This window comes from Thermobia domestica, chromosome 3, assembly GCF_964235325.1.
Source record: "Thermobia domestica chromosome 3, izTheDome1.hap1.1, whole genome shotgun sequence".
Classification (NCBI taxonomy): Eukaryota; Metazoa; Arthropoda; class Insecta; order Zygentoma; family Lepismatidae; genus Thermobia; species Thermobia domestica.
Genome location: NC_137456.1, coordinates 132,489,091 through 132,773,519, shown reverse-complemented (window position 1 = coordinate 132,773,519; position 284,429 = coordinate 132,489,091). Strand labels below are relative to the sequence as shown.

Sequence of the window (284,429 nt, the reverse complement as noted above, 5' to 3'; positions counted from 1 at the left end):
GACATAACTTTGTTCTGTCTATGTTTTCACTTCTTCCATGTAGATCTAAATACTTTCAGCATTGATTCATTTATCTCGTACTCAAAATATTTAGGAGGGACGTGTTCCCCCTGCCCCCCGCCAGAGACGCCTGTGCCTCCAAGGACTTCGTCTCCATGGGGGTACTTTTCCCAAGGAAAATATCTGTAAAAACCAAAAAACTCATCGTTGAGGGAGGTACAAGGTAAGTACTTTAAAAAAAGACTACACCTAGGCCTATTTCAAGGAAGAACCCTTGATCTGCTTCAACTGCATGTTTTGCCATCGAGACAAAGAGATTCGAAGGAGCTCAAAAATAGCAAACTGAATTCTAAGTGCTAAGTTCTCACTTAGGTTTGTATTTTTTGTACCCACTCAGAAGCTTTTAATCTGGTACGGCTTAGGTCATTATTCAATTTTTATTACTGTTGTTATTATTATAATGGTTTATACAACTTTTTGAAATATGATGCGAACATTGGTGCTAATCTATTCTTAGTATATGGGTAGTTTATTTTCTCAATAGTTAAAAATAATGGAACCAGTTCAATGATTTCGGCTTCCAAAGAGTTTCGTTCAAAGAATCAGTCACCGTTGGGACGCAAACTGGAATAACTTATCTAATACAGTGAAACCTCTACTAACGGACACCTCTGTAAAGCAGACACCTCCCGTAACGGACATAATTTTGTAAACCCCAAACACTGTAATAGGAAAAAACATATTGGCAAACCTCTCTAAAGCGGGCACTCTCTAGTACGGACGCGGACAGTCTTTTCTGTCTCTTATAGGTATTATTTACCTCCGTATTACGGACACTTTCTCTAGAAACAAGTTGAAAAGTACTGTAAAAATACATTTTTAGTAATTCATACATATGTCACTAAGAGAGCATTATGACAGCTCTTTGCCTTCTCAACTGTCTGCTTGCAATCCAGACTAAGCGCCTCTATTTAACAACACTCTCATGTCTTTTGCTTGCATCCCACTCCCACCCAAGCTGTTTTAGACACGAAAGTGATTGATAATTGTCCGCCGTTTGGAATGACATGTTATTTTACTGCCCCGCTGGAATCTCTAACCAAGCAAAAGACAAGTTTGGTATTTCTTGCTCGCGGGCATGCATATTGTTCCAAAAAAGACACTACTGGACTGTAATTAACCGCAAATAAAAGCGACGTACTGAAAACGTAGTAAAGTGATAAGTGTAAAGTGTAGAGAACTATATCATCTTATTTCCATGTTATCCCTCGAACATAGAGTATTGGATGGCGGAGGATAATTCAGGTACAGTAACATTTTGGCAACATTCGTAAATATATGATTCATGCAAAAAATATTTGTTTCAAACTGCATATTATCTTGTTTACTCATTTACGTAAGAAAATATTGAAACCTCCCTAAGGCGGACACCTCTCTATAGCGGACAATTTTTGATTCCCCACGGCTGTCCGCTTTAGAGAGGTTTCACTGTAAAGAATAGTGTCTGAGAAAGGATATGTTAGATATCCGAAACCGTTACACATTATAGTTTATAATACAATGTGTGCTGAAGCTTTGGTCAGTGTTTCTTTTGTTACAACTTAATCATTGCTGAGAAATCTGACCTATTTATCAATCAAAGCTAGATGCAAAACGCACAATAATTTAAATGGTCGCAAACAGGAATATAGTTATGTTTATTAAAAAAATTTCATTCATTTTATATTAAGACCACCTGGATATATTATGAGCCATGCAAGAATCAGAACTTAATGGCTTATTATATTATCACGTACACATATATGATGAGTTTGGTGTATGGCTTTTAAGGCATATACACACACGCACATATATATTAGCAGACATAATTAAAGATACTCTTTTCCTGGAATCTGGAAAGTCCTCAAAACTTTCCCTGTTGTTCTTGACGACATTTGTTATAGATTTATGACTCCTAATACCTTCAAATCAACGTTGCCGCATCCCTCTGTTGTCCCTTTCTTTTATTTTCCATTCATTAATTTTTTTTTAATGCTGAATTTCGGTAGGGTCTATCAGGGGCGGATCCAGGGATCGCCACCCTCAGAAGAGGAAACTCTTACTTTATATATATATATATATACCACAGTTTGGAGCCCTTAAAAGTAGCATTATGACAACCCACCGCCCCCCCCCCCCCCAGAAGTCGGTCCTGGATCCGCGCCTGGGGTCTATACAAGTGTTACGGAAGTATGACAACATTGAAGAGAATGACAGCGCACTTACTGCCTAAGATCAGCCGAAAATTGAATGGAATTTCAAGAACTCGGTGCCGGTGGATTCAATGACTAGTTTTTTTTAGCTTGTTCATTGTAATTAGAGTAGGGATTAGTATGTAATTACATATTTTTTCTTTCTTTTTTAGATTCGTAGAAAGTAGAGTTATTCTTATTCATGTCCTTTCTGGATATATCCTGCTAAGTCAATGTACACTGACGTTAACAATAACACTGACCAACACACATTTTGGTTTCTCGAAGGTTGCTGTAACCTCAACCAAGAGCCTGTACAAAAAAAAAAAGGTAGGAACAATTGCCAGCACGAACTACAAAAATGAATTGACAAACGCAAATTAAATAACTGATACTAAGTTAAATATTTACTGTTTTAATTTATCAAAGTAAAATGCTGAAAAACAAAACCAAAAACTATCTGCTATAAAATATTTCAACGTCACAAGATGATCATTTACATTGAGAAATTATAGAGTATACTTATAAATACATCAGTGAATACAAAAGAGGAATTTACACAAAAGACTACGGATAACGCGTAAAGAAGAAAATATTGTTATTTTTTAAAGTCAATTTAGCTGTTTGCACTTAGATACGAACCCAGGATCTTGAAAGTCGAAAGGTTAGTGCACGCAAGGAATTCACTCAGTGTTTACAATATCTTTCTATATAAAGCACTCAAAGGTAAACTTATTCATCTTCACGGGAAATAACTTAAAATTTATGTGCTGCAAACAGAACACTTCTTAAATAAATTATTAGAATTTCGTTGTGTTTGCTTAAATAATAGGCCCTACTTGTTCATTTTTAAAGATTGTATTTATTGCACCGAACTTCAAAAGGAAAAAAATATGACATTGAAAAAGTTGATGTTAACATTAATAACTGAAATTGAGCTCTGAACTGTTGGCTATCCTATATCTATTAGTTATCTATAGGAATTGCATACAACATTACATATTGTATTCAAGCAATTTATAAAACAAATATACTGTTTTTATACAAATTTCGTCTTTCGATTTTCGCATGCAAAATCAATGTTTCCAGTCATCATAAGCTGATACCGCAAACGTTATGATATAGTTTTGTTTAAAATAAAAATTTGCTATTTACAGTACATGATTTGGTTTGAGTAAAACCAGGCTACTTGTACACTCAACATAATCTAGAACTCTGAGAGTGTTTGAGTGCATGTTTCCATATTCCCTTTAATCACATTTACACAAAACATGACATTTCAAATTATCAATGAAACAGTTAAAATAAAAAGAGGATTATTTATGTTCTTATGAATGGACAAAACACATGGAGCTCCAATGGAGACAAGGTAGCTCCATCATGCACTAAAAGTACAAAAGTCAGATGCATCACATAAGAAAAGAGAGAGAGAGAGACATAGAATCGTAAGTATAAGGTCTTTAGAATAATGACAAACTGCTTCGCTTGCGCGATAATAATTTGCAGTTATTTGATCGATCGAGTTTTCTAAAGTGAAACACATTTTGCTTGAATTTTACATGAATGCAAGTAAAATGTTTGTACGTAAGATGCTTTACCAAAGTGACAAAATAAATAAATAAATAAAAAGACTCATTACAGCTTCGAGAATTTCTAAAGCCGAAGCCGCAGCTTTGGAGCATTTACTTGTTATTCAGTTCCATCAACGTCACTGAGATCTACAAACGTCGTCTTGCTGTTATCTGTCTACGATATGTAGGCTGGTATCATAGAGTTCGTCTATGATTTATCTCCATGGCAACAGGACTCTTGGTTACAGCGAAGTTTCTTCTCTTCCTACATTACCGAAAAATTGCTATTGATATCTCTTCATCTTCTTCTTTTTCACCTCAACCATAGGTTGGTGGACAACATGGAAATTTTAAAACTTTTCTCTCCTTTGGGAAAGCTGTTTTCTACTTTGATAAAGCCTCTTCTTCGTAATTACGTCTAGATAGTGAATTCTTGGTCTTCCTCTTCCTGTTTTTCCTTCTATCAGCACGGTGATCCAATCGGAGTACCGAATAAGATGGCCAAGCATGCTGTTTCTTCTTTTTTCTATTATCTTCATGATCTGTCGTTCTTCTTTAGTTTCCTTTAGTACGTTTTTATTCCTTTTCCTTTCGGTCCATGATATGCGCAGCTTTCTGCGCCAACACCACATTTCAAATTTTTCTAGCTTGGATATTTCAGGTTTTCTCCATGTTCACGTCTCTGATCCTTAAAGCGCCACTCTCCATACGAGAGTCTTAATAAATCGTTTACAAACTTCCAACGCCACATTTCTTGATGTTAGCACTCCATCTGTTCATAGTGACTGCAATTTTATGTATGTTGTAGCATAAATGAAAATTCGACTGACTCAAAGATGGCGAGTATCTTTCTGGAAGATTTCACATATCCCAGAACTAAAGATGGCGAATGGTACCAAAAAAACCAAGGAGCAGAAAGAGCCAGAATAAGCCAAGACATGGTTACACTCACTTTTATCACTTCCGTTTACCTGTTTTGGTGGAGTCTATTCTCATAGGAACACTGTGACAGCCAGAAATACCCAGAAATAGCAGTCTGTAGTACTTCTTAAGAATCTTACTCATTCGTATTTTCCTATGTGTGTGTCACTTTAGATAATATGCAGTGATACATCAACAGTGCATATTGTAACTAAGGCTATATGTTGAAATCTCGTTGTGTTGCTATGAAAGTAGTGAAGCCTAATTTTTTAAACAACTTGCGAGGTTTAATTGAACCATCATAGAAACTTCTGTAAACCACAAATACATGCTATCTCTAGTTCCACATTCAAACACTGTTGAAAATAATAGTACGGTCAATGAGTTGAGTTGATTTTGAGTTTAATGCGAGGCTATATGAGATGGAACCTACTGATTAACATTGAATCCGAACCATATAAGCTTCTGCTTGGAATCGAACAGATCTCACACACCAAAGGCGCATATGCTAACCGCTTAGCCACTAGAGAGCTCAATAGTACCGTCAAGTATTACTTTTCGCTGATGAGGATGACAGATCACTGGGGATATGATGAATACTCACTAGGATGCATGGCTTCGAATCAGTTCCAGGAAACTTGGCATAACCAGGAATGACTGATAATAATTATCTTATATCATTTGGCATTTACCGCACAGATGTTTGCTTTAACTTCATAAGATCAGTTAGATGTCTACCATGTTGCTGACCGCACAAGCTGATCTAACTTCATTAGAGATTGTTACGAGAATACTACTTTTCTCTGATTTTTTCTGCTACAAATTACGTAACACTAAGTATGATTACCTGATTTTATTAGGATAAGTAACTAATTCTACCTACAGTTATGAATACCGACATCTCTTACATAGTATTTGATTATATTCTGTATACCATTGCTCGCTAGTACTTTTCATATATTGTACTTAAAGCTACAGGATTTTTGGTCTCTAAAGCTGATACTGTAGTTTAACTAGTCTACATCTACAATTAACGATTAGAGATGATCAGACTGCTAAAATAATTTTCCCATTAAATCTAGTTTTTTTCTTTTTCTCTTTCTTTTTCTTTTTTCTTTTTCTTTTTTTTAGATTCTAGATTTTTATTTTGTGGCCAGTGCTGTTGACCACAAGATCCAAGGATTGAAATTGAATCGGAGGATAACAAGTGTTATTTTTTTGGTTTTAATTACAGTAGACTCTCTCTTAACAGCCCATCTTCGAGAAAAATCATTTTCATTATCAGTTACTCGACAAAGCAATAATCCTACCAGGGCGTGTTTAAGACGCCCTGGTTCTACACACATCATTCAGTATTAGAGGTTCAATCCTATGTTTTCAGTTTGGTTATTTTACTCAATTAATGCACGCACACACTTCGTAAATAAGAAGGCTATGTGATTTTGTGACAGTTTAGTGTGCTTTATTCAATATATAGCAGTTATTTTCTTCTATGATGTGTCATTGGAGCACAGTGGTGGCGGTTGGACGTTAAAAGTGGGGGGGGGGGCAAGACATGATCTGATTATTTATATATCAATGTTAGTTTTCCTGGTTGCTTGTAACACTTTGTTTGACGAAAGGTTGTATAACTATTAGGATACTGTCTTTTTCAGTTAAAATACCGTATATCGTGCTTCATATTTTATTAAGTAAATTGATAAGGGCAACGCAAGTAGGTACTAGCCTTTTGTACTCTTAAACATCGTAGGTGTAGGAAGAGATTTTATTCCTTGCTCATGAACATCTTAAAATTCTGTCTGGAAAATAGTGTGATCAGATTAGTGGCCTATTTAATAACAAATTTGCAAAACAAATAAATAGAAAGATAATATTAATCAAACAATCATAGTAATGAATAATGAGGCTTGTTTCGCAAAAGTTATATTGAAATTGGGAGTTAATGAACAACTTATATATTAATTCCACGCATGCAATTATATGTGTTATTATACTCTTAGAAAAACACTGAATACTACAAGCATATGCTACGACATTTAAAGAAATACTTTTGCAGCTTCTCGAAACATCTTTGTTGCCATCAGGTACAATTTTCACTTTCTTGGATTACATCAAAACTCAACAATACTTAGAGTCACTCTACATTCCAGTTATACAAAATAATCCTAAAACCTAGAATTATGTTCAATTCACTAAATTTAATAATATATACAAAATTGTATATGTGCAACCCTAAACTCGTATATTACACTGTAGAACAATGGTAAAATTAGAAGTTGTTTCTTATTACTCTCTTTTTAATTAATATTCCTTACTGAGTTCCTTCATGGCTAAGCGGTTAGCGTACACGCCTTTGACGTGGGATACTCAGTTCCGATTCCCCGCGGAAGCTCATGTGGGTCGGATTCCACGTTAATCATTAGGTCCACGTCTCATATAGCCTCGCTGCTGAACGGGATGTTAAACTCAAAAAAATCAAATCAAAATATCACTTACTATTAGAAAGAAGAAAGGACATTTTAGGAACCGTCGATTTTTGTGTAATTAAAAAATAACTTGTGAAGGTTTTTTTTTTTTTTTCAAAATGTTACCTTAATTAGTTCCAAAGTGGCTGACTAACATATCGAGCCCTTGTAAGAAGAAATGAAAGTACGCTCGAATTGTGGCGCTTTAATAGGTTAATTTTTGAGCCATTTTTTCGTAGTAATTAAAACGCAATTCCTGTAGCTTTCTTAACTCCATGGAAAGACAACGATTACGCAGTCACGGAAAGGAAACTATATAATTAGTGGGTCATTTAAAAAGTGGGGGAGCAACTGCCCCCTTTTCCCCCTAATCGCCGCCCATGCTGGAACAATTTGTGTTCAAATATTCTGATTTTGATACGTTAAATTTATTGCATTACTAGCTGAAATACGGGCAGAATAATGTTCATGCAACATATTATATTTGAAGGTAAAGAAACGAGTGAAATAAATAAATAAGGAAGAGCAACGCCCTTGGCGTAACCACTGTCATTACTAGTAAAATATACAGAGTGGCCCAAAAGTAGGTGTACAGTACCGTACTGATCAGCTCATTGCATTTTATATTATTTCTTATTGTTATCTATCAAGTAGACTTAGTTTCTTTATTATTTATTCTTAATGTCCTTTTACTTACATCTTAAACTTGGAAGAACTGAAGCAAATAAATCCATAAACTAGAATCTTATACTTGATCAATATAGGGGTGTATACCCACTTTTGGGTCACCCTGTATATAAATATCAAATAACAATAACAGTAAAATATATATAAATACCAAACAACAATACCAGTAAAATGTATATAAATATCTAACAGTAATACCAATTTATATATATATATATATATATATATATATATATATATATATATATATATATATATATATATATATATATATATATATATATATATATATATATATATATAGGGTGTATCAAAACAACACCGACAACGTTTGATAGGTGGTTCTGGTTCCTGACACCAAGATAAGACAAAAACACAGACCAACCTGGGTGCACAAATGCTTCCTTTCTGAGTTATAGGCTTCCGAGAACATGAAAAATTAACATTAGAGGTCCATAGCTCCGAAACTATGGGACCTACTGTAGTCGGGTCGAGACTTCACTTAGGAACTAGTATCTGCCCTATCCAAATATCCAAGTTTCAGAATTCTGCCGTATTTCCACAACAATTTTTAGGAGGTAGTTGTGTGTACTTTACATTAAGTGCCGGTAGCCAAACTCCGTCTAGTAACAAGGTGGGGTGCTGACTGCCACAGTCAATTATTGGTGCTGATTGCCACGACTGGCGCTGATTGCCAATATCAAGGTGCTGACTGCTACGATGGCGTGCTGACTGCCACGAGCCTGAGAGAAAGTTACTAGACGTAACATTACCGGATGCCAAGAAGCATGAAAGAAACTAGATGATCCTTAGGATCGTGTTGTTTAGACCAACACTTAACAAAGGTAAACAGGTCTCTGTATGTACACTCATGTCCAAAATTATTGTCACATGATTATAAATATGTTGTTCTAGTAATATAATTTGATAACGATAAATCTGTTCAAGATGAAAATACTGTAGCGAGTGATGATCAAAGACCAGACCTCTTCAATAACTACTTCTGCAAAACATTTACTTCCCTTCCCTCTACAACCCATCTTCCCCCTCTCCACCCCATCTGTTCGGACACCTTATCCATTCTCTCTACCACCCCGGGCGAAGTTCTGGCTCTCTTGCTATCGTTATCTCCACATAGATCACTTGGACCCGATAAAATTAGTCCTCTCTTTCTCAACAAAACTGCTTCAGTTATTGCAGTTCCTCTATCTATCTTATTCAATAGATGCTTCAAGGAAGGGTATTCTCCCACCAGTTGGAAACTAGCTCACGTGACCCCAATATATAAATCAGGACTTAAAGATCATGTATCCTCCTATAGGCCAATATCTCTTCTTTCTGTAATATCAATTATCTGCGAAAAAATAATTAAAGACAGGCTACTTAAATTCACCTCACCTTACATCCATAGTTCTCAGCACGGCTTTCTACCGAAAAGCTCAAGTCTCTCAAACTTAAGTACTCTTCTTTCCTGTGCAGTCAAATGTATGAATAACAATACTCAATTAGATGTTATCTACTTTGATCTCTCGAAGGCCTTTGATTCTGTCAGTCACATTCATCTTCTTCATAAACTCTCCAATAGATTTAATGTACATGGCAAATTTCTCTCTCTAATCACAAGCTACTTGAAGGACCGTAAACAGAGAGTTGTTCTTTCAGGGGCGACTTCTAACCCCCAACCCGTGATCTCAGGGGTGCCTCAGGGGAGTGTACTTGGGCCTCTGCTGTTTGTCCTGTATATGGATGATCTCTACACGCACTTATCAGCTCAACCTAGTGGCCTTCTGCTTTTTGCTGACGATTGTAAGTTATACAGAGAAATATCGTGTCTCCATGACACAATTGCTCTACAGGAAGACATAAATTACCTTACAGGCTGGTGTGAAATGTGGCACTTGAAACTCAACAGTAAGAAATGTGACAGTATTACTATTACTTTGAAAAAGTCTCCTGTCCCCTTCACATACCATATCAACGATTCCCCTATCACACATTCTGCTAGTCATAACGTTCTTGGTATCATCTTTGATTCAAAACTCACCTTCTTTGACCACATCTCCTCAATACTAAAGAATTCAATGCGCATGTTGGGACTTCTTTATCGATTCACCGAACTACGCACTGTTTCTTCATTAGCAACTTTTTATAAGACTTTAATAACGCCCAAGATCGAATACTGCTCTCCCATATGGGCCATGGCAGCACCTACACATCTCTCCAGACTTGATTCTGTTCTCAATTTCTTCATCGCTATAGTCCGTTTTCATGTTCCTGCACTTCGAATATCATCTAAGAAGGAGCTCTTGCGACATCTTAATATTCAGACTCCTGAAGTACGCAGAATTATCTCTGACCTGAAATATCTACATAAAATAGTTAATGGAAGCTTAAGATCGGAAATATTACTTCAGGAACTATCCTTACGTGTCCCTTCCCGCATCACCCGGAATACCCACCTATTTCATCTTGCCCGTCAAAGGTTGGCTGTTATACAGAGGTCTCTTTTTTATAGAATACCAAACTGTTATAATCAAGTAACAACTGATGTGGACATTTTTTCGAGCTACCCAGTGTTTGAAAGAGCAATTAAACGAGCTTTGACGGAATAGTTTTACTTTTACACTCTTTTTTCTATGTTGTTGTTATTGTTGTCTTGTTTTTTTTTCTTTCTTTTGTTAGCATGTCCCTGTGTAAAATGGCAAAGTTATGCTGTATCTGGGAATTTGTTCAATAAATAAAATAAATAAATAAATAAATAAATAACGAATTCGCCCGGTATTTCTTATAGTGTTAGTATGTGCATAATCGGCAAAGACAAGTATGTAATAAATTTCATGTCAAAAGAGCAGTAAATAAGAACAATAAAACGAAAATAAAATTTTCTTGTCCATTTAGTTACATTTTATTTTACTCATTATGATTTTCGTATTTATAATTCTTTTCCTATGAAATTTATCACAAATATAAATTTCCTGATTATACACATAATATAAATATTCAAAGTACTCTGCAAAATTATCAAATTATATTCTTACATGAAGACAGTTATAGATATGCGACAATAATTTTGAACATGAGTGTACTTTCAGTTTTGTCAGGGAGCGGTGCGTACAAAATTGGTACGATTTATGTATTCTCACTTGAACTCCCTATGTCTGCATGAACTGTGTACAGCTGTGCAAATTGTTTCGAGCAGCTCTTGAAAGTTCCATCAAAAAAGTACTGCTGGCTGTACCTCACAAGGGAAGTTCAGGAGAAAGCACTCGCCTGCAGAGAAACTAAGCATGCCATTTGAAGTCCCAATTCATACTGATTATAACAAGCTAATAAAATTCCTGTACGGTTGAGAACGGTTCGAGATATTCAACTTGGAAGTTTATATGAGAAAATGAGGATATACGCATTTATACGCGTTAAATACAACATAATTAGTAACGAATATTGACATACGAATTAAAAGCTATCGAAAGTAACAGAAAAAAAAGTGTTTCGCAATAACTAACGGGTTTGTTAGATACAATTAGTCATTACATTGTTCACAAAAATCATAGGTTAGAGATGAAAATTGATCACTGCTGTTCTTCTGTTTTATGAATAAATGACGCAGGCAAAAGACTCCCTTGCACCATGAACATTTTATATGTGCAATTGTGTTGCATCTGTCAAGAGAACAGTTCGCAGAACCAAAGCAAAAAGCAAATTCGAGAAGTGATCCAAAAGTTATAGGCCTATAATTTGTTTGTAACCTGTCTTGCAGAACGCAAGCTGAAACAATCCAATGTATCTCGGTGATCGGAAGTGATTCGTATGGACACGAACTTTATTTGATTGTTTCGTTGGTACATTATAACGTCCAGATGAAGAAGATTCATACTATGTACAAATCTTCTGTCATAATCTTTGATTGATCGGAATCAAAACACATCAAATGGTTGCACAAATCGTGTGCAATTCTTTAGTATCTTCTCAACCATTAGGTATTTGCCATCCGTCATGCAACTTGTAATGGACAATTTGTCTGTGAATGGACCCCAGTGATCAAGCAATAGCAAGTGCAAACCATCAGGCTTCGCCATGGGTGAGAATACTTAACGCATTGAATTGGTCCTTCAAATGACATGCTTATTTCTCTGCGGGCGAGTGCTTCTCCCAAACTTCCCTTGTCAGCTGGCTTCAGATCATCATATCCATTAAATAATACAATAAAACAATTAATATAAACAATGAAATGTGCAAATTGTACATATAACAGAAAAGACAATCCCTTTATAAACATCCAAGTGTATGTCGTTCCACTTAGTGAGCAACTTTGTAACTTACAGGATGCCACATAGATTTGCTGTGATGATTACTAAATTAATCCCTACTAAATTAATTAATAATCATAAATTTAGTATGTGGGGTTAATTCCTCTCTTTCCAAATACAGTTTCTCCCAGGATCGTGGCAGTCAGCACGGCGTCATGGCAGTCAGCACCTTCATATTTGCAATCAGCGACAGTCGTGGCAGCACCCGTGGCAATCAGCACCTATCCAGTAACAAGGTGGCAAACCACACAAGTAACTATAGATATGATATTCGAAATAAAACTCTTCGAAAAAATTCCAATTTTCAAACCCTTGTAACTTCATTGCTATTTATTTAAGCGAAGTCCTAACATGATCATAGTATACAACGCTAAGGTACTTCCGATGTGCATTGTCTTGTCCATCTCCGTTCTGGTGTATGTGTGATAGAGGTTTCCCAACTTTGGATGTTTGTGATATTATAATATCCTTAGTTTGCAACACTGAATAATATAGGTTGTATTTTAAGTTTTCGTTAATATGTTGATTTGAAATATGTAATAATCTGACGTACTGCCATTTGAAAAAATTGTAACTTTATACTGGGATGGCAACACTGTTCACTGGGTGGGGGTGTTTAATACGTAAAACGATGTCCCTCTCCTCATAGTTGCTTCGTGCAAAGTTTCGCTTTTCTTTATCTTCTGGTTTCTCCGTTATCACGGATGTTTCAGATAAATAACAAAGAGCATCACATTTGACTTTGACCCCATCAAAACGAGTGTAATAAATAAAAATATGAATAAATAACGAATAACACCTTTGGCGTTGTCCATCTCAATATGAGTAAAATAAAAAATACCGAAGAGCAGCACCTTTGGCGTTCCTCCTGTTAGTTCAGTACTAGTTGCAATGCCCCTTCCTGTCAAAACTTGGACTCAAAAGTCCGGTCTATCACAAATCAGTTTAGCGACCACGAAAACTATGGATTCGATATCAATCATTTTGGACATCTATTTTTCACGCTCTTCCCCCCCCCTTCCCCCCGATGACGTTGGAGCTTAAAGTTGGACGGCATCGTAAGTGCTACTATTCATCTCAGCGACCGCGAAAACCATGAATTTGATTGTAATATCGGTAATTTTGAGCATATTACTTTTCATGCACTACAAATACCCTCATGATGATGAGAGCTATACGGTTGTCTTGAACGGCGTCGTGAATGTTACTATTCATCTCAGCGACTACGAGACCTAATTAATTCAACACTAATATTTTGAGTTCAGGTTATTTATCATCACTTTCTAAGCATACACTTTGATCTCCCTGTAAATTCCGCCCATGCCGAAATTAAAAAAAATGGTTTCGTAGGCGATTAGATCTAATGTTTACAAAATTTAGTGGATCTATGTCACTTCTTTCTATATGAGAAGCTGATGACTGACAGCAAGGGCACCGATCCTGGGGAGCCGGGGGGCCCTGGGTCCCCTGTATTTTTATGAATATGTATTTTTATATGTATTTTTTCTTGCTATATGTATTGTTATATTTATTTTTTTTATGAATGCTCCCCCCCACAAGTTACAGAGAAATCGGCGCCCTTGACTGACAGACTGAAACAGATACACAATATTTTATTATTCTTAAAGATAACACTGTAAGCCTTTTGTTTAACCATTATAGAAATCCATACAATCTAGAAGCTATGGAATAGAAAAATTTTGATTTAATAGATTTTTTTTTTCATCTGACTAGAGCCACGACCTTCTCAATCACAAGGCCATTCGGCTACATTTAGGTTCAGCCGTGACGTCACAACGAGTAGGTACAAACAAAGACGACAGATTCCTGCGAGGGTGAACGACACTTGCGTGGTTAGTTAAACAGTGAGCGCGTCTTTTGAAAGTGTATGCCGTGGCGTTAAGTGAATTCTTATTTTAAGTGTTTATTTGTGTTTAATTTAAGTGTTTTAAGTGTTCATAATTTGAAGGCAAAAGTGCATTTTACTTGTTGTGTCCCGAATTGTAAAGGAATTACGGAAACGGTCCAAAAGTTTCTGTTTCCAGTTGAAGACAATCTACGAGAAAAATGGCTCCGTAAAATGTACAAAAAGTCACCCAATCCAGCAGGGTAAGGCTGTATTTTTTTTTTCAGGATAATTCATAAGAATGATTCTAAAGATATAATCTAAAAGAATTGTATTTTTATTTATTTGTTTAGTTAGTTTTTAAGTACGATATTAACTTACTTCTTTGCAGCATTATTTACAAAAAAAAAAAAAAAAAAAAGTGTGCGCTTAAAATAGATAGAATTTGAGCAAATTCAATAATTCAGGAACTAGCCTATATATAGTAATATCATATAGTCTTCTCTGGAAGTAGGCAACAGTACGATATATTGACATATTCCTCGGATTCAATTATGATAATTATATTTAAGTACCAGATCAATAAATCAGTACCCTGAATCAGTACCATACTTAATTATAGTTTAATTATAGAATTTGTTTACTGTATCAATGGCAGAAACGCCAAACATGTATCTGCGAGTATCAACAATGCCTATGGTTGTAAAAAAAGTATTTAAAAAAATGGTAATTCATTTTATATTCATGTTTGGGCATTCACAATTGACAGACAGCAGCAATATTTGTTTATCATACATTAATTATAAAAAGAAGTAAAAGAATCAAATATGAATAAGGAGCCTGTATCTTCTTCGAAACAAGCTTCAGTAATTTAGCCTATATGGTTAAGAGGGTCAGTGAGTTGAAATGTGATTATTTCGATAGGCCTACTTCATTTGTAGAACGAATTCAGGATGCGAAATCCTGATGGGAGAACGAAAGATATTTACCTTCACTTAATAGTTTTGGTTTAAATTCCACACCCATTAGCAAGTTATTGGTGCTGGGTAGGGGAATGAATAAAATTACACAATTGTCAGTAGTATGAAAATTAATTACAGTAATATATTCATATGTAATTAACGGGTGAACTAGTGATATGGGAAGTCAGTGGTGTACGCAAAATTCACGAAGAAAATGGCTCAAACATTAAAGAAAGACAAAAAGCAACTAGGGTTATTATGATCTGACATCGTTGTATACATAATTCCACATTATGTAATAATTACGAATGTTCATATATGTGATCTTTGTCAAAGCATTCCAATGGAAAGTTTTTTCTTTCAGTCCTACACACAAATTCGATTGTGATGATTTCGCACTGTCCGTGCTAATTGTTAAGTGTTGGTTACAGAATGTAATTTTATTGACTCCTCCGATTTCAGTTATCTTCTTCCTGGCTGTTGGTTCAGTGGCTAATGCGTGAACCTTTTGTGCATCAGGTCTCGGGTTCAAATTCCACCCTCAACTGTAGATCTACTGTCCTCGTCTCATACAGACTAGGTGCTGAAAAAGTATGGTTTTGTTGGATTTGGTTTGTCTCTCTCCCAGTTACATAATCAATTACAGAAGGCTTTCTCAAAACATATTTGAAGATCTCTCAACTATTACAATTGAGCAACAACATTTAGCAGATTATTTCTTCTGTATCAAGACCGGGAATTACTTTAGGAGACGAGAGGAGAAAATCTTTTTAAAGAATTTAGACAAGATGACAAATAGTTCTTCGTAAATCGAGACGAGACGAGAATCCTACAAAAAATTGAGAGATTTTCTACTCTCATGGTCCACGAAGAGTGTAATATAACAATATTTAAATCATATTGATTATTGGAGTACGGTATATTATGTAATCGCTTACGTATCTTCAAATGTTGATGAATGCTCTTCATTGTGTTCGTACAATCACTTGAATAATTTATGAATTTTTACTATGAATCGTGTAATACTAAAACACTGAGATCTAAGACTTGAGTGAACCAGTGTTGCCCACGAGACTTGACAAATATTTTGTCTTGAAGATGAGACGAGATTTGTCATTTTTGTAGGCTCGTCTCTAATTTGAACACATACTTCTCGACTCGTTTCCCAGAAATTTCTGTATTGCGGACAACATTACTCTTGAGCTTCTCCAAGTACTGAATTTCTCAGTCACCTTTCGTGTCACTTGTTAAATTCAGCTTATCTTTAAAATACAGTATAATTTCTTCCTAATCAACTTTTTCTTTTTCTTTTTATTTTTAAGTTTCGTCTCGCAAACGTGAGGACTGTATCTTGCAATACGCCAAAAACATTTTCTTAAATGCAAATAATAATAATAATAATAATAATAATAATAATAATAATAATAATAATAATAATAATAATAGCTAATAATAACAAGCTGAAGTAGTAAACGCGTTTGATTACCGTATCTTCTGGGTAACGTGGAAGCGGAGAATAATAATAATAATAATAATAATAATAATAATAATAAAGAGGAAGAAGAATTAGTCACAGTAGTAGTGCGAATTTTATTTCATTGGTATAACAACATTAATTTGCAACAGGTTCGTGGCGCCCCAGTGGTAGAGCACTCACCTCTGGGGCATGGGGTCTCTGGTTCGATCCCAGCTCTCTCGAAGTGAGCTTTATAGTGAACAAATATCGCATGGGTGAGTGTCTTGGAGTTCTCCCATTTTCTTTACTCCACCATTTCGTTCATTATCATCATCACCTCCTCCATTAGACTAGGATCATAATTGTTAGTTAAAAACAAATGCAACTAATCCCGTGCAAGCACAAACCACACCTAAAAAATAAAACAAAACAACATATGCGTGCACGCCAGTAATACATTTAAATGTGTTTCTAATTGCAAAATATGCTCTCGAAAGATTTCCATGAATATTTTCTCTATGCGCTCTAACATGATACAAAGATTTTGGAAAATATTGTAGTTTTAAATGTTTCTAACCTATTATTCTGTTAAAATTTCGATATCAGAAGTATAATATTTAATAATAATTTTCTTGATAATAAGTTCATTATTTCCATTATCCTCTCAATAATAACAGTCTTAATTTGAATATGATCAAAGTTCTATGTCTCTCTGTCTCTTCGTATTTCTTCTTAGCACTCAATGCATATCGCTTGAATTACTTTATCTCTCTCTCTCTCTCTCTCTCTCTCTCTCTCTCTCTCTCTCTCTATCTATCTATCTATCTATCTATCTATCTATCTATCTATATATATATATATATATATATATATATATATATATATATATATATATATATATATATATATATACTTTAAAAACCATTTTTGTAATACAACTTGTTTTTAGCTCACGTGTAGAGTTGCCAAACTCTGCCCGACACACTGCGCCTGCCTGTCCCTACTTTGTGTGACGTCACTCGCTACGACGAAGGCCTTCTCTCTTCCGAGGGTAGTGCTAGAGCCCGGGGCTATGATGGTTATTAGGTTGGCTAACAGGAAATTAACTAGCTCAAATACCCGTTCTTCGCACGGAAAAAATAGTTTTATGGAAAATATTCTCAGTCGATAGAGTTGATCACAAGATATGGGCAATCAAAATTTGGTCTCCAATGTATTCCGATGGGAATAATTAAGAATACCATCTTTGTTTTATAGACTGCCCGCAGTGCTGTTCAGAGTAGTGGATTAACATAACCCTCAGGAAACAAAATAATAATTTGTCTTGCTAAAATGAAACTAAATGACTTTCTACTCTAGAAAAAAAAAATATTCATTCAGTTTGCTAAATTTCTGAATGAGAAACGGAGAGTAAGAAAAGTTGCAAACATTCAAACTTCAATTTCCACGTTGTGTACACTGTGAGAAATCAAACTCTTTTACGTGGTGTACACTGTTTAGGAAAAAAAATGAATTGAAGGATGAAGAATGAAGACCCATTGAGTTAGAATAAAATCAATTAATCAAATGTTTAAGGACATTCATTTGATAGTATTATTTCTCGTTGATATATTATTAGATACTTTTTTTTTTTTTTTAAAGGAGTAGAGAGGGGTACAAGTATACATTTAGGAAAACAAAACTTAATTTCCTTGAGTATATAAAATTGCTAATTTGGTTCCAATATTGTCGGATATCGATGAAACAAACATTTCTTCCAAAAATCTGGCAGCGGTGGGATTCGAACCCACGCCTCCGAAGAGACTGGTGCCTAAAACCAGCGCCTTAGACCGCTCGGCCACGCTACCACATGATGTTCTAACCTGTCTGTATTTTACTGCATGAATGTAGCTTCCGCATATTTTTTTTTCCTTTCCTTATAATCTTCGCACGTAATCTTGTGTTTTCGTCATTCAGCCTGACGTCACGGTTGACGTACAAGCTAAACTGCCACGGAACAAGTATGATCTGTCAGGAAAGTAAATGTACACCTGTTTTTCGAGTCTGGCATTCCTGCGCTCCATCCGTGGAGATATGAGAATTAAATCAATCAAATGTTTACTGAGGGGCAAAAAGAAAAGTTTAATCTGAATAAGACATTGCAGAAGGACACAAGCTGTGAATACGAATAGTGCATAGTGTAAATAAAGGACGACACCGAAAGAGAAAGCCAGAAACAGCTATTAAACTTAGAAAAAAAGAGTAAAAATTGTTGAAGTGGGAACATAAAACACAAATACAACAAATACGCCGAAAACTAAACGTTCACCATGCTATGATATTGGTGTAGTGGCTAGGGTGCTGGCTTACAAATGCAGAGGTTGCCAGTTCGAATCTTCGATGAGGACATTTTTAAAATTTTTTGTTTATAATACATGCAGCTCATGAGAGATGGTAAAAGAGATCGTATTTAGTCTTTCGTAGCAATTATTATTGGTAAGGTTTAGTACTGATAATACTTTTTGTCTTTGCGTATTGCTTTTATTCTTTTCTTCATTTCAAAAGAGAAAAATATCCGAACAAATGCCACCGAAATTCCTCATATATTTTGAATGTAAACGCTATTTGCAATTAGTAAAGAATAAAAATTGAACGTTCCGATGTAGCTACAAAAAGTAAAAAGAAAAACATGGAAGTAAACCATACTCATGGTTATTAAAAATACAATTTCTACATGCCTTACACCTCCCGACCACGTTTCTACGTTAGCAAGTAAGAGGTTTGTGTTTAGGTCAGGCTGGTCAATACGTTTTGCAAAGAGGCCCGGTTTAGCTCTGACGCACCACAGGTGCGAGAAGGAAGCAAAACACTTTTTCTCTCTCCCTCTGTGTGTCTGTTTATCTATCTGTATATATATATATAACGCTATTTGTGAATGCCGTAACCACCCTAATTTTCAGCGGATTGAGATGAAACTTGGCACAAACATTAATTGTTGAAATATTTTCAGTTCGTTAACCAGAATAATCAGACGAAAATGTTCAAAATGGCGGACCTTTATACTCTTAAAAACTTCGAAGGGAACCAAATTTCCCCCATAAATGGGGTATTCAGAAAGTTTGAATAACTTTTCCTCTTTTACTGAAATATTTGTGTGCAGAGACTTATTGAAATATTGGACCCGATTAATCGCATAAAGAATGTTCACGCCCTTTCGCTACGGTCAGGCTTTTTTTTTTTTTTTTTTTTTTTGCAGGAGGGGGTTATTTTCGTATCGGAACAAGATGATTGCTAGTGATGATGTGAAATTACAAATTGAAAGTGAAGTAACTTATGAAACGTGTTATTTGAAAGAATAATATAATAAATGTGCTTTCCTCTAACACAGAGAGAGCGTGAATGGCGAGGAGTGTTATTTGGTTTGCTTTTTAGTAACACATTGCATTGCAAATAAAGGTAGGCAACATTAGTAGTAAGTATAATAATAATAATAATAATAATAATAATAATAATAATAATAATAATAATAATAGTTGGTGTTGTTTTTGGCAAGGCAATATCTTCCTCAATTCTTCTTCAAACGTAATGATTGTAACGCCATATCTCCCTTACAAACAAAATATTAGCAATTTATATCGAGAGAACGGGAAACTGTTGAGTGATGGGAGCAACGTTGGACAGTATGCACTCATAGTACTCAGAAAAATAAGCGATTTCAATGAAAAATGAACGAAGAGTCATTGCCGTGGGTAGTCATGGAGCCAAGCAGATCCCTCATTAGGCAAAATGTCGATAACTTATATCGAAGGACAGGAGGTGATAGTGAGATGGAACCAACGTTGGACACCGTGGACCCATAAGGCGCATCGAAAAAATTAGGGGGGCGGGCGCCAGCCAGCCTTACTTATTTCCACATAATAATATAAAATTATATTGTCGAAATACACACACGAGTTAGCTAGTAATATTTCATATTATTATTATTATTATTATTATTATTATTATTATTATTATTATTATTATTATTATTATTATTATTATTATTATTATTATTATTATTATTATTATTATTATTATTATTATCGACAGCGTCTTTTCATTACGTGTGCATGTTTGACATGAAGCCAAAAAGAAGATCCATCATTCGTAGAAAGAATAAGAATAGCCAGTTACTTTAATTGTGAACGGCGGCGAAAAATACGAAAAGAGACAACCTTAGCGAAAAGAAACAAAACTTTCTCTCAAATGGATAAACAAATCAAGCCGAGATAGATTCGAACTTGCATGGACGGCGCGAACAGCCAGTTCATTGTCCACTTTTTTTTTTTTTTAACTGACTCACCGAATGTGTTTTAGTAACTTACTTATTGCTAATTTTACTTGCTTCACTCGTTTAACTTGCTTTTTCTAAGAACTTATAACAACAGAGACACGAACACAGAAACATCGAGGACAGTTAAAAATCATAAATGCTCTCCCGCCGGGAATCGAACCCGGGACACCATGCACCAAAGGCGAACGTGCTAGCCACTAGACCGGCGGGCAGGGCAATGCTCACTCTCTGTGTCGTTAGGGATTACGACCACTGTATTGCCAGCTATCACTTCTGTGGGTTGTATACTATGATCACATGTTTCTTCTTTGCTGGAAGAGTTAAACCTACATTCTATGTAATACATGAGGTATTTAGACCTACATGCTCTTCATATAATGTAATAAAAGGGTCATGCTGGGAATAAGAAAAAGAACATTCCTTGGACAAAACGGAAACTATTGGCATCAGAAATATTTATCTACGAGGCATGCGCAGTAGTATATTTCAGAATAGTTACTGTTTAGTTCAGTAAACGAAGAAAGGGGTATAAGAAAGCAAATATGTCGAGTCAACGAGATCGACGAGAGTTGACAGAGGCGAAGTAGTAATACTACAACTTCGTTAAATTGATAATTGGTTCTTTATTCTGTAGTAGATCGTATCACAACTTTACGGGAGAGCAGAGAAAGACTTACTAACGCTGTCCTATAGTATGCATTAGTAACACGATCATACAGACACAAATGGATGTAACTGTGAGTACTACAACTTGGATTTAACGAAAGCCGTTTAGATATTCAGTGGTTTGCAGGGTTGTATAAGACACAAAAAGTTAAGACACAATACAATTCTTCATACCTCAGCTTCCAGTAACTAGATACATGCAATTTCAGGATAGATACTGAAACTGCTGTCGGATTTTAATACATGACGTATTGCAGGATACAAAATGCTTTGCATTACTTTTTTGTTTGTAGACAGCTACTAGCTTAGTGTTCCGAAAGGTTGGGTATAAACTAGGGATAGTCAATTCCGGAATTATTACTTTCCGGACTCCCGAAAGTAAAACCGGACAAATTCCGGAATTCGGAAAATTCCGATTTTGGAATAATTCCGGAATTCGGAAAAATCCGGAATTTAGAAATTTCTGATTTCTTTAATATTCCGGAATTCGGAAACATCCGAGTTTTTTCGAAATCCGGAGTCTTTCTCAATTCCGGAATTATCTAAATTCCGGATTGTTTCCGAGTTCCGAAATTATTCTGAATTCCGATGTTTAACTGAATTTCATAATTTTCCGAAATCCGGAAAGTGAAAGTTCCGCTTCCGAAAAATGAAATTTTTTGGTTAATATGAATCGTGGCGGAAATAAGTCTTTGACCAGGTAATAGCGACTTCTTTGAAAGAAATGGGGTGTATGAGAATTCAATCTGTCATATTTATAGTTTCGTGTAGAGAAAAAACAAACTTGTGAACCAGCGGTTTAAGAACAACTCAAGTTATTAATGTAAACTTTTCCGACTTCATAAAAGAAATACGAAAGAAATTTTGAACCGAAGAAATATAACATACAAGTTTGCAAGTGGAGACAAAGAAACCTAAACTAAAAACTAAAAACGAATGTTTTACCGCATAGCGATCGCGGTTGAGTGGTCAAGGTGCTTGTGCGAATTCACATTGTAATGTTTTTTTTTTTTTACTTTAGGATTTTGATGGCGATTGATCAGCGATAACATATGTTTTATTATATTCAGATATTTGAATACTCGTATGCAATATTTGAACTATCAAATCTTCAGGAATATTAATAATAATAATAATAATAATAATAATAATAATAATAATAATAATAATAATAATAATAATAATAATAATAATAATTATTATTATTATTATTATTATTATTATTATTATTATTATTATTATTATTATCTCGTAGAAGATTAAAAGCTAGTAGCTAATTATCGCACAGGTCATACCATTACAAGCAGAAGCGTGACATCTGGAAAGAATATTTCGGTTTGGTTTAATGTTGCTCACGAGAAGAGGACTTTCTCATCTCGTTTCTAAAACAAATAAAATAACATGAGAATTAACATTTTACATTCGAGACGGGTCAAGACCAACTCAAAATTTTCGTCTCTCTTTGGAGATGAGAATCGAGACGAGACGAAAAGTATCGTAAACATTTCCCTTCTTGTCTCGAAATAGTGTATGTCCATTCTTTAAGTAACAATTGCTCTGTAGACTGAATCTCATAGGCTATTTCGTTACATTATATTTCAGAGCTCATTGAATTATTCGCTGTGTAGGTATTTTGTAGCAAAGCTTTTATTATTTACCTCTGCATATCCTAAAAATTAGTTTATTATATGCCTTAGTGTTGCGTGATATTCAGTTATATTTATTACAGTTATTTTCCTTAAAACATACAGTAGAATACTTCTACATGAAACTTCAATGGAACGTTGTATTTTAAAATGTTGTTAGTTGCAGAGGTGTGTCTTGAAGCAGTAGCATAGCCAGGATGTGTGTTTGGGGGGGCAAGTGCTGTTACAGGCACATATAGAAAAATTACAAACAAAAAATGTATAAACATAAAAATATATAAAAAATTACAATCATCAAAGTACCAAAGTACATTATCGGACCTCTTTGGGGGGGCCGGCCCCTCCGGGCCCCCTTCCCTACGCCACTGTCTTGAAGGTACTGAACCCTTTCCCCGAAATCTCTACTTTTAAGTAAGTTTTGCCAAATTTCAACGGCAAGTTTAAAGCTTTTATTATTATTATTATTATTATTATTATTATTATTATTATTATTATTATTATTATTATTATTATTATTATTATTATTATTATTATTATTATTATTATTATTATTATTATTATATCAACACCGTGTATAATCTTTAAAAGATATACGGTTTGTATCTGAATAGTAAAAGCTAATTGACTGTCGATCTCGGTCGTCGAGAAATCTTCAGGAGGGAAGGACATCGGTCACGTTCTGGGTTTGAGTTCCGAAGGGGCAAGTTTTCGGGCTCGAGCCAAAAATTGTTAAGAGTTATAGGCTTCAGCCAAACATGTTCAAAACAGCTGGGACCGGGTTTAGGCTTTTTAACAAGTCGAGCGGCTCGGCTTACAGCTCATTCACTATCGAACCGAACCAAGAAGTGAGCCGAGCCAACAGCTCACCCAACCGAGCCGATTTGAGCCATCGGCTTAGTTGAGCTGAATCGAAACGTGCCGATGGACTAATTTCAACTTAGCTGGCTTGAACCGGTTTACATGAGCCGAGTAGGGTACCCATCAAAACCGAGAAAGCTCGAGCCATCGGCTCAATTGAGCTGAGTCGATGGCTCGTTCCAACTGAGCCGGATCGGGTCATCGCCTCATCCCAACCGAGCTGACTCGAGATGTTCGCTCAGTTGATACGAGCAGAGCCGGTTGATATCGCTACCCGAGTTGGTCTTCTGCTTGGGCTCAAAAATTCGACAGTGCAGGTCTCAGCCTTGATTTTAAGAACAACAGTATATACTTATATTGGTGATTACGACACTTGAGGCTGTCTCGTAATAATAAAAAAAACCCTTGTCTTCTCGTTATCTAGACGAGACGAGAGACACAAAAATTGCCCCACGAAATGCACTAAAATTACGAGACGAGACGCACCCCTGTCGTGAGCAGCACTAAAAAGTATTCCATATTAGTGCTTACATTTCTCATGGCTTTCGCTTTCCAGTCTAATCAGGCCATTATTTAAAAAAGTTAAAACGAGCTGAACGAGCGAGCGAGCCATTATCAAACTCGACTCAACTCGAAACTCGCCCTGGAAAACAGCTCGACCTTGATCGCTACGCGGTAAACGATTCGTCTTTAGTCTGGTTACGTTAGGTTTCTTTGTCTCCGCTTGCAAACTTGTATGTTATATTTCTTCGATTCAAAATGTCTTTCGTATTTCTTTTATGATGTCCGAAAAGTTTACATTAATAACTTGAGTTTTCCTTAAACCGTTGGTTCACAAGTTTGTATTTTCTCCACACGAAACTACAAATATGACAGATTGAATTCTCATACTCTCTATTTCTTTCAAAGAAGTCGCCATTACCTGGTCAAAGACTTATTTCCACCATGATTCATATTAACCAAAATAAATTCATTTTTTGGAAGCGGAACTTTCACTTTCCGGATTTCGGAAAATTATGAAATTCAGTTAAACTCCATAATTCAGAAGCATTCCGGAACTTGGGAAGAATCCGGAATTTAGATAATTCCGGAATTGAGAAAAATTCCGGATTTTGAAAAAACCTGGATTGTTCCGAATTCCGGAATGTAAACGAAATCAGAAATTTCTAAATTCGGGATTTTTCCGAATTCCGGAATTATTCCAAAATCGGAATTTTCCGAATTCCGGAATTATTCCAAAATCGGAATTTTCCGAATTCCGGAATTTGTCCGGTTTTACTTTCGGGAGTCCGGAAAGTAATATTCCGGAATTGGTTATCTCTAGTTTATACACAACCTTTCAGAACACTAAGCTAGTAGCTGTCTACAAACAAAAAAGTAATGCAAAGCATTTTGTATCCTGCAATACGTCATGTATTAAAATCCGACAGCAGTTTCAGTATCTATCCTGAAATTGCATGTATCTAGTTACTGGAAGCTGAGGTATGAAGAATTGTATTGTGTCTTAACTTTTTGTGTCTTATACAACCCTGCAAACCACTGAATATCTAAACGGCTTTCGTTAAATCCAAGTTGTAGTACTCACAGTTACATCCATTTGTGTCTGTATGATCGTGTTACTAATGCATACTATAGGACAGCGTTAGTAAGTCTTTCTCTGCTCTCCCTGGTAAGATAAAGTTGAATACGATCTACTACAGAATAAAGAACCAATTATCAATTTAACGAAGTTGTAGTATTACTACTTCGCCTCTGTCAACCCTGGTCGATCTCGTTGACTCGACATATTTGCTTTTTTATACCCCTTTCTTCGTTTACTGAACTAAACAGTAACTATTCTGAAATATACTACTGCGCATGCCTCGTAGATAAATATTTCTGATGCCAATAGTTTCCGTTTTGTCCAAGGAATGTTCTTTTTCTTATTCCCAGCATGATCCTTTTATTACATTATATGAAGAGCATGTAGGTCTAAATACCTCATGTATTACATAGAATGTAGGTTTAACTCTTCCAGCAAAGAAGAAACATGTGATCATAGTATACAACCCACAGAAGTGATAGCTGGCAATACAGTGGTCGTAATCCCTAACGACACAGAGAGTGAGCATTGCCCTGCCCGCCGGTCTAGTGGCTAGCACGTTCGCCTTTGGTGCATGGTGTCCCGGGTTCGGTTCCCGGCGGGAGAGCATTTATTATTTTTAACTGTCCTCGATGTTTCTGTGTTCGTGTCTCTGTCGTTATAAGTTCTTAGAAAAAGCAAGTTAAACGAGTGATGCAAGTAAAATTAGCAATAAGTAAGTTACTAAAACACATTCGGTGAGTCAGTTAAAAAAAAAAAAAAAAAAGTGGACAATGAACTGGCTGTTCGCGCCGTCCATGCAAGTTCGAATCTATCTCGGCTTGATTTGTTTATCCATTTGAGAGAAAGTATTGTTTCTTTTCGCTAAGGTTGTCTCTTTTCGTATTTTTTGCCGTCGTTCACAATTAAAGTAACTGGCTATTCTTATTCTTTCTACGAATGATGGATCTTCTTTTTGGCTTCATGTCAAACATGCACACGTAATGAAAAGACGCTGTCGATAATAATAATAATAATAGTAATAATAATAATAATAATAATAATAATAATAATAATAATAATAATAATAATAATAATAATAATAATAATAATAATAATAATAATAATAATATGAAATATTACTAGCTAACTCGTGTGTGTATTTCGACAATATAATTTCATATTATTATGTGGAAATAAGTAAGGCTGGCTGGCGCCCGCCCCCCTAATTTTTTCGATGCGCCTTATGGGTCCACGGTGTCCAACGTTGGTCCCATCTCACTCTCACCTCCTGTTCTCTCGATATAAGTTATCAACATTTTGCCTAATGAGGGATCTGCTTGGCTCCATGACTACCCACGGCAATGACTCTTCGTTCATTTTTCATTGAAATCGCTTATTTTTCTGAGTACTATGAGTGCATACTGTCCAACGTTGCTCCCATCACTCAACAGTTTCCCGTTCTCTCGATATAAATTGCTAATATTTTGTTTGTAAGGGAGATATGGCGTTACAATCATTACGTTTGAAGAATAATTGAGGAAGATATTGCCTTGCCACAAACAACACCTATTATTATTATTATTATTATTATTATTATTATTATTATTATTATTATTATTATTATTATTATTATTATTATTATTATTATTATTATTTTACTTACCACTAATGTTGCCTACCTTTATTTGCAATGCAATGTGTTACTAAAAAGCAAACCAAATAACACTCCTCGCCATTCACGCTCTCTCTGAGTTAGAGGAAAGCACATTTATTATATTATTCTTTCAAATAACACGTTTCACAAGTTACTTCACTTTCAATGTGTAATTTCATATCATCACTAGCAATCATCTTGTTCCGATACGAAAATAACCCCCTCCTGCAAAAAAAAAAAAAGAAAAAAAGCCAGACCGTAAGGAAATGGCGTGAACATTTTTTATGCGATTAATCGGGTCCAATATTTCAATAAGTCTCTGCACACAAATATTTCAGTAAAAGAGGAAAAGTTATTCAAACTTTCTGAATACCCGTTTATGGGGGAAATTTGGTTCCCTTCGAAGTTTTTAAGAGTTTAAAGGTCCGCCATTTTGAACATTTTCGTCTGATTATTCTGATTAACGAACTGAAGATATTTCAACAATTAATGTTTGTGCCAAGTTTCATCTCAATCCGCTGAAAATTAGGGTGGTTACGGCATTCACAAATAGCGTTATATATATATATATATATATATACAGATAAATAGATAAACAGACACACAGAGGGAGAGAGAAAAACTGTTTTGCTCCCTTCTCGCACCTGTGGTGCGTCAGAGCTAAACAGGGCCCCTTTGTAAAACGTATTGACCAGCCTGACCTAAACACAAACCTCTTACTTGCTAACGTAGAAACGTGGTCGGGAGGTGTAAGGCATGTAGAAATTATATTTTTAATAACCATGAGTATGGTTTACTTCCATGTTTTTCTTTTTACTTTTTGTAGCTACATCGGAACGTTCAATTTTTATTCTTTACTAATTGCAAATGGCGTTTACATTCAAAATATGAAGAATTTTGGTGGCATTTGTTCGGATATTCTTCTCTTTTGAAATGAAGAAAAGAATAAAAGCAATACGCAAAGACAAAAAGTATTATCAGTACTAAACCTTACCAATAATAATTGCTACGAAAGACTAAATACGATCTCTTTTACCATCTCTCATGAGCTGCATGTATTATAAACAAAAATTTTTTAAAATGTCCTCACCGAAGATTCGAACTGGCGACCTTTGCATTTGTAAGCCAGCACTTTAGCCACTACACCAACATCATAGCATGGTGAAAGTTAAGTTTTCGGCGTATTTGTTGTATTTGTGTTTTATGTTCCCACTTCAACAATTTTTACTCTTTTTTTCTAAGTTTAACAGCTGTTTCTGGCTTTCTCTTTCGGTGTCGTCCTTTATTTACATTATGCACTATTCGTATTCACAGCTTGTGTCCCTTTGCAATGTCTTATTCAGATTAAACTTTTCTTTTTGCCCCTCAGTAAATATTTGATTGATTTAATTCTCATACTCTCCACGGATGGAGCGCAGGAATGCCAGACTCGAAAAATAGGTGTACATTTACTTTCCTGACAGATCATACATACAGTAAATATGAAACTTTGAGCTCCTAAATGAAACTAATGCCCATCGCGATAATATTTAAAGCACAATTTCTCAGAAAATATTACACAATTTTTAAAAAATTAATAGTTTAGAAAGAGGAAGAATCATTTCATGTCACCTTCTAAACATTATGTCACATGACCTACAGTATCTTTTAAAATTTTGAAATAAAACGTGTTTTCCTTCCTTAGAGTTTGAATTTAAAAGAAATGCTTCTCCCTTAGCTTAGAGGGTTTCCGTTTTTTAATATCAACTACTTGTGTTCATATATATAGCCCCCCTTGACGCTCAGGTATACACTGGGTAAAACGGGCTTCAATCCTGGTTTACACTGTATAAAGCTGAAAACTATGGTTTTGCCCCTCACTTGATCATATCCTGGATCCGCCACTGTATATATATATATGGGGGGTGTAATTTTAAAGAAACTTAGCCCCGCTAATGCTTTGTAGATCTATGGGATAGTATTTATTTCGATGATGTAAAGTTCATACTTAAATTTATATTATTATTACTTGCTTTCTGTGCACGGAATATTTGAGGCGTTCCTTGTAGTAAGAACAAACCTAACAGAAGTTACATGAACGCTCTGAAATTACATTCGATGTATTGGAGTAGTAAGAGTTTGTGGCAGCCTTTCTTCTTTTCCTTAGAAAATACAGATAGACAATTATTTTGACCGTTCAGGATGCATTTTCAGAAAATAAGTGTTTGTTAAGTTCACCTTTAGTACTCGGAACAGTTCATTATAATCCGTTTAGAGCCTCGTAAACTAATATTCCAGAATATTTTTTTTACTGGTGTTTTTATAATAAACCTTAGTCAAGATAGAAATTGAAGTTTAGATCTCCAGATTAGACATTTATTTCCTGGCTTCATGTTCATTTTCAGTACCAAAACTTAGTAACATGTGCACAGCTACAGTTTATCCAGACATCTGAATTACATAAGCTTCCACTTGGAATCCAAGCCAGATATCCTGTATGATAAGCAGAAATGTAACCGCTGCAGTCTCGAGATTATTGCGAATGCAACTGTCTACCATATCATAAATGATATATATCATCTGATGAGAGTGGTTAACAAAATGAAAGTAAGATACAACTAGAATACTAAAAGATTCTAACTAATTAACTGGAAGTGATTTCAATGACCATATATGAACTTAACCTTTTCGGCTAATGATAAGGTCTAATTGATTACTTGTTTGATTTTTCTTTGCGTTTTCAGACAATATTGTAGTTACGAACGGCGAGATCTAGTATTCACGTAGACTTCAAACCACTCCGAAACTTTAACATCGTGTGGAGGGGTCACAGTGGCTCAATGGTAAACAGTGGTGTCATTCAAAATCATTAAACATTTGATTCTTTGATTAGTGTAGTAAGTTGACTTAGTATTAATATTATTATATTTTGGATTATTATTATTATTATTATTATTATTATTATTATTATTATTATTATTATTATTATTATTATTATTATTATTATTATTATTATTATTATTATTATACCAAAATGCGAAATCATTAGGAACTTTATTTCCCATTGGTTTGCGTCAGCGCAATGCAAAACTTGTTTCTGACATAAAACTAAACAAGAGCTGCCTCGTGGCTTTATTATCATCTCACGCGTCTTCGACGCGAAAGACCTAGATTCTATTTCCAGCAAAAACTCATGTGTTTCGACTCCCACGTTAAGCTCTAGCTCCATGTCTCATATAGCCTCGCTGCTGAAAAAGACGTCAAACTCCAAAAACACACAAACAAACTAAATGCAGGTTACAGAAACTGTATGTATATAGACATAATTACATTATAGATTTTCCTTGATGAGATGGTGTAGAAAGTTTAAGTATGTCTCAACTATAACATTCTTAATTGTCTCCTGGAAAGCTGGGAAGAAAAACGTATATTTTCAATTCTCTGAAACAGCACCAAATGTGATTAAATTTATTTTTTTAGTATTTTATTTAGAGATAGAAAGACAACTCTAACAACTGGTTAAGGCAAACAGACTGAATGATACCGCTGATGACATGGAGCACGCTTTTTGTACAAGGGGTCCCTAGTTCGATCAATGACAATGTACTGAGTATAACCATGTTGGGAAGAACAATTCTTCGGAGAAATGCCATTGTTTTGTTCATTATCAAAGTGTTTTCTGTATTAAAATGTATATTCTGTGTGTTTTCCATAGATTGTTAAATTGTTGTTACAATTTCAATATTAACCTATAATCATATTAGGAATGGTATCGAGACGAGATGAGACGAGACTTAATACAGCCTCAGTCTTGTCTTGATTGACAAATAGCGGTCTCAGACTCAGTCTCGTCTCAAGATGAAAAAATCGTATTGGTCTCCGCCTTATCTTAACATATATTTCTCTCGATTTCGACCTAAGTTTCGAGGACCAAGACTCGACCTTGTGTCGATATTCTCGAAATAAATTGTATGAAATTAAAACTTTATAGTAATATAATATTACAACGTAACATTTCCTTCATTTTTTTATTGACTATAGAACTTATGTTGGTTGAATACTTATACGTACCTAAGTTGTTTACAGTCGTGCTTTCTGTGTATGCATTCGTGGCTTCAACCTCGAGTTGGTGTATCAAGCCTTGTATGAATAATGATTCAGATACCACTTTAAGCAATACATTTTGTATACTTTAACCTCAATATCGAAAAGGGCATTAAACTCTAATTAATCAACCCCAGCATTTTACATTACTTCATAATCCACTGGCTAGTGCCCGTTGTTTGGGTACACGGGGTACTGTGTTTGATTTCCGACGAGAAAGTATTGAAAATTTGAATGCATGACTGTGATTCAAATTCCATTTTAAACTGTAGATCAATGTCTCTTATAGCCTTGGTGCTTAAAAGGATGATAAATTCCAATCTAACCAACAAATTTACATTACATCTTGTTATTTCTAACGAATTCTGTAGTTTAATACCTTTCCTCTTTCCATGATCTTGGCCTATCCTATTCTGTAATTTCTGCTCCTTTTTTCTTCCAATCTTAATATTTTATTCTCAATTTCAGAACAAATTTGTATGTGTTATTATTTATACGAACAATTGAAGTAAAACAATAACAAATTTTTAAACATGTCTTTCCTAGGAGAGTTTCTATGTTGTGTGGAAAAAATATTTTGGGAAGAAAAAAACTTATATGTTTGCTCGTAAAATTTTACAACATATTCTTTGAGTCACTTATATGATCGAAAGGAGAGTAAAATAAAATGAATCTCAACAAAAAAATTATGAAACCGTTTAAAACATTTTCGATATATCTAGGTAGGAAGTGATCATTGATGGCATTTACTCCTTTCTCCTGTGTATACAACTAAGACTGCAATCCAAGAGCTATCGTTCCAATACCTTACGTACAATATAACATGCAACGAATTTTGAGTAAATGAGAGTTTCGAGACTGAATTCGGTTCTGTCTTGTATCGTCAAGAAATACACGAGTGTCTCTCGGTCTTGTCTCGGCTAAATCTCGATATATTTAGTCTCGGTCTTATATCAATTTATAAGCATTCTTCTCGATCTGGGTCTCGTTTATAATTTCGAGACAAGATGAAACGAAATAAAGACTAGTCTCGATATCGAAACCATTCCTAAATAAAATATCTCATGGAATTGACCCATGAATAATCTATTGATGGTTGATATGTGCAGTCATGTATTCTTCGATGTAAAAATGCTACGACAAATATATTCTTGTGTAAATGGTGTTATGATAATATATATTCTTTTTACTGGTTATAATTTGTTCGGTACACGTTTGCGCTAACAAACCGTGAAACGTAACACTACAAATTTCATTTCATTTTCTTCCAAATCTCTACACCTTCCGGCCACACTATCTCGCCTTCAAAAGAAATAAATGATAGTACCACATCACAGTCCTTCCAGAAATTAGGCCTAATGATTTCATTCGGCAAGAAAGTGCAAGTTCACACTTTCTACTACAGTAATCATGCACAGAGGGGACAATTAATTAGCTATCTATAACCATATATATATATATGAATACCACGTCCACTCCATGAACACAAGAAATAGCTATAAAAGAGAAGTTACATCATATGCAGTGACCCGATCCAGAATTGGAATGTTGAAACGTAAGCAGGTCAGGTTCACGGCCAACTGGCCATTGAACTTATAATACTCTCTCCCTTTCTCCATTTAAAATAAGTATTCATAAAATATGACCAAGTATAAGTATATACACATATAAACACACGCACACATATCTGTGTATGACTCAGAAAACATATTTGTATACAGTGTTTATGCATATATAGAGAGAGAGACTTTAAAAGAAATTAGGGAACGAACTTCAATATCTTATTCTGTCCTTATAAAACATAAATCAAAAAGAAAAATCTTAAAACATTAGTATAAAAAGTGCTCATATAGGTCTACATACATAAGCTATATACATACTTATAGTTCCTATAAAAAGTTTGTTCCAGTGTGGTTAAAATTTGAAAATTTGATTAAAGGATTCTTCGAAAACTCGGATAAAATTCGTTATTCGAATAGGTATTCAGGTAACGATGAGTTATTCCAACATATACTCGAATAACAAATAATTAATCGAATCTTAAAAAGGAAAATTCTGATATTCTAAAACGAATATTCGGATAATTTTAATAGTAATAGTCTGTACATATTGTTAAAAACTAAGATGCGACAGGAAGTATGAAAAATCTCTGAATTAAGTAAAATGTAGTTAGTATCAGAGGTTAGTTTGATGAATCAAAAAATCACTTCTGACCATTCTTAAAAGTGAATGCGTGGGCATTTTCTTATTTCTTAAAAAAGAGGTCGAACAGTTGAAAGAGGTCGTATATCATCTGAAAATCATGGTTTTGAAAAAAATATACACGTACTTGGGTTGTTCAATATTTAAGTTTCACTAAGCTGGAAAATATTATTTTTTTAAATATACATTTGTAAACAATATATATATATATATATATATATATATATATATATATATATATATATATATATATATATATATATATATAGGTGGGTTCTTCCTCACCTCTCCACCTAATCCTCATTGAGATTCAGGTATTTGTCTCACCGTTGCACCACCCAAAAGTTTTGCAAAAAAAAGAAAAGAAAAGAAAAAAGAAAAAGAAAAAGAAAAAAGAAAAAGAAAAAGAAAATCAGGACTATTTAGCACTCTTCTTAAATTCCGCTTCACTCTTTATCTGTTTCGAAACGGTCACCTTGCAATGCAGACTTTAATACCGGAAAATAGATGGAGGTAAGTCGGCGCTAAATTGAGGGTGTATGAAGAATGTGGCGGCCTTCCTACCCTAATTCTTGAACTTTGTGTCTTGTTGGAGTGCTAACTGGAGGTGGGCGTTATCATCAAGAAGAAGTTGAGTTGCGTTTCCCTAAAGAAGTGTTCAGGTTGGACATAAGCGACCTGACCTCCTGTCAACTGGTGGTGAAGAAGTAAAGCGAAGTGTGAGAAAAGTACTAAATAGGCCTGTCCTAATTTTTTATTTATTTATTTATTTTTTTTGGTAAAGGGGTTGGATAAATTGATGCAACTGTAAAACAAATGCCTGAATGGCAATGACACTTAAGTGCAGAGGAGAGGAAGGACGCACCTACACATTTATGTACAGTTTACAAATATGTCTCAAAAAATAAATATTTTACAGTTTAGGGAAACTTCCATATTGAACGACCCACGTATATGTATAACTCTAGAATTGGAATATTGAGTCTATCAAAAATAGCAGATAAAAATTTTGGAAGTAAGCCGAATTTGCTGCTCAGCTAACGGATGGCTAGATGATTGTTTTGGCCCATTTTTGACAACAACAATTTTAAAACAACAATTTTCCTCTTTGGTCGATACTCCACATTTGTAGTAGTCTTTTTGTCTCTTTCTTTGTATATTGTTATATAGTTCGTCGATTATGCCTAGCATGCTGAGAAAGTTGTTACCGAAGAAAGAGAAGAAGCATGGGTGGAAACCAAACGAAAGAAAGAGAAATATATTCTATGTGCACGCTACTACCAGCAAAACGCAACGGATCACGCTTCAAAGATTTTAAGATTCACTCATGCTTTTATAGCTGTGTGATGTGCCACATAATTCCCACAAGACCTAACACTAAGACAGAATGTAATAGCAGCAGGAAAAGGAAGAAAGAGAGAGAGAGAAATGAGATTAATAAAAAGAAGGAAGATTGTCACTCTCGTTGTTATATAACTTATACTTTCTTTTCTCCTTTTTCTTTTGATCAAAGATTATACCGTTAAAAAAAAGTTAAAAAGTAAAAAAGAAAAATTTAAAAGGGAGAACATGATATTATGTGATTGAGAAAATATTTCTGTCACGATTGGTACTTTTTATTGTAATTTTTCTCTCACACTAGTATTAATGACAAATAGTAATCTACTTGTGTGACCAAACAAAAAATGTGCTTTTCTTGATGTAAACGGTACAACTTCAATTGTCTACATGGCAATATTTACAGGCATTGTTTCTTAGATTTTTGTTTTGTTTTTACGTCCCACGATTATGCTCCGAAGGTAACGTTGACAGTGGTGATAGTAATGAACGAAACGGCTGAGTGAAGAAAAGAGAAGAAAATGGAAGAATCGTGAAAAATCCACATACATGGTGTTTTGTCCTCCACAAAGTCTACCTGGAGCGAGCTGGAAACAAACGAAGGATCCCATACATCAGAAATGATCACTCTATCACTGAGCCAATACTGCCTATCTAATATTTTCATAGCCCTCTTTATTGATCTAGTGCGAGGAGGTGACCAACATTTTTAGACTTAAGGATTACTTTTCATACCGGAAATCACTGATAGTAATTGCGGACCCAGAAGGGGATGCGGAGAGTGCGCAACCCCGCTGTAGAAAAATATAACTCTTTTAGAGTAATTTCAACCAAATTTGCTCTCAGTCCATTGATAGTATACACAAACTACCCAATATTCCCAAGCATTACAACAGGTATAATTTGGGCCACCCCTCGAAATACCCCATCCTTTTGCGCAAGAACGAACAAGCATAAACACTTCGTGGCCCAGTGGCAGATCCTGAAGAGCCGCGTCCTCTAAAGGGAAAATGATTCACTTTGTGTTTTTTCAACATGACGAAATGACAAGAGTATTTTTTCTGTCATTATATGTACAATCTGCAGCAAAAAACCTGCAACATGAGCATGTAAGTTTATTGTGAAAGACGAAGTCTTTTGCTCCAAAATAAGTGTGCAAGGGAGGACGCGGAGGTCCCTCCTGGCGTGATTCGTGCTACTTAGATGTTATGTTGATTGCCTACGCTCTTAGGGGTAGTTTCACAATAAACTTACATGCTCATGTTGCAGGTTTTTTGCTGCTGACTGTACAATAGTCTTTCGCAGGTGAAAATATATTAGTTCCGGAGGTAATATATTCCCGCATTTGGATCTCCAGGAAAAGATATGTTGGGAAGCAATATTGGACGAGAGAGTAAGAATGTGGGGAATTTAGATAGAGGGAGGAAGACAAGCAAGGACACGAGGTTTGGAATAGATACATGGAACATACGTACCATTACGTAAGTGGGTTCAGCAAAGAGGGAGAGAAATGAGATATTTATTCGCGGAACGAATAATGCATTTGATTAAATGAACTCGAATTATCACTTCAGGACCGTCAAAGGAGAACTAAATAACGTAAGTTATTATTTTGAAGAGCTTGTGACGACTATCCTTTATCAATCGACTTCTTATAAAATTACGTTTCATAAAGTACCTCTCCTTGGCTTTTTTTTTAACAATGTAACCAAATATGTTGACTCCGTAATAGACAAAAGTTATATGCCAATTATGCATTGTGGGAGAATTGCATCAAGATAATACATGAGCTTTCAGTGCTTCGAAATTTGAGTTGCTTTGAGAAATACTTGTTAAGACTGATTTCATCATCATACCAAATGTTACCTAATTTTTCAAGCAAAGCTAATTACCGTGGAAATGAAGTCAATATTGTCTACAAAGTCAGGAAAAAATGCACTATATTCATAAAATGTTCAAGCATTACGAATAAAAAGTGCCATAATTCGAGCGCGCACACAGCAGTGGGTTTCCTTAAGAAAATTTCTACCAAATTACTCAAAATTTCCCCTTTTCTTTTCAAATTTTCCCTAGTTTGTTGAGTGTCCAATTCCTATATACAGAAATTATTTGATGAGATTCGTTTACTATATTAAAGTCTTAACTCTGCCGTTAAATAAATAAATAAATAAAGTGCCAACCACACTTGTTTTATTCATTTGCTTTTTGTTTCTAATTTTTATTTTTTCCTTATTTTTTTTTTACACAAATACACCCAGCCAACAATGGGTGCAAGTTATGCTACTTTGAACACACACACACACATTGCTATTGTCAGTGGCGTATTTACGATTTAGTTTCGGGGGTCTCTACTAACTTTCTGGGGGCTTTGCCTGAAAACGTTCAAATTCTGCAAGATATTTCATATACTTTACTATAGGAAGTAAGATTTCGGGAGGGGCTTACGCCCGGAAGCCCCCCTAAATACGCCACTGGCTATTGTGTTGGTTTACTTCTTAAACACAAAGAAAAATATAAGCATTTATAAGAGTCAATCAGTCAGCGCGTGAACTTCCCTGGATTTTCAACGTTTTAGCGAAAAAATCCCTTTTTCTTTTTGATTTGATCTAGATTAGGGAAATTTCCCTTAAACTACGAACTCTGGTACAGTCTTCCTCGCCATTTCGTTCGGACTTAACTACGCTAGCACCATCATGCTGTGGAATAAGGAACTTCAAGGTTTGAAATGTTAAAGTAAATTTAAGTGCTCTCAACACGACCCGCTCGGGAGAGTAATATTCCCGGAAGTACGTTTTTTCGCGCGATACTCTAGCCAGCTGTTCTACGCGCTATCCTAGTCAGTTGTTTTGAGTTGGTCACAAAATCTATATCATTTAGTACAAGGGGAACAAAACGAGCCTTATATCATGGAGTACAAGGGCAACAAAACGAGCCCTGCGGGGCTTCTAACCCGTTCCTACTACTACTACTACTTATTTGCACAAAAGGGGATACGGGCAAAATCTCGCGGCCGAAACATTGCCGCCTAAAATCTCGCCGGCCAAAACCTCGCCGCCCAAAACCTCGCGGGACAAAATCTCGCCGGGCCAAAACCTCTCCACCCAAAACATCGCGTGGCAAAAATCTCGTTGGCCAAAATCTCGCCTGCAGCTTAATAAAAATTCAGTGTAGTATAACAATATCTGCTGCTTTTCTTATAAGTAAAAAGAAAAAAGGAAGAAAGAGCTTGGTGTGGTGAGAGTAGGGGTGCCGAAATCTCTAGCTACGGCTCTCTCTCTCTCTCTCTCTCTCTCTCTCTATATATATATATATATATATATATATATATATATATATATATATATCCCACTCCCTTTTGTTGTGCCGACAAAGTGAAATTATAAAAGACATCCTAGACTCAAACTTCATCTATGTTGAAAATTTAATTGAGATCGGTAGGATTGCTCAAGAGGTATAATGTAACAAACATAGTCATTTAATTTTTATAGTTTTCCAAAGCATGCATTAGAATTTTTCTTGTCATTATTTTAATGTAATTATGTGTTATCGCTAAATATATACATATAGTAATATATAGAACATTCTATATTGAAGAAATCGTCGTATAGAGGTTTTATCCTGACGACATTTCTTCCCAGGCGACACTACGTTTCGTTTAATTTAGACCAGGCGAGATTCTGTGTCGCGAGATCATTACAACGAGGTTTTGGTCAGGCGAGATTTTGGGTATGGCGATATTTTGGGGCGCGAGGTTTCGGGTGACGAGGTTTTGGGCGGCAAGGTTTCGGCCCGGCGAGATTTTGGGTCGCGAGGTTTTGGGAGGCGAGGTTGTGGCGGGAGGTTCTGGCCGCGAGGTTTTGTACCCAAACCGCACAAAAGTAAGTAAATCACATTTTTGAGTATTATTTTCGTATTATTTTAATTTAAAAAGTGTTATAAAAATGTTAAAAAACTTTCCTCGGGCCGGGTTTGGACTCACGCCAAAAGAGATGTTAAAAAAAACTTTCCTCGGGCCGGGTTTGAACTCATGCCAAAAGAGATTTCCGTTATTAGCATATAGCGCTAGCCCACTCGGCCACGAGGACCGACAACAACAATCCTCTGAATTCTTCTATTTGAATGCAAAGTGTCAAGACATAGATAACGCCAACCAATCAGAACTGTGTTTTCCTTTCCTACTTCCGGGAGCATTACTCTCCTGAGCTAGTCCTCTCTCAACAATGAAAGGAACAAAATATCAAAAAAATTGTTGGAAATATTCTGTGATTATTTATTCAATTTGTCTTTGGATCAAGTTTGAATATCCATATCTTGAATTTGATTGAAACATTTTAAATATCGTCCATATTAGTAACGATATTTTTGACCAATTTTTACCCCCTCCCTCCCCCTTGTAACACTTCGTAACGCAAGAACGAACCCCTCCCCCTTTGTTACGTAACACTTTTTGAACGTTTTACACCTATTTTGCTTCTTTTTTTTTGGGGGGGGGGATTATTACAACAACAACAAAATTAATGGTAAAACTGTTTATTACAAAATGCTTGTATTCTTAATTTTTATAGTGTTTTTTCGCCAACAAATCAAAGTATTAGAAAATGGTAAAACCGTCATATTTTAGCCCATAAAGTTGTTTAAATAACCAGTCCTAATTCTTCGAAATTGCATACTGACGTTTTCCCAAGGAAACCGGACCCATCGAAGATGGCAAGGAGGAAATACTGCCGGAAAACGCAGATGAAACAGAATCTAAAGAATTAACATCGATCTCTTTTACAGGGATCCAGGATGCTTGGTGCATTTGAAGTTTGCCAGTCTGGACGATGCAAAGTTCTCCTGTTCGTCGACCACAGATTCGAATGACTGCACACGTGAAGGAACAGAAACATCTCGTTTGTGAACAAGCTTTCGAGCATCTTCCTTGGACTTTGAACTTTAGTTTACCCCTTTTTAAGTTCTTCTTGTCCTAAATCAGTGCAAGAATGCGAAAAAACTCGATTTCTTCAGAAATATTTATCCAAAAATCTAAAAATTAAAAAAAAATGTACGATATGAATATCCGACGAATTGCGTTCTTAATATCTTATTTTGGTCTGTAAATCGTGGATCGTTCCCTCGCGGAAATAATTTGACGAAAGAATTTCATCTGTTTCACATGCAAAAACCTTTAGAAGAAAAGAGTGGTTAACTATTCAAATCATAAGTTTTAAATAATACTCTCAGAAATACCGATACGAGTGGAAGGCGAGGGCATTTCTAAGCGGTTGTTACGATCACTGGCAACTAACTCCAGAAAAAAACTTGTGTTTTACATGCAATACGACTGCGATAGCCACAAAACGGAGTTTTATTGTATTGTAATACACGCAGCGTTTTTCACCAGTCATGTTGGTGTCTAGCGCGTCTTCGAATCCCTTCTGTATGATCAATTTATATAGGTATAGATTAAAATTTTCAAAACAACAGAAATATGTAGACCCCTATATATATATATATATATATATATATATATATATATATATATATATATATATATATATATATATACGAGGGCTATCCAGAAAGTAGATTACGTTTTGGAATAAAAAATCAACAAAGTATAGGAAACAAATTTTATTATATACAGATGAAAGCCACACTTCGACATAGTCACCATTCAAATTAAGGCATTTATCGTAGCGATGTACGAGCTTGGAAATTCCTTCGTCGAAAAATTCGGCCGCCTGCGACTTCAACCACTTCGTTACCTCTTCTTGCAGCTGTTCGTCGTCATCAAAACGCTGCATAGCCAGCCACTTCTTCATTGCTGGGAATAGGTGGAAGTCGCTCGGTGCCAGGTCGGGACTGTACGGCGGATGAGGAAACAACTCCCACTGAAAAGATTCAAGAACTTCACGCGTGACATTTGCCGTGTGGGGCCGGGCGTTGTCGTGAATCAACAAGATCTTAGAGCTCAACATTCCTCTGCGCTTGTTTTGAATTGCTCTTCTGAGGTTTTGCAGAGTTTGGCAATACCTTTGAGCGTTTATTGTAGTGCCTCTTTCCAGGAAGTCCACCAAAATCACACCTTTTCTGTCCCAAAAAACAGTCGCCATCATCTTCCTTGCCGACATTGTTTGCATGCATTTCTTGGGTTTTTGGGGAGAACCTGTGTGCCCCCACTGCATTGATTGCAATTTCGTTTCACAGTTCACGTGTTTCACCCATGTTTCGTCACCAGTAACGATGGGATCGAGTAAAGAGTCACCATCCTTATTGTAGGCGTCCAAAAAGTGCAACGCTGCAGCCATTCGCTGATTTTTGTGGTCCTCTGTCAAGATTTTTGGAATCCATCTTGCACAAAACTTGTGGTAACCAAGCTTTTCGCTGATGATTTCGTGCAACAAACTTCGCGAAATTTGTGGAAAACTCAAAGAAAGTTCCGTTATTGTGAACTTTCGATTTTCACGGACTTTAACATCGACTTTTTCGACAAGTTCGGCAGTCACTTTGCTGGGTCTCCCACTTCGATCTTCGTCGTGAACATTGGTTCGGCCATTTTTAAATCTTATGACCCACTGTCGCACTCCACCTTCAGTGATAATGTTGTCCCCATACACTTCACACAGCTGCCGATAGATTTCTATCGGTTTACAGTTTTTAGCTGTCAGAAACCTTATTACTGCACGCACCTCGCAGCTCGCGGGATTTTCAATTAACGCAGACATTTCAAACCGTCACAGTATCTTAACGGAGCACAGCACGAACCACTCACTAGCACGGCTAGATGCCGACTGAGCTGCGCAACGCTCTGACCCCAAGATGGCCGCGCTAGCCCCGCCCCTAGCGGACACAGACGAAAACGTAATCTACTTTCTGGATAGCCCTCGTATATATATATATATAAATGAAAGTGACTATGTTTGAAGCTTAATAACTCTTGACCACCAGACCGATCTCAAATTTTCAACATAGATGAGGTTCGTGCCTAGAATGGTTTTTACCATTTTACTTTGAAAGTGCAACTTGGGGGAGGGGTAGATATATAAAAATGATCAAAAATGACAGATATGAGTGTCGAATCCATAGTTTTTGGAGTTGCAAAGGAACAGTGACACTTTGCATGTCATTTAATTTCAAATTCAGCCCGTATTAGTACTCCTAAAGGAGGATGGTAACATGTAAAAAGAATTAAAAATGACCGATATTAATATCGAATGGATAGTTTTTGGGGTAATACTTGGACAACCCTATAGGAAAGATAAGATGCATATGCTGCCATCTATTGGTCATAGTAGAGCGTTTACCTTTACCTTAACTTTATGAGCAAATGGGTCCAAAGGGTGCCAAATGAGAAAAGGCAAAAGGGAAAAGATGGAGGAAAAAAGGACTTCTTTGTTTTGTAATTGCTCTAAAAAAAACTGTTATAAGTATAATTGGTTATAAAATTATATGTTTGTTTTCTTCCAACTGTAACAAACTGACAATTTAAAACAAGAAGTAAGCTATTGGATGGTATGCTTGAGCGATCTTAGTCAATATGCTGCTGATCAGAGGGGCATGGGGCACGTTTGTAATATGCCATTACAGTCTAATGAGATTATGTTTTTAATAGGAGGGTGCCCGAAATTTTTTGCACCGACTGTACCTGACGTTTAACAAAAAATTTCTGGCTGTTCATATAATTCGTAATATTGTTCATTATTCTATTTCAAATTAACATGGAAAAACTGTAAAAAAAAAAAAAAAAAGTATTGGGAATTATAGTTTTGGGAATCAATACCTTTATTTATATTTTAAATTAGTTATAAGTTTTGTATATGGATATGTAAATGGATTATTACAGTTCTTACGGTGTCAGTGCTATCTGAAAACATAGATCCACTATTGGACGGAACTTTCCAGATCAAATAACCAATCTAAAATTCGACAGAATTTTCAGGACCACCCTTCACCTCTCTTTTAGATACCTAGGTCCTTCTAAAATCTAGTTTAATCCAGATTTTACCAAATTTTATTCGTTTCAAAGCCCCACCGCCAAAATGCTTAGTTTTGATTGGATGATAAACCCACGCTATGATATTAGGGCGCAATTATTCCATTCCAAGCCGGAAAATCTTGCTGACAACAGCCAGATTTCGATCGTCGAGCTTAAAAGGTCGCAACGGAGTGAGAAAGCTGCAAACAAGGTAACATTTGGATTTCATTTTAACCTAAAATCGTTGGAAGTCTCTAGGAGCCAAAAAACTATTAAATTTCATAGTCAAAACTGGACTAAAAAAAAAAGCTGAAATAGTAAGTGCAACAGTGACGCCATGTTTTCATCTGCGGATCGCTATGGACAGGATTCAACAGTAGTGTGATTTCCGTCTTTCTTTTCCCAAAACCGGTTCAGAAGATCAGTGTTTCCCATCATATTTCTACCTCCCAATTTTCCTACTAATTGAGGGTTACAAGACCTGTCCATTATAGATTTGTTTATGTAGTTAGTGAGTGATTTTTTTTTAATTACATACATGGCGGTATTTAATTTTGTGGTAGTCAGTCCAGTAATCACAATGCACGTGTAAATTTCAGTAAGGGCTCCTATCTGACTCCCAAATTGGGAGTACGGCTTCCAGCGGGATGAGTTGAACATTCAGTTTGTTCCGGGTTCCTGCCCCTTCAGGGCAGGGGTCCTATTGCTAGCTAATACTCCGATATGTCCCCTCAGGGCATTAATTAAACAGGTTGAGTAAAGAATGTGATTCAGTGAATATAAGAGCCAGTTGGCCCTGTTCATTTCTTTCCTTTCGTTACCTTTCATAGAGCCGATTTAACATGGTAAAATCTGAATGATTTCTGTGTATATTTATTAGTATAACATGTATTAATGTAGTGTGTAGTATGAATGTGGCATGATGTGTCTTGTAGTTCGAGTAGTATGTGTATATTTGTAATGTAGTATCAGTGATAGTGATAATTAAGTGATGAAAGAGTGTGTTGGACAGTGTAGTATTTACTATGCGATAAATTCTTTATTATTCCGTCATTAAGTGAACTCATACACGATATTTAATAGTGAACGTAATATAGTATAATGATTCCGTGTACAAGGTCACATTCAGTTGTTCAAGGGTTGATTACATCGTCGCTAGCCCTAGTGTCAAAAGTCAGTACTAACTGCCATTCGCATGTCAATGTTCTTAGTGATTTAGTTTCCGTGAAATTGACCTTTCTTTTCGAAATAAAACCTAGAAGGTATAATTCACAGCCCATATGAATGTACAGTTAGGTCAAGTGACCCAAAATTAATATATTCTGAAAGTTTCAGCATTCTGCATAGTCTAGAAATCGAAATATTTAAATAAATAAACAATACGTAAATTTTTAACAGAAGTCGGGCGATATGATGCTAGTTCTTCGCTTTGAAAATATATTAAATGTCCATTTTTCTTCGTGGCTGTAGAATTTCATTGTTGATGCAGAATTTTATAAACATTAGACATTATCGCAGATAATTCTATTTTCAGTGAACATACATAGGATTTTTTTTCTTTCGTTCTTAATAAAGCTACCAAGTATTACATAGTATTGTGTGTGTGGTAAAAGAGTCTTGGGTTCGAGTGAGGTTGTCGTGCGGTGATCGGAATGGGAAAATGTTTGTAGTGATTATAGATTTTAAAGTGTTATGATGAAATGTGTATATAGGCTGGGCGTAAATAGAGGAAACAGGGTGTTCGTAAGATATAGCGTCGTAGTGAATGAAAAGAATGATGATACGAATATTATATGAATATTATTATGAATATGAATATGAAGTATATGAATATTATAGTAAATGAATATAGAATATAGGACACCCATATAGTTAAATATATAGTAGCCCAGTGAATACTTCGCCGCGTGTTGATATATAGATATTGAATAGAGACGTATAGCTACAAACATCTCAAGTTCTGACCCCTGCACCATAATATCACGCGGACCGGAGGGCGATATATAGTCGGACTACGGTAATACTTTGTAGTTTTATGTGTTATAATAATCATCAACCATAGTAATACCATCTGATAGAATGGGTAGCATCATATAATCGCTGACTAGACATATTGAATATTAAATTGTGAAAGGACAATAGTAGTTATACAACAGGGCTGTAGTGAATTATATTTTCTGGTCGGTTTTAAAAATAGAATGCACCACTCCGTGAGATTTTTTTTTCTTCACGTTACCTACTCAGGCTAGCTTATAATGTTCATGGAGGTGACATTTCTGATAGGGTTACAGAATCAAAACAATTAGTTATTGAAATTTATTTCGCGTACCCGGATGTCGACCCCTAGTCCCTTTAAGTATTTTCATTTCTTTTCTTAGTTTAATTAGACGAGGGAAATTAACGACATCCCAGACTGTGGCGTGTCTGCGCGGGGTAGCTATCGGTGAGGTTTGGCATAGAAATCACCGATCCAAAATTCAGTTTATTTAATTTTTTTTTATTTCGGCAAATCATTAGTTAGGGATATCTTAGATAATACTTCTATTCTAGTTTCATTACTGTCCTCGAACCTTCTTTGTTTTTCTAAGGGGTCGAATATTTTTTTTTCTTAGAGATTTCAAAATTGGGGACGCAGTTACCTGGTCCCTTTCCCCCTCTCCTTTTATCCTGCTGGTCTGGGCCGGATACGGGGATCGGATTTCAATCTTACAAGCAAACTCTTGTGGGATTGGGATCTGATGGACACAGAACTTGCATCCTTGGCAGCAGGGCGCCCCCTTGAGTCTACGTATTTGAGTAGACCACCCTTTTTGGCATGTTAAGAATATTTTGGCTATGGATTTTGTTGAGAGCGAAATTCGACTTCTAACTTTGTAGCGTTAGTTATTTCTCACTTAAGTCTTTGGCGCCCCTATTCTTCGTCTTCCTTCTTCTCTATCTCTCTCTCTGTCTTCATTTCTTCAAGTTTTTTTTAATTTTCAACCTTCCCCCCCCCCCCCGATTTTGAACTTGTTGCTTACAATTTATTTAACGTACAACTCTGATCTGAAATTACCAGCTGAGACGTTGCAAGACACGACTCATAGATAAAGTAGATAATAATTGGGTCCTCCGTCACATTTTGACCTATCGCTGAAATGAACAAAGACTTAGTATTTGACGACACTTCAATTACGTTCTTTCACCGTCGTCCTCTTAAGTTTTTTTTTTAATCCTTTGGTCACTTTCCTTTCTGTTTTGGTTTTTCGATTACCTTGTAGTTGATCTGGGCCCAGAAATTGTATTTTGGTTTATCTAGTTATATTTTTTAGAAATGCTCTGTGTTACGTGCCTGCCTCACAAAGTTTTTTTTTTTCATTATTTAAGCACGAATTTAGTATATAAAAGTTAAAAATTTATAGACGCGCGGTATCAGATAAAACTCAATTCTTTTCCAAATGTAATGTTGGAAGTCATTTGTTTTTCTTGGACAATGTTGCAACCTTTTAAAAAAAATTATTGTTGGGGTGATTAATTTAAATGTGTGCGCATTTATTATAAAAATATATATATAGAGAAATGAATACGTCGAGATGTATATGTACTTAGTATACGAATATGATTTTATAGTAAAAGTATAATATTAAATGTATTATGAATATATGTAAGAGCGCTCGTGTCTGTTCCCCCTAAACGTGTATTGGTTGCTATAGTTTGCCAGTGAGTTTTCCGACGAATTTGAGAATGTAGATTTTGTCATGAATACCGCCGTGCATTCAAGTAATTTTCCTTTTCTTTTGAATAAATGTAAATGATACCTCATGTAATTCTGTAATGGCATGTATTGGAAAGTAACGGCAGGTCTAAACGTAACCCATACCATAACGAATATTATTCTTGAACGACTAACCTAAAACCATTGTGGAAAGTGCACCTTGAATCCTTCTCACCTGCATATGTATCCTATGACTTGAGCAGTTTTTTTTTATCCTCAATTTAAAAACCTTCATACTCCGTACACCTGTGGAAGATCGTTTTTTTTTTTTTTTTTTTAATTAAATCCGAACCATGCATATAAACATATACGAAAGTGATCCTAATGAAAGGTCTCATGAAGTGTCCCAGTGTTGGATAAATAACTCGAAATTATTCGATTAATAAGTTTGGAAATAGATCGTCTAAGAGGAGAAACATCCTCTAGTGAAAGTTATTTTCTCAAAATTCCCTAGATGGGTAAAGCGTCGTAATGTGCGATTGCAGACATAAACTGTTACGAGTTACAAACCAAATATAGACGATAAATGGTTTTGTAAACCGATAGTTAGATATATATATAGATATATAAATGACCACAAACTAAGTCAAATGGAGCGAAATGTTTTGGACACTATGAGTAGTGCGTGATCTGTGATTTGAACGCTCAAAATCATTAATATTTTATTACCCGATGTGAGGTAGAGACTCATATAAGTTCTGATACACCTAAAAGTTTTTTTCTTTCCTCTTTGTCCAATTTTTTTTAAGTGAAATAAGTGTCTTCTTTGCATATGTTGCAAATCATAATTTTGCTTTAGCATGCCTAAGATATGATATATGTAATAATTCCTTTTTTCTTTTCTTTTGTCAATATGATTGAATATATAAAATTTACTAAAATATAACACTATGTACTCTATTAATATATAACTAAGAATTTGTGCTTTTAATATTTTTTTTCATAATTATTTGTTTGTCTTCTCTTTTCACTATGAATGTAATAAACTATTGTACCCTTGTAGCTAGTTGATTTTCCTTTAAACATATATACACTGTCCTGAGTGAGTGAGCGTGTGAATGCATGATAGATTTAATTTAAGTAATTTTAGTGATATCCTTTGTCATATTAACATCTGTAATATATGTGTCATGTTTTAACATATGTGTTAAGGTAAATAACCTAGGTTATGAAGGACCGTCACTAACGGTTTAAATCGGCTCGAGGAGTGAAGCAAAAATAGCAAGAATAAGCCTAAATACGACATCTTTCTTCCAGGAAGTTGAAATTCTTATTGATACGACACATAAATTTATATTGAGTTTATAAGTTTGATTTTTTTTTTTCTTGGCTAATTCATATGTGTGGTCGATCCTAGAGGACAGAGTTCAGATGCTGGATAGTTATCAATCACCGGTTGGAATAACTTTACAAAGAATTAAATTTCACTTTTCTCATTTCCAGGTCTAGATCTGGGCAACCCCACGATCGTGGTGCCTGGAGCTAGGTCTGGGTGGTATGAGGGAACATGTGTCTATTCCGAAGCATTCCGAAATTGATTAGTCGTTAATAACATTTAGAATGATTCATCTTTCAACGACTTTCCCGACCTTTTACTATATTTCCGAAATTATCCAGTAATCTGTTTTCTTATTAAAATACCCAATTTCTTTTCTTTCTTCTTTTCCTACCTCCTTCTCTTACCCTTCTATTTTCTTCTCTTTCTTTCCTATTTCTAATTGAAAGAAAACGGAGTCATGATTGAGAGTAGTCGCTATTGGCACGGTCAATAAGTTGTTTAGATGAGTTTTCTTCGGGAGTCCGATATAAAGTAATTAACAATAACAAGAAAGTTTGTTGGAATTTAATTTATCAGAAAATAATCTGGATTTCAATCAGTAGATGATGTTTCGTAAATCGTCCTCATTAAAGAGAATTAATTTTAGTGACTCCTCTAAAGTACATTGCACGTTTATTTATGTTTTTCTTCGTTTATTTTTTTTTCGTTTTCTTTCACGTTGGCTCAGTGTTACAACCGCTCTCCTCTGGTGCTAAGAGTTCCTGATTCGATCTTAGGGAATGTGAGTTTATAGTGGAGGATTTAACTTTAGAATGCATTTGTCAGTAGGTGTCTGGCTCTCAAAAGTAAAGCAAAGCTGCGCCGGTCTCATAGTCAGTATATTTCCTGAGTTCATCTCTCTGTAGAGGTATTAATTCTTTACTTCTATTCCCTCATTCGAATTCGAACCCTAGGCCCTTCAGGCTTTTTACAATGAATACCTTCATAAATCTGGGCTGTAAAACCTGCCGAAGTTCGGTGTGTACTGTACTCTCTTCTTTAAGTGTCAAAATCTAGTAAATATGAAACTTTACCTCCATGTAGTTCTTGGACCTCACATAGCCTATTCTGAATGACAACACCTTTAACTTGTTATAATCTCAGCCGACTCTGGTGGTCTAGTGGCTAGCGCACGGACATTTGATACACAGGATCCCGGATTCGATTCATGGTGAAAAAGCCTTGAAAAAATTGAACGCATTATGGTAGTTTGGATTCTACCTTAGACTGTAGGTCCACGTCTTATACAGCCACGATGTTAAAAAGATATGCTAAACTTCAACAAATAAAATCGTCTATAATCTCAAAACTAAGGATGATTAAACCTCTTGAAGACGGTGAATATCTCTGTTACAAAATAAATCAAATGACTAGATATTCTTCTTCCACGTCTTCTATGAGAAAAATTAATAGAAGTTAGCATTATTTTCTATAGAGAACAGCGTATCGAAGTTCAGTCCGATAACCACCAAATGAAAGAAAACAAAAGAAAAGAAAAGAAAAGAAAAGAATGATAATAATATATCAGAAGCTCAAAAGGATAAAAGGTGAGTCAAGAACTCGATATGCTCCTTCAATTTCTTGATGCTCCTCTAGTTCGTTGTGAATAGCAAGAACAATAGTACAATACCAATAAATGATTTTATTTTAAGGAATCGAATAGTTTCTCTTGCTGTATTTGCATAGATTGCTATATAAGAAATTATTAGCATATTTTTTACTGAGAAGTCACTATTTTCAATCCCTCAATATTGGAATCTTCATTTTGAAATAAAATCTTTTCAAAACCACGTGTGCTCGTTCCATTCTTTTTTCTTTCCATTTTTTTATGTTTCCTGTTTTCTTAAAAAAGAGATTTCACAAAACACTTTCTCGATCTGTTTCCTGTCCCTTCTAGAACTAAAAAAGTTCTTGATAGGGGGTTGCACAACCTGTCCCTTCTTCAAGGGCTCTCTCTTTCATTACAAGGTCACTGAACTTCTTAAAAGACGAAATTAAGATGAATCTAACAAGGGGGTGAAAGGAAAAAAACAAGAAAAAAACACGTGTTCTTACTCTTGGGTTCTTTTTTTCAGTTCTCAAAAAAGGAAAGGGAAAATGTCGATGTTCATATTTGATAATATTTCCGGGAACTTATCTTTCTTTATAAAAATCTTATGTTCATCTCTTTCTAAAGTATAAAGTGTGTACCTCAAGGACATGGCGGAGGACAAGGTTTCTATAGTGATATTGTTTGAAAAATATCCACCACACGAAGGTGAAAAAGAAGTCTATATATATATATATATTGTTAACCCGATAAGTCCAAAGATACTTATCAATGGGAGCGCGAACATTTGGTAAGGTCGTTGAACTTGACTATATTTTAGTTCTTTTTATTTTATTTTTTTCAGTGCATTTGTGGTAGTACAAGTGATTGGGAAATTGCGATGGAAGAATCCCCCTAAGCGGATGTGCATTCAAATTCTTATATTGAGCAGATATACGATTAACGTGACACTATTATATTTCCTGAAAAGCTCTTCCAGAGTGCGTAAGTACTGTATTTTGTAATATTTTATGCCCAAAGAGAAACTATTCTGCCTTATTTGAAATACAGGAAGCCATATTTTTAAGTTGCACCCAAGGGACATTTCTACCCTCAAGTAAGCACCTCTTTGAAGCACACGTGCAGGTATGATACCGAGTTCGATTCCTAGTGGAGTCCCTTTTTCGAATGCAAATAGGAGTTGACACTCGAATCTCACTTAAATAGCAGATTTTATCTCTTCGGTTTACAAAAGGGGAGTTTGCAGATATTGTAGTTCCAGACTCGCATTAAGTAGTATTACTCATTAGTCAGTAGTATACAGTAGAGCGTCGATTATCCGAAGTAATTGGGGGACATGGGTGTTCGGAAAACTGGTTTGTTCGGATAATCGAACTGTACTGTACTGTACTGTACTATACTTCTACAGCCAGTGCCAAACCGACAGAAGTGTGCTGATTGTTGAAACACAACGACTGGCGGCTTGGCCGGTCAGCAGCGCCTTATGAAGGTTCCATTAGAAGCAATGTTCCGCCAGCGGTGGCTCAGTGCGGCGACTACTGTGGGAAACTTGGTTTGGGAGTGAGGGGGATGATGGACGGTAGGGTGGGAGAGTAACAGGTGTGAGCGAGTACACAGTTCGGTTAAGCGGTCGTTCGGTTGACCGACGTTCGGATAATCGACGCTCTACTGTTCCTTATTGCGCCTTGGTTGGATCGGAGCTTATGTCCTTTTCAGCACCAAGGCTATACGAGACGCGAACCTTCAGTTTAATATGCAATCCTAACCACCATAATGTATCAATTTTTTTTTTTTTTTTTTTTTTTTTGTAAAGTTACGTTGAAAAAAACCGACAATTTTGACTTCTTGAAATATAGTGCTGGTTATACAATTCAGTCATATTTTTTCTTTGTGTACGTACGTCTCTTTCTCTTTAAATATTTAATCTAAGCTTTGAAATTATATTGTTTTACCAACTGGTAAATCTCCTTCCAATATTGTAAAGAACTTTAAAAGGTGACCATACCTTCTAAACACAAATATAACATGAAATGAAATGAAATGCAATTTTGAATTTTACTTCCCGGCTAGGGTTGGGCTCGATACCAGACAACACAATTTTCGTGATGAGATTCAAGACAGAGACAGTTTTCGAGACGAGAGATTCTCAAGTCTCATGCGCATCCCTAAACATGGCGCAATTTGGGAAATTACTTTATTATTATTATTATTATTATTATTATTATTATTATTATTATTATTATTATTATTATTATTATTATTATTATTATTATTATTATTCGAGTCTCTTCTTTGGGTATATTTTATCTTTCTGCTGGTTACTGTTAGTGATGATGTCAAGTACGAACGTAGAATAAAAGCAAGGATAGGAATGACGAAAGAAGCCTTTAGAAGAGAGAAAAATCTGTTTTGTGGGACCTTGAATAAAGAGTTGAGAAAAAGATTCATAAAATGATCGGTGTGGAGTATTATGCTGTATGGAGCAGAAACATTAACATTACGCAAAAATGATTTAAAACGACTGAAAGTTTTCAAAATGTGGATGTGGAGAAGGACGGAGAGAATTAGTTGCGTCGAGCGGAAAACGAATGAGAGGGTGCTTGAAATGGTAGGGAAAAATTAGTTTGAGAGGAGGAAGAAAAACTGGTTGCATATTAGCTAAGAAGGAACTGTATCATCTGGGACGTGCAAGAAAGTGAGGTGGAAGGAAAGAGAGGGGAGGACGAATGAAACTACAATTAATGGACGATATCAAAACAGAAAAATCGTACGTGAAGACGAAGAGGTTAGCGGAAGATCGTTGCTTTATTGATATTATCTTATTAAATCCTGTTATTTATAGTCAATAGGGGCCACGCAACTTCGTTAGCCCCTGGCCTCTGAACATAATATTTTCCAGTCAATATAGATTTACGATTTAGATTTCTGGGCTTTCGGCATCTAAGGTCATGTTAGCCTGCCACGTTTTTGAGGGATGACGTACCACCGCGTGCACATTATCGGGGAAAGGGAAGGAAGGAAGTGGCCTGGGATCTATATGTTAGGTACTATCCTGGCATTTGCCTGGTGTGAATTAGGAAAACCTCGTTCAGGATGGCTGACTTGAAAAAGCTTTTTACACCTTTTCGACGGAGTGACCCCACCGGGAATCAAACCCGAGACTCTTCCGGACAACATAGAATAAAACAGTGGAAAAATCTTTGGAAAAGAGAGCTCTGGGTTGGCCAAGAAGACAATGAAAGAAAACAAGAATTCTGCCAAGGGGATTCTATTGACAAAGACTACATTGCTTATGTGGCGTTAAATTTTCAGGTCTCTTAGGTCATGGAGTTAAATAAACTGTGATAAATGACACAAAAGAACGTACAAATGCAAATATACCCAAATACGTGTAGTGTATAATTATAGTGGAAACTTCAGTCTTTAGCAGAGGTTTTCAACCGTAAAACCCTAACAGGCAATCGAACTCGAGACCACACCTTACTTACAAAGTGCATTGTTCTACTAATCTCATGGTTTACAGACAACAGCTGGTTTTATATTCTTTGATTTGCATGACAAGTGAACATAAAAGCTAAAAAAAAATGAATAACAATTTTTAACACGTACGCCTATCTTGTCTTTTTCATTATTTCGTTCGTTGCTTAAATGAGTAGTATTCTTCATAACTTCAATTGTTCATATGTGAAATTTCACGTACTTGATATATATATATATATAATAAAGGAGTTGAATTGCAAGAAAAAAAATATTATTGCCGCAGGTGTGATATGCTCTTCCATGTTTCAATGTTGTCCTTTTCTACGTTTCAATATAGCGTTGATAACTTTAATCTGATAAACTCTGTGACTTTGTGCATTAAAAAGGGGGAAAAAATATCAGAAGTGACGCCATTTGCATACTTAATAGACAGGTTCAGGCTTTTCCCTCTACCCTCTCCTTGAGATTTCTGCACACCGCTTCTTTTCCCCTTATCGCTCTGTAGATTTCAATGTATCCTTACTAATGCACTAAGTGGCTTAATTATTATGCAAAATCAAGCGCTAGAACCGCATTACTTTAAGATATTATTGTACGTATGTATTACTACTACATACTGAAAAAAAAGTTACTTTTTAAGCATAAATTCCTATAATTATAGCTCTCTCAATTTTCTTTCGGAAATTTGCACATACATCCTACATACGTATATATACAGGGTGTTGGGGAATAAACCGACAAATTTCGCATACATATTCAGGAGCTAAATACAAGAAAAAATGTTTAATCTGCGGCTTTGGTCGGAAACGTCTAATTACGGAGATAGAAACGGTTTAAGGTAATTAGTGGAAATGGTTGAAGGGTGGAATTGGCCTAATCTATATAATTAGGCGTTTTTTACTTGTATTGAAACCCTGAACACATATGCGAAGTTCTACTAGCAGAATACCCATGAAGCAGCACAGAGAGAGAATACATTTTATCTTGGACATAAATTGCTGGATTTTAATTTAAACGGCATCAGAAATGTTACTGTTTGTTTCAGCGACTCCGAAAACTATGGATTCGACACAATATCGATCATTTTCGATCATTTTTATATATCTACCCCTCCCCTTTCCCTACTTGCGAGGCGGAATTTGGACTTAAACGACGTCTGAAGAGTCACTGTTCATCTCAGTGATCCCGGAAACTACGGATCCGGCACTAACATCGGTCATTTTCGATCATTTTCATATATGTCTCCCTCCTCCTTCCCCAAGTTGCGGAATTGAATTTGGATTTAAACGGCATCGGAAGTGTCCCAGTTCATCTCAGCGACCCCGAAAACTATGGATTTGACTCTAAAATATCGGTCATTTTAAAATATCTCCCCTCCCACTCCCTTAAATTTCACTATCAGTTAAATGATAAAACCATCCCAGTCCCGAACCTCATCTATGTTGAAAATTTGATCGAGATCGGTCGGGTGGTTCAAGAGATATGAAGCCACAAACATAGTCACTTTCATTTTTACGAATATAGATAGATACCTAAACACATAGTCTTTAAGAACCTAAAAAGAAGAAACGAGTTGTTCCGCCTCCTTTGCAATCAAAGTAAAAATCAAGTTCCAATACAAGGTTAGCAAATTAGTTTAAATGAATTTCAAGTGGCATTTGTCTTTTTTAATAAAACATTTTAGCTTTCTTTACATATCAGGAACAAAATATTCATTTTTAACACTGTACAACCAGTAACAGTATTAGTGACAGGAATATACACTGATCACCAGTTGAATTAGAGACAGCAGGACAGTTGATAAAACAGCCCTGCAGAGGATCCACCAGTGCATGTGAATGAAACGCATCGCGCTTATACTGCTGCCGTGTGCTTTCTCTCTCGGTATCCGTGTGAATGTAGTGTGTAATGGGCAAGACGAAGGACCTGAGTGCATTTGACCATGGCCAAATCGTAGGGACCAGACGAATGGGTGTTTGCGGCACTCAGATTTTCAAAGGCGACTGATGGGTGTATTGTGTCCGGTAAAACCGCACTCGCACGGTCAAACTGCCGCGGTCAGGGGCGTGTCAACGGCAAGGGTAGGCCCGCATCGTAACAGCCGATAGACGGGCGACAGTGCGTCAAATCGCGGAGAGGTTCAATACAGAACAATAACGCCGTGTTAGCAGCCACACAATTCACAACCAGGTACTCGCCATGGGGTACAGAAGCCATTGGTCCAAGCGAGTACCCATTCTAACCGCACAAAACAGGAAGCAACGTCTAGCATGGGCATAAGAACACCGCCACTGGACCGTGGGAATGTGGGAAAAGGTTACCTCACAGATGAGTCACGTTTCAGATTGGTACTTGCCGATGGACGAGTGAGGTTGCGTCGCCAAACGCACGAGCAATGGTTATATCGTGCCAGCAGAGAACTGCACATGGCAGTGGTGGTAGTATTCTCATCTGGGGCATGCTTATGTGGACTGAAATGGGTCTCCTAATATATGTGACACGGTTCCTCATAGGTAAACGCTACCGCGACCTTTCGGATGACCATGTCCTGTCATTTGTATGGCTGCAACATCCGGATGGTGACCTGATCTTTCAGTAAGACAATGCGGCGGCCCACCACTCTTGGATGGCAGCAGACTGATTTGATAAACACTCCTCTGATGTGGCAACACTTCCCTGGCTATCATGGTCACCGGACCTCAATCCCATAGAACGACACCTTCAGGCTATGGATCCTATTCCAATCAATCTGTGGCCTCTGTGGGAGACTTATTGGGGGCAGATATGGATTGAGATGCCACAACAACACTTCAGGAGCCTCGTGGAATCTATACCACAGCGGATAGCCTCTGTTATCAGAGCGAATGGTGGTACTACACGGTATTAGGTAGGTGTCTCTAATTCAACTGGTGATCAGTGTATATTAGTATGTTACTAATGACAGGAGTCAAGTTAATAATTTATTGGGTTAGACCCTTTTAGAATATGTAATTTTTAAAACATATTTATGAATACAATTGAATTAGTGAATTAACAAACAATTCAAGACAAAAATAAGTCGTTTTTAGTTAAGACATCCAAAACAGAGGCTAATGCTTACAACACTTTCCTATAGATTGTTATATCACTTTTCAAAAAGTTAGGATCATAATGTTATTCATACCTTTTTGGAGTTTCCTACATTCTTAAATATCAAAAACCCAGTCAAAATTCTAGTAAGAAGTTGTCAGGAACAGTAGTTGCTCTTTCGAAACGCTCGGTTCGTTAAACACTATAATAAAAATCTCATTTTGCCTTTTTTGACATAATTAAATTAGAACAAAGTAACTTTTTAAAATTGCAATTAAATCTGCAAATTTTCTTCACGTTAGTGCCATGTATTGGCGTAAGACAAATGGGCACCGCAGGTAGAGACATCTATTTTCATTAACTATAAAACTATGAAATAATATTTTGATGGAATTGGCGGTGACGTAAATAACAAAGAAAGGGGTAAATGTAAGTTACACACATCGTTTAATATATTTACAAGGTATGTACATATATTGAAACAAATATGCGGGATATTTCACAATTCCCTTACCTGTCCCTCACGGAACTTCCTTGCTTTTCAGTGCAATGTGCCGGTCGCAGGACGATATTGGATACCCAAAAACCATCCTGTTATTACTCTGCAAAGACCTCAGCAATGTGACACAGAAAAATCCCGGTCCGGAACATAAGCGGACGTATGGATTATTTCCACAAGGTATTGATAGGACACAAACTACCAAAACCGGGACCTATCATGGATATCCCGAGTCTTCACGGAACATAACTGTGCCTTTCCTACTTGAATGGTTCTTGCAGTTGATTTTGTTAAATCGCTATCCATGGGCAAGACATTTTTTAGTTTCATGGTAAAGAACCTTTTTCATCATATTTTTTTTCCAATTAGTTGGGTTCGGTTTTTCGAATTCGTGTCCCCTACCTGTCTCTATCTTGTGTCATATTCACTGTAACACCACACTACCTCATATCGCTCTTGACTCATTCTCCCCACTTCTTCTTTGGTCGGCCTCGGGCTTGGTTTTCATTCAGTTGTTTAACATCCACTCAGTGAGCTACTTATTCGAAGGTTTTCTTGTTACATGTCCAAACCATCGAAATCTACTTGCGGCTTCTGTTTCTCTCTATTCTTCTACGTCCAACATTCAGTTCCATATAATATGACAGTTCTCACTACTGTTTTACAAACTTTTCCTTTAAAGAGCATTGGTACCCTACGGTCACATAATACTCCTGCCACTTCTCCCATTTTGTCCTACTGTTCCTAATTCTATCGTTCATATTTCTTTCTATTCCTAGATTTTCCTGTGCTTGAATTTCTTCGTCATTATAACCCCTTCTTTGTCCAGTCGAACTCTTGTTATTTTCGGTACCTGGTTTGATTCCGGCCAAGTAAGTTTGTGGTGGACAAAATCGTGTCCATAGGTTTTCTCGGGGCACTCCCGTTACCTGCTACTTTATCATTCCACCAATTTTTTCCCTCATCATTTACTTGCTAAATTATCGTCTCCCTTAGCCTAACAAGCATAATCGTGGGACGTTAAACTGGAAGATTTCATTTCATTTTGTTTTGTTATTTTCGATTACATTCCTACTCAATGAACAATGTAGATATTCTGTCTTGGTTTTACTAATTCTAAGATTTTTGCTCTCCAACGCTCCTCTTCAGGTACATCATTTATCTTGCAGCTATCTTAGTCTCACTCACCGGCACGATGCTGTCCGCAAATAGCATATTTCAAGGTGCTAACTCTTGGATATCCCTTGTAAGCTCGTGCATCGTAACTGCTAAAAGGTATGGGCTAAGACTAGATTCCTGATGAAGTCCCACTTTTGTTCTACTTCAATCATATATATATACTCTTTCTTCAGTGCCCGCCAAATACGACTCTGTGGCATTCTACCGTACGGTTTCCCTAGGTCGATGGAGATCATATGGAGGTCATTCTGGTGTGTGCAATAGAATAAAACTGCGATATATATAGCGACAAACTTTTTTTTTTAAATCGATTCAACAACTGAAGAAAACGAACTTTGTCCATTGTATTTATCTACTAAAACCGCACGTGGTATAAATATTACTACTTACGGTTTCAATTAGATCTCCGTAGAGCAAAAAAACGGTTAAGAGATACCGAGAATTGCCTTTCTGATCTGGATTTAGCGTTCCAGTAATAGCTTTTATCTCAACCTTTTCCCCCTATAAAAGCGGAACTGGTGGGAAAACTACCACTTCCAGATTCAACACTGGTCGCCATAGTGAAAAACGTTATTAGACAGCGAGAAGCAGTTTTCTTTACAAAATGAATTCAATACCACTAGAATACATCCTATTTCCGACTTCATTCTTCTTTGCAATAAAGTTGTAGAAATAAATTACCACTTCTGGTTCTCATTTTGATTTCCATAGAGCGAGAACGATAATAGAAGGCATCTAATGGGTCTTTGGTATGAATACCGAATCCCAAAACAAATTTCATCTCCACTGCAACCGGAAGTAGTTAAAAAGCTAGTACAACTTCCGGTTTTAGTAATGATGCCTTTATACCAGTGGTTCTCAGGTTCTCAGCTTAATTCCTATCACGACCCCCATTTTTTACATCCTCTTGCCAGTGACCCGTTTATAATTTCTGGTTGTAATAAGCGTTTGTGGAATTTTTAGTATACCTATTGGGAAGATCTCACGATATCCATCTTTTTCTATAACATTAGAATCCATTTCTTGTATATAATGAATAAAGTAACAGTAATATATTCCCTACGATGAAAGTGCTAGTTCAAGATGGATATTAAACACCTTCATTGAAGAGGCCATCAAAGTAGCTGATCCAAGCCCACAACTCTTTGACAAACTAATAGAATTATCGTGCGGCAAGTCCTTGCAGCTGGTTTTCTGTAACGAAGACTCGGACAAGTTCTGGCTGAAGAGGAGAGAAGAATATCCCGGTCTGGTATCTGGTGCTTTAAAAGTAATAATTCTATTTGCTGCATCGTACTTGTGCGAAAGTGGTTTTTCCTCCACGGTAAACATTAAAACAAAGACAAGAAATCGCTTATCGGTTAAAAATGACTTGATAATGTGTGTCACGAAGGTTAAACCTGATATTGCTGCACTAGTGATATCACATTATGCTAAGTACCTCACTAGCTTTCAATTTTAATTGTACTTCAATATGCACGTTTTGTTGCATTTATATTTTTCTGGTATGCAGTTCTGAATAGTTTCATATCATCCCTCTTTCTATTAAATTTATTTTTAAACAAATCTGCACCTGTTGAAAATGTTTATTAGGAATATTTTTTGTTGTTCTTAACAGTACGTATAAAAATAAAAATATGCCTTCAAAATAATATTTAAAAATATTTTATGGTATTAGATTCCAATCATAATTATCTCTTCCGTTTATCTTCGCGACCCCCAGGTTGAGCAACCCTGCCCTATACTAATGTATGAAGATTCAGCATACAATGAACAGGTTCTATCTCCCATATTACATTACCCTTCAAGTGCAGCCAAAATTTATACATCTACTCCTTCCGGTTTCCATATAGAGTTTGTCTAGTTTGGAAATTGTTTCGCAATGTGAAACAAAACTCGCTTTTTTTTTTTTTTTTTTTTTTTTTTTTAAGGTTCTCATGTAATATCCTGCACCTGTAACTATGCACTTGTGTCAATAGAAAATTGCTATTTAACAGGTATAACGCAATCCTAACCTACCATAACATAATTCAGATGTTACATAACTGACAATATGGTTAAGATGCACGCAAGCCAAATAACTTCTCATTTTATACTTTGAATATGTCTATGTGTATAGACTGTGTATGATTGTTGTTATTAGGCACGTCAAGGATACTTTATCCATTAACTCTAGATGAGCTATGATTATCTTCTTTTTTTTTACTGTTTTTACTATTCTTGTGTCTTCTTTAACGAAAAGGAAAAAGAGTATCTGTAATTTATTTTATCATAGAAGTTTAAAATATAAATATAAAAAAGAAAATTTAGGTGAGGGTACGGTAGCTCAGTGGTAGAGCACTTATCTTTGGAGCGTGGGGTCTCTGGTTCGATCCCCAGCCACATACGTTTGTGGTGGACAACATCATGCTCGTGGGTTTCCTCCGGGTACTTCCGTTTCCTCTCACTTTCTCATTCCACCAATTCTTCCATTATCATTCACTTGCTTTAATCATAATCTCCCTTAGCCTAACGGACGTAATCGTGGGACGTTAAACTCAAAGTTTTCATTTCACTTCACTTCAAAAAGAAAACGTAGGTGTTCACACTCTCGTCTTTGATGCGAGATGTCTAAGGTTGGATTCTCAGTGTGGACCCTGGGTCTTCAAAGAGTAAAAGCTTCTCCAGCCATCCTGAGTGAGTTTTTCCTGGTTTTCCTGTCACACAGGCAAATGGTAACTAAGAAAATGGTCGCTGCCAACTTCCTTCTTTCCCCATTATTTTCTTTCGCACTACTTCAGGATGGCACAGTGATAGAGAGTTCACCTCTGGTGCGTGGGGGTACCTGGTTCGATCCCAGCTCGCGCCAAATGGGCTTTGTTGTGAACAAACACTGTGTTCCTGGGTTTTCTCGGAGCTCTCCTTTTCCTTCCATTTCATTCATTCCACAATTTCATTCATTTCTCATTATCACCGTCTCCTTTAGCCTACCTGGTATAATCGTGGCAGGCCTGTAGCCAGCCCAAAAATTTAGAGGGGGCCCGGTAGAAGTTAGGGAGGGCACGACCCAATCATATTATACTTTATCACCATATTATTGTTCATTTGCAAGCCTACCGTGAAATTTTATGGGGGCCAGCCAAAATTTAGGGGGGGCCGGCCCCCTCTTCCCCCCGTGGATACGGGCCTGAATCGTGGGACGTAAAACTGAAATATTTCTTTTCATTTTCTTTCTCACTACTTCTTTAAGGAGTATGCTCGCTGAGGTACGTCATCCTTTCTACGTAACGGATTAACATGGCCCTTGCTGCCGAAAGCCCAGAAATCTAATTCCTAATCGTAATCCTAATAAGAAAAACAATTAGAAATAGTATTCAAAATTTTCATGAGAATACTCAGTCTACTGTATCTATGAATTTTAGATCACATCACAGTCAAAGTTTACTATGATTATGAAATGCAAAAATACGAATGTTAAATGGTGGAAGCTAGAGAAGAAGAAAAAGAAGAAGAGTAGTATTTTCTAATAATTTAACAAAGAAGTAGAAAACTTAAATGATGAATAATTTTTTAGAAAAAAATGCTATAGGATTTGCTTAATAAGATATCACGTGCATACTGCACGTGAGTATGAAAAGTTTTGTGCAGAGGGAGAAAAAATGATCAGCTCGAATGGTTGTATAACTGTGTATCCTGTATATAAAACCCTATGTAACCCCTTGTTCACCTCTGCCCATTATAAGAGTTGTTGCTAACCTCTCCAAACACAACAATTCAACAAAGTTACAGTCATTTTTCCGTGAAGGGCAAGGTTATTTCCGACTATGTAACGTAATCGAGGTGGTGGCGGTATAATGGTAACGTTCCAAGGCCAAAAACGTTTGAACACGCTACCGTATATATATATATTTTTAAAAAGAATACAAGCGGAATGGAGATTTAGTTGGATGGAAGATTGATTGATGATCCTTGTCTTTTTTTTTTTAATTTTAGTTTCTCTCTCTCTCTCTCTCTAACATATCGAGCGGAAATTAATGTCATTCTTCACGTTCCCTCTTTTTAAAAGATCTATCTGTTCCCGTGACCGACCGTCAACTAACCAAATTGTATGGAAAAACGGAAGTTGCTCTAACCTTGACTTTCCTACTTTGCGATTTTTCCTTTTTTTTTCTGTTTCTGTTACAAATTTCAGTTAACAGCTAACTTTCTCTTGCGCAACAGTAAAGAAAGAAAAAAAACTATAGTATTGTTAAATTCGATTAACGCATATTCGGTTACCATAGCACCGTAGTGTAGACTGTCTCTGTTTGTTAACCATCAATCAATTTACCCAATTTTTATCCAACAATTTCGGCTTCAAATTCCAGTCCCTTGAATTGCATTTTTTTTTCTTGAATGACATTGGCAGTTGATTTGTTTTCTAGCAAATACTCGGTATCACGAACCAATTACATCGTAGGGCAACGTTATCAGTTGGAAAGCGTACCATTTTCTACTGTTGGATCCGTCTATTGTCTGTGCTGTTATGGTAATACGGTTAAGAATTCCAATGTCTTTCATCTGATTTCGAATAATTTCGAATCTATTCGGGTAATGCCCACATTCATGGGTGCTCACATATAAGTTGTGACACAAAATGAGTCATTAAAATTTTAGGGAAGTATACCAGAACAACACGTGATAGTCAAGGAGACGGTGTCCACAATTGTTGAAATACTTGGAAGTTAGAACCAAAGAGAAACTTTAAAAGTAGATTCTTCTTAATTCCAGTTTCAATACCGAGATTACAGCTATGGTTGAACCTATTCATGTATCACTAACTCCATACTTTGCAGTGGCGTACGCAGACGTTCGTCATCAGGGAGCAGAAGCTCCCAAGTTGATCTAATTTCAGGTATTTGTATATATATATATATATATATATATATATATATATATATATATATATATATATATATATATATATATATATATATATATATATATATATATATATATATATCTTTAATATCGTAAATGTTTATTTTATTCCATAACATCTAGCTAGTTACGATTCCAAAAATAGATAGCGGTTCAAGAAAAAAAGTGCTTCTCGCAATCTCTTTTCGTTTTTGTTCTTGTACAGGTAGATCAATACTGAAACCAGAAATTGTAGTGGACTTCTATCAATTCTGAATTTAGTCGAGACTTCAAGACAGTGCTTAAAGTGACATCAGATGAGGTGACGTTATGAAACAAAGATGACCACTTAGAGCAATAACTTTGACAGATCCGTAAAGAGCATCTCCAATCCTCACATTTTTGCACCATTTTTGATGTAAAAAAATCTAGAGAGAGAGAGAGGACTAACATGTAAATGTTTTACTCCCCAACATCAACAGCTTAATCGAAATAAATATTTATAAAATGATTTTGCTTTCGTAAGATTTTACTTGAGCATATCAGCGATCTAAATGAGGAAGAACACGAATGGTATGTTTACTTAAACATCACATTTACAATAACATAGTGATCCAACGCGGTCTTTAAATGGATTAAAATAAGACAACACATATATGCGTATATGCCTTTTCGTCTCGGCTTTGTACGCACTCTCATCTCGTCTCTAGTATCTAGTATCTAGTATTTAATGATTCTTTCAAATCTTATTTCCATTTTCAAAACCTTCTTCTGGTCTCGTCTCTTCTCATGGTCGACACAAATTTTCTTATAATTGTAAACACAGAAGTCCAGACAATGTGAAAATAATAATTTTGAAATTAAAGGGGCGTATCCAGGTTAAACATTTTAGGCGGGCTGTATAGTAGTTAGATTTTTTTTTTTTTTTGACGGGGTGAAATTGCTCACAGAAATGTTGAAAAAATTCAAGAACACAAATTCTGCCATTGAATAGGGTGATAGGGAACTGTTATTTACTTTCGAAGCAGCAGCAAGGAAATTTTTAATAGTACAAACATATTTCTTGACTCAATGCTAACGTCGTACTTGTTTTTATGAGTAAAACCTGTTTTTTCTACATTCAAATTACAATTTAAATCAGTTACTTTACCGGTATGCCATACCGGCCCATTTTCTAAGTTTCAGATGCATAATCGGCTCATACCGGCTCACTTTAAGCGCTGCTTCCAGATGACGATAAAATGTATTCTTGGACGCTTAATGGATTGCAACAAGCCATTTGCAACTATCTATTACCACCTTTGCTCAAATAGTGATCAACGTTAAAAATGGAAATGGCTGATTTTCATCACTTCTGGTTAATATCATTTCCATTAACGAAGTATATTCCTTAATTTCGGGCCTCTATATCCTAGCCAAAATTGATGGTGATTCATCAAGTAATTCATGAAATTTTCTACTTTCCAGACGGACACACTGACAAACGTAGCTTTATCTTCCAGGCCTGGTGGACACAGAGACATACAGATTAAATGTATAACACAGTTTTAATTGGTAAACTAAACTCCTTGCAAACCGTTTCTTGCTATCTATCACAGTTCTTCTTTTTTTTCCTTTTATGAGTAGCAAACATATCAGGAGAACTTACCTTAATACGTAATAGACATCGCTGTGTGTAATGAACAAATGTTGGGACAACTATTCCATTCAGATATTGGAAATAATTGCATTCAAACAAATGAATAATTTGATTTAGAGTTATTGAAAATTGAAATTGTAGTGTCACGCGGGAAAAGAATAGGATTAATATAAATAATAATTTTATCACCATCACACCAATGTTCCAATCATAATAATATTCCTTTCATCCAAATTAGAATAATTTGGCAAATGTATATTTTGATTTATATTTTGAAGATATATGTTTAATTTTATTTTGAAAGTTAACATATTTAAAATTAGATAACTAAATCAAAAAATACATGAAAAAAGGAAACAAAAATATATGTTCTCGAATTCGATGAGAACATTAACGCATATCCGGATTTATTTTAAGAAATGGGTACGGAACAATCCTTTAAAGAACTGTAAACTCTCAATAGACAGCAGAAAAGAAAGAAATTGATCTATTTTTCAAATCCAAAAACAAGAAAGATAATTTGAAAGTTGATAAAAAGAATTACAGTTTTTTTAAAATTAATTTGATTTACTTTTATTCTCATAGAAATCACATTTAGGGGAAAGAGAAAATATAACAATTGCTAACATCTGTATATTTTATTGTTTTTTTTTTTTAAATTGCTTTTGGTATTGGGTTACTTCTCTGTAAGTTAATATCAAGTTTTGCAACTTAAATTTAATGTACTTTCCATATTAACTGTAACTAGAGTTATGAAATTTTGTGCAGATACATAAATGCAATGGCAATACAACATTTTCGTATAGTATTCGCTGTAGTCTACCGTTTTACTGTAAAATTAATCAAATTAATAATTTTGAAAAACAGTAATTATCGAGTGCCTGTTGCTTATACAACCTACAGTTCAGTGAAGTTTTGTTGGTTGCAGACAACTAGGCATTCTATTGACTTTATATCAACACGTTCGGAAGATTCAAGTAAGAATTAGTCGAAACTGAAAACATCTTATAATGAGTAAAATAATAATAATAACCGTAAAAGATCATTAAAAATTAACTTAGAACAAAGTGCACTAAAAAGGAGGTTTTTTTTTTTTTTTTTTTTTTTTTTACGGGGAGAGAATAAATGAAACAATGACCATGAGACTCAAAGCATTGAACGTGATTGATTATCATGGACTACAGCAAACAACTTCCGCGACACCTGTGAAATGTAAAAACTTTAACCCTCAACCTTAGGGAGAACGTGCAATGCTTTCCGTCTTAGTTCCAGTTCTCCATTTTGACTCCTTCTTTCCTCCCTCCGAAAAACCGTTTTTACTGCATTTTATTTTTCGAATTTAGGAAGCATGAAAATGTAATTTTGATGAGCTTAATACTTTTCAAAGTTTAACATCTTTCGTTATTATATTTGCCCAAATCAAAGAGAAATGCAAATGTTTCCGGTATGCCATGATAGAATTAGAAGTAAACATAGTGTATATGTTGTTGAGCATCTTGCTGGGAACCATTCAACAAAGATATCATAAGAATGAACTCTTAAGGTGCGAGCTCCCATGTGGCTGTATGGCTACCTACCCGTCTTCGGCGCTGGAAGACTGGATTCGTACCCGATGGAAGATCATGTGATTCGGAACCCACTTTAAATTGTAGGTCCATGTATTGTATAATCACAATGCTTCAATCCAGCCAACAAAATTTTAGGCAGAACATCCTAAATCATTAACGGACAATTGGCGTGGAAGATCCGGGTTCGATTCTAATTGACGAGCAAGTGGAGGTAACCGGCTAGTGTTCCTGACAGGCAATCGGAATTCTGCGTACAAATTCGATAATTTGCCATTTCGGTTGAGTTTTAGCAGATTTCTTCCTTAGTTCCACTAGGCTAATGCTGGGCCTGCACTTAAATATAGATCTTGATCGACTTTTCCCCCATTGTCCTTGTTATTGTTAATTGACAATTTAATTGGTCTCTCTCAATTTTTTTCTAGAAGTTTCTTTAATAGGCCTATGTACTGTAATAATAATAATAATAATAATAATAATAATAATAATAATAATAATAATTATTATTATTATTATTATTATTATTATTATTATTATTATTATTATTATTATTATTATTATTATTATTATTATTATTATTATTATTATTATTATTATTATTATTATTATTATTATTATTATTGTTATTATTGTTATTAATTCGTGTCTCTTCTTAGCTGAGCAACTCAGATAAATCAGGAGTTTTGTGTGTTGTAACACACAACCAAGTAAGTTTGTGGTGGAGAACGTCATGTCGATTTGTTTTCTCGGGATATTTCTGTTTCTTCTCACATTCTTATTCCAAAAAATTATTCCATCATCATTCACTTGCTTTAATCATCCGCTTTCCTTAGTCTAAAGAGCTTAATCGTGGGACGTTAAACTTAAAGATTTCTTTTCATTTCACTTATAACACAAAGTCACTCTTTGCAGACGTATTACAAACTCGGAATAAAACTAAAATATAATTATTTTCCCCATGAGAACTGTTTTAACATAGGTTAAAGAAGTAGACCCAAGTACATTAAAGTTCAACAAGTTATGTAAATGTTTAAACACAATATAATTATATATTATATTGTTAGTATTGAACTTAGGTATTGCCTACTTTTGTAGTTTACTCTATTTTGTGTAGTCTTACTCAAGGAAATTTGTCCACCTACCTCTTTTTCCAACAGAATTGGATGTGGTTAAAATTAATACTTATGTTTGCCAGAAATCTTAATTGACTAAAGCAGATTTACTTTTGTTTCTATTTGTAGATGTAAAAATACGGAAGGGGGCACGATAACTTACTTGTTAGTGGTAGAGTGCTCATCTCAGTTGAGAACAAGGGCCCGCGGTAGCTCAGTGGTAGAGAGTTCTAGTAGTTGGGGTGCTGGGTTCGATCCCAGCCCCCGCCAAGTGAACTTTGTGGTGGACAAACACCGTGTGCGTGGGTTTCCTCGTGGTTCTCCCGTTTCCTCCCACTTTCTTCATTCCACCATTTCATTCATTACTCATCATCACCGTCTCCTTTAGCCTCACCGGCATAACCGTGGGACGTAAAACTCAAAGTTTTCATTTCATTTTCAGTTGAGAGCGGTATCCGCTTCGATTCCAGTGATATCAGTTCGCGATGAATAAAATCGTGTCTGTGATTGTTCGAGAGGTTCTCCTGTTTTCTCCTACATTATCATGCCATCAATTCTTTCCCAATCATTCACATTCATCAATCATCCATCTCCTTTAGTCTCCACTGCAGGGTAGAACCCTCGGACGGTAAACAACCGACTTTATTTCAACAATACAGAACTTTTCCAAAAGAGGTAGGTAACCAGGTTTTTTGGCTGAACAAAAATATACGATGTATTGTAATGATTCAGATTGCTCTCCACAAGTTTATCATTTTCCTCCAAATTTATAATTCCCGCTATAGACTATTTACTTTCTCCCCACAAATTTACCATTCTCTTCCAGAATTATCTTTCTCCCCACAAACTTCCCATTTCCCTCTAAATTGACCGTTCTCCTCCAGATTTATCTTTCTCCCCACAAATTCACCATTCTCCTCCAAATTTATTATTCTCCCCATTATTTAGTTTTTGTCTGCAAAACCATTCTTCCCCGGATTTACCCTTTTACCCACAGAATTCCCTTCCCCCACAATTTTTTGCCATTTTCCTTCAGATTTATCTTTTCCCTACAAATTAACCATTCTTTCCCAAGTTTATCTTTTCCCCATAGGTTTACCATTCTCCCCCATATTTATCATTTCCCCTTATTTACTTTCTCTCTACAAATTTATCATTCTTATCCAAGTTCACCTTTCCCCATAGATTTACCATTCTCCTTCAAATTTATCATTATCCCCCTTATTTAGTTTCTCTCTGCAAATTTACCATTCTCCACCGGGATCATCCTTTTCCCACAAATTTGCAATTCTCCTCCAAATTTATTATTCTCCTTCAGATTTACCTTTCTCCCCACAAATTTACCATTTTCCTCCAGATTTATCTTTTCCTGTGCAAATTACCATTATCCTCCAAATTTATCATTCTTCCCCTTATTTACTTTCTCTCTACAAATTTACCATTCTTCCCCAAGTTTACCTTTTCCCACAAATTAGCCATTCTCCTCCAAATTTATCATTCTCCCCTTATTTACTTTCTCCCCACAAAACTATAATTCTCCTTTAGATTTACCTTTCTCCCCACAAATTTCCCATTCTCCTCCAAATTTACCTTTCTCCTAAGAGTTATCTTTCTCTCCGGACTCTCTGTTATTTTTATGGGCACAACCTGCGTCTTAAAACCCTCATGTGGACACCCCTGCTTCAGTATCTTGGTTAATTGGTTGCATTAGAGTTCAGCGCTTATTCAGCACCAAGGTTATATGAGATGTTGACTTACAGCTTAATTTGGGATCCGAATTACATAATCTTCCATCAGGGATCTTAACCTGGATCTCTCTCACCGAAGGCGCATACACTAACCAAATAACCTACGAAGGAGCTTGACTTCTATTTCTCTTGACATAACCTGCCTCACGACATTCCTCAATACTCAGTAAAATTACAACTGACCTATCTCTTAGAAAGGAATGTAGGTCATATGTACTGACACTGACCAGAATAGTGCAAGTCATAATTTTATACTAATGCTGTCAGCTGTAAAACAGTACAAGGTAGTATTCGACAGCCAGATAGAGCCCTGCAGGCGAAGAGAGACATTGCGACGAGAACGTCTTCCTCCTTGAAGGACAAAGGTGAAATCACAGACACATAGAAACATATACATTAATAAACAGTCTGCGTAATGACATTGAATACCAAGCTTTTGTTATTCTTCCAAATTACCGTATCGTAATTTTCAGTGGCCGTAATAGAGAACTGGACTACAGAAGACCTTGCTTTGTGTTGTGTCAAAATGAGCAGAGGAAGATACAGAACATTATCAAATAAGGATTGACTGCTAATGTTTCCGAGTTATGGAGGGCACTTCTGTCGTCTTCCCTCCCCCTCCTTCTCTTTAGCCTCCGCTTCTAAAACAAATGTACGTGCAGTGACTGAACGAAATTGGAGCCTCTTTGCTATAATGCAGAACTGACAATTATTTATCTCAATGCCAGAGGTCAGCAATGTCTATCTATTTTTTCCTTAAGGCAAGGATAAAGTTACAGTGTTAGCAACGTCCGAAAGAACTCCCTAAAATAATTTTCCTAAATTTTTTTGTCACTTTATTTGAGATAGCTAGTTAGAAGAACGAATGAATGTAATGATATTTTAGACATGGTTATGCTGTGGTCTCACAGAGACGGATGGTGATGATTATCCTCATAGGTATTCTGTCTTTATTGGCAGGTCACTTAACGCAACTAAGAAGCTTTCATGCTCCACGGTCTTCCGTCAACATATTCGTCTTTATGTACATTTTTTGAAATTTTGACATCGTCCATCAAGTGTGGCCTCTTTCGCCCCCTTTCTCTTCTTTCTGCCACCTTATCTTTTAGCACATTCCTCGTGATATAGTTCCTTCTCAGCCAATGTTCCAAACCAGTTTTCCTTCCTGTTCCCAATAACATCTAAAACTGTTATTTTCTCCCCCATCATTTCTAACGCCCTCTCATTCGTTTCCCTCTCGACCCAACTAATTCTCTCCATTCTTCTCAACACCCACATTTCGAAAGCTTCCAGTCATTTTTCATTATTTTTGGGTAATGTCCATGTTTCTGACTCATACAGTAAAATACTCCACACAAAGCACTTTATGAGTTATTTTCTCAACTCTTTGTTTAAGGTTCCACAAAATAGTATTTTTTTTCTCCTAAAGGCTTCTTTCGCCATTCCTATCTTTGCTTTTATTTCACGTTTGCACTTCATATCATCAATAATATCACCAAAATATCGAAAACTTATTTCGATACCTACTATAGTTTCCTATTATAGTTTCTCCCCATTTCAATATTTGACACCGAATGCTTCGTTCTAATCATCATGACTTTGTCTTTCATCCCACATTCTTCACAGGCCTTCCTCAAATTTTCTAACATCTTATTGATTTCTTTTCTCAGATTCCGCCACAAATCATATGCAAACTGTATACATCTAATAATGGTTGCAAGTAAATAATACGTGAAAGAGCTGGTGGCATCGAGACACAGAACTCCGAAAAAATCCACGGACACAATAGTGTCTATCATTGCCTCACATGGTATGAATTTGAACCTAGGATCCTTGTTGCCGGAGATATCTCTGAGTGTTAACAATCTTCCCTAGAGGAAAGAGGAAAGATAAGAAGAAGATGGTGCATAGGTAGAAGACAAAAGTTTTGTACGTAATCAGGCTGCTATTATGGAAATCTAAGCCAAAAATTAGCAGGGAATTTGATGAGAAGTGTTGAAACATTTGCAATAAGACCTATGCCACCCAGGATGTGAAATCCTGAGTGGATTTCATTCTCTATCTAAATATTTTAGAATGAAATACTCCCTCAAATAAGTTACTGGAAGTAAATAAAATAACACTGTTGTCAGAAGTTTGCAAATTAATTGCAGTGTTTAATTTAAGAGGCCTCATCCCGGCGAAATTAAAATACCGCTAATTTTACAGTAATTATGTGATATCATCAAATAGATAAAATATAATTGAAATGTGGGACAAGAGCGCCCTAGACAATATTATTTTGCGTGAGGTACCGTTATCACAAGTCACCTAGTGGCTTTCCGATTTCATAAGTGAATAATGATAATGGTATCTCATGTAATATAATTTTGTCTAGGGTGCTCTTGTTCCACATTTCAATTATCTTTTATCTATTTGAAGATATCACATAATTACTGTAAAATTAGCGGTATTTTAATTTCGCCGTGATGAGGCCTCTTAATCTAATTTCATAATTAACGGGAGTGCTAAGTGCTATGGAAAAACACAGAAAAAAAACTAAGATAATTATGACCTGTCAACTTTGTAAACAAAATAAAAGCGAAAGGCCTAGAAATATAAAAATCATACATTAATACGTTAAGACATGGGTATATTTACTACATAAAAGTTTCATATAGGCCTATATGGCACAACACGTACGAGGACGAAATCTTATTGATCACTCCTCGTATAATTATAATGCAAAATTTCTTTGGTCACAAGTGAGCTTTCTTTTATGGCTACACTACCTATCTTGTCCACATTGTTTCTCTCCAACAAGAACAGCATCATCATTATCATCATCATTCTTCTAGCTACAGGGGCCGTAGCACAAGCACTTGATTTGGCGATGGACAACAAAGCGACTGATGATGTATCGAAGGCCACTCATAACAAATAGCAATAACATTTCTCTCAGATGTATGTGTATATACATATTCCATAGGCGAGGACCTCATTAAACAACACACATTCAACCATTATATCTTAAAGATGATAGGAAGTGTATACTTCTACTACTAGCTGGAAGAAAATGTTTCTTTTCTTTTCCCCTTGGACCGAACACTTCTAAGAGTCCAAGGAATTCAAGATCATTATGATGTACGTATCTTTTCCCGCCTTCTTTCGGGTTATTTTATTTCCAATTTGTTACGTCAGAGGTCTTTCGAGATACGATGAAAAATAATGGCCTTCAACAGTCCATCTGGTAGATTGCTTTTGACAATAGCGGGACCATGAATAAAAAAAATTCCTTTGTTTGAACATATAAGCGTCTGATGAATAATATCGTTGGTCTTTCTGAATGCCGAAGTAGCATTGCAGCGCGCAATCCTATAACATGATAAGTTGTGTTAATAGCTCAATCGTTTCTAAGCCTGTAGGGTGAAGTAATAAACTGTTACACTGTCATTGAAATATATTTTGTCTATTCTTCAATTACTTGATTGTAAGGATCTTTCCTTTACATTGCTTGCTTACGTCAACTGATATGCATATCTCACCAAGGTGGTCTTTTTAAGGTCTTCAAGAGCTTTTAGGGACCAAGAAGAAACAAACCAAACAAAACAAAACAAAAACCTGATTATTATTCCTTTATATAAATAGATAGTGAAGAATTTCTTGGTGTTGCATGAATGCAATTGTTTTAACCTTGATGAAACCTTACGGAAATGCATTACTAAAACTATTCAAACGTTCATAGTCAACTGTGAAACGGAAGAAAGAAATTTTAAAAAAAGCAGTCTATCAAAAGCTAACTTTTTTATAATAAGACGAATGGTGCCTCAACATTTGCACAATAGATCATAAATTACAGTAAAAGCCCAATAGCAAATTAAGCTTTCAACAAAATTGAAAGCTTTTAAAAAAAAACTGCAAGAATTTTTTTTAAAAGATAATGTTCGCAGATGTTTCCGAGAGTGTGATCGTAGAATTTGTTAAGAAAATTTCCCTTAACTGACACAAAATTTTCCTTTTTCTCATCAAATTTTCCCTAGTTAGCACTGAATGCATCGTTATGGTGTTACTCACAACAGCATGGCCCAGAGACAACATTTGGATTACTTCCAAGAATCATCCCGAAACTGGAAGAAAGGCGAAGTGTGACTAGGGTGCCCAAAAGTTTGGTATTAATCACAGCAATGTTTCAAGTGCATGCGAAGCATCGTGAATCACATTCAATACTGTGTGTAGGAGAGGTTATGGTCGACCACAACAAACTGCAGCAGACCACAATCTGCGCTGCGAAAAAGGCAACAAGGAACTGGTGTCAAACGGTAGGTGCAATTTCAAACACATTTTAAGAAGACTGTAAGTCGCCAGTCTCACGCTTCACAATTGCACGTCGACTTCTTGGGGGTGGTCTCTTTGCCCAACGGCCATTGTGTTGTATTCTGCTGACGTCCAAATATTGGCGGCACCGTTTACAGTGGTGTAGAGCATATTAGGAGTGGACTGAGGAAGAGCGTTGTCGCGTTCTCTTCTCTGATAAGAGCAGATTCAATCTGAGTAACTATTATGGCGAGAGATGGGAACACGCAATGAACCCAGGAACATTGTTGAAGAACAGCATTTTGGTGATCCTGTGTTCTTGTGTGGGGAGGCATAATGTTGTATCAGCATACCAACTTCCGAATTTTTGAACATGGCATACTCATTGGCCAACGTTATTGTGACACTGTACTCCTTCTCTACGTGCGTCTTTTCAGAGTTTCTGTTATTCTCAACATCTTCATTGATGATATTGTGCAATCCAAACGAACAGAGTGGGTGGCAGAACGTTTGGACAGGCCTGTCTGTTCCTCAGACTTGAATCACATCTAGCATATTTGAGATTCTATGAGCAAACATCTTGCAGCACATTAGAATGCACAAAGGGTCATCCAGCACTTGCAATAGGGCTGGTGAAGAAATTGAACTCATATCACAACTCATTACCAACTTTGTGAGCAGCATGGGAGCACGCATCGCTGTCTGTGGTGATCAAACACTCCTTTAAGGACCATTTTACTTCCTTTGTAATGTTAGAGTGTATCATAAGTTGCAGAGCTTTCAGTGTAAGTTATTGCCCGTGTATAAAAATTATATTTATTTTAAATAGCGTTTTTTCTTTCTGCCATTTTCTGTATTATGCTGTAGCAGTGGTTTCTATATTTAGTTCAATTTTCACCGTTCCATGCTTCTTGAGAATGACATAGCACGCGAAACTTAATTTTGTCATTAAGTTTTATCCACCAATTAGTAGGAATTTCGGAGCTTGAACCCTCGTGATTAACTTCTGCTAAATCACCGCTTGTTCTCAGTTATGATAGAGTTCATTACGTTCTAGAATTTACTTTCTTACAGTGTACTATCGACTAAAAATTGGTAATAGTCTAGTTATTTCTTATGAATACTAGTATTCTCTTCTTTGTTTAAAACACACTTAACATTTATAGGCATATTGCTTCGTAGTAGAGATGTAAAAGCTCAAAAAAGTAATAATAATAATAATAATAAAGAGGACATCAGTTTTTTCCATGCCTTTTTGCAAGGAAAATGTTGAGGTTTTTAAATTATTTTAATTTCAGTGAAGAGATAAGAGTACGTCCCCCCTTTCTTTTACGCTTAACATGAGAAAATATTTAATGACTGCATTCAGAAAAAGATATAGCTTCCGATGAAAATTCAAGAATCAAAGAAAATCGGTCATTTGACACAAGGCCGCAACTAAGAGGGAGCAAGCAGGGTATGTGTCCTGTGCTGGAGGGCACCTAAAATGGGTAGTTGGAGAGGTACCTAAAAGGGTAATATATGACTTTATCGGGAGACGCACACACTTTGTATGATCAACTTGCATGAAAGATTTGATTCATCATACATGTTCGAATAATTTTTTGCCCACACACGTACCAACTGGTTGTCCAACTTACTACCTTGGCATTACGAAGGAAAGAGTGTCGTGATTTCTTCCACTGCCGTGATCGGTAGACCTAAATATAAAGCAATCAACTTGTATGAACGAGAACATACACGGTAAACATACATGAAGAACGGTAAAACCATCATTCAAGCTTATAGAAGATTTTGAAAACTTTCAACATGCATGAACAAGGCCATACACGATCAACTTGCCTGTTGTTTTATCATTTTCCATACATGTTGGATGGTTTCTTTATCCATTTGTTTGCGTGTATGGGCCCTTATGACATTTATGACTTTAATTTTGTAAACTAAACTCATATTAGGCTCTGATAGAACATCTGAAGCTCAGGATAAAGTGTTTCTCGAACGAAGAACGAGATGTAAGTGAAATTTACACTAAAACATATTTTTTAATGTAAGTCTCATGTTTTATAGCACTTTTTCTTACTCGTTAGTAACAATTTAGGCAATCAGTGTAACTCATATATTAAGGTGTATAACTTCCAGCACTTGTTAATATGGTTAGGCAACCAAAATGACATGTGTGATATGTGAATTGTATAAGTAACACTAGCTTGTAATACTAGTTTGAAAATATGCAATACTAGTTTGAAAACAATCAAGGGAGCCAGTCCCGCACTGGACATAAGATGCACAAGTACTGAATGTTGTAAACTTACTTTGTTAATTGTAGAATCCATTACAGAATAACAAAAGCGGTAACTGAATATGAAAGTCATTAAAACCTCAGAAAAGCAAAAATTTCGTTTTTTTCTTTCGAAATATCCAGCTTCTTTTATGAGGAAGAAACCTCGATCGAAAAATAGCCATCCTTTTTGCATCTCTACTTCATGGCAAATCTACTTCTGTCATTGAATGGACCTTTTACTATTCATTTCTCTACGAAGAATTATTATGGAAGACTCTGAAGCTCTTCTCATGCTGATTCAATGTGTATAATTAAATTCAATGTACGGAAGCTTATAAATAAAAGCGAATTGCCTCGGCGGATATATTTACATATGCATTAGCCATAGTATTTGTATACCTTCACAAATAAACTTGGTGATCTTTCAGCATATAAAATAAGTGGCATTATAAGTGTGTATACGCTGTCCCTGAAGACGAACATTCCTAATGCCTTCATAATAATAATGTATTGCACATTTATTGAGGAAGGTTAATAATAGTAATAAACCTGTCGTTAAAATATCTTTCAACTGAAATATTATGTTAAGCTCCGTTATTAGTCTTCTATAATTCTCTTGTGCCCTTCCTTCTGTACTATGGCAGTTATTCCTCAAGTACTCAGTAATCTTCACTACTCGTATTAAAATCGTAATTTTATGAGAGGTTAAGTAATATAAATTACCTTTTATTTTACTTTGTTTATAGGTCTGATGTCATCACTTCAACCTTATTCTATTTTGAAAGTTTTAAACTCTTATAATGAAGATTGTTTCTTATTCTTACACTGCAGTCAAACAGAGTTCTTATATTGTATTGTATTTGCTTTATGTCCTTATGCAAAGCTGAGGCTATGTAAGACAGTACCTACGATTAACATGATAGGTTCTGTCCAAATCACCCCTTCGACTTACACTAAAATTACAAATTGTTGAGCAAAGCAACGTTTATTTATAAAATAATTAATGTGTGATAGTTTCGCCAACTAACAGAGCATATTGGCTTCATCAGATACTTAGGCTTGAATTTGGAGCAGTTGACGGGCCTACCAATCTTCATAGCATAAGCCGTTCCCACCTCAATATCTCACCTTCTAGAGAGCTGGATTAAGGACTACCTAACGTTCCGGATTGTATGGTATTGTATAAGGAAAAATAAAGGAAGAAAGGAAAAGAATATGTTAAATATAAAGTAAACGTTAGCATGGCTGATTAATAACATATTACTTGTATGCTGATTTCCAAGCTTTCCATATTAGGGGTGAGCAGGGATGGCCAGATTGTTCTAGAATATCGCTGTGCTACATGCTGAAATTGCAGTCGTTCCCTGCAATTCTCAGAAGTAAGGGACCGAGTCGAAATTTAAGGTACAGAACATCAGATCGGAAGAATTTGAAATAAACAGTGGACTAAGGCAGAGTGCTCTACGATACTCTTTAACATTGTTAGAATAAGTGGTAAGGGCAATCAAAACAAACTCAGGAGGAAGCATAAATAATAGGTTAACACAACACTTGGCGTATGCAGACGACGTGATAATATCAGCACGGATTCAAACAGCTCTAACAGGAGCGTTTGAAGAGTTTGAAAGAGAAGCGAAAAACCTCGGTCTACTCGTAAACGAGGGGAAGACAAAGTATAGCTAACAACAAGAAGAAGAGCAAGAGAACTAAAGAACGAAAATGTGCTGAACTATACATTCTAGCAAACGGATCAGTTTAAGTGTCTTGGTACAATTGTGACGAAAGAAAATGACATAACAACTGATATTAAAGCAAGAGTAGCAGCACGAAATAGGTGTTTTTAAGCATTACAGAAAATCATCAATTTCAAAAGGATATCAAGAAAGGCAAAGGAAACCATACATAAAACAATCTAGACTAGTGATATAAGCTAGTGAGGCATGGATCCTAACTAAAGGAAACGAAACATTATTACTGCGATGGAAGATAAAAATTTTTGAAAAAAATATACAAACCACAAAGGATAGAGGAATCTTGGAGTATAAGAACAAATGAAAAACTGGATCAAATATATAAGGGTTTAAATATAGTAGCACATATTAAACAACAAAGAATAAAGTGGATATTCCACGTTCAACGCATGGACGAGGACCGACTACTGAAAAGGATGCTAAATGGAAGGGCAGAGGGAAGAAGATTGACTGGAAGACCTAGGCTGAGATGGTGACGTGCAACAAGGCTTAAGAGAAATGGGAATATGACGGAGAACCAAACCCTTGGAAAGACAAGAATGGAGACGCCTAGTTGTGGAGACTCGAGTTCTACTTGGACTATAGCTCTGAGGATTTGGATTTGGATTTGAAGGGACTGAGCCCCTCTCTAACAAAGTAAAGTATCCTAGTGACATCAATGGATATGAAGTTGGTAATGCATCAAATGAATCTTGCGGAAGGGATAGTTAGATCTCCTAATTTTCTTTCAATTTTATAAGCGTCTGAAGAATAGTGATCTTCCTAAAGCATACATTGCCCCCTGACTATTTTATACTGCCTGCTGGCTTGGATTTAAATTTTTAAAAACAACTCACTGTTGTATTACGATTTTTCTGAGTGGAGGAGCGTTTGGAAATTCAGGGGATGTCCAAAAATCAAGATGTGTTAGCATCAAATCAGTGGATCGTACCTTTCGTCCAAACAATCTAATCATGAGCAGGGTTTAAATTCAGAGGCAGCCCGATCAATCTGAGCCCTCACATTAATTTTATAGTAGAGGCCAATGATCCCTTTACCAAATCGTTCAGTTTAAACTACACGTCATCGTTCTCAAACATTTATATAGAAATGATGAATTTTATGACAATCTTTCAGAAAAATTATTTCAATGAAGAATTTTTCCACAGATGGAAGAGAAGCGATCACAGAGATACGGTGATCTCTACAGATGGAAAATATACGACTGGATTTTTCATCTGTTTGTAGGGACTCTCATTGCGCATCAATCGCTTCGCTCCCATAGGTCATTGCATTTATCGGATGTGACTTTTTGTGTAACCTTTTGACCCGATAGCAAAATCTTTCAGTGTTCATGAGATATTCGGCATTATATCTGCAACTTCTCCGCTTTCTCAATCCCTTTCAGGTGCAATTTTCGACTCATACTCCTAAGACATTAAATTCATCTCCTAATCTACTATCATTACCTTCAGTTTGTCCTTGTATTGCCTTATCATTCGGTATACTCGCCCATCCACTCTCCCAAACACATACTTCCATTCAATATAAAGAATATATATCTACAAAAGAGTGATTTCCGACTCATTCATTCTCTAATACGCACATTGTTCACAGATAAACATGTTAGAACATGTCAGAACATAGTACCCAGGCTGGTCGATATAGCCCACTCTGACTCTTAACCATTCCTCTAGGAAAAACATCAATTGGAGAGTTCACCCATTGAAGAGGTTGCAAATTGGGGAGTTTACCTAAAACAAAAGTTTGGACATTTGTCCATTTTTGCAATTTGAGTGTTTGTCTTTGTTTTTAATCGTTTGTCCATTGGAGGTTGTTCAAAATGATAATTGGCGCGTTTGTCTTCTTTCGCATTTGGTGCTTTGTTCATTGGGGAGATTGTCCAGTGGGATGTTTATTCAAAAAGATAGTTAGGGTCAATTTTTACGTTTAGAGAGTTTCTCCATTAAAGAGTTTGACCATTGGGGATACTGTCCATTATGGAGTTTGTCCATTCGAGAGAATTGTCCTAAACCGATTTGTGTGATCTCATTGATAGTATTACGGCTTTCGGCCTATTTACATGCTAATTTTTGGATCATCACAGAGTGACTGCCAAACACTTTACGAGATTTGTTTCCGATGCTTGTTTGTCCACACTTAAAGCGTCTCACTTACTTAACGATGGTCTTGTGGTACAAATTCTTTATAACCCTCAATCATTCTAACATAAGTATACTTAAGTAAAGGTTAAGATGCAGGAAACTAATCATCACACGAAGCTCTCCTTTCTGCGTGTATATAGAGCCCTATAGGGGCATCTTTATCTAGTCGATTTTAGAGTCGATTCAACTGAACTGACACTGCTTCAAGCTCAGTTGACCACGTAAATAGAATTTCAACTGAATCATCCACTGAATTGAAAGATGTTATATTTTCTACGATAGATTTGATGTGGACGAGAAACTAGATCGCCTAATGAAAATACCTGTTGCCTATAAAAGATCAATGAAAAACAGCAAAGCAGTATGTGAGTTCTGACCACAATGTTTTGGAAGTAATGGTCCATTTAGAAAGTAATGATATGATATTATTTTTAGAATTGTATGAGAAAAATTAGTGCGTATAGAATGGAAGCAACGCTGTTCACCAGAACATTGAAACTAGAAAAGCCGTACTAGGAGCGACCATACAGTAATATATATATATATTGAAATAGCTTTGCACCTGGACGTCTTTGAAATCACCAGTCGATTTCAAATTAACCAAAGGAAAGCAAGTCGACAAGCAGTTTTCAGTTTTACTTGAAATAATTAAACAGAAGCCAAAGATTAGATTTGGTATATTCTATTCGATCTAGCAGCAACCGCAGAATGTCGGGTAATTGTGCGACCATGTGTAATGAGGTGTTATTACACCATGTGATTTCACCACATATTAAACATTAAAGATAATATTTCAGAGAGACAGAATCAGAATCGCAGAATCAGTAGGACTTCTCATTGCAACAGCGAGTCATGAAGAATAAGCACAAGAATATTAGCCTATGTCATTTTCAGTACCGAGACTGTTAATGAGGGTGGAATCTAAAGGGTGATCCAAATTACATAAATTCAAACCGGTAAATGATTCCGGCTTTTCCTGCACAAAAGGTGTCATTCCTAACTGTTTAGTTACGAGAGAGCTCTTTTATTTATGAGTATACTCAAATTATGAAAGATTTTGAGATAACTTTTTCTCGATGTTTTCCGAAAGAATTAGGCAATTTTCGTCTATATAACCTTGTAAAGTGAAGATAATATTAACTCATTTGGAAAGTGTTGTTTTGTGCTTGAAAGGGCCCAAATGAAAAGACGTGCCTCAAGTATTCTTTAAGTATTTTCTTCTTCTTTCATTTCAATAAAGCAAAATAAAAAAAAAATGACTAAACGAAAGGTCGATTCATTCTATTCTTTTTCCTTTTCTTTTAATATTAAAAAGAAAATAAGGTAATGACAATGATTCTGATGTTAAGATCGTGAAGAAGTCAAGGAAAACTTTCATTCTTCCATTGTGATGATGCACCCAAGTTCCTTCGTAGTATATAATCAATGATTTTGTCTCTCTCTCTCTTGCTTGCCTCCTTATCCTGTTTTTATTGCCCATTCTTGCACAGGCACTTCATGAGCATTGCAGCTAATTTGATGAAAAATTATTAATTACTTCTGGCCACCACAACCACCATCTTCAAGGTCCCACGATCCAAAAGAGAATTTTCAACACTTAAGAAGAAATAAAACTGCTTAGCCTGACCCGTTTATCCTTGGGTCCTTAAACAGAGGATCCTCTGTTTCTGTTTTTTAAAGGATGCACATCATCATCTTCATCTCCAGAAGAGTGAGAGGAATCTTCAAGACCAAAAAATAAAAATAAAAAAAAAGAATGAAAAAGTATCCGCTTCTGGTTTGATGACTAATACTGCTGCATGGTCGGTCATCGCTAACAGTCCCTGATGTCATCCGTTAACTGAAAATCGCTTTGACCTCTGACCCTGGTTTGACCTTTCTTTCTTTCGTTTTCTCTTCTCTTCTTTTCGCTTCATTGTCTTTATAGTTAACTGTTCACAGGGAATTGCTTTCGATTTACGAACTTCGATGATAATGTAAGTGTGTCCAAATTTGGCACTAAAATATAACAGGAATGAGCCGACGTGAGTTTACATAATAACAATATAAAGTTATTGCAATGGAATGAATACTACAAGATCATTTAGTCAACCCAAGGGTCAGTCCGAGGAAAAATTCTGGTTGATACAAATCTATGACTTGTCTCCCCTCCTCGTAAAGAATAGAACCAAAATTTCTCTACGCGTGGACGTGCTGCTACTTGTACTAGCCCCGTAAAACATAATCTTCTGTTGTCCAAAGCAGCAGGTTGTTTTACGTTTGTACTTTGCTGTAGTACTTCAAGTGTGTGTTAATTTATCGGTGGAGCGCAGTGGTTCAGTGGTAGAATGCTTATCTCTGATGCATGGGACCCCACGTTCAATCCCCGGCCAAGTAAGTTTGTGGAAGATAACATCGTGCCTGTGGGTTTCCTCGAGGTACTTCCATTTCTCCCCCATTTTCATTCCACCAATGTTCAGATTATCATTCACTTGCGTGAATCATCGTCTCTCTTAGCCTAACGGGCATACTCGTGCGACTTTAAAATGAAAGGTTTGTTAATTTATGAGATGATACTTGTAAAAAAAAAAAAAAAAAAAAAAAAAAAAAAAGCCATTGTGCTAATTCAAATCCGACTAATTAGATTTAAATAAATGAAAAATGCGTAAACTTATTGTGCACTATCCAGTTCAATGCTAAGAATCTTATTGAGAGCAGGCAGAAGGTACGAATTTTCTGAGAAATTTATGCTAAAACACGTAATATAAAAATTGTATTTTTCTGCTCTTGTATTTGGCAAAATCACTCAATATTTATTTCTACATCTATGATGTTGAGCACTTCACTTTCTATTGCCAATGTTGGTACTTCGTTCAATCGTTCTTGTAAAATGAAAGATCTTAGGTGTTTCCTTTATTATTAATTTTAGTTTGGAAAAACTTTCCCCGCTACCACTCGACAATGAAATGGTAAATAAGGTTCTTAAGGTCACAAAATTATTTGGATAGATGGTAATTAGTGAATTCGAAGTTACGTATAAAAACGTCTTTTCTGGGCAGCTCTTATGGAGCAGCATTCGTAAGAAAGCTAGAACTTTTGCAGAAATTAATTTCTGTCGATATCACACCCGTTTTCATGGGTCATGATGAAACATTTTCTACTTGTAAATTCACATCTTTTCCACTTTTAAAAAGTAGCGTGTCATACGGAAATTTAACGCTAGTGATTTTTGCATTTGTACAAACATTTGTAATGTTGAACTAATGGTTATCTAAAACCACATAATAAAAGAAGTTAACTTCGAAAGATCTTCTTCTTGATCCTGTCACAACAGGTTAATGATCATATGAAAAACTTTCCTGACGTTTCGTGATCTGAAATAAGACATCTGAAAATTGTGAACTGATCTCCAATTTCTGTCAGTTCCCTTGTATTCGTTATGACATTGCTTACGCCTTTCCCATTTTTCACGTTGCCAATCAGATTTAAGGCAATTTGTAAATTCAAAGCAGCTTTGAAGAAATTTAGTTACAAGATTTATTCTGAACAGTATCTCGTACCATGTCACTAAACAAATATAGAAATCTGAAATTCTTCAATTTCTTTCCAATACCATTAGCTGTGCATTTCTATTTTCTTTTCAAAAGTATCAATTTTAGGATCACTTAAGGTCTCGTATATTGCATCATATACCCCTTCTATTTTGCATCTTAGAGGCTTGAGAACATATATTCTTTCCTACCGATGAGTATAACTTAGTGGTTTAACAGTTATGTTTGTTAGATTATTGGTCAAAAAGCTATACATATGTGTGGAACTTGAATGCAAATTTAAAATCTCCTGTGCAATGCTAAAAATAAATAAATAAATAAATAAACAGTTTTCGTAGGTCATTGGACATGACATAGCAATATCGTTCACCGTGAGATTTAAAGAGTGGCTCCCACATGCTTCACAAAATGACTGAGGTCAATAATCCTCTTTAAATACCAACTTTATTGTCTATCATGTTCGGGCCATTATCGAAACCCTGACTGTGCATGTGTTTAAAGGTATTTTCCTTCTCGCAAGTTTGTATCCTTAATCATAACGGAGTTAGTCTATGGTCCAGAATTTTTGATACACCTGGTAGAAGTCGATGTCAACATGAACCCAACCTGAATGGTCGTATGAAGAACACAATAGAAGAAGGATTTCATAAGTCTGACACTATCAGGTTCTAATCCCTTTGTAGCTTCAATTAGAAGTTTCAAAATATTTAGTATGTTGGTTGCTTTCTTTCTAGTATTCTGAAAATTTGGTTCCCAGGTAAAAATTGAAATCAAATATTATTTCCAAATATTAATGAATTAATGATATTTTGCACTAGAATTTGAAGATATCAGCATTTAATCTTAATATTGAAAACTGTTAGATTATGATCTATGAGACTTGGTATCTTCGATGGTTAGATATGGATTACTACTAATGCTTGTATTTAGTACTGTAGATCCTAAGCTTCCAGCGATTACACCAGGAAGGGAATAAATGTATTGTACGTTGAAGGTTACTGTTGATTGCTCTAATTGGCGTTCCGCATGCTAGTAGAGCTGTCTCATCAACAAATGTGAACATGTAAGAGACAGATGGCGTCGTTAATATATCACTTGTTAGAGACCTGCACGGGCCGAATTTTTCGGCCCGAGCCCAATCCAGCCCGAAGGTACCTAGGCCCGGCCCAGCCCGGGCCCAAAAAGTTTTGGAGATTTTCGGCCCGAGCCCGGCCCGGCCCGATAAGTTTTTCAAAATTCTCGGCCCAAGCCCGGCCCGGGCCCGATAAATTTTTAAATTTTTGGCCCGACTCCGGCCCGATAATTTTAAAAAAATAGCTCGAGCCCGAATCTTTCTCAAAATTTAGTACTAAATTTGACCTAACCCTCAGAAACTTTCTAAACTCTGATTCACAATCTGACGCTTGCCTCCCGAATGGTACCATTGCCTCCTAGAACTTTGCCTGTCATCGAGAGAACAAAAAGTCCATTCCCTGTAACAAAAATGTAACTTAATTGATTTTTAGCATAAAGTGAAGATGGCAATATTGTTTAGCGACAGGCAAAACATTCCCACCCCTTCTTTTTATATTTTGAGTTCAGTGAAGGTCAAGATAGAGCTCAATTTACCGCATAATGCCTGCAATCCTCTATAGTGAAAATGGAGCCGCTAAGCAACACAAACTGTAAATAGCTAATGTATTCTTTGTAACATTTTTCACGGACACACTTCTTCAACGTTTGGCTTTATTCCAATTATCGTTTAACGAAAGTCAATAATTATTAAAGAATTGCATTTGATCGGCCCCAGCCCGGCCCGACCTGAAGAGAAATCAGTGTCGGCCAGCCCAAGCCCGGCCCGGCCCAAAGAAATAACAGTGTCGTCCCGCCCAAGCCCGGCCCGGCCCAAAGAAATAACAGAGTCGGCCCGCCCAAGCCCGGCCCGCGGGCCGGGCCGGGCTTCGGGCCTCGGGCCAGGCCAGGCCCGTGCAGGTCTCTATCACTTGTGAAGGCGTTCTGGTAGGAAGGACAGGGGGACGCATTCCGCCAAACTTTTGTGCAGGAGAAGAAATGTATTAAGGTTGAAAGTACTGACATGGAAGAATAAAAAGAAACAGAAAGAACAAATTAATGTCATACGAATTTGTAACTACATAAGTATAGTATCACATTGTTTGTCTACTTATATGAAATTTATCTTCTGAGGAGTAATTTCCTTCTGATAAGTGTAAAATAAGAGAAGTAGAGAAATACCACAATTAATGATAGCATTAACGTATATAAATATTATTTCAAGAGAAAGATATTACTTACTGAACTTTGGTACTTTTAAATTTGTAGCAAGTGGTCTATTATAGTGATCGCAACGAGTAGTGAATCTTAACCTATGTTCCAGTCGTCAACCCCACCCAGAAAATATTGACAGTGTCGTCTCTAGAGCTATACGGAGAACATTTCCTAAGAGCCCAAAGTTGTCGGATTGCGTTAATTTTCGTTTCGTTGTTATTGTTGTTATGTTGTATTATATTTTGCTATTAATATTATTGTTACCGTTTAATTGGAATAACTACTATTGTTTGTGTAATTCTTTAAGTGCTGTTTTTTCTTTCTCGTTCGTTTGCCATGTCCTCTAAGTTTCACAACCTTATTGGTGCACTTCTGTTTGACTTTTTCTCAAGTGTGCGTTTGGAAGGCAACTTTACGAATCATACCGAATTCTTCTGATGCATCACACGTGAGGGAAAGCAATTCTATGGTTCGTGTAGAGCCCAGAATTCACAAGTCATCTCTATAGTACAGTAGAAAATTACGATAAACATGAATGCTAAAAAAGAAAAAAAATCGCAAAAGCTGTCAGAACACAATCTTGTGCTGTTGACTGAAGTGGAATCCCGCTGAAAAATATAGTCAGGAAGAAAAGTAGGATACTAGAAAGTTTAAAGATAGGGAAGTAAAAACAGATTTGTTTGAAATTTCAAAGAAAAGTATATGAGTTGAGGGACAGTAGACCCAAACCAACTAGTTGTAAGAGTTTTTCGAACTTTGCAAGTAGAGGTATGATACTATGAAGGTAGCACAGAAAATGAATGAAAATTTTTAGTTTATTAGCTCGTGATTATGCTCTTTAGGCTAAAGGAGACTGATGATTAATGGAAATGAATGATTGTGAAACTTTATTTTTGATCTTTCCCACCGTGAATCGAACCTAGAACCACCTGCATCAAAGACAAGCACTAGCTACTAGACCAGAGGGTAAGGTGAAGGGAGCACAGTTAAGAAGCATGTTATATAAGAGACTTTGGAAAAGTAGGGAAAGAAAAGAATGGAAACAAAGTTAAGAAGGGAAGGATAAGGACAGGGAAACGTGCAATAGATTTAATGGTAACAAGGGTAACTAAACAGAAAAGGAAAGTTCAAGTAATGTTTATGGAGGTAAATTCAATAGAAATAGAAAAGTAACAAGGGAAGACTACCACAACAATACAGAAACTAAAAGTGCATATGCATCTCTCACAAGCGGAATACAGTTTGATACAGATGAAAAGGAAACATACCTAGAATGTGAAATTACCCGAAGCGGCCACACAACTGTTCGAGCACGTATCCGGTGAGATTCTGTAGTCTGTCTGTCTGAAAGACGGTCGCCGTATGAGCCAACTAGTAGACAGGTACTGTCTCATCTTGCTTCACATGTATTCCATAAGACTTAGATCCCGATACCAAACAGACTACAGTAGAAGGCGTATAACGGGTAGAGCACGCTGACTTTCCCTGGTGAGTATGGGAAACCGCCATATGTTACTTGAAGATAGGGTCCCAGAAAGAAAGTGTCCAGATAAGGTCGTAGACCAGGATTGATGACATCGCAAGTATACAACGTACTAGTCATACCTCTCTCAATGAAGACCAGAGGTGAATGAAATATATACGGTTCCTCTCTTATCGAATACCAAAAAGTCATGTATGGATCCTATATTACAAAGAGAACTCGTTGATTTTTTCCTCTCACCCGCAAGTTTACATACTCGCACAGGAGAATCACTTTGTCTAAATTGAAACTATTCTAATTGTTGAATACCTTTGTCCTCTATTCACCTTGCTACATCAGTCTCTCCTGATACCACCCAAAAGGTTTTCAGGGTTGAGCAGGTGTCAGGAGTAATCGTGCGAAAGGAGCACAGGATGGTAGAGCAATCTTTAAAATCGATTGTTTATTGTTGTAGGTGTGATTGTGTTCAGTGTTGGGGGAATCGTAGTGGGCTCTGATGGTACTGACGGCCTCTGCTGCCAGTTAAGATGGTCCGAACAAACTTTCTTTCTGGAAGCACTTCGGAACGTCGCGAAGTCACTGAACAAGGCACATAGGCTGTGAGAACTTTCTGCTCCCATAGTGTATATCACTAGTGGACAACTGACATGACATAACGCGCGAGTGGCAATTCAACGAAATGACCATCCGACCTCTAGCTGTCTTAGTATACGGCCACGCTTAAAATCAAGACATTCGCTGGTATCATCTTGGAATTGTAGACAAACTTGTAATTCACACTCAGCGTTTATCTAGTCCAACATCCTTCAAACTACCAGCAGCATGTTCTCTACAGATACTAGAATCAGTCTGCCGTTTACGATGACCCATGTGCTGGGACCTACAAACTATGATCAGCATGCTTTCTACAGATATAGATTTTATGGAGCGAATTTCATTTAAATTGGATGATGTACTTTACAGTACAGTAAAATGGTTTCCCACCAGTGATTTAGTTTCACATTGCACGCAGCAACAATTCAGCTGGAAATACAGGGTGTGTTGTATCTGAAAATATTGTGTGTGTTGATGATTGAAGAAATATTAAGGTGGTGGTTAAGGAGTCAATAAACACACCGAGAGTTGTATTGCTATTTGTTCGAGTTGATATGTCGATAGCAACATTAATAAAATTTTGAACGATCAGTAACGCTACTGCTATGTACGTATTTAAGTTTGGCCAGTGCTATGTAGTTGCGGAAGTAATTATCCAAGTATTTGAAAACAATATGGAAGTAGGAACTGTCGCATGGACATTAAATATGTGCTTACTAATATAACAGATCTACAAAAGGGAAAAAAAGTATCTGTAGTGCATTCGAGGTGAGTTTGAATGGAGCTCGAGTTATTGTTCCATCATTACAGTGTCCAACAGAAGAGTCATAATTGCAGAGACTATAACTAGGAACGTATAAGTGTTATTTAGGCGTTAGAAAGATTTCGTTCAGAACAAAGGTTTTTCAACTTTTATTTCTCGAAACAGTTGTAAAAATAGATTTTGTCAGTAATTGCGTATTAAAATAGTGAAACGATCAATATGTTTTCCTAACTATCTTGAATCAGATCTGAAAATAGATTTAGTCATCTTATCAATGGTTGCATATTTAAATAGAAAAACGTTCAATTTGTTCTTCTAAAGTGGAACTCGTCATCGTACCACTGATTACATATTTAAATGGGTAAATGTTCAATATATTTTCCTAACTATCTTATATCAATTGTAAAAGTAGATTTAGCCATCGTATCAACAATTTCATATTTGAATAAAGACACACCAATTATTTTTTTCCTAACTATCTTAAATCAATTGTGAAAATTGCCATTCTATCAGTGATTGCATAATCAAACAGAAACGTCGAGTATTTATACAGTCAGCGACAAAAGTTCTTTCCGTTTGGAAATAACGGTGGAATGTCCACAGTTTCACTGAGTTTCAAGATTTGAACATACTTAAAAATTACAGTCTTTTTAATTTACTGAAAGTGAACTCAAATTGTCCTACCATTCTGAAGTTATTTTCAAAACTAATTCTATCAAACGGAAATAACTTTTGTCACTGAATGTACTAACTATCTTGTATTAGCCGAGAAAATGGATTTAGTCAATCTAATCAGTGATTGTGTATTGAAATAGATTAGTGTTCAGTATGTTCTTGACTTTCATGAATATCGACTTCACATGAAATAACTAGGAAATCAACGTTTGGTTTAGCCATGTTATATTAATAAGGTTGAAACAATATTCCTTCTTGAGGACTGTTATTTCGTATTCCATTTCGCATAGATACTTGTATTTTCTTGTGAAGATACACTTAAGCACTGTACTACTCTTTCCAGCATCACCTTTTGAACGTATCCCTCAAGAACTCTCGAAAATTCTAACACGTGTCCTTATCTCTACCTGAAATAAGATGAAAGTCCTGTTAAAGCTATTTTGTACTGACCTTCAACATAAACATTTTATATGTGTATATAGTCATCAAATGGGTGTGATCTCAATCATCAAATATTACTCTTTAGTGTATGTACCGGGTACGTATAATTAAAAAGGCAAAGTACGTGGAAGAAAATTCTTCAAAAAAAAAAAAAGTTTGACGTTCTTGAATTAAATGACTAATACTAACTGATCTCATTATTCGTGCTTATATAGAGGTACTCATGTCGTGTATATTAAGACATGAGTCATCATCGGTAATTAGTCAGGAAATAATTAGATGACCAGTACTATTAATAAGATACCCATGAAAATCCTTGATATATCTTATTAGTACACACTTGAGATACATACTTAAAGCACCAGATACAAATCCCATACTTTTATCCCAGTCACCTAACGGTTATTATTAGTTGCTATCTATGAAGGTAACTATACACGCCTTCAAAACAAACTCTTAATGGAGATGCATAGGATGTGTGTAAGTGTGTGTCTGCTTATGTGTGTGTATATATATGTGTGTGTATCTGAGTGTGTATACTCACGAGAAGACCACTCCTTCTTAACGGTCAGAAATTTTGCTTTACGACGTTTACAGTAAGGGACTAAATACTTAAGGATAAAAGTAGCTATTAATTATAAGTGAAAGTGGTATGATATATATGTATGCATAGTAAGAGAACAATGCAGTGTCCAGATAAATATGTAATCCTTTTGTCTCCGTAACCTTTGTTTTATTTGTTTGTGTTTTCCCTTGTTTCTTTAATTTCATATTCCTCATTCCATAATAATTTCAAACATTTGTTTTTTTGGTGATTGTCTTTGTATATAGTTCTTCCTCTCAAAAGACCTTGGAAAGATGGATTGGGAAGACCAGAGCTGGAGAAGATTCAAGATTAATTTTATATATATATACAAACATGCGTACATATAGATTTTTCCTCCTTCTCTTTACATCTTCTCTTCTAAGTTCAGCTTTTTCGAGGCCAGCGAGTCTTCTTCAAGGTTGATTCCTTTGCTAGAAGATGATGCTACGTACATACACCACCCCGTTAGGAATCTTCAACACCTGCCTCTTCTTGACTCTCTATTACTTTTACATCATTGTAATAGTTGTGCCAAAAATAAAAAAGAAAACCAATCTCTGTGAAGATTACAAGTATATTACTGCGGCTAGATACAAAGTGGTACACCACAACAACATGAAAAGAAGTTCGAGTTCAAGATCGGTCCGTTGCGGCTTTGATTATGGTATATTGCCTATGGAATGCTGCTTTTGGTAGATTTTAATAGTGTTTAAAAATAGCTTAATAAGAATTGAAGAAAAATGGCAATAATCGAACATGGGACGGAACTATTGTTTCCCCATTATTCAAAACAGTCAAAGAAAGAACATTTCCTTCAAATCGTACAATAGAAACATATAAAGGGGGAGCCGTAAGTCAGTTCATAAAAAATGCATTTGAAATGAATGTGTTATCAAACACGAAACTATGAAATGATTACAAGCTGTATCATAGCATTAAGTTAAGTTAAAAGTTTAGATATCCTAAATAAAGTGCTCAAATTATTCTCCATCTCTTTCAATGTGCAAATTACTACTTTTATGCACAGAACAACACACTACATCATTAATATTGTTGAATGATAATTTGTTAAGTTGAGAAGCAATATGCTCATCTAAATGTTCTCAACCTGTATTCGCTTCAGAGAAAAAAGCTTTATATTTTCATTATCCCCTGACAGGGAAGTCCAGTCGTTAACTGTAATCATGTAACTAACACTTTTGAACTACAAACATAAGTTCATTGTTTGCTAACTATTTATTTATTCATTATAATAAAACTTCGTTACAAATGTAATAAAATTTAAATTCTTTTTAAAACCAATTCTCACAAAATAATAATCAAGAATCATATAATAACGTATATATACACGTCAATCTGATACTACTGTTCTAGTAAGCTGAGAACTGAATAAATCCTAATGTCAAGAGCTTTAGGGTTTATCCAGTATATTCAAGATGTCTATGAGATTATGACATAATTTCTCTATAGATGCATATGGTTCACTACAAATTTTGTAAATGCTTTGAATAAATTTTTATGTAATTTTAAACAAAATTTATGGCATTAAAAAACAAATTTTGTGTATTTTTTTTAAATAGTGTTGTGTCATTTGTCATTACTTGACAGGTATGTTGAATATGTATGTCTCTATTGTAACGTTTTGTAGAAAGTGTTCTTTGTTTTGTTTTTATCAGTGAACAATGTGTCTCTATTGATCAATTATGTAATCATTGATAGACATGTTGAATATACACCTCTGTTGATTCCGTGTATTTTTACACGGTACCACGGTAATTTCGCACGATCCTGTTTATCGGATTAATCATTCTGCAGGTGTTGTGCATTTTCACATGGTACACCTGTCAGTCATGTGATCCACCACGTCAAGCACGTTCCCACTCCAGTGTTTTCGGAAATTGATATCGTTTCTACAGATCGACTTTCAAGACATTCTATGGCTAAGTTGGTCATAAACTGTATTTTCGGAAATTAACGTATGTCAACAATAAAGTCATTCTTAGGGATGCGCACGAGACAAGATTTATGGCTGTCTCGACTCGAAAATGTGCTGTAGAAGTGATGTATCGACTCGAAAAATATGTATTTTTTCTATTGGAAGAGCCGTGTCTCGACTCGAATTTTGTCAGGAAAATCCTGTCTCGACTCGTCTCGTGCGCATCCCTAATCATTCTCAACAGTACAGAATAATATAAGCACTCCGTTAATCGAATTTGAACCAGGAGCGTCATTTCTAATTTTGCTTGGGGACAAGACCTCTTGATATAAGTAAAATTTCACGTTTTTCACTGATTTATTACTATTCTTTTGATAAAATCTATATAAATCTCAAATTCAGGGGGGCAATTGTCCATCTGCCCTCTAAATGCCGCCCCTGATTTGAGTCCATTGTTTAAAAAATAGGAAGATGAATTAAATAAACTTTTAATTTGTTATTGTTCTTTTCCTGTTCTTGCTTAGTTTACTCTGCAGATGCGTAGTAAGAATTCTGTGTTTTGGTTACAAGGGTTTGAAACCAATACTGAGGAACAATGAGCATTTTTTTTTTTTTTTCGTGACGGAAAGTTTAAGAGTTGCTGCAAGTATTTTTTTCAATTATAATCTACACCATGTATGGGGTGACATCCAGAAGTTCTAAAGTGCAGAAGTCCTAAAAGGCAGAAGTCCTAAAAATATGGGCACTAGACCTAAATTTTAGGACTTCTGCACTTTAGGACTTCTGCACTTTAGGACTTCTGCCTCGGTATGATTTTTAGGACTTCTGCCGTTTAGGACTTCTGCCTTTTAGGACTTCTGCCGTTTAGGACTTCTGCCGCGTCCCCCATGTATGCAGGTATAGAAACAAAGTACACATGATAAGACGTTTATACCAGTCTTGTACGCATTGCTGCCAGATAAAACCGAGCGAACATACAAGTAACTGTTTAAATTCATTAAACGGTGATCTAGTCAGAACGAACCTGGAGTGCTAACGTGGATTTTGAACTTACTGCAATTAATGCATTGCGTGCGGTACTTCCTAATTCATAGACTTCCGGCTGCCATTGTCATTTCAACCAGATCATCTGGTGGAAGGTTCAGAGTATAGGTCTTGTCGAAGAATACCTGCAAAATGAAAATGTACCTCATCATGTTCGTATGCGTAGTGTATTAATATTAATACTATCAAGCAAGATCGATGAAGGTTGGCTCATCGTTATGGAGGACTGTCCATTTGGTCAGAAAATCGAAGAGTTCAAAGATTATTTCATTGAACAATGGATGTACAATCCAAATATTTCAAGAGAAATATGGAACTATAATAGGCACAGAACAAACAACCCAGTAGAGGGTTGACTAAGTTAAACCGCAGCATACGTAAGAGTAGATGCAACACATATCTCGAAGTTTGTGAGTGTATTAAAAGTAGATGCGACGTCTATTTTCATGTTTTTGCAAGCACAGCTTAAGTTGCAATCCGGAGAAATGTAGAAAATCAACTTACATCTGTCTTGACGAACGATTGCAATTTGTCCTGGAGAAGCTAGGAAATAGTGGAGGCCGTAGAAATGCTTGAGAAGCTTGAGCTATCTCCAAAAGCTATTAATATAATAATGAACTATGAATTGTACAATGTGGATTCACGATGTGGAGAAGTAAGAAGGTTCCACCTTAGCGACGTGCTGTTCGCTCGGAAAATAACACGACAAAGTCCTTCTTACACGTAGAACCGCCTTGGGGGTATGGAACTAATGTCGTGTGTTTCACAAACTACAACGTTTTTCTATGCTCTGGGGTGGGCACATTTTTCTTCAATTTTTGAATTTCTTGACTGAATTCTCTGATGTTGCTTATTTTATTCGGTATTTATTTTAATTTGTGATTGTTCTATCTTCTACTCCTAATTATTTTAATTTTTGATTATTCTTTTCCTGATCTTATTTATTTTCATTTGCTATTTCGGTTTGCTTCCATCTATTTCAATTTGCGATAGTTTTTGTTATTATATTTCTCTTATTATCTCAATTTCCAATTGATTATGTTACTTTTCTCTTTTTTACTTAAACTTCTGTTTGTTCGTGTTTTGTTCTATGTCTTGCTGTTAGTTATTTTAAATTCTGATTATTTTCTTTATTGTTCTTTTTGTGAAAGTGAAGCCTACCTTCTCTAGTATTAATTGCAATTATTTCTATTGATTTTAATTTGTGTTTGCTCTTTTTCTGTACTTACTTGTTAGTTCGCATTTCTTCTTGTCATCCTTCTCCATAGTGTAAGCGATTTGAGGATGAATAAGATGTTTGACAGGACAAAATGCACTTCACTTGCAGAATGATTACTCGTATAAACAAGATTGTACGAAATTGCTCGCTAATAGGCACCGTGTGAAATTGCACCATGCGAAAATGCACGACACCCCTCTGCTATATCATTTGTAGAAAACACCCTTTGATTTATTGTTTTAAGTAAACAACGTTTCTTTATTGATTAATTATATTATCATCTGATAGATATATATGTCTATTGATTACTTATGGTATCATCTGGTATACGATGTTGAATATGTATGTCTCTGTTATAGCCTACCTGGTACACTCTTAAAAATTTCCTTGCTCAGAAATGAGAAAAATGCATGTTCAAAACAAAATAAGTAATGTTTACTCATATTTGAGGAAAAATGTCTCATTATTTCCAAATGTGTTTTCATTTATGAGCTCAAGGCAAATTTTCAGGTTCCCATTTATGAGATTTTTTCACTTCTTAAAAATGAGAATGGAATAGTGCGTGATTTTCAATATCATAGATGATTTAAAAATAACGATAACAATCTTACCGAAATAATATTACACGTTTTACTATGCAGTAATATTGCTAAGGCTTAATTACTATTCAGGAAACGAGATAAAGGATTTCAGCTGTAGCAGAGTGCGAATGGATATGAGTACGCAGTAGGTGAAGCAGCTGAGATGGCGTATGAATACACGTCATATGACAGCAGCGAGGAGCAGCATACATATCAACTTTCGAACGTAAGTTTGGGTGAATTGTAAACATACTACCATAGACTAAAAGTTACTGTAGTACATTCGTTAGGGTGTAGAACGCTGACCCCCCTCATACAGGTTATATAGGCTATAGGAGTCAGATTGGCTCCTTTATGTATCAAAGCTCAGTACTCAATTCACATAATGGCGAGTGCAGCAATAACAAGTGAAGGCGGGTTACAACCCCGTAGGGCACGTTGTTTTCTATATTACAATAGAGCGGGGAGGCATGTCAATGTTTTACACCCTTCGCCATTCGTTATAATGTGCAAAATAACTTATGTACGGGAACAAAGAATACATAAGTCTTCTGTGTAGTTTGAAACAGCGTTACAAAAGTGTGATTTATTATTATGGAATTGTAATACAAAGGTACTTTGTACTGATCACCTAGCATAGATTGGCGCCTCCGTTTTTTCACTAAAAGTAATCGTTTTAATGACACGCGTTTGCAGGTTATTTGTGGCATAGTACTATACGCATTTGCTCTTGATTTAACGTAGAGGCTGCGGTAGCTCAGTGGTAGAGCGCTCACCTCTGGTGCGATGAGGCCCTTGGTTTGATCCCAGGATTCCCAGCTCGCGGCAAGTGGGCTTGCTGGTGGATAAACACAGTGTGCATGGGTTTTCTCGGGGTTCTCCCATTTCTTCCCACTTTCTTCATTCCACTATTTTTTTCATTCTCATCATCATCGTCTCCTTTAGCCTATCCAACACAACTGTGGGAAGTAAAACTCAAAGATTTCATTTATTTTTTAACCCAACGTCCCAGAATTGTGCTCCAAGGTTAAAAGAGACAGTGATAGAGATGGATAATAATGGTGTAATGAAAATGTGGACGTACGTTTCTTGGCAGTTTTTGCATGGGTTTGTGACCTTGTTTCCAATCTGAATTAAATCTTTAGCGGTGGAGTTTCAGCACATTTATGAGTGGCTGAAACTGTCGCATGCCCCTGCCGCAATGAAGAAGATGAAAGGTAGGCGGTGAGTCCTGGAGCTCCGGACCTTCCCCGAAATTTCTACTTTTATGTAAATTTTATCTAATTTTAGGGGCAATTTTACACATTTTAATACAGTTTGTCCTCGTATTGAACTTGGAGCCCCTCCGAAATAAATTCCTGCGTGCGTTTCTTGTAGGAGGAAACTGAAGAATCCTGGAAAAGCCCACGAACACGGTTTCTCATGTAGGCAACTTTTTTTTATGGTAGAGAAGTAGGCATATTGGACTGCGATGACTCAGTGGTAAAACTAGCCTCCGATGCATGGGGTCCCTAGTTTGGTTCCACCTCCGTCAAGTGGGCAGTGTGAGTAAACATTTTATGTATGTTTTCTCGGGATTCCCTCACTTTCTTCATTACAGCATTTTCGCTCATTATCATCATAACGTCTCCCTGAGCTTCATAGCATAACTGTGAGACGTTACACTTCAGCAGAAGTTGTTGCCGTTATTCTGAAGTAGACGGATAATTCTTGAACCTAAATTATCAAGAAGTAGGTATAATGTTGGATCAAACGGGACAATCTTGAGTAAACCACGTCGATGAAAAAGAAAAGTCTTGAGAAAGTGGACAGTGATGAAAAGGAAAATGTTCAACTGTCTGATGCAGTAGGAATAAGTAACGCACCTAAAATACAAGTCATCGTGGTATTCGTGGAATTTTCTTGATTTGAAATGAAGATTTAAATGTGTTATGTTTTAAACAATACCTATAATTGTAGGTGTTTATATAATATAAATTCTGGGTGTACTAATAGTTTGAATTTTTTTGCAGGTTTATATTTTGTGTATATCCTTTTCCGTCTTCTCGTATTTGAGAACCCTGTTTCTGTGCACCATTTCTCGCTTTTGAGGAAGATATTTCTCAAATATTTTTGAGAAATGTGTTTCTCAAAATTGGGGTTATACGTCTCATTTCCTCAAATGTTACTTTCTCAATTTTAAGAAAAAATACATTTTTTCTCAAATTTGAGAAAGCATTTGCAACCTCAGAAATGAGACATAATTCCTCGCGTTTGAGTCATTATTTCTCAAAATGATTTGAGAAAATCAAAAACTCACTTTTAAGAATGTATTACTCGGTGCACAGATAAGAAACGGATGTTCTCAAATACGAGGAATATTTTCTCGAATTTAAGAAACCATTTTTAACAGTGTACTATTTAGTAGAAAATATTCTTTGCTTTATTGTTGCCGATAAAAAAATAGTAATGATTCATGTTAAAATTTCACTATGTTATGTTGCAATTATTTCCGAAGAAATATTCAGTGTGTTACTGTACAAAAATATTGATTATATCACTATCTGAAATATATAATTTGTCGATGTTTGAAAATACTGAGTGTTTCGATATATCTGAGAATATTGAATACACCATTGTCTGAATATCTAGGGTGTGTTGTATCTGAAAGTATTGAGTGCGTTGGTGTCTAAAAATTTTGAACGTATCACTATGTGAAAATATAGAATGTGTCGATATCTGAGTATATTGATATTTAATGCCAGTGTCTGAGAATATTGAACATATCACTATCTGGAAATATTGAACATACGGTGTCTGCAGGGAAGTAATTTCAGATTTCGCTTCAGGGGAGCAAGAGTACTACCGACATAAGACTTTCACGTTTTGTACTAGTATATTAGTAGACAATTGATTAAAGTATATGTATTCCTCAAACTCTTGGGGGGTGGGGCAATTGTTCCCTCCTGCACCCTAAATGTAGCCCCTGGGTGTCTAAAAATACATAATGTGTTGGTTTCTGAAAATATTGAATATGCTGATGTCCAAAAATATATAGTGTGTCGATGTCTGAAAATATTCAACGTATCGCTATATGAAAACATAGAATGTGCCGGTGTCTGGAAATATATAATGTGTTGCACTTTTGAAAATGTTGAATGTGTCTCTGTGTAAGACTGTTGAATGTATACCTTCGAATAAAAACCGAACTAGTAGTTACGATCGTATTTAAGTTGTAGGGCTCATCGCATATAGTATCGGTCAGAAAAAGGATGTTAAATTTCAATTAAAGGAATCACAATGTAATACTTATGATGCTGATTAAGAGAATCTTATCAGATCTATATTCTGTTTCTTTATTAGATCTATATTCTGTTCTATTTTTGTCCCTTTAGATTAAACAAAACGAAAGTGAAAGGATAATATATATTCTAAATAAATAATAAAAATGAAAGTCACTATGTTTGTGACTTAATAACTCTTAAACCACCCGATCGATATCAATCAAATTTTCAACATAGATGAGGTACGGACCTGGGATGGCTATTATCATTTGATCTTGACGATGCAACTTAGGGGAGGGGAAGATATATATAAAAATGATCGATATTAGTGTCGAATCCATAGTTTACGTGGTCGCTGAGATGAATAGTGACACATCTAATCCCGTTTATATCCAAATTCAGCCCCGCAACTTAGGGAGAGGGAGGAGGAGATATATATATATATATAAATGATCAGAGATTCAAACCAAACCAGCAAAATTCAAACCAGCCCAAAAATGTAGGGGGAGCCCGGCTGAAGCTAGGGGGGGCCGATGCAACCATATTATAGTTCATCACCATATTATAGTTCATCACCATATTATAGTTCATTTGCCAGTCTATCGTGGAAATTTTAGGGGGCCCGCCCCCCTAGGTCCCTGGATACGGGGCTGATTCGAACTCACGATATAATTAACGATTGCTAGTCTATTGCCTTAGGTCACTCAACTATTAATATCAATTTTAATTTTACTCCCTTTTAATTTGACATTTATGAGTACAGTCCTATCGAAAGCTACTTCTCTTTGCAATTGTATCCCTAATTCTATAAAGTTCTTAGTTTACATAATAATGTCATATGATTAGGAATTGGTTTCCTTCAGTTTTAGATATATTTGTAATTTAGCCATTTGTCCACAGTAAAAGAAAATATACGAGAATTCACCGTATTACTATATACTTTTACCGGTAAACTGCCTAATCTCATAAAGGAATGTTTCTCAAGCTGTAGTCAGCGGACAACTGTACCTTTTAGGTTGAACATTAGTTCAAAAAGGACAACAAAATAAAATAAAATAAAATTCAAGTGAATTTCGTATCACATTATAGTTTAGCATCTCAGATAGATATTGAGTATATACATAATAGATTAAAGAGTTTGACATAAAAAATTACATGGATTCTAAACCTTACATAGATTGTTACTATAAAATATTCTTCATAGGGTTCAATCATTAAAATAAAGGTAATACGTACTTTTGCCGTTAATGCCATTGCAATTTTAAAGAAGTAAAAGTGTCAGAGCGTATGCCATATGAAAGAGTTTGATTGAAAGTCGTTTGCTTCCACTTTAGCACTATATTTTAAGCAAAGATTAGTATTTTGTATCCTGAACTTTATATTAACCCGCTAATCTCAAACACACTGCGGGTAGTCTATCAAGCAAGGATAATATCCTTAATACTCCTATAGGAATACACAGATAACCGATTTTTGTTGTCCGTATCTAGGGATCATCTGGATGGATCGCCTCCATCAATGAAACCATCGATTGCAAACTTTTGACCCCGTGCGTCGTGGCCAAAATTGATGGTCATCCAACAACTAGTTTTTTTTTTTTTTTTCTCCTGGGCTAACACATGGACAGTAAATATGTAAAGGGTTTTGGAAAAACCAAACTCCTTAAAAAGGAGAGTTTATTGCTATTTTTTTAAAAAATATATAAATACAGAAGTGCATGCTCGAACATTAAAAAGAAAACAATATGCATTTGCTTTAGTAGGTGACAAGAGAAGGGTGGTCCGCAGAACATTATGTCTAAGAAAAGTGGCTTCCACTTTGAAAAGTCTGAGAAATGATGCTCTCAAATCCCATAGCTCAAATATGCACTGAAAAATAACTTAAATACAATCTGTGGAAGATCTAGAAGGTAAAAACCTGGGAGGGGGGGGGGAGCCAGAACCTAGACGATGATAGGTATGTCATGACTTTACTATAAACTTTCAAAAATGTAAAAATAGTAATTTAAATTATTTTTGTCACTCAGAAACTGGGGGGCCTTGACCCCCAGCACTGGGCTTCGCCACTGAATACAATACAAAAGTTTTAAGCGGGGAATTTTTCAATTACTACACTACGTAAATAACCAGCCCTTGTTATTAGGATATATAACAGCACTGCTATTGGTATAAAAGGGAAATTGTAACTATAACCCTTTTACATTTACGACTAACAATAGGTACACCGTGAGGAGCAACTCTGGACCATTTATGTTTCCAACTTTCAGCAGGAGCGACATCAAGTGGCAGAACTGTAAAGCTTTTGTTTCCTCAACATTCTCACTGCTTCGTCGATTAGTATATAGATTAAATACCACTCGAGATCTCTCCTGTTAAACAGAAGAAAAAAACAAGTTTCCAGTATTTAAAGCCAAAAAAAAAAAAAAGAAAAAAAAAAAGAAATAAGAAGAATAAATAGCGGAAGTGCATAATATGTTGGGAGAAATTGTTACAATGATAGTGAAAACGAAATACTTTAACAGTAAGAGTCCTTCTCCATACTTGACGTGTCATAAAGAACACATTATTACATGCAAGTGGAGTCACTTATATGTATGTGTGTAGTTTGTTATTCATTTTCATTTGCCGTGTCTTCTTCTTGTAGCTATCGTGTAGTGAATAACAGTATTGTTCTAAAACGAACCGTTCCCTCGCACCAATTATCTCTTTCCCATAGCCATGGGAAAAGAAAATAAGCTGTTTTTCAAACGTAAGTGTAGACAACTCCCTGTATGAAGGAGAATTAGTTATTCGCTTCAGAGGTGACAGTATTTTTCGAATATACTCTAAGATTCAGATATGATATTCAAAAGTGTTTGTACTTATTACTTTACATTGGTTTTCATAAAGCAGTGTTTATCAAACTGTTTTCAAGTAGGGACCACTTTTATAAATCAGAATGTTCTATGGACAGCAATATTCTTGTCCCTCCCCTTCCAAAGTAATTCTATCACTTTATATAAACGCTTTTGAATCTTTCATATCTTTGAATGTATAAAATACATCATATACTTTAAAAACAGTATTAATTTCAATTCCGTTAATTGTATATTGGTAATTAACAGAAGAATATACGTATTGTTTTCTTTTAATAATTTAGTTATCAAGTAGGCAAAGTAATAAAAAAGAATCATAAAACATCGGTCCTGAAAGAGAAATTGAAACACACTTGCTTATGAAATTTCCAAATTCTGTGTCAGATTTTTAACCATAGTATGGGATCCACGTTTCACTTTTATTTTATTTTATTTTTCTGTCACTTTTGGACTAATATTTAATCTAAGAGGATTAAAAGGGCCGAACTTCAGAACTACTTGTAGTTTGCGAACTACAGTTTGGGAAAAGCTGCTATACACTTTCCCCTGCAACTCATGTCAGTTATAGTCTGATGCTCTGTGGGGTTCGCGGTGGCTCTGTAGTAAAGCGTTCACCTCTGGTGCATGGGGTCCTTGGTTCGAACCCAGCTCCCACTAAGTGAACTTTGTGGTGGACAAAGACCGTGTCCGTGGCTTTTCTCGGAGTTCTCTGTTTCCTCCCACTTTCTACATTCCACAATTTCATTCATTTCTCATCATCACCGTCTCCTTTAACCTAACCGGCATATCCGTGGGACGCAAAATTTAAAGATTTCATTTTTTCTGATGCTCTGTTACAAATAAGTTGTTTGGCAGAATTGCAGTTTAACATCCCTTTCAACATCGAGGATATATGAGACACGGAACTAGTTTAACCTGGGACCCGATTCCAATGAGTCCCAATGGTAATCGAACCAACGGCGCCGACTTCCCAAAATGTATGTGGGTGCATATCAATGGCGGAACGTGTTAGCTTATATGTTTTCAGGGAAGTCTCGATGTTTGATTTATTTTTAGTTAAAATATATTATGAACATTGTCATATAAAGGCTTGTGCTGTGATAAAGTAAAATATACCGGTACTATAAGGATAAGTTGGGGCTGCCCTAGCTCAGTCGGTAACACGGCTGACTTAAACGCAAGAGAAACGGGTTTAAAGCCGGGCTCAAACTAAAAATCTTGTGGGTGCAGCGCACACACAAGATTATTTGTGTGGGTGCTGGAGCCCCGGAGCACCCACGTAGTATCTTATTTTTGTTTCAGGGTGACTATCTACGGAGATAAATTAACTGGACATTGGCCTAAGATGCAACTACAAGCAGGGACAAACTGTAAATCCACATGTTATATAGCCTTGATGCTGAAAGGGACATTATACCTCAAATCTACCAATCAATCTAAAATTCATAAGTTTTATGAATTTATTTTTAAGGTTTTCGACTTAGAAATGTTCTTTGTACAAGGATAGCAACGGTAAATTTCACGTTTTTCCTTCTGTGCATTGACTGCAACTTTCCATGGGAGAAGATTTTCGGTGTTGAATTGGCATCATGGAACTTCTTCATTTTCAAGAATCTTATTGTTAAGAGAATCATCATCTAAACATGGTATGACCGCAATCATTTATTTTATTACTTATTATTTTAAACTTTATTAATAACATTCAGTTCAAATATCGGTGATAAAACACTATTGCATAAGTTTTATTAATTGTTCTTCATTTGTCCATATTTTATCTCAAGACCATGAAATCACGTAATACTTTCTGAGGTTTTCTTTAAAAACAATATATATACACCAGGAGTAACATATATTTTAAAGAATAAGACATATTTTAAATTATAAATTATAATTATCTGAATATAGTGTTATCTTTTTAAACTATTTTTAATTAGGTTTCTGAAATATGTTTCAATCTCTTTAATCTGTCTCTTTTCTTCCATCATGCCAACTAGTCACTGTTTCTAGAAAGAAGCTGATGCATAGTTATCAAAATTTTGGAGAAATAATTTGAATCACATATAAATGTTAAAGCTGTTGTTAAAACGTTTCTTTCAAGTAAAGATAGTTAATCTACACCAAGCTATATTTAGAAACACAGGTATCAAGTATAATATTAAGTTATAATGAAGTTGTTTTGTGAATACATACTGATTAATATAACACTTTTCGTTATTCTAATTCATTATTCAACAACAGCGTAATAAATTTGGATTTTGTGAAGGATTGCGACTATCTCGTACCGAAATGTGTAGCGAAAGTGATGTCTCGTCTCGGAGAGTACACCTATCTCTATCTATTTCTATTGGAAGAGTCTTTCTTCGTCTCGTCTAATATTTTGTTACGAAAATTCTGTTTCATCTTGTTTCATGGACATTTCTAATACATTTTTCAGAACACTCCCAAGCCCCGAAATTCTTAAGTTTATACTGAATAACATGGTATTTTAAGTAGTTTGCAGTAGTGTTGGCTTTTCGACTCGAAAATGAGACGAGAAGAGTATTTTCAAATCCGAGATGAGACAAGAAACATTACAACTTTAATTTTATTTCCGAGACGAGACAAGAAACATTACAACTTTTATTTCATTTCCGAGACGAGACAAGAAACATAACAACTTTCATTTCGTTTTCAAGATGAGACGAGAAATTTCTAGATTCTTGTGGGTAACACTAATTCACTAAAGTTCTAGACTTCAAACACACTTTAATGTTACACGATTTATAGTATAAATACTATAAATTGATACAGTGTTTATATGAACACAGTAAAGAACGTTTAAAGATTTATAGGCATTGCAAAATATACTCCAGCAATAAATCATGGTTTATATGTTGTTATATCACACCCTTGATAGACCTGTCATACATAATAATAATAATAATAATAATAATAATAATAATAATAATAATAATAATAATAATAATAATAATAATAATAATAATAATAATAATAATAATAATAATAATAATAATAATAATAATAATAATAATAATAGGATTATTATTATTATTATTATTATTATTATTATTATTATTATTATTATTATTATTATTATTATTATTATTATTAAAAAGCATCTTTGAGGTTATTTCTGCGTATAGTGCTTGTTTATCTAATCGTCATTTTCGGCACTCCAACGAAAACCAACACCTTCATTACTTTATTTGTTTGTTGATCGGTCCCTCTTTCAGCAATGTGACTATAAATGAGACGTGGACTTACAGCTTAACCTGAGATTCGAACCACATGACCTTCTACCTGGAATCGAACCCGAGCTTGCTGACCAAAACCTTTAGTACAGTAACCCTGTGTTTATTGCACTTTGAATAAAGACATTTTAGAACAGCGGAGATAGTGTCACTTTTTCACTTTTACTTAGATGTAGTGAATTTATATAGTGATTAGAAACACTGACATAAAAGTCCCTCAGTGCTGCTTTGAGCCATCCGAGTTTCCAGAGGTCAAAGTTGAGCGTCTTTATCGTCATTGTTACGGCAGGAAAACAAGAGGCTATGAATGTTAGCTGCGTGCTGCGATGATTCAAGATTGTGAGAATGTAGCAGAATTTCCTTCTTATACACTCCTATGTGCTCCTTTCTGATTGGATGCCTGCATAATATGGAGGTAGAACTTTACATAAGCAAATTTTCTTGAGACTTTATAAAATTCTTCCATATTACATGTATTGCTGTCTAGCAAAGAAATATTCACAATATCATTTCAGCTTACCTGCGCTCTATATTGTTGTAATATATGTTGTTTTCTTAATTGCATCTCAGTTAGGTATACAAAATCATAGAAATGCGATGCTTCTGTGACTATATATTTACTCGTATTATGGAAGTGGCCTTTTTAGAGAGAAAAATTATATCATTGATTTTCCTTCGTGAGAAACAATCATTTTCTATCTCAGTTATATGACGTGTTCTGCCCATAAAGGAATCAAGTCACTTTTTGATCATTTTGAACATACCTCATCTTGAAAGATCTCTATCTGAAGCTCCTTTTAGAGCTTCAATTTTAGTGATATAAGTTTCCTCAGAAACTAGGTGGTTCCTTTTTTACCTCAGTAACAAATCTGAAGTCTGGAGATACGAGTGAGATCTTTAGGGGCACTTCGGCTTTTTTATTTCATTTGGAAAGAAAGTACCTCAATGAGCTTTCAAAATGAAAAATCTCATCATGATTTTCGGACAAAAAGATTATTTTCAAACACTCAGGAACTTAACAATATCCTTTATTTCTGGCCGCGGTGGCTCAGTGGTAGAGCGTTCACCTCTGGTACGTGGGTCCCTAGTTTGATCCCCGCTCAACCCATGTGAACTTTTAGTGGACCAACACCGTGTGCGTGGGTTTTCTCTGGGTTCTCCCGTTTCCTCCCATTTTCTTCCTTTCACCATTTCACTCATTTCTCATCACCACCATCTCATTTAGCTTAGTTGCTATAAGCGTCGAACGTAAAACTTAAATATTTCATTTCAGTATCCTTTTTCTGCCCTTTTTGCTTTAATCTCTGGTAAAGGGTTCACAAATTACATACTTAGTTGCTTCTCCACCAGAATCTAAAACAAGAAAGTTATCTTTTGGGGAACCGAATGTCATGTAATTTCACCAGGAGTTAAACTCTGAGTCTTCCTATCAAAAGTAAGAACACAACTTATTTAACCATGAGGTGCTTCAACTCATAACTGTACAGCAAACTGCTATAAAATCAAGTGTTGACAGTTGAGGAATGCTCTTTTCTTGAGTGTACGTTATCACGGAGAAAATTTTGAACCTCATGTACTAAATATTTGTTAGATGTTTATGAGTTTAACGTCCAACGATTAAGATCTGAGCCTAAGATATAGTTACTCTATTCTGAAATAACAAAATGCGAATACACTTCTATCTGGCTAACTCGTCCAATAAATATTAACTATTTGACACAAGAAAAATAAGTTTTATCTTTAACTTTCAAGTTTTCTTTTAAGACATTATGAAAAATATATTGAAATGTATATTAAAAAAAAAAAAAAAGAATTGAGCAAGAATACTTAAAAAAGCATTATGTTGACTTTACCTTTTCATATTTGTTAGTAGATACTGTCTTTGAATTGACATTATACTTGAGTTAGAAAATCAAGACAAATCAGAGAACTTCGGAAAATGTATGCAGACGGAAATTTTCACTTTCAAAATGAGGATATGTGGTAACCTTAGAATAAAGGAGACAGTGAACGAAACAACTCTGAGAAAAACCAGCCACACAGATTTCTCGTAACTCTACCCTTTCTGACGTTTCCTTGCACTGTCTTCATTCCACCATTTCGTTCATTAGAACGGAGAGATATATGCTTGGAATCACCCTCAAAGAAAAGAAAAGAATCATATGAATCAGAAAAATGACAGATGAGTGCGTGAGTTTCTTGCTATTCTTCTGTTTCTTCCCACTTTCTCCACTCCATCATTTCATTGATTATCATCGTTACCTTCTCCTTTAGCTTCGTAGCATGATCATAGGCAATTAAATTTATAAGATGACAAGAATGACGCATATTGTTTTGAAAATAATTGAGATAGCAGTATTCCTGACATATTGCAAGAAAAGGTAATGATCGATTGACAAAATTAATTCTTGAATTTATACCAAGAGACAAAAAGGGACCTAGGAAGTATTCTTATTCAAGGTGGTGTAACAAAATAAATAAATAAATAAATAAAAATAAAATAAAATAAAAATAAACTGCACAGTAATGGGAAGAAAATTGTCCAAAATAGATACTCATCATCATTATCATCAAAAGTATTCTGCTATTATTGGCAGATCACTTGCTACAACTGCGAAGCTTCCATGATCCACGGTTTTATGTCAACATCTTCGTCTTTATGTATGATTTCTCTGCTTTGAAAATCGTCCATTAATTGTAGACTCCTTCGCCCCCTCCTTCTCTTTCCTGCCAACATACCCTCTGAAACGTCCCTCATGATACAGTTCCTTCTTAGCCAATGTTCCAAGCAGTTTCTCGTCCTCTTAATAATATTTAAAACTGTTCCTACAAGTAAAACATTAGTTTTCCTCTCGACCCAGGTAATTCTCTCCATTCCTTTCCTTTCTGATTCATATGATAAAAATGATAAAAAGAAAACTACCATCAGAAATAGATAATAGTGGAGAAGAATTGTAGAGCCTTTTGATAATGGTTGACTATGATTAAAACTCATATTTAATCTGGTGAATTAATGTTTCTTAAAGTTTCTTTCCGACACTCCGGAGACTCACTATTGATAGTTCGAAATTAGAGGTAAAAACTATTTACGGGATGTAAATCAAATATTAGGTATAAACTGAAAACAATGCAATTTTTTTTCACCTTTACACAAAGAAATGAAAATGAACCTTCAAGCTAAAAATAAAATTTGAAAAAAAAAAATTAGTTGTCAGTTGATTCACGACTATCCTTCAGCTAACAAAAAAGAAAATAGGAAGAAAGGTAAAATAATTGCCAATGAAATTCTTTAGTCATAGAATCAGCATTGATAATGATTGAGAAGAGGAAGTGCATAGTACATCTATGACACTCTCCAATAGTTACAACAGGAACAAGTATCTAAGACTAATGAAAGTGCATAAATTTACTCGGTCTTTAAAGTCGTTTTTTAATGTGATGGCTCAGTTCTTTATGGACAGGCAATGACCATGAGTGAATTGTTGCAGCGATTCATTCTAGGAAGAATGAAGAAAAAGAAGAAAAAAACAAAGAGGAAAGCTTGGATTACGAAAAAGAACGAGGAGGCGGGTAATGATCCGGATGTGTTTGTATTGAAAGACGAAGGTCAGGGAACAAAGAAAGATGAACAAACAGATGGACGTTTTAAACAAATATATCTAATGAATACTTCCATATCAATTAGAAGGCATTATTGAAAGGAAACATTGACAGATTCGTACGCTTTCAATTTAAGTTATGTCATTTTAAAGCACATCTTTAGCAGTTCAGTATTATTTTTAAAGGAGTTTGCTTTACCCAAAAAAGAAAAATTATTAAGGAGTTTGCTTTAACAAAAAGAAAAAAAATTAAGAATTTGCTTTACGAAAAAAAGTAAAATTATTAAGAAGTTAACTTTACCAAAAAAAAAAAATATTAAGAAGTTGACTTTACCAAAAAGAGAAAAATTATTAAGGAGTTGGCTTTACCAAAAAAAGAAAAATTATTATGGAGTTTGCTTTACCAGCTAAAAAATTATTAAGGATTTTCCTAACAAAAAAAAATATTAAGAAGTTGACTTAACCAAAAAAAGAAAAATTATTAAGAAGTTTGCTTTACCAAAGAAGAAAAATTATTAAGAAGTTGACTTTACCAAAAAAAAAAAAAGAAAAAATATTAAGGAGTTTGCTTTACAAAAAAAAAATGATTAAGATGTTGGCTTTACCAAAAAGAGAAAAATTATTAAGGAGTTGGCTTTACTAAAAAGAGAAAAATTATTAAGGAGTTTGCTTTACCAAAAAAAAGAAAAAATATTAAGAAGTTGACTTTACCAAAAAAAAAGAAAAATTATTAAGGAGTTTGCTTTACCAAAAAAAGAAAAGATAAATCATTAAGAAGTTGACTTTTTCAAAAAAAAAAAGAAAAAAATATTAGTTATTTTGCTTTACCAAAAAAAATATTAAGAAGTTGACTTTACCAAAAAAAATATTAAGGAGTTGACTTTACCAAAAAAAATATTAAGAAGTTGACTTTACCAAAAAAATATTAAGGAGTTGACTTTACCAAAAAAAATATTAAGAAGTTGACTTTACCAAAAAAATATTAAGAAGTTGACTTTACCAAAAAAAAATATTAAGAAGTTGACTTTACCAAAAAAAAAATATTAAGAAGTTGACTTTACCAAAAAAAATATTAAGAAGTTGACTTTACCAAAAAAATATTAAGTTGACTTTACCAAAAAAAATTAAGAAGTTGACTTTACCAAAAAAAAAAATAAGAAGTTGACTTTACCAAAAAAAATATTAAGAAGTTGACTTTACCAAAAAAAAAATATTAAGCAGTTAGCTTTACCAAAAAGAAAAAAAATATTAAGGATTTGCTTTACCAAAAAGAGAAAGAATATTAAGGATTTGTTTTACCAAAAAAGAAAAATATCAATGAGCTTTGTTTACTCCAAAAAATTAAAACTATTAAGCAGTTTGTTTTACCAGAAAAAAGGGGAAAATATTGAGGAGTTTGCTTTACCGAAAAAATGAAAAATTGTTAAGGGATTTGCTTTACCAGAAAAAGAAAAATTATAAAGGAATTTACAAAAAAAAAAAAAAGAAAGAAAAATTATTAAGGAATTGGTTAACCAAAAAATTCCCTTGTCAAGGAGTTTGGTTTATTAAAAGCTTCTTTATATATTTACCCTGTCTGTCTGTGTGTCCATTTGTCTGGCAAGATAAAATCTCAAAAACTACTTAATGGATCGCCATCAATTTTGGCCAGGGTGTAAAGGTCAGTGGAATCAAGCTCCTTGATGGAGATGATCCATCCAGTTGATCCCAAGATATGGACAATCAGAAATCGTTTCCCCATATATTTCTGTGAGAATAATTATAGATATCAACCTGTCTGATGTGGCTATACCAAGTCTACACGATGGCAAAGTTCTACTTGTGGCAATACATTTCGAAACTACAGTATTCTTATTGCGCTTATAAATAAGGAACTTAGAAGAGCTCAATCTACTTTTGACTGGTCGTGTCAACAATATCGATTCTAAGTCGAAAGGTATTTTTGAACCTATTAATTGGTATATATATATCACTAAAACCATTAGATGAATAAATAATACACATGTAGTATCCAAATTGAATGCATTACAGTTTTGTAGTAATCATCCACACAAGAAATGCATTAATATAATCAAAATTTCTTAGATACTTGGCTATAAATATACAGAATTCTGTCCAAAATTTGAAAATTTTAAGAATTTAGTATAAAATTATTCTATCTCAAGATGTTTCAGAAAAGAAATTAGTAGTAACTAAAAATTATTGTGTCTGAATTAATTTTGAAAATCTTAATAGAAACCGAGTGCCTAGTAGGATACGGATTATGTCATTTCTCCAAAAGAGAGTAAATGTTTTCAATATGTCACCCGAAAGATATCCTAATGAGGATGACGAATTTAATATGTTTGGTAGAATGCCCTTTTGAAGAAGAATGACAAATATTTTTACATTATGACAACACATACATTTTCCGATTTAAGAGCACCAAGTTTGTTTTACGCAAAATGCCTTGTGATTCAGTTGATTACACTGTTCTTAACCCTTATACGGGCAAGCGGAGCCTCCCAGGCCCAGTAGCTTCATATTGTTTTTCGAATTTCTCAATAATCATAAATATTTCGATGACATGAAATTCTGAATTCTTCTATCTTTAGTCGAAGTTAAAGTCATGAACATATCGAGTTGGTTAGGCCCCAGTTGCCGTCTACGTTACAAAAATAACTTGTCCAGACAAGGGTTAAAAGTAGCTGTGTGGTGTGGGTTTTGGGCTGCTGGAGTGAGAGGATCATACTTCTTTTCAAGTCGAGGATGGGAATCGTAGCTACAGTTAATAGATAACGATACCGAAATACGATTGTCAGTTTGTTTCGACTGCATTTGAGCAGAACTGATATTGAAGGCAAATGGTTTCAACAAGATGACACTACTTTACATGAGATGATTGTCCTGCTGCGTGAGAAATTTGAAGTGATGACCAAACTGCCCAGCTAGGCCATGTAACCCTATCTCTTACTCCCTTTCTTCTTGCTACTAAACCTGTTGGGGTTTCTGAAATCTCAAATATCTACGCAAACAAATATCGAACAGTGCGTTAGCTCAAGGAAGAAATAGAATGTGTTATCAGCTACCTCAATGAAATTAAGTTTGCAAAAGTAATTATAAATTCAATGTGTTATCAGCTACTCAATAAAAGAGAATGTACAAATGTAATTATAAATTGAATGTGTTATCAGTTATGTCATTAAAAGAGAATGTGCAAAAGTAATTATAAATTGAATGTGTTATCATTAGCTACGTCAATGAAAGAGAATGTGCAAAAGTAATTATAAATTGAATGTGTTGTCACCAGCTACGTCAATGAAAGAGAATATGTAAAAGTTGTTATAAATTGAATGTACTATCAACTACGTCAATGAAAGAGAATATGCAAAAGTAGTTATAAACTTAATCGAGAGAGTGAAGCCCTGAACAGAGCAAATGTGTAATTGAATATCGTAAATGCATATTTAGAAGAAAAAGTTCTTCAAATAAATTGTTTTATAGTTAACGATAATGTTTCTTCAAATATATTATTCTGTGCCAAATTTTCTGTAGAAAAAAATGGACACGTAGTAGAATAAACAGTTTATCATCACACTGAACTAAAAGTTTCTAGCAGGGATGAAAAATGAACCGGTTCTTGTGAAAACACTCCGGACTGGTTCCTATCTTTAGCATGGGTTCTGGGTGCCTCAACCGGTTCAAAAGCGGATCAGAACCGGTTCTTTTTCCATCCCTGGTTTCTAGAAATATTGCAAGTTACGTGAAATATGGTAAAAAATTATCTTACTCCTTGATTTGAATTGTTTGTTATCAAATCCTTCAAATGGCTACGCCATCTTTTTGATTGAAACGTATGTTATGTATTGAGTGTAACTATTATATTGCGGTGAAAACTAACCAAATTAAAGGATTAATGTTTAAGGAAATTCAAACACACACTTTTCTACTTTACAGGCAAACAAACTATATAATTAATCACAGCAAAAAGAAATTTGTTATCGAGTAAATTAAACGAATATTTCTGAAGATATCAGTACTTCTTCAAACAGTCCAAGATGGCAGTTCTACCTTTTCCCCCCTTTCCTGCACATGAGTCAATTTCTTTCTGGATACTCTTCTCTGCTGTAATCATACTTAGTAAATAAACTTACAGTTTATTTTTTTAACTGTAGATTTGATTATTTTTAAGAGTTCAATACACAAAAACTTCTTTATTTATTTATTCTGCCTGTCCGTGTGTCCGTCCAGGAGACACAAAATCTGAGGAGTACTTGATGGATCACCAGCAATTTTGACCAGGGTGTAGAGGGTGAAAAGTTAAGAGTTGAGTTCGTTGGTGGGCTTGATTCATCCAGTTGATCCCAAGATATGGAATATCAAAATCAGTTCCTCATGCATTCCTCTGGAAGAAATTATGGATATCATCCTTGCTTGACAGATTACTCGTAGTGCCGTTGAGATTAGCGGATTAGTATAATGCTCAGGATGCAAAATACTAATCTGTCTCTAGAATACAACTCTAAAATAAGACTAAACGACTTTCAACCAAACTCTTTCACGTGATATACACACTAGCACTGATTCACCTTTCGATTTCTGAATATGACGGCACTTTCAGGGATGTGAAGCCCTATGTTGCGAACAGTGCTCTTTCTAGAATGTTTTAAACCTTTGAAAAGAGACTTGAAACTGTTCTCTCAATCGGCAACAGAATTTTTCATTTAACATAAGAATGAAGCCTATTTCTGAGTGTATATGATAAGTGTTAATCTGTTGAAAGAACAAACCTTATAGGGCTAGCTAAACATTTCAAATTGAGAGTTGTATACTGAATTTATATAATATACGAAACAAATCTTACATTTCGTCTTGAGATAATCAGAATTTATTATTATTATTTTATTTAACTAACTTTCAGTTCAAGTAAAGAGGTCAACTTACAGATGGTGATCAGAAAAATGGAAACACCTATAGTTGGCAACACGTCACATGTATGGGTTGGCAGTGGTGTCGTGGCGCCCGCAGCGCCGGACCGCTGGTGGTGATGTGTTAGGTCGGTCTCCATACTACGTCAGGCGCAGTGGAATAGCAGTGTCCAGTGGCTGCAGCAGACGGAGGTAGTGTAAAATGGGAGACCTCTCAGAGTTTCACAGAGGGCAAATTGTTGGTGCGCGGTTATGTGGAGTGAGTGTGACGGCAGTGGCTACTGTGTTAGGTGTGTCGCGTGGGACAGTGTCGAAGGTGATGACGACCTACACAACACACCGGAAAATCACATCGGGGAAGCGGAACAGTGGGCGGAAGAAAATCATGAGTGACAGGTCACGCCGGGTATTAAAGCGCATTGTCACGCAGAACCGTCGTGCCACTGCGGAGCAAGTGACGGAGGAACTCAATCAGCACCTCCCCCACCCTGTTTCGACAATCACAGTCCGCCGCGAATTACATGACATGAACTTACGGGTCGTGTTGCACGGGTCAAACCGCTCATCAGGGACCATAACGTTTTCGCACGCCGCAAATGGTGCCGCGACCATGCAACTTGGACCGTTGAGGACTGGAAACGTGTGATATGGTCGGATGAGTCATCTTTCACCCTATTCCCAACCACGGGCCGTGTTTATGTATGGAGAACGCCCAAAGAAACTTATGATCTGCAGTGTCTCCGCCCAACTGTGAAACATGGCGGCGGCTCGGTGATGCTGTGGGCCGCCATATCATGATTTTCATTGGGTCCCGTGGTCACACTTAGCGGACGAATCACTGCCAACGATTATGTCGCAATTTTAGGAGACCACTTGCATCCTATGGTCCGGATGTTGTTCCCGGACAATGACGCCATCTTCCAGGATGATAATGCTCCCATTCACATAGCTGGCGTTGTTGCAGCGTGGTTTGAGGAACATCGGGATGAAGTTCAACACCTCCCCTGGCCCGCCCAATCCCCAGATCTTAACATAATTGAACATCTGTGGTCCGTCTTGGAAACACGACTCCGGCGACGATTTCCACCTCCATCCTCTCTCACAGAACTGGCCGATGCCCTGCACGAGGAATGGTGTAAAATTCCATTTGCAACCATTCACGACCTCTATGCCTCCATCCCACGTCGCATCAAGGCTGTTCTGAAGGCGAAAGGTGGCCCGACACCATATTAATCTGGTAAGTTGCAATTTCGTTCAGGTGTTTCCATTTTTCTGATCACCATCTGTATATAGAATATTAACAACAATAATAGCAATGAAAGGAAGTAGAAGAACATCGCCAAGCTCTATACTTAAAGGTACCATTACGGCATTAGATTGAAAGAACTGAGGAAAAATCGTGGAAATATTATATTTAGGATTACCAGCTACAGGATTTGAACTTAGGATTCGTCGATTACCTTACTATTATTATATAGTTTATGTGAATAGGAAAGGGAATGTTCATTATTATTATTATTATTACATCAAATTAATAATTATGTATATAAAAATTTTTAAAATATTGTGCTTATCCTAAAAATGTTTTTGTCGAAAAGTGCTTATCATGCAAAGTTGAATTTCTGCCATTGTTATTGGTTCAGAAGCATTGTGTTGAACTATTACAACTACAAATAATATTTCAGGTTTTACTTGATAAAGAAATACGTTAAGGGTACATTTTTCTTTAGCATATTACTTACTAATGACTAACACACATACTTATACATGCTAATATATATATATATATATATATATATATATATATATATATATATATATATATATATATATATATATATATATATATATATATATATATATATACAGTGGCGGATCTAGGATATGATCAAGGGAGGGGCTAAACCATAATTTGCCGTTTTATCCAGTGTAAAGCAGAGTTGAAGACCATTTTATCCAGTGTAAACCTGAGCGTCAAGGGGGGGCTATAGCCCCGTAGCCAGCTCTTGGATCCGCCCTTATATATATATATATAAAATTGAAGGAGGCCACTGATTCCCCTAAATGACGCCCCTTAAAAAAAAGATGCCAACATCCTTTCTCTTTCGTTGTCTTCATCGAAAGAGGAAGGATGTTGGCATATCTTTTTTAAGGGGCGTCATTTACTCATGCGTTTCAAATGAAAAAAAAAACAAAAGAAAAGAGACAAAAGAATGGAGATTATTCCATCATCTTGTTTTTGTTCATATTTTCCAAGAACAGTATACAGGCTACCGTTCCAATCTATAAAACAAATCATCCTTCTGTTATTTACTCAACATGGTAGTGACGACACTAGCGTCTATCTTACATCAACAAACCTACGCCCTTGTGAGGCAATATTTCACATTAATTTGTATTTTTCTTTTCCTAAAAATGTTCTTTTACATCATAAAATCACATGGAAGACACAAGGAAACTTTTTTGAATTGTAATAGAGTAACCAGGATTTTATTCGGGGTGGCAGGTAAAGGAACTTCCTCTGCAATGTAGTTATCAATCAACATTTAGTTTACGAGTTTTCGCTTTTAAATTAGATTAGATAAATGAGTTATACATTTTCAATATAGATTGGATACTTATTATCAGTATCATAAGTCATACATTTTCCATGTAGGTTGAATACTTATTATCAGTGGCGTACACAAGGGGCGGCCTTTCAGGTTAAACCTCCCCTTGAACAAAATATGAAAAGAAATGAACAAGTACGGTACTAAGTACCATATGAGTACAAAAATCCTCAAATGATATGTACTAGGAGTTTGACCCACATTGATGGTATTCTGTGTATACTATTTCTTATTACATATTATTTTCTACTTTTTCCGTTAATTTCTGCCTCTAAAGCTGCTAAGCCAGAAAAGACCAATAAGGATGAACTACAAAACATTAGGCTATGACTTAGACTTAGGAAAAAGGAAACTCTATCCCTTTGTTTTCCAAGATAATTTCCAAGATTGAGAAAAAACAGAGAAAGATATTAAGCGAACTTGAACAAACAATCAAAATTTGAGTTGAAATACAGTAAAACTTGTACGTAACGGGATCTTTACACTTCGGAAACACATTTTGCTTAGTCATACTTTCGATCAATTATAGAAAACAAGTATAATGATCGTGAAAAAGATAGAAAAAATATCAAATTCGAGCTTCCAATTGACTCATAAGTTTCATGGGCCCTATTGTACTGAGAAAGCATTATATATATATATATATATATATATATATATATATATATATATATATATATATATATATATATATATATATATATATATATATATATATATATATATAGGGTACAGCGGGGTAATTCGAATAGGCGGGGAATTTGAATAATGTTAAGCATTTTGCCAGCTGGAGTGGAAACGTGGCTCGCCATGTTAGTGAACCTGTGGTGGATTTGTAGGTGGTGGTTTGCAGAAGTCGCTCTCAGAAATACAAACTATTCCTGCGGTACTGGAGGCTTAACACGATTTTTTGCTTGTTGCAAGATAAGTGTGAATATGTCTATTTTTAGGTCGTTATAATTTTCAACGTTGTTTCCTTAAGCTTTCCTTATTATTAACTGGATAAAATGAAACCGCTCTATATTATAATTGTATCAGTAGCATGTAGGGCATTGATATACTGTACTCTGGAGTCAGCTAATGAGCAGTTTTCATACTACGTTGTGAATGGCATATTCGACGACTGCGGGGCAATTTGGATAATTCAAAACAGGGCAATTTGAATACCAGTGCAATTAGAACTATAGGCCTACTATTTTATATTTGTTTGTCAAAAGCGAGAGCTTCTGTTGTTAACAAGGAAACTGCGAATTCTTATTTTGACTTACTGGGAAAATTAATGAATGAGTATGATCTCCATAAACCACCCTAACCGTATTTATAATATTGACGAAAGTAGACTTCCTCTAAATAACAGACCCCTAAAATTCTTGCAGAAAAAGGCAGAAAAGAGGTGATTAGTTTAACATCTGTTGAGCCCGGGGAAAATGTAACGGTGATAGCATGCTGCAGTGCCAGGGGGTCTTTTATACCTCCTGTAGTAATATTAAAAGGCGTGCGACAAAATCCGGACTTTAAAACCCAAAATCTCACTCACAACTTTTGTCCTTAGAGTTCTGTCAAAGTCATGACATCGAAATGCTTTACCTACCTCCACACACAACACACGTATTAGAACCACTCGTTCGCTCTGTTTTTAAGGCCCTTAAAGCCAATTACCACCAAGAGGCAACTATCTGGATTCACCAAAACTCGAGATCAGTGATTAGTAAATCTCAGTTCTGCATTTTGTTCACTGAAGCCTGGAAGCGGACAGCTTCTGTTGGACTGGCACTTGATGAGTTTTCATGTAATGGTATATACCCCTTTACTCCACAAGCTATTGAAGAATTTCGATTCGCCCCTTCAGAAACGTATGGTCTTGTTACACATTTTGAGGTGCAGTCTTCTCGGGAAGATCTTAACAACGCGCCTTCTTTTTCCGGTCATGGCTCTCAAAACTTTGTTCCAACGAGGAGTATAGATGATCCCATACAACAAGTGCTTCCCAGCCCAGAAAAAGTTTGTGTGGAGAAGAGACGTCATGTCACAGGAAAATCATGCCACTCAACTTCTCAAAATATTCGGGCAATGAGAAAAAAACAACTCCGGGGAAAGTTGCAAGCATCGGGTGCAACAAAATCCAAGGCACTACAAGAAAGAAGAGTGTTAATGCAGAACCTGCGAAGAAAAAAAAAACAAACAGAAAAAAGTCTAAAGATGGCTGCATACAATGGAAGTCAAACATGGAATTGCAGTTTTTGCCTTCTTAATTACTATTTAGAATGTTATGCTAGAAAGGGAGGCTGGATTTGTTGCCAGCGTTGTAAGACATGGTTCCACGAAGTCTGTGTCGGTGCAGAGGGTCGAAAACAGTTTATCTGTTGTCGTTGTCGTTAAATACGAAAGATGGAAGATGAATTAACCTATTACGGCTCTTTGCCTTAGACAGTGTTCCTAACATTTTTTTTAGTTTAGGCCTACATTTAAAAAGATAGCTACAGTTAACGCATATTTACAGTTTATGTACTTTTTTTCATTCAAAATTAGCATATTTCAACTACCGAAGAATTTGCAATCTAACTATTAAATAGTTTATACATTATTTCTATAAGACTTGCTTATTTTGTTGGTTATTCATATTACCCCACTCGTTATTCAAATTGCCCCCCGCATTTACGTTTTTCGAAACTTCAGCGGGGAAATTGAATACCCAAATTTCGCAATGATGTATCTCAGATACTATCTTAAGAAAAATTGTTAAGTAATAGTAAGGTTCAAAGTTTTTGTTCACAATTTTGTATTTGAATACCAATTACAGTTTCTGAGATATATGAGAAAATACCTGAAATTATTCAAATTACCCCACTGTACCCTATATATATATAAAATTTTCTTTCTGTCCCCAAAAAAATCTGGTAATTTAGTGAAGAGTAAACATTTTATTTTAAAAATTACGACTTTCTCGAAAACAGTTCAAATCATTTTGTTTATGTTTCATAAAATAGTGTTTCATTAACAACACTACATAATATGGAGCGTTATTTTACATGGAAAAATTCACAAGGGGTAAGTTGACTCTTGGGAATGATTTTTTTTTCAGACGATTTCTTAAAATATAACTCAGGCAATTTTCTTAATATTTCATAAATACATACTTTATTAAAAACTCTACAATAATTTTAGAACGTTGCACTGTTATTTCTCACGCCCGAAAATCTATTGTAGAATATTTTAAGAAAATAATAAAATTGTTCGAAATAATCAAATTAGAAAGAAAGAAATTAAAGTACTTATATTCTTCTGATAATTGCTAAGGTATCATGAATCATTAATTGTGCTTAGTAATAATTGTTCTCTACTACGGTTCAATCTAATACCATGTTTCCCTGAAAATAAGATTTAACTAAGCTCTCGCCAAGAATAAATCCTGCTCCTAAATATGACGCAGTAGTTGTAAGATAAGGACTCGAAACAGGTTACTTTGGACATAATAAATATATATTGATAGTTGTATTTGTATAAATAGATAAGTTATAATGCGTCTTTTGATTTTTTTAAAAGTATAGCAACCGGTCGTATTTTCGGGGAATCACGGTACTTAAATTCTGTATGTCATTGTCCAAATAGTTATTCCGTATCTAGGTTATCAATGGTATTACAAATCTTCTTTTAATGTGCTTCGTGATAACTTTCAAACCTTTAAACTACGCTAAATAGTTTGACGTAAGACTCAAGTGGACAAAACAATTTGCAAGAATAACTTAATAATCCTATTATTCGTTAAATTTTAAACTGTACCTGTTGGGAAGGATAAAGTTGTAACAGATGACTGTGTAGATCTATCATTTACTTTCAGACACCTAATTTTCCTCTGTTTGTTATGTCACCTAACTTTTCGTCGCCTAATTTTTCTGGATTTTGTATGTCACCTAATTTTCCTCCTTTTTGTATGCCACCTAGTTTTCCTCCTTTTTGTATGCCACCTAATTTTTCTCCTACTACTGTCGCCTATTTTTCCGTTACCTAATTTTTTGTCTCGTAAATTTCCATTTACCATTAAAGTAATAGCCTAATACTATGTAGTTCATCCTTATTAGACTTTTCAACTTGTAACTTTAGAGACAAAAAGTAAAGGAAGAACTAGAAGATTGAAATAAGCAGTAAGCGTACGCAGAACATAATCAAGGGGAAGTCAAGCTCCCAATTCATACTCGTATAGACCTATTCCAATTATCCGTGTTCCCGATTATGTTATTGTCCTAGTCTAATGATTAGGATACGTGCCTTTGGTGCACGTGATCATGGATTTAGTACCCGGTTAAGACAAAGATTTTTCATGGTTCACTCATAACAATAACATAAAGTATTTAAGAAGGTACTTGAAGTATCAGATAGATAACTCTGGTCTAGGAAGCCAGAAACAGTGACAGTAGGAGTCGACAAGCCGAACTGGAATCACCCAGTTGAATAGGCATCAACCGGTTATTAAATTCCATCGTGTCCATGGTTAGCATACGCGACTTCTTCTCGAGAGTCTCGAGTTCGAATTCCGCTCAGTTAAAGGTTCGCGTTTCACACAGCCTCCGTGATGATAACGGACTCAAAAATTAACTAACTAGGTATCTATAGCATTTCTTTTATTATAGATTAATGGAAATTTTACTTTCATTTTTAGGTTTCAATTACTGTGTTCGAATTTAGATGCTCGTACATTCGGGAGTCCGATGATACATACGCTATATAGTCAAAGATAAACGAGAATTTTGGAAGAAACTTGTTCTTAAAGTGGTATCTTAGGTTTAATCTCTAAGTATGTACAAAATGAAGATCTATAGTTGTGGAAAATGGAACATTTCCTTATTATTCTCTATTGATTACCTTTCTTCTCTCAGAACTAAAAAGTGTGACAGTTATTCACACTGAACTTTCATCATTCCAGTGGCGGATCCAGGAAGGGGGCGCGATGAGGAAACTTTCTTATTTTATATATATAAATAAAAACCATTCCAGACTTTGGAGCTCTTAAAAGTAGCTCTAAGTAGCAGTATTACAACACACCGCCTCCCCCAGAAGTTCGTCCTGGATCCGCCCCTGCATCATTCCAATACTAATAATCATTCTCATCTCTCTCTCGTTCCTATATATTGCATATTGAAAATCGAAATTTAATTTTTCACAATTAGAGCATAGTAGCCATTAAAACAATATGAAGGATTGTTTACAATACTTTACAATTTAATGAAAAAATGAGTGCAGCTTGTTTGTGAAGCATTCCTTCTGGAGAAATTCGAGAACCTTTATGCCAGGGCCTATATACAGTATTAAAGGGTTTGTATCTCCATATTCAATGCTGAAACCTGGGAGGTTCTCAATCATGATTGGCAGCCGCACAATTCGAACGGTGATCTCCCGATTAAAAATCTAGGACTCTATCCGTTGCAGATTCGATTAATTGTGGTAACTATCACAGCACGTTATTAACATTTGCAGAAAATATCCCTTCACGTTGACAAGAAAATGCTTAATTTAAATTGGTTAAAGTTCTCGCTTAAATATTTTCTTCAAGTCCAACGTTCATTATTCAGCTAGATTGTGAGATTAGAGATTTATGTACCTTTCAGTACCGAAGGTATATGAAGCATGAACCTACAACTTAGCGTGGGATCCAAACTATACGAGTTACCACCGGGAATCTAACCGAATCTCTCGCGCCGTAGAAGCGTGCGCTAACCATATAGCTATGAAAAATATCTCGCTCGTTATTCAAAACGATTGCCTTGGCTCAATAAAAAATCTTCTAACATTCATTGTTAATATTTCAATGTAAAATGGGGTCAGATTGACTGTTCAATGCTTGGAGTTGAGCTTTTGGAGAATCCAAATAAATGTATCCAATTTCAATTTCAGCTTGAAAGTGAATTTTGTTTGTTAAAAAAAGAAAAAGGATAACTTTCACCTCCCTTTGAAAGCAGTGGTAGTTTTCATTTTTTAAAGCGACAAAACCCTCGAAAAATCTCCATTCCATTCACTTTTTCTCCGACTATTTTAGTACCGTATTTAGAATTCCGTAAATTCCCCCAGTGTCGAAGAGTCCGTATTCAGAAAAAGGGGAGAGAAAAAAGTAAGAAAGAAAATGGTACCAATAAAAATATATAACAAGGAGACAATAGTTATTCGTGTCAGAGTTAGTCGGGGCGGCAGAAATGTCTTCTTATAACAAAATCATTTTATAAGAGACATGGAAGACAGATTACAAAGAAAAGAGAAACAGGTATTTATTGTCTTTCTGTGCGTGAGCCTCATTCTTCTTCTTCTCCTCTGTTCTCTCATCCTATAACAATTCGTCCATAATTCCATTTCATTCCATTCCCAATGAGAGAGATGGAGACAGAAATAAAAATCAAGAACTCTCCCTGACTTTGGTTTAATGGTCCGCTAGACACGCCTGCTGGGGGTTTATAACCTTGACCTGTATGTCTGGTTAAGCAGAAGGGAATGGAGAAGTAGAGTGGGAGGGGGAAAATCACATTCCCTGTGTACCCATCCCTTCTTTTTGATACATTGCCGCGGGGAGCGTCTGTTCTTTTTATGTGTCAGGTAGATAGGTAGGTAGGTAGATTTTTTTTGCTCCGTCCAAAGCCGTTTTTTGCTCATCTCAACTCATTCGGCGGGGGCTGATAAACCGTTGTCCACGGTTTCAAACAGGTGGAGAAGAGAACCTTGGCTTTGCAAACGTGACCAGAATTTTTTGGTATAACACACCACACCAACCGAAACAAACCAAACGCCCTCGTGGCTTTTGCTCATCAAACGATGTGTGAGTGTGTGATTTCTGTGTATATATAGTATATATATATAGTTGTACTCATATGTGAAGTGACCTTCATTTACCACAAAAGCAAATAATACAGCTTCTTTCTTCACGTATTTCTTATCATTTATCATCACTTTGAATGCTGGAAGTTAGTTTTTATGACACATTATTTGCATTTTTCTTTCTTGTTTTTTCAAAATTAGTAACCGTCCAGTCGTATAAATTTTGTGTTTCCCACAAATTTTCAGCTACGCTATACAAAAAACAGCTATCTTCAGTACATATCTAACGCAGCAAGTGAGTGCGGGAACTGTATTCGTGTATAATATCCTTATACAATATATATTCTTACTTCTACTATCTGAATAACAGATTTAGTGCCTTACTTACATTCACGCAGATTCTTAGTAGCAATTTACGCTTTTTTGGGGTCGGGGAGAGGAGAGAATATAAAATAAATTTAAAAGAAAAATCTTACTTTAATTTTTTTTTTTTTTTTTTTTTTTTTTGCGTGAGAACGGTTAATGAAAAGCATATTATATAACACGCATACAAGGTGTAATTTCGTGAAACTTATACTACTACTACCTTGTGGATTATTACCATTAAATTAAACACTCAACAGCGAATAAATGAATTTTAAAATAAATCACTGTGCACAAATGATCTTGAATTTTTTTATAGTTATCTTTATCGAAACGGAATCAAGAAAAATCGTCAGTAATGTTCATCTGTAAATGAAGGGCTTTCCAGTAGTTGAAAGTTTATTATACACATTTTAGTAGAAATCCACCATCGTAATGTATACCATCTTAATTTCCCAACCTGATAAATTATATCATATTTTATGGAAATATGAGTGAGTCAAGCATGACGCACTTCCGCCAGTATTTTTGGGATAATTTGTTTGCGTTCTGGAGGTTCCGAAGTAATGTTATAAACTTAGCTTATAATACTTATGCTTTATGTTGGCCTATAAACATTATAATGATAAAGAGATCATAATAATTAAGAAGTTTTGCTTTACCAAAAGCTCCTTTACATATTTATTCTGTCTGTCCGTTTGTCCATCCGGTAGACACAAAATCTCAAGAGCTAATTGATGAATGAACATACATTTTAGCCAGAATGCAGAGACCCAAAAGTTAGGAATCGGGAACGTTACTGGAGGTAATCCATTCATCAGAAGTGGTAGAAAATCTTTCTTTCAGTTTAACGTCCCACGTTTATGCCTATTAGGCTAAGGGAAATGGATTACTTAGGCAAGTGAATGATGATGAAAGACTTGGTGGAATGAGAATGTGGGAGGAAACGGGAGTACAGTTCATTTCTTCAACCGAAGTGCAGTTCATAAATAAGTCGTGTCTGAGGGATCTCGCAGAAAACACCCCCGATAACTAAATGATCAACCAGAATCCTAATTTCAAACAATTGTCAGCCGCTTGTCAGCTCCACGTAGAGTCTTTGTTGCCACATTTCCAAATGTTATCATTTAAGTTAGTTTTCGACTCCTTGTTCCCAAGACAAGCTGCCTTGTTCTTACATTGTCTGATATTTGTTTTATATTAGCTATAGTACTGGAAAGAAAGAGCAGACGCAGTGGGTGTTAAGACGTTGCAACCCCGCAAATGCAGTCAAAAGAGGAATGAAGAGAGGAAGGGATGGTGTTGTAAAAATCAGCGTGGGAACTTGAAAGAAATATGCTTAACTGCACTTCTGTTGAACGAACGCACTATACCCCGAGAAAATCCACGATGTTGTGTATCACAAACTTACTTGGCAGGGGATTGAACCAGGGATTCCATGTACCAGAGGTAAACACTCTACCATTGAGCCACCATGCCACCCAAATCTCTTAAGAGTACCAGAGGAAGGATATGTTAGAAAGCATGAGCTTAAGAAATAATAAAAAAGATCTGTTATTATGCATATCATCGCAGTTTCTCTTTCTGACTCAAGCTGGGACCGTAGACGTGATCCTGTAAACCCAGTTCGCTTGGAAGATAGCATGGTACAAAGCAGTTTCAAGCCTCGTTCCTAGTTCGGAAGCCATGTTAATGGGGTTGAAAACCTGCCCCTTCTTTGTTTTTTAGTCTATTCATTTACATGGAGAATTAATTTCTCTGTTTTCTCCTAAATGATTTGAATTTTAATGCTATATTAATGAAAAGAGGAAATAATCGATTTCTTTATACACTGCAAACCTTCTGTAGAAGAATTCAATAATACACAAAGAGTAAAAAAAAGTCCACGACTGGACCTCCGCTCGAACCCGGGTACAGTCGTGGAATTTTTCACTTTTTTGTATTATCGAATTTTAATGGTTTAATTTTACTGATTTCTTTCTCAAATTTGTTTAAATATTTCTCACCTCACAAAAAATTACATTTTCTGATACATAATTTTAATATTTAATAAATTTAAGTTCCCATCAACGTTGTCATAGATGTTATTACTCAAGATGTGAAGCATGAAGATCCCGTGGTGTATGACGTTTGCCGCGGCGATGTTATGCAATACAATGCAAATAGGGAAGGAGTTGAAATTAAAGTAAAGAGTTCGAGAAAGTCTTTGGAAGAAAGAAGCCTTAAAATTAGTAGGAAGAAAAACGGAATACCTCAAGTTTAACCTACAAGGAGATAGGGAAGTGAGGCTACAAGAAGAAAGATCGAATGAACTGAAAAATTTAAATATGTTTGCTCATGTGTTGAATGAATGGTGATTTGAACATGAAAATAACACACAAAATGGAAAAGATATGGCAAAAATGGAAGAAAGTGTGACATTCAATGTGACCGCAGAATCACAATAAAAAACACAGGAATGATTTATAAAAACAGTGGTTAGGCTAGCAGTGACATGACCAATAAAGAAAACACATGAAGAAAGGTTGAATATTACCGAAATGAGAACGCTACGCTCGATGTGTGGGATAACATGTAGAGACAGATGAGAGAGTACGGGAAACAATCAAGATTGTAGAGATCCAAGAAAGAAGATCGCAGTGGTGGGGCCGTTTAATGGAAAGAACAAACCACTATTTGATCAGAAGAGTAATGACAAAAGAAGTGGATGGAAAGAAAGGCAGAGAGACACCAAGAAGGAAATGAATGGACATCGTTAAGAAAGACTTCATGGAGAAAGGTCTAACAGAGGAAGAATTGCGGGACAGGGCTTTATGGTGAAGGCTTATCAGAAGCCTCGATTCCACATAAGTGGGAAAAACGGAGAGAAAGAAAAACAACAATCTAATTTCGTTGAGGTGATAAGGATTTGAATTTCACGGAAATAATAAACTTATACATTTACAATGCAAATTTATCTTGAAAAAGAAAGAGATACTTAGCTAGACTTGAAGATGAAATTAGTTAAATAACATCATTAAAATTCTAGTTTATTTCAAAGAAAAACAAAAAATAATTTCTGATATAATCAATAGACTTAAAAAAAATAACGTAAGTGCTTAACTCCTGTATATTGTAGTACGTCTGTCCTTCATAATATTGGCGTTGGTCGAAGACATGAAACAGAAAACTTAAAAACTATTTTGGTTAAATTTAAAATTTTGTTAAAGTTGTTAACTAAATATTTCCTTTTGTTTTATCTTCAATTATTTTCGTGAGGTGAAAACAATTTACCATAGAGGGGAAAAGCTGAACTTCTGCTTCACTTGATTTTGAGATGGTTAATAATGCGAAATGTCGTAAGGAAATATCGTTTACCTGCCTGTGTTTATTTTTGTTCATAACTTTGTGGACACTTACTATATCTAATTTAAGCGTGGTCATCCCGATGCAGGTCATGAACATGTCTTTACCTAGATATTTCGGTCTGTATTTTGTGTTCGCTAATACACGTGGTCAAGTTTTGCAATAAACCAATGCTGTATCTAATCCTTTCACCTAACTTCATTTAAGTGTGATGTGTGTGTGTGTGTGTGTGTGTGTGTGTGTGTGTGTGTGTGTGTGTGTGTGTGTGTGTGTGTGTGTGTGTGTGTGTGTGCATCTATATAAGTAGATATTCTCATTTTAAAAACACACGATCATTATAACACCGCTTTCTGCTATTGACCTTTGCAGAATTCCATCTCCTTCTGCTCTTCAGTTAAGGTTAAGTTTATTTAGAGAAATTACACAACAACATTTTTTACAGCCTTGCTAATGGACTGCTTGGCAGTGTTCATGCAGCTTAGATATGTGAACAATGGTAGTATTTGCTCTCTTCCTCTCTTTCCTTGAAGGACTGTTTGAAAATATGGCACATGTAAACACGTATTCCGTACTTACACTTCTACAATATCACTTTATTCTTTGCTGTCCAGGAAGAAGAAGAATTCGGTTGTCTATTTTTAGTGACATGTTTTCCTTGTAATTAGAAAAAGAAAGCAGAGATCTCAATCGTTAATAAAGCCCATGATGTTTCTTCCCCCCCCCCTCCAGCACATGCATATATTCTTAATTTTTTTATGTATATGTATTCATAAAAGTATTACTTACTTTTAAAATTTCTCAATAGTTTTGTTCTCCAATAATTCTTCCTCTCCCATGGAGTAGCCTTGGTTAAAAATATTGTTCTTGTATTAATCACACAAACTATACAAAATGTTAAGTTTCATAACTGGTAAAATATTCTTTTTTTAATCCTTTCTTAAGTTTGGGCAGATGGCGTGTGGAGAGGTAGTGTAGTGAGGATCGGTCTAAACTACGAGGGTTGATCTTGATTGATGACTTTTCGGTGCTCCGGTCACCAATTGCACCGGATTCAATCCACGTTATAGTTCCTCAGAGAATTTGTTAACGGTATATTCCATTCTTCGTATATTTGGCGATGGGTCTAGGCCGTTTCGATGTAAGACGTTTCTGTGTAGGATATTTCGATGCATGGCGTTTCGGTGTAGGACATTTCTATGTAGGATGTTTCGATATAGGGCGTTTCGGTATAGGACGTTTTGATGTAGGACGTTTCTGTGTAGGATATTTCGATGTAGAGCGTTTTAGTGTAGGACGTTTCGATGTACGGATGTTTCAGTGTAAAGAAGTTACGTTACGGTGTTCGGACATTTTGATGTAAGGACGCTTGGTTGTAAATGACGTTTCGTTGTATAAAATATTTGAGAGCATTAATTATATGTTTGTAATGAACGGTCATGCAGTCTCATAGTGTAGCTACTCTGCAATAGTGTAAACTGATTAACATTGTTATTGATTCAATTACAGGACGATAATACATCGCCAATGCATTCGTAACAATAATTTCGATTTAGAGGTATCCATAGGCGTATTTTTTGTTTGTTCTGACTTCATGTCCGCCAGTTATTTGTTCCATTCAAGCAGCACTAAAAGATTCCTCTCTTTGCAGAGCATCTAGGAACTTCCATAACGAAGGGTGTGAAGCTGCTACATTCGACTAGAATTCTCGATGGCAAGCTTTTATGCTGTTGTTCGTTCTGGATACTTCCATCACTACTGCAAAATGTTGATTCCACATGTGTATGGGATACCTGAAAATACATTCACATAATATTATTTCACATGCCTATTGTACAAACTTAATAATGTATTATTCCGTTGCATATTCAAAGACATACTTCAGTGTATTTTTACAAACAGTATATACTGATTGTGCGATATTAATTTATATTTATATTTTTCTGTACATCTCAATCTTTCAACCTGTCTGTATAATCCTACAATACTCACCATAAAATACACACAGCGTTACTTAATATATCTACTGTATAATACCTTACGCTTTTTGTCTTATTTAATTAAAGAACATATAATGGAATCTAACTAGCTTGTGTCAATGATTTTAGGAGACAAAATTGCATTCTAGTCCATCAGTGAAAGACGAAATCGAACAAAATGTGACAATTAATTTGTGTAGACTACACTTACACATCCACTTGGGTTTCGTCGTCCTCCCCTCCCAAGCGGTCGTCCAATATAATAGTCTTCAAAATAGTCCAATATAAGCTGCAACGTGTTTTCTAAATTTTCAGACAAAACTTCAAAAGCAGTAGAAACGTTCTCTTCTGGCACGAATGCAATGGCAGGTATAATTCTGCACTGTATGGCGAATTCTGCGAAGCAGCTATGGCAGCCATCTCCAAATCAAGCGTAATGTGCTTGGGATCGGCAGATGGAATAATCTGCAATATAGCTTCCAGAAATTTGCTATTGGCTTGTTCAGTCTTTCTTGTTGTACCGGTATAACCGCCAAATCATGATTGACATGTATGGTGTATAGTTGAAAAAATGAAGGAAGAACCACTTTAAATGTTCCATCGTCATACAAATATGACGCTCTTTCCATTTTCTCCATACCTCTTTTAGTTCCAAAAATCAAGAACCCTTCTTCGTCATCTGTACCGGAATCAAACCATAAGAAAGTATCGCCAGATTTCTCACTTTATATTTCTCAGGTTCAGCAACTTCCCACACTTGTTTTGGCAAAGGAGCTGGCCAATCATTTACCGATCCTACCGCTCTGAAATTACACAATAGGAATAATAAGAGAAAAAAATATAAATATGTTCACAATATTATTGTACAGTTATGGAGTTTTCCCAATACTTTCGACAACTGAATATCTCACCGAAAATCTTGTTCACAATTCACACGTATCTATTTAATGTATTTACAAGCTCAAGTACTGGTTACAATATAAATATAAATATAAATATTTTTTCCTAATATAAATATTTTTCAGCAAATTAATAATATGACATTACAAGTTTAATAGTCAATAAACATATATTGGAAAGTAGCAAAATAGACCTTACCTGAGCCTCCTCTATGCTGTAAATCTTTGGTAGTTCATTTGCTGCAAATACACTTACTTGTGACAATGCAGACGAAACATTATGTTGGTTAGTCTCAAATGTTTTCATAGCTCTCTCCTTCATTGCCCAACATGCAAAGCCTGCCTCCACTTTTGCTGAATCTCGAGCATGATAATGCTCATTTACTCGTCTTATGACAATACCAAAGTATAAATTCGTGCTTTACATGAAAACTTATATTCACACTGCCAATACACCTGAAATAAAAATGATATAATTGAAAAGTGAATTTAGACTTACTTTTAAAAGTCAAATTAATAAAATAAATAAAGTAGCCTCATTATGGCTTAATACACAAATCAATGTAATCAAACATAACTGGGGTTACTCAACAAGGTGTATTATTACAATATTAATTCATTAAACAATGTACATAAGCAATCATATATGAATCATATATGCTTCCAGTGTTAAGTGCAATATACGGCTTTAAATTGTACAGCAATTACATCCAATCACATTTCATCTTACTAATACATACAGTTTAAGCAAACATGTCTTTGTAACGTCTTTTCTTCACGTAGATATATCCCTCATCAACGAACTTCTCACCACCGCGTTTGCTTTTCAAACAATTTGCCATTATGATAGTTATTAATAACATTATAGGTCTAATAAGAAGAACGTTGATTCAGTTGAAAACTTATACAATTGTAAGATAATGTAATGGCCTAAACAACCAATCAGAATGTACCTTGTTCTCAAAACATCCAATCAAAACATCTAAAATTGTAAACAAAAACTTGCTTCTGATTGGCCAAACTGCAAAATGTCAACAAAATTCTTGTTTCTCATTAGACATTGAAATGAGCACAAAGAGAATTACTTCTCGCAGAATGTGTATGGCAGCATTTAATATTTATTTCATTTCTTAATTTATATTTTCTTTTTCATGAATTTATTTCTCCCTAACGAACAATTTTCATTTTGAAGAGCGCACGTTTCGGTGTAAACATTGGAACTCTTATACCGAACCAACCTTACACTTAAACGTCCTTCCTTACACCTAGACGCTCGTATACCGAAACAGCCGTATCCGTTTGGTGATGTATAAGGGTGTTCCAAAACAGAGAAACTCAATTCCCCCTTTACATTTTAATCATGTACTTTGAGTCTTATAGCTCTTCCTTGTAGGAAACCCTTGAAAAAAAAAAAAACAGTGGATGAGTCAATTAATTTCATCTCATCCTGTGACAATGAAAGTCCAAGGATTCAGAAATATGTTTTCGGTTCCAAACAATACAGTTGATAGATAATGAAAGCATGGGCTGGTGTATGTTGCATACTTATTTACATTTAATATGTTACGTTATTTACCTTAACTTCCAACTATTTATTCTTTAAATTTTCTACTCGTAATTGCGGAAATTTAGACACAGAACGCAATTTTCTCTTTCATTATAATCCTCGGTGCAGCTGCGTAGTAATGCTGCCATATTTGAATCAGCTGTTACTCAGTTTCAACCCCATCTACTGGCATTGCTTCGTGCTACCAGTTCGGAAAGACGCCAAGGACTATGTCCTCAAATTTCCAAAATCCTAGAAAAAAAATTTAATGACATATTTACTGTTTTCATTTGATTCTTCCTCATATAATAGCAACGATGAGATATATGAGAAGCTCACCAAAAGGATGGATGTCACCAAAATTCCAAATCGAGATTTAAATTAGATATTATTTTTTGTTTGTGTGTCTACCGAACATAATACACAGTTCTAACCAGAAAGAAATATTTTCTCATATTTAATCACTTGAAAAATAGTTGTTTGTATGTAATCCTAAATATGTTGGCAATTGAGTTTGTTTTTTTTTTATCTGTTATCAAAAACTGTTTCAAGTGGACGTATAACTTTTGATCTCATACAGGGTGTTTCAAAAAGAATATACGTATTGCGAAGAATTATTTTGCCAAAACTATCGATCACTGCGCCTCGACTCGGCTATTGGAGAAACGAATACATAGTCTAGTTTATATTAATAGCCGCTAGATGTCAGTTGTCTTCTGTTTTGCTTGGTAACTGTCATATGTTTAAAATGGCTACTCCGCAGCAAAAATCATTTTGTGTTCTCGAGTTTTCTAAGTGCAATTCCATGATTACAGTGCAAAGACATTTCAGATTGAGATACCAAATTGATCCTCCAAATGGGTGGAACATTCGCAGATGGTATCGACAGTTTGTAGATACAGGATGTGTATGTAAAGGAAAGAGTCCTGGCCGCCCTCGTGTTCCTGAAGAAAATGTTGCGAGAATTCAAACTGCTTTCCAACGTAGTCCATACGTAGCAGTATCTCGCTATGTTACAAAACTGTTTTTTTCCGAAGCTGCACGAAGACAACTTCATTTTTCAACAAGACGGGGCACCCCCTCACTGGAGTCGCCAAGTGCATGAATATCTGAATGGAACTCTACCGAACCGTTGAATTGATCGTCAAGGAGCTGGCGACTTAGTATGTCTCAGCTGGCCTTCACGGTCACCGGATCTGGAACCCTGTGACTGCTTCCTGTGTGGTTTTGTTAAAGACAACGTTTATGTACCACCACTCCCACAGAACCTGGAAGAGTTGAAGAACCGGATCCGTACTGCCATAACATCAGTGACGCAGGACATGCTTGCCAGAGTATGGGAGGAATTTGAGTATCGATGTGATATTGTTCGTGTCGCTGATGGAGGACATATTGAACATCTGTAATTCGAACTTTGAACTGTAATTTGAACTTGAGAGGTTCGTAAATATGTGTGTAAAATTTCATATTCGTATGTCTTAAAGTTTAATAAATATATGCATTCGAAATACGTATATTCTCTTTGAAACAGGGTGTATATCAAATGATAGACCCTTGCCCCCTTGTGGTCTGTAGCGTTAGAGAGTCTAGTCATCTTCAAATATTTCTTCCATATTGCCGAGAACAAAATGAATTAATGATGTTATTTTTTTCATTTTTAAGGCAATTGGGGAGTCTCTATCGTAGTATGTGTAGAGCAGTGGTTCTCAACTGGTGTACAGCGCCACACTACCGTGTCGTAAGATTTGACGTTAGTGCTGCGAAGTTTTTGAGACAATAAGACAATGGAGGTTAAAAATAAATAAATAAAAATAAAATAATAATTTAGTACAAATTTGAAAATATGATGACCAAGAAAAATATTTCAAAAGGCTAAAATATCTATTTTTAACTATGTTCAAGAATGCATATAACAATTAATGAAAAGTTGATCTTGTGTTCCCAACTCGTGCGTTAGTGTGCCGCGGGTATGCTCAACAAACAAGACTATACTCTGAACAAAAACAGATTGAGAACCACTGGTGTGGAGGTTATAATGTAGGACAATAGCTCACACTGCAATTTGTTCGGTGATAAAAGCAGAAAAGTCAAGTAAATTGACACAAGGCGGCTAGCTATCTGCTCTTTGCAAATATTACAAACAATGAACAAACACGCATAAGGTGTTGACAAACTCCCTTACATTGACCAAAAACAAATATTTAAAGAAAAATTCCAACGGGTCAATATTTCTTTACAGGCGGATGGTATGTTTTCATCATTACGTTCCAATAGCAAAATTAAAGATTTCAACGAGTGTATTATACGCTAACCTTGCAAATAAAGTACAATACGAATACTAAATAATAATAACTTTATTATTATTATTATTATTATTATTATTATTATTATTATTATTATTATTATTATTATTATTATTATTATTATTGTAATTAGCATACTTATATAACTGCAAAGTTATCAAGGATGATGCCTACTATTAGCATGGTCTCCGAAATATGTGCTTGTAAAAATTTCAATCAGTTGGTTTCATCAGTTTTGACTTCTGTTGATCTCTGTATATTTTCGTACTCTTAGAAATAATATTTTAAAGAGACATTGTGTATGGAATAGCAATTATTAAGTAAAAAGTTTTATCTCTATGAATTTTGAACCTATACTGGAGACTATTTTTCATTTTTTTAATATCTATACTACTAATATTTTAATTTTGTTTTTATTATTTAACTTGTATTTTTTCTTCTTTACATGTGTGTTCTTTTTCTTTTTTGCAATATATATACGAGGGCTATCCAGAAAGTAGATTACGTTTTCGTCTGTGTCCGCTAGGGGCGGGGCTAGCGCGGCCATCTTGGGGTCAGAGCGTTGCGCAGCTCAGTCGGCATCTAGCCGTGCTAGTGAGAGGTTCGTGCTGTGCTCCGTTAAGATACTGTGACGGTTTGAAATGTCTGCGTTAATTGAAAATCCCGCGAGCTGCGAGGTGCGTGCAGTAATAAGGTTTCTGACAGCAAAAAACTGTAAACCGATAGAAATCTATCGGCAGCTGTGTGAAGTGTATGGGGACAACATTATCACTGAAGGTGGAGTGCGACAGTGGGTCATAAGATTTAAAAATGGCCGAACCAATGTTCACGACGAAGATCGAAGTGGGAGACCCAGCAAAGTGACTGCCGAACTTGTCGAAAAAGTCGATGTTAAAGTCCGTAAAAATCGAAAGTTCACAATAACGGAACTTTCTTTGAGTTTTCCACAAATTTCGCGAACTTTGTTGCACGAAATCATCAGCGAAAAGCTTGGTTACCACAAGTTTTGTGCAAGATGGATTCCAAAAATCTTGACAGAGGACCACAAAAATCAGCGAATGGCTGCAGCGTTGCACTTTTTGGACGCCTACAATAAGGATGGTGACTCTTTACTCGATCGCATCGTTACTGGTGACGAAACATGGGTGAAACACGTGAACTGTGAAACGAAATTGCAATCAATGCAGTGGGGGCACACAGGTTCTCCCCAAAAACCCAAGAAATGCATGCAAACAATGTCGGCAAGGAAGATGATGGCGACTGTTTTTTGGGACAGAAAAGGTGTGATTTTGGTGGACTTCCTGGAAAGAGGCACTACAATAAACGCTCAAAGGTATTGCCAAACTCTGCAAAACCTCAGAAGAGCAATTCAAAACAAGCGCAGAGGAATGTTGAGCTCTAAGATCTTGTTGATTCACGACAACGCCCGGCCCCACACGGCAAATGTCATGCGTGAAGTTCTTGAATCTTTTCAGTGGGAGTTGTTTCCTCATCCGCCGTACAGTCCCGACCTGGCACCGAGCGACTTCCACCTATTCCCAGCAATGAAGAAGTGGCTGGCTATGCAGCGTTTTGATGACGACGAACAGCTGCAAGAAGAGGTAACGAAGTGGTTGAAGTCGCAGGCGGCCGAATTTTTCGACGAAGGAATTTCCAAGCTCGTACATCGCTACGATAAATGCCTTAATTTGAATGGTGACTATGTCGAAAAGTAGTATTTGTGTGTGGCTTTCATCTGTATATAATAAAATTTGTTTCCTATACTTTGTTGATTTTTTATTCCAAAACGTAATCTACTTTCTGGATAGCCCTCGTATATATATACAGTGGCGTATTTACGATTTTGTTTCGGGAGGGGCTTTGCTAACTTTCGGGGGGGGGCTTTGCCTGGAAATGTGAAACTTTTGCAAGATATTTAATTTACTTTACTATACTAAGTAAGATTTCGGGGGGGGCTTAAGCCCGGAAGCCACCCCCCTAAATACGCCACTGTATATATATATATATATATATATATATATATATATATATATATATATATATATATATATATATATATATATATATATATATATATATATAAAAGTTGTTGCGTGAGTGCCTCATAATTCTGAAATATGTATTTTTGGTTAGCCCACATATTAGTTCCTACGTGAAGTGTTGACCCGACCTCGGTAGGCTCCATAGTATTGGAACTATGAACCTTTAAAGTTCATTTTTTCATGGTTTCGGCAGCCTACAGCTCCGAAAGGAAGCACTTGTGCACCCAGGGTGGTCTATACTTTTCGTCTTATCTTAGTGTTGGGAATCAACTTTCAAATGTTGTCGTTGTTGTTTTGAAACACCCTATATATATATAGTGTATGTAAAAGAATTACACTATGAACGATCAGATTGCATCTATCTTTATTTGCCTTCCCCTAACAATAACACACATACTCCTAACCAGTGGCGGATCCAGGATATGATCAAGGTAGGGGCCGCTTTAACCATAGTTTGCCGCTTTATCCAGTGTAAAGCAAGATTGAAGCCCATTTTATCCAGTGTATACCTGAGCATCAAGGGGGGCTATAGCCCCCTTAGATCTGCGCCTGCTCCTAACACTGTTACACGTACTCCCACATACTGCTTGTGAAAAAAAAACGATATAACTATGAATCATTCTGTATATTTAACTTAGTATAGATGGACTGCATGTTCTCTGTCATGGACAGGTGTATGTACTTTATATATATATACGCGTATCTCTCTTCATGTATGTTGGTAAGGAACGTATAAGAGCAGAAATTCAAACAATACGGTAAATGGTCTTCTTTTTTATTTATTTCAACATGTACACGGCTCAGCAAAGTCAAAAAGCATACAGCAAACAATGGAGCTGAAGGCACTTTGAAACGGAAGATGTATGCAACAACAATAGGAGCGAGTGTATACATAGCGGCTAATGATTGTGAATTCTCTCAAAAGTTGACAATGGAGGAGGATACCTCGATTTCCGTTGTGTAGCCCAAACAAGAGACATTTTGGATGTCCTTCTCTTGTCATAGTCTCCGTCTTCCTCCAGCACCAAAAGCATTTCTAGGAAAGATGTTAACAAAAAGTGGGAGTTCAAAAACCTAACGAAGCAAATGGATAATGCATTGTTGGATGTTAAAGATAATTATTGTCAAGAACAAGTTCATTCAGAAAAATAAACACAAATGAATTAACAACAATTTCATCTGCAGTTATTAATATGTTGATTCCTAGCTGGCTTTTCCTGTATCATTTGAGTTTTCTAAAACAAAGGACTCTTCCCTTGCGAGAAATTTTTGTGAACATTTATTTTCGATAATATTTCGGGATCCGAACATACACATTCATTTGTACCCATAATCCCATGTGTTCAGTAGTGATTTCCTACATTTGCCGTAAATATTGCTTGTGGAAATGTTGTGCTTAGAAACTACTTTTTGTACTTTTTTTTAAAAGAAATTTTGTCTTTATGTTGCTTTATTTAATTATTATAGACTTACTTATATGACTTAAAACTTGAGGAACAGGAATTTTAGAAATGATCAAAGCAAATGAAAAGATTACGATCTTGGCCAAGAATTTCAGGAATGATCCTAAAAAATGTATCAAAAGATTGCGAGCTTGGACAATAATTCATTTTTGGATCAGGGGCCACAAAATTTTTAAACAGCTCCTTAATCGAGTTTTGGTATATATATATATATATATATATATATATATATATATATATATATATATATATATATATATATATATATATATTTAACGAAATAAGCACATCATACTGAGTTAAGTGATACTTTGTTTGACTACACTATATGCAGTTCTCCAGATATAAGGCGTACAAAAACATTTTTGGTTGAAATATATTTTAGTTCGTATTTGGGGCAAAAAGTATTTAAAAGGCTCCTAAATCGAGGTTTCATTTCTTCTACGGAATAAGCACGTCTTGGGTTTGGCTACACCGTATGTAATTCTTCAGATATAAGGCGTACAAGAAAAAAAATGCCTTAATATATTGGATCTTTTGATCGAAAAGCTTTTTTAAAATGTGAACCGGCTTCAGAAGAAAGCTCTAAAAAGACAGAAAATAATAAAAGCATTAGAAAACATAAACTGATAATAATACTAAAGGGCTTAAAATCAGATAATAATTTATCATTTAAAAAAAAAAATCATATCAAGCCGAACAAATTAGTGACATAAAATTATTCACATGATAATTTTATAAGAAATTAATATTTTTGGCTTAACATCAAGTCACAATTTTTTGTGTAGATAATAATAATTATTTTCTGCTTTTAAGCTCTCCATTATTATTTTCTGCCTCTTTGTGAAAATTTTAAGTCAGTTCATATTTTTTAAAGTTTTATTTTCAGCTCTTTAGTGCGCTTTTGAAGTCAACTCTTTTTTTTAATTTTCTGCATCTTAGTGCGTTTTTGAAGTCAATACTATTTAATTTTTCCTCTCCTTTTCGTTATCACAGTAGTTTACTTAGATACTTAAACTAAGGAAGCAGACTAACTTCGTATGAAATGGATCTCCCTTAGAAACATACGTGAAGAAATGCTTAATAATTAATTATATCAAAATTATTGAAATATTTTTATTGTATACAGTCTTCCTTGGGAATAGCTCATTATATTAGTGAGAACCGCATCAAAATATCATGCAGTCTAAAAAGTAGTAAGCCTGTTGCGCGCGAGATGGTATTAATGTCCGAAATCGCAGCAAGTCCGACTTAACGTCATTTGTCAGCTGACAGTTGAAGCTAGTAGAATGTGAAAACAATCTTGAACTTTCCACAAAACTGCATCTCATTTTACAATCTTATTTTAATAAAGGCGAAATACTTAGCTGGTCTCTCAAGAGATTTGTACTGTTTATGGGCAAGATACGTCATCAAAAGCAACAGCTATAAAATGGTTCATTCGTTGTCGTTCTGGAAATTTCGATGTCCAAGATGTCTCTTGCAGTGGAAGGGGGGGGGGGGGGCAATCTCAGAAAAAGTGGATGATGTTCTAGCCAAAGGTGAGCAAAACTGGCATGCAAGCAGTGATGACTTCGCCAATGACCCAAACGTCCATCACCAAACAATATTAAGAGTCTTCATCCCGGCGAAATTAAAATACCGCTAATTTTACAGTAATTATGTGATATCTTCAAATAGATAAAAGATAATCGAAATGTGGAACAAGAGCGCCCTAGACAATATTATTTTACATGAGAAACCGTTATCATGACTCACTTATCTGCTTTCGATTTCGAGCCATTTTGAAAATCGGCATTTATTTTCGCGTTTCTAAACAGCTGAAAACGGAAAAACACTAGGTGACTTGTGATAACGGGTACCTCACGCAAAATAATATTGTCTAGGGCGCTCTTGTTCCATATTTCAATTATCTTTTATCTATTTGAAGATATCACATAATTACTGTAAAATTAGCGGCATTTTAATTTCGCCGGGATGAAGACTCTTAAGCCATGTGTAGAGAGCTGGCTACAAAATAAAAAAAAAGTCCCTCGGTTATATGCAACCCAACTTACTCTAATGATTAGTTGGTTGCCGCGTATTTTAGATTTAGGATTTTAGATTTTTGCGCTTTCGGCATCCATGACTATTTAGCCCGTCACGTATGAGGGATGACGTCCCTCGACGATCACACTATCTGGGGAAAGGGAAGGAAGAAAGGGTTAGGGAAGAAAGGAAGCGGTCTGGGACCATAAGTTAGGACCTCGGCATTTGCCTGGTGTGAAAGAGGAAAAGCCAGGAAAACCTCATTGAGGATGGCTGGCCTGAAAAAGCTTTTTACACTTTTTTTACTGAGTACCACCATTGGGAATCGAACCGGGGACTGCTCGCACCGAAGGTGGGAGCGTTAGCGACTACGCTACGCGAGGCCGCACCACATATTTTAGAATAAGCTTTTTTTTTATCAGGCATTTCGGGAATTATTTTATTATTTGTATATAATTAATTAATTATTAACATTTTCCAAACATTTTATACGTAAGCACCTTTCTTGGAAACAATTTAGTCGATTAGTGTAAATTACATCGAAATATGACCAACGGTTCTCGATATAATCGCAAACATACCTACCTACATACGTACGTATATACTGTAGGTCAAACTGAAAATCTCATTTTATCTAAGTTGATTTAAAAGGATAAACATATTATATTCATTCTATATTCTTCGTCACAAAATGTAAAAAAATACATACAGTACCATGTTTCTTTAGGTAGAGCGAATTGATTGTATTTATATTAATTTCAATGGGGAAAATTATTTCGGTCTGCGAACAACATTCCAGAGCGGATTTAGTCAATGACGCTTGGGTGAATTATAAATACATACTTATATCATAAGACCATTATATGCTCATTTGTCAGTGCTCGAAATAAATTCTTCTGACTTTAGGAGCCAGTTCTTAAACTTATGCGCGATAATAAAACAAATCCGATTTGATACATAGGCCTATATGTTTTGGTCTTACATTATCGTTACTGGTATAAATTAATTAAATATTTTACTGGAATTAAATATATTTTAGATTAAAATTAAATTGGAAACTTTGAAGTTTATAATGAATATTATAATTTGTTATTAAATTATCCAAGTACGTAAAATTCAGATCTATGATGTACTGGCAAATATTAACATGAAAAAAAAAAGTCTTGAGACTAGTATATACAGTTTGCCATGGCAATCTGGCGTACGAGATTTTTCGATATCTTTGGTATGGTACACACGGAACTCATCGTATTTCTACTGAACTTGGCATCAAAGGAGAACTTGGCTTGTTTAAAATGCAAATGAAATATTTTCCTGTGTAAACCTTTGGTTCCTGAGTTATTGCGTACCGAAGTTCGGGTTAGTACTTACAAGAAACCTATTTGGGCTCGAGATCACTACCAATCTAAATCGTTTGTAGCCCATGAAGTCCCATGCGGAAGGACTTAAGGGAAAACTTAGGGCAGAAACGAAGTAGCTTTCGGTGATTGAAGGAGACCATATTGAATGTTGTGATCAAAGGTGCCCGAATTCATGAGGTCGGCGCTCACTAGTTTGGAACTCACGCTCACTCGCCCTCATCCTCATGAACTGAGCGTGAGGTTGAGTGAGTGCGAGTTTTAAATTATGATGTGAGCGCGAGTTCAAGTGAGCGTGAGGTCGAGTGTGCGTGATGTCGAAATGATGTTGTGAGTGTGAGGTTGAGTGAGCGCGATGATGGAAGGATGTTATGAGCGTGAGGCCGAGTGAGCGTGATATCGAAAGGATGTGAGCGTGAGGTCGAAAAGATGTCGTGAGCGTAAGTTTGAGTGAGGTTTCTCCAAAGCGGGCACCTTTGTTGAAGTGTTAGAAATAAACTGATAAGACGAAAATAAGAAATAAATATTTCACATAAGAAGTGTGTAATAAGTGATGCTAGGGACAGAAACTCTGGAATTGCATTACGCTGAAAATTGTCTACAAATTTCAACAGGCCACAGAAAAGATCGACAAAGTGACAGGCAAGTGGTGTTGGCAGCGACAGGAAAGTAGAGTAAGGTATGCAACTTTTGCCCATAAATCTTTTGCATATATACTTTGTTTAAATACCAAAACGTTCATTTTTATATTAATCCACATATACAGTACAAAAGTTGGTCAAAAAGAAAAGCACAATCCACTATAAATCGGTACCAATGAGACCAATGAGAAATGAAATTTTGTAAGTTGAAGCATTAGTCCTTTGGAAATGTCACTCTTTATATGATCCATTTGCACTACGGCCATCTCTATTTTTCGACACGAATGCATAAAACTCTTTAGATTGGTCATTCGACCTCTTTTTTCAGACACACATACAATGAGCACATTGTCATCTCGGAATTGTTCCCCACGTAGATGAGCCATCAGTCGCCCAAACAGGTACAAATAATACACGTTATGACTCCATGAAAGCATTCTTGGCAATTTCTAGAGAAACTTTCTGGCAACAAACATGTACTTCCTGATTGGAATCATTTCTCTGGTCAAGAGCTGTGGAATCCAGCGAGCACATTTTTTTCTGTATCCTAGTTGTTGAATTGTAATTTTCCCATTTCTGTGTGCTCCATGATCTGTCAGATAGTTATGCATCTGCCTTTTTGGATGAGTTCGTCAATGACTAATGTGTTTTCATCGGTTGTGTGGGTTGACAGTCTACCGCTTCAGAAAACCGCTTCTCGCTATCTCAAATAGTTTTTGCTCTACATAGATCAAAATTGGAACCGGAAGTTGTAGTGGATTACTATCAACTTTGGTTTTAGTAGAGAGTTAAGGATAGCGTTAAAGTGTATTCTTGGGACGCCGCTAGATTACAGAAAACCGCTTCTCGCCATTTATGACAGTTTTATCCTCTATAGTAATCTCTATTAAAGCCAGGAATTGTTGATTTCTTCACTTCCGGTGTATGCATCACCTCAACCAAAGAACTCGATTCTTAATTTTTAATACTCAACATTCTGACAAAAAATGATGACGATCCATCAAGAATATTTTATTTCCAGAACGGACAGACACACATACAAAGTAAACACATATAACGGGATTTTGATAAACTAAATTCCTTTTTAAAGTTATGTAGATTTATGTATCTAACATAAACTGTTTCTCGGTATCTTTTTACTGGTTTTGCTCTATGAATACCTATATTGAAGCCGGAAGTTGTACTAAAGTTATTTCACTCCCAATTTTAGTAGAGATAAGGACGGAAATGGAAGTTATTTTAGGGATATTGAATTCATATTTTAAATATCCTACTATATAGTACCCCTTTTACTTCGATATCTGTTGACAGACAGAGATGAACATAATCATTCTCTTGAGACTTTCCATACTGATATGGCATAGTTTGCAAGTTTAAATGTTTAACACAGAAATGGTTCAGACTTTGATCAAAGAGTCCTGCAATGACGTTGGAACATATGTAGATCATTTTGACGAAAGAAACTTAATATTTATTTATGTTGGGCCTTTGATTATTTAAATTTTCCACTGTATGACAATTTATCACAAAAAATGACATTACTGGTGAAGTCTGCTTCTAAATTCAACAACAATGCAGAAGTATTCATTTTTCTAGCGTTGGATAAGTGCAATGTACGTTCAGTACCAAAAGAAAATTAAAAAAACATATAGAAATATTTCCGCTAACGGTAGAACTCTTGTCAGCTAGTTACTATGAAAGACATTGCATGAACGAACTGTACAGTAACTTCTTCCGGGGCGCTCTTTCTCTTTCTTCAATAAATCCTATTGCTTTAAAAAAATATATGATTAAACTCTTATTCTCTCCACCTTCTTTATGGATTGTGAGAAAGAACTCCAGAGCAGCAGATAGATGAAGAAAGACATAAAGCTCTTGTTTCCATATGGATGCTCTGCTGTTATTACAAGATCCGCATCGTCATCAGCATACTCTACGCGTACCACCTGTGTTTCTGCACTTCTGTACTTGGGCTGGCCCAACCAACAGATGTTTCAATCACAATGCCTCTATTAATGCACATTACCAGCCAGATTTTCTTTTAACTACCTTCTTAATAATCATCCCCACTCTAAAATTATGCATATATATATAAGAATAAGAATAAGAATTATTTATTGTCGTTAAACAACATGATGTTGTAATAGACAACGTCAAAATTTAAGTTTGCGTACATATAATATTTACAATTTTAATTAATCCATACAATATTTTATATTTTACCTGGTACCACTTTTCTATTCTAATACTGAAATTTCTTCCGTAAATTCTGAAATACTATATATACACTTTTCTAAGAGCCACTTTTTACAAAAACATTTAAAATTTTTAATCTCCATTTCTCTCACTCTAGGTGGCAATAGATTATACAATTTCATCCCTATATATTTATAACTATTTTGAGTTTTGCACAGCCGTACATGGGGAATATTTATTTCATTTTTGCGCCTTGTATTGTGTGAATGAACACTACTTCGAGTAACATAATTTGTACAGTTTTCTTTGATATAAATAAGGCACGATAATATGTACAAGGACGGGATGGTCATTATTTCAAAATCTTTGAAAAAATGTCTACATGATTCTCTCTCTGGAATTCCTGTTATCGTTCTTATCGCTCTTTTTTGCCACTTAAATACTGTTTGTGCTCCGGAAGAATTACCCCATAATAGTATGCCATACGACAGATGAGAGTGAAAGAAAGCATAATATGCAGTGATTAATAGACTTTTACTTACAGATATTTTCAATTTACGTAACACATATACTGCCCTTGATAATTTTTTACAAAGTTGCATAGTATGCACATTCCAGTTTAATTTCGTATCTAAGTATATCCCTAATAGATTAACTGAGGAGCATTCTTTTGTATCAGTTGTGGAGCTGCTGAGATGAAAGTATAACTTCTCTGTTTTATTATGGTTCAAATTTAATTTATTGTGAAACAGCCAATCAGTAGATTTATCTATTGCTTTATTATTTTTCGTGTGTATTGCGTTGATATTATTATCTTTCGTTATAAATGTAGTGTCATCGGCATACATAACAGTGGTTTCTAATAAGTAGTCAGGTAAATCGTTAATGTATACCAGAAATAGAAAAGGTCCAATGACACTTCCCTGTGGCACTCCTGTTAATATTTCAAGTACGTTTGACTGTTTATTTTGTACACACACAACTTGTTTTCTACTTTCTAGATAAGACCTGATCAATAAGAGCTCAGTTCCTCTGATCCCATAATACTGTAATTTCTGAATCAATATTTCATGTGAAACAGTATCAAAAGCCTTACTTAAATCTAATAATGTTGCGCAAGCGAATGAACTGTTTTCAAAGGCATCAATTACCTCAGATACAACTTTTTCAACAGCTTTAGTTGTGGACATACCTTTCCGAAACCCATATTGTGCACAGTTAATGAGATTGTTATTTTCAAAGTACAGAGTTAGTTGTTCTTTCATGCAATGTTCAATAATTTTTGATACAATTGGTACGAGAGATATTGGTCTGTAGTTGCTGGGACAGTTTTTGTCCCCTTTTTTATGTATGGGAATAGTAACCGCAATCTTAAGACAATCTGGGAACACTCCTTCTACTAGTATCCAATTAATTAAGTGTGTAAGGGGTTCCACTATTACGTCTATAATATTTTTAATTGTACTATTAGTAAACCCATAATAATCCTCGCTACCAGATGTCTTAAACTTACGAACCACTGACAAAATTGCTTCAGGTGTTACGTTTGTCCATTTAAATGTCAAGTTACTAGTTTGATTTCTACATGAACTTAGAATACTTTTGAAGTCTATAACATCGTTTTCTGCGGACTTAGAGATACTGCTTGTATTACCATTTACATACTTAGCACTACTTACAAAGAATTCATTAAAAGTGTCAGGGGATATTGATATTGAGTCATTTTCTTTTCGTACCCCTATTTCCCTGTTTATAATTGTCCACCCTGCTTTACATTTATTTGTATGGTTTACAATAAAATTGTCGTTTGCCTTAATTTTTGCCGCACTTATTTCCTTTCTGTAGCGTCTTTTAGCTCTGATGTATTTTTCTTTTCCCACTGGACAGCCCGATTTAGCCCTATTATACCAAGCAATGACAACCTTACGAAGCTCTGCTAGTTCTGGAGTGTACCAGTTACTAACATTTTGCTGTAATTTGTTTGTAGATAAGTTATAGCATTTAAATTTTCTTGGACAGCATTCGTTTAGGCATCGTGTTAAATTATACATAAAAAATTCACACGCTTCTACTACATTTTTACATCTGAAGAATATTTGCTGCCAGTCAATTTCTTTTAATTTATGCCTTAAACTACATATATTATCTAAACTCAGTACTCGAAAACTCTTGGTCACCACCCTAGTATTATTGTGTTTAACAAAGGGGTATAACACCCATAGGCCATCGTGATCTGACAATGAGCACTGTACTACACCACACGATAAATCATTTCTATATACATTTGTAATAATGTTATCTAAACAAGCTTCCTTTCTTGTTGGCTGATCATTTAGAAAATAAAAGTTATATGATCTAAGTATATCAGAAAAATAATTCTTGGTAGGAGTATCAACTAAAACATTGATATTTACATCCCCCAGATATAATATTTTATATTTATCATGCTTACTTAAGTAGTTAGTAAGGTCTTCCCAGCGTGCAAGAAAGACATTGACATCCGTATCTGGTGTTCGATAAATTGATACCACAATTGTTTTCGCGCTAGGAAATGAAATTGCAACTACTTCAAATTCCCCCTCATAGCAGAAATTATCTACGTTAATAACAATATAGTCAATGGTGAAGCCATCTCTTAAATAAATTGCTACTCCTCCATGGGTAATTCTACTTCTATAATAGCTTGCTGCCATGATATAATTTTTAGGTACATATAGAAGTATTTCTTCATTTCTAAGCCAGTGTTCATTAACACAAAGAATTTGGCACGGAAATGAGTCAAGAAAAATTTCAATTTCAATTAATTTGTTTCTTATTGATTGTACGTTAATGTGGAACAGCAAGATATTTTCAAAGTCACAATTTATAACACCTTTCATGTTTGAAAACAGACCAGAGTTACTTTGTGCTAAAATTATATCATTTATGTTGCTAACATTAAGAAGTCTAGTTAAGTTAGATTGTTTAATTCGACCAGCTTCATTATTATCTATTAGCTCAACTTCTTTTGCTGTACCATTATATGACTCTGTAAACAATTTTCTATTGTTTTTCGTGCACCCTTGTATAGCATTATGTTGAGGTTTACCTTGCTCCGTACTAGCTAGATCTTGCACGTTCTGATAATATACATTTGTTACATTGTAGTCACTGTTACCTCTATTGGCTAAGTGCTTGGAATTATTATTGGGACTTGCATTAAAAAACTATTATCATCATACTTTGTAGGAACCTTTCTTATTCTATTTGATTTTCGCTGAGTTGGACTAGGTGCACTTACATTACCTGCTTTTTCAAGATTTTCCACATTATCTGCGTGTATTTTTTGAACGAGGCAGATCCTGTCTAATTCCCTTTCTTTATACGCATTAGTACTGTTTACATCAGCGCTGACAGCAACGGTGGTCCTACTTTTGAGACTGTTGTTAAATGGTAAAGCTATAACACCAGTATCATTATAGGTTTCCGATTGCTCCACTAATACACATATTTTATCAGCCATGCACTGTTTCCCCTTACCGTTTAGATGCAGACCATGTACGGTATGGTATTGTCTAGGATACATACTTATGTCTAGTACCTTTACATTTTTGAACCTTCTGCACAATTTAATGATTTTTGCATTTGCTGTATCAACTTCCTTGTTTACAATTGATGTACCGATTAAGTCATGCCGATGAGGCAGAGTAGACACAATTACATTTGTTTGTGTAAGATTTGGCAAGATGTTTCTCAAATTCCTAACCACGTTGTCAGCTTCGTTTTTTGCCACATCATTTGATCCCCCAATTATTACTACCGTATCACACTTTGACATTTGTTCACCTTTTTGTACCAAGCAGCTAACTACCTCACTTAAACCAGCACCTGGTTTAACGAAACCAGTGGTTTGCATGTTCACCTTCTGTTCTTGAATAATTCTGGCTATACTCCTTGCATGGCTATCGCCTACAATATATATGTTACCCCTTCTATTTCCCTGGAAACTACTTTGTCGTTTTTGACTTTTCTCTACTTTATTTACATTTTTGTCCTCTGTTACCGTCTTTTCATTTTTTCCATTCTTCACGCTTTCTGCAGTATTTTCCTTTTCACCTGTATAACTATTGAATTGTTCTAGAACATCAAACCTATTGCTGAGACGTATTTTATTTTTGGTTTCATCTACCGTATTGGAAATACTTTGCGCTTTTCTACCCTTTGATTGTACTGTCTTCCATTGTGTCCTATAACTTGCACTTGTTGATACCCTGCTGGTGTCGGATGTTCCTTGTACTTGATTTTTAATTGTTTGTCTAGGCACATTACTAGTGTAGTTTAATCTTCGGGAATCAGAATATTTAGCACTATTTGGTTGTTCTCTATTTGTATCATTATAATGATTCGGATTTGTTGTGGCTTTGTTGTGTTCAATTTTGTTTTTGTGTTCCTTCACCACTTCACTAAAGCTGTTGCACTGTTTCGACTTTGCACTACCAGACTGCGATTCCGCACACCTTCTATCACTACACTGGTTCATTTTAAGATATGACACTTCCTCATTTAGAATTTCAATGATTGTACGAAGGGTTGCAATTTCTTCGTAAATCTTCGTTATTTCTTGAGGAAAGATTTCTGTGATTTGAACGTTTTCCCGATTGTCATTTGTTTGCACTTCACTCACAGTACTTTTAGTAGTTTTTTGGCTATTGATAAGAATAGAGTTAGTTACGCTACTCGTGTTATTTTCCTGACCACTTAAACACATGCCTATCCCATTGTCTAGTCCAACTGTTACCCTGTGTTCAGATTTTTCATCATTACATCTACCGGGTAAATCTCCTCTTCTACTGTAAGTCGCCATGTCTGGAACTCGGAATGTCTATATATATATATATATAGAGAGAGAGAGAGAGAGAGAGAGTGCAATTGGGAATTGATGTATAATGTTAGCAAGGTTAGCATTAAGAATAGATGGTTTGAGACTATGCCAAACTGAAAAATGAACTATTGAAAGATTGAAAGTGAAGTGCTGAAAACTAACTCTGAGAATACATTTCCTACTTTAGAACTTTTTCTTTACTTATTAATATGCACTTTTCTGCTAAATGTGTATGTAGCATCATTACTGATAGCATATTTTTTTAAGCGTTTATTATAACCAACCATAATACATTTTCGTTGTTTTATTTGCGATTCTCAATCATGGACGCTCGATAAAACTTGTTTACTCTGAAGCCATAATTAAGCCATTAACTCTAATTCTCAAACTATTCCTCTAATCCACCTTTTAATTTCCAATTTACATTAACTGTTTTTGGGTCATAAGTGAAATAAACTTGTTAGGAGAACCCTCTCTATAGCAATATCTAGTTACGTTAAAGTAAGTGGGCTAGATCTTCCCTTCAAACAGAATAATCAGACATAAAAATGGAGTTGATATTTATCATATCTCCATTAACTCTTGCTTCGCTAAGATCGAAACGAAGCTCTTGTCTATGATTGGGGCTGTACTATAAATATATCCATATTTGGATATCGAAAATCGATAGGGACGAAATATCGAAAACGTGGTTGATATATCAAAATGTCGAAAATATTGTAATATCGAAAAACATCGATACATCGTAATATCGAAAATATCATATCTAAAGCTATCGATTGATGTATCAAAATATCGAACAGTTGAAATGAAATGAAATCTTCCAGCTTTATGTCTCACGGTTATGTCAGCTAGGCTAAAGGAAATGGTGATGATGAGAAATGAATGCAATGGTGGAATGAATAAAGTAAGAAGAAACTGGAGAGCCCCGAGAAAATCCACGTAAGAGAGCCTTCACCAAAAAGTCCATTTGGCGTCAGCTGGGATCGAACCAGGAACTCCACACACCAGAGGTGAACACTCTACCACTGAGTCACCGTAGCCCTATGTTTAATAGTTCTAATTATGGGGGAACTTAAATGGGGAATTACTTCCTGAATTTTATCAATAAAACAGATGTATGTGTTCACCTCTAGAAAGGAAGGACACAGACTTCGATCATCTATATGTGCAGTTTGTTGTCAATGTAATCATTATCAATATTTATCATCAACGTAAGCAATATTTACTAACGATATCAAGTAATTTTAGAACGTTATTGAAGGAATTGTTCCTTTTTTCTTCTTTACTGAACAACATTTACTAACAATATCAAGTAATTTTAGAACGTTATTGCAAGAATTGTTCCGGCTTTCTACTTAACAATATTTACTAACGATATCAGATAATTTTAGAATGTTATTGCAAGAATTTTCCGGGTTTTTACTTAACAATTTTTACTAACAGTATCAAGTAATTTTAGAACGTTATTGCAGGAATTCTTCCGGCTTTTTACTTAACAATCTCTACTAACGTTATCAGATAATTGTAGAACGTTATTGCAAGAATTGTTCCGGTTTTTTACTTAACAATATTTACACTAACGATATCAAGTAATTTTAGAACGTTATTGCAGGAATTGTTCCTGTCTTTTTTTTTTTTTTTACTTAACAATATTTACTAACGATAGCAAGCACTTTTAGAACGTTATTGCAGGAATTTTTCCGGCTTTTTACTTAACAATATTTACTAACGATATCAGATAATTTTAGAACGTTATTGCAGGAAATCTTCCGGCTTTTTACTTAACAATATTTACTAACGATAGCAGGTAATTTTAGAACGTTATTGAAGGAATTATTTCGGCTTTTTACTTAACAATATTTACTAACAATATCAAGTAATTTTAGAACGTTATTGCAAGAACTCTTCCGGCTTTCTACTTAACAATATTTACAAACGATATCAGATAATTTTTGAACGTTATTGCAAGAATTCTTCCGGCTTTTTACTGAACAATATTTACTAACAATATCAAGTAATTTTAGAACGTTATTGCAAGAACTCTTCCGGCTTTCTACTTAACAATATTTACAAACGATATCAGATAATTTTTGAACGTTATTGCAACAATTCTTCCGGCTTTTTACTTAACAATATTTACTAACGATATCAAGTAATTTTAGAACATTATTGCAGGGTTTTTCCTGCTTTATCGTTGGGTCTTATACTCTGTATTACGTACAAGAAAGGTGAATTTTGTTGATTTATGATCAGCCTTTAAGTTGATATCTATACGTAGTAGCATTGTTACTTTCGAGCGACGAAGGGAGAGAAGAAAGTATGATAGTAGTGAAAAAAATCGAATTCGAGATTTCAACCGATTTACACATTTTCACGGCCTATACATACCGAAAAAGTGATTTTTCAACATCTGTTCATCTGTTTGTCCTGATGGGAGGCCTTAACGTTCAACGTGGGGGAGTACAAAAATATTTCTTCTAAATTGTACGGGTACAAATTAGGATCAAAATTCTACAAACGTTAACTATACCTTTCAGAGGCAGCGAATTAAAGAAACACTAAAACATTTCTTAGTGTTCATGTTTCACATTGAATATACATCCAATTCGATGAAATTAAAAAAAATGAAATTTGCCTATTTGAATGGTAGTACAAAACTTTATTTATTATAAATTTTTTATGAAGAATTAGGCCTGAGAGAATGAGTTAGAAAAAGGCTGATCATATGATAAATATAATAATAATGATGCAATATCTTCATTGCAGATGTTGGCTTCTTACAAGGGTGTAGCCAACACTTTTACCTAGGAGGGGCCGTCGTTTTGAGGGGGGAAGCCAAAAAATGTTCAGCTAGTGATTTTGAGGTAAGAAAAAACGTAAGTTTTGGTTTCAGTCCGGAAAACTAAAAAAAACTGTTTTTTTTTAATTTTTTGAGTGTTTTCTCCATAAATATTATGTACTATCATGTGTACATGATAAACAAATTTCTTGGTGTGGAATGCTGTAAAACTACTGTTGCCAAACAACACAAGTTTTTCCATGTCAAAGAAATTTGATACATCCTTGTTTTAAAAGTAACTTCAGTTGTCATGTTTCCGTTCAAGATACAAATTCTAGTATTGGCATAAATTGACAATTATTTTAAAATGCGCCTATATAAAATATTTTCATGTTTCATATTGGACATGATTCGCACAGAAACACTAGATCAATTGTAGCAGATGTGGTAGCAAACTGTGCATTTGGTCATTCCTTACACGAGAGAAATAGCATAGAATTTTTCGATCGGTAAGGATCGGTACCGTAAATTATTAATTATATGTAAACTATTTTAACTTTTAAGGAGTTGGACCAGGCACGTAGCCAAGGGGCTCCGGACCCCCCCCCCCTTCGAGACCAGAAATGAAAAAATTAAGGAAGGATAAAACAAAATGAAATGACAAAAAGAAGGATCAGCGTTAAAAATTGAAAAGAAAAGCTTTTGCTTACTCTTTCTTATGAGAAAATTTGTATTACTTGCAATATGGTGGCGAGGTAAGCGAGGTATTTTGGAAGAGTCAGGGAATTTGAAATTTCAAGAAAAGTTATGGAATTCTCAGAATTCCTGCTACCAGTCAGGGAGATTTCAAGCTTTCGAAAGCATAGTGCCGTTGTGTAACAGCGTGGACATTTTTTATCATAATTTTTCGTCATCGAATCAAATATCAAACATATTATTTCAAGGACAATTTTCTGTTGCTCCTTTAACCGGTCATTTGGAACCGACAGTAGTTGACGGAATAATAAAAGCAAAAAATTATATTGAAAGAAAGTTCTGTTAGCGTTTGATTCAACAGAGAAAAGAACGCATATATTGTAAAACTAGTTGAATATACACATGCTTCGCACAGGGGCTGTATTTGGAAGTCAACGAATGTGGGAGTATCACCATTGATCTCAGCGACCACGAAAACTATGATTTGATACTAATATCGGTCATTTTGGGCTACTTTTTACATGTCTCGGTATCCACCTTCCGCTGACTCCCAGCCCGCATACTTGCAAGTCATCGCTAATGGAAGTGTCACCATTGATTTCAGCGACCGCGAAAACTATGGATTTGACACTAATATCGGTCATTTTGGATTACTTTTATATGTCTTGGTATCTCACCCCCCTCCGGTGACCCCCGGCCCGGAGCCGAATAGCGTGAATTTGGAAGTTAATGCGACTGGAGTTTCACCATTGATTTCAGCTACTTCGAAAATATGAATTCGACACTAATAGCTCAAGTGGTAGAGCGTTGGCTTCGCATTCGGGAGGTCGTGGCTACGAATTCCGCTGCCTACCATCCGGACTGAGGTTTTCCAGGGTTTCCCTCAGTCCTACCAGGCAAATGCCGGGATGGCACCTACTAAACAGGCCCTGGCCGATACCTTCCCAAATCCTTCCCATTGTTAATGTTGTTGGATATTCAATGTAAAATGGCCTCTGAGCTGTATCTGGTGATTGTTAAATAAATAAATAAATATCGGTCATTTTCTAATACTTTTACATGTCCCGGTAAATGCTCCCCTGAGACCCCCCTGGCTCGAATTTCGACAAAAACGTTTAACTCTGGTCTGGAGCCTGGACCAAGGTATTCGTGACTAAAATTTGGTAACTCTCGGTCAATTTGTCTGGTTCCCAAGCCTTTTCCGGTAACCCCCCCCCCTGAGACCCCACTGTTTCGAAAAAAAACGCTTCGTCTTGATCTGGGACCTGGGCCAAGGCACCCCTGACCAAAATTTGGTAACTCTCGTTCCACTCGTCTGGTCCCTAGGCCGCACACAGACAGACAGACACACAAACGAACTCTTTATTTTATTTATATTAGAAGATAGTTTACAAGACAGTATTCAGTATGTACTTTTTATAATAATTGAGGTCATAACGAAAGGAAAATTGTTATATTTGAATAAACAGGAGAAGGACATAAATATTGCAAAATCTTTTTCAATACTTTTTTTTATTATTATTTTGCTCGAAATTTCTTCATAGTTTGTTATCAAAATACTTGCCAACATATCCTCATTTTATTGTCCTAACAAATCAATATATGTTGATAGTAAAGTAGTTTAGATTGATCGAGCTCCTGGGCCTTCAGAATTTCATGTCACTCATCACCCCTCCCCCCGTTAAGAAATCCTGGCTAAACGAACCAATATATGTTCCAGTAAAATAGTTTAGAGTGATCGAGCCCCTTTTGTGATGACCACAGTATTTCATGTCACGGACCCTCTTCCCCTTCACGAAATCCTGGCTACGTGCCTGGTTGGACAATCCTAATACATTGAAAGGAAAATTTCTCCTAGACACATTAAACTGTATCTAATCCTCCTAAATAGTTACCAGAATTGTTTTTGTTTTCAACAATTTGATACAATACTTAAGACAGTACTTAATGGTGTGAACTTTAAAAAAAAAAAAAAATCATAGGATGTGAATAGCAACTTTAAAATTCACCATTTCTCATAAAAAATTTAAAAGATTGTCTTTATACCTAGGAAATATAAGGCATTTCCTAAAAATGATACAATTTCGAGGTCTTCCCCTATCGGTTGTGTGTGGACAATATGATAAACGTTCTCGTTTCGCAATCGGGAGAACTTAGGTTCAGATCTGTGTTTCACCAGGTGAACGTCAGGAAGGTGCATTCAAATATAAGCTCTGGCCGACTTCAACTTACTTTTGTTCCCATTGCCTGCCGTCGCCAATGCAGTTTTTAGTGTTATTTAATATTTCGCTGTAGGTTGACCTTAGAGGCTAAATCTGAAAGTTTGTTAATAACTAAGCGGTGCATAGTACTAAGTGGTAGAGCGCTTACCTCTTGGTCATTGGTTCGATCCCCGGCCAAGTAAGTTTGTGATGAACAACACCGTGTCCGTGGGTTCTCTCCGAATACTCCCGTTTCCTCCCACATTGCCATTCCACTAATTCTTCCATCATCCTTCACATGCCTTAACCATTCGTCTCCCTTAGCCTAAAAGGCATAATCGTAGGACGTTAAACTAAAATATTTCATTTTAATAACTAAAGGAATAAATAAACTCGGCTAAAAGACAGTAAAACGGATTACGTTCTACAAATTTCAATTTTGTAACCGCTACAAAACATTTGGTGGCATCTAACAGCGCGATGTATAACTTCGAGGATTCTATAAATAAACACTTCTGTTTAAGTGTTTAATTATAGATAGAAAACAGTAGAAAATAGGATGTGAATAGCAATCTTAAACTTCACCATTTCTCATCAAAATTTTAACAGATTGCCTCCATTAACGAATGTACTGAGTAACGGACAGTCGTACTCCGAACGGTCTGACGTACTAACATTACAGTTCTACAAGATCTGCTGGCATGATACTAATAATATCAGGAAGTAATTAATAAAGTCATGAATGATAAATTTGGATTCATCTTCTCCACCATCATCTCGTACGGTACAATATTTGGCTCGTAATACCTTCTTGGCATTATCGATGATGATTAGCTCTTTTCCTCTTTCGTCCCAGGAGAAAAAAAGAGCAAACTACGCAGCTATTGTCCATGAACTTCAATGCTTCTTCCAAAGACTGAAGAATTGGGATACTTTTGATAAACTTACAAGTAGTTATGTCGATCCAAGCACAAGATGTTTTTGTCTTAATTTCTTGTATTGCTTTCTTCATTATTCTATTGATGATATTATAATGAAATCTAGATGATTTTACAACACCAACACAAGACATTTTTAGAAACTGAGTTACAAGTAAGTAAGTGTTCGAATGTCTAAATGGAACACATTGGCATGAAGACCCTTAGAGGTTAAACCCACTAACCAGTGATTTTAACTTGGGAATGTATGATTAGGACATTGTAAATCATGTCGATTGTTCTTTTGTTTTTGTTTTTTTTTTCTTAATTCGAGCTCGCTACTTCTTTCCTCAGTTATCCTCACGACGAAGGGTGAACATGATAATACACCCACCATTTGGAGAATTCGAACGGTTACTTATCGAAGTACTGACCAGATCCAGTGTTGCTTGATTTCAGTGATATCGCGGTAGCCTACAGGCTCAGCTAGCCATTGGACGTCAAATTGTCGCAAAACAAAATTCTATATTTGTGCGATCGATGAATTTCATATAAACTTGATCAGACTTGGTGCTACTAGACAAGTTTGCTATGTTGTGATGTCCAAGCAGTGATAATTTGAGAAGATTCCACCTGGGGTGTTAAACTAGTACTGCAAAAATACTAGTAACTCTATTAGTACTACGAAAATACTATCTCTTTTTTTAATTTTCAGATATCTTTATCTTTTTGTTTTAAATCTTGAAATTCGAGCTATTGTCGTAGACTACATGCCTATTTAGTATATGTGCTTACAAATAGACTATTTCATCCATCACAACTAATTTATCAGTTTTTGAAATGCAAAAGCAAATTGTGTTCTGTATTATATAAAAATTATTTCTTCATTTATTCACAAGTTTTATAATCGCAGATTCATTTTCCGTAAATATGAAAAACGTTTTGTTAACTTCGGTATTTTGAGTATGTCTTTGTATTTAAACTTATAGGGACTTGGATAATGTTAGTACATTGAAAGGAAAATATCTCTTAGGTACATTAAATTGTATCAATGCTCCAATGTCATTTACAGTAATTAATAACATCTTGAATTTCTTTTGTAGAAAATGTCACTTCCAAAATTATTTGCCTGGTACAATATGAGGTGGCCGGGAATGTCCAATTTCGATACCGGTCTCTTTCTTTCGTCAGAATAAGTTCCTCTAATATAGCATATAGGCTACATGAGAGGGTTCCCTAGAGGGAGAACCCCAGGAATCTTATTCTAATACTAACGTATGGAGTAACTACAATGAGCTCATTTTGTTTATTTTATTGGATGACAAGCAATAGCAGATTCCTTTTCTATTAAAACACATTTAAACTTTATTTTTATTTTATTTATTTATTTATTTTTTGTAGAGTTCATTGTATTATGATATGATAATATTATAACCGATTGCAATCCAGGTTCACCAGGTGCTGATCTCCTCGCTCCAAACTTTGTAACTAGTCAAACATTTGTACATTTTTTTCATCAAACCATCGGCACAAATCTGTCTTCAATATTAGGGAGAACGAGTAGAACGTTCCCATTTTTATTTTATTTTATTTTATTTTATTTTATTATTTTATTTTATTTTTTTATTTTTTAGCAATGTTCAAAATATTTATGAATTTGAAAAACAATGCTCCGGAGGATCATGAGAGAAGAGTTGTCTTCAACATTGGGAGGCGGGCAGATTTGGGACTTATTCTTAGGGGAGAGGAGATGAGGCTCATATTACGGTAGATGGATGTGATTTCTGAGATGAACCTGTTGTATTTTATACAGCAAAGGACATCAATTTCATCTCACTTTCTTTTGTGGCAGTCGGACACAAGTAATCACATTTCTCCCCCCAAAAAACACGTTTCAAATCGGATTATTGAGAGAGACAGTCCCCAGTTCCAATATTGAGAGACACGTCCCCCTCAACCCCCCGGGGTTTTTCCCAATGCATAAGACCATGCTTGTTAAGCAGAGTATTGATTGATCTAGCATAAATATTTGATCTTACCTTCATCTGATTTTTTTTTCTTAATAATTGTTTTGTGTCTTTTCAGGTGCAGAATAACACTGCGAGTCAAACATTTGGGAGCAGGTCAAAACTCCCACACTCAGAAAATGTCAAAACGCCCACACAATCGGTCATAACTCCCACACAAATGGACAAATCTCCCAAATGCACGAACAGTCATAACTCCCACAGACAAAAATCCCACACAGGTAAGCGGTCATAACCACAATCGGTCATAATTCCCACATAAATGGACAAATCTTCCAAATGCACAAACGATCAAAACACCCTTGTACTTCTTTTTATTATTTTCAGCGTGTGAAACTTACAAGACGTACAACCAGGATGATTTCAAAGTGTGGGAGATTTGTCCGATTTGTGTAGGAGTTTTGACCATTTGTGTTGCGGTTGTGAGAATTTCTGCGTGTGGGAGTTTAGTCCATTTGTGTGGGGATTGTGACCGTTGCTATGTGTGGGTGTTATGTCCATTTGTGTGGGAGTTATGACCGATTCTGTGGGCATTTTGACATTTCTCGAGTGTGGGGGTTTTGGCTGTGGGACTTATGACCGTTCGTGCATTTGGGAGATTTGTCCGTTTGTGTGTGAGTTATGACCGATTGTGTGGGTGTTTTGACATTTCTTGAGTGTGGGAGTTTTAGCTGTGGGAGTTTTGACCTAGACCCAAACATTTCATAAAGTCTTGTAGTATTGGACTCCTCCCAACAAAAACTTCTAAGTACGCGCCTGCTCCCATCATACGGATTCGTTTCATTTAAATATTTGTAATTACCCAACAATTAGTGTTGAATATGATAAACAATTAACCCGGGTAACATTATGGAACATTATTTTGAAGACGTGTTTGAGGGCCAAGAACCACCCGGAAGAAGCAGGCAGATCCCATTGCATGTTGTTTTCGCTTTATTACCACTTTGAATGCGATAATAAACAGAGGAAAAATTTTCCCATGCGAGAAAAAATAATGAACTGTGTGTGTATGTGTACAACAAGCATGTATAAACATTGTTCTTTTGTTTCGGACAAAAATCCTTACCAAAATGACCAGAGACAGGCGTCTTGTTATGTGTGAAAATAACAAACATGAAAACAAGTTTTATTTCGCAGAACCTTTTGTTTCTTTTCTTGTTTTTTCAATCATAATTACATGCGTCACACCCTGTGCGATGCATTTGCTAAGGTTGCGTTCAAATAGATGCAACAGAGTCAGAGGACATTTGTATTATTACTTCTGAAAAGGCATAAAATCCAACGCTTTTTTTTCTGGTTGTACACAACGGTATACTATACCGGCAGCTTTTCTCTTACTTTTTTCTTTACGTTCCTATTTCTCTAGCCATTTTTATTTTTGTATTAATTATTGTTCTTTTTACATTTAGACAGATTTGACGAATAAGAGTTATATGATCTATTAATTATATAAAAATAAAACTGATCTAGTTTGTCTTCGGATCACGGGAAAATGGCTAAATCTATTGAAATTATTTTTTGCATATAGTCATCACGCACCTTGAAGTAGGATTTTATTATATTACTTTCATTAAAATGCATATCCTAAGGGGGGCCAAGGTTATAATTTATGCGAAAAATTGAATATCCCACGAACCCCTCAAGCTAGGAACCAAAAAAAAAACTAAATATATATAAATATCCTCATTGCATGAAAAAATAATAAAAATCGATCAAAATATTAGTAAAATGAAATCTTTCAGTTCTACTTCTCATGGTTATTCCGACTAGGTTAAAGAAGACGGTGATGAGAAATGAGTGCAATGGTGAATAAACAAAGTGGTAGAAAACGGGAGAACCCGGAGAAAACCCACATGGTGATGTTCACCACAAAACCCGCTTGGTGGGAGGTGGGATAGAGCCAGGGAACCCACGCAACAGAGGTGAACGCTCTACCACTGAGTAACCGCGACCCCAAGACCAATATCAGTGTTGAATCCATAGTTTTCGAGGGCTTTGAGATGAATAGTGACAGTGCTAATGTCATTTAAGTGGAAATTCATCCTCCACTGACATAGGGTTGAGGGTAGAGGTGGAAAGCGAATGTCATGTAAAAATAATCGAAAACGACCAATATTAATGCTCAATCTATAGCTTTAGGGGTCAATAAGATGAATAGAGACACTCCAGATGCCATTTAAGTCCAAGCTCAGCCCAATGAGCATACAAATGAGAAGCGGAGACATTACAAATGAGGAGCGGAGAATTTTTATCAACACACTTTTGTTGAAATGTGTATTCTAAGTGAGGTAAAGAGGGATTAAATATATCCACAAACCTAGTCTTCCCGTTTAGACCAGGAATCTCATTGTATCAAAATGCTACGTTTATATATTTGTGACAAATTCCCTTTGAGAATGAGATCTCGGAAACACAATTTCTAGGAACGAGAGGTTTTCCCTAGTTGGTTCCAAACTTCGTGTAGATTTGCCAATTCTAATCGAAAAAAGAAAAAAGAAATTAAAAAGGAAAATGTGCCGTAATTTTTCTGTTCAAAGCTTTTTGGTTGTTTAAGGCCCGTAAGATTAACATTGTCGTTAGGATGTTGTTAAGAAGCAAAAAATAGAATAGCTATGTATATCGTGTTGACGGACAATGTAGGCGCTCCACTTTAATCTGAATGGCAAAATCTATTCAACGAAGAAGGAATGCCTATTTAGAAAAAGAAATCCTGTATTTTTGAAATGTGCCACAGTTTTGGGAAGGGGGAGTGTCCTAAACGACATACTAAAACTCACTGAGGTGATGATTCAGCAGACGGTGAAGGGGATTTAAAGTTCTTTTAAAAATAAGTTTTTCTTATATATCTCAAAAACTATTAGAGTCTACTGAAATGAAATCTTTAAGTTTTACGTCCCACGGTTATGCCGGTTAGGCTAAAGGAGACGGTGATGATGAAAGATGAGTGAAATGGTGGAATGAAGAAAGTGGGAGGAAATGGGAGAACCCCGAGAAAACCCACGAGCACGGTGTTTGTCCACCACAAAGTTCACTTGGCGGGGGCTGGGATCGAACCCGGGACCCCAAGCACCAGAGGTGAACGCTCTACCACTGAGCCACCGCGCCCCCCTAGAGTCTACTGAAAGATACTTCAAATATATAATTAAACTACATTAAATTCCCTATGGAAATAGTCCTATACATTTTTTCATAGGATCAATAGTTCAGAAGATAGAAGGGATTCTCTCTCTCTCTCTCTCTCTCTCTCTATATATATATATATATATATATATATATATATATATATATATATATATATATATATATATATTTGCAGCTTTATCCAGTGTAAAGCAGGATTGAAGCCCATTTTATCCAGTATATACCTGAGCGTCAAGGGGGGGATATAGCCCCCTTGGATCTGTGCCTATATATATATATATATATATATATATATATATATACTGTATATATATATATATATATATATATATATATATATATATATATATATATATATATATATATATATATATATATATATATATATATATATAACTAAGAGTACTCAGGTAACCTTCAGGAAAAGGCCTTCTTGAGATATTTAAGAAAGACTTCAAAAACTATTTTTAAATTTCTCTTCACTGCTCCTCGAAGACTTTTAGTAGGTCATCTTTGGGTTTCTGCTGAGTTCCAAAACTAGACGATTTATTTTTTGTAATAAGCAACTTTTTTTTTTTTATTTCGTTGATTGAACTATATTGCGGGCTGGTAACTTCAAGGTTCTTTAGAGACGCGCAATGAGGCATATTCTGATATAAATTTTGAACTAAAAAAGGAACAATTTGGCATTATCTATCAGTTCTCAAAGTTTGCTTCAAACTCCCTCACAACATTTATATATATATATATATATATATATATATATATATATATATATATATATATATATATATATATATATATATATATATACAGGTATATATTTTGAAGATTTTCATACGTATGTAATTATCTGCTGGATTAAAATATATACCAATGTCAAATCTAGAAGGGGGTAATTGTCCCCCCTGGAACCCTAAATGATACCCCTGTTCCCCGTGGGTCACTTCCTGAAATCATTACTGATGATGGGTACCTCCACCTTGTTTCCAAAATAGAAAAAAAACTCTACTATATCTATAATAGAGCATAAAATCAACTCTACTATGACTATAAAATAAATAGTGTAACCCATCGGTTTTCGGCTTTCTAGCTGCCATTAAAGAAATTCAGAACAATGACTCTCATAATCTCTAATGTCTAATTCATAACAGCACCATAGAAGTTCTCAATCTTTTTAAGACAATGACTCGCGTTCATCTCTTCTCAGCTACGCGTACTTCTGGATTAAATCCTTACATTCTCATTTTGTTGCGTGTGTGGCTATGAACTAATAACTGAATTTGTTCTTGCGTAGGTGTTATGCTTTCGTTGTTGTGAACTCATCCCATTACATTCAACATAGATTGTGTCTCCGGTCAAACGATCAGGCATTACATATCACATCATCGTAAAGGAGCAGGAGAGGAATTTCTCGCATTCCCACAGTTCCTAATTTTACCCAATTGGCTTGCCTTTCCACAATTCTACTACGCCCTTCGACGTTTTACAATCATTTTGCAATGGTCGTTTTGAAATCGGGCTCGTGCAGGTTGAGGCTTACATTGCGTTTAATGGTGTTACCACTCACTAATCTCTATGAGGCTCACATTAGCTCACACTCATTACTCTCAATGGTGCTTACTCTCACTAATTTCAATGAAGCATACGCTAGCTCAGGCTCACTACCCTCAATGAAGCTCACGCTACCTCAGGCTCACTATCCTGTATGTTACTCACTATCACTAATCGCAATTAAGCTCACGCTACCTCAGGCTCACTATCCTGTATGTTACTCATTATCACTAATCGCAATGAAGCTTACGCTAGCTCAGGCTCATTACACTCAATGGGGTTCACTCTCACTAATATCAATTAAGCTCACGCTAGCTCAAAGGCATTACCGTCAATGGTGGTCACTCTCAGTAATCTCAATGAGGTTTACGCTAACTCAGGCTCATTATCCTCTATGGTACTCACTATCACTAATCTCAATGAAAACTCACGTTAGCAGACTCATTACCCTCAATTAAGTTCATTCTCTTTAATCTTAATGAAGGTCACGCTAACACTGACTCATTACCTTCAATGGTGCTCACTCTCAATAATCTCAATGAGACTTGGGCATATCTGCTTCCCAATTGCGGAGCACGCGTTTTTACTTCTCCGCCACTGGGTACAGCTGGTATATGATCTCTTGGCTGTGATCTTGCGAATTCTTTCTTTTTCTGACTACTCTTTGCCTGTAGAACGATATAGAACTCTTGCAGACTACTAGGCAAGAATGATCTCATTGTTACTATTTGTCTTTCGTGGGAGCGATTTTAGGGCATCTCTTCTGAATCTCTCCTCTGTATGATTTATCTGTAATATTTCAGCCAGTATGAGCTTGTTCTTCTGGAATCAAGTAAAAGGATGATTCACTCATCAAATCGTCTTACTAAATGATTTTGCAGAAATATTACAATCTTGAGCTAATGTTGTGAAGACTTTCTATTAATATTAATGTTAAAATGAGTCAACAGGAAAATTGATAAATTTGCAGCTACTACTGTGAGGAAACAACAATACAAGGGATCAGAAAAGTACTCAACAATAAATCACACCTTCCTCTGTACAAGAGAGGTGTTTCTCCATGTAAATGGAATAATCATGACCTATACTTTCGTTCTCTCTTGTAGTTCCACTAGAAAACAACGAGAAGTACTAAGAGACAGGCCGGTAGCCAGCCCAAAAATGTAGGGGGGGCGATAGAAGTTAGGGGGGTCCCGATCAAATCATATTATAGTTTATCACCATACTATAGTTCATTTGCATGCCTATCGTGAACAAATTTAGGGGGTCCGGCCCCCTAAACCCCCCGTGGATACGAGCCTCCTAAGAGATATGAAATATTGCCACACCCCATACTCACCACCTAACACCAAGTGACTTCTTTCTCTTTCCAGAAATGAAGTGTCCACTCACGAGGAAACCGATTCAAATGTGACATGAAATTGTGGACGAGTTTATGCGCAATCGAGGTATTTCTGTACACAATGATTTGCATTAGAGGGAAAAACCCTCGATCTTAACCATTCCGGAGATATAGGGGGGTAAGAGGAAAGCTGGTGCTCTGATATTTTGTGGATTTTGCTGTGTTGCAAGTAAATATGTTGGAAAATTACATTTAAACGTTAAGATGCACCAGAGCGAATAAAAGTGGGGTTGAATGTTGAGGTGAGTGGCGTAGCTTTGAGCCGAAGCTAAAAGGAGCTATGAGGAAAAGAAGGAGCTATGAGGAATGACATACACATTAACACGAAGAACAAAATTGTATGATATTTCTTGCTAATATATCATGTCTTTAGTTGTTAGAAAATGAAAAAAGTGATATGAAAATGTATTAATTATATTGCCAAAGGATCTGAGACGTTATTATGTGAACAAAAATACAAGGTCATATTCTGTGCAAAAGCACTTTAGAAAAACAAATCAAATAATATGAAACATAAACACATATCGTTGCAAACGTAAGTATGTCAGTGTGTAGTTGTGAGACATATATTAAAACGCAAAGTATGAATCAATAAAGAAAAATAGTATCTTCAACTTTAAAAAAACGAAAACCTTTACGCCGATATACTGTATATCACATAAAGTTGTTGCATATAAACAACACTGAGTAAGTAAAGTACCTAGTTCCTCATACCGTCCTACGTAAGAACATACCTTGTAAAACGATACAAATTTGTAAACGCTAGATCAATGGAAAGTTCGGACAGCCACCATTTTTACATTTTCCACCTTATTTGACATGATGATGCTCTTATTCGATTCAGCGTATCAATAAACCTATACATAGACACCTTACACGCCTATTACATTCAACAATAAAACTCCGTTAATTTCCCCTTCCCTCCCCAAAATCTTCTTCCCTAGGGATGCGCACGAGACGAGTCGAGACAGGATTTTTCTGACAAAATTCGAGTCGAGACACGGCTCTTCCAATAGAGAAATATACATTTTTCGAGTCGAGACATCACTTTTACAGCACATTTTCGAGACGAGACAGCCACAAATCTTGTCTCGTGCGCATCCCTATCTTCCCCTATGGATTCTACTGAAGTTTCGTGGATGTAGAAATTTTTCATTTTTAAAAGTCTCTTTTGCTTGTATTATTGCAATATATTAAAAAAATTCGCAAAATATAAGAGCACCAGCCTTACCCTTATTCCTCTATGTCTCCGGAACGGTTGAGATCGAGGGTTTTTTCCTTTAATGGGTTTAATTGTACACAAAAACACTTCGTTTGCGCATAAACTCGTCCACAATTTCGTGTCACACTTGAAGCGGTTTCCTCGTCAGAGGACGCCATTTTGACAGTAGACATAACGTCATTTCTGAGGTTGAACTGTGATTTCAAAGCCAAACTGTAGACTTTTACAAAACGGAATTACGGAAAGTGAAGAACAGCTGACAAAAATATGTCGCTAGGCACGGTGACTACGCTGAGAAGTACTAATACCATCATGCTGTCAGAGTTCTCCAAAGTGGAATTCTTCTAGGTGATTGCACGAACATTTTGATACCCTTTCGTTGACCTCCTCAGACCTCTTCCCGAGTATTATTATTATTATTATTATTATTATTATTATTATTATTATTATTATTATTATTATTATTATTATTATTATTATTATTATTATTATTATTGATTGTTAATTACCTTAGTATAAATTGGTTTCGCAGCTTTATCTGATGAAAGCTAGTTAAATAAATAAATGAATACAGCAGATACTTTCACCAGCTTAAAGAAATTCATTTCTAGCTCACGCAGCAAGGAATCAATTCACAGTTTTTTAATTTTGCTTTTATGTTAAGGAAATTTTGCGGCTAATGCAAGTCATTTGTAAGCAATAAATATTGCCGTATTTACAGTTTTTGTTACGTATACAAGTTCCGTGATAGATTTTAAAACTAGATTTGCTTTGAGTATACCCTGTCATAACAAAATAATTTACTACTCTCAAATTATTCAACAGGAATAATCTGGAAGCTTTATCAACCTTGAGGTTGCGTATACGCCAGTTACTGTTTCCGTGAAAACTGTTTTAATTAAATAACAAGTAACATAATCTATATAACGTAACGTAACGCATTAGAAGTATATCAAGTGTATCAAAATGCCATGGGAACAGTAACCTTCAAGTAAAATAAATTGTAATAATAATTATATAGGCTAAAGCACCATCTTCCTAGGAGATTCAGTTTCCGTGTTCCCATAACAAACGAATGTTACGTATAAAATTTAAACAAACAAACAAAAACAAAAAAAAAAAGTTTTAGAGAGCTTCATTCCCAAACTAAGAACTGTAATTTCTCATTCAAAATGTAGTTCGAGAATATTGTGTCCAGTGTTATATTCTAGAAATTTCTCTTTTTCTTGCTATAGCGAACAGGTATGCTTTAGAAACATGATAGAGTATGCTTTGACCTTCGATGCTATCTGCCTCTATTTCATCCTGTCCATGGGGCCGCGGCGAGCCAGTGGTAGAGCGTTCACCTCTGATGCACGGGGTTCTTGGTTCGATCCCAGCACGCGCCAAATGAACTTTGTGGTGGACAAACATCTTGTGCGTGGGTTTTTCCATGGTTCTGCCGTTTCCTCCCACTTTCTTCATTCCACCATTTCATTCATTTCTCATCATCACCACCTTAGCTTAACTTAGCCGGCATAAGCGTGGGACGTAAAACTTAAAGATGCATATATATTGTAAATTCTTAAAGCAGTGGTTCCCAGCCTTCTTGTTTACCTGGTACCCACCATTCCTTTGTAAACCCTGCTTACTTACTTCACGTCTTTCCTTCTGCTTTAGCATTCGTTGGTCAGTCCCATTCAGAGATGTACTCAAAACTTTAATGATAATATTAAATAATAATCTCACCATTGTGTATTTATTTGCAACAAAACTTCCGCGTACCATTATAACTATAGGATTTTTTTTTTACCTATTAACTTGCTTCCCGCTTCCTCGCTCTTCACGTCCCTAGTTGGTACCGTGTTGTTTGCCACGGTGTTGTTTGCCACTACTCGATTTTTGTGTTGTTTGCCACGATTTTGAAACAATCTTTGCACTCTGATCTTATCAGATCTGATTATCGTGAAGATACACACACTTGGAGTGAAAGGAAGGCATTTTCGGTTTTGATTCCCTGGGACTAGTGGTTAGTGTTCTCGCCTTTGGAACGAAAGAGGTCTCATTAGACTCGCTGCTGAAAGAGAACATTAAGCTCCAAACAAATGAACACACAAAACATCATTAATATCACAATAGCTTAGTAAATTGATAGTTCTATAAATGCATTTTCTCTTTTAACCTATTTCTTAATATCATCTCCTGTTACATAATGTTGTTTTTCGTTATGCTGCGAGACTAAAGAACTTGTTATTATCCTTAAGAAAAATGAAATGAAATATTTCCGTTTTATGTCTCACGTATATGCCGTGTAAGCTAAAGGAGATGATGATGATGATGATGATGATGATGATGAGAATGAATAAAAAATAGTGTATTGAAGAAAGTGGGAGCAAAACAGAAAACTCCGAGAAAATTCACGCACACGGTGTTTGCCCATCACAAAGCCCACTTCGCGCGAGGTGAAATCTGACAGAGAGCCTGATAGTATGAAAGAGCAGCAAGCAAATATATGTAGAAAACCTCAATAAAACAAATGTAAACGGAAGATCACACTTCAAACTGATGAAATGGAGATTTTTCCTGGCATGACCATAAACCCGTAACAGTATCCTTCTGAATTTTTTCAAACTATGCTTAAATATAAATATATATTAAAGGAATCAGCCTAAACAAAGTCATTAAAACATAAATTAATAAGCAATCGAGGGCTGTCTAATATCAAACGACCAAAAATATAAATCCAATAAAATGGTTTAAGTCAAAATTTAGATATAATTTAAATTTTGAGAATGAACTAAAACACTCTTAAAATCCCTTTGGAGAGAAATGTTTAATGAATACTCAAAACTAGGGTTAGGAATAAGAGCAGTAACTCAATAACGTGTTTGGGATCGTTAGTATTGTATGTATTCTGTTTATAAATATAATAGATTTGATTGTTATAGTATAGTCATCTGGCAATCATCAACTTCTGAGTCGATTTTCTATAAATCTTCACGACTATGATATAAGATAAATCAGAGAGAACAATACCGTGGCAAACAACACCAAAATCGAGTCGTGGCAAACAACACTTAACCCTTACTTTGGGAATCACTATATTAGAAAGACGTCTGAAAACAATTGAAACACAAGAATTTTAGGAATAATCCCCAAAAATGGATCAAAAGATTGCGATGTTGGCCAAAAATTAGTTTTTGGAACAGGGGCCACAAAACTTTGAACAGACCCTAAATAGGGTTTTCGTTTTTTTTTTGTTTTTTTTTTAACGGAATAAGCACATCATACTGAGTTAAATGATAGTTTGGGTTTGGCTACACTATATGTAGTTCTCCAGATATAAGGCCTACAAGAAAATTTTTGCCATAAATATATTGATCTTTCGATCCAAAAAGAAAATGGTGAAAAACTGCAGATTGAAATACGAAAAACTGTATATTAAAATACTTCTATAATTTAAAGTAAAGGCTAAGCACACACACACACACACACACATATATATATATATATATATATATATATATATATATATATATATATATATATATATATATATATATATATATATATATGGAATCATTTTTCTTAAAGTTTAATGTCCTATAATTATGCCCTTTAGGCTAAAGGGGATGGGTGATTAATGAAAATTATGATTATGAAACTAATTTTTTGCCCTCTCCCCCGAGAATCGAACACGTTAGACCAGCGGCAAAGGCATTCACATACAACTGTAAGCCATAAGCAGCAATAATCAAGAATCTTATTACAAATCTCCATCGGCGTGATCTGATACGGAGTTGATGAGAAATTCTGGATTAGATCATCAGATATGTAAAGAGAATTCAAGGGAAAATAAGAAGGAAATTTGTTGAACATGCAAGCGGATACGTAAAGCGCATGTCGTAATAAGGTAATATGCTATTCATAAGTTCCGACACTTCTTTATATAAAATTTCTTAAGTTAACAAGTTACTTACAAACCGCAGTACAATCATTCAGCAAACGGCTAACTTTAATGAAACTCTCATCTTCCCCCGTTTAAGCTACAATATATATAATAACCAGATAATTATATACAGTAGCCTTTAAATATGACCCCACCTTCAATTAAAAAAAACTGCACCTATGAATGTCTTCAGTACTTGATGGCATGCGGAGAATTAATATGGTGCCGCAAATAGTTTAGGTAGCTGTTATACAGTCTGTTGCTGACAGACAGTCGTGGCATGTCTTGCATAAGAATGTTCATCTTATTGTTCTATAATATGGTCAGTCACTTCCACATTCGAAGAAAGGAAAGAAAAACAAATATTTTAAAGAATAGCATGATTATGTAGTGTCACCGGCTTTGAGCGAAAACAAAAGTAATTAAACAAAGCAAGCGTATTGAATTTTCAGGTTTTTTTTTTCTATTTCAACTTTATGGAAAATATTAATGAACATTTTCTACTTAACACATATAGTAACACATAGTAATAAGTAGAACAACCATAAAAGATTAAAAGTATCAAAAGCATATCTTTAATTTTGATTGTGGCTGCTAATTTTATAAGCATAATAAACCGTAACTGACAAAAAATAAACCATTCAAAGCAGGAGGAGGATATCATCTATTTTATGGTCTTTTTTCAGAATCCATTAAGTATGAGAAGTCTAGTGTTCAATTACAAATTTATTTTTTCAAAACACCGCAGAAAAACTGCATAAAGTGAGAGTGAAGCAGGGAGCAGTGAAGGCAGTTTGATCAGCACTCTTCGCTTCCTTAAATGAAAAAGGAAATCAATCAGGGGAAGATCTTGAATATGGTAATTGTATATGCTGCAGCAGGTATCCCTCTTCATGCTTTTAGGAATGGACAGTTCAAGAATTGGATACACATACAAACATCTACTAATGTTTCAACAGCTATTAGTGAAAGGACATTAATAAAATATATGTACGTGATTAAGCTCATGATGATCTGAATCGAACAAAAGTCAAGTCTAGAGGAAAAAATGTTCTTGTGGTTGTTGATGATAATAACAGATATTCAAAATTGAAAGGTTGTAAACGGGCTGATTTGACCATTTGGAGAACTTCCTGAGTTTTAAGGTGGTAAGAACAAAAATTGTGCAATTGTGCAATTCTGATGTCATAGCACACATTATACTCAATATACTAATTGACATTGGTGTTAAAAGAAGTCGGAATCTTACTGCTCGCGCTTAGCTGCAGTTGCCCCTAGAATAATGCATTCCACCTGCTGGGAACACATCCTTTATCTAAACATAGAAGACATTACAAACACTCTTAAAGTAACTTATGTTGTTATTGCATAGGTCAATTCTACTTTGCTCAAAACTTCAGTAAGAGAAAAAAGACTCTTGAATCTCTTGTGAAATAATAATAATAATAATAATAATAATAATAATAATAATAATAATAATAATAATAATAATAATAATAATAATAATAATAATAATAATAATAACAATAACAATAACAATAATAATAATAATAACCAGTTTGCCTCCAGTACCAATTATTACTCATTGGAGAAATTGGATCCAAGCAGAAAAATTTCACAACACTTATTACAGCACATTGCCGAGGTGGGTAGAAGAGGAAATCAAGAAGGAAGCACTGTTATGACAAATCTTAAGAACTGTGAAGAAGAATGTCTTAAGTTCCATACGAACTGTAAGCTTCTATGCAAACTGAAAACAGTTAAAAATATTAGAAACTGAAAATATTAGTGCAAGTCAGGTATGGCTTATTCTGTCATCAGTTCAAGAAATTCTAGAAACTCCAGGCATGTGGTGCAGAAAGCTTGCAGATTATACGTGTGGGCATCGTGTTACTGCCAAATTTTGGGTACGAGTTCAGTGCCTGGATTCCAGGCCCACAAATCCAAATATGCTTGCAAAATTGTTACTAAAAGAATTGAAATGATTCTCTCAGATAAATATATCTGTGAAACAATTGTGCTCGTATTTTTTCGCGTAATTCGTCAAGATGAAATTACTAATGTTTCTCGCTTTTAGTTTTGGAGGAAACAGTTGAAGAAAATGCCAAATCTGAGTACCTTGGCTACCAAAGCGTTATCTGTGAATCCATCTACTGCTTCAGTTGAGAAGAGGTTTTTCACTCTCAGTTGGATTTTAAATTCACGCAGGGCTACGTTTAAATAGAACATCTCCAACTATAACATCTTCATCTCGAAACCCAGTTGCCGCTTGCTTTCGATCGGAGAGCTACGAGGGTGATTCAGAAAGTAATGCCTCCAAGGTGATAATTTCATTTGTGTTTGATAGATAGCATTGATGCAGATATCAGCGGAAAGCTTGCAATGACAGCTACAAATGGTGCCATCATTTTTCAACATAGCTTCCATTACGGGTAACACACTTGCGCCAACGAGAAACAAGGTTTTTCATGTCGTCGGCTAGTAGTTGTGGTGGCTGCTAGCGACACCATTGCCAAACTGCTGCTTCTTCTTTCGTGGTGATCCTTAAATTTGGAGAAGAGCCAAAAGTCGCAGGGCCAAGATCCGGACTATAGGCAGGATGAGGCAGAACGCCAACAACACTTTGTCAGCAGATGGGACAACTTTGAATTTTTTGGTGGAGGAGAGGACGTGTTGCGGTACTCCATCGATTGACGCTTCGTTTTCGGATCTTAATAGTGTATCCACGACTCGTCGCCAGCGATGACTGTTCCTGGTCTTCAATGACAACCCGCTGTTTCAACCGGACGTCACCACTAGATGCCATGGATTGCTCCATTACTCTGGGACGAGAAGAGATAGGAAGGTGAAACAAGTGACTTTCTATAGCTTAAACATCAGTGCATTACAGAGAAACAGTTTAGAATGTTTGCAGTACTATTGGCCAAGTAGTACTAGTAGTATAGGACTTGGAGGCATTACTTTTTGAATCACCCTCGTAACAGAAACACTGATCCCGTCAGAGATGATGACAATGAATAAGATTAAAAACAAGGAAAAAACTGTTCGAAGTTAGTATAAAGCATTGTTTAAAATTACTTGTATTTTCCATTTGTTTGTGTTAAGTCGTTAAAGTGCAATTTCTTTCAATTCTGAACTACACTATTTTATCTTAAATTCTAATAGAAAACGATTGATAGTTTCATGCGTACGTTTTTCAATGCCTATGTATTAATAGAAATTGAATGAAATAAAATGCGTATGTAACAGAAGTGAATGAAATAAAAGGCATAACAAGGTATAATAATTTAGGAAATAGAATAGTAAAGCAAAATTTAGGGGGGGAAAGCATAATCTGCAGCTGAATAAGGCATAAAATTTGTTGCCCTAGTAATGAATTTCGCACTTAGGAAAGAAAAGGGAATTACATTTTATTATTATTATTATTATTATTATTATTATTATTATTATTATTATTATCATAGACTTCTCATTTAAAATAATTAGATACGTGTTCCACGTTTTTCTTTATATATATATATATATATATATATATATATATATATATATATATATATATATATATATATTTCTCCTAGTAGGAAGAAAAGCGGGTGGGCTACAATTGTCATAATTGGCTGTATGTCGAAATTCGTTAAGGTTAGACACATGAAGTTTGCTATTTATTTTTGTTTAAAATGATTAAAGAAATGTTTCAGCGTTTCTTATATATATATATATATATATATATATATATATATATATATATATATATATATATATATATACAGAGGCGGATCCAGGATATGATCAAGGGAGGGGCTAAACCATATTTTGCCGTTTTATCCAGTGTAAAGCAGGATTGAAGTCCATTTTATCCAGTGTATACCTGAGCGTGAAGGGGGGGGCTGTAGCCCCTATAGCCCTCCCCTTGGATCCGCCACTGTATATATATATATATATATATATATATATATATATATATATATATATATATATATATATATATATAGGCGGTTAGATGTAAGAGTGATAGTTTGTAATTGCTAAAATCTCGAAATCCGTTAAGAATTCCCTCCTGGCTAAGCGATTTAGCGTACCCACCTTTGGCGTGGAGAACTTGGGTTTTTGATTTCCGGCAGTCATGTGGTTCGGATCATACATTAGGCTGTAGGTCCATGTCTCATTTAGCCTCGCTGTTGAAAGAAACGCTAAACTGAAAATCAAATCAAAATCCATTAAGGTTAGAGACATGAAATTTGGTTTTTAGACTTTTCATTTTAAATTATTAAAAACCTGTCCCAGTGTTTCTTGATATTTCTCCTACAAGGGAAGAAAAAGACGGGAATCAAAAAGAGTAGGGTTTGCAATTGTTAAAATAACATGGCTATATCTCAAGAAATCCCTTAAGAGTAGAGACGTGTAATTAAAGACGAGTTTCAGCGTTTTCTGATATTTCCCTAGAAGGGAAGAAAAAGGGTGGGAGCTGCATTTGTTATAATAAGGTAGCCATATCTCGAAATCCGTTAAGATCAGACATACCTGTATGTTAGAGATATGATAAATGCGAGACCATAGGCCGATCAAATGTGAGGATCTTGGGGTGAAGTTCGCAGCTAGCCGAAGGCTAGTTTAATTATATTTGTGTACTGTATATGAGAAATATACAATGTTAAACAACAGTTTGTGTCTATTGTTTGATTCCTTCTAACAGCAATGAATACACTACTTGTAAATAGAACCTTGGCAGAGAAAACTCGTAACACTTTAAGTCCTGAAGAACCAAGAACATTTGTTGCTGCTTGTAAGTACGTACGTATTTTTAAGTAGAGTGTCTTTGGCCTTAGAGAAGCCACGCACACACAATAGGTAAGCCATTCTGCATATATCAACGTTGAAAAACCAACAACTGCTGATTGCCTTTGCGCGATTTCAATGTGCATACGACAAGTAGATATACACGACTATATGAGCACTCATTTCTTTAGCCGTCAGGCAAAGATGTAGTAAAAAAAATGAAAAGAAAGAAACTGCACAGGAAAAAGAGAGAGAGGGACTTTAGCACCTAAGTGCTATTTCACGCTGTCATTGCAGACACGAATGTGACCTCCAAGCTATTCTATTCTATTCCATTATATGTGAATGCAAGTGAAGTGCTAAGTGCATGTTCATCCTATGTCGATGGGTGAAGCGATAGCAGTTTTATATATATATATATATATATATATATATATATATATATATATATATATATATATATATATATATATAGTAAAGGAAGATATACTGTACATATGCATTATATATATTTGTATATGACCATTTGGCTATACTAACCAACTACAATCTGCAAATGTCATTAAACCTATTCGCAAGGAAGATCTTTTATTGAAAAAAAATTTTAAATTATATACTGTATCCATAGCAATATCGTTCTTCTGCAAGGTCACTTTCTGCACGTTTTACGTTCTTACATAAAATGCAAATAAATTTCCATTTTATGTTATTTCTTAACTTAATTTATTTATATAACACAGTACTATGTATTTTATTTAATATTTGTAAATGTAATCCATAGTCGTAATATATTATTATATTACGTAGAAATTACTTTCAAAATTAAATGACATCTTCAGTTAATTGTCTCGCGTTTATGCCTTGTAAGATTGATGGTGTCTTGGTGAATACACTATGGATATAGCTGATGATGCAAGGAAACTGACGTATTGATGAAGAGGGTGAGATAGAATGACAAAACCCATGAACAGCCCCTAGAAATTCGCATAATCAAACATACAATTCGAAATCTAACAAGGAACTTTTCACACAAAAACTGATATTTTTACATTGACATACCACATTAGTTCCTTCTCCTCACAAAGACATACATATGTTAACTGCTTAGCTTTGTATATCAGATTTTGCGCAAATGCTTGAAATTCCATTAATTTTTCAGTATTCGGAGGAAGACAAATCCTTAGTGTTACGTTCTACAGTTATGTCCTGTAAGCAAAAGGAATGGGTAATTAAGAAAAGTTAATGATTATGAAGAAATTGATAGAATGAGGAAGTGGAAGGAAACTGTAGAAGTTCGAGAAAACCCATAGACACCATATTATATTAAAATAAATCACAGGAGTAGTATACAGATCCTTATTAATATAACGTTACTCCTGGAGTTAGAAACACGTCAAATGTCTAAGTTGGAAACAGTCATGGGGCAACTGCAGCGCTAGGCTGTTGCAGATGATGTGTTGGGGCAAACTCCTACTACACGAGAAGCAGTGAACCCTGCCCGCATTGTGCGCTTAACTGATCAGGTAGTGGATGATAATGTGAAATGGACAACTTCTCTGATTTCCAAAGAGAGTAAATTGCTAGGGTTCGGTCATATGGTGTGACGAAAGTATCAAGTGTGCTGCGTGTGTCGCAAGCGTCAGCGTTCATGGTGTTCTCTTTCCCGGATAGTGTGCTCGCCGAGGGACGTCTTTCCTCATACGTGACGCCCTAAATGCTCATAGATGTCGGAAGCCCAGATTCTAAATCCTAAATCGGTTTCCGCTCGACCCAGCTAATTCTCTCCATTCTTCTCCATACCCACATTTCTAAAGCTTCCAGTCGTTTTCATCATTTTTGCGTAATGCCCACGTTTCTGAGCCATACAGCACAATATTCCACTGCATGAGTCCTTTTCTTAACTCCTTGTTCAAGGTCCAACAAAATAGTATTTTCTCCCTCCTAAAGGCTTCTTTCGCTATTCCTATCCTTGCTTTTATTTCTAAATGAAATTAAGAAAAAAACAGGGCATGTTTTGTACATAAATTTACAAAGCTAGACGATACGAGACGAGGTTCCCGAAAATCGAGACAAGACGAGAAAACTTTATTTCTCGACTTGTGGGCAAAACACGATAGATAAGCGTCTCATTTTCGGGCTTTTTTTTTCATACACTAATACTGTACTATGGTAAAATGTACTCACACTGCTAATCTTAAACCGTAATTGTTATCAATTGAATTAAATAGAAAATAAAGGGGAAAAACGTAGAAATATCTTACAGTATTCTTCAATCATCATGTATCTTGTTATATCACGCAATAATTTTAAGATATGTTCCGGTGAAAATGCTTAACTTTAAACCGAAAAGGAATCCTTGTGAATTATCGTTGACTGTGTTATATATTATCTCCGAACCGGAAGCATAAATAGTTTAAAATGCTCTATTACTGTATTTAGCAAACGCCTAGAGCAGGAAGGAACAAATTTTGAAGACAGAAAGATACACACACACACACAAAGAGATATAATAGTCTTAAAGAATTGCCTGCATACTGATTACATGATTAAATAATTAAAAAAAAGAAGTTGAGCAAAATGCATTTGCATAGTCACCTACCCAACTGTTGTTCTGCTAGAGTTTTTACAAGTTTATTGCACATTTTAATAGTTAATAAATTCGCAAGTAGAGTCGTCGTTCACACATGCAACCACCATGCCCTTTGCACAACCATCGAACCTATTTTTAGGTTGTATGCATTTTAGAGGAGTTGGATGAATCATAAAAATTGGTGTTGCAGAACATTATGATCCTTTCTGCTTTGTTTGTCAGCAAATAATCTTTCACTTAAATCTTTCTCTTAAAAAATAAAAATAAAAAAAATAGCCAACATCTGAATATGTTTATGACTCTAAGATCGCATCTATCTGTGTGGTGAGTTGTAATATGTAATTATAATAAAAATCGTCCAAGGAAATTAATGAGTTCCTGGAGGTTCCTCTACTATGGAGGTATTTTATGAATGAATATCTTTTCTCACATTTTTGTTAGAATATCATGTGTTTGAGGTAGTGTGTTATTTTCAAGCAGAATTTTAATACTCCAATATATGAGCGACTCTTGGGAACATAACAATATATCAAATTTTATAACTTTCGAATAAACTAAAAAAAAAAAAAAAAAAAGTTCAACATTCTCATGCAATTCTATGTAATGGTACATACCAAACAAGATTCCTCTGCTATCTTCAGCTGCATTTCCAAAATTAAACTACCTACATACTATTCTGTGGTTCGATCCCAAGCCATTCCACCCAATAACTCAATTTCATCTGAGTTTTCTCGGGGTTCTCCCGTTTCCTCCCACCTTCATCATTCCACCATTTCACTCATCTCTCATAATCACCGTCTCCTTTAGCCTAACCGGCATAACCGTGGAACGTAAAACTCAAAGATTTCATTTCAGTTTCAATTTCATCTGAAGTGGCGCTTACCATTTGGTTTTCCCGAGCCTCTCATACAGCCGTATATACACAACAAGGGCGTCTCCGGCATGTGAAAATCGAAGGGGATGATTAGATCAAAGAATGCTTCCAAATTCTAACTAAATTTACATCAAAGTCGTGTTTGGTAAATAGGAAGTTGCTTGAATTAAGAACTAGTGGGAACCGGTTTCTACATCTACTAGAACAATTAACCATAATATTGTTCTATTAATGGTGCGATTAGGTCACCTACTACATATTTAGAAGTTTCTATGTACTATAATCCTTAGGGAATTTTGTCTTCACGTAGCAATTATTACCATTAATTTTATATTTCTCTACCTTCCTTCTTTCTTATCTTCCATCATACTTTCTACTACGTCACTTAAAATACTATTTCTTCAACATCAATGTATTTATTTACTTATTTATTTATTTGTTTGTTTGTTTGTTTATCAACACAACAGGCATACGCCCATTAGTGTGTTGTGTTGAAATATTATAATTCATTTTACAGTTTTTTCAGTGCTTTACAGGACATAGTACATATATCAATTTCATCACGTTTATGACATAATTTGTTATAGAAAGAACACTTTATCCAGATTGGTGACTTTAGTATTATGTTGGTCCTACCATTTCGCATAAAAGAGACCTGTATTATTGGTTCTAGTTCTAACTGAAGGAACATAGAAATATAATGAAGATATACAATTTGGATAGTCGAATTCATTTTGAACTAGTTTTTGGAGGAATACCAGATTGGCAATATTACCTCTTTGTTCTAATGAGTAAATGTTAAAATTTTCTACTAGTACTATAGCTTTCTTGTGAGGGATAAATTCCAGTTATTTTGTATATCAAATATCTTAGAAATTTTGATTGAACTCTCTCAATTTGTTGGTGGAACTTTCGTTGCGAGGGGGCTCCAAATCACAACAGTATATTCCAACTTGGTGCGTACATATGAATAATACATTTTCAAGAATGTTTCAATATTTCTGAAGTCCTTACCACTTCTAATTTAAACGCATCGTGATTAACATTTTCAATGTGTTTAATGAACTTTAATTTAGGGTCAAATGTAACGAATAGATCTTTAACTGTATTACGTGTACTTCTAGATGTATTACTAAGCTTATAACCATATTGAAAGGTATTTTGTTTCTGCTGAATGATGATGCGTTACATTTGTGTATATTTACTCCAAGTTTATTAACTGACACCAGTTTGCAATACTCTCAAAGTCGTGTTGTAAACAAAAACAATCATGCACAGATTTTATCTTGGGTTATATTTTGAAATAATTAGCGAACAATAATTTTTTCAGTTTCGTATATGATCCCTAACCATTTTCATTATTTCACATTATGTTCCTTTATCAACTCAAAAATTTAGATTATTTCATCATTTTTTTGAGAAAAGAATTCATGTAGATCGATTGCACTTTTGCTGTCAATTTGAAATGAAATGAAATATTTGAGTTTTACGTCCCGCGGTTATGCCGGCTAGGCTAAAGGAGACGGGGATTATGAGAAATGAGTGAAATGGTGGAATGAAGAAAGTGGGAGGAAACGGGAGAATCCCGAGGAAACCTGTATAAGGGAGATAAGGTATTTGACTTGAGAATTTTGGACATTCAAAGATCAACAATAATATTGTTTTATTCAAAATATAATAATAATAATAATAATAATAATAATAATAATAATAATAATAATAATAATAATAATAATAATAATAATAATAATAATAATAATAATAAATCTTCAATCAAACACGTAACGTGCAGAGAAAAGTAAGTTTTATAGAGTATATACTTTTAATATGCTGCTTCTTTCATTGACTTTTTTTTATTACGTGACGATAAAAAATTGCTAAATTTGGGAGCTAAAATATGCATTTTATTAAACAATACAGATTGTCATATTCTATCAACAGCATAGAAAGAGTAAATTAGTGATTTTTTTTTAAAAAAAAGTCTTTATGTGTGTAAGTATGTATATGTGTGCAACGATTTCTTTTTTTAAAAGTCCCTTCTTACGGTCCCGAATTTCCCTTTCAAAAGGAAAAAAAATTCTAACGTTACACTACGGTATTTTTTCAAACAAAAGTGAAAATCCAATAAAAGGTACCGTATTACCATTTCTAACACTGGATGATATAAGACCAAACTTTCTCTAATGTAGTTCTAGGTCAAGGTCGGGTCATCTCTTCCTCCCCCTCCCCAAATCATGAAAGAACTCACACGAAAAAAAAAAGTAGTAGAAGAGAAATCAACAGGAGTAGCCAGCAAACAGTAAAGTCTTTATCATTCATCCTTATGTTTTTCTTTTCTTCTTTCTTTCGACTTCCAACACGGCTTAAGAAAACAGTTACAAAACAACGGTCGGTCACTTTCTTTTTTTTTTCGCTGCCGCCGCCGTAGAACCGTATGATGATGATGCTATGGTCTACATTCTCTCTCTCTCTCTCTCTCGCTCTCCCAGACTGAAACAATTTTTCTGGAGCATCAGTAGATCTTCTTCTCCACCTGCTTTAGTATTGTATATATTCGTTTCAGTGTCACCAAATCCTAAATAAATACAGTGTTGCCAATACAGTTTTCGTTTCAGTTTTACAGAGAAGCTGAAAAACTTGATATGTCCATGTATTTTATCAGGAATGCCTAAAGTCACAGACTCAAAGCCTTCGAGTCCTGGACTTGCGCTCAACTTAGCTTGAGAATGGAGTTTGAGCGCTATTGAGACTAGTGAGGTCGAATGAGCGCAAGCCCCAATGTAGTTTGTAAACCCGAGCTCAATAAAGCGCTCAATTCCATTCAGGGTAGTGTGTTCGAATGAGCGCGAACCTCAAGGAAGTTTGTAAACCCCAGCCCAATAGAGTGCTCGACCACATTAAAGATAGTGAGGTCCAATGAGCGAGAGCCTTATGAAGTTTGTAAACCAGAGTCCAATAAAGCGCGCGACTCCAGTGAGGTCGAATGAACGCGAGACCTAATGAACTTTGTAAATCCGAGCCCAATAGAGCGTGAGCACAAAAAGTTAGGTGAATGTGAGTCCGACCAGTTTAATGCGCTCAAACAAAATGCAAAATAGACATCTCTGGTTTTTTACCTCTCGATCCTGAAGAACGTAACTTCGAAACTAACATGAACATTTTTATATCAACTGAAATTCCATCCGCCTTTGTTACACGTGGTCCCGGCTTCGATTCACGGTGGGATAGGATTTAAAAAATATTACGGTGGTTCATATTTCACCTTAAACTATAGGTTCACGACTCACATTGAAAAGAGCTGCTAAACCTTAACAAACAAAATCAACTGAAATTTTATCCCCGTAATCTTTTTTTTTTTTTTTTTTTTTTTTTTTTTTAGTTGTCCAAATTTATTATTGAATTTTATCTGGAAGTTATGGATTGGCAGCAACTCTGTAAACTAAGGATTGAATACTAATATCGGTCACATGGCCTCGCGTAACGCAGTCGCTAATACTCTCATCTTTCATGCGAAAGGTCCTGAGTTCTATTCCCAGTAAGGACACCCAGTCGAAAAAGTGTAAAAGGTTTTTCAGGCCAGCCATGCTGAGTGATGTTTTCCTGGGTTTTCCTCATTCACACCAGGCAAATCTCTGTCCCAGGACACTTCTTTCCTTCCTTTTCCTCGGATAGTGAGATCACCGAGGGACGTCATCCCTCATACATGTCATGTTAACATGGCCATAGATGACGAAAGGCCAGAAATCTAATTCCTAATCCTAATCCTAACAAATGTCAGTCGTTTTCTCTTACTTTACACGTCATTTGATTCTTAACCCTCACCACTCGCCGATGGAGGATGAATTTGGACTTACGGTTAGATAGCATCGTGTGTGTCACTATTCATCGCAGCGACCCCAAAAGCTATGGACTGGATACTAATATCGGTCATTTATGGTTATTTTTACATGTCACATCTTCTCCCTGCCTTATCAAAAATGCGCTAGAAATCAAAGTCAGACCAGAGGGCACTCATATACCAAAAATCATCAAAATTCGGTGCAGCAGTCTAGCAGGAGTTAAATGTCAAATATTGTTACATTCATTTTTATTTATTTAGATAAATTATATCAATGTTTTCCAGTACAGTATTCTGTCAATTTCATTTGAATCTACAAAAAAAAAAAAAAAAAAAAAAAAAATGAACACCTAATTTGAACATAGTCTATAAGGTCATTTGTTTTCAGACCGACAAGTGATGAATCGTACATATGAAATTCTTGTTGAGTATGACCTTGAAAGAACTAATATGTAGCTTGTACCTTTGTGAGTATGAATGTTGTAGGCTTTCTATCAAAGGAGAAGAGCCATTCAGGATGACAGAAGAGAACACAGAGCTGTAAGTACTTTGTCCTCGAAGAATGCTACAAAGCACTTGTGATCAAAGTAAATGGAAGAAATATATATATGTATTATTACTACTGTAACAAGTGGCAGTTACAAATTACATTCGATTGCAATCTTCTGGTATTGTATCGCAAGGACATGAAAATAGTTGGTTTTGAAAGGTCTCCTAAATGTTATTTAAAAGAAATTTAAATATATATATATATATATATATATATATATATATATATATATATATATATATATATATATATATATATATATATATTAGGACAAAGATGGACAATGTATAATGAACCGAGAACCTAGGCGTCACAATAATCCAAACCCAATTTATATATAAACCTACGCGCTTTGTCCTTAAATTATACTTACTGGTATAAGAAGTACAAGCTTATGTCAGTGGATAGCAGTGAACCTCAACCTTATTTACCTGGCGTCCCCTTCCTAAACTCTGCATATTTCACGTCTCCCCTACAACCCATGACAAAAACAAAATGTCACACATGTGAAGTTTGATACTCATAAAACTAAATTGTAACTAGCCATTAACTAACTCTATGGCCTATGGAACCCGGAGGTTCAATGCCGAGTTCACAAAAGCTCTCCACTGACTTCTATCCTTAGCTAACTGCATCCAGTTTTTACTTTGTATTCCTATCTCTGCGAGATCCATCTTACTAGTGGTACAAGTGGTATTTTATTCAAGTCAACTAGTCATTACAAGTGGTATTTTATTCAAGTCAACTAGTCATTACAAGTGGTATTTTATTCAAGTCAACTAGTCATTACAAGTGGTATTTTATTCAAGTCAACTAGTCATTACAAGTGGTATTTTATTCATAATCTCATAGTTTCTGTCTGCCTGTAAATTGTCCCCCCCTCACTCGATCTTCACGTTCCTCCTAAAGGCGTGCCCAGAGCAGGATTAAGGAGAGGGCTTAGGGGGACTATAGCCCTGGGGCTCCAGCTGGACAGGGGTCTCCACTCTGATCAAAATCTCAACTGGCTATCGAAAAAGTATCATGAAGATACGATCATAATCATAAAATAAAATATGACCAAAAATATGAAACATATTCCATTAACTTTCCTACTGTACTCTTACAGAAGTGTATTAGGTGTAGTCAGCAGAGGCTACATATATTTTCTAGCCCCGGGCCTCCAGATAGATTAATCCAGCTCTGGGCGTGCCCCTAGGTTGGGAACCACCGGTCTACAAACTATCCCTCAAGCATAACAGCAGTAGATATTAATATACTGTAAACGAAGTTATCCTAAATTAAAAACAAACAAACAAATAATAATAATAATAATAATATTGTAGTTTGAGTGTTCTAATACCAATTGACAGCTTTTCTGGTTGAACCCAAGTCCTCTAATGATAGAACATTCATGTTAAGATTCAAGGTAAATTAGAAGCTTTCAACTTTTACAATGGCGGGTAATAATTGGAAACAGTATTGTTTTAAAAAAATTAAGGACCAGGCTCGTATTTTCAGTCGCCCTTGTGACCTGGCGCCCGGGATTTTTCAAGTCCTACCAAGAACATCCTTTTTTGCTACTATGATCTATGTCAGTATGAGGAAACGAGAACGATTTAAATATAAATTTATTATTTTGAATTTATTTGTTATCCTTATCATAATACTTAAAACAATAGTGAGGAAAATGAAAGCTGGACTGATAACTTTGATCTCTAGTTCTTTGAACAGCTAATTTTCGTGTTGCAGATTAAAGAAAGTAAATAAAATATCCATACAACTATTGGTTACTTCTTCAAAATAAACATCAGAAGCTGTCTAATTGATTCAGACTTGAAAAATTCCTTAGTTCGTTGGTTTAAGATTATCCAACACATGGAAGACAGGGATTCGAATCTCCACCTCTGCATTAAACAGAGATATTCTTTGGTTTTGCAAGTTTTTCCCATGTGCATTGCGTTATGTGAAAAAAGAAGTATTCTTTATGTTACCTTTTTTATGTTTGGTTGCCTCAGACAGTGACTGGTATAATTGATAAAGATTTGTTTTTAAATGATACGTAGATATAATGACAAGAACAAATAGTACAGAGATCGAGATCGAGACGAATGTTTATAAATCGAGATGAGACTGAGAACCTGAAAAGTCTCTGTCTCGTCTCGAATATTAACAAAGTATTACTGAAATTATTTTCTACCCAAAATTCTTGCATTGTTAAATTACATGTACGTTATTGGAACAATTGTCTTTGGGTGGTCGGAGTCATAGGCGTATGGGAGAAACGGGGGGGGGATGACACTTCTGATCACGTGGTACATAAAAAACATTTTGATCAACACACAATTATCGGTTGAGATTCAATATTTTAATCTCTTTCCAGTGATTTAAATTACTGAAAAAGTATGTTGCCAACGTATCTCGAAACCTAATTTTGTAAAGCAAATACATAAGGTTTTCAATCTCTTAACATTATTTTCCAACACAAATCAGTAATTATCCAGAGAACGATACGTTTGAATTTTTTTTGTTGTCTTACTACAACCGTTCGCATAAGTAATGGTACCAACTTTCCTCTGAAACTGAGTGTAAGATAATCAGATTGGAGAAAGGAGGAGCAGAAATTTCGGAATAGCACAGAACAATATTATAGCATCACATTTAAAATCGTCGCAAGAGAACCAGAGGAACGTAACTCCATTTTCGTAGGTTTATAGGCAAGAGGACAAAAATATTATTTTCTTAGAAAGATGTGGTTTTAATAAGATGGCAATTGAGCTACATTACAACAGATGATCGACAAGGAGAACAAATGGCGTTACGTTCCATTTACATCAAGTAGAGCTTTCAAAATGATGTCCAATCATGAAGAAAACGAAAACCGCATTTTTGGGGTTACGTTCGTCTGGTTCTCATGCGACGAAATGTTTAAAAGCAGTATGTACATGTAGCGCAGAATAACACCCGTTCAATACTTCATAGACTAACACGCGTTCAATACTTCATAGAATAACACCCGTTCAATACTTCATAGAATAACACCCGTTCAATACTTTATAGATTAACACCCGTTCAATACTTCATAGACGAAATGTTTAAAAACAGTATGTACACGTAGCGCAGAATAACACCCGTTCAATACTTCATAGACTAACACCCGTTCAATACTTCATAGACTAACACGCGTTCAATACTTTATAGACTAACTCCCGTTCAATACTTCATAGATTAGCACCCGTTCAATACTTCATAGACGAAATGTTTAAAAACAGTATGTACACGTAGCGCAGAATAACACCCGTTCAATACTTCATAGACTAACAGCCGTTCAATACTTCATAGAATAACACCCATTCAATACTTCATAGACTAACACCCGTTCAATACTTCATAACGCAGAATAACACCCGTTCAATACTTCATATAGTGGCTTGACTTGTAGTATTGGACCACTCTCAACAATAATTTCTGGGTGCGTGCCTGCTTGATACACTTATCTTACGAACATGCGCACAGAAAGCACCTATGAAAGGGTACGCGGTCTACAATAACTCTCCAGTCATAAATAAAATGTGAAAATAAAATAAAAACAGAAGAAATGATGGGCTGTAAGATGATGCTACTTATACACTTTTAATTTCACACAATTTGTTTCGAGACTATTGAGATGAAACCGAGATCAAAAAAAGACAACTTTTGACTCTAGACGAGATCGAGATTGAAAGCGTTATTTGTCAACCGAGACGTGATAGAGACTGTATGAAGTTTCATCTCGTTTCGTCTCGATATCATCCCTGAATTGATTGGGTTAATGAGACTTCTGAATATTACATCCCCTTCTTAATGAGGTTCCTAAAGGAAGAAAAAAGGGGTTAAATTTTGGTTGAAAGCGACAGCGTTGATAAATAGATTTAAAACTTGCGCTAAATGAGGAACTGGAAAGGAGAATAATTGTAAAAAAAATCACAACTATATTAGAATATTTAAATAATCTTATAGAAACAAGACATTCACTATCGTCTTATTGACTTGTGAGTGAAGATAAAATCTAATAAATCGTAAAAAAAAAAAAAAAAAAAAGTTTTGCTGCAATGAAATCTCAAGGTAGTTATAAAGGGATAAAAAAAAATGCGCTTCAAGTTGAGTATTATTTTAATACCATACAATTGATATAGAGAGTAAATGAAGAAAGCAAACCATAACTTTTTATGCACTTTTGGATAGCCATATTACAAACAAAAATAAAATTGTAAAGGTTTATCCATATCCTCAATTGTTCTGTATATATTTATTCCTTCGATTGTGGTTTCCCACAAAATCATACATCTGTTAATTCAAGTGTAATTAGAAAACAACCGCAAAGTGGAAAATTTCTTACATGGTACCGCATGCTGTTTATGCTTGCTTATTGTAAAATGCTGAATATATATGTGAGTTTTTTTTTCTTGTCTATTCTTTTCAATTACATCAAATACATGCGGCAGATGTTTAAAAATCTCACGGCAAAACGCGCATGGTAAGCGTATTGAATGTTCATATGCATGTGCGTACGTCTTACATGCGTTCTTATGTGAGGATTGACAATGAAGTCTATTCATTGAACACAAAGCCTTTTTATTGTTTAGGAACGCACCATAAGAAGTTTCTTTACCATCCATTTCCTTTGCAAGTCAATAAAGGATATTTTACAATTAATGAAGTTCTATTTTTAAGTAGAAATTAGTCGTATTTTAATACAGTGTAAGTTATTCATATACTGAAATATATCTTTCAACTAAAATATATGGAGAATGAATATGTTATATATATATATATATATATATATATATATATATATATATATATATATATATAGTGGCGGATCCAAGGAGGCTATAAGGGGCTATAGCTCCCCTTGGCGCTCAGGTATACACTGGATAAAACGGGCTTCAACCCTGCTTTACACTGAATAAAGTTGCAAACCATGGTTTTTAGCCCCTCCCTTGATCATATCCTGGATCCACCACTGTATATATATATATATATATATATATATATATATATATATATATTATATAAAAGTATGAAATAACATATGATGGACAAAAAAAGGGGCTATTGATAAAGTCCCATGTTTTCGCTAGGTATCTAATTTCCGAAAACAGAGCAGAGATCTTGCATTTCGAAAGTCCATTGAGGCTCTTTATTTCAATATTGTCTAGTATAAAATGTCAATGTGAACATGATCTCTTTAATTACATTCTCTAAGTATTTTATCAATTGACTATTATTTAGCACTAGCTTTGTTTAAACCGTTTCCCTGAGATTGTAACTTCTAAAGAAAATAAAATTCTAACTGAAAATTACAACAAATATAAAACGAAAATTATTCAAAGCGTTTTAAAATGATCAGAAAATTTAACGAAAAAGGCAAAATAAAAGAAGATTTCAAATAATAAATATATAAAAGCAAAGAGTAGAATCTTTTCGTAAAATATGGACGACTTCAAACTAAGTGCTAAAAAGCAGATAATAATAATAAAGTGATTAAAAGAAGGAAATAATTTACTATTATATATATAAAAAATGGAGTCTTGCCAATTCAAGCATATTAATGGCTCATAAAATTATCATCGAAATACTTTTATGTTAGGCATTAATTTGTTCGACTTGGTATGACTTCAATTTTTATAAATAAATAAATTTAATAGTAATAGATTAGTTTCTGCTTTTAACTGCTTTATTATTATTGTTTTCTGTTTTTCTAGTGTTTTTTGAAGTCGGTTCATATGTTTTTTTTTTTTTTTTTTAGAAAAATATATTTTCTTCTTTTCTTCAACTTTACATCTTGGCACATTAATCAGAACACTCCAACACTTCTTCTGTCTCAAATATCCTTCCAAACTAGTTTCTTTCCCCTTCTTAACTGTTGTTAGTGTTAATCTTCTTTCCTTTGCATTTTTCCAACTCTCCTTCCATGCCTTTCCATTCCACCCAACTTTCTCTTCTTTCCATCACATTCCTAAGTTTGTAGGTTTTTTTTTTTTCAATATATTATAGTAGATATTTATATATTATACATACACACAGGATTTAAAAAATATCTGATTTATTAAATCTTTTTATTCTTATTTCCCTGTTAAGTGATCAATAAAATAATATTTTTCTTCTCTTGCTAGACATTTTCTTTTCATGTCTATACTTTATTTCTCATTCATATCTCATATTTTCACTAATAATATTATCATATACTGAAGAATGGAAATCTCCTCTGATTTCTCTTCTCATTATAATTGACATAGTTCTTCTTTCCGCTCATAGTTTTTATTAATTTACTTATTTAGTGACTATTTGTTGTATACAACTTCATTTGCTTTACTTTTAAGAAAGAATTATAATTTGACTTTGTTTTCCTGTTTTCATCAATGAAGTAATTATTATTTCTTTCTTTTTGCAGGGTCAAGCTCAGCATCTCAGACGAAAAACAAATCTCTAATTTAAGAATTGTTAATACAGTTCCAAGAGAGTGGCCAACTCTATCTCCGAATCTGTAGTCTTTTGGACATATTTTCCATCCTTGAGCATACCTTTTACAGTATTTGGCTCTAAACTCTTACAAAGTTGATGAATGGCAAGGGATCGTACAAATTTAGCACTAAACCTTATATGTGAAACTTTATTTGAACTTTTAATGAAATAAATAATAGGATACGCATTTTTTTTTACTTATTTATTTGTGTATAGACATTTTTTCTGTAAGATTTGGTACGTTTAACGCTAAAAAGGTCATTTTATGTAGTGTAACTGAGGTGTACTGAATGAAGTAGCCTTCAAATCAAATTTGTTATTAAAAATAAGAATCAAATGAGACAGATTTTTCCTCACATTTAGTTTTAACATTGACTATATAAACTGTGATTTGAAGCAAGTTTGAGTTGATGAGCAGAACTCAGAACACCTCCATTGAGTTCATACAATTATTTACTATAGTTGATACCTTATGTCTTAAATGATTCCACCGCTATTATCCGAAGATCGGGTATCCGGCATTTTTCATTAGCATATTAAAATGTAACCAATTATTCACACTTTGAACATGTAAACGTACTTAACAACACAAAAGCATTTCAAATTGAAGATCTGAATTTATAAACAATCCAAGGAAACAGACATATATATATATATATATATATATATATATATATATATATATATATATATATATATATATATATATATATATATATATATATATATATATATACGTAGTTTTTATGTTGATATATCTGTTTCAAGCACTTTGCTGTATGGATGATGTAACACTAAACAGTGTTTGAAATCTAAGATTTGGATGAACTAGTGATGCTCACGAGACTTGAAATTACTCGTGTCGTCTCGAAAGCAAGACAAGAATTGTCTTAGTTCTGATTTCATTTTCGAGAAGAGAATCGAGACGAGAGGTAAAACTTCTCGTCTCCTCGATAGCACCGCTAACAACACATCACCCCCAAAGCCATGAGTCCACGACGGCTATTGCGCTACAAGTTTAATTTAGTTATTTAGTAAAAAGACTAATTACAAACTAAAGTAAAAAGCAAGTGATCAACATGCGTAAGGGGGATTTACTGTTCTATGTGAAACTTTACTCTGTACTACCAGACCAACGCTGGAATGAACCCCTTACAAAAATGCCTTCCCATTATTCTGTTACTCAGGGGCAGCGATTAGAGGCGGCCACTTTTTGAAGTGATCCGTTAATGTATATAATTTCATTTGTAAATGTAATTTTTTGTATGTATTACTGATTCAAAGAAAAAATGGTGCCATATAATATTTATCGTTGCGTGAGTACATATTGGTTATTTGTCTTCCCCTGAAGTTAAGAAAGACACAGGAAAAGCGTTTTAATTGCAATTCAAAGCAATTATTATTGCAATTGCGTATTTCTATAAATGCCGTTGCTTGTAGTATTTATTGTCTTTCATATTCTAAGAGTAATAACATACATTTAACGACATGTGTGGAATTATAAATATAAGTTGTTCATTAATCCCCTATTTCAACATAACTTCTACAAAACAAGTCTCATTATCCATTACTATGATTAATATTTCCCTTACTATTTATTTGTTTGCAAATTTGTTATTAAATAATCTGATCACACAATTTTCAAGACAGAATTTTATGATGTTCTTGAGCAAGGAATCAAATCTCTTCTTACACTTTCGTTATTTGAGAGTACAAACGGCTAGTTCCTACTTGCGTTGCTCTCGTCAATTTATTTAATAAAGTATTAAATACGATATACTGTTCATCGTATTAGGGGATTTAGAGGAGTGCACCGGTGCACGTGCACCCCCCTTCGTTGTGAATATACACCATCTACAATGAGAAGCCAGTAGTGAAAATAGCAACACTTTCCGAAACTTTCTGCCATCATGTTTCCGTTTGGGTTTTAAAAGAAAGCAGAGCTTTGCAAAAGCAATATAATTTGTAAAGGTTGAAGTAAAAGGATTCACCAAGTAAACCAATATAACATTTGTCAAGTAAGGAAGAAAACAGAAACCAGGAGAAAAACATTTTCTTCTGTATTCTACTTGCGACCTTTTACAAAATATACTCCGTTCTATGGATCAGCGTTGTTAGGGGTAAAGAATATTGTCACATGTCACTTTGAAGAGTTTCAGTGTGATTGGTTATTTTGGTAGTTATTGGTGCACCCCTCAGACAATCCTGGATCCGGCCCTGACTGTATTTTAACTGAAAAAGATAATATGCTATTAGTTTTGCAACCTTTCGTCAAACAAAGTGTTAGAAACAACTAAAAAAACTAACATTGATATACAAATATTCAGATCATGTCTTACCCCCTCACTTATAATGTCCAATCGCAGCGTCTGCTGTTACTCACACTTTCAATCCTACTGTAGTTCCGCAACGACAGGCGGTAAGCTTAGCCTACGCTAAATCCAATTTTCGTTCGGGAACGACACGACCATTTAAAATTTATAATACCAACCAAAAATGAATTTCGGATCGTCTTTTATTTGAAAAAATAATCTTAAGTGTTTTGTGAATTATTTTACTGGAAAACCTGATCCAAAAACTGGTCTTTCAGTCATTGTAGAAAGAGAATTGAAGAAGGTGTATGATTGCCATTCACAACACTCAAGCATACCACTTTGCAAGAAATAAAGTTATTATTTGGAATGATTATTCACATATATTTTGTATGGAAGCCGGCATCTTCAAGTATATTTTTTGTATATTTTTTTTCATTTCTGAAAGTTTCAACCGTTTAGAGTAAAAACTTAGGGAGATATGATTTTTTTTTTAAAGTAACCTTTGTTTTCTTCAGGACACAGGACTTTGTGAATTTAAATACCCCTAGGATCGAAAGTGTTAATATTTACAGTGTTAAACAAGTCTAGCTACTAAATCTATAAGTACGTAAGTTAATAAATAAATCTGTGTTACGGGTAAATCCGTCAACACGGGTAGAACAATACTTTTTATTACAGGAAAGGTCAAACAAAAACAAACGTCGAATATGACCTCTAGAGTTCTCAGAAGCTGATATTGTATATTAGGTGTATATGGAGGTAGGTAAGTTAAGTACCGAGTGGGAAGAGGAGGGAGGTGGAAATTGTGAGTTTCTGGTTGAGGTGAGAAGAGAGAGGAAAGATATGGAAAAAGACCTTTCCAAGAAATGTAAATTATTCGAAAAGGCAAAATTATAAGCTTGAGAACTGAATAATGATGCAACAGTTTTCCCCTTCCATGCCTTTTATGCTGAATGATTTATTGACGCTTAAGTATGCCTTGTAGTTTTTAACATGGACACTGATTTTAAAGCTTTTCATTATTTTTCTTTTAAATCTCAGACTCTATAAACAAATACAAAAATAAAACTATGAATACCATGATGATTGTGTGTTTCTCTCTCGTTATTTCAGAAAAAAAAATATCATTTAATGAAAAAAAAGAGGGCTACAGACAGACTATTATATGAAAAATTGCTTTTTAATTGGTGAGAACGTCTGTTTAGTATTATCTGTGTCGTGTATTGTATATACCTGGCAACACGTTGAGGTGTAATTTTTATTAGCTTCACTTCTGATCCGAGGCGTAAGCACGATAATGAAGGTAATTGAACCGAAAGAAAAGGACTAAGAAAACACTTAAAATTAAATAAGGTGTTTTGAATTAGGGAGTTCAAAGTTTTGGAATATGCAAATAAGACTTTTAAATGAAATAAGAGAAGTAGACACACTATTTATTTGCATTGTATGTCTGCTTAACTACTAGGAAAGTTAATTTACTTGTCAATCATATTCTTGTAACAACTAAATACGTGGTTTATTCTGGCAATATTGTAAATTTTTAGCAATCAATTTTGGGAACCCCTACTTTTCTAAATTTTAGTCAATAACTTAAAGAGGCTGCAATCGAATTGTGCACACTTATCTGGATCTAAAGCCGCTGACAAGCTGTCATACTGTACAAGATTGTGTAGATAAATAAATAAGGGATTTTGTCAGATATTATGTATGTGTGTGTGTGTGACTTCATTGAAAAGTGTTTAGAAGAATCGACTACTTTAAATAATTAAAGGCTGAATATGATTGGTGGACGGAAAGAGTATCAAAAGTCAACTTTTTAATGAGAGATCTGACTGGTGGATTGGAAGAGTAGCAAAAGTCAACTCTCAGTTAAAGAATGAGCTTGATTGGTGGGCTAGAATGTAATGGTCGGTGTATCTATGTATTATTATTATTATTATTATTATTATTATTATTATTATTATTATTATTATTATTATTATTATTATTATTATTATTATTATTATTATTATTATTATTATTATTATCTAGAATATAATAATTGTTTGCTTCATTTTATTAGGTTTCCATCGAGATGGGTTTCACAAACATTAATTAACAATTCTATTCTCCGTCTTCAGATATACATAATATGATTTCATTTATTCAAAAGATATAGTCAGATACAGTATAGTAAAAGTTTAAGATCGGTTTAAGAGTCATAGTACGCATTCCATCATGGCTATGCTGTTAGCTGAGTTGAGTTGATTTTGAGTTTAACTTCCCGTTCAGCAGCGAGGCTATATGAGACGTGAACCTACTGATTAACGTGGAATCCGAACAACATGAGCTCCAGCCGGGAATCGAACCCGGGTCTCCCACGCTAAAGGCGCGTACGCTAACCATTTGCCACGAAGGAGCTCGCTAAGCTGTTAGCCTTTGCATTTTTGACAAAGAAGGCACAAGTTCGATTTCCTGCCTAAGTCATGTTAGTTGGTGTGAGTTTAGTGTCCCCTTTTTTTAGCACCGAGGCTACATGTGACATGAACCTACAGTTCAAGATCCAAACAACCGTAATATGTTCAAATTTCAAGGCTCTCCTACCGGAAATTGAACTTAAGACTCGTGCCTTAAAGGCACTCGGAACAAAAGAGCGTGTAGGAATCATGTGTTTCAGATTCCACATTAACCTTTAGGCTAAACGTCTCATATATCCAGGGTGCTGAAAATTGACACTAAATTGAGAATTAATAAATAAATAAAACGTTTTATGGATCTATCTGTGATAAAATATGCAATAGATTTCCTCAACTAAATCTCTAGAGTACGAGTCCAACAGAAAGATATCTAAATAGAAATTATGAACGGAAAAAATAATTAGACACAATATACAACTCAGGCTTCGAAGTCTTTAATGTAGCTCAACTAAATGGGAATTTAAGTAATGAGTTTTGAATTTGAATTTCTGAGCTTTGAGTCCTTATTCAACTCAGAGATCATGAAGGACAAGGCTATTATTAGCGTTGTCCAGCATACGAAAGCGTGATCAGAAGTACATTTTCTAAATTCGAGACGAGACAAGAAACATTACAATTCTCGTCTCATTGTCCAGACAAAAATCGAGACGAGACGAGATAATTCTCGAGTCTTATAAGCAACGCAAGCTTACGCAATTCTTAGAGCTCAAACACTGTTTTAGTGTTACATCATTCCTGGTATAAAACCTTTAAATTAATGAAGTGATTGTATGAACATAATGAAGAGCATTTATCAACGTTTAAAGATAAGCAAGGCATTACACAATATATTCCAATAATAAATTATAGTTGAAATCTTCTTATATTACATTTCTCGTGGATTTTACGTGACGCTGAAGGATTGTGACAAATTCTAGATAAAATTAAGGGGAAATATCATAGCATAAATTTTGTACATATTTTGCAAACGGTACGAGAAAAATTTTCCGAGAATCGAAATGAAAGGAGATTTACGATACGATACGAGGAAACATAATTTCTCATCTCGTCTTATAGCCAGCACTACCTACTACACTTATGCTCCGACTCAAGACTGAGATTTAAATCCGGTACAGTTTGTGGGTACCCAAGCCATCTTGTTAGATAGGTCGTTCCCCACCAAATTATTTAGCCTCTAACAGCACTGGTTTGCAGAACCAAGCCACCGATTTCTGTTTGAAGTCCTGATACCATGATAACCATTACATATGATTCTGTTCTTAGTCCTCAGTATGGGAAATATGTAATCCAACCATTATCGCCCACAATTCATATAATCCAAAATGTACAATTCCAGACCTTTATAAAGCCCACTAATTGGAATACATCAATGTGTATATATACACATAGTTTCCTTGCGTATTTTAACTTGCAAGAATTTTAAATACTTTTACTTTTTTTCATTTAATTTATTTTTCTGACCGACAAGAAAATTTTCCACTTGTTTTTCTTTTCTTTTTAGTTGAGATTGCTTTGGTTATCTTCATGCTACTTTACTTGTTGGGTTCATAAAGAATGATTATAACACCGGATATGACCAGTAATTACAGGCATTTGGAAGAACGAGTTCCTCAGAAGCATGCATTCAACTACTCATGAAATAGCGCACTAACGAGAATAAGTACACAATATAGTATATCTATTACGTCATGTAATATATATTTATTTCTAGCTTACTTACGTACATGTCTTTTATAAATGAAGCGTATAAAACAATAACATTTGTGCGCCATGTCCATTTTTACTTTTTTGTGTCAGCACATTCTATGAACTTCCTTTGTAATTACTGAAAGTGTCATTGGTTCATACAATCTGAAAACGAATGCAATTTTAGTTTGGATACAAGCAGCACTAACAGGCAATGTTCGAATGAGGCAGAAAAAATCCTAATTGTTTCTCCTGTGTCAGTGTTTATGTACATTTTCGCAACTTGACCGTTCCTCTTCTTGCAAAATCATAAACTATTATTTCAAATACATATAACTAACTCAAGCCCTAATTAAAGTAGAAATATGAGTTATACCTCATTTGAATTACAATTAAGTAGTCTTTCATTGGCTGTAAATTTAGTTTGAATACACCCCAAACCGGGGAAATATGATAATAGAGAGAAGTCTTGAAAATCTTCTAACACACATAATTGTTTCCTGATTATATTCGCTTATCCTTTGACGATTCTGTCTAGGAAATAAACAAAGAAGAATATCATCCACACCCAACTAAAATTATCATCCACTTTGTTAAGTTCAATTTTCTACCTTTTCATTAAAAAATGAGAACATACTTTATTTTTCTCAGACACTATTACAGCAAGGAACGTATCATTCATACAGTATCTTTGAAATATATTGAGGTGTATCTCTACTATTTTTTTTTTTTTAAATTAATATCTCCGATGTTAAGATATAACGAGTAAAGTAAGGAAACAAACATTTTTGTCGGAAAATGTTCGAATCTTCCCTCTTTTATGTACCTGTTTTGAACAGTATTCAAACTAGACTAATACCGAAGGAAAGGTCACTCAACTGTAATTCAAACGAAATATAACTTTTATTTCTAATTTAATTAGGGCTTGAGTTACATGCGTCTAACATGTATCTAAAAGTCCACGATTCATAGTTCTTATACAGTTGCAACCAAAAACATAATTATGAAGTTAATTTTCTAGGAGTGATAGCGAATAACATTCTCTTGAAGCAAATTACGTGAGATGTTGAAGTTCAAAGTTCTCTTCTGGAAATTTTCAATTTGGGAGTTAACACCACTCTGTAAAATATATATATATATATATATATATATATATATATATATATATATATATATATATATATATATATATATATATATATATGTACCAGATCTCTGTAAAATTGGTATGAATAGACATGTTACCTTTCAAAAGTAAATGCAATCTCAATTAGCGCCATTTTCGATCACTTATTTTAAAGAAGAGTGGACGAGATATTTCATGTGAAAAAAAAAAGTTCTTTAATTCTATGAGTGCTGATCCAGAAAGAGAATTGGGAAGTTACTCGAATTCCGAAGTTATAAACTTATGTTTCTAAATAGCAATAAGGTTGCTGATTTGTTGACTACACATTGAATTACACAATTGAAAAAAAGAAAGAAAAGGAAATTGGCAGGCACAAATCTCTTCAGTTCAATTGATGCAATATAATTCTAAAACAAACTCATGACTTTAATACATAGTATATATAAATTGTGTTATTTGGTTTAGCTCATGAGAGAATATATCTTAATTGAGGAATATACTTTAGTCTGAGTGAGGTAAAGCCAGTGAATTAACGCCAAATGCTACTTTTATTTTTTATTATATATATAATTCGGTACTTTATCAATTCGAACACTTCCTCACAGTTACTCCACGATGAAGGGTGAACGCAACCCGAGACTAATGGATAATGCATGAGCCTTTCGTGCACATATTCCGGATTCGAGTCACAGTGTAAAAGCGTTAAAATTTTGAACTCATTACGGTGATTCATATTCCACTCTGAACGCCTTGCTTGTCTCAGTGCGAAAAGGAACGGTACACTCTAATAAGCCAATATTGAACTAAGGGAACATTGTAGTATATCATAATTCATTATACATCTTTCGGAAGTAAATAAAATAAACGAGTCTATCATATTGAACTCTCTTGCTCAGCTCCGAACAGTTACCCAATGCAAATCAACTCCCAACACAAATTCCTTCTAATTCAGAAAAGTGTCCATTCTAGACTTCAATCATCTCAACATTTTTGAGGAGCTATGGGCAAAATCGTTAGAGCTCTACATCACAAGACATTACGAATAAAGCTCATCTTGACAGTAAGCTTTCAATTTTTCATTTTTTAAAAGAGAAAAAATATTTATGTCATATTAAAATTATTTATATTATAATGGTCATATTGTAAGATCATTATAATATCAATATTTATGGTTTTAAAAAATCGCTTGAGCTGTTTTCTAGAGGATTTGTGCAATCAAAAACCAAATCTTTTAGTAAAATGCATGTTCGTATTCTTGTTGATTCTATGAAACCAGTTAATAAATTCACTTTCATACAGTATGTTATACATCAATAAATTAATGAAATATAAGCAAAATCTTATATGCGCTTACGACAAATATTAATAGGAAAAAATCACACCTAAGTACCAAAAACTCACTAAACTATCTTTTTCTAAAATTTCTATTAAGTAAGTTAATGATGTCATAATATAGCCGTTAGACATATTGGTTTATGGAATATGAACTGAATCATTGGGAGTCACTTTCGAAAAGGAAATAAGAACATAATTATTAATCCAAACATTGAAGATTTACCCTACAAATATATTTTTAAAAAAAGTCAAAAATGTAATAACATATAACCAGGGGTAAAACTGGATCTGAAAAGGTAGGGGGAAGCATGACGTCACGCCGTCCCCCGTGCCTATCTTTGCCCATTGTAACTTGTTTAGGAAGTAGAGGGGCGCCATAGATAATTTTTGGAAGTGGAGAAACGAAGTCCCATCACGTTCCCCTTCATTTTACCCCCCTGCATATGACAAAATAAATTGTTGATGCACTTACTGATCTATGAAATTTGAACAAAGTCGCTTTTCAAGTCGTTTTCGAGAAAATTGCAAAGTTCAATTTTTGTTGAGGTGCAAAAACAGAAATAAGAAGTACCTACTGAGGATTCTCTAGAAAAATTCTAATTTAAAATTTAGTTCATATTCGATAAACTGTTTCTCTGCATATATTAGACAACTGTAGGTGGATAGACATTATAAAATATCTTCGGCAATATGAGGACCATGAAACGTAAATCAGTTGAAATGTCGAATTTGATTTTTTTCCTTCTCTCGATTACATTCCTATGGTCATCTGAAAGTAAAATTATGGAGTACTCTTAGATTTTTGTAATATTTTTTTTAATATGAAGAAAATATATTATTTCGAAGAGAATTTTAGACCCATAGCACCTTGGCATTTTTAAAAAAGTTAATCACATCCAATTACTAGGTAAGTACTTTACTTAACCTAAGAATCAATTTAATCGACAGAGTATGTATTTATTAATTGATGTTGCTAAACTTAATTAATATCAAAATGGTCACGGTGGAAGCTTGTCTATAAACGTAGCTACTTGTAGAACCCAAAACCTTTAATTTTTACAGCTGTCATATTTCTACGTCATTATAGCAAAGTTACTAAGGGGACATTGCCCCTTCCAGAAAAGAAAAAAAGTGTTGGTAATGGAACGCTGGCCCTTGACAACGCAGCAATGCGTCACATTTTAATTTATTTTCAAGGACTTAACCATTTTTATTTACTTATGGAGCTGCGTTTACATTCTTAATGTACTGCACCCAATGAACATTTGATGATATTTTTTAAAAGGTACTTATTCATACGCTGACCAGGAGGACAATTGTCAAGTGCACATACATTATAAATACGTTTATGTGTATGCATGTGCGTGTATTTATGGCTTATACCTTTATGGTAATGTCCTTCAAAGCAACCTAAGAACTGAATGCTAAAAACAAGAAAGAAAGAAAAAAAACTACTGTATATTTGCCACGTGTTCCACTGAGCTGGTGTACCATAGAAAGATATGTGAAGTTGTACTGATATATTGTGTGTGTGTGTGTGTGTGTGTACGTTTTTACTTCCGCAAACTAACGGTTCTTAGGTATCCTCCACCTCCACGTAACAAGATAGAGGGAACATACTGACTTAGTCATGTCACTTTTGTGTGTATGTCTGTGTGTGTGATAACTCCGCCTGCTTGTTACTTATGCGTCCAAAACTCAAATTGCCAGTAAGTAGTATTACTACCAGAATCAGGAAGCAAACTTCCAGAATTTCCCTTTGGACCACATACACAAGCAAAATTGTGTGCATGATGGCAAAAGAATACACAGACAGCAAAATGCGTGTGCGTGTGTGTATGACAGATACACTGTTATTAGTCAAGGCGACACTACCATTCTTCTTCATCTTCTCTTATTTTATTATTTTCTTTGCTTTTATTCTAGGTGGGTGGTACCCACAAACAAAATACAGAAAACAGGATTAGTTGTCTCCGCCTACATAAACTATTTTTTTTTTCCTTTTACTCATATGCCACATGTTTTAATATTGTCGCGAAGAAAGAGCAGTTAGATTTTCCAGAAACAGTTTCTTCCGGCCGCAGATATTTTTTAACTTCTTTTCTTTTCTTTTAAGTATTTCCGGTACCTTTACTTTTTGGGTTTCCGTTTTTCTCTCATCATCTAACGGCACTTTAGTTTTATTTTTCACTTACTACTACTGCTAGTAGTAGTACTAATATTATTATACTGCTGAAAACAACAACATTGTTCGTTCTTTTTCCAGAAGTTAACTCCCAAAGACAAGAACATTGTCGTCATTGGACGAAACCACGAGTTCTAGAGCGCGGGGAAAGAGGCGTCTAAGGTACAGATTGGTTGGTTGGCAAGGGGTAAATGACCTTTTGAGTTCCTTCTTCTTCATCTTCTCGGCAAGATTCTAGCTACCATCCAAAAATGCCTTTGGGGAAACATTACCACGTGATACAGGCATTACAAGAAATACTTTTTTTTTTTTTTGTCCGTATTTTTCTTCTGGTGTGCACTGGATGGACGATGTTATTATTAGCAAATTTCTTTTCAATTAATCGAAAAACTAACTCTGAAATTATATTTTAAATCGAAGCGAACTAAGCATTAGCTTAGACTGTAATCAACAAAAGTACTATTTCCCTTTTGAACGGAAATGAAAACCGTGTGCATAGAGAGTACAAGTCCCTTCTTGTATTCAAGCTCACTTTTAGAACTTGCGTTGGCGAACACGACTACGTGACCCGTTACCTTCTGCAGACGCGCTGTACCTTTTTTGCTTCATGATGCATCTTGTCATGTTTCTCCCGGCTATACCCAACCCCTTCCCCATATCTTCTCCTTTCCTCTTTACCCTGGTGTTCTTACTGCCATACCTTTTGGCTTTGCACACTTGCCCTTCCTTCACTTCACCATATGCCAATAGTTAGAAATATCGCCCACGTATGCATATAGGAAAAAAAAAAAAAAACATTCCACATACAGTACAAACCTAATTGAAATGTACGACCACACATCACACACACAGTCAGTCAGTCAATGTGCATATCTGCGACGAGAGTCGGGGGGACCCGTTGGTTGCTTGTTATAATCTTTTTATGTGCAATTGTGTCATGAAGCCATTCTTTCTTGCCCTTCCTCCCTGTTTGTCTTGCAAGGTCGGCAACCTTGATGTGACACCGTGCGTGTGTAGGTGGACGCCAAGATATCTTCTAGCAATGACGTAAAGAAGTCTTCTTTCACACTTCTGATGTACCAACACAAAATATTCATTTCTATGATAATTAGCAAATCCTACGATGTTTCTCTTAGTTTGGAAATAAATGCCACAGGATGAATGCTTGCACATCGTATGGGCCGGATGTTGCATTACTCAGAAACGTCGAAGCTTGTGCAATCAATTGGGTTCTTCAGGAATGTACGGAAATATTCTCGATATTATCTTGTCACTAAAATAAACGAGAAATTTAAGGTTATTATTATATTTTGCGATGTATAGAGATTTTTGGGGTTTTGTAGGTGGAGAGTTATACTAATTTTGATATTTTATAAACATGAAGGCCCACTACTGAATTACGTACTGTGCAAATTCAATTCAGTCCAAATTTATGTAGCCTGCATCTCTAAAGTCCAATTTAACTTGATATTAATTATCTAGTTAACCAAAGACTTTCCAACTTGAATTTTATATTCCACATGCTATTTGGTACCGTTATAGAGGAGTTAGCATGCTGAGTAGTATTATCACGTTGGAGTTGTGCATCATCTAACTTTTCCCATTCAATTCCTTAATCGTCTTTCTAGTTATTTTATTTTATTTTATTTTATTGTTATTTTCCATAGATAAACGCTTAGCGTTCTCACTTAGCAATCAGGAATCTAGATATACGGAATTCAAAACCAATCTGACTGATCCAATAGGTGATTGAGGAAATATAGACGAGGATGAATGCCTTTCATAATTCTTCCTAATGTTTCATGATTAGTTATTTTTTTTAAAAAAAAAAAGTTTATTTTATCTCAGACTTTGTTTCTGATGTCTACTGTTCATAGTGGATAGTGAGTGTTCATTCTAATTCTTGGATGTGATTTCAGTGGACTTTTCTGAATGTTCCTCGTCAAATGTCTGAGGAATATACACATATTTTAGATTGTGTCGTTAATTGGACTTCCGATTCAGGGCCTAAATTTCAGCACAACTATAAAGCGAATATATTAAAGATCACAGTATGTGGACAGCCGATGCTGTTAGGATTTAAATTTTGAAGTACTCTTAAAAATCACTTTGTTAATTGTAGAGTGTCCTAAAAAGATTTCCGTCCCAAATAAATACTACAAAATAAAAGGAACCTTCCTAAAAATCTACTTGGCACGAAGCGTCGAAGGCTTAAACCGAACAGTTGGCGATTATATGTTAGGAGTACGCAGTCCGTTGAGAGCTCTATTGTATTTTCTTGGCTGAAGTCTGTTAATTGCATTCAAATGACTCTGTCAATTGTACTCATGATGTCAGTAAAACATTAATATCTCAATACTTTTTACGAGTTAGCTCATTATTATTATTATTATTATTATTATTATTATTATTATTATTATTATTATTATTATTATTATTATAGGCACGATGAATCAGTAGTAGAGCTCTTACCTCTGATAACTAGGGTCCCTGGTTTGATCCCCGGCAAAGTAAATTTGTGGTGAAAACATCGTGTCCGTGGGTTTTCTTTGGGTCCTCCTGATTCTTTCTACTTTGTCAGTCCACCCATCCTTCCATCATTATTCACTTGTTTTAATCATCGTTTCCGATTGCCAAAAGACATAATTATGGGACGTTAAACTGAAAGATTTCATTTCATTTATTTATTTTATTAAATTACTCGTAGAGACTAGAATGAATTCTATCTTAGTGGACGTATGATGTCATTCTTCATTTTTGGTGATATCTGGTGAAAAGAAGAGAAATAAATCGAAGTTTTACCTCCCACAAATATACCCCACTCCTGGTGACACAACCCATTCCTCTTGGGAAAATTAAAATAGGAATGGAATGAAATTGATTTTTTAAAAAAGTTTTTATGTTCCACGATTATTACTCTTTAGGTTAAAAGAGACGGATGATTAATGAAATTGAATGGATAAGAGATAGTTGATGGAATGAAAATATGGGAAGAAAACGGGAGAACTACGAGAAAACCCACGAACACGTTGTTGTCGGCCTCAAACCCAACCAGGAATCCTCTTGCACCAGAGGCGAGTATTCTACCACATAGCACAGTATCCTATGTGATATCTGATGTAGCAACTGCAGAACATCAACATGACCACGATTATTCTTCAATACTCAAGAATAGATTATAACTGTCTTACCATTCCACCAGAAAAAAAAATCTTTTCAGGTAAAATCTAAATTTCATTTATATCATGTTTTGAACTTTGGTAGAAAAAGGAACGATTCACGATTATACCAGCTGGACTAAAGGAGGCGTGATGAGGAATGATTGAAATGGTGGAATGAAGAAAGTGGGAAGGAACGAGAGAACCCCGAGAAAACCCACGCACACACTCTACCACAAAGTTCACTTAGCTCAAGCTGGGATCGAACTAGGGACCCATGCATCCAGTGTAGCATTTAGGAGCTCGGCGCTCTTAGGCATTTTGTTGTCGGCACCCCAATACTTACATGTTTCACCATCCTTCATCCCTAACTTAAAAATAGCTTATATAACTAAATTATGCTTAATTACTGAGGAAACCAAGTTTTCAGAGAACGATAAGCATGCTGTATCATTACTGCATAGATTCGGAGCGCTTCTAAGTTAATGTAGATGAGAGTTTCTTGTTTTCGAATTTATTACTGTATAGATTCAATTGATTTTTTTAAAAAAACTTTTTCACACGAAAAAATTGAAATATTATTTAAAGTTTAAACTTTGCGCCCTTCAAAAATTTTTGTGCTCTAAGCACGGGCCTAGTTGGCCTAATGGAAAATATGCCACTGCATGCACCAATTGTGAACGCTCTGCCACTGAGCCACCGCGGTATCTTGAACTTTGATAGGAGTTAATTATCAATTGAATATAGTTTGGCGCAATTTCTCGGACAGATGATGCAGGTAACTTTACAGACAGCCTGTAGGTTTTAGAATTAATATAAGTAAAGCGTTAAAAAGAAAATGGTCGTGTCTATGCAATTACCATGACTGATCAGTGTTTCTTTCAGAAAAGATGTTCCGGGGGGAACATTTAGTATTCCGGGGGGCACTGCTGGTACTACATTATTATTATTATTATTATTTTATTTACTTATTTATTGTAATCTTACAACTCATTATTCAATAACTTTAATAATTTTGCAGTGTTATGTGTTTCTTCTTGTCTACATTCCAATTACTGTAAATGTTGTATTATACAAAAAAAGATAATGTTTTCCTGCTTTGATACTTTAAAAGGAAACCCCCGCAAGTAAAACAAGATGAGATTCTGGGCAATTATTCTTGCTGAGAATGGCGCAATGGATGGACTGGTCACTCCGTCCGCACAGCAGTCCAGCCAACCACCAGTGAGAGAAAGAATCACTGGCTCAATTCTTCAAGTGTGAGTCAAGCAAAAAGTCCCGTTAAGCCAAGCCATGACTAACAACAAACAAGAAAGAGTCCTGCTCTTTTCTACACGTGGAAGCATTATAGCTCTTATAAACGTCATTTAGCTATAAACACACACTATACGACATTCTTTTATTCAGTTTCGTAGAGCTATAGAAGAATATAGAGGACATCATTAGAAAATACATGCGAACAAAAATATTTGTTAAATGCTTCCTTTCTTGGTAATAATAATTAGAACGTTTCTTCTGTTAATTTGTTAAACACAATTTTTATTATAAATTTAGTGAGAAATGATGTAGTTAATACAAAAATTCATTCGTAGTGTTGCTGAATCGGGACAAGTAAGTACACTGACCTTTCACAAAGTTGGTACACACTACCTACCACACACGCCTGCGGCAGCAGTTGAGAGTTTTTGAGGCCAGGAATTTCCATTTCAAATGAATTTCTAAATACTTCGTGTCAGAACAATGGTGGAAGAGCTGCGGTATAGATTGAGAATAGCCCAGCATGAGAATGAAAATTTTGCAGTATAAACGTAATACTTGAAAACAACGATACGACTTGCCATAGAACACGCTCAAAAATCCAGCAATAGTGTTAGCGTGTAATGAAAATAATAATAATAATAATAATAATAATAATAATAATAATAATAATAATAATAATAATAATAATAATAATAATAATAATAATAGCAACCAAGATCTCATTGAACTTCTGAACAAAAGGCAATATTTTCAATGAAATATCTATGTGCAACAGTTTCGCCACTGATTTCATCAGACATAGTATCTAAAAGTTTAGTTAGTTGATGAAACTGTTACACACAGATATTTTAATAAACATATTGTACTTTGCTCAGAGTTGAGTTGAGTTGATTTTGAGTTTAGTGTCCCTTTCAGCAGTAAGGTTATATGAGACGTGGACCTACAGCTTACAGTGGGATCCGAACGATATGAGCTTTCGTTAAGAATCGAACCTGCTTCCCCACGCCAAAGGAGCGAGCATATGCTAACCGCTTAGCCACAAGGGAGCTCCGCTTTGCTCAGAAGTTGTGTATTATTTCTATTTTGATTTATCAAAGCAAAGTAAATATGAACCAGACACTCATTGAGCTGAATAAAATTGCATACAGAAGAGTAAACCAATATTACATTCATTATATTCTGAACATTCATAATACGAATTGAGATTTTATATTTTCAGGTGCAGGGCTGGTTCCCAGTTATCTTTATCACAGAGTAACGTTATTAATAATTATTTTGTACTAGCAGCGTTCACCCCGCTTCGCTGCGGTCACCCCGGAACGCAATAAACTTTGTTACTTAGATAATTTTTACTTTTTCGCTTTCAAGTGATATGATAAAAACCATAGAAGATTGCAGTAAATGTTAACATTATATCGCCTGTCATTTATGTTAACCCGCCCCGCTTCGCTGCGGTCACCCCGGAACGCAATAAACCTTGTTAATTAGATAATTTTTACTTTTTCGCTTTCAAGTGATATGATAAAAACCATAGTAGATTCCAGTAAATGTTAACATTATATCGCCTGTCATTTATGTTAACCCGCCGAGTCACATGGTCATGCGGGTTGCATATAAATACGTTTATTTTTACCTATGATGAACTAATAACAAAGGATTTGTACGTATGGACACTTGAATGGTCAATTATCTCAAGACACTGGTAATTAAAAATTAAAGTGATATGATAAAAACCATCTAGGGTCCAAATCCTAATAACCCCCCAAAAATGAAAGAAATTGGTTCAGCCGTATTAGCGTGATGAGTTCACAAAGGATTTGTGCGTTCTCTTTTATATATATAGATAGTGAATTACTTTTAAAAATTATGAAAATGATAGGTGATGATGAAACAGGACATTAAATTTACGGATAAAATCTCGAAAGCAGCAGAAACGTCCTCTTCTGGCACAAATGTAAGAGCATGTATAATTTTGCACTGTATAGTGAACTCTGCGTCACTATTGTATAATCCCTATAAACCTACAGTCTGAATCTTTCTCCAACATTTTTCGTAAGGTGAAAAAAGCGGGCATTAAATTTTGAACTGAAATGTTTTCTGCAAAACAGCTATGGTAGTCATTCCCATATCAAGCAAAATGTGCTCAGGATCGGCAGATGGAATAATTTGCATATGAATTATTTATTAATTTATATATTGGTTAAACCTGTGCGAAACAGAAAACGATAGAGGAATTCAGAAACCTTAAATACCAAATGAAACAGAGAAGTAATAACTCTTGGATAATGGGAGTAGTGAAACTATTGCAAGAGATAAATATGTTCGACTTGCAAGAAAAAAGAAACGACAAATCAAAAGAACTGTATAAAGCAATTAGAGAAAAAGTAATATCAGTTTCAAATGAAAATTTGAAAGCTGATTGCGAAACTAAGCGATCTTTGACAATATAAGTACAGATTAAAACAAATAAGGAGAAGAAAAATATATTGAGTTAGGGAGGGAACAAAGATGAGCCATAGCAATATTTCGAATGGGGATGTACAGGTGGAAAAGTAAGAAAGATGAAACCGGAAATTATTTATGTAGTCTATGTGGAAAAATCGAAAATGAAATACATATTTCATTCGAATATAAGGTGCTAGTAGAAGAGCGCAATAGAGGATGGATAAGGAGATAGGATCCGCGACAAAAACTTGGAATTAAACAAAATTCTAAATGGAACCGACAAATAGAAGTTAACAACCCTTGCGAAATTTCTGCAGTCATTCTATCATTTACAGGAAGAAGCTTTAAAAGAAGCTGAGGACAACAATGCACCCTCTACTCCATCATATGAGGAAAAAAATAATCTCGTAGTGTACCTATTCATTTGTATTTGTTATGTATATTCATATTAGGAGTGTGTTACAAACTTGTAGAATTGTATTATGGGCTACAGGCCTTCTATACAAATAAATAAATATTAAAATAATAAAATAAATAATATTAATTTATATATTCTTTTTCATTAATTTATTTCGCTCTAACGAATACTTTTCCTTTTGAGAGCGGACGTCTCGGTGTAAAGATTGGAACTTTTATACCGAACCATCCTCACATCGGAACGTCCTTACACCAAAACGCCCTACACCGAAACAGCCGTACCCTGATGAAAGATGATGGATAGATCTCGGTCTTCCAGGATAATTTGTCGGTAGTTTCCAAGAAAGTCGATACAAATATTTTTTTTTTATGTCATGAAACAAAAATTATTGGCAGCTAACGATAACAAGTTCAATAACACGGCACCTATTAGGGTGAAATTGATTTTAAAACATATGGCATTACGATTATTTTAATCATGAAACTAGCAAGACGACGATGATGTAATATAACCTAAAATTATATTAACTCTTAAAATTTAATTTTAAATATCTCAAAATTACTTTTCTCACAACTGTATCTATTTCTTGTAAATATAAACTGTGTATATCTAAGGGTATGTTGAACTACAATATATAATGATCCATAATGCAATAATTGCACATAGTATACAAGCTACAATGGCCTATAAGCTCTAGCAAGGTCCTGTAAGTGACCGCGACTACTCTCGCCTCTCGGATATAAACCAGCGCAGTGCGGTTCAGATCCCACTTTAAGCTTTAAGTCAACCATCCTCAATGCTGAAAAGAGACCTACAACTACAATCAATCAATCAAAAAAATCTTTGTCCACCAGCACTTTGTGCCACCCGCTTGCAACGCTTCTTCAAAATTCTCAACACAGTCCTGGTATATTGGCTTGTACAAGTCTTTGGTGCATGGGGTCCTGCATTCGATTTCTGGCGGAGAGTCTTGGAAAAATTAAAAGTAGTATAGCGTTCAGATATCACTTTAAAGTCTGTAAGTTCACTTTTCATGTAACCTCGGTGCTGAAAAAGGTCCCAAACTTCAATAAACAGAGTCCCAATGCTTCTCGATGGGTCACGAAACCAGGGGATACAGCAAATCGACGGGAGCTCCTTCGTGACTAAGCGGTTAGCGTACGCGCCTTTGGCGTGGGAGACCCGGGTTCGATTCCTGGCGGGAGCTCATGTGGTTCGGATTCCACGTTAATCAGTAGGTCCACGTCTCATATAGCCTCGCTGCTGAAAGGGACGCTAAACTAAAATCAATCAATAAATCAAATCAAATTGACAGTACAAGAGGGACAACGATGTAAGTGAGAATTCCATACATAGCATAAAATAAATTGTTTTTTTACCAACTTTGACTTTTTTTACATGACATTTCTCGATATTAGTCATAAAAATAAATGTCATACAAAATGATGGTTTATCCTCTCCAAATAATTTGAATTCCAAGAATGTATTAAGGCCTAATTCTTTCCCCTTATGGCATGGGACCTAGAGTGACCACCCCACTTGCAGCACCCAAAGGATGGCCTTGACCATATGTGGCAGTAACAACGGTGTCTCAGTAGTACTGCTCGGTGGTACAAACATTGCAAGAGAACATTATATTTGTAGTTACAAGATGTAAATTAAATCTTCATGGAAACCCCAAAAAACTTCATGCATTTTCGATCCTTAATTGCATTATGTTAACTTTCTATTACATTATCCCATTAAAAAAATGTCCCTCTTTTTTCTCAAGGTATTGAGATTTGCTTTTGACTGCTTTTGGAAAAATAGAAGACAACGGTACAGTGACTTCATATTGCTAATTCTGCTCCGGATGTCAGATAATCCGGCGTAAGAAAGATATAATATTCAAAGATTGATAACGATGATAAACCATGACTACCCACCTAATTTCCTTGCACCGATTTTTCCCTACAATCGCACAATGGTATGTATATGAATATATTGCTACCGGATTTGAGTGGTTGGTTGAAGATTAACATCTCCATACCATAAAACACCAAGGTAATAAAATACCAAAGGCACAAAATGCTGCTGACAGTGGGATCCGAGCCATTACTATGGTGTATGACGATTAGAATTATTATGGATGAATATACGAATCATGCATTATTTCAATGTATACATCCTTTACGTGCCAACTGTGAAAAAATAATGTTATTCATTTAAAAATGGGACATCCCACTGAAATCCTCTGGTTAGAACATTTGGAGTACAATCCTGATCAAATAGGCTTACTGTTCTTTTGGGTTTCTCTGCAATATGTAATAGCTAGATGAGTATAAAGTTTTAAGACTCCATAACACGTGTGAGAAGAGGTCATTATCTCGTCCTGGAGATGCTTTGTAAGTACTGTGTATTCATATATGTAAAGTATGTAAAAATGATTAAAATTTTAACAAATATGGAAAATAAATGTGCTACAACCTTGTAAAAACTTTCTCATACTTTACACTTACATGATGACATAAATTGGATCACTTATAAGTAAGTAATAATTTCATAATAATCTACTCCATAATTTATGTCATTACTACGTAATTTCACTATAATAAGTAGATATCCTTTAGACAAAAGAACACCAGTCACATCTGCCGAAGCAAAAAGTCATATTAACACAAAATGATAAGAAAGAAATTAGTACGTAAGTACTGTAAGAGTGGCGAAACCATTATATCAGTATGGAAAGAGGTCGTAAATAATGTTATAACGGGATTCTTCTCTTCTGCAGTGTTTTTGTTTTATTATTTTAAATAAAAACAAACAAACATAATGGGAGAAATTTGTAAAATCTATCATATTTTTCTTTCCTTTTAATAGTTCATCTTCTAATTTTTTTTTCTGTCCGATAACGAATAACTTTCTCTGTTCAGCCTTTTGTTTCTTTAACTTTCACTAAGTTTGTGTTCTTTTACTAGTTATCAATTCAGAAACAAAAGTGCATTGATTACTAATGCCATATTTTAAAAAACTATGTTTTCCAAACATTTTTGAAATAGCGAAATACTAGTATTCCATAGAACTAGTTGGCTGGAAAATATGAAATGAAATCTTTAAGTTTTACGTCCCACGCTTATGCCGGCTAGGCTAAAGGGGACGATGATTATGAGAAATGAATGAAATTGTGGAATGGAGAAAGAGAGGAAACGGGAGAACCCCGAGGAAACCCACGCACACGGTGTTTGTCCACCACAAAGTTCACTTGGCGGGAGCAGGGTTTGAACCCGGAACCCAATGCACTAGAGGTGAACGCTCTACCACTGAGCCACCGCGGCCCTATATAAATTCGAAGCTGACACAGGACGTAAAAATGGCATCACTCAATTTCGTTTTTCAAATGCATCAATATTTTGTGACACTGCTGATATTTTGCTATGTTATACTATCTGTGTTATGTATTTAAACTAAATTTATAGCATGAGACCCAGATTCCTTTATTACCATCTGTTGCCACATATCAAACTTCTCCATTGTACATATTCGGTACACGTAGCTCCAATAGCGTGCAATACTGTACCACTACACTTCACTGGTATGTTTAGTGATACAGAAGCATTTTAAATCTGTGCACATTTGTATATGGTGCTATTTCAAATAAAATATTTTTATGCTGAGTTGGCAACACTGCTTCACCTATGGCAACACTGCTTATGATTTTCAATAGAGCATTTGGTTCTCATTATATTGTGCAACTTTTGTTTTGATTGCTTTAATGGTTTTGATTGCTTAATTAATAACCGAATCGCACCAAATATGCCGTATATTCTTCCGCCCTATGTTCCCAAACTCATATTCGGTTGCAAATGTGAATTGATATTTCTTAGATATAAATATTGTAAATTCTGACTTCCTGTAATATCAAAGATCCTTTAACAGAAATTTCCTATGATATATTTATTTTTTTTCCAAGTTGCTGTTAAGCAATTTGATGTGTTTTATTCTTCCGAAAACAAGTTGAAGCTGGAAAAAATAATCAAGCATAGCGATATGCTTGATTAAAGTGAAATTAAAAATTTAATTTAACGTTGACTATTAAAAGTGAATGATATGAAATAATCGGTGAGCTGATACTATGGGAGGAAACGCGAGAACCTCGATGAAACCTACAGAACGTTGTCCACTAAAAGCTCACATAGAGCGGGATAACTTGCACCTGAGATGAGGGTACAACCATTGAGGCATTGTGCCTCCCCGCTCCCCCGGCATACAGTTAATTGGAATGAATAGAATTGGTTTCATTATTTGACGTCCTACGATTTATGTTATGAGCTATGAGAAACGAATGATTAACTCAAATAATTGATTATGAAAAGGAAAAGTGTGAGTACAAATACGTTTCCCTATTGAAGGAAAAAAACAGTCCTTCGTTTATTTTTTCAAGCAAATCCTTGTTATAAGTGAGCTGTCTGAAGCCAGACTGAACTCTTTTTCGTACTGTGGGAAATTGGCCATTATAAAAAACAGTAACTACTTGTCGTGAATTGTTATCCTTGGAAAATGGGTTTCACGTGACTGTTGCGTCAATTTTTACATTTAGCATGTTGTAACATAAAATTCGGTGTGAAATACGTGAAACGGAAATTATTTAATGATTAAACTCAGAATCGCGCCCAGTGGGCTTTGTGGTGGACAAACACCGTGTACGTGGGCTTTCTCAGAGTTCTTCCGTTTCCTCCCACTTTCTTCATTCTACTATTTAATTCATTTTCCATCATCACAGTCTGCTTAACCTTACATAGAATAAACTTGGAACGTAAAACTGAAAGATTTCATTTCATTTTTTAAAGCTCAGAAATCGACAAACATGTAATTAGTCAACTCTGATTACAGACAAGTCAAATAATACAAAATGTCATTGAGTATGAGTGAATTTTGCATCATTTTGCTATAGTATTATTTGTTTCCCTGTTTTGCGTGGATGTGGAGTAACAGAGGCAAACCATTTTTTAACTGACTTAAAAAAAAAAAAAAGATGTTCTCAGTTTGACCAGTACGTGACCATGTTTGTATGTTTGTATATACATATGTATGGCGGCTGTACATAATTATCTCAACAACCGTTGGTCGTATTTGGATGCGGTTTCCGCTAATCGAATAGGGTATTTTGAGGAAGGTTTATACATATAAAAAATAATAATTAATTAATTAATTAACTTTTTAAAAAATCAAATAATTCCTGCAACGCCTAATGAGAAAAACATATTGTAAAATATATTGCAACCATAAATTCATCAAAGTAAGGTTGGTTGCATACAACCAAGCGGAAAGAACCTCTTTGGTGATGGATGTTTCGGTCATTGGCGATGTCATGATTGTTTACACGCCAGTCTCGCTCAACTTTTGCCAGAATATCATGCATGTTTTCTCTGATTGGTCACCCACTGCTAGAAGCGTCTTGGGAAACGAAAACTCCAGAGCGAAAGCGAGTGTTTTACTGACTTTCGTATCTATATTACCTGTTTGAAGTGTCTAAATATCCGCAGCCTACTAGAAACAAACCTATAGGGAATCACGATGGCCAATGGTGGAGGCTTACATCTGGTTTCAAGATGTGCCAAACCAAACAAATTAATAATTCATAAAATAACCATTGAAATAATTTCATATTAGATAATAATGTTTCGTTTGCCACGACTTTAAACAATTCTTATACAGTATACAATAGTATTAAATTATTTTCTGCTTTCTAGCGGTTTATTGTTATTATTATAGTCAGCTTTTTTTTAAGACCTTTTATTGTTTTTATATGTAATATTTGCTTTTGGCAGCAGATCGTGTCGACTAGTCGCTATTTCTAAAAGGACTTATTTCCCTGAGTACGAAAACGGTACAGGTTCGATCTGGCTTCAGACAGCTCAGGTATACACTGCGTTAACAACCTAGCTAATCAATTGTCCTGTCATTTAATTTCTTATGATTCCAATTAACTTTTAATATAATGCTTGTTCTATCCCTTTTCTTCTAATAGCAATTAAAGACATTGCTTGGAAGGGTGTAACCGGAAAAGGCAGTGAAAAGTGCCCTTACACGGATTGCTGTGATATTTATACCAAAGGTATCTCATATCCAGAGATAACATTGGCCAGAAAAATCAACTTCAAATTCCTTCGAATTTTGAAGTTATTGTTGAAAATTCGAAAATCAAAAATTGTTCATGCCTCGGAAACAACTTAAGTTACGAGATGAAACAAAATATGAATATATTTTACTTGAGAGGCCTTATCGAAAACTAGAAACAATGTATTTCGCCCTTCAAATTCCTAGTGAAAAGTGCGTCGAAAATGTTCGAGTTCAAATATTTTTGCTTTATGTTTGAGTGACCACCTTCTAATTTCCACCATCGAAACAGCACCACCCACCTATAATATATCTTGACCATAGTTTGATACTCGCGGTGTAACTTGGTGTAAAATGAGGGAAACCAAAGTCAGACGCGCCTGGAAGATATGCAACCCGCATAAATACTGTCAGAAGTCAAAGATGGTCGAGTTTGAACTTTTGACTCGTCATGAATGCCTCTACAAGACTGTATAACTCTCGTAAAGGTTCCCCTTCGAGAAACCGCGTGAGCGCTAGTCCGCTGATAATCGAACCGTCATTTAACTACAGTTACTTTTTTTTTTTTTTTTTTTTAACTGCGCACTGGTAATTCGAATAGTTTTAGTGTTCCAATTCTATTGCTGGAAAGGAATCAGCAAGTTTCTGATATGTGTGTATCTGTTATGACGTCCTTCGAAACAAATCATTTTACCCTATAAGTTCGGAGTCACAGCTTGTTCACGACAAGAGCTCATAACAATTGAAAAACTATTGTGTGAAACTTCACAATAATGTTGACAATTTGGTACTAATCTTTGATGGAAGATATATTCGACACAGCAAGAGGTCAAATAATGAATATAAATGAAAATCATACCCTGGAGAAAAAAAAGAAAAAAAAAAGAAATACTGTCTCCATGTAAGCCATTTACTATCTATACTAAGACTGGTTATATTGTAGATAAACTTGGGCCAACATATTAGATTCAAACGGGCTAGCGATTCTCATGCCGCAAGGTGATATTTATTGTGCAAATCGCAGCTTTCGGGATACAATTGAATATTTGGAAGAAAGAGGATTTACAAAAATAAGCACAGGCAATTGACTACGGTTGAGACGAACTTTTTCCACTATGTTACAAAAATCCGCTGGGTTGTTGAGGCCATTCATGGTATTCTTGGACAAGTATTGCCTTCTGCGCCTTGTGTAGGATATCTTCTTATTTATATAAAACGTTTGGTAATAGTCTTAATTCTGACGACAGTTTCGACGAGGATGTTTAACAAATGGATTACGGATATCTTGGCTTCCCGGAGTTGACAGAAAGAGACCTATGAATTCTTTTTACAGGTTCCTTTCAGTTGTCTCAGGCAGTTTCGGCTGAAATGATAAACGAGAGCTCTTTTCGTGGCTAAGAGCCTTTGGTATGGGAGACCCAGGTTCGATCCCAGGAGGGAGCTCATGTGGTTAGGATTCAACGTTAATCAGTAGATCATCTCTTATATTGCCTCGCTACTGAAAGGGACGTTAAACCCAAAATCAACTCGACTCATTCAATGATGAATGAAGATAACAGCATGGTAGTAGTAATGTAGTTTTGGTAAATAACTACAAAGATGATCCTAAATTTTCGAAATAAGTACAAATAACGATCACTAAAGTTCATAATCGACTTTTTGAGAGCATGCTGGCCCTAATTGATATATCACATGACCACCTTTCCATTTCAAAAATATCACAATTTCAAAATGGCGGATTTCAAGATGGCAGCGGAGGTTCGTTATCTACTCTGCCCATTCTTCTTTTGCCAACATGTGAAACTACCACCATTTGCATTGTCTATCTTTCAATATTTTCACGATTTAACAGTTTATTTGATGTATTTCAATAACATAGCATAGCCCTTCTCCCACCAACTTTGTCCCCCTCCCCCTCCGTTTCTTATGACGCTCAGACGCTATAACTTTGCACATATACATCGCACTAACTCTTATACCGCAACTTGATTCATCCATTTGGACCCTTTACTTGTTAGATCCCATACACTGTTTTGATGTTACATGATTCATAGTATAAGACAATAGATTGATAAAGTGAGTGCACGAATACACAACAAGAGCATTTATCAACATTTAAAGATATGCTCTAGCAATGAATATGGTTCAAATGTTGTTATATCACATTTTTCGTAGACCTATCCTGACGTGGAAGGATTTTGATAACTTCTAGATAAAATTAAGAAAAATCACGACTTTTTTTTTTTTTTTTTTTTTTGCATAAATTTACAAAACTTTCCAAAAATCGAGACGAGATGAGAATTCGACAAAAGTCGACGAGAAGAGACGAAAAACTTATTTCATATCTCGCCTCGTGAGCAACACTAATGTCGAGTTTGGTCATATCTGAATTGGAGTTTAGAGTCCCTTAGGGCACCATAAATGTGGACCTACAGATTAAGGGAAATAAAACCATCGGACTGCATTCAAATTTCAGGACTCTCCCACTGGGAATCCAACCTGGGATCCGGGCACCAAAGCCGAATTCACTAGTCACTTATCCAGTGAGGAGGTATTCGTTAAACTTGGATTGGAATATATATGTATATAATATATATTTTTGCATATTGAGATATATTAATCCTTGTAGGTCTCTTTGCAAGTACTCCATGGGAACTGTTGATACAATATATATGGCTACAAAGTGAAGTGGAACGACGAGACAGCATTTTCGTAAATATCCTGTGAAATCACAAGAGTCAACTAGTACTGAGTCTGCTCACTATGTGGATCGGATAATTTCTGGGAAAGTCAGATAGCGATGGTAGGAGATGTTCGCCCGACGCCATGAGAGAAATTGGGGAACTACTTGAAGAAAAGAAGCAAACTCCAGTTAGGAAAACCAGCAATAATGGCAATGGGACTCGTGATCAGGGAAGGCTATTTTGCAATCGGGGTTCCCTCAGGTTCAGATCCACTATCCTCAATGGTCCTCGCGCTCAGTAAACTCAATTTGGTTCTTCGTTAGCTCGGGCTCACTATCTTCAATGGGCTAAATTTCAATCTCAATGAGGTCCACGCTAGTTCAGACTCCCTATCCTCAATGGGTCTCGCGCTCACTATTCGCATTGAGGTTCAGCTAGCTCAGACTCATTATCCTTAATGGAGCTCGCGTTCACTAATCTCAATGAGGATGGCGTTAGATCACACTCGCACTCGCTTGAGCTCGGGCTCTCTATCCCTAATGAGATTGTCGCTTACGCCAATAAGGGCTCGGGTCGCGCTATGTTCAAGGAAATTCATAGTCGTTCATACTTGTACTCACTAGCCTTATTATGGCTTATTGAACTCAATAGAGGTAGCTTCGAGAATTCGGTCGTCTTTGCCCATAATTGAAGGACCACAAATACCAAAACTTACAGTGGTCAGCGTAATTTGTTCTTGGTTTCGTTTCAAAGAGATTACTATTAGTATTTATTATCTTCTGAGAATCTTGATTCAAGTGGTTAATCATTTAAAATCAAGAAATGAATCAGAACGTTGAACTTTCTTAAACTGAAATCTTTTGGATGCAGATGTGCAGAAACATAGCTTACTTCTCTCAAAGAATACCTTACAAAAGAAACGAAGCGCTCCTTTGGAAATAGAAGCCATGGGAACTGGTTAAATTTGAACAGACAAGAAGAGGAATAGGAACAAATGCTAAAACGATTCCCATCTTCTTCCTCTTGGGAACCATATCCTTGAAGAATTTCTCGTGAATTGAAGACAATAATAAGGGTAAGACTGATGGTAGTAGGCGGAGTGCCGAAAATCATAAGCGGATGTTTAGAAGGGTTGATCTTTTGAGGGGAACAAGACGAAAGAATTCCTTCAAGAGTTTTCGGAGACCACTTTAATTACAGCACCTAAGGGGGTGGTAGTAGAAAGGTCAATGACTTCTAGTGTATGTGTGTATGTGTGCGTGTTTGGTGAAAGAGGAGACTGTATAATTAGAAACAAGTGGCGATAGTTTTGAACTATAGGAAAACCTAAATACCTAGAAAGAAAAACCATTTCGTCAGTCACATACTTCGACCCAAAAATACTATTTTTATCATTGCTTAGGAGGATATTTTTGACGGTAAAAAGGCCGGAATAGGGCAACATGGTAAGGTTTACTATTCTGGAATTCCAGTTTATTATTACTATTATACTTCTAAGCTATATTATGTATTAATACAGGAAGTGTTATAGAATGGTAATGTCCATACGTTCATCTATTTGTTGATAGGCGTCAGGGAAAAAACGATAAAAAGATAGCCAGAAGAGGGTTTTGGTTTTTGAAAAAATGAAATGACACGCAATATTTCAGATTAACGTCCCACGTTTATGAACTTTAGACTAAAAAGCAAGTGAATGATAATGGAAGAATTGGTGGAATGAGAATGTGGGGGGAAAACCTCGGGAAGTAGCCCGAGAAAATCCACTGACACAATGCTGTTCACTATAAGCTTACTTGGGCGGGAATCGAACCAGGATCGCACGGAGTCTACTATACTAAGCTACCGCGTCCCCATGGTTTTATGCAATCGATTCAGCTTCCCAAGAATATACTTTATCTCCTCCCTTAATTCTCTATTCAAACCAAAAAATGTAGACATTAACTATTTCTGGTTTCAACGTTCATCCCCATACTATAAAATTAGTAATACTGTATATAGCAAAAAGTTTTTTTTTATTCGTATAAGTATCCCAAGATTAAATTCCATCTCTACCTATGTCTTTCTCTCTACTAGAGACATTCACTACCACTTTAGGTTCTAAAGTTGACCTTCATAGAATAAAAACTGTAAGATATAGCGAGAAATTGCTTTTTGATATGGATTCAGTGTTCAAGAATAAGTTTAATCTCGATCTTCATTCCCCCTATTCAAACCCAAAGAGGTGGAAACCATACAATTTCAGGTTCCAATAGTAAATCACCAAAGTATAGAAACGATGGTAGATAGCTAGAAGTTTTTTTTTTTTTTTTTGGTATGAATTAAGTACCGAAAGAATAGCTTGAATCTCCGACTTTACTTCCCTATTGTAACCGGAGATGATAGAAGTGCACTATAACTTCTGGTTTCAATATTTGACCTTCATAGAGGAAATTGTGGGTGAGTGGTTACTTTCCGCAATTGCATTTAGGGTGGCCAGTATGTTAGGAGAGTCTGTAAAAGTGTATTTAAGGTGGCCTTAAGAGAGTCTGCGCAAATATATTAAAGTGGCAGGAGAGTCTGTGCAAGTGTATTTAAGGTGGCCTTAGGAGAGTCTGCGCAAATATATTAAAGTGGCAGGAGAGTCTGCGCAAGTGTATTTAAGGTGGCCTTAGGAGAGTCTGCGCAAATATATTAAAGTGGCAGGAGAGTCTGCGCAAGTGTATTTAAGGTGGCCTTAGGAGAGTCTGCGCAAATATATTAAAGTGGCAGGAGAGTCTGCGCAAGTGTATTTAAGGTGGCCTTAGGAGAGTCTGCGCAAATATATTAAAGTGGCAGGAGAGTCTGCGCAAGTGTATTTAAGGTGGCCTTAGGAGAGTCTGCGCAAATATATTAAAGTGGCAGGAGAGTCTGCGCAAGTGTATTTAAGGTGGTCAGTATGTTAGCGAAGTCTGGAGAAACTGTGTTCAAGATACTGATGATTGTCTATAGAATTCGTGATGCAGAGTATTAGTAAACGTATGAGAAACCTAAGTGACAGGGATCGCCGAACATTGAAGAGGATTATCCCCAAGAACCATAAAGGAAATATGGAGAAAATCATTGCCTAATTTCAATCAACACCTAAAACAGCTAAATTGCGGTAACCATAGTAAAAGTTGAGTTGGATATCATGAATTTCTACGCTTGGCTTGCAATTTCCGAACTACTGACCGCTGCCAGTGACGAAGAAAATTGATCCGGAAAGAACATTTATAGTGGAACCTTGATGATTGGAAAACTGTTCGATTACTTTTACTTTTACACTGTATTTGTAGTATTGCTCACAAGATGAGACGAGACGAGAAATCCTTATTTACTGAGTCATCTCGTTTTTTTTTTTTTTTTTTTTTTGTTGTTTTTTTGTAAAAATCTCGTCTCGTCCCGATAATCGAAAGTTTTTTTCCTTCTCGTCTCATTTTGTAAATTTATATTTAAAATTTATGGTTAATTTTTCCTTAATTTCATGTATAAGTTACGAGAATTCTTTTACGTCATAAGAGGCCTACAAAAAATGTGATGTAACAACATTTAAGGGCCGCCGTGGCTCAGTGGTAGAGTATCCATCTCTAGTGATATGGAATCCCTGGTTTGATTCCAGCTCGCGCCAAGTGAACTTTGTGGTGGACAAACACCATGTGCGTGGGTTTTCTCGGAGTTCTACCGTTTCCTCCCATTTTCTTCATTCCACCATTTCATTCATTTCTCATCGTCACCATCCCCTTTACAATAGCCGGCATAATCGTAGGACGTAAAACTGATAAATATCATTTCATTATTCATTTCATAATAACATTTAAGTCATAATTTTTGTTGATGTATCCTGTGTAATGACCTGCGTGCCTTCAAACGTAATTAAATGTTCTTCACCGTGTTCGTACAATCATTTTATCAATTTATAGCTTTTATACTATGAGTCGTGTAACGCTAGAATGGTGTTTGAGACCTAAGACTTGAGTGAACTAGTGTTGCCCGTGAGATTCGAGTAATTTCTCGTCTCGTCTCAATGTTTATTTCGAAAACGAGACGAGACGTCCTACACTTCTCATCTCATCTCGATTTTTTTTGAGACGAGACTAGAATGTTCGCGAGAAAATTCAGACGAGACACTATTTCCAAGAACATATCGTGTGTATGCATGGTGGACGCCCAAACAAGGATGTACTCCAAGCCAGGGTATTCTCCCTGATTTAACATGGTAGTGGCTACTGTTCTGTGATACTATAAACTGTAATTTTCTGGTATTGCGTGAATCCTGTCAGAAACGCGTGTAGGATTTTTTAAAGGAAGGAAGACCGATTTCAGGGTGGGAAAAACGTACACACAAGCGCAGTTGTGAATATACGCATACATACTTTGATACACGCGTGCACATAATATATCTATTTACGCACATACACAGAGAAAAATCCGTTCTCCGGACAGCGGTATATTGTACAAATTTCGTCAGCTATATGTTAAACACGTCCATTTGTATGTGAGATCCTGACGGCCTACAGTATTTCATACAGAAAGTACGTATAGATGGAACACTTATACAGAAAGTATTATAAAACAACGTCAGCTGTACGTTAAGTCCAAAAACTACAGGAATTACGCATGTAATCTATCTTTTTAAGTACGCTATCTACAATTTTTTTCTCGGTGTATCCTTATAAACTACACTTAATAAACTATAGTACTATAGTATTTAGTAATTATAAATATATTAAGTTCTATACAGGTGTAAAAGTGAGGAGGAACACGGGGGGATGTCATCCTCCACTTCCAGAAAATATCTATGGCACCCCCCACTTTCCAAAACAATTACAATGGGCAAAGATAGGCACGGGGACTGCCTTTTGTCATGCGTCCCCTTACCTTTTCAAATCCACTTTTACCTCTGGTACTATAGCATGTGAGTAAGCAAATTAATAAATCTTGACGTGTATTCCGAATAACTGGACATCCTTCGAAAGTTCGGGGACAATTTTTCTCCTTGCCTCTCGCTTCGAGAGGCCATGGATTCTGTGATTACACTGGTAGAATGCAATGCTACCAGTGATTATGAAGATATCTTGGATGACCGAGTGAACTTTATTGTTCAAGTATTATTGCGGGTAATAACATAATTTTCCAACATAGCAATGCTAAAATTCACACTACTGGAGCTGTTGAGGCATGGTTTCATGAAAGTTGGAATGAACTACAAAACCCGGATCTCAATACTACTTAACATATGTGGCCAGTTCTACAGCTCATACTCTGGAGAAAATATTCACCCTCTTATTCGCAGACGAAACTGAGCGTTGTGTTGCAGGAGGAATGGTACCGTACAATATTCCTCTGCAAACCATTCACGACATGTTTCCATTCCACGACAAATCAGAGCTGTTCTACGGTGGTCCCCCCACAATATTAATCAGGTAGGCTAAGTTCCAATTTCTTCCTGTGTTTCCATTATTTTGATAACTACAGTATATATAATAGATAAATATGTTAGAGAAGCACATCTTGTAGAAATGAGATGTTCAATCAATGTAGTAGCAGATCGATTGAATGAGTACGACACTAGTATAAATATTCACCTTCACTACAGATACCAAGAATTCGATTCTTATATTGTGTTTCTTTGATGTAAGGAGAAATTCTTGTTAAAACTAATGTAAAAACGAGAATGCTTTGACAATAAACCACCACCGCCATTACGATTACTTTACTTTGTTCTAACGTCTACCACGAAAGTGGTTCATTTTCTCACGGAAGAAGTGAATCGATTTCAAAAAAGGAAAAAGGAAAGAAGCCGGTGCTTTTAATTAAGTTGCAGAGCAAGTGTCTTCTGTTAGTGATCTATTGTGTTGATGATGCGACTTGGGGAAATATTGTTGCAAAAGATTTGTTGTTCTGAGAACATGTTTTTCATTTCCATTGCGTAGGTGAACAAGCTATGATAGAAGAATAGATCAGACGATGAACATTTGTTTGTTTCTCGCATGCTAAGTAACGTGTTTCACAATTATATATATATATATATATATATATATATATATATATATATATATATATATATATATATATATATATATATATATATATATATCTTAACTCTGTAACTCCCGGAGTTCGTCATTATTAGTGAAATTTTCCAAAATGTGGGTTTCTGTTCACTTGACTTTGATACAGATAACTATGGGAAGTCATGTTAAACAGCTATCCCCGTCTATTGATAAGTATTAGAATAAAGAAACAATGAGACAGAATCAGAAACGTTTTCTTTAAAATGTGGATTAAGTTTCTCAAGAATAGGTTTCAATTTTCTCCCTTTTACCGGAATTAACAGAAGTCAGCACTAATCGTCATAGAGAGAGAGAGAGAACAAAAACGGTGATAGATGTAGCGAAAAGTTTTTTTTTTTTTTTTAACTTGGATTCAATATCTAAAGAATAGGTTCTACATCCGCTTTGATATCTGTACTAAAACCGAAACGAGTAGAATTTTTCAACCAATTCCGGTTTCAATGTTTTCCCCCATAGAGCGAAAAGTGCGATAGGAGACGACAAATCAGTTTGTTTTATAGATTCAGGTTCGAAAAAATAGATCCCTTCTCATCTCGTATTTCTGTATTTAAATAGGAATTCGTAATACATACTAACACAACTTCCTTTTTCAATATTAATTCCCTTACAGCAAATGATGTAAAATAAATAAATAAATAAATAAATAACAAGAAACTGTCTGATATGAATTCAGCGTTCCAAGAACTGGTTATCTCTCGGATCTTATCCCTTTATCGCAACCAGGAGTGTACCCTAATACATCTACAAACTCTCATTTCAATGTTGGTTGCTCCATTATTATAGAAAGCACTCTGAAACGAAGTCATTCATGACTTGACAGATACTAACGAGACTAGTGTATAAAATCTTATGGTTACGTCGGAAAAAATATGGTAGTGTATGTTTAACTTAAGAGACAGACCAAGACATGAAGACAGAAAGTGATGAAATAATTTACGGAGAAACTAACTTGAGTTTATCTTACACTTTTTATATACAAACCAATAAACAAGTGAAAGTTGAGGAAGGTAAAGGTGGGAAGGGGACCGAGCCCCCTGGCCAACTATTAGCTACGGGTCTGCTTAGAGATCTCCATAACCATAAAAGCAACTGATTCATGATGGAAGAATTGGTGGAATGAGAATGTGTAAGGAAGCGGGAGCACGGACACGATGTTGTCCACTACAACACTTGGAAAGGAGGTCGAACCAGGGACTTCACGCATCAGAGGTAAGCGCTCTACCAGTAAGCCGTTGTGCCCCTATATTCATGTAAAAAGAGTGCTTCGAACAGTATTATTTAGAGAAATCTCATCACCTACCTCTCTAAAAAAATTTATAATCTAGCAATTGTACCTCAGATGTTTCAATATTTAAGATTAAACTAAAGATTTTAATTGTCAAAAGAAAATTCATATTTGGGACGTTCAGTGCATAAGATCATCAAATACACTTGTGATTACTTTGAACATACTTTTTCTTTAAAGACTTCTGTTTGAAATTCTTTTTAAAAGATGCTTGTCCAGATATTATAAAGTTTTCAAACTGTGCATATTTTCCCTGTAATTAGGCATTCCTTTCTGACTATTTTTCTCACAACTTTCTGACTATTTTTCTCACTACTTTCTTAGTGTGACTTGATTCCCTTGTATTCTGAACGTCTCATTTATTAGACTTCCAATGCTATTCATTAGTTGTAGGAATCTTATGGCTAGCTCTGTCTGCGAAAGGTTTGAGAACAAGAATGGAAAAAGACATCCAGAAACTGTTTTCTGATATTAATTACACGCCCCAAGAACACGTTTCATATCCGTCCTTAATCCCTCTATTCCAACCGGAACTAGTAGAAAATATACCATTTCCGGTTTCAATGTTAATCACAATAGAAAATGTCTGGTAAACGATAAGGAGGAATGGTTTTGTGATGTGAATTTAACATTTTAAGAAAAGATGTATCTGTCTTTATATCATTTTACTAAAACCGGAAGTGGTAAGTTAAGACCCAGTGAAAGTTCCGGTTTTAATATTGACCTTCATAGGGAAAAAGCGGTAATAAATAGCAAGAAATATATATATAGGAAGGAACATATATAGGAACATATATAAAGGAAGATTCTAGCCCATTAACTCTAATATAGGCAGGTGGGGTTACTAAACCAATATCTCATAATTTTCTTCACTTGTATCTCAAATATCCACATATCGAATTTCACAAGGGCATAGTCTTGACGTGGTATCACCAATTTACTACTTTCTATTGTTCCTATTTTTGTCTGTCTTCTTGAATCTACTGTAAGTTTCTAAGTTTGAATAGCTTTTCTATTTCTAGTAGATTAACATAGTAAGCATGTAAGCCTCGTCAGAAGTAGAAACCAGAATTACGCATACCATAATATGAGCAAAATTTGAAACAAATCGATATTTGAAGAAGCACGTGACGTACTGCACCGTTGCCATGTCTCGAGTGTTTTGTTGAGGTATACGCTGTGTTCTTTCCACTTCGGTTGACAAAACACTTTCGAAACTGCTTTACAATTTGGCAATAATGTAATATTGTTGTTCCTTTCAGAAACCCTCCTCTTGTAACTTCCCGCCACGATATTTATGACTGGACTCTAGTTAATCTTAATAACACCGTGACGTAAGTTCCTTCTCAACACAAATTTCCACGTGGCTTTGAACTATCAATTCGTTGCTAATTTTGCCTCATGTATAGAAGACGAATGTACTGGTACTAGCGCTAAGTTCTACGCCCATAAAATAATAATTCCTACAATTTGAAAAGGAAACGTCCAATCTCTCCCAAAAATCTCTTAATTATTTATCTAACTCACTCATACTATATAATTCCTTTGTCGATACCTCTTAACAAAAATAATAGTAGTCTAACAATTTTGATGATGTATTCGCTTGATGTTGAACATCTCTGTTGTTCAGCATTAGCATTGTTCACGAGACGAGATGACACTAGAAATAAGACTTTCTTGTCTCGTAAGTTTGTAGATGTCTCGTCTCGATTCTCAAAAGTTTGTCTTGTCCCGAATATTTTCTTGTCTCATCTCGTATTGTAAAGTTAAGTACAAAATTTTTGCTCTGAATCAAATTTTTTTTCTTAATTTCATCTAGAAGTGACGGTAACTTTTCCGTGTCAGGAAAGACCTACGAAGGGTGTGGTATAACAACATTTAAACCATATTTTTTATTCGAGTATATTGTGTAAAAACTTGTGTATCTTTAAACGTTGATAAATACTCTATATTGTTTTCTTAAAATCACTTTATCAATTCATAGTTTTTATGAATCATGCAGCACTAGAGCAATGTTTAAGATCTAAAATTTGAATTAGTGTTGCCCACGAGAGTCGAGAAATTTCTCGCTCGATTCGAATTTAAAAATGTATTTCTTGCCTCGTGAGAAACACTATTCAGCATCGACCTAACGTAGACACGAATCTAGACTTCTTATATGAAAGTTGAAAACAATACTAATTCGTCGACACAGTTGCGAGGAAGCATCCAGCAATTTAAAAGTATTGGAGTCTTTGAGTGATGTAATTGAAACATTATAAGTGCGCTATACTTGTAGATCACGTCTTTGATCTCAATAGCTTGAAATTCATTAATTGAACAATATGAAGGAAAAAAGTGAAGCAAGGTGTGTGTGTGTGAAAAATCGATTAATATGTCATTTATTCTTTTAAGATTTCTTTGATTATCAAACGATTTTTATTAATTTGAATGAGTCTACTATTATCAAATAACACAAGAAGATTTATGTTTTTCTCAACTTTGGTAAGCATAATTTTGGAGATCTTTGAAGGGTAAATCTATATTTTTCAAGTGTGTTCAGAACCACAGAGTATTCGAACTTGCGTCTCGGATTTTTTCTTCAAACCAAAAGTCAGAAGGTTATATACATATGCTTCTATCTATTTCCGGACAGAAGAATTGACACTCCCGAGAAATATTATTAGTGAACAAAGTTGGATAAGTTTCTTGAAATAACACCTATGACCCATATTAAGTGTATTTTTATGTTCCTATATAAAAGTTAGATAGGTGACAACACCCTTTTTAATGACACCTTCTGTGCCAATATGTCAAGTGATGATGAGGAATGTTATGATGTGTCTTCTACGAAGTATACATACACTTTGTTTCTTTGTCACACGTTTCACAGACACACACACGAATAGTTTGCATTGGATGTCTGGGTTCTTACATATAAACTATAGACAGTCCGTTCGTCCCACGTAGGGATAGCGCTTGCATTATTAACCTGAAGATAATTCCAAGAAGCCATCAATGACGCAGGTACGTAGTTTGCTTTGGAATGGATTGGACGAGGTAGGGCACGGCTTAAGTTATACAGAAACTTAGCCTAACGGTACTTTTTGTCTTCTTGCAAGCAGTAAAGTGTTGGTTGGATCTACGATGCAATGGTGCTGCAATTGCAAGAGAAGAGGCGGGGAAACTGGTTGCAGGTTGAAGAAAAGGAACGAAAGCAAACTACTGTACATGTTTTCACTGAGTGTGCCAGAAACCAGCAGATAATCTGCAACATTCACATGGATCTTAGTTAGATATACCAAAAGTTGCGAACATCATAGATTAACTTCCGAGATGCTGTTTAAATTTTATTCATATTTTTTAAAGCCTTTTTAAATTTTTCTTCTTATTATTATTAAGAATTGCTACTCCTTTCCCTCCACTCTCCCGTCTACAATCTTCTACTTGTTTTGACAAGATTTTTTTCCCCTTCACACTTGTTGTCGGCTGTAAGAGTAGTTCTTTCTGTTGGGAAGTCATTCAAGGTTATTGACCCTTTCCTTACCTGCTGGTTCACCTGCCTGCTTCTTTTCAAGATACCTGCCAGGCCGACATGTTGATAGCTAGGTTTTTGCCAACTCAAAAGTTCTCTAGACCAGTCCGTGACGAACGAAGCAAAACACACTAGATATATATTTTTTTCTTTCTTCTCATTATTATTTAAGTAACCAAACTTGCGTCATTCCCTTTCTTTCTTCATGTGGTTTCGCTCTTCCTTTTGTTTCAAAGCGAGACACCGGAACAGGTTGTTGTTGATCTTGTTTGCTAGTTAGTTACTTATCCGTTTGCGTAAATAAAGTTTACAAAATACTGTATAGAGACTAAAAGATTAACCTACGTTTAAGGTGTATATGTAATAGTTTATCTATTGTTTGAGATGCTAGCTATCAATACTAGCAGGTCTTTGACACATTCAATGCGAAAAAGTAGTTTCTTTGAGCAGCGACCAGTTTTAACCCAAATTATATTATTTCGTAACCTTGCTTGCGTAGGCTTCACCTTTTGAGGAAACAAACGTCATTAGTGACTGCTATAAATTTTTGCTTGTGGAATATTCCGTGGATGTCCAAAAGATTTTCTATGAAATTCGGGAGTTCTACAAGGAGGGGAAGAGGTCCTTCTAATTTTTGTATATCCGGAAATATTCCAATTTCAAACACTCTTACCTGTCACATCGAATACAATATTACCTAAATGTGGAATTCTTCAATGAATATTTCTAGGATAAAGGGAACATTTTATGGTCATTTACTCACATTTCCACAGCGTGTAAATATTCTTTGATATTTGGTAGATACTTTTTTTTTTCAGGATAACGAAATATTCTATAGACATTGCGTAAACTCACTGCAAATATTCCTAAAATTCCAATTCTTCGGAATCTTGCTTATACAGTACTACATAGCATATAAATATCTTAGGCACAGTTTTGAGATGATCTATAAATGTTTCTGGGGGGAAAAAATATTTCACTGCCGACTTTGTAATGGCCTTAAAGTCGCCAATATCAAAGGGAAGTCATCATGATAGTATATTTGAACGTTGCCAATGGAGTATTAAACATGAGTTACAGTGTACGTTGTAACTATAGAAATGAAATAAAATGAAATCTTGGAGTTTTACGTCCCATGGCTTTGCCGGCCAGGCTAAAGGAAACGGTTGTAATGAGAAATGAATGAAATGAAGTAAGTGGGAGGAATCGGGAGAACTCCGAAGAAACCCATGCACACAGTGTTTGTCCACCACAAGGTCCACGTGACGCAAGCTGGGATAGAACTAGGGACTCCACGCACCAGAGGGAACACTCTTCCACTAAGCAACTGCAGCCCACCTAATAGCTATAAAATAAAATGTATTCATAAAGTGTATTCATAAATGTAAAAATATAACACAAACATTTGACAAAGCTTTTACCGCTGGTCTAGCATTAGAAATTAGATTTCTGAGCTTTCGGTCATGTTAGCCAGTCACACATATGAGTGATGACTTACCTTAGTGATCACACTTCCCGGGAAATTGGAGAGAAGTAAAGGAATAGGGAAGGAAGGAAGGAAGCGGTCTGAGACTATTATGTTAGGTACCATACCGACATTTGCTTCTAGTGAATGGGAAGTCCGAGGAAAAACTGCACTCAGGGTGATTGGCCTGTAAAAGCTGCTACACTTTTTCGATCGAGAGCGTTAGCGACTATGCTACGAGGGGAAACACACCGCTGGTCTAGTTGCTAGCAAGCAAATCTTTGGTGAATGTAGCCTTGGGTCGGGAGTCCATTAAAATTTGAACTTATTACAGTGGTTCGAATTCCGCATTAAACTGTAGGACCACCTCTCATATAGCCTCGGTGCTGAAATGTGAATCTAAGAAACAAACAATAATCCGTCAAGGTAGTACTTTTCTAATTCTAAAGAATTTTAATCTTTTCACCATTTTCGGCTTGGTTTCCTGAAGATTATAAATAACAAACAAGATAAGAATACAAAAAGCGGCACACAGTTCACATGATTACTCAACAGCGAACCAATAATGAAAAAGAAACACTGAAAATGATGTGCCCAGCGTTTAACTTAACCTAACAAAAACGTGTATGAAAGACCACTTGACTAGTCATTCGACAATCGATGAAAATAATAATAATAATAATAATAATAATAATAATAATAATAATAATAATAATAATAATAATAATAATAATAATAATAATAATAATAATAATAATCAAGGGTCATGCGGCAGTGAAAGAAGTTCACAGTCTATATTGAGGAGGCTCTTCCCTTAATTTTTTCTCAGCTGCTGTAAACCTGATATGCAAATATTTTCAAGGGTAATAGCTTCTTCCTGTTTGTTTACGCATTCTGAAAATACTTTACGAACGACTGCAAATTGGACAGTGCGCATGATGCTTCATGGTTTGTTTTCGGTCACCTGTGTAGAACAGCACATTTCATTCTCATATATATATATATGTACTGTATGTGTGTTTTTGCACGTACAATATTGGTTAACATTCTATAACCTATCGTTTTGAGCGTTATTCAGATAACGCTGAGATTATTTAGTTGCTTTGTTTTCTTTAATATTCTTAAGAGAAGTTACCTGTGAGAATCGTTGAAGATCTTGTCTTAAAGTTAACCCTTACACGACGGTTACGTTCTACTTAGTTTTGTTGAAGTTTACTTAAATATCTTCTTAACTATGATGACCCCAACTTTTTTGGGAGGGTGGGGTATTTTAGTGAATAGCTTAAAGGTAACACAGCCACATACACATACAGAAAATAAAAGTTCTGTGTACCGAGTCCGAGGGTATGTATTCCACGTATTTTGTTACACAGAATCCAAATTTCGAAACCCCAGGACGATCGATCGTGTCAATTTTTTGTTATGGGCGAAAATTTTAAACGATTTTGCATAGGGAGGACATGTTTTCCGTCCACAAAAGAGAATTGACACGATCAATCATCCTAAGGTTTTTAATTTGAATTCTGTACAACAAAATACAAAATACATCGAATCCATACCTGGGGTCTAATGCACGGAACTTTTATTTATGTATGTGTGTGTGTGTGTGTGTGTGTGTGTGTGGCTGTGTAATGGAGTTTTTTTTTTAAATAGAAAGTGAGTCTGATAGTTTTGACAAAGGCTATTAAAAGAAACTGATGTTAAAGTTGTCTTCATTTTGTATAATTAAAAAAAAAAAACTGGGCCTATAATAAAATGTCGGAAAATAGTCCTTAGATTATCCAATAGCATTTTATAGTCTTCAAGTTATTCGTTAAAATTTATAAAAATGGAAGAAGGCGTAGAGAAGACCTTCTCGACTTTTTTTAAAAAACTACGCATGTGGATTTATATCCATCCTATGAGATGTACCGATTGTATATGTCATGTCTTTGGTATTTTCTTTTTTGTTACACGCGAATAATATTGTAAAATTTATTCAGAATCTATTCCATGAAACAGGACATACAATGGTAAGCTTACTTCGTTTTTATCATTTCTGTATACACTAGAAGGCCTCTGTGAGACTGTCAGTTCGAGATTTTACAATGAAACGGATTCCTTAGTAATGCCATTCCATTTACTAGATTATTTTATATACATAGATTAAAGACACGAATGTATTTAGAACTAGAATCCGTATTTTCCGGCTACAGGCGGCTTTCCTAGCTCTGCTCCTGCCACGGTAGAACTGTAACTACTGTGCTCCTGCCATTCCAGTAATGTGTTGTTGTGCAGATTTCCTGTACAGTCACGAAAGAAAGTATTCTTCAGTTGACAAAATGCCTTTCTTAATAACTCAACAATAAATTAACCTATTACAGTAGCGATTTTGGCAAGTTACCAAATTATAAATATCCTATGAATAACTACAAAAAGATTCAAATTAATTCATTTGTTCCCGAGTTATTGGCAAAAGAAAATTTGTCAACTGTCAAATACTTTCTTTTCTGTGTGTACTGTGTTGCAGCCAGGTCAGCCTAGATGGTGTAAACCAACGAGATGACCCTAGAGTTGAAATGCCAATAATTCAAAAAATATTGTTTGCAATTTATAAAAAACTTAAATACTTTTAAATTAATATTATTTTGCAATATTTAATATTTTTACCTCCAAGTGGTACCCGTTTTTAATGCCATGATAAAGTTACACACCCACACACAAAAAACAACCCCAGGGTATGAATTCCATGTATTTTGTTACACAGAATCTAAATTTCAAATCTCCAGGATGTTTGATTGTGTTAGTTCCTTTCTATAGGCGAAAAACTTGGCGAATTTGGTTATACGTAACACAACCATACCAATAATAATAATAATAATAATAATAATAATAATAATAATAATAATAATAATAATAATAATAATAATAATAATAATAATAATAATCTGTACAGCGGATTCCAGAGTATGAATTCAATATATTTTGTTACACAGAATCCAGGGCCAAAGGTTTGAGCGATTTTGGATATGGAGGACACATTTTTCGTTTTTCGCCCATAAAACAAAATTGACACGGTCAATTATTCTAGGGTTTTGAAATTTGGATTCTGTGTAACAAAATACATCGCATCCGTACCCTGGGGTACGTTACATAGAACTTTTATTTTATTTTATTTTATTTATTTATTTTGTATGGCTGTGTTATTGATGATGTTTTGTATACTTTTGCTATCTGTGTTTGCAAACAGAGTTTGTTTAATGAACATGGGACTTGCTTACTGGATGTAACTGTAAGGAATTGCACTTTCCTATGCATTCATTGTTCCGTGGGAATAAGCTAATAAATTGGCAAAGACAATGACGAAAAAAAGACTTTAAACCAACACTGACGGAAAGTCATGCAACCCACAACAGTGAGAGTAATTGAGTTGGATAAAACATTCCCTCTTCCCAAGCTCTGATAACTTCGTTGTTCCTTTAATATTATTATTATTATTAATATTGCTGTTAGTATTATTATTACTGGCATGCTTGCTACGTGCACCAGGTATTTCCATGTCCCAAATCACATCCCAGCCATACCTTGTTTTCCCCCCATCCCCTTGCCAGTACTCGCGGTCAGAACAGTTATCCGGATGTTGCATGACGATCCACCAATCAGCGTCTTCGGTCAACCTGCTAACCAACCAGCTCATTCCTTCCGTCTTTCCGACTTCACCCCTCTCCACACCGCATCAGATGGCTTTTGCTTTGCTTTGCGCCCGTCTAACATGAAATATGCATTCGGTCGCTCAGGAAAATCTCTTCCTTCTAGCTGCAAGAGGTCACCAAGTACACCTAGAGACAAAAGTTTTCCATTGTACACGTAAACCAAACTTGAAATGGTGTTTCTAATGTGTTTATATGCTATACTACGCCGCCAACGCTTTTGCTTCGTAGATAGAAGTCAAATGAATGCCCTTGACTTTCATTTGGCTAAAGCGAAAAGAACATTGAACGCTTGTGAATTCAGTGTGTTGCTGATTTCGTAATAATATCCTCCTTGTTCAGCTGTCGTTATGTTGTAACAACCAGCAACTAAAACAACCGTTAATATACTTGTGTTTTATATATATAAAGAACTAGCCTTTTTGATGATGATCAAATATATACTTTTAAGGCTAGTTCTATTTCTGTTCTGACCGATATGAAGTCATCATCATCCAACATTTTGGAAAAACCAGAAAACTGTGTCGCAATATGTTAAATTTCATTTTATACATATCTAAGTAAAATAAAAATAAATTATGTTTCTGGGCCTAATTCATTGGAGACTAGTTCTGTACTTTTCCGTGTTTCTTTAGGGGTTCTCCCGCATTTCCTTTCCACCAATTATTTCACAATCATATATTTCGTTTAGTCGAAAAGAGCGTAAACGCGGGATATAAAAACTGAAACTAGATACTTTTCCAGTGAGTTTGTTTGCATTGAGACTTAATTTGAAAAATCACCTTAAAAAAAAAAGACCGAAATTGTGCCACATAACATATTCTCATATGCTGTAAAATTTCAATCCATCAAAATTTTCCCCATAAGCTTACGATTAGCTACTACTGATTACTATTACTTTCACATGTTTCCTCTTCATGCTCTCTAAGTCAACAATGAACATACAGTCTATGTGGGTAGAATCATTTGTACGAAGCACCAATATATGCTTCAGTAGCGGAGATTAGGATTGCGTACGAAACAAGAATTGAAGCTGTCTCATCTTGAAAAGGTGTCGTGCAAGCGATGTCTCATCTCCAAAACTATCCTTTCTGTTCGAAGGGCTCTGTTTCGTAGCTCGTTTACGAAAAATTCTGTCTCGTGGGCAACGATAATAGAGAATGCCATATTGTAACAATAATAAACAATACTATCAATATAACACATGGTGCACATGAGAAATTATATTTATAAATTTGGCCTATAAATAGAAACCAGGTATGTGCCAGTTAGTTGCGAGGTAAACTTGTGCATCATTACTATTCTTATCGTGGCTACTCCAAGACTTGAAATTTCACTTGTATCTCTCACATATGAACCAAAGATATCCTTCGTGACATGCTCTACAGGCGTCATATCATTAATCATTTATTAAAAATTAAAAACGCGAGCGCTTTCAAAAATATATTGAAGGAATACTTGTTCGGTAAAGTGAACTACAATTTCAAAGAATCTATGTGAAGAAATATTTGATGTATCGAAAATGTAAAATCATTAAAATACAAAACCAGACACGAAATCTCTATTCTACAAATATAATCGTCCGAATGAAAGCTCCAGACAGTAATTTACTGGTAACACGAATATATAAACATCTACACCTACTTAAACCGGTGTTGTAGCCTTAACCTCGACATATAAAAGAAGTCGAAATAAATAAATAATTGATATAGGAGTAGAGAAGAAATTTATGGTGTTATTTTTTTATCTTTATTTAATTATTTTTTTAAATAAGATTTGTTGCCTTAAAGTTTCTATTTCTACCGTTGTAGCATCTGAAATATCGACTCGGCTAATGCTGCCAATTACAATTTTACTCCTAATATCCTTATAATATCTTAGAAAAAATACTGCCAACTCCAGGGTTGGAAGTTTATCTACTTCGAGATGCTCATAGAAAACCAATGGAATACTGATTTTCTTCCTTTCTTTATGAAGTCTATTTCTCTGTAGTGTGAATATATGTAAATGAGAATATAGAGGTTGCCATTTTGTCAATTTAATGTGTAAGATTCAGATTTGTACCAAGGATGAGCATTAAACTAATTTGACTAATTCATTTTGACGCTAATATATTTACCTAGGTACAGGCATCAAAATATTTGAGAGATCGACGTTTTCTTGCCGCTTTTGAACTCAAGTAGTGAAACGGTAATGAGACTGTAAATTCTAACCTTACTATGTGTTATTTCAAGCAAAAGACGGTTTAGATCTCTTAGTGTTAGAACTTTGAAAAAAAATAAATGCAATTCCTTGATATTCTTTATCATATTTTAAACATATAGGAGGAGTAATTTCGTTTATAACACATGTACGCAACATGATAATTGAAACAAGGAAAGGAAGAACTTACCATGCATTCCAGGAAATTAATTCAGTTGATCTTCTTCGAGATTTAACGTATCAATATTTGAAGAAGGAAGTCATAGGAGTCTAAATTATCTGTAGATACACCCTGAATACTAAATCTTCTCAGAATATTGCCAATCTTCTAAGCTTTTTTCTATAATTTGAGACATATTAATAGCTCAAAAAGTAAAACTAGTTAAGATTTTTTTCTCTTTATTCTTTTCTTTTTTCTGGGGGAGCGAGGTGAGGCGGAATTTGAGACCTGAAACAGAATACTATTACAGAAAATACAATTTTCTTTCTTTTTTTAAATGGTTGGTTGGATTGGAGTTTAGCATCCTTTTCAGTACCGAGGCCGTATGAGACGTGGACTTACAGCATAACGTGAAATTTAAACCACACAAGCTCCCACCAGGAATCGAACCCGTGTCTTCCGCGCCAAAGATTTTTACATTAAGCATGTAGCCACTTTCTTCAATAGGGATTTAATATGCCAGAACACAGGCTTCTTTTTATCATGGAATCTAGTCATTCCTTGGCTGGGTGATAACAAAAGTGTTTTCTTTCTTTCTTTCTTTTTCCCTTTAGAAGTGACACCCGCCACTCGATCATTTCAATTGCACCAACCCAATATACCAGAACAAATTAAGTTTCCTGTTGTGTATACAAACTCGCCACTATGATAAGTGAAGTTGGTTGCATTCGAAAAGGAGATTAGCTTCTCTAGTCGTAAAGTGAAAACGGGTTGCGTAATGGAAATATAGAGAAATGTGATTTTTCGGTTACCACTATCAGTTGTAAATACTAACTGTATTGAATGCTTTCCTAGATATTAGCATGCAACATCACAAAAAGTATTAGATCCTTTGACCATTTTGAAGGTATTTAACTTTGAAGGTATTTGGCCACTTTGAAGGCTATTTAACTCCCTTCCTAACAACTGTTTTATATGCTGTATAGAAAGTGATTTCAATAACTGCATAGACAAGCAACCTTAGATTGGTAGGAATTCAACTGAAAAGTTAAAAATGGTATGTCCAGATTGATTTAAGAAAATAAACATGAAAATGTTTTCAAGACTGGTAGCAATTTTTGTTCAGTATAGAGCATAAGCAAAGCTCAAAAGAAATAAAACTATCAGCCATGTTCAGTGAAGCTTGAGTTTCAATATTCAGTATATGTGTGCCTAAGTGTATTGATAAGTAGGTTTTACAGTGATAAAGTTTTGAAGGGATATGCTCTTTGGTTGACGAAATTCTAACTACAAATGTGAGGATATAGTGTACGAAAGATAGGAAGATATTAACTTTTTCATTCTATCAGTATTTGAGGAGTTTCTTTTAATAATGAAGTTCAATTTAATTAATCTTCCTTTGCCGTGAAAGAGAATGCGTACCGTTCATAATACCTTTCTGCAGATTATTTTTTTCAATAATCTACCATTGATTGGGGAACTGCTTTTTGTTTTACATCTTTATGTTATATTTGCAACTTATGAGACACTTCCAGAAAGCAAGTTTCCCTATGGAGGTAAACACAAAGAAGACAGAATAGAACGGTCCTGAAACATTTATTACCGCTAATACAGCACAGGTGCTATTACTTTTTGAAGTATTCACTATGAGAATTTGGACTAGTCATACTATGGGATCAATTTTTGTATTTCGATGCCGTAAAAATCAACCAACCACCTGGGACTGGAATCCATGTATGACAGCAGTCCGCAATTGTTCATCACTATCAACACGTTTACCGGGCAGGATTTTTTTTTAGGTGTGAAAAGATACGGAAATAGCATGGAATGAAATCCGGGCTATACGGCGGGTGGCAACCGATCTTCTGCAGTCGTTTCACTGGAACATAGAGGGTCATACAAGATTTCCCCACACAGTACATCCCTTTACTCATCTATAACTGAATTGATATCACTATGCCACACGTTCCAGCAGAATCAATTCTTATTTAATGTAAGACTGATGTTGACAGAAATATTCATCAACCATATTTAGGTAAAAAATATTCTCATTATATCATTCTTCAGAATATATCCAATGTACTACTTCTCAGTTTGAAAATTGGTTTTCCTATGAAAGGTTTACAAAGATAAGGTGGAAACGATTAGTAATCAGCTTATTAGGGGATTACGAAAACAAACATGTTTATGAAATGAAAGAATTTATCGTTGCATTCCACGGCGAAAGCATGTTTATCTGCGACCCATCACGTTGCATGACCAATCATTCACACATATACATACTCATATCATGCACCTAGGTATACACTGCACTACATTTAATCAACATTAAACCTATATTACAATTCTTTGAATTGAAACTTGTCAAAGCTGAATTTGAAGCTTGAAACTGCAAAAACTTCAGAAACTGCTTTTAGACACAGTAGAATTCTCGATTTTATACTACATCTAACAATATACATTCATCGATCTCCTTTTAATCAATTTGATGAGGTATACCAATTGACATGTATTTCATCTTTGGACACGTTTCTTTCCTGTTAAGTGCTAATTTATCACTCTTGAACCACCCGACCGATCTCGATCAAATTTTCAACGTAGATGAAGTTCGGATCTGGGATATTTTTTATCATATCAGTTTGACGGTGCAACTTCGGGGAGAGGGAGGAGAAAATATATACAAATGATCGGAAATGACCGATATTAGTGCCAAATTCATATTTTTGGGGGTCGCTAAGATGAACAGTGACACTTCGGATGGCGCTGAAAGGGGAAGGGAGGGATATATATATATATATATATATATATATATATATATATATATATATATATATATATATGATCAAAAATGGTAAATCCAAATTCAGCTTATTACGTTCAAAATTAAGCATACTCTTCCCGTGTAAAGAACGGGTATTCTGCTAATAATAAAATAAAATTTAAGTTTTTAAATAATGAATACATGATTATTACCAATATATACTGCAAATTACGAAACAGTAGTAGCACTTGAGTAAAATCAAGTTGATAACAGTTGAGCTGGTTAGGTTTATAGTGCCAGCAAATGAAGAAGTAAATGGATATAATAAAAGATGGGAGAGAACTTTTTTTTTTTTTTTAAATAAATTCCCTTTTCACCCGAAGAAGGTCAATGCACGTACGTGTATATAGATACGCTTGTTCGTTTCGGTTGCGCTTAACTAACGTAAGAAAGAAGGAAAAACTCATTTCTGTGTCTTCTGAGCTTTAACGCTAACAATTTTCTTTTCAAGTAACACCACGGCAAGTAAACAACAATCTGTAGAAGAGGGGAGAGAAAATGCTGGGGGAGGAGGGAAAAGCTCATGTACGCATAACACTGTTTTAAATGTTGTTTGCTGAAAATGTCACGCCAAGCATCAATTACAAGGAAAGATTAGTGTAGAAAAAATGCACTGTTCCGTAAGAATTTTCCACTAAATATTAAGATAAACGATATTTCTAACTTCGAGTTACTTTTAAAAATTCTTTCCATATTTTTCTTCAACTAGTTTCCAGTTATTCCTACTACATAGTATTGTTAAGTTTAATTCTAAGTTGAATCTCGTGAGTACGTTCAATTCGTACTCATGTTACAATAGATTTAACTTTCGCTCAATAAACTATTCCTCTCGTAGACATTTCCACTCTGAAGCCAGGGATAGATTGAGTAGGGTGAGTAAAGTAACAGAATATTGTTAGACATGCCCGTGCAAGAAACGATATTACAGATAACTTCTTCCTTCTGTGGTAAAACACGTTGCAAAAGGAAAAAAATATACTTTGTCAAGTTGCATCAGAGATAACCGTTTGATTTAGAAAAGGCTTTTGACAAAGTTTGGCACCAGGTACTACTAAATCTTTCTTACGTTCTAGCCTACATTCGATTTACTTGTAATTCCTTGACTCGTAAACACGTAAGAATAATGATTTTAGTTTTAGTTTTTTAAAATTTGCTTTTGGCCTTATGCAATAACGAGGTTATAAAAGACGGGGCCTAGTATTTACCAACATCTACCAAACTACGTCCACGGATTAAATCTGATACAGTTGGTGGGTGCATAGACCAACATGTAACACCAACCTTCACTACATAAGACGTTTCCACCTCCCTATCTAGTATTTAAGATACCTAGGTTACAGGACCACGCTTTTGGCTCAATTTACATGTTATGTTGAATTTGGTGTTAACTAGGGATGGCCACAAAGTTCCGGTTCCGGCGGAACCGGTTCCGCGAAGAACCGTGGATCCGAAAACCCGGTTCCAGAACAGGATCAAAAATAATGCAAAGAGGACCATGCACTTGTGCCTTTCCCGCCCAGACCCGCTTGTGCCCCCAGAAAAAAAATTTGGTCCACCAGTGGGTGTTTAGCCAAATGAGTTGGCCAGTTTGCCTGTTTAGCCAATGAGTTTGCCAGTTACCCACTTTATTTAGCCAAATGAGACAAGCTCCCGCCGCCTGGCGCCTGCCTGTCGCTTCCACCATTTCATCTAGCATACTGTTCACAGCTTGCCAGCAGCTCGCGTTTAGCGTAGGGATGGTAACAAAGTTTCGGTTCCAGCGGAACCGGTTCTGTTTTCAGAGCCGGTTTCAGACCTGGATCCGAAGAACCGGTTCCAGACCTGGATCCGAAGAACCGGTTCCAGACCTGGATCCGAAGAACCGGTTCCAGACCTGGATCCAAAGAACCGGTTCTAGACCTGGATCCGAAGAACCGGTTCTAGATCTGGATCCGAAGAACCGGTTCCAGGATTGGATCCGAAAAACCGGTTCCGGAACCGGATCTTCAAGAACCGGATCCGTTCAGACCCGAAAACCGGTTCCACCAGGAACCGGTTCTGGCCATCTCTGGTGTTAACAGTTTCGATCCTAAGCTCAAGCAGGACTCAGGGTAAGTTGGTAATGAAAACATACCAACTCGATAATGTAGCAAATCCATCCAATTCAATAATAACAATAAATGTTGTATTTATCTTAAAATACCTAGGTAGAATATTTAAAAATATATTTGTCATGTATTTTGCATGCCTACATTTTCTCTTCTAGCTGATACACAAGCACTAAGCTACTAGGAAGCTGGAATTCGTCCAAGAGCTGGAATTCGTTATTCTGAAGTTTAGGAAAGCCGCAATGGTGAAGTAGACATTTACTTAGGTCGACCAGGATTCGATCATCGATTATTTTGTCTCATTCTACCAGACAAATGACAGCTCAGTAGCGACATCTATTAACATGACTATTCACTATTAAGAATTAGTGTGATATACTGAGACGTTTGATGTTCGTAAATAGGATTCGAACTTCATAAAAGCCTTACTGTAAAGCTGTCTTGGAACATGCTATCCACAAATGTTCGTATTACATAACGGTAATATTCATGAACTTTAGAAAATCCCATTTCGAAACAAATAAAGTTTTTTTTTTTTTTAAATTAATGACGGATATGGGATAATTTGCTGGAATGAGAGGAACCGGGAGAACCTCGAAAAAACTTACAAACACAATGTTGTCCACCACACACTTACATTGAATGGGTTCGAATGAAGGATCCCTCGCACTAGAGATGAGTATTTTATGACTGAGCTACCGTGGTATCTTATTGTGTACTGAGAGTGGGAAAAGCCAGCAAATATGACGTCACAGGCCACCTAGTTGAAAATGACTGCTCTGGAATAAATAAGCAGAACCCAGTCCTTGGTGCAATATAATAAAAAATAAACTTGAATGAATGCAACCACAAAAAAAGAATTATTGAACCAAATAAATGACTTTTACAGACACATAAAGACGTGACTTTCTCGTGGTTAAGTGCACTGAGACGCATAACTACACATGTATAATATATGTGTAATACAGGATGCCATATGTTTTCCGTGAAGTAACATGTGAAATGAACTTGACTTCCTAATTCTCCTCAAACGCCCCTCTCCCTCCCTCTCCATACAAAGTGTCGTCATAGGGTACCGACCTCTCCTTAACGAAGATCGTGGGATCGAAACGATGTTCTTGAAAAATCCTGTCATTTTTCCCTCCTCTTTTTTTTTCACGGTACATATCCAATCAACGTGTAACGTTACAAATTAGTGAATTAAGTGCATTCATTTCGCTTCCTTATAATGAATTTCCCACGCACGTGACAGTTTTGTTTTCCTTTCTTTTTTCATTTCTTTTGCATTTTTAAGTTGTCGATTATGTGCGTTTGTAGCTTAGGTTAAAAGCTCCGACTATCACGAGGAAGTTCACAAAAATAATTTATTTGCTTTAAAGCCAATGGTCTACAGTAGCGTTTCTGATTTTTTTTTTTTTTTTCAAAAAATCAAAGTTGAACATTCCACGATTGTGCTCTTTAGGCTAAGGGAGACGATGACTAAGGCAAAAGAATTTATGATGACGAATTAGTAGAATGAGAATGTGGAAGGAAACGGAAGTACTCGAGAAAACCCACGGACACGATGTTGTCCACCACAAACTTATTTGGCCGGAGGTCGAACCAGGGACCCCACGCGCCAGTGGTAAGTGCTGTACCACTGAGATACCGTGCCTCCCAAAACTTTTTTTCTAGTTAATACTGTTTTCGTTAAAATGTTTTCAGACTACCTTTCTCTCGTCACCTTGCGGGGCCGCGGTGGGCCCGGTGGCTCAGTGTAGAGCGTTCACCTCTGGAGCTTGGGGTCCCTGGTTCAATCACAGCTCGCACCAAGTGAACTTTGTGGTGGACAAACACCGTGTGTGTGGGTTTCCTCGGGGTTTTTCCGTTCCAACCCACTTTCTTCATTCCACCTTTTCATTCATTTCTCATTATCATCGTCTCCTTTAGCCTAGTCGGCATAAACGTGTGACGTAAAACTAAAAAAAATATTTCTCTCGTCACCTTTAGAATTATAGAAAGGACACATTTCTAGGTTTTTGGTATCTGTGGCTACTTTAGCCCGTCGCTGCCTGGGATTTTTATGTTAGGTACCATCCCGGCAATTGCCTGATGTGAATGAAGAAAATTCAGAAAAAAACTTCAGTGAGTATGGATGCCCTGTAAAGGCTTCTACACCTTTCCGATCAAGTATCACCACCGGGACCGCTTGTACCAAAGCGGAGAGTGTTAGCAAGTAGGCTACACGGGGTGACTCTCATTTCTTCGATCCAACTTTATTTTTTTTTTTTTCAAGTTTTTAAAAATATACTGTCTTTTCGAGTGTAGAGACTACGAATGTAGAGACATCAAGTACATTCGTAGTCAAAGCAGTATTACCTGCATAAATTATCAGAAAGTGTGTTCAAGTTGGTCCATCTCTCCAGAAGTAAATAACAAATATACATGATGAGAAAGGTCAGGGTCGTAGTACATTTTGCTGCTGTAGTCAAAAGTGCTCCAAGGGGATTTTATTACGCAAAGAGAAAATGCTCGATATAAATTTTCGGAGAGATGAAGTTTTAAGAAAAAGAAAAGAAAAAGAGAAAAAGAAAAAAGATTGAAGCATTGAAATTAGTTAGTAGCTAAAATTGCATGTAAAAATGATGTAATGTATCGCGTATATATGATGTTTATATATTTATGGAGGTATATTATATAAAATGTAATATATCACAAAAGAAATGTATTTCAAGACAAAATTGCCCACCATGTATGCAGTATATAATGTTTCGGAATACTTTCAGATATCAAGTTGCTGTAAACGGAATTACGATCTTCACCTCTATTTAAAATCATTTTGTTTTTGACACATATCTAAGCACTGTTTTGAAATGAAACCGTTTGAAATAGGTCAATTCTTTTCAATTCATTGTAACTTTATTCCTGGTCATTCGAAACATATCATACCAAGATTATAGTGTTCGGCACGAAGGTACTTTGGTTGTGGATTGCCCATGCCCAGTCCACCTCAGTTTAGAGACCTGCACGGGCCGGGCTTGGGCGGGCCTACTCTGTTATTTCTTTGGGCCGGGCCGGGCTTGGGCGGGCCGACACTGTTATTTCTTTGGGCCGGGCCGGGCTTGGGCTGGCCGACAGTGATTTCTCTTCAGGTCGGGCCGGGCTGGGGCCGATCAATTGCAATTCTTTAATAATTATTGACTCTCGTTAAACGATAATTGGAATAAAACCAAACGTTGAAGAAGTGTGTCCGTGAAAAATGTTACAAAGAATGCAATAGCTATTTACAGTTTGTGTTGCTTAGCGGCTCCACTTTCACTATAGAGGATTGCAGGCATTATGCGGTAAATTGAGCTCTGACCTTGACCTTCACTGAACTCAAAATATAACAAGAAGGGGTGGAATGTTTTGCCTGTCGCTAAACAATATTGCCATCTTCACTTTATGCTAAAAATCAATTAAGTTAGATTTTTGTTACAGGGAGTGGAGTTTTTGTTCTCTCGATGACAGGCAAAGTTCTAGGAGGCAATGGTACCAGGTTGCAAGCGTCAGGTTGTAAACCAGAGTTTATTAAATGTTTCTGAGGTTAGGTCAAATTTAGTACTAAATTTTGAGAAAGATTGGGGCTCGAGCTAATATTTTTTTTAAAAAAATTATCGGGCCGGGGTCGGGCCAAAAGCTTTTAAAATTTATCGGGCCCGGGCCGGGCTTGGGCCAAGAATTTTAAAATACTTATCGGGCCGGGCCGGGCTCGGGCCGAAAATCTCCAAAACTTTTCGGGCCCGGGCTGGGCCGGGCCTAGGTACGTTCGGGCTGGATTGGGCTCGAGCCGAAAAATTCGGCCCGTGCAGGTCTCTACCTCAGTTGTGTCATTACTGTTGTAGAGACCAACAAAATTTGAATGATTGTGATATTGTAGCGTTCTTTGCGATACCGAATAATAAATGTGATATTATAATATTTCATTTAGAACATGAAGATTGAGTGATAATCAGGCCATTTGAAAAAAAAAAATAAACTTTATGTAGAGTTGGCAAAGCTGTTAATCTGATGGTATTGCGGATTATATCAAACATTTGTTCCATGTAGATATTTCAATCTTTTAAAATTTCAGTGAATTTTACCTATAAGTTTAAAAGTTACAGGGACTTTCCGAACTAAAAGTTTCATTCTTTCTATAGACATCATTTCGAGACAAGATAGCCTCAACTTTTTGTCTTTAAAGGGCGCCTTGAAAATAATGTCTCGACTCGAAAAGTATGTCTTTCTATTGGGATAGCTCTTTCTCGCCTCATGAATAACCCTAATAAGTAAGTACTTTTGATTCGAGTAGTCCAGGGTTCGGAGGACACTCGGTCGGAAAAGTGTAACAGCCTTTTCAGGTCAGCCATTCTGAATGAATTTTTCCTGAGTTTTCCCAATTTATACCAAGCAAATGTCGGGATAATACCCAACTACGGTCCCAGGGCGCATCCTTCCTTACTCATTCCTTTCTTTCTCCTCAAATCTCCAGACAGGGTAATCACCGACAGACGTCATTCCTCATATGTGTGACGAACTAACATGGCCATAGATGCAGAAAGCCCAGAAATGTCATTCCTACTTCTAATCTTAACCTTAATAAATAAGATTTAGTCACTGCAGTACCGAAGAGGGAAGGAGTTACTGAAGATCGGATCCGTGGTATAAGTTCAGAAGATCTTAGGGATTGACTCATATACCACGGGGGTGGTGTACAAGCTTGCTGATGACTGTTATTTTTAAACGAGCAATGCAAGTTCCAAAATAATGAATTCGACAATCAAAAGGCCACAGCGACGGGAAGTAGTGTCTGAGAGGAAAATGATATGTACCTTCTTCTTCTTCTTCTTCTTCTTCTATTTCTCTCTCTCTCTCTCCTTTTTCGTCTCGAGAAAACAAGAAACAAGAATGAATTCCAAGAAGTTTTCCTGTGGACTCTTTCTCATGGATGTACCGGCTGACCGTTTGCGCCTGACTGACCGGTTTGGTTCACACAACATTATCTATCTACTAAGCCCTTACTTACTTTCTTACTTTCGCTGCTAATGTGTGTGTGTGTGTGAGTGAGTGTATCTGTTTTGGAGTGTAATCAACAGGTTGTTGCAACGTTGCCAGATTTCGCTCTTGTTTATACATTTCGTTGCATCATACGCAATGCAACAAAACCAGTAGGAATAGTAGGATGACCCCGTCACGATTACTTCCCAATCTACCTTCCCCTGAATGTTTCTTTCTCTTTCTCTCTTTCTCTCTCTCTCTCTCTCTCTCTCTCTCTCTCTCTCTCTCTCTCTGTATCACTGTCACAGAAATGAAAAGCTACACGCGAATAAAATGTATGTGAAAAGAAATTGTGGCTAAAATAATTGACTACATTGCTTTATCAAAATAAAAATGGCCAAACTCACGAGCCTGAGCCTGGAGCTCAGTAAATAAGTACAAGCCTATGTGGGCTCGAATTCTGTAACTGAATAGCGAACCAGAGTTCAAGACCAAGCGATCGTGATCTCCAATAAAGCTAGTGACTCTCATTGAAGATGGTGAATCTGAGCTATAGCGTGAGCGTCATTGAGATTAGTGAGCGTGAGGCTTATTGAGGGTAATGAATCTGAGCTAGCGTTAGCCTCGGGGAACGGACATAATGGCAGGAGGACAAAATGGCAGGGGACATAATGGCAGGAAATAATGGCAGGCGGACAAAATGGCAGAGGACGAAATGGCAGGCGGACGAAATGGCAGGGGACAAAATGGCAGGCGGACGAAATGGCAGAGGACGAAATGGCAGGAGGACAGAATGGCAGGAAGTTAATTTGAATTGTCGGGTTTTAAACTATTTGGTTTCTTACTTGGTAAATGAAGATTTCAACATAAATTTTCGATTTATTCATTATGTTCCAACACACGAGAATCAATGCTTTGGAGACTTTTAATTACTGTGTTTATGTGAAGTAAAAAATCATGCCAAATAACTAGTGAGTAAAGGAAAGGAAAGTTATGCAGCTTGTTTGCTATATGCAGAGCATCGACGGCGACCATTCTATCTGTTCTATTGCCATTACTTATTTGAAATAAGGCATCATAAACTTTCCCTGTTTGATACGAGGGACTCGTATCTGAATGGAGTCGGAGCATCAATTCGGCTCTCGCATCTTGTGGTGCTCAATGGTTTTAAAGTGAGACTGCTAATATATTCCTTTAGTATGGCCCAATGTTGAACCGATGCAGAAAAAAAAATCTAACTTTTTTAGCTATACAAAATGGAACGGCGTATTGAAATGTTGTGGCTGCATCATTAACGACAAGGTTTAGTGAATGACTATTGCAAAGAACATAGAAGACTCGGGAATTTATTTCTAAAATTCTCTTCTGAATATCTGAATGTTTGCTTTTCATATTGGAAACATTGTCACATCCTTGGCCCCTTATGTCTTCGATAGCAATGTTAATTTCCTTTATATGTTTAATTATTACTTCTGTCAGTCCTAGACTAGTGGTGTCTGTTACCGCTACGAAACCAAGAAAGTGATCTCAAATTTTTACAGGGCATTCTCCATTACTGTATGTAATTTGTACATGAACGATTATTGTCATTTGCTCGGTACCAGAAATATCTGGCGTACAGTCTAGTATTATACTATAATATTTTGCAACTCTCAACAAAGACAGTATTTTACTTTTTATTTGTTCACTATGAATCTGAATGATTCCAGTTTGGACATCTTTTCCTAAGTAATGGTGATATTTATTTGGTCCTCCCATGGATCTCAAGTGGGAGTGTACCTTTTGCATACTTCGAGTGGAGCGTTAGAACATTGTTGAATAGAAAAAACATAAAATATACCTTGATAATCTTATTCACCCTAGCTGAAAATCTTATATACGTCGCTGCAAGGAAAATATTGAACGATACCTGTTTGATAATTGAAAATGAGGAAAAATGCTCCGAATTTCCTGAGTGAGTATTTTCTTAATGTGAGTGAAGTAAGTTCAATTATATTCTCAGATGAACACAGTTTTATTTTTCCATGTGGGCCCATTACGAAGCATTATATTTTGATGGTATTCTTTTCCTTTTCAATTTTTGCCGCCCATTAGACTTGCCGCCCTGGGCGGTGGCACGGCTCGAACCCCCTCGCGCCGGCCCTGCTGCTAATAATATTTCAATTCTAATTGACAGTCATCTACAAACACCTTACTATTGCAAGCTTTCTATTCATACCAGCAATGTCTTAATGGAAGAAATTAGTTTTAGTCGTTTTCTTTGTTATTGTATTATTTAAGATCTTTTCGGGTATTACTAGAAGGAAGCAACTTTTATCTTTATTTCTCACTGTGATCTGTATTAAAAATTATGTTTGTAATCATAAAAGATCTAGTGGAAAAAAGTGAAATAGATATGAGGACAATAAAAGTGTATTTGTTTAAATAGTTAACTTCTCATTCTGTGTGTGTGTGTGTTTTTTTCTCACTCTCGCATTGGTTCAAGCAGGCCAATCAAAAAGTAAGCAACAAAAATAAATTTCCTGAAATAAAATTTTAGGGTTTAGTTTACCTGAATGGGAGACATGTTATCATACATTTCAATCTTCAATAAGAGAGCAAAAAGTCTTCCCTGTGCTCATCCAACCGAGAAATGTCTTTGGAAGAAATCAGATAAGGAATTTTGCAGGTGTCCACTCAGCCGTGGACCCAACACCTCTCGTTATCTTTAGATCAGAGTTTTCCTAAGTGATTCCTTGTCACGCATTAAAAATAACAGGAAATCACTAACTAGTTCGTTTTTAAAATACTGGTTCCATCTCGCAGGTTATATTCCTTCTTTAATTTTCTTAATACTGATCATTGGGAATAGTTTATACAAGTATACAAATGTATTACCGTTCAAGTTAGACTTTTATGTTCTGTTTCTTAGTCCGATTGAAAGTTTAACTTCTCTTTTCCGCACTGACGATATATGTATGTGAGACGGGACCATTAGTGGGATCCGAACCACTACTCAGGTTTGCATTTTCCTGGTTAACAATTTTAGACATCCAAACTATACTATGCATAAATATCAAAAGTCGTATAAAAAGTTTATGTCCGTCCGTCTGTCCTTTCAACGTTGATCGGCATTGGAACAAAAACGATAATATATAGCAGTGATCGAAACGACAATACGTATATACTAGTAGCTCCCGGGGACATTTTCAGTAGATCGCGTTAACGCTCTGGTTGCTAACCTTGATTTTATTTATTTATTTTTCCTGTTTTGACTTGCAATATGGAGAGTATCTCCTGTAAGTTCTACAGTTGTCATATGTATATAAATGTAAATTATAATTACAACTTATTACACCATTTGAAGTACTAAATTATAAGAAACATCACATGTTAAATTTGTTACATCATATTCATACATCGTTATCATTTGCAAAGTCCTGAACTGGATAATATTCTTCCTTCACTGAGCTGACGCAACAAAGGTAAGAGGCTTTTTTTTTTTTTTTAAAAAAAAAAGAAAAGTCGGTAGTTCTTTTGGTTATAGCTCACAGTAGGATTTAAAAACGGTAGGTCAGAAGCTTCATATCCTTGGCGACCACTGATATATACCGACAAGCTTTGTTTTTTATTTAAAGAATTGATTTAGGTTTTCAAGAAAATATGTCATCTTTGCTTTTAACATTCCACTAAAACAAAAAATGGTTGAAGTTTACTAGTACTTCTGGTTTCAATATTGATTTTCATAGAGCAACGACGGTAAGAGATATCGAGAATCGTTTTCCTGTAATCGATTAAGCATACCAGAAATATGTTCCATCTACTCCGTTAACTCTATTCAAATCTGAAGTGGTTAAAATCAACAATTTCTGATTTCGACGTTGATAGCCATAGAATAAAAACCGTAATAAATAGGACGTGCGTTTTTGGAAATCGATTCGACGTGCGTTTCAAGGAATCGTACGATTTGCACTTGTAGCAATCTTAAAAACCGGAAGTAGTTATTTTTTCTAGTTCTTCCGGTTTTAATTCGATCACCAAAGATTAGAAGCGGTAAAATATAATGAGTAATGCCTCTCTAATACAAGGTCCTGATTTGAAGAGGGTACAGGAGCAATTGTTTTCCGTTAAGTTTGAGAAACACTTTTTTTTTAAGGAAAATAAATTGTATCTATATATATAAAAGAGAACGCACAAATCCTTTGTGAACTCATCACGCTAATACGGCTGAACCAATTTCTTTCATTTTTGGGGGGTTATTATGATTTGGACCCTAGATGGTTTTTATCATATCACTTTAATTTTTAATTACCAGTGTCTTGAGATAATTGACCATTCAAGTGTCCATACGTACAAATCCTTTGTTATTAGTTCATCATAGGTAAAAATAAACGTATTTATATGCAACCCGCATGACCATGTGACTCGGCGGGTTAACATAAATGACAGGCGCTATAATTTTAACATTTACTGCAATTTGAAAGCGAAAAAGTAAAAATTATCTAAGTAACAAAGTTTATTGCGTTCCGGGGTGACCGCAGCGAAGCGGGGTGAACGCTGCTAGTATTAATATATTAACAAAGAAAGTACAACTCTTGTTTGTGGACATTCTTGACTTCCTGACAAAATCTGAAATGACTCTATTGTTCTCACATGGATTCAATGTTCCGAGATTAAGTATTATCTGCATTGAAACCAGAAGTGGATGAAATATACTTTTCTGAATTCAGCGTTGAACATCATACTGAAAATCATGGATAGCAAGAAACAGGTTTTCATATATATATGTATGAATTGAGGGCCACCAGAATAGTTTTTATCTCCGACTTTACTTCTACTCGTATATTGCAGGGGGCGCGGTGGCTCAGTGATAGAGCGTTCACCTCCGGTACTTGGGGTTCCTGGTTCGGCTGAAGATATTTGTCACTGTCAGAACAGAACAATACTAGTCGAAATTGATACACATACTTGACATGATGAGTGAAATGAAGAAAGTGGGAGGAAACTAGAGAACCCCGAAAAACCCACGAGCACGGTGTTTGCCCACCACAAAGTTCGCACAGCGCGAGCTGGGATCGAACCAGGAACCCCAAGTACCGGAGGTGAACGCTCTATCACTGAGCCGCCGCGCCCCCTGCAATATACGAGTAGAAGTAAAGTCGGAGATAAAAACTATTCTGGTGGCCCTCAATTCATATATATATATATATATATATATATATATATATATATATATATATATATATATATATATATATATAATATATATATTATATATATATATATATATATATATATATATATATATATATATATATATATATATATGAAAACCTGTTTCTTGCTATCCATGATTTTCAGTATGATGATCAACACTGAAATCAGAAAAGTATATTTCATCCACTTCTGGTTTCAATACAGATAAAACTTAATCTCGGAACATTGAATCCATGTGAGAACAATAGAGTCATTTCAGATTTTGTCAGGAAGTCAAGAATGTCCACAAACAAGAGTTGTACTTTCTTTGTTAATATATTAATATACAATTTATTTTCCTTAAAAAAAAAAGTGTTTCTCAAACTTAACGGAAAACAATTGCTCCTGTACCCTCTTCAAATCAGGACCTTGTATTAGAGAGGCATTACTCATTTATTTTACCGCTTCTAATCTTTGGTGATCGAATTAAAACCGGAAGAACTAGAAAAAATAACTACTTCCGGTTTTTAAGATTGCTACAAGTGCAAATCGTACGATTCCTTGAAACGCACGTCGAATCGATTTCCAAAAACGCACGTCCTATTTATTACGGTTTTTATTCTATGGCTATCAACGTCGAAATCAGAAATTGTTGATTTTAACCACTTCAGATTTGAATAGAGTTAACGGAGTAGATGGAACATATTTCTGGTATGCTTAATCGATTACAGGAAAACGATTCTCGATATCTCTTACCGTCGTTGCTCTATGAAAATCAATATTGAAACCAGAAGTACTAGTAAACTTCAACCATTTTTTGTTTTAGTGGAATGTTAAAAGCAAAGATGACATATTTTCTTGAAAACCTAAATCAATTCTTTAAATAAAAAACAAAGCTTGTCGGTATATATCAGTGGTCGCCAAGGATATGAAGCTTCTGACCTACCGTTTTTAAATCCTACTGTGAGCTATAACCAAAAGAACTACCGACTTTTCTTTTTTTTTTTAAAAAAAAAAAAGCCTCTTACCTTTGTTGCGTCAGCTCAGTGAAGGAAGAATATTATCCAGTTCAGGACTTTGCAAATGATAACGATGTATGAATATGATGTAACAAATTTAACATGTGATGTTTCTTATAATTTAGTACTTCAAATGGTGTAATAAGTTGTAATTATAATTTACATTTATATACATATGACAACTGTAGAACTTACAGGAGATACTCTCCATATTGCAAGTCAAAACAGGAAAAATAAATAAATAAAATCAAGGTTAGCAACCAGAGCGTTAACGCGATCTACTGAAAATGTCCCCGGGAGCTACTAGTATATACGTATTGTCGTTTCGATCACTGCTATATATTATCGTTTTTGTTCCAATGCCGATCAACGTTGAAAGGACAGACGGACGGACATAAACTTTTTATACGACTTTTGATATTTATGCATAGTATAGTTTGGATGTCTAAAGTTGTTAACCAGGAAAATGCAAACCTGAGTAGTGGTTCGGATCCCACTAATGGTCCCGTCTCACATACATATATCGTCAGTGCGGAAAAGAGAAGTTAAACTTTCAATCGGACTAAGAAGCAGAACATGAAAGTCTAACTTGAACGGAAATACATTTGTATACTTGTATAAACTATTCCCAATGATCAGTATTAAGAAAATTAAAGAAGGAATATAACCTGCGAGATGGAACCAGTATTTTAAAAACGAACTAGTTAGTGATTTCCTGTTATTTTTAATGCGTGACAAGGAATCACTTAGGAAAACTCTGATCTAAAGATAACGAGAGGTGTTGGGTCCACGGCTGAGTGGACACCTGCAAAATTCCTTATCTGATTTCTTCCAAAGACATTTCTCGGTTGGATGAGCACAGGGAAGACTTTTTGCATTCTTATTGAAGATTGAAATGTATGATAACATGTCTCCCATTCAGGTAAACTAAACCCAAATTTTAATTGCCTCCAAGTCCCTTTCACTTTTTTTTTGGACTAACTTCTTTGTTTACAAAATAAATATTGATCTTCACCGAAAATGGGAAATTTGGAAAATAAATACGGTAACTTGTTTCTGATTGGCTAAAAGGAAGCCAATTAAAAATTAATCATTTCAGAAGAAAATAGGGAAAGGATTTTTGGTTTCCCCCCAGTTTGATAGCGGTTAGTGTGGGTGACTGTTATTAGTGACTGTTAGTGTATCATGGAGGTATTAGTGTCTAACAAAGGAGGTGAAAAGATTTTTTATCTCGGATATTCTTACACGAGACAATTAGTATTGAAGAATAGTATACGATGGAGGTGTGCTGATAGAGGCAAGTATAAGTGTCGAGCTATATTAATAACAGATTTGGATAAAACTTATCCAAATTCTGCTTGTGAACACTCGCATCCACCGGACAAGGATGCTGTGAAAATAGCAAGGTGTCGAAAAGATATGAAAGAAAGAGCTAAAATTTGTGGAAGTGCGCCTTCGCAAATATATTCTGAAGTTGTACATAATGAAGAAATAAATGTGCGTGCAAGACTGCCGTCAGAAGATACATGTAAACGTACAATGAGAAGACAACGTTGTATCAATCCTCCTGAGCCCAGAGACCTCACGGAATTACACCTACAAGGTAAGTTTGATCAATCTATTTATTAAAAGCTATTACAATTGTCTTCTGAAAACGTGCCGGTCTCATGCCGGATGGTTTGGGTGTGTTTCCCGGGTGGATTTTATCCTGGGAATTTTGTCTTAAATTCACAAAAAGATATAAAAGATGTGATGGGGTGATATACAAAAAATCGAAAATGACTGATATTATTGTCCAATCCATAGTTTTCGGGGTCGCTGAGATGAGCAGTGACACATCTAATGCTGTTTAAATCCAAATTAAGCGCCGCGACCTGCGGGCGGGGGGAGGGTATATACCTATATATATATATATATATATATATATATATATATATATATATATATATATATATATATATATATATATATATATACAAACACTAGCGGATCCAGAAGGATCATTTGGGAGAGGCGGTTCGCTTTCTCGAAGATGAGCGTAGCTTCAAGGTGACCAGAATTTTAATTTGCAAGAATGGGACTCATATGAATCCGGGACTGGAGGGGGGTGGGTGTAAAAAAGATTCCCAGATTCCACTTTGGGAGCCGAACATTTTTTTTTTTTTTGTAATGGAAGTATTTTTTTCTGTAGATTTTAATTAAATACATACTTTCGTTTCGGAGGCGTGGTGGGTGGTGTCATGATTCACTTCACACACAGTCACCGCAACATATGCGATGCACTATCTGGCACAGTACTTCCACAAAAGAAAATACTGTATTGACGATAACATTCATTTTAACGAAAGAGTGTACAATTTGCTCTAATCATTTATATTTTGAGTAACAATTGCGGGACAGCAGTTAGAAAAAATAATCTATCTCTATATTTGTGTGGGGTCCACGAAACATAGTATAATTATAGTTATGCTTACAACAACAATAAAATTACCTAGGTATATTATATTAGCCTTCGTCTAGGTGGGGCTTCGCCCCCAGATCCCCAATCTGCTCGGCATACGGCCTTGCACAATATAGCAAATAATCCTACGTGGTACTGTGGCACAATATTTCGCGTTCTTCCTTCTGTCTTTCATATAGAATTGGATTGAGCTAAAACTGTCACGAAATTCAAACACCTCGTAAGGCATTTTAATGAACCTTTTTCCCTTTTCTTCTACGTTAAGTGAAAAAAAACGTTCAAATACATGTTGAATTATTTTAAATAAAAAATCAAACTACCAACTTTCATGTTTCTAACCGCAAGAGATCCCGAGATATGGGCATCTTAAAATAATAATAATAATAATAATAATAATAATAATAATAATAATAATAATAATAATAATAATAATAATAATACCACGCCTTTTCTTTCCTTCTAGGTAAAATATCAAAAACGCTGGGATACGTATTGGATTATTTTAAGTCGAAAGCCCATATACGAAATTTCATTTTTCTAACCTTCAAAGATTCTTAGATATTGATATCTTACTATAATATTTGCAATCGCCGACACTTTTTCTTTCCATCTGTTTTTTCTCCGTTTTACTATAATATTAAAAAAAAAACGTTGAAACGCGTGTCAAATTATTTAAAATGAGGAATCCAAATGCCAAATTTCAAGTCTCTAGTCTTAACGGATTTGAAGAGATGACCATCTTATTAAAATAATTTCCACCCCATTCTCCCTTCCTTTCTTCGAATTCCCCCCTCCAAAAAAATCCTTCCTTAGTGATACTCTGCGTAACAAATCTTATCTACTGTCCTAATATCAAGTTTCTGACTTAAGTGGTTTGACCTGTGCAAAGTTACTCACTCAGGATATCGTCTTTTATGTATGAATTACAATAACAGCTTGTAGCTTTTCTTATTTCTCAAGAAAGATGAAATTCCATTTGGAGTCACAATAAATCCCTGGTCCCTTCTTAATGTTTCCGTGTTGAATCCCAAAAGTCACGGCTCTCTTTGTTGATCTAGTAGCTAGCGAACGTACCTATGATCTTTGATGCATGAGGTTCTGTGGTTTAATTCCCGGTGAGTGAGCATTGAACGCACTACAGTGGCTCAGATCCAACTTTAAATTCTAGTTCTCGTTCCGTTTAGCATCGCTTTTGACAAACGACTTAAATACATATTAATCAATCAACCAACCGAAAAGTCTCCTCTTAGATTCAGAGACCTTTTCTATATTTCTCTTTATTAAAGGTAAAGATAATTGAGGTTATAATCCGGATTTCCGAAATCCATTTCATATCCTTTTTCTAGGACACAATAACACATTTTTAGTACAGAGTAAGCCGTCTTACCCTCCTTCCTACAGCTGTTCGTCCAACGAATGAATCATATTCTCGCTACTTTGGGGCTTATGGTGACCGCCCCAAGGAACTAGCGAGAGAAGTATTCGCAATTCAAATATGTCTGTATTAAAACTATTAAGTACCGCACATTTTGATTAGATTCTGCTATGCTTGTCACACAGATTGTATCGGTCGGGAAAAAGACCATATTAGTATTTCCCAATGATAAATGCTGAAAGTTCAAAAAAACCTTTGGAGGGGGCGTTCGCCCCCTCCGCCCTCCCCGTGGATCCGCCAGTGTATACAAATGATCGAAAATGAGTGATATTAGTGTTGAATCCATAGTTTTTGGGGTCGCTGAATAAAAAAGTAACACTTCCGATGCCATTTAAATCCAAATTTAGCCCCCATTAGTACTCCTAAAGGGGGAGGGTGACATATAAAAGTAATTGAAAATTATACTAATGTCGAATTCATAGTTTTTGGGGTCCGTAAGTTCATTGGCGACAGTTTTGGTGCCCTTTATACACAAAATGAAACGTATTCTCCCCGTGTGAAGAACGGGTTTTCTGTTGGTGTTTAATAATAAAGAACGGAAATTTCACAAGTTAAATTCTTTAAAATATTTGTCGCTGCTCAAATTTACGCACTTGTGCAGTGTATGTGTGTATATGTAAATAAGATCCTCTCTCTTTTTGAGTTGTTCAAACAATATACAAATAATAAAGAGGGATTTTTTTTAAAAAAATCAGAAATCAGAAAACTAAAAAGTAAAATTAAAACCTGTTGCTTTAAGTATTTTCCTGCTAGCGAAATACGTTGCATACGAGGGTCACTACGAAAGTTTTGAGATACGCATTGTTGTGACACAGTATTTGAATTTCAACAATTGCGTTCGGTAGTGGTATCCAGAGCGAAGAAGCGAAGCAAGTTTCAACTTCGGCTCTTCATGATCATCTTCGGCTCAGGAAAGGTTTCATCTCGTTGGGTGCCTCACACTTTGACTGAACAGCAGAAGCGCATGCGTGTGGAATGGTGTGAAGAAATGCTTGTAAGATTTGATGGAGGCAATTCTCGACGCGTCTCTGACATTGCTACTGGTGATGAGATTTGGATCTATCAATTTGACCCTGAAAATAAACGCCAGTCTACAGTTTGGAACTTTCCAGACAAAAATCCACCCACGAAAGTGAAGCGATTGCGAAGTGTGGGAAAGAAGATGGTCGCAACTTTCTTCTCCAAATCTGACTATGTTGCAACTGTTCCACTTGAAGCACAAAGGACTGTTACTGCTCAGTGGTACACCACTGTTTGCCTAACAAAAGTGTTCCAGAAGCTTCGGGAACGGCGTCCAAGAACGGGTTTGCGTGGGATCCTGACAGCGCGTCCGTACACACGGCCAACATCACAATTCAGTTTTTAGAATCTACGGAGATCAAACTTATGACTCATCCGCCGTATAGCCCTGACCTGGCGCCGTGTGAGTTTTTCTGTTCCCCAGGATCAAAGATTGCATGCGTGGGAAGAGATTTTGCAGCCCTGAAGAAGCTGTAGTGACGTACGAGAAAGAACTTTCAACACTTGAAGAAAAAGACTGTCAACACTGCTTCCAAAAGTGTTTTCGAGGATGCAAAAGTGTGTACAGTTTAAGTGAATAATTTGAGAAAATGTTTTGCCAATATTTGATATATATATTTGATTTTGGAATACCGGTATTAACTGAAATGATTCTGACCCTGTTATTTTAACACTTCCCTGACACAAAACGGTAACTTTGTAAGACATAAAACTAGTTTTTTACCCTAAATTTACGTCGTTTTTTTTCAGACCTTTACAACACTAAACAAGTCATAAATCTGAAAATAAATATCTTCTTTTCAGGTGAATGGACGTCCAGTGGCGGAGCAGAAAGTGAAAGATTCCTGTTGTATGATAATGGTGATGCACAGCCTGAAAGTAGAATATTAATTTTTGCAACGGATAAATGTTTGAAGATTCTTTCGGAGGCAACTACTTGGTTTATGGATGGGAACTTTTCCGTTGCTCCTCGCATGTTTTCCCAGTTGTACGTTATCAGGATTCCTTTAGGGGAGACTGCACTGTCAGTTGTGTACGCTCTGTTACAACGGAAGACACAAAGAGCCTACGAGGAACTTTTTGAGGTACGTAGTTTTCGAGGCATAAACATTTTTTGTCCTGAAGTATTATTATTATTATTTTTATTATTATTAGTAGTAGTAGTCACGGGCGTCTCTGGCGGGGGGTCGAGGGGGACGCGTCCCCCATATTTTGAAGTACAAAATATTCAACATTTTAATTTGATTTATTTACTAACAACAGATTAACATATAAATAATAATTATTATATTTATTTGGAATATAATATTCAGGTTGTGAAACGATTATAACAGGATTCTTAATATGCCTCAAGGGGTCCGTGAAGGTAAAGGTAACAAATTGAATCGAATATGATAAACAGGTTGGGCTAGGTAGTACCATTTAAATCACTTTCTTTGATGCCCCCGCCCAAATTTTACATGCGAGAGACGCCAGTGGTAGTAGTAGTAGTGTACCTGCGCCGAATTTACGACTTCCCGAACGCGTTCTGTTGTTATGCGTTCGGGACCAATGCTCTGTTATTATAATTACATAAATATAAGAGTTCTGGGAAAGATGTTTTAAATCATGTCTTTTAGAGATTCACTTTGCTGTCATATCAGAATTCGGCATTAGTTTATTTTGAGATCAAATAAAATCAATCAATAGTTTTTTTTTTTTTTTTTTTTTTTTTTTTTTTTTTTTTTAAGGTTCTGAAGAGCAAATGTGAAGATCTGGGATACACTTGTCAACCTGTAACTATTGTATGTGACTTCGAAGCAGCTGTCCATAATGCCTTGAAGAATAAGCTTGGTGATGAAATTTCAGTGCAGGGCTGTTTCTTTCATCTCCGGCAGGCAGTATACAGGAAAATACAGGAACTAGGACTGTCCAGGCTATATAAAGAAAGTGACGAATTCGCTTTATACTGTAGCCAAATAAGTGGTCTAGCGTTTCTTCCAGTTAATGATGTGTCACAAGGTATGAACTTGTTAAGAACTATAGCACCTGATGAAGCTTTAGAGCTTCTTGATTATTTTGATTCTGTGTATGTGACAGGCACTTACCGAAGGGTAGGGGTAAACAATGATGTCGTGAGGGTTAAGAGAGTGCCACCAAGATTTCCGCCGGAAGTTTGGAATGTGCATGAGGCAACTCTATCTAACAATCCTCGTACAAATAATTTATGTGAGGGGTGGAATCATAAGTTTTCCCATTTGGTTGGACACAATCACCCAACGGTATGGAAACTCATACAATGTCTACAGAAAGAGAATTCCACCGTTCATTCTACCATTTCCCAGTGCGAAAGAGGACAATACCCCGTCAAAAAAACTAAAAAAGTTTATGTTGATCTGCAGCATAGATTAAGGAACCTATGTGTGGATTATGACATAAACAAAAGATCTCTTGAGGAATTCTTGCGGGGAATTGCTCACAATTTGAAATTAACAACAATGTAACTAGTCGTTCTTATTACTGCAAATTGTTTTTGCAGTCTTTTTTACAGTATATTTTGTTATATAAAATTAACGGTGTAAATAATTAGCCATTCTTTTCTTATGTATTAGTATTGTAATGACGAAGATATGTATTAGTATTGAAGAATAAATAGTTAACATTCTTTCAGTTATCCAAATAAGATTAATTTTTCATCATAAACCCTTTCCATGAAACAGAAAGTAAGCCATGTAACAAGGTTGATTTTGGATGTATGTATACCGACAAGAGAACTAGATTCACTTTGAACAAATTATTTTTATATTGTTTGTTTTCAATCTACAGTATATTTTCCAGCGAACGAGTGCGGTCGGTCGGTTTGGAACTTAAATGCAAGCAGCAGTGTTTCTAACCGGATTCCTTGTAATTAACCTATCACAGTTCTTTTTGTCTTATTCGTAATGAACCACTTCACGCATATGCTCAAGTGAAGACAAACAGTTTCAAAAGTTATTGAAGTTATTTGCAAAACATTTTAAGTAACAAGCAAAAAACAAAAAAAAAAAAAAAAAAAAAAAGGAAAATACATAATCCTCCATATTAACTTGCGAATAAACTAATCTCGTATTGTACAAAGGATCAGATACTTTCTGTAGCAAAAAAAAAACGAATTAAAATTGGTCGATTCGACTCGTTCCGAAGTTTTTGACGAGAGGATATGTAGGATGTGTACTCATTATTTTCTGCTGACTGTCTCTAGTATTTTTAAGTCTATAAAATATGCATAGGGGTAAACTCAAGGGAAGCTCGGGGCAAAAATCATCGGAGGAAACAAATTGTAGAGTACTCACAAGAAACACTAGAACTTTCGGTAGACATAGGATCTCCCGTTTTCAAAATATAGAATATGATTAATTGGGGAGCAGGAAAATTCGGTGTACGGAAAACTCGGTGTGGGGAATGTTAGGTGTAAAGAAAGATTCGTTGTAGTAGGCCGTAGGATTTATTAAAAACTCAACTTTGAGGATAAATGAGCGTATTTGTTTGAAGTTCAAATTTTGTGTAGAAGTACTTTTACTGTCTACTATCATTTTTACTGCTTACTGTCTACTTTATATTGCTTTATATTGAATTGTGTTCTTGAAATTATTGGAATTCTAGATTTCGAGGGATTTTAACATTTTATGGCTCTTACATGACGAGAAATTTGTTTTTCGAAGTCCGTTCGTGTGATTTAGCGAAGCGACTATCGCTACCAATCGACATTTAATTTAAACTTAAGTTCTTATGCTGTTTTGGAGGATGCCTCCTAGAGTTTTCTACTTCCAAAAAATGTAGGTTACTGGATGGGTAAAGTTGAAAATTGTTGATTTTTCAAAAATGTTCTGACGATTTTATGTCTATTTTATAAATAAATATTTAAATCTAAATTCTTCAAAAATGACATTGTTTGTTTATGTTACTCAAAGGTGTAAAAATAAATGCCTCAACTAAAGTATCTACGGCTGATTGGAGGAGAAGTCAATAAGGAGTCAATAGGGTTGCAGTACTTGCTTACCTTAACTTAAGACAAACAAACTAAAGTGTCTGACTGGAGGAGAAGTCAACTATTTGTACAACTATTATCTGATAAAACCATCCTGCTTTATATTGCCCTTTCCACTAAGACTTTTTTGATCAATATATTTTTGCATCTTACATATGCATATACAGAGTAAATTCATCCGGGGTAATATAGAACAGACCTCAAGAAAAGCAGCAAATATTCGCCATTGTACGTTACAGTTTGAATGAGATATTGGATATTTGAAGCGAAATTGAAGAATACAAATTAAGTGTTAGTGGTAACATACATAAATCACATGTTGAATAGAGATTTTTTGGGTGACTTAGAGTCGGTAACAACATCTTCCACAACATCCGCCAGCGAGGTCCGATCCTTCCCTGTCTTCCTCAGAAGCGATCCTGTTTCCTGCAATTTATTCACTAACAACCATATTATGTTTCTGTCTGGGGCAGAACGTGAGGCAAAGTGGTGCTTTTAGTTGTTCCTATAACTATTCTCTGAACTTATAGTTGTAATTGTTTTATTTCTGACAAAAAGTATCAGATCCATTGTGTGATGAAAAGTAGTTCATAGTAATACCCCGCAAAAGACATGAAACAGATATTGGATTCAATGCAATAATAATAATAATAATAATAATAATAATAATAATAATAATAATAATAATAATAATAATAATAATAATAATAATAATAATAAACTTGCTCTTCTTGAAATAGGTAATAACATTTTATTCGTTACATTTTATGATTTTCGTTTTCACAATGTGAAGTGTCGTAAATTATCGTAAGTGGTAATATTCAATATGTATTACACCGAATCTACCTTACATCTGAATTTCCCCACACCGTATTTTCTGTACACCGAATTTTCCTACACCGAGTTTTCTTACACCGAATTTTCCTACACCGAAATTTCCTACACCGAATTTTCCTAGACCCGATTAATTGTAGGCCCTATATATGTCATATGCAATTTGATAAGGTAATAGTATGAACACAAGAAAGAGCATTTATCAACGTTTAAACATACGCAAGTCATTACACAATTTACTTCATTAATAAATATGATTTAAGTGTCGTTATATCAATCTTTCGTGGACTCGTCGTAACCTGGAAGAATTCTGATAAATTCTACATGAAACTAAGACGGAAATCAGGACACATTTTGTACATTAATTTACAAAAAGAGACGAGACTTTTACAAACATTTACGACACGAGACGACAAAACCTGAATTCTCATCTCGTCTCTAGGGCAACGCTATGAGCAAGCAAGTTAGAAATCAAATATGCACCATCATGATTCCTTTAAGCTGCACTAAGCTGTAAATATACCCAATATCGCATTGGGGATGAAAGGGGAGCGATTAAAGTGGAATGCCTGATAATTTAAGGTCTCTCATAACTCCAGTGAAATTCAGGAAAAAATTTCTGAATTACGAAGAAAAGAAAACATACAAAATACATTATCAGGGTAACTCTTACGGCCATTACGTTATTATAAGATTAATGCTACTTCTGAAACTGATTTGATTGAATATGTATTTGGATAACGAAACTACTTTCATAAGTTTTTCAAAGTATCAAGTTTGAGAAGGACGAAGTTTGTCTTCCACTGTTGTTATCTCGTTGCTCATAGATACCAGTGATGAAATAATTGGTCGAAAATCACGCGGCCGCTTCTTGCATCAATTCATGAAGAAAATTGGTTCCAATATTAGGTACCTAAGTTCAGTATTAACAGAAAAAAAAAACTAGCCTCTTGCAACCATGCGTAGCACATTTTAATACTTACACTTGAAATAAAAATATGACTGGATAAAGACGATTGCCTTTGTCTTTGAATTTCATATGTGAATAACAATATAGGGCTTTTCAGATAGAGGAGGGGAGGGGCAGGTTTTATTAAACAAGATCATACACCTGATATGTTTTAACTATAGGCAACTTGTACTTGCAGGCTTAACTCAGTCTTCTGAAGTCAAACGACAAATACCATTAAGATGTTCAAGAGAATAACGTATCAGCATTATTACATACTACAGACACAAAGATACCACTAGGCTCTCAAGTTTCAAAATTATATTGTGTGTGAAAGCAGTTAGTAGATTTAATTCTTTGTCACATGGTAGCTACACCCTGAGTGAAATTCAGAGGGGGTCCACGAGAAAATTCTTTCGTCATAAATAAAAGTTGTACTACTTAGAATTATTATAAAACCAAGATATCAATTGGAAGATGGTTAAAAAGAAATAAATTTAAGAAAAAAGTTAAGACATGGATAACTGATATTTACCCTCGTTTACGCTCTTGGTTCAATTTAGCTGTATTTATATGCTTTGGACATTTGAGGTAGAAATGAGTAAATCGAGAACCGTAACCTACTAACAAACACAATAGGTAAAACTTAAAAATGCGAGCCCTAGGTGTTATAATTTTTGACAAATTAACTTCCTGCCATTCTGTCCTCCTGCCATTTCGTCCGCTGCCATTTCGTCCTCCTGCCATTTTGTCCGCTGCCATTTCGTCCTCCTGCCATTTCGTCCGCTGCCATTTTGTCCTCCTGCCTTTATTTCCTGCCATTATGTCCCCTGCCATTTTGTCCTCCTGCCATTATGTCCTAAATTCGTTAGCCTCAAATGAGATCAGTAAGCGCGATCACCAGTGAAGTGAATATACCCAGTCTTGAGCTGCAATGAGCCTCACTGAGGTTAGTGAGCGTAAGCCCCATTGAAAATAAAGAGAGTCTGAGCTAGGGTGAGCCCCATTCAGGGTAGTGAGTCTGAGCTAGCATTAGCTTCTATGAGATTAATGAGCGCGATTACCCTTGAAAATTGCAAGCTTAAGCTACAATAAACCTCATTGAGATTAGTGAACATGAACCCCACTGAGGATAGTGAGCCTGAGTTAGCGTGAGCATAATTGATACTAGTGAGCGTAAGGCACATTGAAGGTAGTGAGCCTGAGCTCGAGTGACTTCCAATTGCAGAATTGGCATAATATCAATTTGTATATACAATCTTCGAGAGAATTGTAGTTCTTATCATCGAGTTAACTACCTCTCTTTTGAAAATAATAAAACAATAAGAAACTCTACAAAATATTAATATTAGCGAAAAAATATTTAATATATCTAATAGATAATGAGATGATATAATTAATCTATTGATACATACAGGGTGGTCCAAAAGTAGGTATACACCCATGCATTGATCAAGTATGACATTCTAGCTTATAGGTTTATTTGCTTCAGCTGTTCCAAGCTTAAGATATAAGTAAAATGACATTAAGGACAAATAATAAAGAAACTAAGTGTACCTGATGGATAGCAATAAGAAATGATATAGAAAGCAATGGGTTGATCAATACGGGACTATATATCTACTTTTGGGCCACCCTATATAAGAATGTGTTCAAAAAATGTCCAGAATCTTAAGAAAACCATGAACATCAACGTCAATGGTTCCTATTCTTCTATACTGAGTCCCTAAAGCTTTCCTCACACACCTCTCCAAATTGCAAGATCTCTTTTAGTCTTACTGAATGATTCTGGTCACCAATACTATTGCATGGATTATATATGTTTATTATTCATTTTTAGTTTCTAACGTGTTTCAATGTATTAACTTTTTTATTATTGACTCCTTAAAATTTCAGTCACGTTTTTTTGTGTTCTATTACCTCCTTGTGAACAAATATCTCTGCCAAGATTAAGGGAAATAGTACCTATTCTTAGAACGGTAAATCGATTTTTAGCAAAAACGGCTTCTCATTATCGCTTACCGTTTGTAAGGAATTTGGTTTACCAAATTCATTTATATACAGGTTGTTTCAAAACAACACCGACAACATTTGGAAGGAGACTCATGACACCAAGATAAGACAAAAAGTATAGAACAACCTGGGTGCACAAATGCTTCCTTTCGGAGTTATAGGCTGCCGAAAACATGAAAAAATGAACTTTAAAGGTCCATAGCTCCAATACTATGGGACATACCGTAGTCGGGTCAAGACTTTACTTAGGAACTAATATGTGAGCTATCCAAAAATATGTATTTCAGATTCCTAAGGTACTCACGCAACAATTTTTATAGAGGGAGTTTGGCTACATGCATATAATTTGAAGTACTCTCCAACTACCTCTATACAAATTTTTGTGGAAGTACCACAGGATTCTGAAACATGGATATTTGGATAGGGCACATACTAGTTCCTAAGTGAAGTCCCATAGTTTTGGAGCTATGGATCTCTAAAGTTCATTTTACATGTTTTCTGCAGCCTATAACTCCGAAAGAAAGCACTTGTGCACCCAGGTTGGTCTATAAATTTTGTCTTATCTTGGTGTCAGGAATCACCTCCCAAACGTTGTCGGTGTTGTTTTTAAACACCCTGTATTTATCCTGTCTGTTCCTCTGGCTGGGAGACAAAAACATCTCAATAATTACTTGACCATCCATTATCAAGTTTGGTGTAAATGAAGAGGGGCCCAAAGTTAGGAACAGAATTTTTTTTTGGAGCCAATACTCAAATTGGAAGTGATAGAAATTAACAATTTCCAGTTTTAAACATTGATCGCTATAGAGCAAAAGTGATAACAGATAGAGAGATGTTGTTTTCTTGTAATCGGATTCAGTATCCTGAGAATACTTTACGTTTCGCCCTTGACTCTCTACTAAAACAAGAAGTAGTAGAAACCCACGACAATTTCCAGTTTCAATATTGATTTACATAGAGCAAAGACAACAGATAACGAGAGACAGTTTTTCGGAATCGATTTGACGTTCTAACAATAGGTACCATCAGTGGCGTATTTAGAGGGGTGGCTTCCGGGCTTAAGCCCCCTCCGAAATCTTACTTAGTATTGTAAAGTAAATGAAATATCTTGCAGAATTTTCACATTTCCAGGCAAAGCCCTTCCCCCCGAAAGTTAGCAAAGCCCCTCCCGAAACAAAATCGTAAATACGCCACTGGGTACCATCTTCTCTCGTAACCGTCTATTCAAACCAAAAGTGGCTTAAATCAACCACTTCCGGTTTTAACAATAACATTGCGAAAGGTTGTATCCTGCAATCAATTATGTGTCCCAAGAAAATATATTCTATCTCCACTCTAATCTCTCTATTAAAGCCGGAATTGGCAAAAATCAACCAATTCCGGTTTTAATGTTGATCGCTGTAGAGTTAAAAAAAACGCAATAGATAGCAAGAAACGATTTTCTATGATCAATTAAACACCTCAAAAATATATGTCCTTTCTAATCTAATTTTTCTCTCTACTGAAACCGAAAATGGTTGATTTGTATCACATCCGGTTTTAACAATAACATTGCGAAAGGTTGTATCCTGCAATCAATTATGTGTCCCAAGAAAATATATTCTATCTCCACTCTAATCTCTCTATTAAAGCCGGAATTGGCAAAAATCAACCAATTCCGGTTTTAATGTTGATCGCTGTAGAGTTAAAAAAAACGCAATAGATAGCAAGAAACGATTTTCTATGATCAATTAAACACCTCAAAAATATATGTCCTTTCTAATCTAATTTTTCTCTCTACTGAAACCGAAAATGGTTGATTTGTATCACATCCGGTTTTAACAATAACATAGCGAAAAGCTGTATCCTGGAATCGATTATGTGTCCCAAGAAAATATATTCTATCTCCACTCTAATCTCTCTATTGGCAAAAATCGACCACTTCCGCTTTTATGGAGTAGAAACAGCAATAGATATAGAGACGCTGTTTCCTGCTGTCGCTTAAGCTTCACAGTAATACACTTTATTTCTATCCTTAAGTTTCTACTAAAACCAGAAATGGAAGAAATCTACATACGACTTCGGTTTCAATATTGTTGTGCATAGAGCAAAACCGCTAAAAGATAGCTAGAAGCGGTTTTTATGGAAACGATTTAGTGTTCTAAGAATAGATACCATTTTCTCTCTTAAACCCCTATTCAGTCCAGAACTGATAGAAATCAGTCACTTACTGGTACAGTTTCAATGTTGATTGATATATAATGAAAACGGTAACAGAAAGAAGCGATTTTCTATAAACAATTAAGCGTCCCAAAAATATATTCCATCTCTATTCCAATTTCTCCACTAAAACCGGAAGTAGTATAATTCTACTACTACTTCCGGTTTAAATAATAATGGAGAAAATGTTACACCACAGAAACCAAATTCCTTCAATTAGTATGCACGTTGCAGTACTGCTTGTTATTTGTAGTTGATTTGCATCATTTCTGAATTTAGAAGAAAGTTAAGGATAGAGATTGAAATATTCTTGGGACCCTTAATCGATTGCACGAAATCGGTTCTAGCTATCCATTACAATTTTTGCTCTATTGTGACCAACTTAAAACCTTTTGATCACCACTTCTTCCCTGGTCGTGCTCCGGCTCGCTTACCATTCAGTTCTATAGCATCCACTCGGTGACCTACGTATTGCAAAGGTCTTCTTACATGCCCAAACTATCTCAGGCTATTTTCTTGCAGTTTTTCTACTACTGGTCTTAACTTTCCTGTTCCCGGGATGAATTCATTTTTGTCATTCCGCGTCACCTTACACATCCACCGCAGCATCTTCAGCTCTGCCACATGCAACTTCTGCACCTCTCTCTTCTTCGTTGTTCAACATTCAGGCAGGTGGCAGGTATTACTACTATTTTGTAAATTTTTCCTTGAAGGGTTTCCGGCCCGGAGCTCATGTGGTTTTGATTCCACGTTAATCAGTAGGTCCCGTCTTATATACCCTCGCTGCTGAAAGGGGCGTTAAACTCTACTCAAGAATAACAACTTTTCCCTACGGTCACACAATACTCCTGCGGCTTCTCTACATTTTACCCAATCGCTGCTAATTCTGCTGTTTATATCTTCTTCTATTCCTGCATGATTATCCGGCCCTGCGGCTTTAACACTTTCCGTCTTTTTCATGGCATATTCTATTTCTACCATGGTCAATCTTATGATCCTTTACGTCCTCGACAAAATTGATGGTGATCCATCATATACATAATTCTTTGAGGTTTTCGTCCCCAGGACGAACGGACGGATACACGCAGCCACAAATAAACAGGATAATTATATGAAAGAATTTTGAAAAAAAAAAATTCTTGAGAAAAATGGCCCTTTGATTGTTGTCAATAAAAGATAGTTGAACTTAATGAGAAAATGACTTTAAAAAAGATTTTTAATTGTTATCAATAAAAAAAGAAGTTGAATCTCGAGTTAAAAATGTGCTCTTTGATTGTTATCAATAATAGTATCATAAAATTAATTGAACGTAGAGTTGCCATCTGTCCCGAATTAGGTGGAACATCCCAAATTTAAGAAAATTTTCAATGCCCTAATTACGTTTGAGAGGGACGCAATACAAGCCAGGATACCAAATTAACCAAAACATTTACAGAATATCTGGTAGAGATATTAATGACATTTGTAAATATTTACCCCCGATATATACCTATAATTATCAGGATATTGATATGGTTCTACTGTCGCTAAAATGTTTCGTACTGTCAGCAGTGAAATCGACGCCAATGATGTTAGTTTTTGATCAGCTCAATGATCCATGACTTCTGTTCTATTAAGCGCCAACAAGCTGACGTCACAAATTTGCTGTTAGTGTAATTTTTGGCTTAAACTTTTATTGCAGTTTTCCTTCATTAATATAAATGTATTGCTTTGTATTATTATTATTATTATTATTATTATTATTATTATTATTATTATTATTATTATTATTATTATTATTATTATTATTATTATTATTGGGTTCTTCCAGGAACAGTACAAACTTAGGCATGGAGTAGGCACCCTCCACATGCACGATATGTGTCTCGTGCTTTAAGCTTAGCAAAAGGTGGCAACCCTGGTTGAAACCTGTATTATAAACTAAACCATTGTCGGATATCATTAATATATGGTTACGGTCCAAGTTTAAAAATTTTGACTTTTTGACTTATCAAATTAAAAAAAAAAATGTTGAATCTCATGTTACAAATTAGTCCTTAGACAAGTTTCAATGTAGCTATCTCAAACTATTGTTATATATTGGCCTTTTCCTCTATCAACAAAAAGTAGTTTAACCTCCGCTTATTTTACAAAAAAATAACTGTTTAACTGTTATCAATAAATAAAATAGTTGAGCCTTATATTAAAAATGACTCTGATAGTTATGAATAAAAAGGAATAGTTGAATCTCATTTTAAACCTAACCCTTTGATTCTTTTCGATAAAACTAGTTCAACCCTATGTTATAAATTGGCTATTTGCTTGTTATCATCAACAAAAAAATAGTTCAACTCTTTTTTTTTAAGTGTCTCATTGTTTGTTATCGTTAAAATATCGTTAAACTCCGTCTTGAAAGCTAATTCTTTGATTGTTATCAGTAAAAAATTAGTTGATCTCCATGTTTAGAACTTGTCCTTTCACTGTTATCAATAAAAGAATGGTTGATCCTCATGTTTAACCCTTTTCTTGGCAAGAAGACTTGCGATGCTCAGAAAAAATATTGTATGTCAAATAGTTGTTAAATAAGACATAATTCGACATTTTAGTTACGTGTTTTATTTAGACAAGGCTATGAAGTAATGTATCCCATAGGATACATTGCCAAGAATAGGTAGTCAGAAAGTAACCAAAAAATTAAAAAAAAAACATTACGTATCCCAAAGGATACATAGCCAAGAAAAGGGTTAAAAAATGGTAGTCTGATTGTATGAATAAAAGAAAATAGTCCTTTCCATTGTTTTTTAAAAATAAAACTAGTTGAATGCCGCATCTTAAATTGATCTTTTTGTTTATTGTCAATAAAAGGTAGCTGAGCTCCGTGCTAAAAATTGATGTTATTAATAAGAATTAGTTCATCCGTTGTTAAAATTATATTTATTTATTTTTTCACATTACAATTGTCTTTTCAAGGTATTGCTGGCACTTGGTACGTGTTATAATTTGTTTGTGCATTTTCTTATCTAAGACTATTGTAGTATCTAGACGGTTGGTCATGCACAAAGCAGCAACTGACTTTACGAGTTTTGCTCAAAGGCAACTAGTACATCGAACTTTGTCATATCATTTCATTACTATGTTAGAAGTACCTGTTTCGGTACGCTGTACACTGTGACATTCCGTGTGAAGAAGGAGTGTGAAACATAACCTATTTTTTTTTTTTTTTTCTAAAATGAAGACAAGCATTCTCTTTATATAAGTTTTATTTTTAAATATACGTTAATTGCATTTACTTGTACTGTTAATGAAGCGTACCGAAACCCTGTATTCATTTTGAGGTGCGGAAAAATACGTAACAAAGTCAATGTTCTGTAAACCTTTTATAATAGGCGTAGTCATTGGTCCCAGTAATCACTATATGACAATTTGTCGACTAGAAAATTTTGGGAATAAACACATTTAGTACATAATTTCTCCATTTTATATTTAATTTGTTTTTTTGTTTATTTTCTTTCTTCCTTTCTTTTTGCTGGCGAAAGGCTGTATGAGACAACTACCTAACTAACTCTATGGCCTATGGAACCCGAGGTTCAATGCCAGGTTCACAAAAGCTCTCCACTGACTTCTATCCTTAGTCAACTGGATCCAGTTCCTACTTTGTATTCCTATTTCTGCGAGATTCATCTTAATATTGTCCTCCCACCTGCGCCTGGGTTTTCCGAATGGTCGTTTTCCGATTGTTCTTCCAGTTAAGACTTTGAAAGCGTTCCTACTTTCTTCAATCCTAGCTACGTGACCTGCCCACCTGAGCCTCCTAGACTTGATAACTCTAACAATGTTTGGTAAACCGTATAAATTATTTAGTTAATCGTTATGAAGTTTCCGCCATTCCCCATTCCCGTTCCTCCTGGGTCAGAATATTCGTCTCAGAATCTTGTTCTCAAATACGTTCAGTCTATGTTCTTCCCTCAGCGTAAGCGACCATGTTTCAAAACCATAGAGAACAACAGGCATGATTACCGTTTTATATATTTTAAGCTTTAAATTCCTCGATAGAATTCGCAACGATAAGAGATTTTGAACTGAATAATAACACGAATTCCCTGCTTTTAGTCGACATTTAATTTCTTCGCGAATATTGTTTTCGTCTGTTAATATTGATCCTAGATATTTGAAGGTATCTACTTTATCAAAAGTATTATTTGATATTTTTAACGCATCCATAATTTGCCATATTACGATCCCGACGAACTTCCAATTAGTTTTCTTGCATTTACTTCTAAACCCATGTTCTTACAAGCGTTTAATAAGACCTCGGCGTTTCTTTCTATTGTTCTCCTATCATCCCCTATTAAATTTACATCAGCAGCATACGCCATAAGCTGATGAATACCATTCAACTCTAGGCCCTGGTTGCTATCTTTGAATTTCCTTATAGCGTATTCCAGGACAAAGTTGAAGAATAATGGGAACAACACATCTCCTTATTTCAGGCCATTCTCGAAATGAAAGCTCTTGGATAAAAATTTTCCTATCCGGACTTTACTTTGGGATTCAATTAAACATCTTAATTAATCTAATTAGCTTATTCGGTATTTCAAATTCTGTAAGAATGTTGTACAATGTTTCTCTCCTGACCGTAATGAGATGAGTTGTGAGAGAACTCTTCCAACTTAAACAGATACCTTCTGCTAGGCGACACATCACTCACGACTTTTTTTCAATACTAGAATACAGTTAGTGTAAGCGCCTTTGGCGTGGGAGACCCGCGTTCAATTCCCGGTGGAAGCTCATATGGTTCGGTTCTCACGTTAAGCTGTAGTTCTACGTCTCATACAGTCTCGCTGCTGAAAGGGAACTAAACTCAAATCCAACACTAAAGTGGCTTTTTACTTATACTTTCTGGATAACGAATATAGCCTACCATGAATTAAGCATGAACTATAGCCATTGGATCATCCTTTTAAAAAAGTACAAAGTTCATTTGAAGACGAAGACTTAAAGAAACAGAGAACAACGGGAATTTTGGACATAAGACATCTGTATTTTGGTTACTGAAAAGCTTGTATGTCATTGTTGTAGATTACACAATTACCGCTACAGACAACCACAAAACATGGAAAGTCATTTCCAAATCTCAGTTCCCTAAATTCAAGAACCGTTGTGTTTTTTCGTACACCGGACATAAGAACCAGACTTTCCCCATGTCTGTGTAGTTTGATGATACTCAAAATAGAGAGAAAAGGAAATGTGTGTATCCATATATATTTTACACTTTGATATGAGTATCAAAGAACATTACGAAAGGTGTATTGCTTAAAGAAAAGGAGGCTGTGAAAGAGTGAAATCACGATTTTTGTCTTCCGGTATTTTTTTTTTAAATTATTTATTTCAGTCAATTTCGAAACTAGGAACAAACATGGGTATTGAAATTTATCTGTTCGTGCTGTAGGAACCCGTATGAACATTGTTTTGCAGTAGCCCTTAAGTTAGATTAAATATTGGGCCAATGTTTTCCAATTATCAAGACCTGGAGTCACAAGTAGATCCTAGTTTACGAAATGTAGATACTTTTTGAATTTCACTTCTCTCTCATGCTTTTCTTAAGTATTCTGTCATTGCAGGTAGGGTACTTACCGCAAATTTAAAAGCTACCATGCACCGTACATATCATTCGTTAATTTAATACCCTTCGCTAACTACAATACTCCTTCTATTTTACCATTTTACTACACTTCCTGCAACATTCCTATTAACACTATAGTTATTTATCAATTACACTTATTGAATATAACTCTTAGTATAAACTTTATCCAGAAGATATAAATAATCTATTATTATTATTATTATTATTATTATTATTATTATTATTATTATTAAGGTTTACGCCTGGAAATGTTTCTTCCATGTTTCTCTATCTTTAGTTTCCACTTTTAACTCTCAATATTTTCTTGTGTTCTTTAAATCATCGATTAATTGTGTTCTTCTTCCTATTCCTCGCTTTCTTTCCATTTTTCCTTCTATGACGGTATAAAGAAGGCAATTTCCTCGTATGATGATCCAATCTAATTAGCCTTTCTACGAAGAATGCTTGCTAGAAACGTTCTCTTCTCTCCTGTTAGTTTCAAAACATATTCATTTGTTACTGTCTCTGTTCATTTTATCTTCTCTCTGATTCTCCAACACCACGTTTCGAAGCTCTCTAAATATTTCTTCTCTAACTTCCTTAATGTTCAAGTTTCTGAATCATGCAGTCCAATACTGTATATATAGCACGTGATTACCTTCTTTCTTAGTCCAATATTAAGCCTGTTAGTTAAGAGTGATATTTTCTTGTTGAATGCTTCTTTGGCTATGGCAATTTTGGGCCTGATCTCTTTGGTACAGTAAGCATCTCTCGTCAAAATACTTTCCAGGTACTTGAAATGATCGACCTCTTCAAGTTATCTATGTTCTACTCTGACTCGTAAGGGCGCGTTCTCATGGGATATGCTCTTTATTTTACATGTTTGGATGTTGGTTTCCGTTACATATAGTTTCCCAGTATCAACTAATTAGTCAATCATCTCTTTACGACTCATCAGTACACAGTAAAAAATGCTTGTATTAATTAACACAATGGCTCTGTGTTACACTAGTTATGTTAATTTTTGGTATATGTCTGATGCTTCTTCAACGTCATCGAATTGTGGAGTAAATTATGAAAATGGTAGCGGTTAAATCAACTACCTAACATGGTGGCTCAGTGCTAGAGTGTTCACCTCTGGTGTATAGGGTCCCTTGTCCGATTCAGGCTTGCGCCAAGTGAGCTTTATGGTGGACAAACACCGTATGTGTAGGTTTTCTCGAGGTTCTCCCCATTCCTTTCACTTTCTTCATTCCACCATTTCATTCATTTCTCATAATCACCGTCTCCCTTGGCCTCGGTGCCTAATCGTGGGACGTTAAACTAAATATTTCATTTCACTTTTTCGTTTCCTCTCATATTCTCATTCCACAAATTATTTCATACTCGTTCACTTTCATTAATCGTCCATCTCTTTTACTTTGAAAGGAATAAGCGTGAGAACTCATTTATCCAAGTACCTTCTGATTAACTCTAAATTCTGCAAGAATTATTTCCTCATTCTGTTGAACCATTTAGAAACCAACATTGAAGTAATCAAGGGGAGGTTTCGGAGTCTTTACCCCTCCTTTGAGTAAAATATTATGGAAGCCTTAACATTTATACACGCTATGTATACATTATATACATACATACATACATATATATATATATACAGGCGCGGATCCAAGGAGGGCTATACTCCCCTTGACGCTGAGGTATAAACTGGATAAAATGGGCTTCAATCCTGCTTTACACTGGATAAAGCTGCAAACTATAGTTTAGCCCCTCCTTTCATCATATCCGCCACTGTATATATATGTAAGTCACACGTGTCCCGAAAGGATTGAGTATTTTATCCTCCCTGACGAAATTCTGTATGTTACATAAAACCAAAAAATTATGTTTGTATCAGTTATTCACAGATAACGTCTAACCACTGTAACTCATCAACAGATCTTAAGATCCAAACTTAATTTTCTTCACTTACTTTCTACTCGTCAAGTGAAAACTAAACAACACATCCTCCTAATCTTTACACTCCATTGGAGCACATCATTTGAAATTGTTTGAATGTCTTGGTCAATTTCATTGAGAATATGTGACCTCTACTCAAAATTCAAGTTTGAGCCCGTTTACCTAACAAAGCTAGGTTATGACAAAGGCAAAATATCAAGAGTAGGATGGTCAGCGCCTTTCCTTTATAGTGCAAAAGAGTTTACTTGGGACTGGAAATTCGGAAGTTGTAGTGAAGTGATAGAGGAGAATAAGAAGTAACGTTGTTCGAACGAGTATTCGAATGAGAAATCATTAAATAATTTTAAAACTTAGTTTTTTGTCATTGATAATGAGAACGAGAGGTTCTTTATAAGTTAAATTCTAGTGTTATTCTTTGGTTGTCTATTTGTTAGAAATAATACAAAGAAAATAATAATGAACAATATCTTCAATGAAATAATATTTGTTTAGCCTCTATCAAGTTGGGCTATATATTACAATACAAAAGCTACATAGATCTCGTTTCTCTCCCGAAAAGCGCGAAAAGATAATAATAACAAAATAAATTAATAAATACGTTTTAAAAAAATACTCATTTTCACATCTAGAAATTCAAGACAAACAGACGCCTTTGCGCCTTACCTAAGGCATTACATTTATACTTCCGTGCTGGAAAATACTTCTAAATATTTAAAAAAAAAAAAAAAAAAAAAAACTTCTTAAAAATATTTACAGTTCCTGCAGAAACGATCAATGTTTCAGTATAGAAATACAGCCAAAAAAAAAAATTTTGAGTGTGTGCCTGTATATACATATACAAAAATAATAAAACAATAAAACCGTGTTCGTGTGTCACGCAACTAATTTTTTCTTTCTTTTTTCATTTCATTTCTTTTATTTTATTGTAACGGTTTTAACTGGGATTTAGCCGTTTTTCTTTGTGCTTAAGGGAATAAATCCCACCGCCACTTTTATCCTGCATCCTATATATTGTATACGATATGTGATATCGCCGCGACTGACGACTGCCAAAATACATATATATACGTTCTTGAATTGCTGGAAACGACCGGAGGAAATCTCCATGCACTGTAGCTAGCTTGTCTTATGATAACGTTCCATCGAGTTCACCAAGTGGCAAAAATTGGTACACAACATTTCGTACCGTAACAGTGCATTGAAGGGGAACATGTATGAACTGTGCAGATTTATATAATTACTTGTGATAACACTTTCCGTTTCAGTTGCAATGGATTGTTGTATAAGTCAAGGATATCCATAAACAGATCTCATTCCAGTAGGAAGTGAAAACAGCTGAATAATAACGAGTGAATAAAAAAAAAACTATCCTTAATTTTCATACGTCGACTTAATTTACCAGAACTCACAATTAGTTAAATGTATGAAGTGCTCACCGACCAGAAGGGAATCAAATCACATTACCGAAGTTTTAAGTAAAACAGACCAATCGTTTAATTATAAGGAAATGTTTGCAATGTTTTTACCTTATAAGAGGTTAGTGTATCTACAATATCTGGACATGAATCATATTTCTGAAGGGAGTTTCAGACAGAGACCTTTAAGATGAAGATGTTCACAATGACTACAAAGGAATTTGATTTCCTTGTGCACTAAAAGCACAATACCTAGATATATTCTGCATCGCATACTGTATTTTGTTTTTCTATATTCTTGGTACTACTTCCAGTATGTAACTTTCGGTTTCTTCTTGGATTGATCCTTAGAAGAGAACGAAAAGAAGTAAAGTATCGTAGAAAATTCTGAAAGAAGAATGGAGAGGGACCACCAAGAAACAGCAGAGAAAACTCTAGCAGAGAAAAATACTAGGAAGGAGAAGCCTGAAATTAAACTTCCTCCCAGACTGGTATTACTTCAATAATTTCTTCCTGCTTTCACAGAACGCACTACAAAACCATAATTGAAATTACGCCAGAGACAATACTCTAATATATCGTAGCTATATGATTATCATACGCGTCTTCGTCGTGGAAGACTCGGGTTCAATTTCTGGGAAGAGAGATTCATGTAGTTCGGCTCTCATGTTAAGTTCTAGGTTCATGTTTGATATAGCCTCGCAGCTGAAAGGGACACTAAACTTCAATAAAACATCCGAGAGAATTATGACATTAATGACAGATCCATTGATGCTTCTTGCTGTGCCCCGCTTGTCGGTTATCATGTTTTGGTGCACATTCTACCTGAGTATGAAGAAAGGATGCATGGCTTTGATGCTGACTTAACATGGTGAAGCAATCAGGAGATTATTTGGTTGATTATCAGCAATAGCGTACGCAGAAGACCATGAAGGGGTGTCAACTTACCAACTTCAATTTTTCTCTGGTGTTTGTATACATATTTTAATATGATAAATATTTATTTTACACAATTTCTTGTTCAAGGAGGGTTTAAACCCCGAAATTCCCTTGCGTACGCCACTAGTTGTTAGTACTGATGCTACTTGGGAAGAAATCTACCTTTGAAAGTGAGATCTGAACTGTTACTTGGGTTTGCAGTAACTGATGAAGTACACCCACTGAAACAAAACCCGGATTCATGGCCACAAATAAATTGAACACTAAAGGGGAGCTAGAAAACTTACATGAATTAGAAATTATTGGACTTTATTCTTTATCAAATATGTTACTTGTTGATACTATAACAAGTCAAAGTCGTAAGAATATTTATGTCTTTATATCTTAAGAACATTAATTGATAAGTGCAAGTAAATATTTGTGTAATAAATCCATAGTTATTAAGTTACTTTATACGGAGTATGGATAATCATAACTCTTAATCTATCTTCCCACTTTGTTTTCTCTTAATATTCAGTTTTTCAATCAGTATATCATTTTTCAATACAAGGTAAAGTAACTTTATGAACCTACCCATGTTGGATGAGCAATAGATGGCTGCGTTGTCTCGGTGATTAAGCAAAGCGCAATCAACCGCAGTTTCGAGTCCCATTGAAGAGTATGTGATCTTTTTAACTGTTCTTGAACTTTCTGTGTTCGTGTCCCTGTCTCCTTTTATTTTGTAAACTATAGAACAGGATAAATTATGAGTCAATGCAGAGTACAAGGTCAGGCTTGGGGAAGACGTTAAAAGAAAAGTAATAGAATGCTCAACTCGGGAAAGAGGATTCCCTGAATTTTTTTCGCAATCTATGAGTCTGAGGTGGACAGCATTGTATTTGTGGGTTTTCTTAGGATTCTTCCGTTTCCCCCACATTCCATTCCATTCTAAATTCTATTCAACCATCCATCTCTTTTAGGCTAAAGGGCAATACACTGGGAGGTTAGCCCTCCCCACTATCATAGTCTAGTAGTTATTACGTGGGCTCGGTGCACGGAGTCCCAAGTTCAATTCCCCGAGGGAGGGCATTGAAATGTCAACGCTTGCTGTCTTTCTTGTTCCTCAAACTACACATCCATGTATCATATAGTCTCGGTGTTGAAAGAGACTCTAAACTCTAATCCGACCAATCAGCAAACTGGAAGCTTAAATTAAAATTTTCATGTTTTTATCAATTTTCATTTTTTTTTTTTATCAATTTTCATTTTTATGTAGGCTTAGTAGTCCATATAGCTGTCAGTGTAAGTGGGTTAGAACCCATCTTTTGAGCAGAATACAAGGACAAGATAGTTCGATCACTTTAATTTAGAAAACTACGAAGAGTCTCAGGAGATGACATGCTGACCACTATTTTGACCAGGCAGTGAAGTCAGAGTGTTAAGTTTTATTTCCAGAAATAGACGACATAATGTTACAAAGCCATGAGTGTACATTTGTGTGCTTTGCGATAAGACAACTCGTCCCTGACCCTGTAACTACAAAAGATCAGAAAAAGAAAAAAATTTGTGTAAAAACTTTGTCCCCTTATTGGAACTTAATCAATGCAAGCCATCTACAAGAAGCAGACTTAAATAGGTTGTGGAATGTGAAAACGTTATTTGAACTAAAAATAACGGTAAGCAGCCTCGAAAATGTCCACGCAGATGACTAAAACAAATCAATAACCCTTTCGAGGTATAGTAAAATGTTCTGCGGATTTTAACCATTTGTTTTTGTATTTTAGCATTGTACTTTTAAAGAATCTAGGTTAGCAATGCTACTTTTCTTGTTGCAAATATTTTATCACAAAACTTGATATTATATATATATATATATATATATATATATATATAACTAAGGTCATATTTTATCGTTAAAGTGTATATATGTATATATGATGTCATTGTACAGCGGGGGACACTTCTAAATGGTACAGGCATATGGAGATTTACGGCTAAGGTGTACCATTTAGAAGTGTCCCCCGCTGTACTGTGCCTCGAAATCATTGCCGCACACAGAATTTCATCAAGTGAAGGATTAAGATCCCAAGTTCATGTCGCTTCGGAATTTTTAGACTTCCAAAGTATGCTATGCACAAATATCTGAAGTTTTATAGAACGGCTTTGTCAGTCCGTCCGTCTCTCGACAGGTTTTATAGCAAAAACGGTAATAGATAGCGAGAAAACAATTTTTTGAAAACAATTTTGAGTCACAAGGTAAGGTATCATGACTAGTCTGATCATCTACAAAAACAGAAGTAGTTCAAAATTTTTTATTTCCTTTTCAATACGGGTTTCAACAGAGAAAGAAGAGTAAGAGATATCAAGATGAAGTTTCTTGCAATCAAATCATGTCCCAAGAAAGATTCCATCTTCTTCATTAACCCTCTATTCAAACCGGAAGTGGGTCAAATTAATTATTTCCGGTTTCAGTACTGATTTCCATAGAGCAAAAATTGTAAGATATGTCGAGGTACGCACTTCTGCAATTGTTTCAGCTTCCCAAAAATAGGTTCTGTCTTCTCCATTAACCCTCTATTCAAACCGAAACAAGTTCAAATCAACTGTTTCCGATTTTAACATTTATAGTTGTACAACAAAAATGGCAATATATAACGACAAGCCGTTTTCTCCAATCGATTTAGGGTGTCAAGAGAACATACATTCACAACCTGTAATATCCTACCCAAACTGGAAGTGGTTGAAATGTGCTACTATTTCCGGCTTCTATAACTGATTTCCGTAGAGTAAAAACGGTAAGACGTATCAAGATGAAATCAAATCAAATTCCCAAGAGTAAGTTCTATCTCCTCCCTTAATCCCCAATTGAATTCGGGAGAGGTTCAAATTAACCATTTCCGGTTTCAACATTTATTGCCATAGAACAAAAATGGTAATAGATAGCTGTTTTCTGAAATCGATTCAGGTTCTCAAGAGTGCATACCATCACAAGTTGCAAAACTCTTAGCAAAACCGTAAGTGGTTTAAATTTAGTACTACTTTCGGTTTCAATACTGTTTTCCATAGAGCGAAAAACGGTAAGAGATACCGAGATTCAGCTTTTGCATTCGATTCAGCTTCCCAAGAGGAGGCTCTATCTCCTCCCTTAACCATCTAGTCAATCCAGAGTTCGTTCAAATTAATGATTTAGGGCTTCAATCTTTAACTCCATAGAACAAAAACAATAAAGCAAAGCGAGTAATGGCTATTTGATATGGATTTAGCGTCCGAGAAACAAATTCTGTCTTTAATCTTATTTATCTATTGCAACCAGTAATTATAGATGCACTACTTCAAGTTTGAGTATTGAGTTCCAATAGCTGAGATGTCTATGTAGTTTCGCACTATGAAACAAAACTCACTTGTGTATAGGTATAAATCTTAATATGGTAAATAATACTTTTTTTTCGTAATATCTTGTTGAAGGGCGGGGTTAAAATCCAGACTCCTCCCGTTGCATAAGCCACTCGTTAAAATACGTTGAAAAAAATCAGTACATTATTGAAAGACCAGTAAAGTAACATCACGTGAAGAATGACACATCTTAGTACTATACATGTGTATTTCAAACATATTAGAGTGATCATTTGTGTGATTTCTGTATTTTAGGACTTATGCTGCCAGACAACTTCAAAGACTTGTGCAGTTTAGGATTTGAGAATTAGTTTCCCTATCTTCAAGGACTTCTACACTTTACTGCACTTTAGGACCAGTGACATTGATTGTGCAAATAAGGTTCAGTACAGGTAAACCACAATGCTCACTGAAGTAGACAAAGAGGACCTGACAATGGTCGGCACTGAAATTCCTGTTGAAAACCGGTGATAGACCAGTCACATTCGTTCAAATTGCTTCTGGTTTATGGGGATCACACATGGGACCTAGACAGTATCCAACGTTGGTTGCAGCAATTTAAAAATATGACTATCCAGATCAGGCCAGACAATTATGGCCTCCATTTTCTGGGATCAGTACTATGTCATTTTCATGTATTTCTTGGAACATGGCAGAAAATCTCTTTCTTGGATTTGATGACACAGCAGAAAATCATGAAATGGAATTAAAAGTCATCCTTAAGCCTCTCTATAGTCTGGACTTTGCTCTTTCGAATTTGGTCGTCGAATTTCTTGGCTGTTTGGTCGTCTAAAGGCCCACCTGCGAGGGAAAACGTTCAACAGTGACAAGGCACTCATTTTTCCTTGCACTCAAACGTCCTATACAGCCAAACGTCGTCACACCGAAACCCTCTTACATTGAAACCCCCTTTACAACCAAACGTACTCACACCGAAAGTTCTGTAAGATGTTAGTCATGTTTTGTAGAGCATGCTTTCACTGGTAGCTCAGTAAATTCCGAAATGTGCCATAAAGCGTTATTTGAGAGAATGCTTCAAATGTCTTTCTCAATTTTTTAAAATGATTTCTGCACTTTACCGCGCTTTAGAACCTGTAACGATGGATGAATTTGAAAACAACTGTACGTTGTTCGTTTTTAGGACTTCTACACTTTAGAACCTCTAGCTTAACCCCGATAACTCATCTACTATGGTGAAATCTAGAATGTTTGAGAAAATTTATGTGCAACTGGGAATCCTTCTTACCTTGTACAAGAAGACATCTGCATTTTTGAAGTGATTTTCATGACAGGGACACAAGACTCTGACCAACTTTCAACTTCTCTCCACAGCTCTACTTACTCCTCCAAGTCTTACATAACTTTTGTGAGTTGCTAACCTCGATAAGGTAGTCAAACTCCGTAGAATAATTGGGGCCGCGGTGGCTCAGTGGTAGAGCGTTCACCTCTGGTGCTAGGGGTCTCGGGTTCAAACCCTGCTCCCGCCAAGTGAACTTTGTGGTGGACAAACACCGTGTGCGTGGGTTTTCTCGGGGTTCTCCCGTTTCCTCCCACTTTCTTCATCCCACCATTTCATTCATTACTCATCATCACCGTCTCCTTTAGCCTAACCGGCATAACCGTGAGACGTAAAACTCAAGAATTTCATTTTTTCCGTAGAATAATTGCAAAAATCAGTTTATAATTTCTTGTTATCGAAGCTGGAGTTCCCGTACACGAAGACAGCTTGTTAATTACTTTGTAAGAGCACACAAATGCATTAATAAATACAGGATGGTCCAAAAGTAAGTATACTCCCCTGCATTGATCAAGTATAACATTCTAGCTTATAGGTTTATTTGCTTCGGCTGTTTCGAGCATAAGATATAAGTAAAAAGACACTAAGGACAAATAATAAAGAAATTAAGTCTACCTGATGGATAACAATAAGAAATGATTATAAAAAGCAATCAGTTGAACAGTACGGGACTATGTACCTACTTTTGGGCCTCCCTGTACATAAAAATATGTGTTTGAGAGTGGACGTAAGGAGTGTATATGTAAAGAAGGGTTTATCTGTTGCTTAAACAACGTATATGAACCCTTCCTGCTGATCTAGGACAGTGTGATTTAGTCGAGCGGTTCTGAGGGCTTAGGCCGACGATCGTGAGGAGGAACTCATAGGGATTGGAGTCCCTCAGCAAGAGTATGGCTGTTTTTTTAACTGTTCTCGAAGTTTTTGTGTTCGTGTACTAATCAATCACGGGACAAATTTATCTGAATAGTCTAAAGGAGGCTTTCTCATCCTATTTCGTGTCACGACCCCTTCCCCACTTTTAACACATCCTCTTGCCAGGATTCCTATAACTAATTTTAAGTTTGCAATAAGATTTTTGATTATTATTGGTAATCGCTTACAGTTGCAAGGATATTGCATATTGCAAGGATCCGTACATCCGTACACTGTAAAAAATGAGGTGTTGAAAGAACACAAAATGACTACCACTTTAGCGTGTTACTTGTGTATTAATTCAGCCCCAAGCACATCGCCTTCCGGGCATATCAGAAATAACTCGTTACTACCTGAGATAATTTGCATTGTTATTTATCGTTTAAAATGATCAAAGCTTTGCGAAATATATTTGGCACTTATGCCAAGTAACGACTAATGTTCTATGTTTTCTGAAATCGGTCACAATAATATTGTTATAAACCTGTGAATCGTCTGACAAGAGTTACATAGGCAATAGTTCTGCCATCTTCTGTTCATACATGCAAAGACACAAGAATAACAGATAAAGAAAACAGATGGAAGCACTGCTATATGTGTAACTGTTTGCAGATGATTCACAGGTTTACAACAATATTATTGTGACTGATTACAGAAAACATAGAATGTTATTAGTTACTTGCCATAAATGCGAAATATACTTCGCAAAACTTTGCTCATACCAAACAATAAAATACAATGCAAATACTGACAGCCAGTAACAAGGTATTTCTGATATGCTCTAAGTCGATGTGCTTGGTGTTGAATTGACACACCAGTAACACGCTAAAGTGGTAGTCATTTTGTGTTGTTTCAACTCCTCATATTTGGCTGTGTACGTACCATAAACATGTGTTTTCACGATTTATAAACAAATATTGGCAGACGACAAATGGAAGAAACGAAGAGGACACGGAGAACCACGAAGAAATCCGACAATCCTTCCATAGGTTCTCACTCCAAAAGGTCGGCTATAAAAGAGGACGACAGGACCAAGAAATTGTCAGTGCCTTGTACTAATCATTAACCAACAATATCTTCTCTCGAGGCCACCATAGGCTACGGAGACTTATCCTTCAATACCAACTCCCGAAGCCGCTATGGGCTACGGAGTATAAACCTTTAATATTTGCTCCCGAGGTCACTATGGGCTACGGAGTTACCTGTTCCATCTGAGGTCGCCTTGGGCAAATACATCCTATCTACCCGAGGCAACATAGTATGCCGAAGGGAATTACTGTATTCATATCCTAACTGAAAAAAAAAAAAAAAAATAGAGTATTTAAAAGACTTAGAGAGAGACTTATAGAAACTTTGTATAATAATTATATTAGACATTTTTATAATAAAAGGAATGTAAGGAATAACAATTAATAGTAAGCATGGAAGAAAATGTCTATCAAAATAATTTTTAAAATATATTTTTCAGCTACTAAATCCTAATTACATTTAGCTTTTGCACTTCCGTTCGCGAGCTTTGCACTTCCTTTCATAACCTCCTTGGAATCTCGACTCCTAGGTTGAGAAACCCCAGTCCAAAGTGCCTTCAAATCCCTTGAGTTTCAAGATTCTTTTGGATTAAGTGGCAAATAGAACAAGTAGAAGACCATGGAGACAAATGTCTCAGAAAAGGATAATTAAAAAAAAAAGAAGAAGAAGAAGCGTGCTTTTAGTGCAGGGGATCCCAGTTACAATTCTCGGTGGAAGAATTTGAAAAAGAAAAAAAAAAAAACTTGAACGCATTATTGTAGTACGGAGTCCACTTTAAACTGTAAGTCCACATTTTATATACCCTCGTACTGAAAGGGATGCCGAACTCCAATCTAACCAACCAACAATATGTAATTTTAGATTTTTATTTTTTAACTTCTTCCTTATTATGAAACTATATTGTTCTAAAAAAAATGAGTGAGTTTAGGTGGTCTAGCCTTAACTTTGCCATATAAAATTAGTACTCCCATTGATTCCAAATTTTTTATCCATCCTGTGGACCATTAAATTCATTATTTCTAACAACGCTGCTATTTTAAAAAAATCATTGTAAGTTTTAATTAATGACATTCGTGTTACACAATGCGTTTGTTAGTAATCAGTGGTGGCAGACCCTGTATAGTTGTGTTTTAAGTTCAGAGTTGCAAGATGATGTCTGAAGATGGTAAAGCAGGGGCAAATAAATGTTCGTGCTTCATCATACAACACAGTTATAATTTGCAACAATGATGGGCCTTTTTGAATTTTTTTTTTTTTAAAGAGAGAGACAGGTAATGATGAGAACCATTCCCATACCACGATCCTCATTGGTTGTTAGAGGTCGAAGAACTTGTAGTCTTTCTTTAAGTTAGCTTCATGCCTTTTTCCTACCTTCCTTCTGTCAAATCATTAAGGAACCATCTTTCATAATTTACAAATGAAAGAAAATGAACTTTCTAAGACTAGAATGTGTAGACTGGGAAGCGTAGATACTTATATATTGTTTTTAAATAGGCTATTCCAAACAAAATCTTCAAAATAATTAACATTTAATGGAAAAATGTGTAGATATTACACACACACACACACACATATATATATATATATAGATATAGATATAGATATAGATATAGATATAGATATAGATATAGATATAGATATAGATATAGATATAGATATAGATATAGATATGGCGCAAAATTTCCTGTCGTCAGGTCGCCATTGGCGACTAGAAATTTAGAGCTGGTGACCAGTGTTCAGTAGGAATAGTTTCTGCCTAGACTCACAGGGCTGCGCAGTGTGTTTCGCTCAAAAATAATGATACTGACTGAGACAAACACGGAATTTGAAGTCTTCTTAACGGACATGGGAAGTGAAGTCTTCACAACGTTGTAATTCGCCCCTCCTTTCCCACACCCTCAATCGAAATGGCTTGATTCATAATTTGTATGTGAGAGATACTGGCAACCATTATTTTTGGATTGGAGAGTGCGTCTGACTTTTGAAATTTTGCGCCCTGTGTATATATATACCAATCGAAAAACCCCATTAAGCTGAACAAAATAATATGGGTGAATGTAAACTCTCACGTGTAGTTTTTGAGAAAAACTTATTTTTTTGTAAAGCTAAGAAATTATTATTGGGCCCAAATAAGGCATTGTCTTCTTCGGATGTGAATGGAATTGCAGATTCAAATAACTATTTAACTGTACGATAACAATGCCCACAATTAAGTCGAAATTGATCCAGAAGTGTTATCAAGATTTTTTTATGATGACTGACATGAGTACAGTAGGCAGTCGGGTTAATGTGCTATCACCTAAAAATTATCTTAGACTTTAAATTAGGTTTAATTATAATCAGTGGTGTATTTAGGATTTTTTTCGATGAGGGGGGATTATGGACAACGCTTGAGTAAATACTTATACTTTTTCCTTTTGGATGTAGACAAATTTTAATGAACTTGTGGATATAACAAATTTATTTCGGAATGGCTTAAGCTTGATAGACACCCCTAAATACGCCAATGATTATAATATTGTCCAACGGTAAAAATAAATAATAATAAATAGATCATACATCCAACTGAGTAAAATTATATACTTTAGGATTAATTTCAAGTGCAGTCTCAAAAAAATCAAGAAAAGGGTATTTTGTATGCCAATGGAAAGTATGCTGTTCGTTGGCTGTGCAATATAAAGGGTGTCCCATAAAGAACGCAACTTTTGAAATGCCCATTATTTCTTTTCTACCAAGTTGGCAGCATTGACCGTTACATAATTTTCCACTTGTTGTCTTCGTGGTTAGTAGTCACGGAGCACTGAATAGCGCACTATCGTCATTTGTTTTCTGTACCGTTAGAAATGGAGCGCTTATGTATGTTGTCATAATGAAAACTTACTACAAGTGTAGTGAATGTTGTGCAGAAACTGTTAGCAAACTCTATGGAATGCACCAAATAAGTCAACTGTGAAGATGTTGATTAAACATTCCACGGAGTTTGCTAACAGTCTCTGCATAACACAGAATCGAGACGAAACGGAAAGGAATTCTTCGACAACTGAAAAGAGACGAGACTTAAAATCTTATTTCTCTTATGGGCAACACTATTGTCCACCACAAACTAACATAGCCTGGAAGAACCAGAGACCCCTCACAACAAAGCTTAGCGCACTATAACTGAGACTGTGTACCCCAAGAAATTAGCGTAATTGTGGTTGGTGTTTGGTGAACTTCTAACAATCCTTTCCAGTATCGAGGCTATATGAGACATGGACACCTATGGTTTACCCACCGCGAATTGAACCCTGGACTACATAAACCAGAAGCGCTCGCGCTAGCCACTAAGTCAGCAGAGGAGAAAAGCGAGGATTATTGTAAACAGACAAAATAAAACATAGTGTTAACGACTCGAAGCGCACTTCTTTAGTCTTTGGAAATATCATAAAAGAAGACATTAATAATAAAATAGAAAATATATTAATTTCACTTAGACCTACTACTCCGAAACTTGCCAGCAGAGAGCGCTTTTTAGGCAAAATTTTAGTGCAAAACCAACTGAAAAATGCGAAGTTGTTACCTTGCTCCACTTACCCGATCTAGGCACGGCTATAGTCCGAAGTCTTCCAAAATGGATTGCTGGTAACGCCATCGACGACATGTCATGACATTAGAAAATGTTGAGCTTCTAATTTCGAATCTAGGGCCCCTTTTCTATACCTCTTTTCTCACTCGAATAAAGTCTTCTTCCTTCTTCCCCTTCTCGTGCGCTTTCATCCATTCAATGGAATTCTGAGACACCACTGACACACAAGTTACATCTTTGAAAATATTGACAGTGCCAATTCCAAATTTGAAGTCCATCCCTCCTAGTAGCTACTGCGGTGACCCTACATAGCTTAGTCAATAACACTCTCACCTTTAGTAGGAGAAAAGTGTAAAAGGTTTCTCAAGTCAGCCATCCTAAGGGAGGTTTGCCTGCGTTTTCCTCATTCTCACCAGGCAAAAATCTAGGGATGCTCCAGGCTGCTTACTTCCTTCCCCATTCTTTTCTTCCTCTCCATTTCACCGGACAGTGTGATCGCCAAGGGACGTCATGCCTCATACGTCACGGGCTAACATGACCATAGATGATAAAAGCCCAAAAATCTAATTTCTTATCCCTAATCCTAATTGTAGCTAGTGCGGGTGTTCCTATGGTGCCCAAGATTCCAGGTTGGTTCCTCATAGAAGAACATCTAACGCACAACAGTGGTTCAGGTTCCAGTTTGAACTGAGGTTCTTGTTCCTATATCCTAACTCGTCGATAAAAAGACGTTCATACAAACAAATTAACTAGCCCATGTAGCTCAAAATACAAAGTGCTAAAGATATGCCTAGTAGCTTCGCTCAAAACATTCTGATTGGATTGGATTGATTGATAGGTAGTACTTCTTTATATTACGTATTTCATCGTAAACTACGGAGTTCCGAATTCATATCACGCGGCCGACAATTCTGATTGAATTTTCCTCTCAAATCTACCAAAGGAAATACAAGATAATATCTTTAATACATAAATCCTCTCCGACTTCGTTCCTTTATTTCCAAATTTTCTTATATATATATTTTTTTTTTACCTCTAAGTTAACAATAATGTTCATAGCGTAAATAGAAAACTTTTGATAAATATTGTAAATGTGTTTCTGTATTTGAAGAAAAATAATGGAACAACTGGGTGCTTATCGTCCAGTGATGAAGTGGGTCATGATTCACCTGATCACGACTTTGGTATGGGTCTTCTGGCTCTGGGTAGCGCTTCTCTGACCCGGATACCCAGTCAGACCCGGTGACCCGGACAAATCTGTTAACCCAGACAGACGTCGTACTCAATCCGGCTGCTCAGAAGCAGTTGATATATCAGTTCTGCAACATTACTGCAGAATTTTATAGCTGATTAATAATATGCACTTCTTGAGATCAAACATTCATTTGTTTGATACTCGGTGTCAGATTTCTTAATCAAAATACCACGTCTTGAGTGTTTCAAACATAATTTCACGTTTGCTCGTCTTCCCTGCTTTTTGAACATAGCCTATACAAAAAGAATTATCAAAACGCTTTTTGGGGAACATCAAAGCGGTATCTTTCATATCTTAAACGACAATATTTAGAGGTTGATTGAACTTTGACGATTTCTCATAAGAGAAACATGCCGCCTTTCTGTGATAGATAGCCTTTCTGTGATTCAAACGTGTTTGTAGTTTGATAAACCTTGTAGTTATCTATCAGTTTAATGTTTGTCACATAGACGCGAACAACAAGCGAGAATGAAAATTATATTTAGTGACAAGGCAATGAGAGAGGAGAAAATCATGTTTGTTAGAATTGAATTAGAAGCCTCACACATACCCCACTTCCCATTCATATGACGACATTTCGTCTCCGGATCCTAACAGATCAGTTCGGGTCATGGGTTTGTCCGGGTCACTCCGATTCATGGGTTTACCCGAATCAGACCGAATCACTCCAGGTCATAAGTCTATCCGTGAGTCATGGATCTGACTGTCTTTGGGTCCACCACTGCTGTTTCACACATTCAGATGATGCCAAAAACATTGATGTTTACCTTTATTGTGTGAAAATTATGTATAAAAAATATTATCTTTTCTCAGAATAGGCTAATGCATTCATATCAATTCGACATGGACGACTCTTTAGGTAGCAATATACTGCCAAGATAGCTAATTTCACTATAACACGCAATCCTTTTCACTCAACAATATACAAGTATCTATGAAAGGTGATGTTTATCAAGGGGAAAATCGTGCTTCGAATATTAAATAGTAGACCACACGTCAGAACAGTTTGAGTTTAGGAGGGAACAAGAGAAGATAATTGTGAAAAGTTTATAGAAAAAGAAAAGAAAGTGTGTATGTATATATATATATATATATATATATATATATATATATATATATATATATATAT

General features: G+C 35.4%; 2 protein-coding genes and 1 non-coding gene across 5 annotated transcripts; 2 read left to right on the top strand and 1 right to left on the bottom strand.

Moving 5' to 3' along the window:
- Nucleotides 1-18,214: 18,214 nt before the first annotated feature.
- TRNAL-UAG (transfer RNA leucine (anticodon UAG)) lies at nt 18,215-18,296 on the bottom strand. Its single transcript has one exon. It is a non-coding gene; the product is annotated as a tRNA-Leu (tRNA).
- Nucleotides 18,297-42,657: 24,361 nt separating this feature from the next.
- On the top strand, nt 42,658-185,571 carry LOC145681508 (uncharacterized). Of its 3 annotated transcripts, none has more exons than XR_014130793.1 (4): nt 42,658-42,940; nt 50,195-50,334; nt 94,196-94,331; nt 185,321-185,571. XR_014130793.1 is itself a non-coding variant. In XM_081753156.1 (3 exons), exons 1-3 carry the CDS (start codon nt 42,828-42,830, stop codon nt 185,362-185,364), a joined length of 297 nt encoding a protein of 98 aa, XP_081609282.1. In that variant the 5' UTR covers nt 42,658-42,827; the 3' UTR covers nt 185,365-185,571. The 3 variants fall into 3 exon arrangements, 1 of the variants encoding a protein (XP_081609282.1); XR_014130794.1 differs by lacking the exon at nt 42,658-42,940 and adding an exon at nt 43,535-43,574; XM_081753156.1 differs by lacking the exon at nt 94,196-94,331.
- Nucleotides 185,572-247,770: 62,199 nt separating this feature from the next.
- Nucleotides 247,771-254,794, top strand: LOC145681507 (uncharacterized). The gene is made up of 3 exons (XM_081753155.1): nt 247,771-248,644; nt 252,762-253,042; nt 253,688-254,794. The coding sequence occupies exons 1-3, from the start codon at nt 248,227-248,229 to the stop codon at nt 254,438-254,440; spliced, it is 1,452 nt and encodes a 483-aa protein (XP_081609281.1). The 5' UTR covers nt 247,771-248,226; the 3' UTR covers nt 254,441-254,794.
- Nucleotides 254,795-284,429: the final 29,635 nt, after the last annotated feature.

Excerpts from the sequence above, each read along its gene's own strand:
- LOC145681508 (XM_081753156.1), top strand. The coding sequence starts at position 42,828 with ATGATATTAGGGCGCAATTATTCCATTCCAAGCCGGAAAATCTTGCTG. Across the intron at positions 42,941-50,194 it reads GTGAGAAAGCTGCAAACAAG|TGCATTTGTGGTAGTACAAG; the intron begins GTAACATTTGGA and ends TATTTTTTTCAG. Across the intron at positions 50,335-185,320 it reads GAAAAGCTCTTCCAGAGTGC|GGTCAAGCTCAGCATCTCAG; the intron begins GTAAGTACTGTA and ends TTCTTTTTGCAG.
- LOC145681507 (XM_081753155.1), top strand. The coding sequence starts at position 248,227 with ATGGAGGTATTAGTGTCTAACAAAGGAGGTGAAAAGATTTTTTATCTC. Across the intron at positions 248,645-252,761 it reads CACGGAATTACACCTACAAG|GTGAATGGACGTCCAGTGGC; the intron begins GTAAGTTTGATC and ends TCTTCTTTTCAG. Across the intron at positions 253,043-253,687 it reads CCTACGAGGAACTTTTTGAG|GTTCTGAAGAGCAAATGTGA; the intron begins GTACGTAGTTTT and ends TTTTTTTTTAAG.